Source organism: Felis catus, chromosome D2 (assembly GCF_018350175.1).
Source record: "Felis catus isolate Fca126 chromosome D2, F.catus_Fca126_mat1.0, whole genome shotgun sequence".
Taxonomy (NCBI): Eukaryota; Metazoa; Chordata; class Mammalia; order Carnivora; family Felidae; genus Felis; species Felis catus.
In genome coordinates this window covers 17,960,331-18,204,123 of record NC_058378.1, presented here as the reverse complement: position 1 = coordinate 18,204,123, position 243,793 = coordinate 17,960,331, and the positions used below count along the sequence as shown (strand labels likewise).

Genomic DNA, 243,793 nt, shown 5'->3' with positions numbered 1-243,793 from the left:
AGGTCTGTGACGAGCCTCCTGTCTGAGGGCTGGGACTCCTGAGACCCATCTCAAGTGTTGAAAGAATTGTACACCGGCAGAAATGCCAACTTAGACCAAGGGGACCAGAGACGGGACAAAACGGAGGAAGGCTGTCAGACTTTTGGGACTCTGCGGGACAGCACAGCACAGCCATCCAGCTGTGAGCATGCCTCGCCCTTCAGGCCAAGAGAAGGATGACCCTAAAGACAGTTCAAAGGTCACAGGCGTTTATCACTGCCACACCGGCCCGAGGGCACAGCCCCAGGGGCACAGGGGTCAGGGCTAAGGGTCAGGGTCACCACCCCTGGTGGGCCCAAAAGGCAGAGCCTGGAGCCAGAGGGTTATTCTTGAGCCTTAAAATCTAGAGGAACTTGCCCTGTAGGTTTCAGACGTGCTTGGGACCGCCACCCCTTTCTTCTTTCCAATTTCTCCCTTTGGGCTTGGGGACATCTGTCCTCTGATCCACTGTTCTATTTTGGAAGCAGATAACTAACTTCACCCGGGGCGCAGGGGGGTCCCAAACAGACCAGGTTCAGCCTCTCACCGCTGGCAAAACCCAAAGGCAGAGACACGAGCAGAATTTATTTCCGTGAGGCCAACACCGGAAAGACAGCCGACTGGCGGCTCAAAGACTCTCCAAAGTGCTGAAAATACTTGGAGAACGTGGGACAAAGGTCAGTGGCCCCGGCATGAAGGTCAGGTGGAGGACCACTGTCTCGGGGTCAAGCACGCGGGGTCTTGCGGCTCGGAGCAGCCCTGCTTCTCCAGGGGGTAGTTTCATCACCCCCTGTGCTGTGCCTGTGGGGGGGTCTTTTGCCTGAGTGAAGAGAGAAGCTGAAACAAATTTAATCAGTGCCGACTGAGGTCCGAATGGAGGTGGATGAAGTCCTCTTTCAACTTGTCGTCTGCTCTGAGACCCCAGCTTGAGACCGTCGAGAACACCTTTACCTCTGGTCTCACCCACGCCTGATTTGGGTGCTGTTTCGATGAGATTTTGGACCTGTGGTGGATGCTGGGATCGGTCCAGACCTTTGGGGCTGTTGGGACGGGGTGAATGTGTTTTGCGTATGAGAAAGACATCGTGTGGGGAGTCACGAAGCAGGGTGTTCTATCCCTGCCCCAAAGGACTTACGTCTGCCCTTCCCCCGCAATTCATTTGCTGCAGTGCTAACCCCCAGTACGTTAGAATGTGAAAAGGTGACAGCAGATGACAAGCTTCCCAACATCCCAGACCTCCTGCTCTGAGTCTGACACCCGTAATTCTCAAACCTTGGCTGCACCTTGCCATTCCTTTGGGAGCTGAAAAGCAAAAACGCAAAAGGCAATGCCCACACCAACCCAGGTTGTAGGATTCTGGATCAAGTGTTCTCACCTCTCCGTACTCTTGTTCCCTCGTCGGTAAAAATGGGGATATGACAGTAACAGAGTTGCCGGGACAAGATGATGGGGTCCTCCAACTCGGCCTTTACCCGGACCTGCTTTGCCAGAAAACCATCCCCACCCCGGGCACCTGCTGCTCGAAAGGATTTCACATCACGGATCCTCACTTCGCGATTTCGGTGTGGGATCCTTGGGTTCAGGAGGCTGTGAGTGACAGATCTCTCCACCTCACTCCCGAGGCAAGGCTCGCAGCCCGTACCTCACCCCCGACTCCCCAAGCTGTCCCTTTGTTATCACGACAAAGTCCCAGCCTTTCTGCCTGCGCTCTCTGCTGCCAGGAGCAGGTGGGGAAGTGGAGGGTGGGGAGCGGGTGCTTGAGTCCTCGCTTTGTGCAGTGAGCACACCACTGCCTCCCGGGGACACGCACAGTGTCCTCCCGCTGCTGGGGGTCCCCGAGAGGACCCGTGGCTCCCGCCAAGGCAGGGCCTGGAGCAGAGTCGCCAGGGTGATCAACACTGCTGTCTGTCAAAAAAGTCTCTCTCCCTGATGACACTTCTGGGGAAAGAACTGCTCAGGACCACAGCTGTCATGTACCTGACCCGAATTTCATCAGCCACGCCGGTGACAGCTCAGCTTTTCGTCCTTTCTCTTGCCCTGCTGTCCTTTTAGCCCCAGAGGCAGAAGATCCAAATCGCGGAAGATGTCTCCACGTCCAGAAGCCCATTAAAGCAGCGACGGTCTCTGGCACGTCCGTGGGCCCCATCGGGGAGGCAAGGGCCGGAGGCAAGGGTCACGGACACAGCCTGCCTCCCGGCGGCCGGGGTCCAGGGCCAGTGATTATGAAGAGAGGTTGCCTGGGTGATGGGATTGAGAGAGTCCAACAGATCCCCCTTCTCCAAACGGTCACCACCTGTCAATCTGTCACACCACCTGCCGTGTTACCACTAAAATCGTTTGTCCTGTGGATGTCAGAGCTTTCCAGAAGAGCGATGGTAGCCTCATGGGCAGCCAGAGGGGGCAGACGCCTGCGAGGAAGCCAGGTCCACCGTCCATATAAAGACGGGGCAGCGGGGGTCTCTAGGGACGATGCCGGTGCTCCCCAAGCCTGGCCCAGGGCTCTTTGTGTTGTGTCCACCGTCGCTGTGGATACGAAGAGCCCCCCCAGCACCTCCCGCCCCTTCCAGTGAGCTCCTAAGTGCTTTTTTCTTTTAAAAAAAAATTTTTTTCAACGTTTATTTATTTTTGGGACAGAGAGAGACAGAGCATGAACAGGGGAGGGGCAGAGAGAGAGGGAGACACAGAACTGGAAGCAGGCTCCAGGCTCTGAGCCATCAGCCCAGAGCCCAACGCGGGGCTCGAACTCACGGACCAGGAGATCGTGACCTGGCTGAAGTCGGACGCCCAACCGACTGCGCCACCCAGGCGCCCCTAAGTGCTTTTTTCTTAAGACATTTTGTATTATGGGCAAACACGTGGGTTCTCGCCGCGCACCCGGCTGACCTAAACGCCACGCTGGCACCCAGGCTACTGGGCCGCGGACTGCGGCCCCATCCTCCTCCTCCGCCTGGGGACCTCCTGGTCCTCGTGAGGGAAGGAGACGGATCTGTGGTTCCGAAGGAGGTCCCGCTGCTCCCGGGAACCTTCGCGCCGCGAGGCCACGTCCCCACCTGCCTCTTCCCGGTCCTGCCGGCGTCTCCAAAGCGCATACACGTCTGGGCCTTTCCCGGTGCGATGTGTGGGACGACTTGGCAGAAAGGCCGAGCGAGAGGCTGCGGGCGGGGACGCTGTTCACGCAGGAATCCGTGGTGTCCCCTCAGGAAAGCCCGCTCTTTGGAGGGCACAGGGTGACGGAAGAAGCAGCCCGTGTCGGCTGGCACGGCCGACCTTGCGTGAAGCGATTTGCCTCCCGTGTTGCCGTCAGCAAGTCGGTAAAACCCATTTTCAGGAAAGGCTGGCGCCCTCTATCCCCTGTCCTGCTCGTCACCGTCCGGCGTGACCGCCTGAATGGTGGCCGAGACGGCCGGCCGTGTTTGAGGGGATGCAAACGAGGCAGGAACCAGCTGTGCACAGCTGCCCGGAGAACGGGCTCTGCCCGTCCTCGTCATGATCCCGCTCACGCCGGCCATCCGCCAGACCTCCAGGCCAGGAAGAAAGAAAGAAAGTTCAGTAAGGGCCAGGTGCCCTGAGTGATGGTCATGAGGCAGGCTTGCCCTGTACCTAAGATACGATCGTGCTTAAAAGTATTACGTTCTTTTTATTTTATTTTATTTTACATTTTATTTATTTTTTGGTAGAGAGAGACAGAGCACAAGTGGGGGAGGGGCAGAGAGAGACGGAGACCCAGAATCCGAAGCAGGCTCCAGTTCGACGCGGGGCTCGAACTCACGAACCGCGCAATCGTGACCTGAGCCGAAGTCGGACGCTTAACGGACTGAGCCACCCAGGTGCCCCAAAAGTATTATGTTCTTTTCTTTTAATGTTTATTTTTGAGAGAGAGAGAGAGAGAGATCCCAGACCCTGAAACCTAAGGGAATCTGCCCTGCTGGGTTTCCCAATTGCTTGGGACTGCTGACCCCCTTTCCCTTTCACTGTTGCCCTTTTAGAATGAGAATCTTGTAACTGTTATTCTCTGGCTGCCCACCCCTTGTGTTTGGGGAATAGATTGACTTATTTCCTAGTGTCATAGGCCCAGAGAGAGAGAGAGAGAGAGAGAGAGAGAGAGAGAGAGGAATTTTCCCCGGGTTGGACCATATCCAGAGTCTCACCGATACCCCATTTAGATGATGTGATTCGGAACTTTCGATGAGATAAAGATGAGATTTTTTTCAACTTGAGTTGAAGCTGTCGTGGGTTGAGCCTTTCAGGGATGTTGGGATGAAATGAATATACGTTGCACATGGGAGAGACGTGAATATCTGGCCACCAGAGTGTGGAATGGTGGTGGGTTCAATAATGGCCCCCCAAGGGGCGCCTGGGTGGCTCAGTCGGTTGAGCGTCCGACTTCGGCTCAGGTCACGATCTCACGGTTCGTGGGTTCGAGCCCCGCGTCGGGCTCGCTGCTGTCAGCACGTAGCCAGCTTTGGATCCTCTGTCCCCCTCTCTCTGCCCTTCCCCCGCTCACTCTCTCTCTCTCTCTCAAAAATGAACTTTTAAAAATGCAGTCCAGAGTCCGAGAGTCTGAGAGTCCCGGCTCCATTGCCACACTTCCTGCCACACGGGAGCTGCGTCCTCTCGTAAGTATGTGGCCTGTCACTGTGAGGCCCAGGTCCTGCCTCTGTCCTTAAACGCAGGGTCAGCCTGAGGCAAACGGGGTGGGAGAAGCAGGAAAAGGGCTGGAGGTGATCCCCTGGTGGGCGGGTCCTGCCTTCTACCTCCTTCCACGCTGCCCGCTGCGTCTCCGTCCTAGGCGTGACATCCCGTCCCGGCAGGTGGCACTTGAGGGCCCAGCCTCTTCCTGGCCCGATCACAACTGACCTGCCTGTGTTACAGTCTTCCTTGGTTTCGGTGGCGATAAACTCGGGCTCCGTGCGGGGGCTTCGCCTGAGACAACAGCTGTGATCACGTGGGTTGGCCGTTGGGGCAGTTCTGTTAAAATCTCGTTTTGCTCGTTGCCCCCACGGATCAGAAACACAGAAGTCTGTCTCGAGGCTGGCCTCCGCGCGTGCGCTCGGAAGGGACAAAAGTCAGATACTCTTGTCTTTCCGGGTTCTTACTCCAGGAAAACCGGCTCCCTCTGCTCTCCTGCAAGGCCAGGAGCTCCTGCAAGGCTGGGTAGCCGCTCACGCCGTGCGTATCGAGAAACTCCTCCATGTCCCAACTGCCCTCAGGTCTCTCCAGGGCTGAAACAAGTGACCTCAAACCCGGTGGCTCAGTCTTATAGTCGGGAGGTCCGAGCCTGGCTTGGGGTCCGCTGGGCTAAAACCAAGGTGTCTGCAGGGCTGTGCTCCCTTCTGGAGGCTCTGGGGGAGGATCCCATAGCCACATCTTCCCCAGCTTCTAGAACTTGTTCACGCCTCTCGACGTGCAGCCCCTTCCGCCTTCAACGGCCGCAGCACCGCACCTCTTACCCTTCTTCCTCCCCTGTGAACACACTTGGGGAAGGGGCTCACTTATAAAGACCCTGGGGATGACACCGGCCCACTGGGATAATCCAGAATAACCCAGAATAATCCAGCTCGCCGTCTCCAGCTGAGCTGCCTAGCAACCTTACTTCCGTGTGCCACTTAAGTTCTCGTTTGCCACATGAGGCGGCATATTTACCTATGGGGAAAGACACCTTTGAGGGTCACTGTTCTCTCTACTGCTCCTTCTGTTAAGACATCGTGTCTTGGGGACGCTTGCCTAGCTGGCTCAGTCGGTAGAGCATGCAACTCTTGATCTCCGGGTCGTGAGTTCAAGCCCCACACTGGGTGTGGAAGCCTACTTAAAAAAAAAAAAAAAAAAAAAAAGACACCGTGTGTTGATGGGCGTCACTAAAGAGAAGGTGTCCCCAGGGAAGGGTGACACATTCACCACCCGTGCCCTTTAGCCCACTGGTCATGAGAGGGTTGCTGGCCAGAGAGCTATGGAGATGGGGATCCTGGAAGGAGGCCAGCAGGGGGAAGGGGGGCTTCCGTGGTGTCCATGCGGCTGGAGGAAAGAAAGAGAAACCGAGAGCCTCTGGGCTTTGAAACGTTGGGAGTCCCTCGGGGGTGATGTTGCAGCAGAGGGAGGTACCCGCTCCAGAAAAACCCCAGAGAAGGAGCAGGTGAAGCTGTTCGCAAATGAGCTGTTCTGAGAGAGGGAGTCACCGTGCCGGCTGCGCCCCCACCGCACTGACTGCTGCTCCCCAGTGTCGGGAGCCCCGCGGGCCTCCTCACCCTCCGGCTGGAAGGTGCCGGCCTTCCCACGGGGACACCGCCTCCGCCCTGCAAGTGCAGACACGTGACCGTGACCGCTGAGAGGGGCTGCAGGGCTGGCAGGGCCGTGTGGGGAGGAGTGAAGGCAGCGTGCCCCAGAGACCGGGAGACCACCCATCCCCAGGGCCTGAACCCCCAGAAGTTCAGTGCCCCCCCATTCCTGCAGCCTTTGTTCCCTGGAGGCGGGGCCCCACCCCTGAGCTCTGAACTTCCACAGGGAACACCAAGCAGCTGATGACTTTATTTTCCCAATTTGACAAAAAGAAAAGAAAAGAAGAGGAAAGGAAGAAAAAAAGAGAAAAAGAAGAAAAGAAAAAAAAGGAAAAAAAAGAAAATGAAGAAAAAAGAAAAAAAAGAGAAAAGGAAGAAAAAAGAAAAACGGAAACAGAAAAGAAAAAAGAAAGGAGAAAAGAAAACAAAAGAAAGAAAAAAGAAAGAAAAGAAAAAAGAGAAGGAAGAAAAAAGAGAAAAAAGAAAAGAAAGAAAAGAGAAAAGGAAGAAAAAAGAAAACAGGAAGAAAATAAAAAAGAAAAGAGGAGAAAAAAGAAAAAGAAAAAAAAGAGAAAGAAGAAAAAAGAAAAAAGAAAAAAACAAAAAAAGAAAAAAGAAAAAAGAAAAGAAGAAAGAAAGAAAAGAAAGAAAAGAAAAAAAAGAGAAGGAAAAAAGAGAAAAAAGAAAAGAAAAAAAAAAGCTGGGGTTGTTTTCTGCATGAAGCTTCTTCCCCCAAGGAATGTGCCCAGTTCAGCGTGAGTCACCCGTTGGGGTAGACTGTTGTCAACACCGTGTCTGCAGCGGCACAGAGTGACCTCGAGGCTATGACCGGATTCTCAGATCCACCAGCCCCGTGGCACGTTCTCCGGTGAGCACGGTTGACCTCCTGGCCTGGCCTTGCACCCGGGGTGGCCTCAGAGGGACTCAGCATCTCTGAGGGTCTGTGGGCTTCCGGCTGCTTTATATACTGTCGGGCGGCCCAGGCAGGCCTGCCTGGGGACCGTGTCCCTCAGATGCCCCAGAGTGAGCCAGCTCCCCTGCCGTTGAGAGTAGCGAGCGCCAGGGTCAGGCCAGCAGGACATCGGGACGGAAGCTTCTCGTTGGGGTGCGAGCTCTGCATGGTGGGAAGGCACTAAACCCCTTCTCTGCAAGTTCTCTGCTAAAAATGGGGTGTCCCCAGTCAATGAGTGAATGGAGCACCCACCTCCCAGAGCTCGGTGTGCTATCACTGTCCACAGTCTGTTGACTTCCTTCCAGAACCTTCCCTGGAGCGCTGGTGAGCTGCTTTAAGGCCACAGCAAGGCTCTCCCAGCTTTCCCCCTTCATGGAACTGCTTTCCAGATGGGATACCCCCAGGACAGCCTCCCCACCGCACTCAGCCTTCTTCACTCTCTCAGGGAAAACCAGCTTGGCAGGAGAGAGGTTCGTACTCTGAACATTCTTTTCTCTCACCTTCAGCTGCCACTTGAAGAAGCCATAACAACGATCGTGAACTCTAATGCTGCCTTGCGTATTTTCGAAACAGCTTTACCTGGTATCAGTTGGCTCAAAGTCTCCCGGAAGCCACACTTCACTGATGCGACAGTGATGTGATGTAATGACTGAGAGACCGGGCTTTCGGGGGGCGGGGCTGTGGGAAGTCACACCCTGGCTTTATCACCCACGCGCTGTGAGGTTTGACCGAGTGGCTTAACCTCTCTGTGCTCCCGTTTCTTCACCTGTAGATTAGTGATAATAAAAGTGCCTGCTTCATAAGGTTAGTGTCAGGGTCGAAGAGAGCTAATAGAGGGGCGCCTGGGTGGGCTCAGTCAGGCAACCGTCCGACTTCAGCTCGGGCCATGATCTCGCGGGGCGTGAGTTCGAGCCCCGTGTTGGGCCCCCCCCGCCACGCCACCCAGAACTGTCCTGGGCACCCCATGCCTCCAGACCCGGAGAGAGCACCGGTGTGAAAGCACCCACATGCCTTTCCACATTACCCGGTCTCAACTCTCACTCTACAAGTGGTGAAACTAGAGTCCAAAAGCGTCCAGGCCTTGGGGTCCTAGTGGACCTCACCCTTCATCAAGGGCGCACTGTCTTCGAGGGCTGCCGATTTAAGACGCACCAGCAGCTTGCCGTCCAGTGAACGGATTCCCAGCCGCCGGGGCGGCACAACCCGCTGCAGGTTGTTCAAATTATTAGGAGAAGCTCTTTCGTATGGAGCCCAACGCTGGCCCTGATTCTGAGCGGTAGCGGATAAATCCGTTTGTCCTGACAGCCCCTCAAATATTCGACAACTGGGAACTCTTCCAGGGGCCCAGAGTGGCGCTCCAAGTTACGAGGCAAGAAGAAGTGATTTAAGTAAGTGAAGTACTCGGGGCCCCATAGCCAAGTTCATGGAACCCGGAAAACAGAGGCCCTGCTTCTGGTCTGTGGTCCACGCGTGGTTGAGAGTCATCTCTCCTTACTCTCTCCTCCAAGATGTATCCCAGGTCACAGGCTGCTCCTGTCTTCCTCAGCTGCCCCAGAACACGCTCCTGCCCTCTGGTGCCGGGCGGCACCCCCCCCCCCGCCCCCCAGACTGGCCTCTTCGTGTCCACGATCGCCTTCCTCCAGTGCTGTCTCCACCGAGAGCGAAAGCCACGTTCAAAAAAGAGATCACTCGTGAAACGCCGCTCAACCTCAGTAATCGTGCGGGGAGTTCAAATTGAAGCCACGATGAGGCTCCACGTGGTGGCTGTAACGGAAAGGACAGACGTCGGCAAAGACTTAGAAAAACTGGGACCCTCATGCATGGCTGGTGGGAATGCGAAGTGGCGCAGTTGCCTTGGAAAACAGCCTGGCACCTCCTCGACGCTGGGCCCTAGGGTTTCCACGGGACCCCACAATTCCACCCCCAAGGCACCTGCCCGAGAGAAAGGAAAATATCTGTCCCCCCCAAAACCCTGTGAAAGGTACATGGGAAATTGACGACTTTTGCCACTTCTTGGTGTGAGTCTTCAGCTGCTTCAAAATAAACCATTATGTCAGTGTTTTGTAAAGTGGATTGATTGATTTTGAAATAGCAGGGGAGGGCCGGAGAGAGAGGGAGACAGAGAATCCCGACGCGGGGCTCACACTCATGAACCGCGAGATCGGGAGTAAGACGCGTAACCGACTGAGCCACCCAGGTGCCCCAAAATAAAAAATAATTTTAAAAAAAGACCTCAGATGAGGTTACTTCCACATTGTATTTTTTTTAGTATTGTTTTTCTTAGAGAGATGAGAGGATGAGCCGGGGGAGAGGGGCAGAGGGAGAGAAAGAGAATCTTAAGCGGGCTCCTCGCTGATGCCGGGCTCGATCCTACGACTCTGGGATCATGACCTGAGCCAAAATCAAGAGTCAGACGCTCAACCGACTGAACCGCCGAGGCGCCCCAGCTTTCACATTTTAAAAAACAAAACGAAAACACTGCAAAGGCTTCGAAATACTGTTAGTGTTAGTCCCTCCCGCCTGGGGCCCGCTCAGTCCGGGCTTTGTCCCTGTGCCCCCTGCCTTCAGCCCTGCCACTTGCCAGCTCCCCCCAGTCACTCTGGCCCCTCCAGCCCCGTCTTTTTTTTTTTTTTTTTTTTTTTTTTTTTTTGCCCGTTTTAGCTACAAAGTTGACTTCCACTGCTCTGGTCATTTCCGCTGCTTAGAATGTTCTGCCCCCCAATCTGAAGGACCCGCCTCCTCCTCACTGGCAGAAAAGCTTCAAATGTCCCCTCCTCAGAGATGCCTCTTGTGATGGCTCTCATGCCCCTGCCCCTCCTCTCCTATTTCCATGACATTTTCTGAAATGTTCTTGTTTCCGTGTGATGTCCACTGTATGTCTCTCCCCTGGCACATGAGATCCTTCAGAACAGGGACATCCGATGCCCAGAACAGTGTCAAGTCTATCGAAGAGGCGTAAGGAACTACATGAAGAATGAATGTTTCTCTCTCTCTCTCTCTTTTTTTTTTTTAAAGTAAGCTCTACCCCTAATGTGGGGCTTGAACCCACAACCCTGAGATCAAGAGTCGCATGCTGTAGTGACCGAACCAGCCAGGCGCTCTGCTGAATGTTTCCCTTTAGGAAGACGCTGGCAGCAACTTTATAAAAAATCCATTTCAATGTTGGCTCCTCTCAAGTGGAGAAAGTAGGTGCCCAGTGGTCCCGTGGCCGAAGGAGGAAGGGCCGAAGCACAGCTGTGTTCCCGTGGAGAGACACCCAGCTTAAAAGCTCTCGGGGCGCCTGGGTGGCGCAGTCGGTTAAGCGTCCGACTTCAGCCAGGTCACGATCTCGCGATCTCGCGGTCTGTGAGTTCGAGCCCCGTGTCAGGCTCTGGGCTGATGGCTCGGAGCCTGGAGCCTGTTTCCGATTCTGTGTCTCCCTCTCTCTCTGCCCCTCCCCCGTTCATGCTCTGTCTCTGTCCCAAAAATAAATAAAAACGTTGAAAAAAAGAAGATGGTGAAGGATCGTACAGAAATCTGGTCATCTTTAAAAAAAAAAACAAAAACAAAAAAAAAAAACAAAAAAAAAACAAAAAAAAAAGCTCTCAAAGTCTTGGGGCACCTGGGTGGCTCAGTCGGTTGAGCCTCCGACTTCAGCTCAGGTCGTGATCCCCCAGTTCATGAGTTCGAGCCCCGCGTCGGGCTCTATGCTGACAGCTCGGAGCCTGGAGCCCGCTTCCGATTCTGTGTCTCCCTCTCTCTTTGCCCCCACCCCAGCTCACTCTCTCTCTCTCTCCCTAAAAAGAAATAAAATTAAAAAAGCTCTCCAAGTCTTGCCATTGAGGAAGGCAGGGGGCCCAACTATTCAGACTATATATGCTTTATAATTTTTTTTAATGTTTGTTTATTTTTGAGAGAGAGAGAAAGAGTGCGAGTGAGGGGGGGGAGCAGAGAGAGAGAGGGAGGCACAGAACCTGAAACAGCGGTCAGCACGGAGCCCGACGCGGGGCTCAAACCCACAAACCGTGAGATCACGACCTGAGCTGAAGTCGGACGCTCAACGGACTGAGCCACCCAGGCGCCTCTATATATGCTTTATAAATCTGAGGAATTCTGTGGACCTTCCTCCCAGAAAAAGAAAAACCGCATATACGTTCGCAGAGCAATGATTTCTTTACAGTTGGAGCCTCTACGCCTGTTGTAGCAAAACAAACAAAACAAAACAAAGGAAAAGGTGTTCCTGCCCTGACTTGTCATCACCAGGTCTCAATCAACCTCCTGGACCCTTTCCCAACCACTTCCGGCCCATTCATTGCTGGGCCCGTCCCTGGAATGTGCTCTATTTTCAGGGCTCTGCTCAGCTTCCCCGAAGTCCTAGCTTTCAACTGCTCCAGCTCTCTGGAATGTTCTTTCAGGTTTCCACAGTGCTTTGCGCGGAACTGTCCCCTGGGTCTGCGGTGGTTCACTGTGTCTCCACCCCCCCTCCTCCTGACTGCTGGGGAGGCCGGGACCTGGGTCTCACCGGTCTTTGCAAGCTGGCATCCGGGCAATAGGTAAAACCCGCCTCCTTGATTTATGGAAGATTCTTCTGGAAAGACCGGCTGAGAGGAATTAAAATGAATGATAGCAATTAACTAATTCACATTAAACCATTAACGGAAGACGGTTTAGCTATCACCCTCAGAGTGGTGGGGGCTTTGTATCTTACATCGGAGGTGCTCAGAAGACCAAAGCAGGCATTTTCTGAGGTGTGAGTGATGTGGGAAGGGAGGACTTGCCGAGGCTTCCAGATCACATGGGGCCGGCAGCCCCCACCCCCGGGGTCCCTGCCAGCAGGAGCAGAGAAAGGATACTCCGACGCACTCGGTGCCAATCATCAGATCAGGGAGAGAGACCCCGAGGGGTCCCTCCGTCTCTGCCGCCAGTCCTTGGCAAGATTAACGTGGACCAGGTTCGTCAACGAATTAAAAATAGTTTGGGGCCCCCCCGGGTGGCTCAGTCGTTTAAACGTCCGACTTTGGCTCAGGTCATGCTCTCACGGTTTGTGGGTTCGAGCCCCGCGTCGGGCTCTGCACTGACAGCTCAGAGCCTGGAGCCTGCTTCAGATTCTGTGTCTCCCTCTCTCTCTCTCTCTCTCTGCCCCTCCCCTGCTCATGCTCTGTCTGTCTCTGTCTCTCAACACTAAATGTTAAAAAAACAAAACAAAACAAAAAAATTTAAGGCAGTTCTCAAAAATGAATGGATTGCTACAGCCTGGCCCCTGCCCATGCCAGGAAGAGGGACCAGAGTGGGCGAAGCATTGGGGTCTGCCCTCTTGCCCCTCGGAGATCTAGTTCACTCGGAGATCTGGCTCTCCTCCTCCCCCAGCTTCTCAGCCTGAAACCACAAGCCGGTCTCCTTCTCCGCACTCTCCACGGAATTGCCACCGTGGATGATGCTTCTGCCACCTTGGATGCAAAAGGCCCCACGGACGGCCCCAGGCTTGGAGTCCGCAGGGATGGTCTCCCCAAGCGTCACTCGGGCTTCACCGCATCCAGCCGCTCCCAGACCACGACAACCCCAGGCCCCGATGACACGCGGGCCGCCAGGTCGCCACGGAACGGACGGCCCTCCAGGTCAGTGTAGGGTTCCCTGGGAAGGTCCCCAGAAGCCTGGATCCATTTCAGGGCGATGGAGACAGGATCTGTTTCGCTCAAAACGCTTGAGGATCTCTCCCGCCAGCCTGCGCCGGGCCCCCGCAGGCTTGATGGCCGGGAAGGGGCGTTCGCTGCCGGCCACGGTCCCCTCCAGCCGCTCAGGCTACACCCCTCGTGGTTCATGACTCTTTTTCTTTTTTTTCAATTTTATTTTATTTGTGGTAAGGACAGAACAAAAGATCTACCCCCCGAACCGGTTTTTAAAGGTCAATGCAGTACGTTAGGCACCAAGTTATACAGGATATCTCTAGCACGTGCTCATTCTGCGTAACTGAGACTATGCTCAGTGATTAGTAACTTCCCATTCCGCTCCCCCGGCCCCCGGCGACCACCAGCCCCCTCTGATTCTGTGAACGTGACCGCCGTATGCACCTTCTACAGGCATGCCTCGTTTCATGATATCTAGCCTTGTTGCGCTTTGCAGATATTGGGTGTTGTTGTTTTTGGGGGTTTGTTTGTTTTTTTTCGGGCTGAAGGTTCAAGACTTCCGCGGAGGAAGTCACTACAGATGTGGAAACAGCAAGAGAGCCGGACTCAGAAGCGGAGCCCGAAGACGGGACTGAAGGGCTGCCTCTCATGATCAGACTTGAATGGATGAGGCGTTGCTCCTTAGGGACGAGCAAAGTGGCTTCTGGAGCTGGAGTCCACTCCCGGTGAAGATGCTGTGAAGTCTGTTGAAATGACAACAAGGGATTTAGAATATCACATAAGCTTAGTTGAGAAGGCAGTGGCAGGTTTTGAGAGGATCCACTCCGATTTTCCAAGAAGTTCTACTGGGGGTAAAATCCCATCGAACAGCATCGCGGGCCACAGAGGAATCATCCTTGAACAGAAGAGGCAATTGGTGCGACAAACTTCATTGTTGCCTTAAGAAATGGCCACAGCCACCCGGCCTTCAACAGCCACCACCCTGATCAGTCAGCAGCCAACAACATCGAGGCGGGACCCTCCCCCCGCAAAAAAGATTACGACTCGCCGAAAGCTCGGATGATGATGGCCCTTTTAGCAATAAAGTATTTTTAAATTAAGGTCTGTACGTTTTTTTTTAATGTTTATGTATTTTTGAGAGAGAGGGGAGTGGGGAGAGGGAGATGGGACGGGGGGGTGGTGGTGAGGAGGGGCAGAGAGAGAGAGAGAGGGAGACACAGAATCCAAACCAGGCTCCAGGCTCTGAGCTGTCAGCACAGAGCCCGACGCGGGGCTTGAACTCACAAATCCGTGAGATCATGATCTGAAGCAAAGCCGGCCACTTAACCGACTGAGCCACCCAGTTTTTTTAGACATAATCCTATTATGTCTAGACCACGTATCTGTAGTATAGTATATACTATCTGTAGTATATATTATATACTATAATATATAGTATAGTATATATATACTATATATATAATATATAGTATATATTATACATTATATGTAGTATATACTATCTGTAGTATATATGTAGTATATATATATAGTATATACTATAGTATATACTATCTGTAGTATATATGTAGTATATATATATAGTATATACTATAGTATATACTATCTGTAGTATAGACCACAATCTGTAATAAATATACTGTAAAGTGTAAACATAACTTTTCTATGCCCTGGGACACCAAAACGTTTATTTGACTCAATTATGACATTTGCTTGATTGCAGTGGTCCTGGAAGAGACCCCTCCATATCTCCGAAGCATGCCTTTAGAAGCGGGGTCCTGAATTACTTGCCTTTTCTGCGTCTGGCTTATTTCACTCAGCATAATGTCCTCGAGGTTCATCCATGTTGTCACGTATTGCGGACTTTTCTTATTTTAAAGGTTGGATCGTCTTCCGTCTTGTGTGTATTCCCCGTTTGCTTTATTCCTTCGCCTGTTGGTGGACATTTGGGTTGTCCCCACCTCTTGGGCTGCTGTGGAAAACACTGCCGTGAACACGTGAGCACGAATCCTTGAAGGCCCGGATTCGGTTCTTTTGAATAAATGCCCGGAAGCGATCGCTGGGTCCTGTGGTCGTTCTGTTTTTAATGTCTCCAAAGAAGACGCACAGGCAACCAACAGGTGTACGAAAAACAAAGGCCAGCATCACTAACCGTCGGGGCAATGCGACCTGAGACCACGATGGGAGGCCCTTTCACACCTGCTGGGATGGCTGTTATCAAAGAAAGAAGACAGCAAGGGAGGCGGGGCACGTGCAGAAATTGGAGCCCCGTGCGCCTTCCACTGGAGCCCCGTGCACCTTCCACTGGAGCCCCGTGCACCTTCCTTGAGAATGCAAAATGGCGCAGCTGCCGTGGAGACAGCCTGGAGGCTCTACTTTTTGCGGGTCAGCATAGCTGGAATCCTCACTTCTGTGAACACGTTTTGCTTTGACCTGGAGGCAGCCCCTCTTCTAAAGCTCGGGGATAACACCCTCCACAGACAGGGGCGGCTGCTAAAACACGCAGACTTCAGAAGCAGGTGACTTCTTAGGGTTCGAGGGGTGTGCTGGGTAGGGAGAGGGGGAGGAGGAGGTGGGGGAGGTCTTAGAGCTGTTTGCCCCTCCCGCCTCCTCAGATCTAGATAGGGGGAGCTCTCTGCAAGGCCACCTGCCTTGTAGGGGCAGGGAGGTCTGCTGGGCCTCCTGGCACCTACGGCCAACGCGGCATCACAGGGCATCCCCCAGGGCATCAAGACCGCCAACGGGCAGCAGGAGTAGAGGGCATCATGTGGACGCCGGAGGCCTTCCCTGCGCAGGTGGCCCTCCCCGCCTGGACCCTGGTTGCTTTGGATCCACAACATCCCGGAAAGCTAAGGATGAGATCTCAGAAATAGAAAAGATCCAGAATGGGACGCCCAGGCCAGCTTCAGGCACAGTTTATGTTCGCAAAAAGACAGCTGGCTTGCTTGCTTATTTATTTATTTATTAACATTTATTTATTTTTGAGAGATCATGAGCAGGGGAGGAGCAGAGAGAGAGGGAGACACAGAATCCGAAGCAGGCTCCAGGCTCTGAGCTGTCAGCACAGAGCCTGACGCGGGGCCGAACACGCAAATCGCGAGATCAGGCCCGGAGCCGAAGTTGGGCGCTTAACCGACTGAGCCCCCCCCAGGCGCCCCCCCAAAACAGCTTTCTATCTATCGATCATCTATCTATCGTCATCCATCTGCATATGCAATTATAGCAAGTTTATTAGGGATTTAATGTCTTATTTGCTAGGCTTTCCTTGGCCAGCGGGGGGACAGGTGCACCAGACAGAGCTGGAGCCCCCACGGACACGGGTGGCCTGGTGAGGTGAGAAGCAGGGCTCATCTGGCTGGGCTGCAGGACTGTCCTTGGACCAGCACCCACCTCCCACCTGTGTACAAGGAACTGGGTGTCAGAGAACAGGTGGCCTGGGACAGTGCTGACTTCCCGTGTGCCCTGGGTTTGTCACTCAGCGGGCTGAGCCCGTGGTGCTCGTAATGAGGACAGCAGTGCCCGGATGTTCACATCCCCAGTGTCATCACCGGGTCCTTGGGAAGGAAGCCAGGCAGGTGCTCTTACCCCAGAAGCCACAGGAGCAGAGCCTGTCCCTGGAGAGGCTGACCGTGTGACACATCTGGGACCCCCACGGAGTGGGCAAGGCCATGTTGGCGGAACAGGACCAGCAGGGATTCCTTGGGTCTGCCTGGCTCCCTGCTCTGGGGGGAGGAGTGGGGCCTAGGGAGACCGCCCCGTCCCGCACACCTCCGCTGCACCAGGGTCGTCCCCGCCTTTCTGGTCACTTGGACTCTGGGCCTCCTGGGCTCTGAGCACGGCTGGCCCGGGAGGACCTTCCTGCTGCTCCAGGCTGCCCTCTCCCGTGAAGCGCAGGTACTGCGTGGCCGAGCGGCAGGGACTCCAGGGGACCCGCCGCAAACCCTGTGCGGCCCTCTGGCAACCTCCGGGCGCGTCCGAGCCCCGTGTCCAACCCACCAACTCTGCGTTCCCCTTGGCTGTTCGGGACGGCCCCCCCCAAACGGAAGTAGATAGGGTCCCATTTTCACATCAGAAGCCAGGGCCCTTCCGCCTCCTACGGGCAGTACTCCGGGGAGGTCCTGGAAGCCCAGCCCCTCCAGAGCTGGGCTCCATACACACTGCAGCCCTGCTTTGCTTCCACCTTCCCCCCACCCTCACCCCCGGCGCGGTCCCGGGGGCTGCACACCCCTCTGCGGAGCTGCTCCCCACCCTCCCCCTGGTTGGGGGAGCCTCTCAGTCCTCTGCCCAGATTTGGCCCCCCGGGGGGCATGGCAGGACCTGAGGGGCAGGAAGAAAGATGTGGGGCTACTTATTCCCCTGGCCCCACTGCATGATGGGCTTTAGGCTGCTCCCACCCCACCCTTTCCTCTCCCTCCACGTCTCTCCTCCCCGTCCCTCCCCTAGTCTAGTAACCACTTCCTGTCCTTACCCCTGAGGCCAGGTAACCCCCCCCCTCCCCCCCTCCTCCCCCCTCACTGCTCCTTGCTTGTCTGTGCTCATGTTCTTGGTTTTCCCCGCAGCACTGGAGTCAACCTTCTTTGTCCCGCTGGGCCTCTTGGGGCCTCTCTAACCATAGCCGCCTCCTCGCCCCACGACAGCCCTGCACAGCCCTGCAGCCCTGCTCTGCCCCAGGCACTGCTTGCTCTAGACCAGTGGTCCCCCACTTGGCCTGGGGTGGGCCGGGCATCCCCACATGATCCCAGCACAGCAAGCCTGAACATAAGCCGCAGTGGGTCCCTGATGCTGCTCGACTGACTACCTCCTTGGAACATTCTCTGATCTGAGCCTCTGAACCTAACCTGACCCTCCCTCTGCCTCATACCCCAGCATCCTGCAAAACCTATTTCTTCTTCTTCCACATACCCGACATCTTTTAAAAAGGCTCCTGCGTCCTCTCCCAACTGCTAGAACATAAGCCCCAGGAGGGCAGAGATTTGTCAGGCATCTCTATTGTCTCCCTCCTTTCTCTGGACCAGTGGAGACTTTGTGTGTCCTATTTACTGTGTATCCACAGTGCCTAGAATAACCCTTGGACCCCAAACTCGGAACATACTTGTTGAAGGAAGGCCCTGTACGGTTCACCTTCGTTGAGGCTCATAAGGTGTACTTTGCTGCCCTCTGCTGGACAGATATGGGAAAGGCATCATCTCAAAGGAGGACAAATTTCGGGAGGGCGGTGGGGGGAGCGCGGGGCGGGGGAGGGGCGGCAGACCAAAAATTGGGTCTGGAAGGTGATTGAATCAAGGTCAGACCAGGTTGTTAAATATTCCTCTTTTTCTCATTCTAACACTGTTGAAATCAAAGCCGCCTCCATTTCATTCTTCCAGAACTCCAATCGTAGGCAACAATCCTTCTGGATTTTTAAATATTCCATCCCGTTATCTCCATGAATATACATGCAGGTCATGGGTGTCGACTGGGGGGTTTAATTGCTCATGGTCTCAAGACTTTTTCCCCTGTTGGATGGTGAACGTGACTAAAAAGTCCTACCACAAGGTGTCCAAGGTCAGGTGGCTAAGGGCGGGGGCAACCGGGTGAGGGAGTCCCTGATGACAAGTCTTACCCCATGTTTTTCTAGTTCCTGGGACTGGGGAGAGGGTGGGGAGGGGGACAGGGAGGGTGAGTCGACCACTGTCCCCTAATCAGGGTGTGCCTGGTGCAGAGCGTCCGTGTTCAATCGACTTTGACTCCTTCAGGAGCAGGTTTCTCCCTCCAGATTGAATATTTCTTCTCTAAGCATAAGTTTTAACATGGACGGATCTCACGTTCTCTTGCCCTGTGGCGTCAGGGTGATTAAACTGGGGCACAGTTGTTGGGCTTGTACCTATTAGTCCAAGACTCTCCCCATGGCAAATCCCAGAGCCTTCGGCCCAAGATGAACCAGTGTCACCCAGTTTTACTCCATGAAACAAGCACGATTCGTTTTGTGAAGTCATATTCACACCTGACATCTCTCTGGCCCGTATAGATCTCCTATAACAGTTCCTGTAAAAATATGCTACCCCAGTGACAGAACACAGTTCAGCCAATGTATCCCCATTTGTGGGTGAGAAAATATAGTCATTGTTTCTTTTTTTTTTTAATTTTTTTTCAACGTTTATTTATTTTTGGGACAGAGAGAGAGACAGAGCATGAACAGGCGAGGGGCAGAGAGAGAGGGAGACACAGAATCGGAAACAGGCTCCAGGCTCTGAGCCATCAGCCCAGAGCCCGACGTGGGGCTCGAACTCACGGACCGCGAGATCATGACCTGGCTGAAGTCGGACGCTTAACCGACTGCGCCACCCAGGCGCCCCTATAGTCATTGTTTCTTAAAAAAAAAAGTGCTAATATAGTTTGAGGGTGGGGAGGGGCAGAGGGAGGGAGAGAGACAATTCTAAGCAGGCACTGCACTATATCAGCATGGAGCCCGATATGGAGCTCGAACCCACGAACCATGAGATCACGACCTGAGGTGAAATCAAGAGTCAGATGCTTGGGGCGCCTGGGTGGCTCAGTCGGTCAAGTGTCTGGCTTTGGCTCAGGTCATGAGCCAAAGGTCTCACATTTCATGAGTCTGAGCCCTGCCTTGGGCTCTGTGCTGACAGCTTGGAGCCTGCTTGGGATTCTCTCGCTCTCTCTGCCCCTCCCTCTCCCTCTCTCTCTCTCTCTCAAAATGAATAAACTTAAAAAGAAAAAAGAATCAGATGCCTAACCAACGGAACCACCCAGGTACCCCATTCCTTGATTATTTTTTTAACATGCTATTATTATTCTGGTCATGAGGTATTTGTGTGTGTGTGTGTGTGTGTGTGTGTGTGCGCGTCTCCCACTGTTTGACAACCCATGACGGAAGAGAGCGTTCTTGTTCGTCCCCGGTATCTAGTAGATTAGAAGAGTTCAATAAAAGTTTCTTCAATGAATGGCTTTTATTCCACTTTCCTTCAGCTTTCCTCTCTCTCAAACCAGAAAGCAGCTGTTAGCCTTTCTGAGTAGTCCCATGAGCCCCAAGAGACGGCAGGGAAGGCTGGGACCCTAGTATCAGTAAAATAAATTTTGTCATCCATTCCCGGCTATAAAGGGTCTTCTGTCTCCTTGTTGAAGTCTTTTTTTTTTTAATGTTTATTTATCCTTGAGAGAGACAGAGTGTGAGTGGGGGAGGGGAAGAGAGAGAGGGAGACACAGAATCTGAAGCAGGCTTCAGGCTCCGAGCGGTCAGCACAGAGCCCGACACAGGGCTCGAACTCATGAGCCGTGAGATCATGACCGGAGCTGAAGTCGGATGCTCAACTACTGAGCCACCCAGGCGCCCCACCTTGTTGGATGTCTTCTTTCTGGGGTGTCTTGCCCTCATGTCTTTGGTACAGAGGGTCACGCCCCCCACCCCTACTTGAGAGGAGGTAAGAGTCCCTGTGGGGCAGTGAGACTTGAAAACCAGGATACGAGAGAACAGAAAGGAAGAACCCAGATAGAGCAGGAATATCTCACAATGTCCCCTGTGCTCAGAGAGGACAATCAGGGAACTTCAGGGCTCACCAAAGTTATGTGAGGAAAAGGGAGGAGGGAAGGAAGGGGCAGGGAGAGGGGAGAAGGGGAGGGTAGAAGAGGGTGGAGAAAATGGAGAGGGGAAGAGGGAGGAGTCAGAGGCAGAGAGATGTAGAAAGGAAAAATGGAGGGAGGGATACAAAGACGGTGGAGGTTAGAAAATAATCACATCAGGGGTCAACAAGACATCATGAAATAAAGACAAATTCATCACTTACAAAAACGTTTGGCGAGCAGGACGCCTGGGTGGCTCAGTTAAGTGTCTGACTTTGGCTCAGGTCATGATCTCAAGGTTTGAGTTTGAGCCCCACACTGGGCTCTCTGCCGTCGGCACGAACCTGCTTCAGATCCTCTGTCCCCCCTTCTCTCTGCCCCTCTCCCGCTCCTGCTCTCTCTCTCTCCCTCTCTCTCAAAAATTAAGACATTGCCAAGTATGTGCGGTGAGGATGTTTTCATTCGGATTTTAAGTTGACAAGCACACGCTTCTCCAAATCTTTCCATTCTTCTGTGATGAAGTGTCAAAAGAAGACTGGAAACTGGGATCTGACATTTCGTCCCTCGTAAATATTTTCTGTGTTCACGACGAGCCCCATCTTGTGGCCTTGTAGGATATCGCCACCAAAGCCAAAGTCACGGCCCCTGTGTTTTGTTGATGCCCCCACGCCTACCACCTCCCATTTTCCCTCGTTCACAAGGACCTAACTTCTGAGAAACTTCACCCCCGTTTCATGTGTCCAATTCTAGAACCTTCTGGAAAGGAGGAGGAGAATGACAGGCTGTGGTGATGGCAGCAGCTGACAAGTGGCAGGCCGCACAATCCGGCCTCTGATGGGTAGAGACCCTTTGTTCCCACTTGCCCCCCACCCCCCAACATGAACAATGGGAGGGGGAGACTGAGGAGGCCCCCACGGGAACCCCTCTGACTTTCCCCAGGATTAGCAGCAGAGTTGAGAAGGCTCAGGTGTCCAGACATGCCTGAGGCTCCCGGGGCCCCCTTATCTGCCAACACTCTTTTCCTTTGGAAGCGTCCCTAGGGTGGGCTCGCCAGGCTTTGCCCAACCTCTTCTATTACTCAGTCTGGCAACAGATCCCATGATGCTTTTCACGAATTTCCTTCATCATACCCTCCCTCCCCCAGAAGAAACCACCAGAGAGAAGCAAATGCAATGTATTTTTAAAAAACTTTTTTGAATGTTTTTATTTATTTTCGAGACAGAGACAGAGCATGAGCAGGGGAGGGGCGGAGAGAGAGGGAGGCGCAGAATCCGAAGCAGGCTCCAGGCTCCGAGCTGTCAGCACAGAGCCTGACGTGGGGCTCGAACTTACGGACCTGAGCGCAAGTCGGACGCTCCACCCACTGAGCCACCCAGGCGCCCCGCAAATGCAATATATTTGATTGTATTTCAAAGTTGCTGACTGTAGACAAACTGAAGAAAAATCACATGAGAAGTCTGAATTACACTGTATATATATATATATGCACATGTATGTATGTATGTATATGCCATACTTCACATTTTAGAACTCAGAAATTAGCTCATGGCATACAAAATTTGTAAAAATGTATTGCAAGCATGTCTTAGTGTGAAATCAAAGTCTTGACAAAAGGGTAGGCTTTATCTTCACAAAAGGGATGGGGACGTAGTTGTGTGACGTCCCCTGAGGGCTACATATGTGCCGTTCACGAGATTACAAATTTCCTCCTAAAGATTCCTTTTTTAAAACTTTAATGTTTATTATTTGAGAGACGGAGCATGAGTGGGGGAGGGGCAGAGAGAGAGGGAGACCCAGAATCCGAAGCAGGCTCTGGGCTCTGAGCTGTTAGCAAAAGAGCAGGGCACGGGGCTCGAACCCACAGACAGCGAGATTATGACCTGAGCCGAAGTCTGCTGCTTAGCTGACGGAGCCACCCAGGCGCCCCCCTCCTAAAGATTCTTAACTGAAAACTGTAAGGAAAAGCAAAATAATGGAATGGTGCAAAGGCATTTTCAAATAAAATGGCAATCTTCCCAGATTCTTTGGCAGGGGTTTCCCTGTTGCTGATGGCTGGTGCCCTTGAACTTGGGGTCAGTGGGGACCCCCATCTGAGGAAGAGGAAGAAGGTGAGCGGCTGGGAGCTGGCTGCCGGCATCCTCTGGAGACAGGCAGTCGTCTTTGTAATTTTGTTCCTTCTTCATCCCAAATCACCTCTCCCCAGGAGCCCAGGAGTCAGGGCTTCGATTCATGGCTATTTTCCGCTCCTCCTCAGTTAAGATGACAGCTGCCAGCAGGGGTGTCCCACTCCAGCCCACAGCCCGGAGTTAAGGCCACCTCCTGCCCACAGGATGCCCTCCGGGACCTTCCTGTGTTGCGAGCTGCCCCTGGCTGGAGACATCCGGGAACTGACAGAGCGTTCCCTGCTTTCTGGGGTGTCCTGTCCCAATGTTGGGCAGCTCTACGCATTGGAAATCGCTTTCCCCACTGAGCGGAAGCCTGGTGACGTGCACCACATGGAGAAGGGGACTAGGCAGTCCAGAGACAAATGTCACATTCCCTCCTGAGTCAGTGCTTCACCAACCAAGCTAATCGCCCTGTTTTCCCAACCGCCCCTCTTACCATTTGGTTTCTATGTGGACCCACTGTCCTAGCCTCTGGGACCCCCTCACTGGTCAAAGTCTCTTCTTGTAGGATGGTGGGCAGGACTAGACTCACGGCTTGACGGGGACAGGAACTAAAACAGCATTTGTCCCACTTTGGACACTGTACTTCTATTGATAAGCACTGATAAGCATTGATGAGGGGACACACTTTAAAAAGCCACAATAGACTATGTATGGCATTAATGACTCCAAAATGCCTCACTAATAATAAAAAAAAAAATCCCACAATCCCACCACTCCAGATCTTAAATTTATACCTAAAAAATGAATACAACTGTTCTGTTCTTTCTAGTCTATTGAAATAATAGAAACCACATCTCCTTCTTCCTTCTTTTGTTCACTCCTTCTATATTCTATCGCGGGGAGGCAGCTCTCAAGTATGAAACTAGATGCCTTTTTTTTTTTTTTGTATCAATTTAACTAAAAAAAAACAAGCAGTTCAACTCATTTCTCCCAACCCCCTTCCCCTACCTCTGGCAACTACCAATCTGTTCTCTACGAACTTAGTTTTCTATATGCTGTATATATATTTTTTTCTGGATTCCACATGTAGGAGAGATCGTACAATATCTGTTTTTCTCTGACTCAGTTCACTTAGCATTAATTTCCTCGAGGTCCATCCATGTTGTCACAAATGGAAGGGTTTCATTCTTCTTAAACGTTAAATAATGTAATATTCCATTGCATATACGTATATATGTATATGTGAATATATATGTATGTGCAATGAAATATTATTTATAAGTATACATGTATATATGTATGTATATATATGTGTATATATACGTATATATATACACACACATATATATGTATATATACACACACATACATATGTATACACACACACACACACACATACACACCACATCTTTATCCATTCATTCACTGATGGACACTTAGGTTGCTTCTACGTCTTGGCTATCATAAATAATGCTGCAATGAACATGAGGCTGCACATACCTTTTCAAATTAGCGTTTTCATTTTCTTTGGATAAACACCCGGAAGTAGAATTGCCAGGGGCGCCTGGGTGGCTCAGTCGGTTAAGCGTCCAACTTCGACTCGGGTCGTGATCTCGCGGTTTGGGAGTTCAAGCCCCACATCGGGCTCTGTGCTGATAGCTCAGAGCCTGGAGCCTGCTTCGGATTCTTTGTCTCCCTCTCTCTCTCTGCCCCTCCCCCACTCACACTCTGTATCTCTCTCTCTCTCTTTCAAAAATAAACATTAAAAAAGAATTAAATTAAAAAAAGGATTGCTAGATCATCTGGTAATTCTTTTTTTTTTTTTTTTTCTTAACTAATCTCTAAGCCCAAGGCGGGGCTTGAACTCATGACCCTGAGATCAAGAGTCACATGCTCTACTGATTGAACCAGCCAGGCACACCTGGTAGTATTATTTTTAATTTTTTGAGGAATAGACGCATTTTTAAAAAAACGGCCAGGGCTAGTGAAAAAGCTAATTAAAGTAGCTAAAATCTCATCTTCCCAGTGAATGTTTTTTTCTAGCGCTGCTTTTGCTAAAGTTGTGGCTCCTTCCTAGTGGAGGAGTGTGGGACATTAGAAGTTAACTGGGGGCAAGCAAACCCTCACACCAGCTGTCAGGTTGGAGAAAGAGGTCAGTACCCTATTTCCTTGGAGAAAATTAGAACCAAGTATAAGCCACAGGGGAAATGGAAGGAATAAAAATTTTGTAGCTGCAGATTGGTACTTAGGAGATGAGAAACTTTCTTTTCGCTTGGCTAGGACTTCTTGTAGGACCCCTTTTGACTAGTTGCTCACGTGTGGTGCAGCACGTTCCAGAAACACTGAGGTCGAATTGGCTCTCAGGGCCAGTGTTTTCCAGAGAAGCTTACGCATAATTGGCTGCGTGGCAAATAGGCAATTTTTGGTCAGATATGGTCTGGCTTCAGCCTCTTCGGAGGATGCGATTCTGTCTTTTCTAGAATCTGCCAAGCCAGGTGCATCTGGTGCCTGCCGGGGTCAAGTGCCCCACATTTCAGAGGGGGCATGGGTGGGTCTGCCTGCCTCCCTCACTGCCTGGTGCTGAGGCTGGGTTCCCTGAGGAACCCAGAACCCAGGACAATGGCGGTGCACGGCCACACACGATGAGCCAGGGCCTTCCAGGCTCCTGGCGACTGTGAACTTCTCTGGCACAGCTGTAGAGTTTATTCGATTCTGGTGGCCGGGCCTTGTCTAATGGAGTCAGTAAACTGAATGTCCTTGTCCAGAATGATCCAGACAGCAAAGTTTTCCTATGTAACTCATTTGAGGTTGTTTTTTTTTTAATTTATTTTGAGAGACCAACAGAGACTAAGTGGGGGCGGGCCAGAAGGAGAGAGAGAGAGAGAGAGAAAGCGAAAATCCCAAACAGGCTATGTGCTGTCAGCGTGGAGCCCGACATGGGGCTTGAACCCAAGAACCGTGAGATCACGACCCGAGGCAAAACCAGGAGTCGGATGCTTAACCGACTGAGCCATCCCAATAACCCACTTGAGTTTTGAAATACGACCTTAGTATTATAATGTTCCATTGACTACAGTCAGACCTTGTTCAAACTTGAGAAATACAGAAACTCACCCACGTTCAGTTCCCTGAAGGATTACCTTACCCGATTCTAACTACAGCCGCAGCCCTGGGACTGCGGCCCAAACCACATGAAGCTCAGTGCATTTGGCCTAACAGAGCTTTGCTCTGGAGAAGCTTCCAGGTATTTGTTGTTTTACTCTCCGTGAGGGTCGGGATGCTCCTTGTTCTGATTTTCTTTTTCAGACTCTGTAGCAAAGACATCCCACAGCGGTGGCTGGCCTCGGGATGCCACCTGCTGGCCGCCCCCCCCCCCCCGCCGTGGTGAGAAGCACTTATTGGGCCCTCCCCAGACCCCAGCAGTGGCCAGCTACTAACTGAGCCAATCCAGGGGCAACCAGTCTCTCCAACCCTTGGAAATACTGGAGCCAGGTGGATTTGAACTGGAGCAATTCTCCAAGGTGCTCAGACTCACATCTGCAGGACGAGGTCCTACAGGCTTTCCTAATCAGTACTCTAGGTCCCTCTGTCCTCCTTCCGGAAGAACAGAAACTCGTCCCAGCGTTGCAGGGGCTCCAAGAGACCCCCGGCGGAACTGCCGTCTGCTTCAAGCACGTATCTGAAAACAGGTGGTTACCGTTTAAAAAGGAGAGCGCTAAACTGGTGTTAAGTCCCCTCTAGTTACTCGGTAACGCAAAGCCACCCACCGGTCTGTCGCAAGAGCGTCTCTCTGGGTCAATGCGGACGACCCCAGAAACCGGGAGAAGGGAGGAGGCATCCCCCATCTGGAAGGCAGGTGGGAGTTTTCGTCAATGGCACAGGCACCCAAGATACAGCTTGACTCACAGGACCAGGGTATCAATATCTGTTTCTCTAAGTCAAGACTTAACTGAATTTCTTTTTTAAACTGCTCAGGGGCGTAGGATACTAAAAACAGTTTAAGATCATGCACACTAGCTCACACACCAAGAAGTCTTAAAAGAGTAGCCCGTGGTTTTGTCCCTGATCTTTTCTTTTTTTTAGTAAGCATACGCGACACCCAGCGTGGGGCTCAAACTCACGACCCCACGATCAAGAGCCGCGTGCTCTACCCACGAAGCCAGCCAGGCGCTCCTTGTCCCTGACCATTTAAACAAACTCGCATATTCGCAAAGGATCAGCATCTAAATAGACTTTTATTTTTTCTTTTACTTATTTGGACAGAAAAGAAACTTCATCAGCTTTCATTAGAGTCTCCCTAAGTGTTGGAAACACATTAAACTCAGAAATAGTGGACCTTGTAGAAAAGCATCACAAATTAAAAATATATTTCTCCATGTGGTAAAAGTGCTTTCAATCCAATTAAAGGACACGGCGAAGGTGTTTGGAAACACAATTTAAAATTTGGCCTACAATCCGTGGCGTCGAATTCAAACCACAGGGCGAGGGGGATCATCACGAACGCAGGCTGCAGGAATGGCGTGGAGTTCAGGAGCATGCGGCCAGCAACACGTTTAATTAACTGAGTGTGAACAAGGAAAAACGTCCCAAAGCCTGAGTAGAATAGATTTTGCATTTGGTAAAAAAAAAAAAAAAAAAAAAAAAAAAAAAAATGAGGGGGCTATGTAAACCAGGCTGGAGGGGGATCGTGTAACTCCAGGAATCGCTCGTTTCTTGTCTGCGGGGGACGGTCAGACCAGGGGATCACCCTGGCCCAGGTCTCCCCTGGAGACACGCGGACCTGGGCACAGGAGCCCCAGATGCCAGCGGCCTTGGCATGTACTTCTCGCGGTCCTACGGGGAGATCACCCCCAACAAAGCTGGTCACCCGGTCACCTTCCCGGGTTTGCCCGTGCCAGCCGCGGGGTTCTGGGGCAATGGGGTCAGAGGGCACACCCAGCCAGGTGACCACACGCGGGGCGTGAGAATTGGCCAGTGTCACCCCCAGACGTGTTGGCGTGCGTTGCAGCAATGCCTCGTGTTTTCCCAAACAAGTAATTCTGCCGATGATCAGGTCTATGGCAACACTTAAGGCCCACAGGGCCCCCCGTGCTCCTTGATGGAGTGGAAGCACGTCCGTTCTGGGAGCAAGCTGCCCTTTCCGGTCCTGGCACGGTCACGGGGCCCAGAATACCAAACTGTGACCACGCAAACAGCCACGGCTGGGGCGAAGGGAGGGGGCGGAAAAGAAGGGGGACATTTTCCTTTTACAGAAGATCTTAAGCAACGGTAAGAAAATAACCTGAAGGTATATTGAAAAATAAAAAACAGCATCACACGTCGCTGCGATTCCGTTGGCATTTTCCCTCACTCCCCCGTCCACCAGCCAGGGATATGAAATGAGTTAGGAACGCCTCATCCTTGACTCAGAACGGGCAATCGCTGCCCCATTTCATCCCTACGTGTCAATGGCACCCAGTTTGCGTTCCTTGTTCCAGGAGGCCCGTTCCAAGCCGCCTGCGTGAGGCAGGTGCGGGGCGACGCTCGGGTCTCCTGCCCACACCGGCACGGCCTTAGCGGTGCACAGCCCCACCTCTGCTTGCCTTGGTCGCCGTCAGACACGGCAGGAAACTGAACCGCGTCACAAACGTCTTTACGTCTTTACAGAGCAGGCATTTCTAGCAGGACGTGCTACGGCTCATCCCATCCCTGGCGCCTCCGGCGGCAACAGCCTTCCCAGGGCCCCTGTACCGAGCTGAGCTCCACGGGTGTCACGAGGAGGCAGTGCCCTGCTGGGCCAATGCCACGGACAGCGCGCCCGCCGGCACGTGGAGTCTGGGTGCGGCGCCCGCCCCGGCACCGGGTGGGTGGCCGCTTCTGGAGGGAGGACATGCTCTTCTTCGAATGGGAACCGGGACGGGCAGCCGTCCTCTGACCAGGCCCACCCTGGTCCCCGTGGAAGCCATGGGCACCCCTCCGGGCTGGGGCCACCCCCGGGGAGGGGGGTGGGGGGGGGCACCCGCAGGGCTCTGGCTGGGCAGGTCAGAATGGCCCGCTCCCTCCCTCCTCCGGCCTCCCGGACCTGGTCCTCACTTAGGCCTGGCCGCCTGGCATCAGTGGGCTGGGGAGGCTTCCTCCAGACCCAGCAGCTCCCTCACCAGGCTCTCGCCGAACTGCGCCCGGCTGTACCTCTTCACGTGGTAGGCGTCTGACATCTTGTACAGGATGTAGGCGTTATTGATCGCGATGCTGATGGCGAACCAGAACACCTGTTGCCAGGTCTTGTTTGGTTTATGAGAAATGAAATACCTGCAGGGGCGGAGGAGTAAGAAAGGCTCAGCCGGATGGTTCGTGGGCGCCCGGGTCCGGGGAGATGTTCCCCAAAAGGCTCCATCACGGTCAGGGCCGCCGCAGGGGGGCCGCGGGGGTAGGAACCGGGCCGGGGGGTCAGTTCTCACTGCAGCTTAGTCACAGTCAGCTTCACTTAAGACAAAGAAGATGAAGACGATTCCTAGCAGAGGATTAGGTGCGGCGGGAGGAAGCCACCAGAAGAGATGCCGAACCCGGGAGCCCGGCCTCCGATGGCTCAGAAGCTCCAAGGGAAGAGGACCTGGGGGGCTTCCCTCTTTGCTAAGGGACCCTCTCGGCTGCCGCGTCCCGCGCATCCTGAACTGCTTCCGTTCCCCAAGGTCAAGTACACCCTCAGCTGCAGGCCCCTGCGATGCGTCCCCTTCCTCCCGAGGGCACGTCTCCTGGCCACCCCCGCCTTCCCTTTGGATCCAGGATGGATGTCACGTCAGGGAGGCCTCTGCCCCGAGACGGAGGATGGTGTCCCTCCAGGGCCAAGAGCCGGCTTACGACTCAGGCCCGCGCCGTGTCCTCCCATCTGCACGTTTGTCTCTGCCCCCCCCTGCCCCACGAGACGTGCCTGAGGGTCAGCATCCCCGCCACGGCCGGCGCAGAGCGGACCCAACGCGTCTGCGATGCAAATGCAGATTTCTCTGTAATAACCTCACGGACTCAGCAGGTGCTGAGCAGAGCACGCGGTAAACATTTGTTCAATGACTCCCGGTGGCGTGGGGCTGCCTTTCGAACCTGGGCTGAGTTTTCCAGGGGGAACCGGGTCCTCCGTTTTCTCTGCCACGGAGAAGCCCAGCACGTTACCCTCCAAGTGGGCGGAGTAAGTGCCCACCTGCCTTTTGGGGGTTCCTCCAGCCTCATTCTAGGCTGGGAGGCTCAACCCTACCAATTTCAGAGTCCCGCTCAGGTTCACCAGCCATCACTCCCGAGCTCCTGTCACCGCGCCGTGGGTGATGCATCCCGTCTATGCTACGTGTGTGCTTCAGACGAGGCCACCCCCGGAGCAGGTGCCCAGAGGTGAAACAGCTCAGTAACCTGGGCTGGAGAACACGGGGCCCAGCGTGTGGACACCGGGGGCTGATGCTGCGTGGTCCGTGGGTGCCGGGGTGGGGGAGGAGAGCGGTCTGGACAGGGGACAGAGGGAGCAGGCTCTGCGCTGAGTGCTGAGAGATGGCAAGCCCCGGGTGAGCAGAGGGAAGGGCTCCCAGGGGCAAGGGTGACAGGGAAGGAGGCAGGGTGCCCAGAAGTGAGGGGGCTGTGCGGGTGAGCCTGGAAGACCAGGACGGGGCTCAGGATTTTGTCTCACAGGGGCTACATCTGTCCACTCGGACACCGGGGCACTGCTGACCACCCACCAATCTCCATGCCGTGCCAGTGAGCCCCGCGGCTGCCTCCACTTACTTGCTGTACTTGTCGTCGTATTTGCAGATGTAGCTAAGGTGAGCAGCGAACGCCTCCACGGCCAAGGGGCAGGGGATCTCCCCAGTCTTCCTCTTGATGATCACTCCTGCGGAGAACAGAGACGATAACCCCCCCGTCGGATAAATGTGCGTCTCCCCACCCTGCCTGGCTATCCTGACATAAAACAGGGAGCGGAGGGGGTGCCTGGGTGGCCCAGTCGGTTGAGCATCCGACTTCGGCTCCGGTCATGATCTTGTGGTTCACAAGTTCGAGCCCCGCATCGGGCTCTGTGCTGACCGCTCAGAGCCTGGAGCCTGTTTCGGATTCTGTGTCTCCCTCTCTCGCTCTCTCTGCCCCTCCCCTGCTTGCGCTCTGTCTCTCTCTCTCTCTCTACCCCTCTGCCCCTTCCCCGCTTGAGTCCTCCTTCTCTTCTAAATAAACAAACACAAAAACAAATACTCTAAGATGTGAACTAATAAAAAGATTTCCTGTGGCCACCCAGCTGCCACTCTCCACGCCGCCTCCCTGCCTCCTGGCGTCTCCTGCCTGTGGCACCCAGGCTGGGAGCTCACCCGTGGGGCTCTGTCTGCTCCAGGGCGGGCCTGGCTCACAGGTGCCCATGCCATCCACCCTGGGAAGCTTCCAGAGGCGCTGCGGGAGGGGCCAGGCCATGCCAAAGGCATACAACCTGGGCTTTTTAAGGGTGTCTCAGAACGGGGACTTTGTGATTTATAACCAAGTACTTTAGAAACGGAAACTGTAACTGAAGGAAACACAAACAGTAAGTTTTAGCATACTTAAAAATCAACCCTACCAATTTTCTCTTTTTCCCCATCAAATATCCTCCTTGCTGGTTCCCTTGATGATGGATTTAAGCCTCCCAACCTTTGAGATTGGGGTTTTTAAGGCCCTGTCCTCTTAAATCCTATCGCAAACTTTGCAACTTGTCACGCATAATTTGGAGGGAGGTGGCTCCTACGCCCTATTCTCGAACATTCTCCCTGTGAGAGCCCTTGTCCAATCACCAGAGTGTGGAAGTCCAATTCAAACTCGCCCTTTGGCTTGCAAGGTCAATTTCAAACATCTCCCCCGAGTGCCCTTGACACAGTGATACAGTGACGGGCGGCGTTCCATACTTCCTCAACCCCGAGTCCCGTGGGTTTGGGTCCCTAGACTGTCATCTCCACTGAAATGTAACAGAGCCTAGGTGTGTGTGCGGGGTGAGGGGTGGGAATAAATGAACAGACATTAATTAAGCACACACACACACACACACGAGACACACATTCACATACACCACACGTGCACACCGATCACACACACAGACACCCCTCCAACACAACCGAGCGCCCCGCAGCGTTCCTGCAGCAGGAAAGGGGAAACATGTCTTGATACAGACAACTATAGGGGATTTGCAAGTACACGACATGACGGGACAATTTCGGTGAGGCGCCCTCTGTCATCTGAGTTCCCCTGTCAGTGGCTTAAAGAGGCGGGGGCTGTAGTTACTTTAACTGCAGACGCCTTATGGATTTTAGACCCCGAGGAAAATTGATGACAGAATCACCTGACCACCCCCAAATCCTAGTGGATCATCTCGGAGGAAGACGCCGAACCAATAAAAAAACAGCTGATGTGTTCCCCTCCCATCAGAACAGATCCTCGATGCCGAGGTGACCACGTGAGTGCTGGCCACGTACAGCACTCAGAGCGACCACAGACAACCCTGGCGGCCTGCGGACCCCACCCTGGTCCCTTCCTGCTTCTCTTGGCCGCCGACAAGCAACGGGGAGCTGGTGTCGCCCCCCCCCCCCCACCACCACCAGTCAGGTGCAGTGGTACCGAGTCCCCGGCCCAGAAGCTCACAGTGATGGGGTCACCTGACACCTGAGCTGCACAACCCCCCCCTCCCCCCCAGCCCCCCCTGAGGGCCCACCTTGCTGCACGGGCGAGTAGGCATTGGTCAGGAAGCGGAAGGGCCCTTTGTTGTACCAGCAGATCAGAGACATGTTCCCCTTCATCTTGATGCGGTGCTGGCCCCGGGCCGGGGGGGTGGCCGGGTTGCTCAGCATGGACGGGGGCAGGCCGGTGCAGTCACTCTTCCTGGGGCTGAGCAGGCCACAGCAGTAGATCTCTGCGGGGGAGACGGACACAAAACCGCGTCCACACGGTCAGGGAGGCCCCGCGCACGCCGGTGGAAAGGACGGGCCTGCCCTGTTCTGGGGCTGATGCTTGGGGGATGGGCCCTCTAGACGTCCCTGCAGGGGAGACCCCTGAAGTCTGGGGACTTCTATCCCAGAGGTGCTCTGTCCCAGTACTTCTATAAGAACGTTCAAGATTACATGTGAGACCGGGTGCCTGGGTGGCTCCACTGGTTAAGCGTCTGACTTTGGCTCAGGTCATGATCTCGCGGTTCATGAGTTCGAGCCCTGCACTGGGCTCCGTGCTGAGAGCTCAGAGCCTGGAGCCTGCTTCAGATCCTCTGTCCCGTCCTCTCTCTATGCCTCCCCCTCCCTCAAAAAATAAAATAATAAGCATTTAAGATGTTACATGAGACCATCGCAGTGAATCAGCGAGTCTCTTCAGAGCGCTGGCTATGTGCCAGGCTCAGGGCTGAGCATGTGCACCTGTCCTCCCATCTGCTCATGTGCTTCTAGAAACTTCTGCACTCTGAGGAAGGAGCAGCTACTGGGTGGCCACTAATGCACAGACGGTCCCACGGAGGCAGGAGGGATTGTGAACGGAGGTCAACGTGGACAAGGAGGCTTTGCTAAATTCTGTCCTGGGCTCAAGGCCTTTCCTGGCCCTCCCCACCCTCTGGCCTGCCCCACTTAGTGGGCCAGGTGGCCACGGAGAGCCACGGCTTCTCCCTGCAGCCAGCATCCTCAGTCTGGATGCCTGGAGGGGACGTGAAGCAGCACTTTTGACTGAAGTCGCTGGGGAAAGTCTCATCCGGGGTCTCCCGTCACAGACTGAAGTTCCCTGAAGGCGGACGCGGTATCATCAATAACTCGAAACATTCTATGACCTTGTGCGCGCGCATCTCCGGCCCGCCCTGGGCGCGGGGGGCGGAGGGGAACGGGAGGAACTACCTGGGTCCCACTGCCTAATGAGCACCAGTGGGTGCACTGGAAGAGCCACTGGGTGGCATGATGGAGCCTTACTGCGCAGAAGCAGAGGGCTGCTGGCCGCTCGCACCTCTGTAGCTCCAACTCCAGCTACCCCTCGTCTTAATATTTAAGAAGAAGGAACTGTTTTTAGAACAGTGGGGAGGGGCGCCTGGGTGGCGCAGTCGGTTAAGCGTCCGACTTCAGCTCAGGTCACGATCTCACAGTCCGTGAGTTCGAGCCCCGCGTCGGGCTCTGGGCTGATGGCTCAGAGCCTGGAGCCTGCTTCCAGTTCTGTGTCTCCCTCTCTCTGCCCCTCCCCCGTTCATGCTCTGTCTCTCTCTGTCTCAAAAATAAAAATAAACGTAAAAAATAAATAAATAAATAAATAAATAAATAAATAAAACAGTGGGGAGCCTTAGATGAACAAGGAGAAAGGATGTTTTAAATTCTCCATCCGAGGCTCCGTGCACACAATCAGCCAAAAACAGCAGGTGCAATTTTTGTAAGAGGGGAAGGAGAAAACCCAAACAGCATCCAAGTCTCCTGAATCTGCCCCTTTATGAAAATAGCGTTTATTATATCAGTGTCTTCTTCTGGCTGTTTTACAAAGCAGACTCTGTCCACGGAGGGACGGCCAGACTCGCAGCTACGATGCCCTTCTTCAATCCTGGCTGCCCGTGAGAATGTCCTGGAGGGCACCAGCCCAGCCCAGGGCAGCCTGGGGGAAGGGGAGGGCACGCAGCCACCAGTGTGGGGACAATGGAGAACCACCAGCCCAGCGTTTCATCATCACAGTGGAGCCACGCAAGAAGTGCACAGGAGCTCCAGAAGCTTCCAAAAAACAGGCAATGAAACCTTTGCTCGTTCTCGGGAAAAGCTAAATCCCAGTGTAATTATTTTCTTCCCAGTAGAAGATTCTCTTCCGTCCTTTCCCTAATTCCCTGAGCTGGGGAGCGTCCTTTTCTTTCCAGAATCACAGGCCAGCATGGCCAGCTGTCGGGGCAGCAGCACTGATGGCCCGTGACAGTCCTTGGGCACCCGCACTCTGACACCAGCCCCCCCAGGACAACATGCCACCTGACTGCACCACCTGACTCTTGGTCTAGGTGACGGGAGCGTATACCGTGTGATGCCGGGTGGCCCCAACAGCACGCAAATGCTATCTGGGCGGTTCTAGGAACCCCAGGGCTCACGGCCCTGCACCCACAGTCGGACTTGAACGAGTGGGCGAGTGGGGATGGCAGCCTTGGCTCTCGCCACCTGCTCTAACACAGGAACCCCTCGTTCTCCCGAGGGGTTCGGTTAGCACGGGTCAGGGTCCATTTTCTCCAATCTTACTTCCACGGCCCCTCTTCGCGTGGTCGGATCTCTCCACCCTGACTTCTCCCAGCCATTAAGCACGGAGCCCTGTTGGACACTGGACTTTGCAGATGAGTCAGACGCAGCCAGGGCCAGCAGAGCACCCAGTCTAGGGCTGCTTCCTTGCCGCAGTGGCTGAGGTCAAGGTCAGAAGCTGTTGGCTCTCCATTACTTGAGAGGGTTTTGTTTTAAGGCCGGATGTCTGATCTGTTGCTAAGCAATCGGTCTGCGATTTCAGTGGCTGCCATAGCAGAGGAGAGGCTTTTTATGTTTCTCTTGAGTGGATGAGATATAAATCCCCCAAATGTAGGACAAAGCAAAGGATATACAGCTTGCTGTCAGGGTCCCTGACTTGGTCCAGACCTTTTCCTGCAGCCCCCATTTCTGCCGGGGCCACAGAAGGCTTCCTAACCTTTGAACAGATGAACGAAGCATCCCAGCACCATAGCGCACTAAGAATTTTCTGAGGCCTACTGTCCTGCTGACTGTGTTAATTCTACATAATTCTCTGTGACATCTGCGCCAACTGGAGGGGCCACATTATAGATGGGGATGAGTCCAGACTTAAGAGCCTTTGTAGGAGCTGGGACTAGGTGCGACAGATCAAATGTGTGTGTTCCCCTCAAATTCCTCTGCTGAAAGCCTAATGCCCAAGGTGATGGTGTTAAGAGGTGGGGCTTCTGGGAGGTGCCTGAGTCATGAGGGTGCAGCCCTCATGAATGGGAGCAGTGCCCTTAAGAAAAGGGACCTCCGGGGCGCCTGGGTGGCTCAGTTGGTTGGGCAAGAGACTTCGGCTCAGGTCATGATCTCACAGCTTGTGAGTTCGAGCCCCGCGTCGGGCTCTGTGCTGACAGCTCGAAGCCTGGAGCCTCCTTCGGATTCTGTGTCTCCCTCTCTCTGTCCCTCCCCTGCTCACATACTGTGCCTGTCTCTCTCAAAATCAACATTAAAAAAAAAAAAGAAAGAAAGAAAGGAAAAGGGACCCCAGATGGGGCACCTGGGTGACTCAGTCAGTTAAGCATCCAACTTCGGCTCAGGTCATGATCTCACGGTTCGTGAGTTCAAGCTCTGCGTCAGGCTCTGTGCTGACAGCTTGGACCCTGGAGCCTGCTTCTGAGCTTGTGTCTCCCTCTCTCTCTCTACCCCCTCACTCCCCACTCACGCTCTGTCTCCCTCTCTCTCAAGAATTAATAAACATTTAAAAAAAAAAATAAAAGAGAAGAGAAGGAAGAAAAGGAAAGGGACCCCAGAGAACTCCCTTATCCTTTCGGTCACGTGAGATCGGCAACCTGAAAGAGAGCTGCACCCAACCACGCTGGTGCCCTGATCTTGAACTTCCAGCCTCCAGGCCTACAAGGAACAAATGTGTGCTGTTTATAAGCTGTTGTCTGTGGTAATTTGGTAGAGCAGCCCGAATGGACTAGGACACTAGGAGAATCCCTCAATGGCCACGGTCTCCCAACAAACGACACAACCAAATGTGACTTGGGCAGACCTTTGTGCCGACACACCCCCGCCCAGACCGCAAGCCTATGGCCGTATCCCTGCTGATCACCAGCGCCTGGCAGGGTCCAGGCCTATGGCAGGCGCACGGCGGGCTGAAACCAGCGTGTTCCCTCCTGGCCCAGCAGCCCATGGGCTGTGCCAGTTGCTACGCACCTGTACCCCCAGACCTCTCCCATCACTCCTCAGGGGGCGAGGGGCCCCTCTCGGACGGGCCCGCCACCCGACAAACCTTGCTTTTCCAGCTCCTCGAACAGGGTCAGGCTGGTGATGCTGGGCCCCGTGAAGATGATGTAGTTCTTGCCCGCCGCGTTCCGGCACAGGCTTCGGGCGACCATGCTGTGGAGCTGGGGTTTATTCTTCAGCGCATCCAGCCCATCGGGGCCCCCGCCTTCCTTCAGGTGGACGTAAATCTTGAACAGACACACACAGGAGTCAGAGAGCTCCCGGCAGGGTCAGGCCTGGGACCCAAAGCTTCGGGGAGGCACAGGTGGCCGTCGCCGGGCCAGAAATGAGTGGGAAGGCCACCTCTTCCCTGAGCCACTGGTTCCACGGTCCCTATGACACCATTATCACCTCCTCAGCCTGCAGAGGCCCCAAGTCACTCCCAAGGCCACCCTGTAACCTAGGCAGCTAGCTGGTAGCTCAGCCCAGACTTCTCGGTTTGCAAATGTCAAGGGAGGAGAAGAAAAGGGACAAACGCTCACACGTGATGGATTTGGGAGCTGAGGTCAATGCAAACATCCCCCAGTCCGGAAGCACGGGAGGGACTTGAGTTTACAGTAAATACAAGGTAAAGGCCACCTCCCCTGTAAGGGATAAACTTATCTGTGACCTTTCCATTTGAATACAGCTTTCTAATTCGCAAAGTGCATCTGCAATTATTCCTTATTCCTTCCAGAAGCCACGGCGCAGGCAGAAGAGGTAGTGTTCACCTCCCATGGCAGAGGAGGAGACAGGATCGGGGATTAAAAACTCACCTGAGCTGCCAGGACCAGCAAAGAGGATGGGCCGGAATTAGCAAGCAATTCTTCAACTCTTTGTGCCATGAACATCTTCCAGGGACATCCCCAAGGGGGTCATCGCAGGGAACGGGAATAGATTCAAGAAAAAGTATGGTTCTCCCAATGACCGACCGAGTCATGAAGAATCTATCACATGGGTATTAGCTACTGCTTTCCTTAAGGGAGAAAAGATCGTCTTGGGGAATGTTCTAGGTGCCTTTACTGGCAGCATTTCACAAGCGAATAGTGCACGGAACTGCGGAGTGCAGGCTTGCCCATGAGGACAGCCGATGATACTCTGCACTGCAAAACCAACATGGCCCCAGGGAGGACCTGGGCGCATCCACAACACCTGTCCTTGGCCAGAGAATCACTTGCAAAATACAGTGTCTGATGTTCCAGAGGCAGATGAAGAACAAGTGAATATAGGGGCGCCTGGGGGCCTCAGTCAGTTAAGCGTCCGACTGCGGCTCACGTCATGATCTTGCGGTTCGTGAGTTCAAGCCCCGTGTCAGGTTCTGTGCTGACAGCTCAGAGCCTGGATCTCGCTTCGAATTCTGTGCCTCCCTTTCTCTCTGTTCCTCCCCCACTCACACTCTGTCTCACTGTCTCTCTCTCTCAAAAATAAAGAATAAAAAAAAAATTAAAAGAAAAAGTGAATATAGTCAAATTTTATTTATCTTAAAGCTTATTTATTTATTCTGAGAGGGAGTGAGAGAGAGAGAGCAGGAGAGGGGCAGAGAGGGAGGGGGAGAAAGAGAATCCCAAGCAGGCTCCATGCTGCCAGCACAGAGCCCGACGCGGGGTTTGAACTCACAAACCACGAGATCATGACCTGAGCTGAAACCAGGAGTCGGAGGCCTAACCGACTGAGCCACCCATGCGCCCCGGGTAAGTCTAACTAAAAAAAAAATTTTTTAAGTTTATTTGTTTTTGACAGAGATAGTGCGAGCATGAGCTGGGGAGGTGCAGAGAAAGACAGGGAGACACAGAATCCGAAGCAGGCTCCAGGCTCTGAGCTGTCAGCACAGAGCCTGATGCGGGGCTCGAACTCACGAACCATGAGATCATGACCCGGGCCGAAGTCGGATGCTTAACCGACTGAGCCACGCGGGCGCCCCCGGGGTAAGTCTAATTTTAAAAGCAGCTCATTTTCCGAGGGCTAATCCTGTCCCACAAGTTCACCCTAGATCCTAGGTCCAGTGTCTCTAAATAAATACATGAAATATAAAAATAAATAAGTAAAAACACTGCCCTGCTTGAATCCCGACAGCAAAGGGTTCAGAGAATCCTGCTTCTCTCCTGGATCTCACTGTAACCTAGAGAGGATCATATCTAATAGTTTCCTGCCGGGAGCTTTCCCAGATGTGGCACTGAGTGAGCCAAAGCCTCATCTAATCGCTACAGCACTGTGGTAGGTCCCTTGGAAGGCGGACTGTCCAGGTGCCTGGCTAACCTCCCTCCCTCTTTGAGTCTCTGGAAGCACAGATGACCTCGGGGACGGGTGTGGGGTGCCACGCAGGGGTTGCACGGACCCTCCAGAGGATCCTGCTGGATCCAGGGTGCCAGAGAATCCCTCACCCGCGCTCCAGAAACTGGGCTCCTCTGCTCATCGCGAGGGAAGTCCCAGAGCACGGGGCAAGTAGCTGAAGGCAAGGGAGGGACTTCCGAGCTCAAACGACCCCCTGCCACGGCAGAGGAGGCCACGGCAGTGGCCCCAAATCACCGGTGATGTGCAACCCTTCCCAGTCACCAAAGCCGGAAGACATCTATCCACCGGGATCACCTCAAAGAGCATCCTCCCTGCTTATAGGGCAATGTGCAAACGCCTGCTTCTCTAGAAATAAGGTGACGCCAGGACCGTGTTGTGACTTTCGTGGGCCCTTCTGCTTCCATGGGCCTCTCTTCCTCCACACGCAAATATTTAAAACCACATTTTACAACTGCACGGGCGTCAAGGCAGACGAATACCTTAATATGATGTATTAAAGCACGTTCTTCAACTTCAAAGCTTGTTTTCTCCCCTTCCGATCGAAGGGAAACAAACATTTTCACATTTTGCCTGGAAGTGTTGCGGGCCCTCGACACCGTTCCCGCTCTATGGAGAGGTCAGATCCAGGCAGTGACGCGAGGAACGCGTTCTAAAATTTGGAGATAGGACGTGAAAAGGTAACGAACGTGGCGGCAGCGGGAGGAGGTGGGGACTAGCCCAGCATGTGACCAGGCGGAGTCTGGGGTACAAGCAGCAGCCCCAGACAGGGCATCGGAGACATGCATCGGAGAAGGTCAAGGATGAGGACACACGGGTAAGAGTCCAGAGTGCACAGGTGCAATGAAATCCCACGAGTGGCTGAGCTGGGGATCCCCAGCATTTGGGGTGGGGGGGAGGCAGCCACGGGCAAGGGGCTCCCAGAGAAACACAGAAAGGGAGGGTCAGAGAAGGAGAATGAGAAGAGAGAGGCAAAGGGGTCAAACGTGTTAAGGAGGAGGAAATGATCCAGAAGGTCCCACGACCTAGCTGAAGAAATCCTGGATCTGTTTTTGTGGCATTACAATTCCCCCGAGCTTAGTGGCTTAAACAATACCCATTCATTAGCTCGCACTTCTGTGGATCGGAAGTGCGGGCGTGGCACGGGGGAGTTTTCTGCTCCTGGTGTCACAAGGCCGCAATCCGTGTGTCAGCCGGCTGTGTTCTCAAGCCGGCAGCTGGGATCCTCCTTCGGGCTCACTCAGCTGGTGCCCTTGTGGCTGGAGGACTGAGGTCCTGTTTCCCTGCCAGCCGTGAGCGGGGACTGCCTTCAGCTCCCCCGGGCCACCTGCGCCCCTGACCACATGGCCCCTCCACCTTCAAAGCCTGCCTTGCAAACCCTCCCTCGGGATGAATCCCTCCCTGCAAAAATCTCTTCGCTGGGAAGAGGCCGTTTCCTTTAAAAGGCTCACCTAATTATGTCAGCCCCACCAGGATAATTGCCTTTTTCAGATCAACTGATTTGGGACCATAATTAGACCCACAAAATCAAAACTCCCTCGGCAATGCCTGGACTAGTGTTTGAGTGGAGAAGGTATGTGCATACCAGGGGCGGGAATCTCTTGAGCGTCTTAAGAGTTGTGCCTACATATTAACTTCAAGAGCAGCATTTCTAAAAACAAAAAACAAAAAACAAAAAACAAAAGCATCATTTCTAAGGCTCCCAAGACCTCCGACACCGTAGCTGACAGACGGAGTGCTGGCCTATGTTATTACGACCAGCAATGGGGCGCCTGGGTGGCGCAGTCGGTTAAGCGTCCGACTTCAGCCAGGTCACGATCTCGCGGTCCGTGAGTTCGAGCCCCGCGTCGGGCTCTGGGCTGACGGCTCAGAGCCTGGAGCCTGTTTCCAATTCTGTGTCTCCCTCTCTCTCTGCCCCTCCCCCGTTCATGCTCTGTCTCTCTCTGTCCCAAAAATAAATAAACGTTGAAAAAAAAAATTTAAAAAAAAAAGACCAGCAGAATGGAGGGGCGCCTGGGAGGCTCAGTCAGTCAAGTGTCTGCCTCGGTTTTGGCTCAGGTCATGATCTTATGGTTCATGGGTTCGAGCCCCGCATCAGGCTCTGCACGGACAGCGTGGAACCTGCTTGGCATTCTCAATCTCTCTCTCTCTCTCCCCCTCTCTCTCTGCACCTCCCTTGCTTGCTTGTTCTCTCTCTCAAAATAAATAAACATTAAAAAAAAAAAAAAGACCAGCAGAGTGGAGATGATGTTGGCTTTATTCCCTGGAAGACAGACTGATCTCAACATACAATGTGTGGACCAACAATACCATCTTCCTTACATTCAAACCCCCCGTTACTGGGGACAGACCACTCGTCACCGTGGGGAATGTTAAGCCGGTACAATCTTTTTGCAGGGTAATTCTGTAGCATGAACGAAAAACGTGAGCCGAAGTAAAAACCAGTAAAAACCTGCTATTTTACTGATAGGTTCCACTTTTAGAGATTAAATCTAACACAACAATCAGAAATGCAGATTAGATCTAATGTAACATATCAGAAATGCACCCAAGGGCCTGCCTATATATATATACGTATATGTATGTATATATATATGTGTGTGTATACATTTATATATATATGTGTGTGTGTGTGTATATATATATATATATACACACACACATATGTGTGTGTGTGTATATATATATATATATACACACACACACACATATATATAAATAAAATGTATACATTTTATATATATGTGTGTGTGTGTATATATATATATACACACGTGTGTGTATATACACACACACACATATATATATATAACCATGTATCTCAGAATTTTTTTTGATGTTTATTTATTTTTGAGAGACAGACCGAGTGTGAGGGGGGGTGCAGAGAGAGAAGGAGACACAGAATCCGAAACAGGCTCCAGGCTCTGAGCCGTCAGCTCAAAGCCCGACATGGGGCTCGAACCCATGAGCCAAAGTCGGACACTCAACCGACTGAACCACCCAGGCGCCCCAGAATATTTTTTATAACGGCAAAAAAAATTAGCAACAACCTAATTACTCACACGAAAAGGAGGCTGATTAAAATTACTATCCGTCGGTATAATGGAATCCAGTGCAATGTCTTTTAAAATCATGATCTACAAAAATTATTTAATAACATAGTAAAAAGGTTCACGATACCCTTCTAATTAAGTATCTACGTTATAAAATGGGGTGCGTGTGTGTTTATATAAATATGTTGACTGCATCCTCAAGTGGCTATCTCTATACGTTGGTATCACAGACATTTTGAAATGTTTACGTTTTGGGATGCTAAACTATAATTTCATCACAAACAGACGAAATATAACTACAGAAGAACTTCCCTATTGGGGTCACTCACGCACAGGTGCATTTGGATCTCACAGGATTTGTTCCCCAAGACAACCCGGATCTAAGTTAGTGGCTGTTGACATTATACAGGTATTAGTTTCAGGTATACTGATCATCACGAGAAGTGTAATCACCACGTGTTACCATCCAAAATTATTACACTATTACTGACTATAGTCCTATGCTGTACTTTTTCATCCTCACGACTTATTTTATAACTGGAAGTTTGTACCTTTTTTTTTTTTTTTAGTTTACTTTGAGAGAGAGAGAGAGAGAGAGAGAAAGTGTGAGCACAAGTGGGGGAAGTGCAGAGACAGGGGGAGAGTCCCAAGTAGGCTGTCCACGCTCAGCACAGAGTCCGATGCGGGACTCCAACTCACGAACTACGCGGGACTCCAACTCACGAACTATGAGATCCTGACCTGAGCCGAAACCAAGAGTCGGACGCTTAACCGACTGAGCCACCCAGGTGCCCGGATGTTTGTACCTCTTAATCTCCCTCCGCCATATCTATCCCCCCACGCCCCCCAGCATGAGCTTACTTTTAAAGTGATTACAGGGGCACCTGGGTGGCCGGTTGAGCGTCTGACTTCGGCTCAGGTCATGATCGCGCGGCCCGTGGGTTCGAGCCCCACATCGGGTTCTGGGCTGACAGCTCAGAGCCTGGAGCCTGCTCCGGATTCTGTGTCTCCCTCTCTATCTCTACCCGTCCCCCGCTCATGCACTGTCGCCGTCTCTCAAAAATAAACATTAAAAAAAATAAACTGATTATATACTAGGATCTACATTTAAATAAGTAACATAAAAAATGTAACTTCAAAAGTCCCAGTCAAGGGGCACAATTTATTTTATTTTTGTTTAATATGAAATTTATTGCCAAATCGGTTTCCATACAACACCCGGTGCTCACCCCAACAGGTTCAAGGGGCACAATTTAGAAGGAACTGTCAGCTGGGCAGTTAAAACCTGGCCAAGAGAGGAAGGGCCCAGCCTGACAGGTGCTGCTTGTCCGACGGGCCCTCTGGTCCAGTATCCCACTGGCCTGGGTTTGCTTGGACTGAATTACTTCAGCTGGTCAGAGCTATCAATTCAGACTCCTTAGCTGAACGAATAAATCGGTCATTCTATGAAAAAACCCCTGAGCCTCCAATGGAATCTCATCCCAACTCCGCCACTGCTGTGACGGCTGAAGACACACACATGAATTATGTCCGGATCTGCGAGCCTGCCCTAAAGATCAGTAACCTGAGAAAGGCAGCATCGCTGGAGACCCACACATCCACTCCTATACTGTGCCGGGCACTTTCCGTAAGAGCCACCGAGAGGCAGCGCCGGAGGAAACAGCCTTCATTTAGATGTGTAATTGCAGGCTGGTGTGGCTCCCAAGGGGTCCCGTCTCTCCCTGGACACATGTGGAGACAGCATCATTACACTGAAATAGTCCCAGCAGCACGGAGAGCACAGGGCACTGCCCGCCCCTGGGAATGTGAATTTGCTGCAGACGCTTTACTCTCTGAGCCACGAGCTTGTCTGACAAAGGTCTTTAGGGCAGAAAACTGTTATGTTTTCATTGCCAAGCTTTTCATTTTCTCCTACCAAAAGTTTTTCTTGCTCCTAGGACTTAACTAACTTTCAGATATATACAGGAAGAAAAGAAAAGAAAATTGGTCAATACACGGCAGGACGCTTTGCCCCGGGATGCGACTGCTAACGTGGCGTGTTTTAAATTGTCACCACAACGGAAAGGGCCTTAGGAAACCACCTTGGGGGACACACATAACACGTAACTGCCTCAGCCTGCTTCTGAAAGGCCTCAAGACCTGGAGCAGGGGGGCCCAGCTCTCCTGCCCCACCCCCACCGCGCCTTCTCAGCACACCGGTGACAGCTATAACGACGGATGGATTCACAGCTCGTTATGATGCCCCCACGAAGCTGTCACTGGGGTTCTGGCACTCTCCCCGTCTCGGGGAGAACCTGGTTCGTCTCTGCTGGTCTTGATCACTGGCCCTACTTCTTTTCCAGAACAGAAGAGGATCAGGCTTCCCCTGTTGCCGTTGTGTATCTGTAGGAGCACGGCATCTCCGGGGACTGGGAAGTCACTCAGGATCGGGGTCTGTGATCCTTTGCTCGAACCTCCAATTGACAAGCTGTGCTTGGAGAGGGTGGAGGGTGGACTCCTCATGGGGCCGGGGGTGGGGGGAGCAGTGTGGGAGGGCATGGTGTGCACTGGCTGAAATTATGCAGAATGAGCTCATGGAGATGTGGGACACCCCGGGGGTTGGGCAGGGGATAGCCACTGGTGTCCGTAAAATTGAAGCGATATTCCCTTACCAGGGGAGGAACGGGGCCTACTGCAAGGAGACGGTGAAGGCATCAGTGCTGGGTTTGATGGGCTGGGGCTCTGCCGTTTACTGGCTTGTGTGGTTTGGGGCCAGTAACTTAATTGCGCTGAGCCTTGGTTTCCTCATTTGTAAGGATCATAATACGCTATGTACCTCGCAAAAGGCCACTGCCTGTGATGAAAGCTGTGTGTGTAAAAAAAATTTTTTTTTTTTTTTAAATAGCAAAGCTCTATGCGCGCGCTCCACGCCCCCTAGGCACGTGTGGCTGGTTTTATTTAACCGAAATTAAGTAAAATGAAAAATGCAATCCCTCAGTCACACCCGTCGCATTTCAAGTCCTCAACAGTCACGTGGGCTGGTAGCCGCTGTCACGGAAAGTCCGACTGGACGGTGCTGCCTTATGTCACCCTCGGTTTGTTTAGCCCGGTTACTTTCCAGCAAAGTCTGCCGCCCGCCCCCTTATTGCCGCCTTGTGCTACCAATTTCCCCTCACGTGGCCTCTTCCCTCGACTGCGGCGGGGAAAGGCCCGTGCGCCAAGGTGGTTCTTCTCTAACCGTGCGCCTTCAGCACAACTGACCCTTGCAAGAAACTCACTTTTGTTTCATTCCAAAGCACAAACCTCGGGGAGGCTTGCGGGGAGGGGGGTGGGGGGGCGGGGGCTAGCATCCTGTGGGTCTTTGCACCCGTTCACTTCCGTGTGGTTGTAGAGTCTAAGCTCCTTGCGGGGAAAGCCAGGGTTCAGTCTGGTCCAGTCAGTAGTGCCTGATGCACGTATAGGGCCACTGGATATTTACTGTCACCTCTGAACCCCTACACGGTGAGGAGGGCAGGGCAAAGTAACCCCACTCAGGAAGACTGAGGAGGAGATGATTCTCAGCCACTTGCTCAAGGACACTCAGAGATGATGTGACAGATGTCTCGCACCCCAGCCAATTCCACCCTGTGACATAACCACCTCCAAGGTGGCCAGGACGGAAGAGCGCGTCCCCAGCACGCACAAGGAGACAGATGGACGAGGGCCCTGTGCTGCCCGGTTTTTGACTCCAGAAGCAAAATCCACTCCGGTTAATTAATCCCACTCTGATCCTGGCATTTCGAGCGAATCCTGTTAAAAGACTAAAAATCAAATCAGAAGAGACACCCCTTCCTGCAAGTTCCTCAAGTCCTTTCCACATGAAAAGCAGGTCTCAAACTAAGGGAGATGGGGGACAGTTGATGCTAAAACCATCAATGAAACAACAAGCAAGCTGGGTAAGAGAAGAGACGCGAGGTTTTTGCCTCACGTGAGAAAATTCCCCCAGGCAGCCTGGCAGTTAAGAAGGTGGGATCTGGGGCCCGGAAAGGCCAGGTTTAATCCCAGGTCTACCGCTTTATGGCTGACCCCTTGGGCGAGGTAGCTCCCCTCCCTGTGCCTCAGTTCCTCACCGTGGAAGGGGCAGGAACACTGCCTGTGTCGTAAGGCTGTGGTGAAGAGAAAGCGAGTAAAGCTACGGTAAAGGGCCTGGGCAGAGAGCCTGGCACCGAAGCAAAGTACCCTTTCCGGAAGCCCTGAGGTGGCCATCGTCATGAATCCACACATCGGGCTGAAGGGAAGAGAGACACTTTCAGATCAGCTGGTCCAACAACACAGGGTAGAGGACCTCCTTCCGAGCACCCCTCACCGATGCGCATCGGGGCGTTGCCTGGACACGTTTAGAGACATACAGGGGGTGGGAACCAGGGGTCCTTTCATCTGGGAGATTCTATCTTGAATTCTGGCTTCTGAAGCCCGTCCACCTCCAGTGAATGTTAGTTCACTCAGCAGGAGATGGCGGCTTGTCATTTAGAACGGCTCTGTCCCTGCTCAGCACAGCAGTCACTCAACCCCCTGGGGACTGTCTGGCCTCTCCACTTTGGGCAGAGCATCCCTGTGTCCCTTAAAGCTCACCGACAGCGCACTCGGCAGGCATTTGGTGCCCTGCCGCCCCCTTCTTGGGGCTCTCCTGCCTGCCAACATCCTCACGGGGAACCCCAGGTCTCACACCGCAGAGGCAGGTGGCTAGATCGACACATTCAAATAAGAGAAATCTGCTCTTTTTGACTATACCATTTTTTTTTAATTTTTTTAAATGTTTATTTATTTATTTTGAGAGACAGAGACAGAGCATGAGCAGGGGAGGAGCAGAGAGAGAGAGACACAGAATCTGAAACAGGCTCCAGGCTCCGAGCTGTCAGCACAGATCCCGATGCGGGGCTCGAACTCACAAACTGTGAGATCATGACCTGAGCCGAAGCCGGATGCTCAGCCACCCAGGCGCCCCTACCGTTTTTTGTTTTTTGTTTTTTTTTTAATTAGTAGACCCTTGCTTTCCTCAAAGAATCTCACGGGTCAATATAACATTAACTGAAGCGTTGGCCAGTTTTTTCCCCGTGGGATTCCCAATCCTTCTGACGGAGTAGACAGAACAACACTCTGGACGGACAGTCGCCTTCTGACCCCACACAAAGGCCACAAGGCTTCCAAGAGGAGCTAACTTAATGTCTCAGACTAAGGAATTCCAACCTCTCAATGACAGGACTGACTGTCCCCTGAAACTGGAAGTCTCATCGTCTGTATGAATCTCCTCAGTCTCCCCCGCTCACAGGGAAGGTGCACATGAAGGGTAAGTGGGGCCCGTCCCCTCGGCTGGAGCCCTTTCTTAGAGACCCTCTGCAAACGGCCTCGGCTAGAGGGCGTGTTGGGGCTGGGGACAGTTCTTGGCCGGCCTGCGACACGGGACACAGAGTATACACCCTGGAGCGCCCCATAAGCCTCTAACCTGGAAACGGTGGTGGCCGTACCGAAAAAAGAAGGCATTCGCTGCGGTCTCATGTGGTTACAACGTGTCTGGGACCCCAGGGGCAGCTATGTGTCAGGATTTTCGGGATCTCGCTTTATAAACGATCCCTGCCTGCTCCTTCCACTGCCCTTGAAACCTGGAGTCGAAAAGCCTCCGGGTCCTCCACGAGACTGCTGGAGTACGTGCCGGGGTGCGGGCTCGCGAGGGAGAAAACGGGCCTCCCTTAGCCTCGACGGGTGTCCGCTGCAGAGATGGAATGGGCGCTCGAAAGGGGAGTCACAGAAATCCTTTCCATTCAGACACCCGTATGTGAGGGAAGAGAACGCCCCGCGCCGGGCTGTTCCCTCTTCCTCCCTTCCTCAGAGGGCCCTGGGGAGCAGGACGCAGGCTCCAGACAGGCCACAGGGCGGGGGGACCGCCAGCCCACAGCCTCTCAGCCCTGGGTCTTGGGGCAAACGACTTACTGTCTGGGAGCTTGGGTCTTCCCCCGTGTACTGCTCAGAGTGTCGTATTAGGCTCAGCGGGCGCCCCTCAGCGCCGGGCCTGCGGTGCGTGACAGTGGCTCCTGCCCCAGCCCTTCTACCCGCTGCCTTCTGCGCGGACACATCACATGCCCTGCTCTGTCCGCCTCGGGGAGCCTTTCCTGGCCCCCAGGTGCCCTGCCGTGGCCCCATAACGTTGTACGCACATTTCTTTTTTTTTTTTTTTTCAACGTTTATTTATTTTTGGGACAGAGAGAGACAGAGCATGAATGGGGAAGGGGCAGAGAGAGAGGGAGACACAGAATCGGAAACAGGCTCCAGGCTCTGAGCCATCAGCCCAGAGCCTGACGCGGGGCTCAAACTCACGGACCGCGAGATGGTGACCTGGCTGAAGTCGGACGCTTAACCGACTGCGCCACCCAGGCGCCCCTGTACGCACATTTCTAATGCTGCAACTGTCACGCTGTATTTACGAGTGGTTTTAATGCATCTGTCTCTCCGACTAGAACGTTCACCTCTACGCCAGGGGGACTGCAGGAAAACCCTCGGCAGTAGAACCAGTTGGAGGTAGGGGTGTGTGTGTGTGTGTGTGTGTGTATGTGTGTGTGTGTGTATCACTTCTCTCTATTAAGAGAGATGGGTATTTATTTTAAGGAATTGGCTCACACGATTAGAGAGGCACGGTAAGTCCAGTAGAACAGGCTGGTGAGCCGGAAGACCCAGGAAAAAGTTGCAGGTCAAATCCAAAGGCACTTTTCTGGCAGATTTCCCTCTTCTTTAATGTAGGTCAGGTCCGCCCCCCCCCCCCCCCGCGTTAAGGCCTTTGACTGATTAGATGAGGCCCACCCCTTACAGAGAGTTCTCTACTTTACTCAAGAGTCTACCCATCTGTTAATCTCATCCAAAACACACCTTCACAGAAACATCAAGAGTAGTGTTGGGCCACAAATCTCTGTACTGTGGCCTGGCCAAATGGACACATAAAATGAATCATCACGACCTCTGAGCCCTGCTGATATCAGGGGGTAAAACCAGAAAGGCCGGAGTCAGGAAGGGAGTGAGGTAGAGTGGGCACCCCCTCCCCCACCCCGGCACCTCGCACCCTGCAGAGCTGACGACAGACCGCCCTGGGAGCCGTACAAGTGCCGGAAAGTGCCGGAAAGTGCCGCTTCCGCCTGGAATGCAGACAGACGGCAGTGGGGCCGAGGATTACGAAGCACAGCCACTGTCCTGACCACTCGGCTGTAACTGGGGCTCCACAGACCCAGCGGCTGGAGACTGGGGCCAAGCTGCCCAGGGGGAGCGTGATGAGCTTGAAGACACAGGGCCGAATGTGCCAGATCTCTGAGAAGGCAGGACTGGGCCTCCACGTCCCAGTGCTGGGCCCAGTGCTGCAGGTAACAGGTTCTCGGGAAGTATCTATTCAAAGAACTGAATGTTCCCGAGGAGGAGGTGCACAGAGTGAACCTCCCTCCCCTGTCCCCAGGGAGCCTCACTGCAAAGGACACTACTGAGGTGGCACGGGCCACCAGAGGCTGTGCAGGCACAGAGGGCCCAGGCTGCACATCCAGAGTAAATCCTGCTGTGGGACAGGTCCATTCTGGCAACTGCCCGAAGCCTGTGCTCAAGCCCACTCGGGTCTGGGGTCCAGCTGGAGATCCCAGCCCCAGGCTGAGCTGAGGGTCCCCCGAGCCCGCAGGGAGACCAGGATGGTCCTTCTGAGCAGATATGTTGGCCTGAAGCACATGCACTTTCCCTGCTGGGACAAAGGGATGCTCAACTGAATCTTCCCATGAATCCTCCTCTGGCTCAGGGGGAGAAGGGAGGGCAAGACCCCTGTGCCTGGGGCCTGGGGCCGCAGCCAGGCAGGGGCAGCAAGGTGGGGTCAGCCGTGACCATAAGGGCCTGACAGCTGGGAGAAGGTATCCCGAACACCGCGGCCGGAGAAACCAGCCGGAGCCGGGATCTGTCCCTCGGGTGCCACATCCGGTGTTCGCCGGCCCCCACCTCCTCCTTTTGTGCAGTCCGCACCCTGGCCGATCCGGGCAGGCGAACACCTCACACCTCCCCTGTAGCGGAGCTCGGCCACCACTTCTGAAACCCGTGTCAGCACCTGCCTGGACCACGGCAGAGCCAGGGAGAAGGTGGCAATGCCGGCTCGAAGGGCCGCCCGCGCTCCTGACCAAGCGTAATTTAAGCAGCTGGCTGTTGGTGGCCTGTGAAGAAGGCTTCCTCAATACAGGGCAGTAGGACAGACACCTGGCAGGTCGGGGGCGGGAGGGGGCTTCCGGGACCACCACACGGTGGGTTCCCGAGAGAGACGGCGGTCACCTCGTGTGCCCCACTCTTTTGGTGAAGTCTCTGGCCGACGCTGTCAGGGCCCGAGCCTTGATCAGCGTTTGCTGCTGTTAACTGAACCAGAAGGGTCGGACGGGACAGGAAGGGCGGGCAGGGAGGTGCTGGCCGCCCCAGTGAGGGGGGAGCAGCCCCGCCGGAGCTTCTGGGGAAGGCCCACGAGGAGGGGGAGTGAGCCGGCTCATCAGTCACTGCGAGAACCGTCTTCCCTTGGCCTCCCTGGGCCCAGCCCGGGGCTCACCTGGATGATGAAGCCGGTGGAAGAACACTGCCTGACCCAGAGGCTGAATTTCCGCTTTTTCCTCTTTCGCAGTTCCCGCTCTGTGCACGTGGCAATGAACACGGGGTCCTCGTCAATCAGGGGTTCGTGTAGCACCTGCCAGGAACGAGGGAGCAGAGAAGCTGAGCTTGGTGGGGGGGGGGGGGGGGGCGTCATCAGATTTGGGCTCAATCCTAGTCTCTGCCTTTGACCAGCTGTGTGACCCTGGCTAAGTCACGTTTCCTTTCTGATCCTGGGTCTCCTCATCTATAAAAGGGTAGCAGTTTCAATATTTATGCCAGCGATTTGGGGAGAACTAAGTAAGAAGCCGTAGGCAAGGCACTTAGCACAGGCCCTGACATATAGTAGGTATTTAGTAAATGGAAATTTGAAAAAGTAACTGAAGGGGCACCTGGGTGGCTCAGTCGGTTAAGTGTCTGCGTTCAGCTCAGGTCATGGTCTCACAGGCCGTGAGTTCGAGCCCCGCACCGGGTTCTGTGCTGACAGCTCGGAGCCTGCTTCGGATTCTGTGTCTCCCTCTCTCTCTCTCTCAAAAATACATAAACATTAAAAAAAAAAAAAAACTCAAAAAAAATTTTTTTAATCTTATTTTTGAGAGAGAGAGAGACAAAGAGCGTGAGTGGGGGGAGGGGCAGAGAGAGAGGGAGACAGGGAATCCGAAGCAGGCTCCGGGCTCCGAGCTGTCAGCACAGAGCCCGACGCGGGGCTCGAACCCACGAACTGTCAGATCAAGACCTGGGCTGAAGTGGGACACTTAACCCACTGAGCCACCTAGGTGCCCCCCAAAAAACTTTTTTTTTTAAATAAAAATAAAAAAAATAAAAAGTAACTTAATTTTTATTTTATATATTTATAAGATACACATTTAATCTCTATATTTATATATGTTAAATACATTTATAATCATCTTATTACAATAATAATAATTATTATATTATTATTATTATTATTATTATTATTATTATTATTAGTGGCCGAAGGTCCCCAGGGCAAACTCTCACTTGGGGGAGGGATCTCCAGCAGGGGCCCTGACCTCTAGCTAGACATGCCCACCTGTCTTCAGGAAACACCTCTCCCCTGCTGGGCAGCCCCAACCGCTAAAAAGTTCTTTCCCTCACGGGCTCAAAATTTACCCACATTCTATCTGAGCCTATTGATCTGCCTTCTGTCCCTGTGAGAAACAAAGGAAAACACACACTATTTCTGCAGGTATTCCAGACCGTGCTCATGTTGGCCCACAACCTCCTCGTATCCCGGGCCGAACCATCTCTCTTTAAAATCCGCCCCTGACGTGAATCTGACGCCTGTGGCCTTGTGGCCGGAACCCAGCCTCTGGCTCTCCTCCACATCGTCACGTCCTTCCAGACGCGGGATTCCCGAGGCGATGTTCACACTTATCTCATCTATTTCTATTTCTTTATGACATGCTTATTACGACGTGTTCAGTGACAAGACTCTAAGGTAGAAAGAAATGGGATAACAAAAACAGGCTCCAAGGAGTGCTCAAAGTTTTGCATCTTTCAAAGCTAAAGCTTTTGGGAGGAGACTTTTGGCTCAATTCAGGAATCTGCTACACGTCTCCCCCAAGTCCAAGGTCAAGCTCAACTGTGAATCGGGGGGTGTGGCTGAATTTCATCGAAATGAAGACTGTGGGAAGCGACAGGATTCCAAGAACCCTCCCCAGTGCCCTAGATGAGGGGCCAGTAAACTACGCTGGAGTCTGGCCCACCACCTGTTGTAACTAAACTTTTATTGGGACCCGCCATGGTCACTCACTCACATATTGTCAACGGCTGCTCCTGGACTCCAACGGCAAAACCGACAAGACGCATCGGGGACCGTATGGCTCGCACAGTCTAACGTACCGACTGTCTGGCCATTGGCAGAAAAAGTGTACCAACTCGTTCGTTCTCCACCGGTGCTTTGGGACCTTTAGTGAACAAACGAGTTACCCGGGATCCTACCGGCGGGTGAATTCTGATTTAGTGGGTTTGGGGCAGGGCCGGAGTTTCTGCGTTGCCGACAAGTTCCCAGGTGACGTCAGACCACGGTCTGACAAGGGCAGACTGGAGGACGATACTTAGCAACTGCGGTTTGGACGCTGTCCTCTCCACCTCCCATCAGTGCTACCTGGAATTCTATTTAAAACAGCAACAGACTGGAAGGGTTCGGTGTGGCCCCCTTCAGTTTTTCTGTTGTTGGACGCATGTGGACGTGATGCCCGGCCCTGCCTGTCTTACGCTTATGAACGGGAGGGCTGAAGAGGCTGCCGGCCACGGGCCCTCACGCCTTGTGGACTCTGTGGGCTCATAAAATATTCAAAACCCCATTTGGAGCCACTGTAGCAAAATGGACACCTTCCCCCCCACCACTGTGGTGCTCCATTTGAGCAGAGGGGGAATGGGGAAAAGGGCAGAAAGGAGTCCTTTCGCTGCCTGCGTATTCCCTGCTCCATGAGGCCTACTGGAGAAGCGTGTCCTACTCACCCCCTCCGAAGCCACAGTACAGAAAACTGCCCTCTCTCCCTCATCTTCAGAAAGCCAGCGTGCCTCTAGTCCGTGTGCGTTTACCTAAACTCAGGGGCGCGTTGGTATTTCATCGCATGCCTCACCGAAGCAACCTCTGCATGAAAACTACCCATGCCGGAAAACCACTTCTCTCTCCGCCAGGCTGCCCACCGGCCAGCATCTCTCCGCTCCCCAAATGTACTTCCCGAGTCCCTTTCTGTGCATGACAAGCTCATTTGGGGGCGTGGCAGTCGGTTAGGGGAGAGGAAAGGCAAAGCATCCATTTATTTACTTGTATAATCCCTCCCTGAAAATATCCTCTTACGGAACCTGTCCCCCACTTTTGAGGACATGAAGCATCTCTCTGTTTGGCACTCGGGTATACACACGCGTGCGGACAGACGTGCGTGCGACTTGTGGCTGCGTGGGTTACCGGTAGACTGAGAGCCGTCAGCTTTCCGAAGGCTCTGCGTAAGCTTCAACTCATCCTGGAGGGTCGCAATTTGCTGGAAGGGAAAGGCTCCAGAGATGGCGGGGCAGAGGGTGCGTGTCGGGGGTAGAGCACGTGTGAGGGAGCAGGATGTGGAAGGGACGCTTGGCAGCCAGGAGCAGAACCACCCACACGTGCTGGAGAACTGTTCCGACCGCCCTCAGCAGGCAGAGTGTAGACCCTTCAGAGGGGCCCTGAGGCTCTGGGGTGCCAGATGGCCAAACTCACTGTGCCATCACCTTCTATCCAAATGAACGTTCCAGAGCCCAAGCAGGGACTTTTCACGGAGCAGAAAAGCTAGAAAACCAGGACACCTTTACAGTTTCTAGCGTCTTCGGACATCCAGATGGCTAACAGACACGTGGAAAGATGCTCAGCATCACTCATCACCAGGGAAATGCAAATCCGAACCTCAGTGAGATACCACCTGACACCTGTCAGAAAAGCTAGCACGAACAACTCAGGCCACCACAGATGTTGGCGAGGATGCAGAGAAAGAGGATCTCTTTTGCACTGTCGGTGGCGATGCAAGCTGGGGCGGCCACTCTGGAAAACAGCGTGGAGGTCCCTCCAAAAACTAAAATAGAGCTACCCTATGACCCAGCGATTGCACGACTAGGTATTTATGCAAAGGGTACAAGACTGCTGATTCAAAGGGGTGCATGCACTCACCCCAATGTTTACAGCTGCGCTATTGACAATAGCCAAAGTATGGAAAGAGCCCAGATGTCCATTGACGGAAGAATGTGGTATATATATACAGTGGAGTATTACTCGGTGATCAAAAAGAATGAAAGCCTGCCATTTGCAGCGACGTGGATGGAAGCACAGTGTATTGTGCTAAGTGAAATAAGTCAGTCAGAGAAAGACAAATAACCGTATGATTTTGCTCATATGTGGAATTTAAGAAACAAACAGATGGACATAGGAAATGGAAGGAAAAATAAGATAAAAACCGAGAGGGAGACAAACCATGAGATACAGAGAACAAACTGAGGGCTGCTGGCAGGCTGGCAGGGGGCGGGGGGGGGGGAGGGCAAATGGGGGATGGGCATTAGGGGGGGAGGGCACTTCCTGGGATGTGCACTGGGTGCTATATGTAAGGGATGAATTGCTAAATTCTACTCCTGAAACCATTATTACGCTAGATGTTAACTAAGGGGGACTTAAATAAAAGTTTTTAAAAAAGAAAGAAATTCTAGATTCTTCAGTCAAGGAGGACAGGAAGCCTCTCCAGGAGGCAGATGCATTGCTAAGAAGAGAAGCAGTGTGGGAGCCAAGCATACTGTGGCGGATGCTGGAAGTCAGGGGAAGACGCCCCTCACCCCGGCAGGCCCGTGGGACGGAAGGTCCTGCCCCACACAGCAAGGCCAGCGCTTTCCAGGGCACACAGGGTCCAGCTGCTTCTCTGCAAAGGAAGGGGACACAAGGACTTGTAGGAGCCCCCAGCTAACAGGAAGACCTAATCAGGTTCAAAATCAATCACACGCTGCAGTTCATGATTTCATCCCCCTCACCTGACCCTCTCGTGCCTACGGACACAGAGCTGGCTCAACGGTGCCCACAGTCAGGAGAAGGCAGAAGGAGAGGAAAATGCCATCTGATTATCAGCCAACGGGAAAACGGATCCAAGGGCCCTGGGACGTTCCCTCTGCCTCGGGTTCCTGTCCTTTAGGCGGAGTGTACTGGGTGTTCTGTTTGCCCCCAAGACCCACTTTCCACCCCTCCTACACCTTTCCACCCCTCTTATAAACCACACACCATCCAGGCCTCTGTTCCCGGTGTTGGGTTTGTTTGGCCAACCTGGAGGCCTGAGCCAGAGAAGGAGGAGGCCCCCTGCCTGCCCGTGCCCTCACCTCTGGGCTCCGAGGCCCACACCCTCTCCTTGGCCCGCGGCTGATACCAGTTTCCCACTGCTGCTACCAGTCCTGTCACGTCCCTGCACCCTGACCACACGCCATCCACAGTCCCCCGCATCCGGTCGTCCTCAACTGCCCTTCTAGAACACAGGACTCGTTTCCTGCTGGGATCCTGACCAACACAAAAGGCACTAGATACCAAGATCGTAGCAAAAAGAAGACACGACCTCACAAACACGAAGGTAAACACGAAAATCAAATACAAAGGATATGTTAAAAAAAAAAAAAAAAGGAAAAAAGGAGAGAGGGAAAAAACCCTCCAACACGACCAAGGAGCCCTTCCCCAAAGGAAGACTTATCTTGGGACTCTCTTCTTTCTCTCGGCCTCGCCAACCCGGAAACAAAGAACAGACGTGGGGGCAAGAATAAAGCGAACGTTGTCCCCGGGCTCTCAGTGGTCCTGGTCTCCTGGCTGCGCACCTGAACCACGCAAGGGAGGAAGGCCGAGCTGCCCGCGCGGGTTGCTGTCCAGCCACTGCTGGCTCGGGAAGGTGCCAGGCCCCCTCAGGGCACCCATGCCTGGGCTGGGAAGGGACAGGCCTATAATCTCAGAATTGGCTGGGAAGGGACAGGCCTATAATCTCAGAATTGGCCGGGAAGGGACAGGCCTATAATCTCAGAATTGGCCGGGAAGGGACAGGCCTATAATCTCAGAATTGGCTAGCGGGCGCCACAGTGTGCCCCAAGGCACCCCGGGCTCCAGAGACACACGCGCACATGGTGACCGCCCTGGGCACAGGTCTCAGGGTATCCGATCCTGCAGGTTCAGAAGGCAGACAGCGCGAGGCCAGTTCACAGCAGCACACAACACACATGAATATAACCCTGGCTAAGGCTGGCCTGGTCCCGGGACTAGAAGGATCTTCAGCAACCTTAACTTGCAGCTGTTAAATAGCAATCATCCAAGCAGCCGGCTGTTTGGTTCTTGAGAGATACTCAGCCCAAAGCTTCCTCCAGGGGCTCTTTGAATGTCTGGCCCCAAGGATGGTCAGAATACTGTATTTTACCCCTTGCATCCAGCCGGACGGAACGGGCCCCAGTTTGGTTCATTTTCAACCAAGCAAATATTTAGCGCAGCAAAAACGAATGTGCCCGGCCCTGTATTTGGTCCTGCAGGGCCTGTTGAGGGCAGGGCCTGCGTCCCCAAAGGATCCCACCTCCTGTTTGGAAGGTCAGAGACACAACTGGGGACAAGAAAGACTGGCACTCGGCTGCCCTATAAATAGTGGGGGGGGGGGCGGGTAGGCCCTGCACTGGGCCCAGGAGACTCGGTAAGTCTGCTAAGGCAGAGAGAAGAGGGAAGAGCTTTCTCGGCGTCAGAAAGAGCATCACAAACACCTGGAAATCATAACGAGCCCAGCACATTCACAGCACAGCAGGGGGAACGCTTCCAGAAATTGTTTTAAGGCTCCCACAGACCTGAAATAGAGTGAGATCTTCCCCCACAAAAACCCTGTGATTTTCAGCCGCGCAGAGAAAAAGGCAAGATACAGAGACAGGGAAAGAGAGAACATCGAAAAGAATTTGAGGTTTATGAAGAAGGCCCTTGGAGGAAACGCACGAGGAAGAGTGGGTAGATGGATGGCTACTCAAACGCATAAATAAAAATGACGTCAACTTTGGTTTCCACACTGCACAGGCCAAAAGGAACTGGGCTCACGTGGGCCGAACACGTCCTAAAGTTTTGGTTAGAGGCAGCTCGGGAATGAGCTGCCTCCTCAGTTTGCGAGGCCAGCAGAGCAGTTTGGAGGACGATTCCAGAACGCCTATCTCACCACAGCCAAGTGTACTGGCCACAGGTCAACACTAGAAGGCAGCCGCTCAGGAGCTCAGGGCACACAGAGCCTTCTAGAACCAGTTAGGGAAGTTGGGGTGGTGTCAGGGGGCCCTAACAGACCTGGGGCTCTATGGAACCCTGGTCCAGAGGCCCCGCTGGTGACAGTGTGCCAGGTGGACCCCCCACCCCCCACCTGAGTGACTCCGGGTTACCTGCAGGGCGACTGAGATCCGGCCTCCTGGCCTCCTTCCCTCTGCCACCTACGAGGCTTCAGCCCTTTCCACCACCAACCCGGGAGTACATCCCTACTCAGAGAACACGGGAAAGTGAACCATCAGAGGTTCTTCTTAATCTAAGAATATTGGGGCGCCCAGGTGGCTCAGTTGTTAAACATCCGACTTCCACTCGGGCCCTGATCTCGCGGTTTGCACGTTCAAGCCCTGCGCTGGGCCCTGTGCTGACAGTATGGAGCCTGCTTGGGATTCTCTCTCTCCCTCTCTCTGCCCCCTCCCCAACTCGTGCTTTCTTTCTCTCAAAAGAAATAAACTTAAAAAAATATATATAAGAAACGTCCGAGCCTGGAAAACACGTAATTTGGAAAGAAAGCGCCATTACGGGGAGGGGGGTACGGGAAGGGGGGCAGGCAGTGGCAGAACCCCGCTCTCTGAGGTCTCTGCGGCTTGGGGCCGTGAGTCCATCGCTCCGCTCCCCTGCCCTCCGAGGAGGGCGGCAGAAGGCAGGACGGGAGGCGGGGGGCGGTCCCGGGGCACCCCCGCGGACGATCTCACCTGGGTTTGGGAAGGCCTGAAGGCAGAGTCGAAGCCGTTCTGCAGGGAGTCGAGGAAGGGCTGGACCTTGTAGAGGCCGTGCGTGGTCTGGCTGGAGCGGAAGGCCACCACGTGGAAGTACTTGAGGATCTTCTCGAAGCGGGCCTGGCTCATGACCAGGGCGAGGCTCCTGTTGCTGTAGAAGCCGCCGCTCCAGATGCTGAGGACCGACTCGCAGTGGGAGATGCTGGTGGAGATCATGTAGCCCAGGAACGCCTTCATCTCCGTCAGCGTCACCTCGGCCCAGGCGCCGTCGCTGCCGAAGCGCTCCTGGAACTTCTTGGCGTACATGTTCGTCTGCACCACCATGTTCTTGAGCACGTTGTCGGGGACAAAGAGCTGGAAGAAGTCCATGGCACTGGCGCTGGGGGGCATCTTTCGGGTTGGACCTAAAACGAAGGCAGGCCGGGGTTCATTGCCGCAACCACCACCACAGGGTGCACCCTGCCCCCGCCCCCTCCCAGCGCAGCTGACTGGCCTGAGCCCCTCCCCCCCACCATGAACTTCGGTCCCCTTCCCTGGACAGCGGCACGCGCGCCCCCTGCCGCCCGGGCCCCGCACCTGCAGGTCCTCCCTCCACCGTGCACCCGGGGCCCCGCGTTCTTCCCTGTCCAGCAAACTCAGAGAAAGGGACGCGCGAGCCGTGGGAAAAGACCCACGCAAGGGCACACCGAACTTAACACAGGAGCTCCGCCGTGGCTTTCTGCCTTTCGCTTTCTTGTAAATTGACTTCTGTAAGTAAGAATGCTTTCACCCCTCCGGGCCTGAAAATTTCCACCCAGGAGAGGCTGCAATGTTTATTTCCTGGTGCTCTCCACGTGGCAATTTGGAATTTATTGGTGAATACATCTGAAGGGGCTTGTTCAGATAATTTCACCAATGTAATAAAGAGCTCACAGTTTTGGGGCGCCTGGGTGGCTCAGTCGGTTGAGCATCCAACTTCCGCTCAGGTCATGATCTCACAGCTCCTGAGTTGGAGCCCCGCGTCAGGCTCTGTGCTGACAGCTCATAGCCTGGAACCTGCTCTGGATTCTGTGCCTCCTTCTCTCTCTGCCCCAACCCACTCGCATTCTGTCTCTGTCTCTCTCAAAAATAAACATTAAAAAGAGAAAATTAAAAAAAAAATCTCACAGTTTTGACTAATGCAGGGACAGCATTCTGAACTACATACACACACATCCACCCGTAAGAGATACGGCTTCCAATCCCAGTGTCTTAAGTCAGGCTAACAGGATGTAGAGGTTTGTAGGAGACAAGCTTTTTTTATTTAAAAAAAATTTTTTTAAGTAATCTCTACACCCAACTTTGGGGCTTGAACTCACGACCGGAGACCCCGAGTCCACCGACCGACGGAGCCAGCCAAGTGCCCCCTGAGGAGACCAGCTTTGCAATTTTTAATCAAAGCCGGGCACGCTCTTCAGAATTTTAACCACCCCCCTAAACCTTTCTCTACTACTGATTTAGGCAGTCTCTGAAAAACACGTTTTTTCGCAGCAAAATAAGACAATGTACACCCAACCGCCCAGGTTTCAGATCGGGTAGAGTGGGGAGGTGAAACCCTGAATTTACATCTAGCTAAATGCACAGTCTTAGATAAATTCCCTCTTTCCCACGAGGAAAGCGGAACACCTGCTTCGCAAGGCTGTTGTGAAAACCTAGAGACCTTTACTGAGATGTTATCAGCAGAAATCCACTGCCCCGGGCTCTGGGCTCTGGAATGCTCAATTGCTCTCATGTTGGAGAAAAAAAACCTGAAGCCGGGGAAGTGAAGTGACCACCATACTCACTGTCACCAACCAGTTACTGGAAAGGCACCAGGCGGTCCTGGTGCCACTGGCACCTAACTGCTCTCGGGGCAGGTGGCCCTGGCTGCAGGGACAGCGAGGCCAGGAGACAGCGGGGCCCCGGTGAGTAAGAGCGGCCTGCGGCCTACAGCCCCACACCCACTCTTTAGTGGAAATCCTCTTATTTCAGCGAAGCCTTGCACCCTCCGGTGGGTGAAGCCATAAATTATTCAGGGGTAGCTCTCAAAGAGGAGAAAAACCAGCATTTTAATTGCTACATCATGCTGAGTGAGCAGAATGAAATTTTCTCTTCCAAAAGTTATCTTTAAAGCAATTTCGCCTCCCGGGCTATTTCGCAATGAATTCTCCCAGCAAACTCTGCCCTGGCCAACTGTTTAATGAAGAAACGGGGAAGTAGCTGGCTCCCTCTTATCTGTTTAGTTTGGATTTACAAGCATCCTCCACTGCCTGTCTCAGCTGTTCTGATTCTTCGTATTGGAAAGTGTTGGCACAGGCCAGTCCCTGGGAAGGGATGGAGGGAAGGAGGGAGGGAGAAAATGCTATTCAGTAGATTCAACCCATATCGCCAACCTTATAATAGGGCTATTTAATAATATGGCTCTGGGGGTGGGCAGCACCCCAGCCAAGACAAGACTCTCTTACATTTGATTCATTCACAGGAGCTTTTCCGGCTATTACCCCACGTGATCCTTACAGGATCCTCGTGAAGCCTCGTCCCCTTTTGCAGGGAAGGAAACAGAAGCTCAGAAGTATAGGGATCCAGCCCAAGGTCACTCACTTGTAAGCGCCTTATCGTTGGGGCGACCATCTTCCCACCTGGCCCAGCACCAGTCTGAGAGCACCTGCTGCTGCTGTAATTATTAACGCGCCACTTCTGCTCTCGAGAGTGGACAAGAAGGGATGTGGCAGTCCTGCACACAGTGCATACACACGGCTTAAGCCAGGTGCATGGTCCTCAAACCCCCCCGAGCTCCCTCTACCTCTGGCATGCACACATTTCATGGTGGGCCACGTAGAGTTACAATGCACAGCCAGAAGGAATTCTGAAGGGAAAAAAACCGCAAAGGCAGCATGGAAGTGGGGGTGGGGGTGGGGGCAGGGTGGTAGGAAGGACCTGTAGTGTCCGCGTTTACCTTCGGGTCTGCCGAAGGGAGACAGGGGCTCTGCGTGTTGATGACGCATGACCAGGCTATTAACTCATACAGTCATCTCCCGGCCGGGGGAGGCCGGTGCTCTCCCCCCTCCCCGCCCCACCATGTCACCAAGTCACTCTTCAGGGCTTGGTTCAACCATCGCCCACCTGGTTCCTTCAGCCCCCCAGGGATCACCTGCTCCCTCAATCCCAGGATGCCACAGCAGGCCCATGGGCCCAGGGTAGCATTAAGCATGGTCCAGTGATGCTCAGATTCCCTGAAGAGATTTCCCCCCCACCCCGAACCACTACCCCAAGGTAGAAACCGACCCCCTCTTTCCAGGAGCGACATCTACAAAAGCAGATGTCCTGTTCAGGGGGTGGACTGTAACGCAAGGGCAGTTAGCAGAAACCACTTATTCTGAGAACACTCACGGGTGTTGTATTGATCCTAGGAAGAGAGGAGTAAGACCCAGTGCTCTCTCCCCAGGAAGTTCTCGGTGTAGGGACAGGAGCAGGCAGCAGACAGTGACCAGTGATGTCAGGCTCGGGGGAGGCCGGTGCTCACAAGAGGGACCCCGAGTCCAGATCCTGGGAGTGGGGGCGGGGGGGATGGACGAGCCGCGTGAGATGGCTCTCGAGACTGGCGGCTGCAAAGGAGTGGCGGCAGGTAGGTTACAGAAGATCTCAGGCACTGAGAACATCTCCCGCAAAGGCCCTGAGTTTAGCGGACTGTGCAAGAGAGAAGGCTGGCTGCAGGCACTGGGGGGCAGGGCCCGGACTCCCCGCAGCGAGGCGAGAAGGGCTGTGAGCACCGCGGATCGTGCTCCCGCTTTAGGGGGAATCGCTACAGGTGGTGTGAGGGGAGGGCCTGGGGCTGTTCCTGAAGCCAGTGAGCACCGGGGGGGACCTGAGGGGTGGCCGCACAGCTTCCCCTCCTGGCTCCCTCACCTCTACGCACGGCGCTGTGCTCAGTTTCCATACAGGTGTGCTGGGCAGGGGGAGCGGACTGCGGGCGAGCCGGGTACCGGAGGCGGCCTGAACCCTGGGGCCTCATCAATTTGTCATTTCCACTTGAACCAGAGCATCTTACAACACACGTGTCCAGGCTGAAACTCCAGATGCCTCACTGTCCTCTCCCGTTTTGCTCCTCCCCGCCAGCCCCCCCCCCCCAGACACCAAAACCACCACGGGTTCCTCTGCTGCCGGCGCCCCGCATCCCGCCCACCCGCGCGTCCTGCTGCTGGAGTGTGTGATCAGCCACCCATTGCTCTGACCCAGGCAGCCACCACCCCTGGCCTAGAAGGCAAAAACGATCTCCGCCCAAAGGATTCACAGCAACAGGAAAAATCGTTAAAAGAATATAAACCAGGTCGCTACAGTCCCCTGCTGAATTCAAACACTCCCGGGACTTGCCACCACATTAAAGCGAACCCACATTCCTGACCAAGCGCTCGGGGCCCTGCAGGGCTGGGTCACAGCTACCCACCCCCATCCCAGGCCGCTCTCCAAGGGCAGCTGAGCACAAGGGGTGCAGGCAGGGCTGGGGTCAGGCCCGGGCTCTGGCACACTCCTTCCACCCCAGGGCCTGCACCCACGCAGACCCGTCCGCAGGAAGCAAGCCTTCCTTGATGAAGCGCCCCCAACCACAGAGAGCCGGTCCTGCCCATCCCCATCCAGACTGCACTTCCTTCCTGCATTTATCAGAGGCCATGGTTGTTCCGTTAGGGACTTACACACCCGTTCTGGTCCGCCTCTGCGGTCCCGCCCTCTGACCCGGCCGCAGTGTGACGGCCGAGGTAAAGGCTGGCGGTCGCGGCGCTCTAAGCCCGGTCCACGGTATACCGGACGCCCCCGCTGACAAGGTGGATAGAGTGGGTGAGTGGGGAGGGCCGATTCCACGGCCCACGCAGGAGGAAGGGCCTCTTTGCTGAGCCCCATGCAAGGGATCCGGTTTCGTGGACAGCAGCCCACGTCGACGTCTGATAAAAAAGGTAAGGACAGCCAGAAACATCTGTGTGGAGGCGGAAGCCTACGTGGCCGGGGTCTGCAGCTGCTGGTTACGTGACCGTGGCCAGGCCACGTAACCTCTCTGCATCTTGGTTTCCTTCCCCGGCCAGTGGGGGTAAGAACCACCACGGAGGGAATGAAAGCCACAGGCCACGGCCCGTCCTGGCCGGTCCACCACGAGCCCCGTTTGGTGTGAGGGTCCCGCAGGAGCGACCGCCGCCCGCTTTCACAGTGCCCACTTCACGGCCACAGCCACATGTGGCCCTGATCCCCTCCTTCACGCCGTCTGGAAGGAAAGTGTGGTTTTCTCAAGTCCAACCTTCCAGGGACAAAAGCAGTCATTTTGAGATGTGAAGGGCATTTTGCATCAACTGGCATCGTGGGGCAGCAATCGTCTGCAGCTTTGTGACACAGATAAGGATCCCTTCATATTCTGAATTAAGGGCTTAAAATAACGAAATGAGGGGCGCCTGGGTGGCTCTGTCGATTGAGCGGCCGACTTTGGCTCAGGTCACGATCTCGCGGTTCGTTGAGTTCCAGCCCCGAGTCGGGCTCCGGGCTGACGGCTCGGAGCCTGGAGCCTGCTTCGGATTCTGTGTCTGCCTCTCTCTCTCTCTCTCTGCCTCTGCCCCGCTCACACTCTATCTCTCTCTCTCTCAAAAATAAATAAACGTTAAAATGTTTAATAAAATAATAAAATAACAAAATGATTCTCCCCAGGCAAAATCAAGCAGATATAAAAATATAAAAGAACATCCTGTGCGATCACAAAAATATTCCTCTCAGCTGAGATGTGAAAAAAAAAAATCAAGATATTACATTCTGTAAAAAGGTAACGTAGGAAATAGCCAAGCTATTGTCCTCAGCGCCGGCTGCAGCTGGGCCTTTTTCTTGGGCTGAACTAATCCTCCTGTCTTCTCCGTTTCTCTCCTTCCTCCCTCCGCCCGTGGCTGACGTGCAGGACAAGCTAGCTGTCTGTCTGATGAGCTGTCTGTCTGCCAAGCTGCCAAGGCCCGAGTCTCGGCTGAAGAATCCAGCCACACGGCCACTCGAGACCTCCAAGGCTTCCTTCCTTGTTTAACCTCGTGGCTCATGGCTACGTGACCGGGAACAAATTCGATTCGCAGCCAGATCAAGGAATGTCCACACAGGGGCGGGAGCCTTGGGTAGGAGTCCAGGCCGTGTTCCTGACCTCCCGGGGGCTCGGCCCCTCATCCGTGTGGCCCGATGGGGTAACGCACACCTGTCTCACCGGGCAGCTGGGAGCCGCGTCCAGCTCCCGTTTTGGTTTAGGTGTGACCGACCTGCAACGCTTACCCACGACATACCAACACAGGCTCAGATGAGCGTTAAGTCCTCGAAATGGTGCCTTCCCACCGGAGGACACGTGAGACTCCTCGCCGCTCTCCAGGGCCTTAAGAAAACATGCAGAAACCTGGCCGGGAAACCCAAGTACGGCATCAGTCACGCAATTTATCGCTTGCAAGGCTTCCTTGTCAGGAGCACGTAAGGGCAAGCCGTGTGTGTGTGTGTGCGTGTGTGTGCACATGCACGCATGTGCCCATGCGTGGTCTCCCTCATATTAATCCAGCCCAGTGGCGGCAGAAGACACTGGCAATACAGAGACAATTCTAGAATGGGACGCCTGAGGTGACGCCGTTCACAGGAGTAGTTCTCGTAGAAGAAGGCTAATGTGTTGGCTGTTCGGGACGTTAAAGCTACACCCCTGACCAGATGTCACGTGACAAGGAACTGCTTTGCAGAGTAGGGGGGGGCACGCACCCACGCCTGACATATAAAGGCTTTTCAAGACAGCCCAACTTCAAGAACGAGGCACCCATACACCTATAAGGAACAGTCTTACATGACTGTGTAAGGTGAATAGTCTTCATCTATGTGTGACGGCCAGCTCAAGGGCCTGCCACCCACAGTGGGGGGCGGGGGGGTGGGGAAGGACCCTGACCTTCTCCACATGCACTGAGCTAACGGGGAGCAGCTGGAACCGAAAGGATCCGCTCTCACCTGGGCCTGCGGACCCCCCCCTACCCCCCACCCAGGGTCCTCTCTCTCTGGAGCTCTGGTCGTTTACATTTCAGGTCACGCACACAGACTGTTCTCTGGACTTTGTTAGCGAACGGAGATCAGGTCACACGCGCTTGGACGGGCAGAACAGGGAACTTCTGCTCCCGCCGCATCCGGTTTTGATGTAAGCAGCAAGGTGACAACACGGGAGGGGCTGTGACCCTGACCAACAGCTCAGGTGTCGAAGGAAGGAACAAAGGCTGCCAGTCGCAAAGCTTCATTGTGAATGTGACTCCCTTAGTGGCAGTAGCCTAAAGGCCAGGTGACGGGGCTACTCCATGGCATCCAGGAGTCCGTGAGTCCTCCCACGGCTAAGAGTCCGTGAGGCCTGTGAGAACGGCTGGTCCAGGCTCAGACCCCACGCCCAGGACCACGAGCATGCCCTGTGCCCCCGGACCAGGCTTCTCCACTAGGACACTTCCCCACCCAAAGCACAGATTTCACTTTTCCTTCGTGCTGAGCTAAAGCATAGTGGGGAGAGGTAGGTGGCCGTTAAGGATGAGAGGCGGAGTTGGCCGCAGCTGGGGTTGGGGGCGGGAGGGAGCTGGTTCTGTTCCCGGCTCTCTCCCTGTCTAACCGAGCCTCTGTGAAACTCCAGTTTCTTTGGGTTTCAGTTCCTCACGGGTAACTCTCCTCCTCCCCCTTCCAAGACGGATGAAACGGTAGAGCCAACGACGGAAGTATTCCGAGGAATGTCAGTAATGATGTAAAAGTCACCTAGCACGGTTCGGAAATAGTTGCCGGCCAGCAGAGTCGACGACCTGGGACTGGGCTCCAGCTCCGTGACGCACGAGGCGCGTGACCTTGGGCAAGGTGCTTCATCACTTCATCTTAGCGCACGTGGGACGGGCGGCTTGAAGGACAGCAGTTTACTTCCCACGGTTCTGGAGGTGAAGGCCAAGATCATGGTGTTGACAGACGTGGTGTCTGGAGAAGGCCACTCCCTGGTTCACAAGGGGTCGTCTTCTCGCTGTGTTTCCACGCAGGGGGAGGTCCAGGGAGATCTCTGGGGTCTCTTTCCTAAGACACACTAATCCCACCATGAGACCCCACCCTCATGACCTAGGCACCTCCCACAGGCCCACCTCCTCGTACCCTCGTGTTGGGGACTGGGTGGGAGTTCCGGGGGCCTCGCAAACGTTCGGTCTACAGTCCTCGGCGACCCACCGTCTCCGTGTTGGTAGAGCGAAGACGAAGAGAACGGTACCAGGAGGTTCACAGTCAGGGTGAGGACGGAGAGGGAGGACGCCCAGCAAGAGGCTGAGATGCCGGGTGATGGGATCTGATCACATGCCCGACAGCATCTGCCAGTCCCCTACCCCCGGCTCCTGTCCCACTTCCCGGAGCTGACTTACCAGATGGCTATTACAGAAGAGCAGCCTTGGCTACCACAGTTGATAGTTCATTTAGACGCCGTGTCTATTTTTCACAGGAGGCTGTATTTTTAAAGCCTCTGCTTGGAGACAGAAAGGGTGGCAGGATTTTTGTCTCCCGCTTGGGAAGTACACGATGGGGAGGGGACGGGGAGCTGAGGAGCTACAGGGCCACAGCCTGGGGCCGGCCCCACCTCAAAGGCCCCGTGTCACGCGCAGTGGCCAGCGGGGACGGGCCACCCAGGGAATTTGCTCATTTCCTCCGTGACCTCACAGCTTTTTCTTGCTTCCCCTGCTTCCCGCTGTGCCAAGGACACCCACCTTGGTTCTTCATGCCGAACCAAACCAGGTTCGTGGCCAATTTCCATGTGCCTGGGTGCTGTTTCTTCCTCAGGCTCCTTCTCCAGACCTTCCTCCTCCCGCGTACTGGGCGCCCGCTGAGCCCACGGGTGTCCCCAACTTGCTGCCCGCCCTGGCCAGTCCCACGTAGCGCCACGGTGCATGTTCCTCCGAGGCAGGCGAGAGAAAGGGACCACGCCCCGGGCACTCCGGGAGAGTGCGAACGATGAAAAGCGTGGACAGTCACCCTAGGCTTCACGAAGTGTATTCCAAGCCATGCACCTGATGGCATATAGAAAACTCTGGTGTGCCTCACGGAGGGTCTTCTGTGCATAAAGCACCACAACAAGCAGTTAGCTGACCACACTTGATTCTCACGGGGGTCAACCCAAGAGGCGCCGGGACGCCAGCTCTGCAGCCGCGGAAGCAAGAGTCTTGCCCCAGGTCACCCCGGCTGGTGAATGAAGGAGCCGACAGTCTCTTCCCCCTGCCAGGCGCAACCCACACACGCGGGCGTGGACTCCCCAGACGGCTGAGTCTTCCTGGCGTTGTGGTTGCTTCCAATTTCCCAGGCGCGTGATGCAGTTCTGACCTGGGGAGGGTGAGGGGAGGCAGAGGGCCGGCCCAGGAAGGAGGACAGAGGCTGTGGCGAGACAGGACAGGAGCTGAAAAGGGGGCTATTTAAATATATATGGACTTGGGAGTTTCTTTCTTTGGCTGAAATAAATTCTTAGAAGGAACTCTGAGCTGAGGCACCACGCACGCCCCCCCGCTTCCAAAACGAGCAGCGATGGGGACGACAGGACCCAGCAGAGCAGGCGCACCGCCAATGGGTCCAGCTGCCGGAGCACAAACAGGAAATCCTGGATAATTTTGGAGGAAGTCATAGGGATTTTATCACTGATGGCGAATCCCTTGGGAGAGGTCCAGAGGGGGTTTGTGGAAGGTCCACACGGATGGGAGTTTTGTCTGTTGGGTTCCCTGTTGGGTCTTAGGCGCCTAGAACAGTGTCTGGCCCACTGAGGTGTGCTGAGTGAGCCAGAGAAAAGGGAATGTGTTCAAAGGCTAATGACCCTCCAGGTCTCAAGGTCAACAGCAGCATCCTGCAGCTCACAGAGAAGGTCAAGGGCACCGAGGTGCTCACTAGAACATGATGCGGGAGAGTAGACAAGACAAAAGGTTGGATCCACAACGCGTGTGCTGGATGTAGGGCCAGGGACCCCTTGCAGACAGCCCGAGGTATGGACAGGACCACCCCGTGCGTGCGCGCATGCGTGTGCCTGAAGAGGGAGTAGGGATTCGGGCGGGACTGCCTCGTCCACACCTTACGTTCCTCAAGACGCTGGGTTTAGCCCTTTGTGCCTATCTACAAGAGAGATTAAACACAGAGTTATGGAGATGCACAGACTGGGCCGGGCACATAAAATGTGCCATGTTTGCAAACCAGTCTTAGTATTTGAAAAAAATACTGGGAGGGGCGCCTGGGTGGCTCAGTCGGTTAAGCGTCCGACTCGGCGCAGGTCATGATCTCACGGTCTGTGGGTTCGAGCCCTGCGTCGGGCTCTGTGCTGACAGCTCAGAGCCTGGAGCCTGTTTCCGATTCTGTGTCTCCCTCTCTCTCTGGCCCTCCCCTGTTCATGCTCTGTCTCTCTCTGTCTCAAAAATAAATAAATGTTAAAAAAAAAAAATTAAAAAAAAAATACTGGGAGCCCAAGGAAGGGGACAAAAAGCAACCAGCACAGGCCCATCATGACCTCTGCGATGGCTTCGCCACGGGCCAGAGGGAATGAGAGAGTCGGTGAAGACGCCAGAAGGCTCTGGGAGGCCCCAGAAAGGGTCTGGCCCTTTCCAACCCGAAAGAGAAGGTACAGGCCACACTGCATCCTGAACCCAGTCAGTGGCATCAGGAGGCGGGGCCTGGACCTCTGCTCTGGGGCTCAGGAGCCCTGCTTGAGAAGCAGCAGTGACAAGGGTCTGTGTTGACATGACGGTGGTTAGGTCAATGAGGAACATCAGAGGCCACTGCATGGGACTGGGCTGGACTCCCTCCCTAGAAAAACCTATTAGGACACAGGGGGTGGTCACCCTCCCCGCCGCCGGCAGCTGACTCTCGGGCACCTCCCCTCCTGGCTTGGCATCGCTGGTGCCACCCACTGCCTCCTTTCACAGCCCAGCACGGGTGTGTGGACCCCAGGCCATGCTCCTTGTCTCCCTCCACCAGGCGTCTGTATTTGCTCTGCGTGCCTGTGTCCCCCGGGGGCACCCGAGTGCAGGACTACAGGATCGCTGGGGTGTGGAGGGAGGAGGGAGAGCAAAGGCTTCCGGTGGAGTCCTCATCCTCCTTTCTAGTACTCGAGGACACACATGGCACCCTGTGCGTGGAGGATGGGACCAGGCGCTTGTCTCGGCACAGCTGGGCCAAGAAGAAGGCAGGCCGGAGGGGCTTTATCCCCGCACCCTAACTGCATCCCTCTAATGCCCTGCACAGCCCTTCAGGCCCCGGGAGAGAGAAGGCAAGGGACCAGGGACTAGGGACCAGGCAAGAAAGAAGCACATCCTGGCCAAGCTGGCCGGGAAGCCTGAGAGAGGGCCCACATTCATGTTATGACTCACCGAGTCAAGCCGGTGGAGGGAGGTGCCGACCTCCGCATCCAGTGGGCTGTGGGGAGAGGCTGGCCCCGTCCCACCAGCCACCTGCAGCCTCACCTCCCCAAGAGGAAACAAGGAACCAGAGGAGGTCAATGTTATGGTTACTGAGTTGGGGGCGGTTCTGGCCTGCAGGCTCCTATCCTTTTTCTTCCTGGAGCCTTTCCTTTCTCAGGGTCACACATCCAGAGCCCCGTTCCACAGGTGTAGCTGGGCCGGGTATGTTATTTATTTCTCAGTGAACATAAAAGAACGTTTACGCATTTTATTCAGCATACATGTATACGGCACTTATGCTGTATATGTGTTCTGCTTTATAAATGATAGCTTGGCTCCCTTCCTCCTTGATGATAACTCGGAGACACGTGTACCGCTACTAACCTCCATGTATCCAATGAGGAAACTGAGTCACAGACAGGTTAAGGGACTTGCCTGAGGTCACACAACCAGCAAAGGGCAGGACCAGAATCCACCCCTGGTGGCCCAGCCTGAGTCCATGCCCCTGACCACCGCACTGTGGTGGATCTTGCCGGAAGATTCTTCCAGTTTCAGTGCCCCCCCACCACACGACCTCATAGCCCCAACACACACAGCTGACAATAGCAGACGCCTCTATAGAAACGAGGGAGAGGAAGCCAGCAGCCTCCCCCCAGGCTGCCCACCTGTGATCTGACCCCCCAGCGTTAGCTAGGACACAAGCCTCACAAGTGTAGGGGCTCATTTCACTTATTTTCCAGAATCCCATTACTGGATCCCAGTAAGAGCTGGCCGGCTGAATAACATTTGCTGGGGTGTCACCGAGACCTCCTTTTCCCTTCTGGGTTTGGACGGGACCAGGCACTCACAGACACCGCCCAGAGTCACAGCCCAGCTCAGATCAGCAAGGCCCCGGCTGTCTGCTCAAGTTAATGCAGCTTCAGGACGTTGCAAAATGGCAGCCGTCAACGTCAACAAAATACCCTTGGACGAGACCGAGCTCCAGGGCAAGAGAGGCACTCTTCATTTGGGAGAGTCAGGCTGTCACTGAATCAGTCCTGGGGACCAGCTTCTGGCCAGCGGAAAGAACCAGCTGAGACTTGAATTCCAAAGAATTCAGGGATGGTGAAGAAACACCTGCTCTTTGAGGAAGACACAGGGGTGACTGCCACTTAGCCCCTGGCCACCGCATCAAAGAACCTGAGAGTGGAAACCCACAGTGTGTTGTTCTGTGCCCGACAGATCCATTGGAGTTGGACAAAGGCCCGATAACTCCTTCAGGAAGGGAGCCACTGAGGTACTTTCTTTAAAAAAAAAAATTTTGGGGCGCCTGGGTGGCGCAGTCGGTTAAGTGTCCGACTTCAGCCAGGTCACGATCTCGCGGTCCGTGAGTTCGAGTCCCGCGTCAGGCTCTGGGCTGATGGCTCAGAGCCTGGAGCCTGTTTCCGATTCTGTGTCTCCCTCTCTCTCTGCCCCTCCCCCGTTCATGCTCTGTCTCTCTCTGTCGCAAAAATAAATAAACGTTGAAAAAAAAATTTAAATAAAAAAAAATTTTTTTTAACACTTATTTATTTTTGAGACAGAGAGAGACAGAGCATGAACAGGGGAGGGCCAGAGAGAGAGGGAGACACAGAATCGGAAACAGGCTCCAGGCTCTGAGCTGTCAGCACAGAGCCCGACGCGGGGCTCGAACCCACGGACCGCGAGATCACGACCTGAGCGGAAGTCGGACGCTTTACTGACTGAGCCACCCCGGCGCCCCTGAGGTACATTCTTTAATTTCACGAGGTACCTAAGTTTGGGGCATCCAGGGTGGGGAGGGGACACTAACCTTGATTCAGAGGTGATGCTGTGCCTAGGGCTCCATTAGGGCTTTAATGTACGCAGGCACCAGATTTCTTTCTTTCTTCTTTTCCTTTTAATAGAATTCATTGTCAAGTTGGCTAACATACAGGATGTACAGTGTGCTCTTGGTTTGAGGGGTAGATTCCCGTGATTCATCGCTTCCATACAACACCCAGTGCTTCTCCCAACAAGTGCCCTCCTCCATGCCCATCACCCATTTTCCCCTCCCCCCACCCCCCCATCAACCCTCAGCGTGTTCTCTGTATTTGCCTCCCTCCCTCTCTTGTCGGTAACTATTTTTTCCCCTTCCCTTCCCCCATGGTCTTCTGTGAAGTTTCTCAAGTTCCCCATACGAGTGAAAACATGTGGCATCTGTCTTTCTCTGCCTGACTTATTTCACTTACCCTAACACCTTCCAGTGCCATCCACATTGCTACAAACAGCAGGACTTCATTCTTTCTCATGGCCGAGTAGTATTCCATCGTATATAGAAACCACATCTTCTTTACCCACTCGTCAGTTGATGGACATTTGGGCTCTTTCCATCATTTGGCTATTGTTGAAAGCGCTGCTATAGACATTGGGTATACGGGCCCCTATGCATCAGCACTCCTGTGTCCCTTGGATAAAGTCCCAGCGGTGCTCCCGCTGGGTCATAGGGTAGATCTATTTTTAATTTTGTGAGGAACCTCCACGTTGTTTTCCAGAGCGGCTGCACCAGTTTGCGTTCCCACCAACAGCACAGGCATCTCATTTCTAAGGGAAGTTCTACAGATGTGTAAGCGGAGGCCCAGGGCTTGGAGCAACTGTTCAAGGTCGGAGCTTGAGTAGGAGCCCCAGCTGCTTCCATGCCCCAGGTGGCTGCCTTCCTAGGCAAGCACACGACCAAGTGTAGTGCCCTAAGTGCTCATCCCAGCCGTGTGCACCAGCTGCCTAAGCACCGAGGAGGAGGAGGGGGACCGGGTGGGGATAAACGCTTCCCACTGGGAGGCGACCCTAGCCAGCCGAGGTGCAGCGACCAAGGTGCGTAGCTAGGTGTCTCAGCAGAGTGACAGGGGGCGGGCCTTCCAGACAGAACTGCCCGTGATGCACAGGCAGCTGTGTTTCTAATGCCGTTAAGTCCAGGAAAAAGCAGGGTCCTCTGCTGCTCAGGGCTCAACCGTCTGACAAATCGAATTACCCACATGGGGCTGCACCGTGACCACGTTTAGACAGCAGTTTTGTAACTCTCGGGTTTTTCTAGCGCTCCTTCCTGGGCAAGGCGACGCCACGCTAGACAGGTCAATTGCAGAGCAAACACGCGACCATCCCTAATCTTCACGCATAAAGACAAAGAAACTAGCGCGAGGGATCCGAAGTGAAAGCTGTAAGGAGACACAGAACACTAAGGTGTGCCCGGCAAATGCCATAAACGTCTTGCCCACCATCAGCCCACGACTGTTCTCTTACTTGATAAAGGGCTTGCGCCTGGAGAGTAACCCACGGAAACACGAAGAACACAGAGTGCACCTCTCAACTGACACCCTTCGAATCGGGGTGGGTACAGAAAGGTTGGCATACTTCCAAACAAACCCTAATTGTTTCACATCTTCCTTTGTTTTAACTTTCTTTATTTGGAGCACGAGGAGGAGAGAGAGAGGGAATCCCGAGCAGGCTCCGTGCTGTCAGCGCGGAGCCCGACATGGAGCTCGAACTCACAAACTGTGAGATCTGGAAGTTGGATGCTCAAGCAACGGAGCCACCCCAGGCGCCTTGTAGATCTTGGTCTTGCTCAAGATGCCTACTGAAATTCGGCACACGGTGCTTCCAAAACCAATCTGCGCAGGTGCTTCCGCACCCCCAGCCCTTTCTCCAGGAATGAATGAAACAGAGCACTCTGCACGCCTCTTCGGGATAGGCGTCAATCCTTGACCCACAGATGGCAAATAGGTTCAGGCTCTTGTGTCAACTCGCGTGGCTCGTAGCTGCCTGTACCCGTGTTAAGGAGGATTCTGAAGTCTGTGGCTGGGGGGAAGGGTAGTGTCGTGACTGACGCGCAGCGCTTCCTGGGGGTGAAGGTGGCCAGGGCGCAGCAAGGGGTCACATATCTGCCCCGCTTAGTGGGGAAGAGCAAAACAGGACAGGACTCTCCCCCAAACATTCGAGCCCTCTTAAAAGATCAGCGCCCGGTATTACTTAGAGCTCACAGAAACATCTCTCTGTTTATCAAAGAATAAAAAGGCAAAACATTTCCAAGGGGGAAATATGCCTTTACAAATTGTTTACAAGCTTTGATGTTATTCTAAGGGAATGTTCAGAGATGCACGTGTATTTTGCAGAGGAAAAACAGTCCAAATACACTAAATGTCCCCAAATAGGGAACATTCATGATGTGGAATCCTCTCTACGTTAAAAAGGAATGTCCTCGAGGAGTATTTGAGAGCGTAAGAAAACGTTCAGGAGACCATCTTTAAAAAGATAAGAAAGCAGTACAAACAGTTTGGTACAAACTTAAATTAAAAAAAAAAAAGTGTGCCTGTGAACTCTAAACAGCTGAAAAAATTTAAGTCAAAGGGTTCACCATGACCATCTTTGAGCGGTAGGGTTATAAGTGACTTCCATTTTTTTCGTTATGCTTTTCTGAATACGATTTCTGGAAACAGATGATATAACCAAATGAATGGCCTTTAGAAGCAGAAAAAAAAAACCAGCAGATGATATTTTGAAGAAGGGGCTCTAGGGGGTCCCCAAAATGTTAATATGGCAGTCAAATACTTGTTTGTGCTTTCCATCGGTTATAAATATTCCTCTTTGTGACCGGGGGTATTGTTTGTCAAGACTCTGGGAAGGAAAAACAGCTGTTAGCAGCTGCGGGCAAAGAGAGCCCGGCCTGGAGGGGCTGTGGGTACTAATGAGCCAGCAGAAGGGGGAGGGGGCAGCTAAATGCCAAAGAGGTGGGGAAGCCCCTCCCACACTATGTTCCAACTGTGAGTTGGTCCTAAACCCAGAAAGCAGGTGGGCAGGCTGAAATTTCCTCCCGGATGCTTGAGATGTACCAAGGAAAATAACTCCCCGTCTTTCCTAATCCCTTACGTCCGGGATAAATAGATGGCCAGGCCAGACTCTGGGAGTTTCAAAGACACAAGCTCATCCGAGCTCACTCATTCTCTCTCTCTCTCTCGCTCTCTCTCTCACTAGATGGAGGAACCTCACAATGAGATAGGAAAACACCCAGGAGGACGTGGGCAGACAGCAAGAAAGAGCATCTCTCTTCCCTCGGCAAACCGGCGTCAGGAGCTATGTGACCTTGAGCCTCAGGCTACCTACCCAGTAGCGCAGTGGGAGGATTATATGAGCTAGGAATCTATCAGGATGCACTCAGGCACTATGGGGTATTCCTGCTTCTGATGTTGCTATTATCACTGTCGCTGCCGCTGTTGACCACAGCCTCTTGGCTCGACGTGGAATCAATAGAGAAGAACACGGGCAGAGCGCCAGGAGACGTCACCCTGGAACGCACAGATTCCTTCCTGTCTATGCACTCGCAGTCCCAAGGAATACTTCGGAGAGGAGAAGCTTTGTGTCATTTTATTAGCACGCTTCGCTAAGGAGAGAATTCCAACCGCCCAGCTCCCTGGGCGCTCCCTGTCTCCCACCGAACCTGGAGCTTGTCCGAAGCGTCCATGAGGGGTCCCATCCTCCTGGATCGGCTTGCCTTTTACCCACTGGATCCATGCGCTGGGGTTCTTCCCAGACTGACCACAGACGATAGAGTCGGCATCCCAACCAGCAGCCCCGTTGACAAGAGGGCCAAGGGAGCCTCTGCCCCTGGCTTCCCCATCGGGTGGCCCCTGCCCTCTGCGGAGCCGTCCCCGGGGCTGTCCCCGTTCCCATTTAATCTGACCACATTACCGTCACTCAGCCTGTCCGTGCTAACCCCAAGAGTCACTTTGAACACACGCCGCAGGGCCAGGACCTGGTACTGTGCGGGCTGGCGGCTGCCCCGGGTGGGCGCCGGCGGTGTGTGCAGACCCCAGCAGGGCAGAGTACAGCGTGGGGCAGCAGGTGGAGACAGAAAGGCCCTCAGTCCGCTCATCAGCCCTGATCGGCAGCCTGATGCTGGGCAAACATGTTTTTTCCTGGTGGGCAGAAAAAAGGACCTCTAGAAGACCACAGAAGGCCACAGAAGAGCTCTAAGGCTCTTTCCGGCTCGTTAAAACACCTAACTGTCGTCCCTAGTCAAGAAGTCAGCCCTAAATTCACTGTTGCTGCTGCTACTTCCAGAAGAAGGGGATGAACCTCTCCGGCTCACAGGACGCTCAGAAAGAGGGCAGAGTTGGTATCTGCACAGTTCTCAGCCCCGGGCGTCACTAATAGCAACTACAGTGACAATCAGCTAGGAAGGAGAGGAGCCCTCGGCCACAGGAAATCTCATTAGAAGGGAGGCCAAGAGCTGCCTTGCCTTTGGTTGTGAAAGGGAAAACCCCTCCCTAACTCCAAGTGCAATCACCCTGCCGTGGGATGAAACCCTGCACGCACAGGCGCAGGGTGCTGGGTTCGGATCCCCTTGCCGCAAACTCTTTGAGGTACGGGCGGGGGGGGGGGAGGGGAATGGTGCTAGATCTCCAAACGCACAGACAACTCCATCTTGGTCCCGATGCGGTGGGCCGCTGGGGTGGCGGAATCAGAGAGGCGAGCGGGCACAGCAACGGGCCCAAAGAACAAATGGGACCCCAGAGACAGGCCAATGCCAACGGCACCAGGCCTATGCCAACAACACGCCGAACAGGACCTGGTTCCCAGACGCAGAAGGGCCTTTCCGAGTCAGCTCTGCCTGGGAACGGATCGCCCGACCGCAGAGCCCAACCAGGCACGAGGCTGAGCCACAGCTAAGTCTCCAAGAATGCTCTGCGCGCTGGGAGCACCAGGGCGCAGTCGGGCGGATCTGACCCATCAACCGGGCGTCTGGGACAAGGTCCACGGCCCCACAAAGCTTCAGTTGCCCCACCTGTGAAATGGGGACGATTACAGCACCTGCCTCAAAGGGCAGTCCTGAGGACGAAACGACATGCTGCGCGTAAACCAGAGCGCAGCACCCGGTACGCACCAAGCGTGGAAACGGCACCTGTCACCATTATGACGCCGGCTGCCAGATGCTCGGAGACTCTTGAGATCTCTTTCTGGCTACTCTTCCCCAATCCGAGTTCAAGGAGCCCAGGGAGCTCGGCAAGAGAGCACATCACAGGGTTGAACAAACACCAGACGCACCTTTACTTTTGGCCTCAAGAGCGACAGAATTATTTGGGGGACGTGTTGCTCATGCACCTCTCACCTCTGATTATGATTTAAAATGACCACACGGGAAATGGTATTTCCTTCTGCTCCCGCCTTCCACCGCCTCTCTGTAGAGACAGGATCTAACACAGCGCTAAGGAACTACATCAACACCTCCTTTGCCGGGATTATACTAAAAGGGGTCATCAGGTGGTTCTTCCGTTAATAAGACTTGTCAAGTTGATGCTGAGTGCAAAGGAAGCAAAGTGTCGCTTATTGCCAACCTCCCTCCCCCACCCCCCGTGGTGTTACCGGAAGAGACAGCAGTTGCCCAGGGTTCCTCGGTGACATACGCACAAGACTGGAAGGATCCAACTGCCAAGCCACCAAGGTGTCCTTTTTCTGACCCATAAAGCCATCCAGGGAGGAGAGGGACCCTGAAGGAACCCGCGTGCTGCCTCGCCACTGCCCACAGCCCACGCTCCATGACCTCTGCCTCTCACCGCAGCGACAGCTGCCCTTCGGGGTTGACCACCTACTTGCCCACCTCTGGGAGCACCTCCCTGACGACACACTCAACCCTCGAAGCTCCTGTTATCCCTGCAGGTGGCCACACCCTGGGGGGCCCTGCTCTCAACCTGCCTCACCCCGCCCTCCAGCCCACATCCTGAATCCCTCGCCCCAGTCTTCCCAGAACGACTGCACCCACCAGGCTCGCTTGTACCTCCCCAGGGAAGGCTCGTGGGCACTCTGTCTCCACCCTCACTATCGCTAGGGTTAATTTCTTTTAAATGTTTATTCATTTTTTGAGAGAGAGAGAGCAAGCACAGGTGGGGGAGGGGCAGAAAGAGAGAGAGACACACAGAATCCGAAGCAGGCTTCAGGCTCCAAGCTCTCAGCACAGAGCCTGATGCGGGGCTTGAACCCACGGATTATGAGATCATGACCTGAGCTGAAATCGTGCCCTTAACCTACTGAGCCACCCAGGCGCCCCTAGAGTTAATTTTTTAAAACGTGCCCCTCATCAGGCTACAACCCTACTGGAAATGCCCCTTAGCCCCACAGTGCCTACACCATAAAGGTTGCCTTCATCTGGAAGGCTCTATAGGGCTGTTCTGCTTCACCACTGCATGCCTCCTTTCACTTATGTACCTGTTATTCCAAGAACCCTCCCCACCAAATACTCGTGCTCACCAACGTGCCTTGTATTTCAGGCCCTTCCACACATTCCTACTATCCTTCAATCCTTCAGCCCAACCAGCCCCTCAGGACCACAGTTCAGTTACTCTATCATTTGCATTCCATTCTCCTCCTATAATGAAAGGAGCTGGCAGAGGAGGTCAAGGCACAAACTTCCAGTTACGAGACAAATAAGTCCTGAGGATACAATGGACGGCATGGTGAACTACAGTTAGTAATACCGTAGTAGGGGCGCCTGGGTGGCTCAGTCGGTGGAGCGTCCGACTTCTTCGGCTCAGGTCATGATCTCGCGGTTTGCGAGTTCGAGCCCTGCGTCGGGCTCTGTGCTGACAGCTCGGAGCCTGGAGCCTGCTTCGGATTCTGTGTCTCCCTCTCTCTCTCTGCCCCACCCCACTTGTGCTCTGTCCCTCTCTGTCTCTCAAAAATAAATAAATAAAGTAAAAAAACATTTAAAAAAAAATAATACCGTAGTATACCCTGCAAAGCTGCTGAGAGTAGGTCTTCAAAGTTCTCATGGCAAGAAAAAAAAACTGTAACTATGTAAGACGGATATCAACTACCCTTATGTTGATTATTTCACAACATATACAGATATCAAATCATTATCTTGTACATCTGAAAACTGATGTTACATGCCAATGATACTTCCATTTATTTTTTAAAAAGCTAGCGTTTCCTCAGCATTTCCCAGTAGTATCTGGTGCTGTTCTAAGCATGGACACGTATTCGTTCATTACGGAATCTTCATCCTACCCTTTAAGATTTTATTATTGTTCCCCACTTTATAGATGCAAAAACTGACGCCACTTGCTGACGTGGCTGGAGTGAACTCAAGAGAGGCTGGCTCCCGGGCCTCAGTTCTTAATTTCCACCCTTATCACATTTGATTGCAATTACCGATTTCTGGTTCACCTGCTGCCTGGGGCTGGGCAGTCCTGCAGGGCAGAGGGCGAGTGCTCTTTGTGATGCAGACCCAGAGTCCTGGGAGTGTCTTTCAAGGAGCCTCTGTCCCAGGGAAGACGGGAACCTAGTGCGTGCGTGTGCTTGATGCCTCCCAAGATCATTAAACCAAATGGCCCGCCCTTGTAATCGAGGCGTGGAAAACGAAGCCCCATGAGGAAACGTGCCTTGTGGAGGAATCGAGCACTCTTTCAAGCCATTTTCCTTTACTTAATTATACAGAGAAATTAACCCTGCTGCAAGTTCCTAATTCAGACCGTCCGCCCTGTGCTGGGCCCTCAGGGCAGCGGAGGTCAGGGCACACCCAGGTCGGGCCTGCACCCTGCAGCACCCCTCCAGGCCAGAATTCCACCCAGACCCCCCCACCAGCCTCACCCCTGCCTCTAACTTGGGTTGCCAAGACTGTGCTTCAGCAGAAAGGAGAAAGGAGAGGGGATGTGATGGCCATGCTGAGTGTGGGTGAGGGCTTTAGGGTTCCCAGAGCCCATCCTGTTGAGCAAATGCCCACCCAGCAGGGAAGGAGGCTGTGCTGGTCAGCACCCACACCTGTACCCAAGACCCAGGGGTGCAGTCTCTGCTTTTGCAAAGGGCTTAGGCTGTTAGTGTTGGAGGAATGGATAAAGTACACCAAAGATGGCTGATGGGGCTAAAACAAACTCTGGTCTGTAGCTTAGAGACCCCTCCTCTGGGTTCTTCTTCCTTTGGTTTGCTGCGCGCCTGAAACAGCCCCCCCCCAAAAAAAAACACACACACACACAAGTATGGAGGCTGATAACTATAAATTACCCTTCCCGCTCGCATTCGGGGCTCAGATCTTTGGAGAAACGGTCTCCTCTGAGCCCGCCGGTGTTAAATAAATCTCCGATCCACCAAGATCTTCGAGTGCCGCTTGGTTTTTCCACCAGCGTTCCAGCCTGGTTCCGTAACGTTAGGAAGAAGAGAGAGCTTATGTGGAATGAAGGTAAGAGTGCTGACGTGGCCCGAGACAGCAATGGTTGAATCAAGCCAGGAACAGACGACAGAAAAGTAAGAAAGAACACCAGTCCCCATGGTTGCAGAGGGCTCTGCACAGAGCTGCAGGTGGGCGGCCCCGGGGCGGGTGGATGCCTGTCTGTGTCTATCTACCGCCAGAACAGCCCCTGGGGTGTTCCTGCAGAGAGGAACAACAATGAGGAACACGCCCTCTGTGCACACAGTGCTTTACAGTTTATAAACTGCTGTCGCCCACACGGTCTCCTACCATTTTCACGTGGAACCTCCAAAACAGCTATTGCTTTGCCCATGTCACGGACCAGGAAGCGGAAAGCGGAATGACATTGGGAAATTTACCTGAACTAGAACTAATCCCAAGTTTTCTGTCTCCCAAGTCCAGAGTGCTTCCCTTCTCGAATGGTGAACACATTCAGCCATAGAATAATCCTGCTGCTCGCAAGTGCTCCTAATACAGATTGGGGTCGGCAGATGCTATCGGCCTCCCCTCTGAGCGTCCCTGGGGAAAGAGGCACGTGCTGCCCCAGCCTGGATCCTGGGTCTTTCCCGGTGCCGAGGTCACTGCCACTTCCTGATGGCCACCGCACAGCCGGGCGGCACTTCTCGGGCACACCCAGTCTCTGCATCTTGGCCAGGGGGCTGGCACTGGACCCGGACGGTGCAGCCCTGAGCCCACACGGCTCCCTCAGGCTAGAGCGCCCATTCCGGCTCCCTCCCACCGCACACATCCATTCTCCATACAGCCTGCAGAACCTAGCTCGGCTGGGACCTTCCTCAGGATCTTCATCTTTAAACAAAATGCACTCCTTCTTTTGGATGCCCAAGCACTTGATCTCGTTCTCATACAAATGTTACTTTTTCACCGTGGCCTCCTTTATTTATTGTGACGGTGTCAGCCTCCGTCCGGCCCACTTCTCCCTTGGGAGCCCTCAGCATGTCCCGGGGAAATCTCTGGGTCAGCCCTGTACGTGCCTGTGCAGAAAGACCGTCCGGTTGTTCAAGCAGGTGCTGGAAGCACATCCCGTTCACAGCTCCCGTGGGTCCCAGAGCAGGTGGAAAATACTGCTGAGGGCAGAACTGGCCCAGGGCTCCTTTCCTGCCAAAAGGGAGGCGAGCTTCTTTGTCCCCACCAGCCCCCGCTTCAGCCACCTGACCTGCGGGCCCACAGCCTTCTGGCTTGCCCTGCATGCACACAGCCAGCCTGCTGGGCTCTGTGAAGTTAGGGGTTCCTCCCGGAGCCCAGGGGCCATCTGGGGCCAGCTGGGATTCTGCCTGTTTTGTCCTTTATTCTACTTCTGAATCTAAACCACACCAGCTCCTTTAAAAGCAACTGAATCAGGGTCAAGAGAGAAAAGTACTTTCAGTAAGACTAATTTATTGTGGGCTCAGAAATAATGAATCCTGGAAATGAGGTTATAAGTAAGGTCATTTGGAAACATGAATGTCTTTAGAGCACATTTCTTGTCCCTACCTGCTCTCCATTTAGAAATTTTAAAATTTTATAGAAATGATACTCTATACACACAGACATACACTACTACTTGTCTGCTAGACTATAAAGTTTACTTTAAAAATTAAAAACTTGGGGTGCCTGAGTGGCTCAGTCAGTTAAGTGTCCGACTCTTGATTTCAGCTCAGGTCATGATCTCACGGCTCATCTCCACGTCGGGTTCAGCACGGAGTTATGGAGCCTGCTTGGTACTCTCTCTCTCTCTCTCTCTCTCTCTCTCTCTCTGCCCCTCACTTGCTCACTCACTCTGTCTCAAAATAAATTAAAATAAACATAAAAACTGTAAAGTTCTTCCAGCTCCATGTTGTAAAAAAAAAAAAAATCCAGCATTAAGCAATAGAAGAAAATGGGAAATGCTCCTTTGCCAAGTTCAGTGAGGTTCTCTGGGTCCCTAAGGCACCAGGGACAGACTGTCTGCCTTAGGTTTGTTCAGTCAGAACGCTGAACTCACTTCTTCCATAAGCAGTGATTTTCATGTTGGTTTAAGAGGAACGGCTCTATAGTTACACTGCACAGAATCTCCCAATTCAGGCTTCCAACCCCCCAAATCTCGTCCTGCATTTGGGACATAATCAAGTGCAGGTTAAAAACACCATGTTGGAAATTGGAACTCTACTTGTAACACATTTCAAAGACATAATATCTAAATATAAAGAGGGTTCTTACCAAATCAAGTATAAAAATGACAAACCCTCCCTCAAAGGAAAAACAACGGACCCAAACAATTTACATGATGAAGACAAAAGGCTAACAAGTAAACGAATTCATGTTTAACCACACGAGTATCAGGCAAATTAACCACTGGTGATGAGGTGCCATTTGTTTTTATCAAACCATCAAAGATTTTTTTAATAAAGGGTAACTGCCAGAATCAGCATAGGAAAATGGACACCCGTTATTTCTGATTTGGCAACTTTCATCGGAGATCTTCAGAGGGATCTTCAGACCTTCTACTAACGCATCCCAGGCAGATAACCAGCCAAGGAGACAGGACATTTGGCATAATGATGTTCATCACAGTACTAATAACAAAAGTGAAAATTCATAAAAAATCTACAAGCGCAGATAATAAGAGATGGGTTATCTAAATTAGAGCACATTTACAAAATGGAATATTAGGCAGCTACTTAAAATGATGTGGTTCAGGAAAACCTGGCTCAGTTAAGATTAAGCATCTGACTCTCAGTTTCAGCTCAGGTCATGATCCCACGGTTTCACGAGTTTGAGCCCCACATTGGGCTCTGTGCTGACGGTGTGGAGCCTGCCTGGGATTCTCTCTCTCTCCCCCCCTCTGTCTCTATCCCTCCCCTGCTCACGCCGTCTCTCTCAAAATAAATAAATAAACTTAAAAAAAATAAAATAAAATGAGGTGGTTCCATATTCCTTAAGCTCAAAAGTAAAAAAAAAAAAAATCACTAGGATGTTGTGAAAAAATGTGGACTCTGGGGCCTGGGAATCTGCATTTCCATAAGCTCCCAGGTGATGCTGCTGCTGGTGGTCCAAGGACCATGCTTTGAGCAGTAAGGACGGATGTGTATTTACTGAAAAACACTTTGGTTACTATATGGTGTTAAAGGGGGAGGGGGGGTGGGGAGGGGAATCAGCTTACAAAAAATAGGGTAAAAGCTCATCCTTAAACACACACACACAGAGCAGCTAGAAAGATATTTGCCAAAACGCAAACAGTGTTTAGCTCAGAGTGGTGGGAAATTTGCTTATTTGTATTTTCTAACTTTCCCTACGAGAAATGAGTCTTCCTTCGGCACCGAGAAAGGGGTGGAGGCAGAAAGTGACTCTGACTCAGCACACTTACAATGCATGGTGCCCACCGGCGATGGTCCTAACGATTGCTCCAGTCCTTGCTGTCCCGCCTTCACGTCAATGGAATCTCAGTCAAGCTTCCTTTCCCAAACCTCTTCTGCGTTGGGAAGGGAGGTGGACGTATTTCAAGAGTTCGGTTCATTTTTCCTGTCACGTACAAGCGTGGCTCTGGCTCTTTAAAATGCTGCTTCAATTTCTCCCTTAAAAAAACAAGGCAATTACTTGCCAATCCCCTACTGTAGGAAGGGAACCTTGTAATTACCAAGCATCTGTCTCTCTATTCAAAGTCAAGGTCCCACAGCCAGAAGACACTGTGATTCAGCAAACAGGAGGACAGAGTGAGCTCTGGGGGAATCTATATCCAAATTCTGAGGTCTCATGTGCCGGAGACTAAAATTTCAAGCCCAAAGCTGGGCATGAATATATCATAAGAGAAAAAGAAAGCCTGTTTCATTTGCACTGCTGGGCTGATGGGCAAAATAAACACAGAAATTGTAACTGTCATCTTTGCAAAAAGCAAAGTTGAGTTCGGGGACTAAAAACATATTTACTCGACAATGGTCCTTTAACCAGAGTCCTGGCTACAGCTCAGGAAAGAGTAACTAAGCCATGACACTTGGAAAGGCTCTGGACCAACACTCGCGTCTCTGGAAATAGCGTCTGTTTTGTTTGTTTTTTTACTCCCGTGTAACTGACACATAACATCAGTTTCAGATTTATAACATGAGTCCGTATTTGCATACGATGCAAAATGATCACCACAGTGAGTCCAGCATCTCCATTACCGCACAAAGTCACGTAATGTGCAATAGATTATGGACTACACTCACCATCATGTATATTACATCCCCGCGACTTATTTATTTTGACTGCCAAGTTTGTTCTTCTTGACTCCCTTTTCCCATTTTGCCCACCCCCCAAATCCCCTCTCCTCTGGCAACCACCAGTCAGTTCTCTGCATCTATGAGATTGATTTTGTTTTTGTTTTTTTAGAATCCATACATAAGTGCAATCCTACAGTATTTGTCTTTCTCTGGCTTATTTCACTCAGCGTAATACCATAAAGCTCCATCCATTTGTTCCAGATGGCAAGATTTCATTGTTTTTTTTATGGCTGAGTAGTATTCCATTGTGGGTATATACCACAACTTCATCCAGCCAGCCATCAACGGACACTTAGATTGCTTCCCTATCTCGGCTGTTGTAAACAATACTGCTATAAGCACAGGAATGCATGTATTTTCTCGATGTTTTCATCTTCCTCAGAGAAATACTCAGAAGTGAAATTGCTGGATCATAGAGTAGTTCTATTTTTAGTTTTTCGAGGAACCTCCGTACTGTCTTCCACAGTGGCTGCACCAATTTATATTCCCACCAAATGTGCACGAGGGTTCCCTTTTCTCCACATTCCTGCTAACATTTGCTATCTCATAATAACAAGTACCATTCTGAGAAGTGTGAGGTGATATCTCATCATTGTTGTTTTGACTGGCATTTCCCAATGCCAATCAAATGATGATTAGAGACGCTGAACATCTTGTCTTACTCTTGTCGGCCATTTGTGTGTCTTATTTGGAAAAATGCCCAGATTCCCTGCCCATTTTTATATCACATTGGTTTTTTGTTATTGATTTCTAGGAGTTCTTTATATATTTTGAATATTAACTTTATTGGATACATGATTTGCAAATATCTTCTCTCATTCAGTAAGTTGCCTTTTTGTTTTGTTGATGGTTTCCTTCGCTGTGCAGAAGCGGTATAGTTTGATATAGGCCACGTGTTTATTTTTCCTTTTGTTGCCAGTGCCTCTGGAGTCAGATCCTAAAAAATATTGCCATGAACAACGTCAAGGAGCTTACTGCCTATGTTTTCTTGTAGGAGTTTTACGGCTTCTGATATTATATTCAAGTCTTTAATCCAATTTGAGTTAATTTTTGCGTATGGAGTGAAACAGTGGCCCAGTCTTCCCAACACCATTTATGGAAGGGACTGTCCTTTCCCCAGTGCATATTCTCGGTTTCTTTGTTCTAAATTAACTGACCATACATGCTTGGATTTTATTTCAGGAATCTCTATTCTGTTCTAATTGATCTATGCATCTGACTAGATGCCAAGATCATACTGTTTTGATAACTATAGCTTTGTAATACAGCTTTGTATTGGAAATCAGTGAGTGTGATGCCTCCAGCTTTGTTGTTATTAAGATTGTTTTCACTATTCGGGCTCTTTTGCAGTTCCATACAAATTTTAGATTTGTTCTATTTCTGTGAAAAATGCCATTGGAATTTTGTTAGGGACTGCCATTGAATGTATAGATTGCTTTGGGTAATATGGACTTTTTAACAATATTAATTCTCCCAGGCCATGAGCAGAGAATATCTTTCCATTTATTTGTATCTGCAATTTCTTTCATCGGCGTCTTGTGGTTTACAGTGTATAGGTCTTTCCTGGTTAAATTTATTCCCAGGTATTTTATTCGTTTTCATGCAACTGTAAATGCGATTATTTTCTTAACTTCCCTTTCTGAAAGTTCATTTTTACTGTATAAAAAAGTGCAACAGCTTTTTGTACACTGATTTTGTATCCTGCAACTTCACTGAATTTATTAATTCTAATGTTTGTTGGTGGAGTCTTTGGGGTTTTCTAATATATAAAATCACCTCATATACAAATAACAACAGTTTTACTTCCCCCTTTCTAATTTGGATGTCTTTTCTTTCTTTTTTTTTTTTTTTTTTTTTTTTGCTTAACTGCTCTGGCTAAAACTTCTAATACTATGTTGAGCACAAGTGGCAAGAGTGGGCATCCTTGTCTTGTTCTTGATCTCAGTGGAAGAGCTTTCAGCTTTTCACCACTGAATATAATGTTAGCTGTGGGCTTGTCACATATAGCTGTTATTATGTTGGGGACATTCTCTCTCTACCTGCTTTGTTGACAGTTTTTATTATAAATGGATACTGAACTTTGTCAGATGCTTTTTTCTGAATCTGTTGAGATGACCATATGATTATTATCCTCCATTTGGTTAATGCAGTGTATCATGCTGATGGATTTGCAGGTGTTGAACCATCCTTGCATTCTTGGAATAGACCCCCATTTGATCATAGTGTATGATCTTTTTAGTATAGGGCTGAATTCAGTTTACAATATTTGGAGAAGTTTTTTTTGCATTTATGTTCATCAGAGTTACTGGCCTATTATTTCTTTTTTAGCTGTGTCCTTATCTGGTTTTGGTATCAGTGAGATGCTGGCCCTATAAAGGAAGTTGAGAAGCATTCCTTCTTCTTCATTTTTTGGAAGAGTTTGAGAAGGACAGGGATTAAATCTTTGAATATTTGGTAGAATTCAACAGTGGAGCTGTCTGGTCCCTGACTTACGTTTGTTGGGAGGTTTTTGATTGCTGATTCAATCTCTGCTGATAATTGGTCTGTTCAGATTTTCTATTTCTTTATAATTCAGTCTTAAAAGATTGTTTCTATGAATGTATCCATTTTGTTCTCGGTTGTTAAATTTGCTGGCCTATAATTATTCATAGTAATTTCTCATGATCCTTTGTATTTCTTTGGTATCGGCTGTAACCTCCCCTCTTTTATTTCTGACTGCATTTACTGGGGCCTCTTTTTCTCTTAAGGAGTCGAACTACAGGTTTATTAATTTTGTTTAAAAACACAGCTCTTAGTTTCACTGATATTTTCTATCGCCATTTTAGTCTATTGTGTTTCTTTTTCTATTTCCTTTAGGTGTAAAGTTAGGTCGCTTGAGATTTTTCTTATTTCTTGAGGTAAGCATGTATTGCTATGAACTTCCCTCTCAGAACTGCTTTTGCTATCTCCCATAGATTCTGGAATGTTGTATTTTGATCAACGAATTTTTTGTTTCTCCTTCAATTTCTTCATTGGCTCACTGATTGTTCAGCAGCATTGTTTAATCTCCACGTATTTGTGACTTTTTTAGTTTTCATTTTGTGATTACGTTCCAATTTCATATCACTGTGGCCTGAAAAGATGCTTGATAGGATCTTCTCAAATTTATTGAGACTTGTTTTGTGGCCTAACATGTACCTTGGAGAATGCTCCTTGTGTACTTGGGAAGAATATGCATTCCACTGCTTTTGAATGGAAAGTTCTGTACATATATCTATTAAGTCCATCTAGTCTAAAATGTCATTTAATGCCAATGTGGATGGTCTATCTATTGATGTAAGGGGGGGGGTATTAGAGTCCCCTACTATTATTGTATTGCTTTTGATTTCCCCCTCTAGGTCTGTTAATATTTGCTTTATATATTTAAACACTCATATGTTGGGTACATAAGTGTTTACAAATGTCCTATCTTCTTGCTGGATTGATCCCTTGACTGTGGAATGCCCATCACTGTCTTCTATCACAGTCTTCATTTTCAAGTCTATTTTGTCTGATGTTAAGTACAGCTGCCTCAGCTTTCTTTTGGTTTCCATTTGTATGAAACATCTTTTCCTGAACTTCCACTTTCAGTCTGTGTGCGTCTTTACAACTGAGGTGCGTCTCTTGTGGGTCTTCGTTTGATTGGAGAAGTGAGTCTATTTACATTTAAAGTAATTATTGATAGGTATGTCCTTATTGCCATTTGGGTCATTGCTTTCTGCCTGTTTTGCAGTTACTCTCTGTTCCTTTCTGCTTCTCTTGTTCTCCACCTTTGTGGCTTGATGCCCTTCTTTGATATTACATTTATATTCCATTCTCTTTTGTGTTTCCACTTTAGGTTGTTTTGTGGTTACCACAAGACTTACATATATATCAGCCTCTATATATACACACAACAGTCTATTTTGATAGCAAGTTAATTTTGAACTCATCTAGAATTCTACATTTAAATTCCCCCTCCCATGTTTTACGTTTTCAATGTCACATTTTACTTTCCATTTTGTGTATCTCTCTCTCTCTCTCTCTCTTTTTCTAGCATTTATTTATTTAGAGAGACGGTACCACTCTGAGCAGGGGAGGGGCAGAGATAGAGGGAGAGAGAGAAAATCCCAAGCAGGCTCCATGCTGTCAGCACAGAGAACCGAGAGATCATGACCTGAGCCAAAATCAAGAGTCGGACACTTAACTGGCTGAGCCACCCAGGCACCCCTATTTTGTGTATCTCTTAACTAACTGTTGCAGTTATTTTTATTACTTTTGTCTTTTCCCCTTCTTGCTAACGTTTAAAGTGATTAGTCCGCTACTTTTACTATAACTTTTATCAGTGAGATTTTTACTTTCATATGTTTTCTTGTTACTAACTGGTGCGCCCTTTCTTTTCAACTTAAAGGAGTCCTGTAACATTTCTTGTAAGGCCAGTTTAGTGGTGGTAATCTCCTTTAGTTTTTGCTTGTCTATAGTAAACTCTCTCTCTTTCAGTTCTGAATGATAATCTTGCCAGACAGAAAAATCTTGGCTGGGTGTTTTTTTTGTTTGTTTTGTTTTTGCTTTCAGTAATGTGAATATATCATGCTATTCCCTTCTGGCTTGCAAAGTTTCTGCTGAAAAGTCTGACAGTCTATGGGGATTCTCCCATATGAAACAAGTTGTTTTTCTCTTACTTCTTTTAAGATTCTCTCTTTACCTTTTGGCAATTTAATTACAACATGGGCTTCCTGGATAGAATGGTCTGCTTCCTTCCCCAGGTTAAGAAGTTTTTAACCATTATTCCTTCAAATACGTTTTCTGTCCCCTTCTCTCTGTGTTCTCCTTCTGGGAGACTTATCATGGACTGTTCCATTTCATGTTCTGTTATACTTCTCTTATGCTCTCTTCACTTTCTAAAATTTTTTTCTTTTTGCTGCTCCGTGGGTGAGTTCCACTGCCCTATCTTCCAGGTCACTGATCTTTTCTTCTGCTTCATCTAGTCTGCTGTCGAACCTCTCTAGTGTATTTGAATTCACCTATTGTATTTTCAGTTCTGAGGCTTTTGTCTGGCACTTTCCTGTATTTTCTCTTTGTTCATCCATTCTCCTCCCAAGATCAGGAAGCACCCTTATGACCACTGCTTTGAACTCCTTCTCAGGTAAATTATCTCCATGTCATTAGGAGTTTTTTTTTGTTTTTTTTTTTGTTTTTTTGTTTTTTGGTTTTTTTTTCCGGAGGTTTGATCTCATTCTTTCATTTGGAACATATTCCTCGGTTTCCTCATTTTGCTTCACTCTGTTTGTATGTATTAAGCAAAAGAGGGGTCAATCCCAGTCTTGAAAGGGTGGTCACAGAAAGACTGGGGCGCATTTCAGTTGGCTGTCTCTGCAGTGTCCTGGGGATGGTACCCTGCCAAGAACCGCCTCTCCAATTGTTTCAGTTCTATGGGGCCCAGAAACACAAGCCCCCTGGGCGCCAGAGCCACAGATCCACTCACTGACTTTGGCAGGAATGCAGGGAGCACCAGGCTGGGGCCCGCCTGACAGGTTTAGTGGTGTGGGGCCACAGGGAAGCACCGGGTCAAAGCAAATAGCAAAAGCAGAAGCGTGTAAAAGGGGTGCTCATGGGTGCCTCCATCACCGGAGAGACTGACATCACAATCCTACCTCTCTAGCTGATGCTTTGAGATTAGTCAGTGAATCCCCTTCACGTATGGTTGAAGCACTTTTAAACATGTTCCTTTTGCACTGTGTCCCAGGGAGAGTGGGTCTGTGCATGAGCCCTTTGAGAGCAGAGTCTCAGTTTCCCACAGTCCTGTGGGTCTCCTGGGTGTAAGTCATGCTGGTTTTCAAGGCCAGAGGTTTGGGGGAGGGGGGGGCTGCTCTCCTCAGTGCAGGTCCCAAGGGCTGGGGTGCATGCTGTAGAGCTCAAACCCTTCACTCCTCAGGACCACGATCTGTGGTCTGTGAGATCCTTCCCACTTATGGATCACTGTGCTGGGGATGGAGGTTTGGCAAGACTGTGTCTTTGTCTCTCCGACCCATCCTGGTGTGGCCTTTTCATTCTCTGTTGTAGAACAGCTGTTCGGCTAGCTTTCAAGTCTTTTTCAGAGGGAATGTTCCATACGCAGCCGTAGATTTGGTGTGCTCATGACGGGAGGCTGAGTTCAGGGTCTTCTTATGCCTCCATTTTGAACTGCCCTCTAGAAACAGCTTTTCAGAAGACTGGTTACGCACTAAAAGAACAAAGGGAGATGGGGAAGGGAACCTGAGTGTTCTTCCCCATGAACCACTTCTATTCTGAAGCCAAAAAATGATAAACGACCAACGGACCTGAGATCCTTGTTCTGCCCTTACCACCTGTATAACCCTGGATCAGTCACTTTTCTCCTCTAAGTTTGTTTCTTTATTTATAAAATGTACGTAATAAAACTACTACCCATACCTGTGAAGCTGAATTGAGGGCACATATGGTGATTTTCTAGCTGAGGGCCTACCACGTTTGTGTTCAGCAGAGGGAAGAACTAAAAGGAGGGATCATACTTTGCCCAAGAGCCCCAGATCTACATGCCAGATGCAGGATTTGAACCTGGGTCCATCCAGGTTCGCTGGGTCCATCCAGGATCGCTGCACATGATCTCCTTGCATGGTGCTATACAAACCTGGCCAAGTCTCCAAAACACATATCCCTCAGAACCCCTCTCCTTCCCCCAACTCCCAGCCATGAGGTCAAAAACCTACATCTCACCAAACTATCCAGAGTCGAAACATCAAAACTATTAACATACATTCCCTCCTGTGACTACTCTGCTTTCTTGTTTTTATTAGCACAACATTCAATAATAATCTTAAATTGGATCTAAGTAGTTGAAAGCTGTGATCCAATACTTCCCTACCGATGGTTTCCATTTCCCAAACCCTCTTTCCGAAAAGTATTCCCCAGAGAAATCAGGACTCTTCCTGCCCATGAAACAAACTGGCTCCTTTTAAGTCAGAAAGCTTTTCAACCGCTTGACTGGACACAAAGGTACTTTGGCCTGGAAGGGGCAACCATGCTGCCATTTCCCCAAGCTCCTGACAGCACGTGGGGGCTGAGCCTGCTCCACCCATCTCCACCTTGGGTCCTCTCGCTGCCAGGCTTCCACTCCCACCTCTGTTCACCCCGTCAGCCCTCAAAGGCTCTGGTCCACAAGGTGGGAGCACACAGAGTACCTTCCCACGGAATATGTTTCATCTGAGAGCCCAGAAATGGAGGCAAAAGCCAGGTAAAGCCAGCTGATGGCCGAGTGTCTACATCCCTGCCAGGCTCTGAGCGGTGGAGCTCTCCAATATCCACAGAGCTCAGACCCCTTCAAAGGTCCCCTGATCCCAGACACTGCCCCTGTGTCACTCTCAAGCTCAATCACCCTGAGTTCTCCCAAGAGGCATCGAGATGGCATAAAAGCATAGACAGCGCCCCACCACACTCCAATGAGATCAAGTTTAAACAGAAGGCCAGTATCCTTGCAATGAGGCAGTACTAACATCTGACACCTTGCACGTGCTTTCAAAACAGGCACATCTCTCACCCGCTGGTGACCAACCATCCCACTCTGTCTAGGACTGACCGAGTTTTAGTGCTCAAAGTCCTGTGTCCCAGGAAACCCCTTAGTCTCATGCAAATCTGGATGGCTGCTTACCCTATCGCCCTCCAGGCAATGGATCGATGAACCAACCCCTTGCGGTAAGGGGTGTCTGGATTATAAAAGCCAGAGCTTCACCTGCCCATCATCAGTGGAGCTTGTTCTGTCTTGTTCAAATGCCCACAGGCGGTCAACTAAAGCCTGGCACTCACGGCTCTTTTCTTTACCATGGAAAGTTTCTCACTACCAGAAATTCTAGAAACTCCATCATTAGAATTTCACTTCTTTGGGTCAAGACCCTTGTACCTGGTTAAAAAGTAAAATACCCCCGGAATGCTCTGGTAGGGAAATCAATCCTTGGCATAACGACTTCATGAGATCTCTCTTAAGTGTCAGGGCAAGTTTTTGTAGGGAAAAAGCGGGAGGGAAACGAAATGGCTCGTAAGAGGGTGAGGTCAGTGTGTGACCTGGGCTCCCAACACGAATCCTACCTACCTCACAATAATACAATTTCACTTACCACCCGCTTTAAGCAGGATGGCTGAGACACTCATTGATTTTACGCATGCTGTCTTATCTCGAAAGGGCACCAAGGGAAACAGAGGACAGACGGGGCCTATTACCCAACACGCCTGCTGTTCCTCAGACACATTCCCGTCACTGAATACACAGCTGCACGATGAAAAGTGCTACTCAAACTTGCGTGTGCCTGGAAACCTCTGTGGGACCTCATGACGCCAGTGGGTCTGGGGTGGGGCCGCATCTGCCATAGGTCTGGATTTCCAACCAGCCCCAGGGAGTCACCCCCAACCCCTCTTATAAAGGAGGGAACTGGGGGTCCAGGGGAGGTGGGATGGGGAGAAAATAGAGCACAGCCCTGACATGGCTGACACCCAGGCTGGGATATTCCCAAATGAACTTGTGATGCCCTAGAACGTAACAATCATCGCATGAAGCCACCCTGTAACCCAGGGAGACACCAGCCAGAGGGGCGCTCTGCAAACGTGAGAATAACTAAATATCCCGTGCTCCATTTACCACTGGAGGCCACTCCAGCAGGACAATCCTCTAGCTTCTAGATAAAGTGACCGGGACACTCTATCACTGATGGGTCTGGACATCCCCCAGTCCAGAACTGGCCTTGGCTCCCTCGAAGCCATCTTAGAATCACCCAGCAGGGGCGCCTGGGTGGCTCAGTCGGTTAAGTGTCCGACTTCGGCTCAGGTCACGATCTCGCGGTCCGTGGGTTCGAGCCCCGCGTCGGGCTCTGGGCTGATGGCTCAGAGCCTGGAGCCTGTTTCCGATTCTGTGTCTCCCTCTCTCTCTGCCCCTCCCCCGTTCATGCTCTGTCTCTCTCGGTCTCAAAAATAAATAAACGTTAAAAAAAAAAAATTAAAAAAAAAAAAAAAAAAAAAGAATCACCCAGCAGAAGCCCAGGCCCCTCTCACCGGGTCATCCAGTCTGGTGCACATTCTCACTGAAGCAAACTAAATCAACCCACGTGTATTTGGCGACAGTTGTGTTCCGGGCCGTCTTCGCCGCTGGGCTTTGACAAGAGCGAGGGCAAACCAAGTCTAAGGCTGGGATCTCCCCCCGAGCGGGGATTTGGTCTCAGAACTGGCAGAGCGTTTCCAAACTCCACCCGCCCCCCACCTGCCCACTCCAGGGAGGCCAACTTTCTCCTGCACCGCACAGTCACCGGGAGGCTGACTCACCGGGTGTGGGTTTCAGCAGGGGCTCGGTTCCAGTTTCTCCACCTCCGTTTCATACTGACTGGTCATAGTGACTGGGCTTAGTCCATTAGGAGGGCACTGGGGCACATCGCCAAGGGCAGGGTTGGCCCGAGTGTGTGTGTATGTGTATGTGTGTGTGTGTGTGTGTGTGTGTGTGTGTGTGTGCGCGCGCGCGTGTTGGGAGGTGGGGTGGGGGGCTGTTGCCAGCCTGTCAGTCGCCGTCAGCAGACATCTGGCACAAAGCAGATGGGGGTTAATCCACAACAACAGCGCAAAGTGAGGGCCTGATAACAGGGTCCTGACGCACTTTCTCCTTTAGTCACCAAAACATTTCAGAAAGCTTCAGAAACTGCATATGGTACTACAGTTTAGCAATTTTCCAATTTTGCCCCCACATTTTCTCCCCTAGAAAAAAATACGTTGGCTCTGTCCTTCCCCACAGGGATGTAATAGGGGTTTTCCAGGTAGACAACTGCTCAAATGGCACCATTATAAAATGGCATGCCCTACGGTGCCACCCCTCTAGGATGCTGGCATCCGTGAAAAGTATCACACCTTATACAAACCTAACATCAGACCCCTCTCCTCCGGGTCAACACCTTATGCGCTAAGTCACAATATGCTTTCCTCTTTGTACTGGAGCTGCTTCTTTTTTTTTTTTTTTTTTTTTAAATTTTTTTTTTTTCCAACGTTTATTTATTTTTGGACAGAGAGAGAGCATGAACGGGGGAGGGGCAGAGAGAGAGGGAGACACAGAATCGGAAACAGGCTCCAGGCTCTGAGCCATCAGCCCAGAGCCTGACGCGGGGCTCGAACTCCCGGACCGCGAGATCGTGACCTGGCTGAAGTCGGACGCTTAACCGACTGCGCCACCCAGGCGCCCCTGGAGCTGCTTCTAAGCAAACCAGGGAGCAGAGTTTGGTCATCCACAGGACACAGCCCCTGCGGGACTTCTGGTGCAATGAAGCAAGGGTGCTATTCCCAGGAGAAATAAACGTCACCCTCACCATTTCTAATAGCCAGTAAATAAAATGAGCCTTACTATTATTAAGCAGCACCGAATGCCTGGCACTGATCTTCATTTTACCATCAGATTAAAAAAAAAAGAAGAAGAAGAAAAATGACGCCACAAGCTGCACGCCTTTCTTCCCGGCCCAGCGGCAGCCGGAGCCTGCCCCAGAGAAGGGGGCCACCGGGAGGCAGAGGCAGGCGTCCTGCCGGGCATTCGCTCATTTACCGATGCGGTTAGAAAAGAGGCGAGATGAAATATAAACTTTATACGGGCAAAGGCAGGATTGATGTTTCCCGGGACAGTGAGGCGCATACCTAGATCTCAAACCCATATGAAAATCTTACCTCCTTTGAATGTCTTCTTTTAAAGTGCCTTGGTGAGCTTCCAAGGGGCTGAGCCCAGGCGAACAGCTGGCCCTCCACAGGCTTCAGGGGGGCACCCACGTGGAATGGGACCAGGAGGCTTTGGTGCCATGAGATGGGGAGTGAGCACGTTCCCGATTTGGGCCAAGTGAGGACCTTCCCAGTCAGTGGGAGGAAGGAGACTGCTAAATGCGCTCGTGTTCCGGGCTTTTCAATTTCACACATGGATGACAACTTAAAAAACAGAGGGGAATCCAAAAGGCTCCAAAGATTATTTTGCGGTAGGTCCCCTCCGCCGCCAAGCCTCAACTGTGATTTTAATCATTTTAACATAAAAAAGGTAGAGAGAATGGAACTGCAATCAAACCCGCATGCAGTTTCATGCATCACCCCAGGGTTCTTATTCTTCCTGTAAAAAAATTTTTTTTTAATGTTTATTCATTTTTGAGAGAGAGACAAAGAGAGGGTGACAGAGCATGAGCAGGGAAGGGTCAGAGAGAGAGGGGGAGACACAGAATCCAAAGTGGGGCTCTAGGCTCTGAGCTGTCAGCACAGAGCCGGACGTGAGGCTCGAACTCCTGAACCGTGAGATCACGACCTGAGTCAAAGTCGGACACTTAACCAACTGAGCCACCCAGGCACCCCCTTATGTTTCCACTTAACGACGGACCAACAGTAACTTCACTGTAGATCAGCAGTGGTTTGCGAGCTGGCACGTGGGAATCCTTCGCAGGAAGCAATACGTGCCCCCTTCCTGCTGGCCTGAGTGGCCTTCCGGACCACGTGGGCGCACCCACACACTGATGCGGCAGGGGGCCGTGGAGTCTGCACTTAGCGCTTACTCTCTCTGGGCCTCCACTCCCTGCTACCTGCAAAATGACGGGGTTCTATCTTGATACGCTGAATGCTGGACACCCGATCCCAGGCTGAGCACACAGGCGATAGCTCCTCTTCTTGGTTGTACCCTAATCAGCTATATCCACCCCCCACCCCCACCCCCGCCCCCGCCCGCCCAACCTGCTCCCTCACCCTGGGAGTGCAGGGTGGCACTCTGGCTGGGGCCAATCAACAGATGCCTTTGGGGCACAGAGGACCCCTATCTGCATTGGCTTCAAACACTGTTTCCCCGTCTACGTCCTATCTCCGTTCACATGCCCTGGGTCCTGAAAGCTGGAGCAGAGAAGGTAACGGCCCCTTCTATTTCTGCCAGGACAGGACTTCCCATCGAAGAACTCAAGGCATCACTGAGAAAAGTCCACACCTGTGGTATGTGCTGACTGCTGCGAGGTGGGAAGAAGAGAGAACTCAGAAAGAAGAGAAGATGCACCTTGGACTTGGTCTTGAACACCCACTCCAGTTGGCCTCCTGGCCCCTATTCTACACACGGGCTGCGCTTCAAGGTGTAGAGAGCCTGGTGTCATTGGAGGCTCGGCCCCCAAGGAGAAGGCCCTAGGGTATCGGCCCTGGGATCCCCTGCACAGAAATACGCGCCCCCCCCCCCCGCCCCCGCCACAGCCTTGTCATCCACCCCATAGGGCTTGGAGAACAGTGTGCCAGACTCCACAGAGCTGGGGAGCTCAGCCAAAGAGTCTGGAGCAGCAGGTAGCTGGTGAGAGACAGACAGCTGGACCCTCGGTTCTAGACGGGGGCAGGAAGGGGGGGTGTGGCCAGGAAGGAGGTGGACGGGGCGTGGGAGGGAATGGATCGTGGGCAAGGAGGAAGGAGATGCGTATGCTAGGAGGAGGGTGATGCTGGGAACTAAGAGAGGGGTTGGGGAGGAAAAGAGAGGAGGCATGTGTGTGCTCTGGGACAGGTACGAGGCCAGCGCTGTGGCAAGGGGACACCAGAACTCCGGAGACCGAGGGGTACACAGGAGGAGAGGTGGAAGAAGAGAAGACACACACACTGAGGGACCCACTCTGCGACATCCCACCACCGAGCCAGGCAGGTCTGGCAGTCCTAGAGCATGGATCACACCTGCTCTCAGAGGCTCTGGCCCAATCCCAGCATCCACGACAGGCTAGGAACGCAGTTCAGAAAGGCGGAGCTGTCCCCCGGGGGCCCACCCCAGTCCACATTCTGCTTAGAAACCCAGGGGGCTTTTAAAGGCTTTGCTCTGGATGGGGGAAGACGGCGGAACAGCACGGAGACCCTGAGCTCCTCTTGTCCCCGAAACGCAGCTAAATCAGCGCCAAACCATTTTGCGCACCTAGGAAATTGATCTGAGGATTAACACAATGATCTGCATACCCTGAGCCACAGAATGCAGCAGGTACACAGTGCAGAGAGGTTGACCGGGGAAGAAAAAAGCCGCGGAGGGAAGAGAGCTGTTTTTGCGGACAGGGGACAGAGCAAGGGGGAGAGCGTGGCGCATTGGGATCGTGCAAGAAAAACGCTTCCCTGAAAGTAGCTGGGAAGAAAGAGAGAACGCGTGAAAACACTCGCAGGGGACTGAACAAGAACTCTGTTTCCCAAAACCATTGACGGGAAGAAAGGAGAGGGGGTTCAATACCACCAGGATTCTATAAACAGTGGAGTGCAGAGTCTGAATTTCCGGAGCTCAGTGCCTGGCGATGCTCTGGTGAGGCTATAGGGCAAATCCCCAGGAGTAGGCAGCAGGGTCTGAGGGGTCCATGTGCCACACACACGGGCAGAAGCGGTTCCCCTGCTCGGAGAGCATGTGGTAGAGGCCATACGGCCTCCCCACAGGCAAAAGTCCCACGGGACCCTGGAGAGCAGTCACATCTGCTGGTACTGGCACAAAGACGCCAGAGTGCGATGAAACCTGGCAACGGCCGTGTGTTGTGGTTTGCCATAATCTCTGAACCTCTGCCACCGTGCAATCGCCCGAACGTCTTCTGGGGCAAGCCGGCACCTGGCCGTTGCTCGGCGAGACCCTCCCCCAGGGAGTCAACGTGGATCCAACCCTCAGGGGTCTCTGAAGTGTGGGGTGTTGAAACACAACCTCCGCCGAGATAAAACTCTGGAGGGAGGTGCTGCCTGGCAGGCGGACGGCTTGGACACAAACAGAGTAGATTGTGGGAGCAGACAGAGGCCTGAGACAAAGGAAGGGTGCTTGATCGCGGGTTCCTGAGAACGAGAAGTTCCTGTGCCAGAGGCTAGGGAGCTGGGTGAAGCCATTTCCAGCGCTCCACACATGCGCACGCGTGCAACGCTGATCCACCCCAGTAAGCTAAGCAGCGCCACCTCGTGGAGAAGGGATCCGTTACACCAAGCCCCACCCAACTGTGCCCTCCAAGCACACCCCCTAGAAGGCCAGCACAAGTCACCCATCTGCTCGGTGCAGGAACCAAAGAGTGTTTCATAGTTTTAGTTCTAGGGAAGACTTGATGTAACTTCATTTGGGTTTCATTCTATTTGCTCGTTCATTTATTAGTTCATTCTTTCCTTTTCCTGTTTTTGTTTAAATTGGTTTTTTTCCTTCCTTTTCTTGGATAAAGAAAGAAAAATTTTTATTTTTATTTTAATTTTTCTAATTTTTTTGCACTTTTTATTCTATTTAATTTTCTTTATTTCATTTTATTCTATTTTATTATGTAAGTATAAAGTGCCGAAAGATATGAATTTAGTGCCATTGTGTTCCTGTAGAGTTATGTATATATCAATTTCATAGATAAAATCATGAATGAAACTGGAATTATCACAACCAACCAGTCAGAAATACAAACAATTATCAGAGAATACTATGAAAAATTATATGCCAACAACCAGACGACCTGGAAGAAATGGACAAATTCCTAGACACCCACACACTACCAAAACTCAAATGGGACGAAATAGAAAATTTGAACAGACCAATAGCTAGTGAAGAAATGGAATCAGTAATCAAAAATCTCCCAACAAATAAGAGTCCTGGGCCAGATGGCATCCCAGGGGAATTCTACCAGGCATTTAAAGCAGAGTTAATACCTATTCTTCTCAAGCTGTTCCAAGAAATAGAAATGGAAGGAAAACTTCCGGACTCATTCTATGAAACCAGCATTACCTTGGTTCCCAAACCAGACAGAGACCCCACAAAAAAGGAGAATTACAGGCCAATATTCCTGATGAACATGGGTGCAAAAATTCTCAACAAGATACTAGCAAATCTAATTCAACAGCATATAAAAAGAATTATTCACCATGATCGAATGGGATTCATTCCTGGGCTGCAGGCTGGTTCAATATTTGCAAATCAATCAATGTGATACATTACATTAATAAAAGAAAGGATAAGAACCATATGATCCTGTCAATAGATACAGAAAAAGCATCTGACAAAATACAGCACGTTTTCTTAATAAAAACCCTCAAGAAAGTCAAGATAGAAGAAACATACCTAAACACCATAAAAGTCATATATGAAAAGCCCACCACTAATATCCTCAGTGGGAAAAACTGAGAGCTTTCCCCCTGAGATCAGGAACAGGTCAGGGATGTCCACTCTCACCGCTGTTGTTTACCATTGTGTTGGAAGTCCTAGCCGCAACCATCGGACAACAAAATAAAATAAAAGGCATCAAAATTGGCAAAAAAAGAAGTCAAACTTTCACTTTTTGCAGACAACATGATACTCTACACGGAAAACCCAAAAGACTCCACCAAAAGGCTGCTACAACTGACACATGAATTCAGCAAAGTTGCAGGATATAAAATCAATGTACAGAAATCGGTTGCATTTCTATACACCAATAACGAAGCAACAGAAAGAGAAATCAAGAAATCGATCCCATTTACAATTGCACCAAGAACCATAAAATACTAGGAATAAACCTAACCAAAGATGTAAAAGATCTGTATGCTGAAAACTATAGAAAACTTATGAAGGAAATTAAAGAAGACACAAAGAAATGGAAAAACATTCCATGCTCATGGGTTGGAAGAATAAATATTGTTAAAATGTCAATACTACCCAAAGCAATCTACACATTCAATGCAATCCCAGTCAAAACTGCGCCAGCATTCTTCTCAAAGCTAGAACAAACAATCCTAAAATTTGTATGGAACCACAAAAGACCCCGAATAGCCAAAGTAATGTTAAAAAAGAAAACCAAAGTGGGAGGCATCACAATCCCAGACTTTAGCCTCTACTACACAGCTGTAATCATCCAGACAGTATGGTATTGGCACAAAAACAGACACATAGACCAATGGAATAGAATAGAGAACCCAGAATTGGATCCACAAATGTATGGCCAACTCATCTCTGACAAAGCAGGGAAGAGTATCTGATGGAAAAAAGACAGTCTCTTTAGCAAATGGTGCTAGGAGAACTGGACAGCAACATGTAGAAGAATGAAGCTGGACCACTTTCTTACACCATACATAAGAATAAACTCAAAATGAATGAAAGACCTAAATGTAAGACACAAAACCATCAAAACCCTAGAGGAGAAAATAGGCAACAACCTCTTTGACCTCAGCCACAGCAATTTCTTGCTCAACAGGCAAGGAAATTAAAAGCAAAAATGAACTACTGGGACCTCATCAAGATAAGAAAAACTTCGGCACAGCAAAGGAAGCAAGCAGCAAAACCAAAAGGCAACTGACAGAATGGGAAAAGATATTTCCAAATGACACATCAGACAAAGGGTTAGTATCCAAAATCTATAAAGAACTTACCAAACTCAACACCCAAAAAACAAATAAGCCAGTGAAGAAATGGGCAGAGGTCATGAACAGACACTTTTCCAAAGAAAACATCCAGATGGCTAACAGACACATGAAAAGATGCTCAATGTCACTCAACATCAGGGAAATACCAATCAAAACCACACTGAGATACCACCTCACGCCAGTCAGAGTGGCTAAAATGAACAACTCAGGAAACAACAGATGCTGGGGAGGATGTGGAGAAATGGGAGCCCTCTTGCACTGTTGGTGGGAATGCAAACTGGTGCAGCCACTCTGGAAAACAGTGTGGAGGTTACTCAAAACATTAAAAATAGAACTACCCGGGGCGCCTGGGTGGCTCAGTCGGTTAAGCGTCCGACTTCGGCTCAGGTCATGATCTCACGGTCTGTGAGTTCGAACCCCGCATCGGGCTCTGTGCTGACAGCTCAGAGCCTGGAGCCCGTTTCAGATTCTGTGTCTCCCTCTCTCTCTCTCTCTCTCTGCCCCTCCCCTGTTCATCCTCTGTCTCTCTCTGTCTCAAAAAAAATAAACATTAAAAAAATTTAAAAATAAATAAATAAATAAATAAATAAATAAATAAAAATAAAAATAAAAATAGAACTACCCTACGACCCAGCAAGAGCACTACTAGGAATTTATCCAAAGGATATAGGAGAGCTGATTCATAGAGGCACAAGCACCCCAATGTTTATAGCAGTGCTTTCAACAACAGCCAAATTATGGAATGTCCATCAACTGATGAATGGATAAAGAAGATGTGGCTTATACATACAATGAAATATTACTTCTTGATCAAAAATAATGAAACCTTGCCATCTGCAGCAACGTGGATGGAACTAGAGTGTATTAGGCTAAGTGACATAAGTCAAAGACAATACCATATGATTTCAGTCACGCAGAATTTAAGATACAAAACAGATGAACATAAAGGAAGGGAAGCAAAAATAATGTAAAATCAGGGAGGGAGACAAACCATAAGAAACTCTTAAAGACAGAGAACAAACTGAGGGTTGCTGGAGGGGTGTTGGGTGGGGGGGATGGGCTAAATGGGGGATGGGCATTAAGGAGGGCACTTCTTGGGATGAGCACTGGGTGTTATATGTGATGGATCACTAAATCCTATTGAAAAAGAAATATATATACATAAGTGTAAAAAAAGAGTAAGAAAAATAAAAGATCTTATATTTTAAAAAAAGAAAATCATAAAAGAAAAATACACTTAAAGTACTGCATTAAATAAAACAACAACAACAAAACAACCTGTGTTTAAGTTTGAACCCATGAAGTTCAAACCTGTATTGATCAAGCATCAGTTGTATTTATGGGTGATACGACATGCTATCTAGGATTTGCTGAATAATAATCTAAGGGGCGATGGGGAGGGTGGGGCGAAAATGAAAGAAGACTGGCCATGAGTGGATCATTGTGGAATTGGAGCAGGTAAGGATTTATCACACTATTCTCCCCAGTCTGGAATATGCTTGAATTTCTATAACAAAAAAGTTTTAAAATGTGATCCCAGGCAGAGGCTATTACACGAAAAGTGCATTATGATACATTGTGATCCTAGCTTTATGAACAGATATTGTAGCTATCTGCAGAAAATTTTGTCTGGGAGGAAAGACACCCAAAGTTTATTTGTTTGTATATACATAGTGGAATTAGGAGTGACTTATTTTGTATAAGTAAATCTTTGTATTAGTTTTTCCACGATAAACATGGTAATCTAAAACAAAATAAAAATATTATTGTTAATTAAAAACTAAATTAAGAGGAGTGCCTGGGTGGCTGAGTCAGTTGGGCATCTGACTTCATCTCAGATCATGATCTCAGGGTTCATGGGTTCAAGCCCTGCGTTGGGCTCTGTGCTGACAGCTCGGAGCCTGGAGCCTGCTTCGGATTCTGTGTCTCCCTCTCTCTCTCTCTGCCCCTCTGCTGCTCACGCTCTGACTCTCTCTCTCAAAAATAAACATTAAAAAAAATTTTTAATTAAAAAAATTAAATAAATACATAAATAAATCTAAATGAAGAAAATAATAAAGGCTTTGCTCTGTCCCTGCAGGCTCCTGGCTGCAGGCAGCCCCAGTCCCACCCCTGGCCCCCATCCCCAGGGCCCCTGGCTTCGCAGGTTTCTTCCTCTCTTACTTGGTCTCCCCGGCTGGACTATACATCTTCCATAATCTCAGACTTCTCTTACTCAAATCCGACCTGTGGCTCTTCAAAAGGGCCAATCCCACATCCTTTACCCAGGTCTTCAAAACATGCTACTAGCTTTTTTTTTTTTTTCTCCCCCTGGAGACCACTGACCCCTTGGTCAGGATTATTTCCACGGCATGACAGGTAAGGTGCCCCCTCCCTTCTGCGCCTGTGACCCGGGACAGCATGCCTGGTGAGCTCCGCCCACCGCCCGCACCACCCCCGACTTACCTGCCTGTAGAACTGCCACAGGGACCCAAGGCCCCCATCCTTCGCCGAATTCAAGGCCAGTGTTTTTGAGGGCCAGGGGGCAGATGCTGGGCCCCTCAGCGCCTCCCCAACTCCTCTGGTCTCCGCACTGCTCCCCTTCTCTCCCTAAGCTCCCCCTCCAGTCCCCAAGCTCCCGCCCCCATCGGGGTCTCCGGCCTAGGGCTCCAAGGGCTGTTTTTGCAATAGGGGGTGCTAAGCCTCCGTGGCTAAGGTGTGTTTGGGATGCCCACAACAAAACACAGTCACACTGAGCTGGTAACCTTCCACACGCTCCCCGAGAAGCTTCCACGCAGGCAGAGGACAGCACTCACGAGGGGTCACACAAGACCCCGCGCTTCCGGGTTGCAAAACCCAGGGTGCACCTGACTTGCCGGGGCCTACGTGAGCCTCCATCATTGAAACAGCCTACCCACGGGACCCTTGCGAGGCGCAGACAGATTAGTGTAGCAAGCCTGTTTATAAGGTACTATGTAAAACAATCACTTAGGCTTTAAAATCAGTAAATCGGGGCACCTGGGGGGCTCAGTCGGTTGAGCGTCCGACTTCGGCTCAGGTCATGATCTCGCAGTTCGTGAGTTCGAGCTCTGCGTCGGGCTCTGTGCTAACAGCTAGAGCCTGGAGCCTGCTTCAGATTGTGTCTCCGCCTCTCTCTGTCCCTCCCATGTTCATGCTCTGTCTCTCAATAATAAATAAACATTAAAAAAAATTTTTTTTAATCAGTAAATTGGAAGGGTGTCCTGCAACTTCATGCACCTACGCACCATTTCTAGGGGTCTGCAGTCACACTCTGGGGTCCTTTGCAAGATGATGGCTGGGAACACGTTGGTGCTCCCGGGGACAGAGTTTCATTGTGATTTATGCCAAATCTTCAGTTATGGCCCACAGAGAGATTCAAGACTCTGCTGAGGTCTACAGCCACCCACATAGCTGCCCACACACGCACACGCCTGTATGCTCCGGAGAAACCTTCAACCTGGCCTCTGCGGGTGACGTCCCGGCCAGTTGTGCCAGCCCAGGCTTGTGTAAGGCCGGGGAGGCCCAGGTTTCCAGCTGCACTGATCTGCTGAGTAGAATTCCCATTCGGCTTTGCTAATCTCACCAGCTAACTTCCCGCTTTAAGTTCGGGAGAGTGTTTCCCTAGCGCTGGAATCTAAAGCGGCCGCTCCCCAAAAACGTTCACGTGGAAAAAGCAGAAATTCTATAGTTTGAAATTCTTTTCTATTTAAGTTTATTTATTTTCAGAGACAGCACGTGTGACTGCATGAGCCGGGGAGGGGCAAAGAGAGGGAGAGGGAGAATTTCAAGCAGGCTCCCACGCTGTGAGCACAGAGCCCGACACGGGGCTCAATCCCATGCCATGAACTGTGAGATCACGACCTGAGCCGAAATCAAGAGTCGGATGTTTAATTGGCTGCACCATCCCGGCGCCCCTCAAGTTCTAAAGCATAACACAACCAATAACCTAAAATCAAGTTTTGTTCTTCCTCCCTCAAATTGACCCAAGTCTTCAAATTCCTAGTTTCTGACTGGCTGGGACGTATTTATGAACTATAATTACCCAAAGATGTCACTGCGATAGAAACCGCTCTAGGATAATCTTTTTTTTTTTTTTTTCAAAACCTCCTCCAGGAACACGCGGCTGTATACATAGGCAGAAATCCACTGAGCTGTGACTTGAGATTATACATCTCCTGCAGGGATGATACAGCTAGAACACGTAAAGAAGTTAGAGCTGAGCTGGGTGACATTTTCCTTATGTGACTTGCCTTCTGTAGCACTTAAACTCAAGATGCTGCCAGGAAAATCCTGCTCTAAAGCTGGGAGCCCGTGGAAACACAGAGCTGGCTCTGAGGGCGGAGTCCCCAGCACGGGCACCAGGCTTCTCCAGTCAGGAACCGCCAATGCCCAAAAGCCCCTCCCAGGCCAGGGGCGGCACACCGGACAGGAAGTCCTTCGCCTCCTACGGATCACCTTCACATGTGACACCGTGCATCTGGTCCCGGGGAATCCCACAGGCTCCTGACAGTCCCAGATGGCAAAGGGCTGGATGGCACACAGTGCGGAGGCCACCTGAGCTCAACCCTGGAGTCCAGCCCTGCCTGCCTTGGCGACTCACCTGTCTGTCCCATTTCCTTGCAGAATGGTCTATTGTCTGCTGGAGCTGCTATAATGAAGTACCACAGACTGTGGGGGCTTAAACCACAGGAGTTTATTGTCCCTCAGTTCTGGAAGCTAGAAGTCTATGATCCAGGTGTTTGGCAGGGGTAGCTTCTCCTGAGGCCTCTCTCCTTGGCCGTCTTTCCCCGGTGTCTTTGTGCAGTCTTCCATCTGTGCCTGCGTCCCAGTCTCTTCTAACAATGACACCAGTCGTATTGGATCTGGGCCCACCCTAATGCCTTCCTTTGAACTTAATCATTGCTTTCAAGACCATCTCCAAATACAGTCATATTCTGAGGTGCTGGGAATTAGAGGACTTCAACTTACAAATCTGGGGCGGGGGGACGTAATCAGCCCATACAGACGGGGGGGGGGGGGGTGATATCTAGCAGAATGAATGCTCAGGACAGGACTGGAAGCCACCGAGGTCTCCCCAGCAGAACAGACATAAGCCCTCTGAGGGCAGAGCCAGCCCACGGCCCCTGCGCTCCTGGCAGCTGACTCCACCCTCTACAGCTGTCGGTACTGGGTTTGCAGGGGGGCTGAAGCCTCAGCCCTCAGCACTGCCTCCCTGGGGGCCAGCAATGTCACGGCCGGTAGAACTTAAAACCCAGCAGTGGGCCAACACTTCATCCCCTGGAGCAACCTACCCAGGAAACACACGAGGGGAAGGGCAGGACACACACGGTGCTCCGATCAGCGCTCAGGACGAGGCCTTGACTCTCAGCCCAGACAAGGGAGCCTGACTTGAGCCAGGAGCCTGGCAGAACACCTTCCCCACAAGACGAAAACGGTTCTTTCGGTCTCATTACCCGGCAACCCTGACAGGTTACTAAGGTGGCGGACTCAGTCGCAGGGGCAGCCCGTCAATTAGCGAGAACAGGCCAAGAGAGCGTGGCCAGATTTAGCAAACTGAAATACGGGAGGCCCAGCTCAAAGTGGATTTCAGGCAGGCGACCAGTTAAGTTTTCATATGAACATGCCCCTCGCGATATTCGGGGCAAACTCACAATGAAACGTTCTTCGTTTTCGGAAATTCACAGCGAATTGGCATCCTATATTCTATCTGGCAACCCTAATCCAAAACAACAACAACAACAACAACAACAACAACAACAACAAAAACCAACCCTCCTTGTCTTGCTGATGCGCAGAAGATTCGGCCCAGAGACGCCCAGGGGACCCATTCTTCTCAGAAGAGGTCCATCAACAGTTAACCCCTCTCCTTGGCCTCTCTTCCAGAGCCCCTCTCATGGGTCCAGTGACTCCAGCATGTGATCGCCTTACAGAGAAGATAAGCCCATCTCCTTGATGCCTAGGGAGTCAGCCTTAATGGGCAACGTCCACCAGAACTTCTATACTGGTCCTCAGACGGCCGTGATCAGTATCACTACCGCCATCACCAATAATAATAATATGCGGGAGGCAGAGGGTAAATGACTGGACAGTGTCAGAGAGGGATGCTGCTGACGGCATCTTCACCCGATGCTAAATCCAAACTTTTAGCAAAGTGAGGCATATTTCTTCTGGCAATATTGGTGGAGATGCCTCCAACACTCAGCTCCCAGGGGTGGATCGTCCACCTCGTCCGAGGACCCAGCTGGATCTACTTTCAAAACACATCTGGAATGTGCACACTTCAGAGCCTCCGTCCCTCCACCATTTCTTGTCCGACTATGGCAGCGGCCAGATCGTCCGCTCGCCCTCCTGTGCTCTGTTCTCAACCCGCACTCAGAGTAGCCCTTCAAAAGTTATGCTGAGGGGTGCCTCGGTGGCCCGTCGGTTCAGCGTCTGACTCTTGAGTTCAGCTCAGGTCGCGATCCCGGGATTGTGGAATCGAGCCCCTCACCGGGCTCCATGCGAGGTGTGGAGCCTGCTTCAGATTCTCTCTCACTCTCCTCTGCCCCTCTCCCGCTCATGCACATGCACACGCTCGCTCTCTCAATAAAAATAAAATAAAATTACACTGGGCCACGTTACCCTTTGCTAAAAACACTCCAAAGGCACCCATTTCACTCAAAGTAAAACCCATGTCCTTATGATGGCCCAGAAGGTCCCCCATGAGCCACCCCTTTCCCTTGTGACCTCTTCCTCTTCCTCCTCCTCCCTGCCCCCCTCCTCAGCAACCTGCTTCTCCGGGCACCCGCCCTCCAGGCACACTTCCATCTGGCCTTTACGCTGGCCACGCCCCCACCTGGATGGGAGGAACACCCACTTCCCAGATACCCTCTTGGCCAACTCGCTCCTGTCCCGAAAGCCTTGCTCAGATCTTATCATCTCAATGGGGCCTATCTTGTGTGCCCTATTTAATTCCACGAAGTACCCACCTGCCCTGCTCCATCCTTCCCAAGCCCCCCGACCCCCTCCCCAGTCCTGTCTAGTGTTCCTCTCCTCTGAAACACCTCCGTTGTAAGACCCCATCTGTTGGTCCTGATTATTCCCCCTCTGGAAGGCAAGAAGCCTGCTTTGTTCACGGATGCCAACACTTACTGAGTACCTCGCAACGTGCCAGGCACCAGGAAAGAGAATTTATAAACGTTAGACAAGTTGATGCTCCCAGCCATCCTCTGAGGTTAGCGTCTGCCTACTTTATAAATGAGAAAACGCTCAGGGAGGTCACTCAGCGGTGAGGGAACAGGGTCGGAATTCTGACACAGACCAGGCGCTTTTATCGTGACCTTGAGAAACATGCGTACTGTCCACAGCTGCCTCGGAAGCACCACTGTCCCCTTCAGCACTTCTGTCCCTGCCACCTGATTCCTGGCATCCACCAGTAGTCTGCTCTGTGCAGACTGCCAGGGAATGGGCCGTGCTCACTTTCAGGGTAGTCGTACGGTATGAGAAAAGGACGCTGGCCTCGGCCCCGAAGTCACAGGTGCCCCTGGATCACGGACATCCCTGGATCATAGGAGCAACCCAGTAGGTCACAGGCACCCCAGGCCACGAGCATCCTCGGGCTGTGGGTGCCCCTGGGTCACGGGTGCACATCTTGGCGGCACCCGCTGTGGGTTGGGTCACGGGTGCACAGTGGTGCGCGACGGTAGGGTGCAGACAACGCATACTAGACATGGCAATGCCGATCGCCCGTGGGGGGTGCGGGGGTAACAGTCCTCGGCACGTAGAGGTGCTCCGTGACCGCTGTTGGTACTGAGATGGCTCTTCTCACAGGGAACTCCTGACTGTCCCAGGGAGGACCTCAGGACCAAATGCCCACTGCTGGGGCAAGAGAGAAGGGCGAGCAGCAAAGGGCACTGAGGGGGGGCTCCGAGAAAGCACGGAGAGCGGATCGCCGTGGCACAGCCAGGTCAAAGGGCAGAGCAGAGCAGGAGTGCCAGAGGGGCCCCGCCACAGGCAGGCTGGGGGGCTGCCTGGGGTGTCCACACTGGTGAGCCCACGGCTGCAGCGCAGGGTACTTTCCTTCTGAAGGTGCAGGTGGCTGCCAGACCCAGAAGGAAAACAACACTGGATGAAACGTTCACTCTCCTTTCGTTTCCAGAAACCGCCTATCAGGTTTCACACGTCCTCGCTTGCTGACCCGGGCGTCTCCCAAACTAGACGCGTCAGGCCTCCAGCCACATTTGCTGCCGCCAGTCACTGGCATGCCGCCTCGGCACCGGGGCTCCCCTGGGTACGGAGCCCTCGGGTCCAGAGTGCTCGCTTCGCCCACACGGCACGGCGCTAACACCTGCCAGCCCCAGACGAGACAGGACAGGCGACCTGGACAGGAGCACGGTGTAGGAGGGGCTGGGGTGGGGCGTGGGGGCCAGGGCGCCCACGCTATAAAACAGCAGGTGCCCAGCCACCGCAGCTCGAGCCAGGAGCAACTGCCAATGGGAGGGTGAGGGGTGTGCTTTGCGGCCCAGCGAAAACCTTTGATTTCTCAGATTTCCCCCTTTTGTCCAGTTTCTGGAAAAAAGAAATGATTAACGCCAACCATTCCTACTCATATTCTATAACCAAACCTCACAAGCAACAGATTCCCCGAGAACTGACTCTAAGAGACAGCGACGTCCACATACACACATCAGTAATCCCCTCAAAGGGAGTGAGCCTGCCGTGTGCTCACTGACCAAGCAAGCCCTGTATACACAGTTTACGTGGCCCAGCACCTCTTCTCGTCACCCTTAAGAAAAGCCCAGAAGATCCAATAGACAGATGGGGGGAGGAGGGAGAAGGGACTAATGCTCATGGAGGGTTCGACATGATTGATGCTTTACAAACACGTGATCCCTTCCAACAAGGCAGCGAGGTGGCTGCTATTCTCCCATTTTACAGATTAGAAAACTGAGGTTCAGGTTAAGTTACTTTGCCAAGTGACTCAGCCGAGGCTGGGAAGTCTGAGAATTCGAAGATTTGCCTGGACGCAAAGGAGACTCAGGAATTTTGACCCGAAAGTCCATTCTTTATACTCTCACACTTAACCCAACATTACGTCAGAAACCGCCAGGTTCCCTCAGATGTGGCACCTGCTAAGCTATTTGGCAGATGCCGATGCACGGGCGAGGCAAAGGTCTCGGGGCCTGGCTGAGCCAGCTCCAGAAAAAACCACACCCATCTCCTCTTGGCTCTGAGGATCCGGCCTTTTAATCTCCAGGTGGAAAGTGAGGAAAATAGGGCAAGAACAATTTCAAGCTGTCCTAAAAGACCAAAGCCAAAGCCCTTTGCGATAGCAATAGCGACGTTTTAACACGTCTCAGTTACGGAATATTCAGCCTGAGCAGACCACATGTGACCCCCTGCCAACGGCAGCTTCAAGCATCTGCTTACGTGGTCACTGAATGTGGCATTCCAGAATACGGTTCTTCACCGAGACTTCTGCCCTCAGTGGCTTCTTATATTCATCCGCGCAACTACCGGACCAAGTCCTTGTTAGAAAGTCTGAAATAAGGGAAGCCCTGAACGTAAATCCCATAGGAAAGAAACTCCTCGTTCCAGCATTTTCCCCAAAGCACCCAGGGTCTGTAATCGTGAAGGCGGCCGAGTACCACAAAACCTAACAGCTAACATTAAGCGCCCCCTGAATGGCAGGCGCCCCCTGGCCTCTCCTCTCAGAGACACGGGGAGCTGAAAAAGGGCCACGGGTTCACCTCCTGGGTCCACGGCTACCACCTATCGGGTCAGCCACTTCATCTCCCAGGTCTGCTTCACAGGTATAATGGGGACAACGATACTTATTTAAGTGTGAAATACAATAATTCCAGTGGGGTGCTGCCTAATAAATCTTTATTCTTTTCCTGGAGACAAAGGCTTTCACGTTTCTCCTTGAAAGAAGACAGCGACCCCAGCATGGCCTTCTCCTCACATCTGTCCCCACTCTGCCTCTCCAGCACTGAGAACCACAGGCACCTGGGTGCCTATGCTGTGGCTCCAGACAGGGAGGACAGCAGACTTTTGCTGCCTAGCTAGAGGGACCAGCCCTGGAGCCTCAGAGAATGAGCAGGGGTGCCAGGAGGGATCTGCAGGTGTCAGCTGTGGACACGGGGAGGCAGGGCGGCTTTCACCCTCCCCCTCGGATACTGCACTAGACCCAGCCCCACGAGCCCACAAAGAAAGATAAGCCCCCTTCCGAAGGTCTCACAGCAAAGAATCAGATGGCTCAGAAGAAACAGAACAAGAGACAGCTATGGGCAACTTGAATTTTAATTACACAATAATAAAAGGACTCAAAGAGATTCAAGCACAACACACACAGGGGAAAAAAACAATTTCCTGGAACTAAAATGAAAGAAAAAAACACCATGAATTTCCAACTAAACTCTTCACACAAAGCCAAGGTAAAGGCAGTCATACGCGATTCCTGGATCACTGACTCAGAAGATCAGGTCCAAGAAATAAAGCAGAGATTACAAGTATCAAGGGATGGAAATCGTAAAGGATCAGATAGGGAGACTCTCGGGCTACCTCCCGAGCCTGCGAGAGAAAAGGGATAGATGAAGAAAAGGCAGTAAAGGGCATCAGTTCTGGACAGAAGCGATAAGAAAAATACACGGAGGCAAATGCTAGGGAAGTTTCTGAGCCTAAGGATAAAGGGGAAGGGAAAACAAACAAACAAAAAGAAAGACAATCCTTCAGGCAGAATGAACTCGTACCCAGGATGGAATGAGGACAATGCACTAAGCTGTGAGGGCAGCCCTCGGTGGCAAGACAGCTCTGTGCACCCACAGAACGCGAGAACAGCTTCCTCAGGCAAGATGTTCCGCTATCAAGAAAAGAGAAGAGAAGACATTTGAGGAAAAGAATTCAGAGTATATAGTACTAGGCACCTAGCATCCTAGCAGAGAAAAACAAGAAAGGAAAGGATCTATCTACCCAAACCAAGACTTCACGGAGAGAAAACTGATGGCCTTGGCAAGGTTGAATGGCTGGTGCCTACTTCTGGTGTCATTTCTGACACCCAAGAATTGACAGGTGATTACTGGCATCTGATCACGTCAATTCCCACCATGCCTGAGCAGTAACCACCTCAGTGATGTGCGCAAGACCTGTACTTCGGATGTGTTATTAATACCTGAGTGTTCGCTTTCACGTTCCATTTGGCATCGGGGGTGTAGCTTGGGCTGAAAATACAACCTTACGCGCCATGTTAAAGTTCTAGAAGTTAAAGTATAAACGTGTCATCATTGCGGTGACGGTAAAATGTCGCAATAAAGATCGGAAGAGCCGATAACTTTACACACAGAGAAGGAAGATTCAGAGGTTTCGAATACTTACATTAAGAGACGGAATGACAGTTAATCCAAACATGACAAATATTAAGAGTGTGTTGTCCAGATCACTTGAGAAAGAACACTCTTCCCTTTAGAACTGACAGTTACAGGCAGCCCAAGATGAGGCACAGGACGACCGTGAACTCACCTCCTCCTCTTCACACACTGAAACTACAGCCAGGTATAAAACAGTTCCCTTGGAAACAGACCTGAGCACTAGCTGCACAGCTTGTCCACAGCAGAGGAGAGAAGGCCATCTGGAGGTGGGCAGGGGAGGCAGAGACGTGGTCTTGCCCCAAACCCCACCCCAGTGCAGGAACCCACGTCAGGAGCTTCTCCCGGGGAAGCAAGCCCAAAATGAGCCCCCACAATGTCTGGCTTTGAAAATCGCCTGGCTCTAGTGGCCCAGGGTGGGATGGGGGGGGCTGCTTATATTTCTGACTCCCACCAGACTGAAACAATCAGACAACCAACCTTGGCAGGCTACCAACCCCAGGCCACTGTACATATAGTCAACTGAAACACACCCCAAGTCTTCCTGTGAAAAAAAGCCCCTTTCCTTGTCCTTAGAGCTTCAGCTGGAGAGGCAGACTTCAGGTTTGCCACGCACCTAGAGGCTATGAAGGTGCTCCCAGGGAACATGGGCCTGGGGACACCACCTTTGCACTCTCCCTAGGCCTTGCTATAGCTCGCCAGTACCTCCCAGGAGACAGCTGATACGTTCATCTGCAATCCCGATTTTTGCAACTGCTACTCAGGTCCCAAGGGCTGGGGTGCCTGCTGCGGGGCACAGACCCCCCACTCCTCAGGGAGAAACTCCTGCTTTGTAAACCTCTAGACTGCCTAGTCTGGAAGCCAACAGGGTTTACAGTTGCAGTCCCACGGGGCTGTCTATATTTGCTTACTTGAAAAGCTGCAGTCTGAGGTTCTGATCAGCCTGAAAGTAGGACCTGACTGAGATCCGCCCCGCTTTGGAACAGCGCCAGGTCTATCAAGTGCAAATTGGACTGCTTCGGCCATCACAAAGGTTCGAGAGACAACGGAGAGCTAGGGCAATGCTGACCTACGAGATTCACCTCCCACACAAGCCCACTCCTTCAAGATTAGGACAGGGAGCTGTTTTGCCTAATGCATAAAAACAAACACAGAAAGCCAAGCGAAATGAGGAAACAGGAATATGTTCCAAACAACCAATAAGATAAAACCTCAGGAAAAAAAAAAAAAAAAAAAAACTTAATAACACTGAGATGAGTAATTTGCCTGAGTTCAAAGTCATGGTCCTAAAGACGCTCACTGAACTCGGGAGAAGAATGGATGAACACAGTGAGAACTGCAATAAGGACACAGAAAATATAAGAAAAGTACCAAACATAAGTCACGGAATCGATGAATACTGTCAACTGAGAAATACACTAGAATGTTCAACAGCAGCCTAGGTGAAGCAGAAGAAAGGATCGGTGACCCGGAAGACACAGCAGAACTCACCCACAGAGCAGCACAAAGAAAAAAATAACCTTAAAAAGTGAAGAAAGGTTGAGAGAGCATCAAATGGAATGGCATTCACATTATGGGGGTTCCAGAAAGAAAAGAGAGAAAAAAGGGGGCAGAAAACTTATTTGAAAAAATAATAGCTAGGGGCGCCTGGTGGCTCAGTCGGTTAAGCGTCCAACTTCGGCTCAGGTCATGATCTCACGGTTCGTGGGTTCGAGCCCCACGTCGGGCTCTGTGCTGACAGCTCAGAGCCTGGAGCCCGCTTCGGATTCTGTGTCTCCCTCTCTCTCTGCCCCTCCCCTGTTCATGCTCTGTCTCTCTCTGTTTCAAAAATAAATAAAAACATTAAAAAAAATTTTTTTTAAAGAAGAAATAATAGCTAAACACTTCCCTGACTTTGGGAAGGAAACAGACATCCAGGTTAACAAAGCCTAGACAGTCCCAAAAAAGATGAACCCAAAAGACAGCCACACTAAGACATCTCATAATTAAAATGTCAGAAGTTAGAACTGACAGTTATAAAATTTAAGTAATGATACAAGGCAGAATAATAGAGTTTGGGATATATCATAATTATAATCTCTGTAGAATTACTTCATGTACTAGCTTTCATCATACTAAGGCAAATGCCCTGAAGAATTTGATGTTCTAGTCATTTAATTTAGTTTGGGGTATAAGTATTTCAAGGAAAAGTCTTATTTGGGAATTCTTCATCTAGTGAAGATAAATTAACATCAGAAAGTCAACTCTGTCACCGTAAAAAATCCGAGAACAGAAAAAAAAAAATCCACAATCATGTATAACACCATGCATGATAAATCATTTGCAATCCAGCCCTGAAAAATACTATATAGTGTATGAAGAAAGGATTGCAGAAAATTCTGTTTTCATTAATTACACTTTAAAATAGCAAGTCTTCTAAGAATGCCCTTGAAGAAGACAATCCCTTGCGGTTTTAAGTCAATGGAAACTCATGCTACACTCCAAATGCATGTTGACATGATTACTATAGACTAACGACCACTTTCAGTAGTCAGAGGATGAAAAATTGTCAAGAGTTACCCAAACTATGAATCCCCGTTACAATGATCCTCTTGGAAAATGTGTTACTGAAAAGTTTTCCCCCCTGAATTAATGTGCTCTTTCTGTATCTTGTACAGCAGACATCTGGATGTGCAAAAATATCCAGAAGGCCTTTGAGGGCTGACAGGCTGCTGGAGTAATGAGGAATTCATCCGTGTTTCTGCCTTTCTGGCTGGCTCAGAGAATCCTGGGTAACCAAAACGGACGTGTCATGAGAGTACAAGTGTTCCTTGCACAATATGTATCGCCTCCTCAGGGAGGACACCAAAACCCATGTTCGTATACCAAAATCTGAGATGCATACAGAAGTTAAGAAGTGATCTTGTTATCTTGAAAGCAAACCACACTGTCCCAATGCCACGTTCCTAGCTTTTCCTCAAGGGACGGCAGGAGGTAGTAATTGCAGTCAGGAATAAGGAGTAAAAATTGTAACTGAGGGCCACATCTGAAACTTATTCCTGAAAATATCCAGAGAACACCTGTGCGTATTACTAACCAAGGTTTAGTTCATGGGATTGTGTCCATGAAACATTATCCCATGGACTGGCCAAATCCTTGAGTCTAGGAGATGAGAAGGAGCGAAGTCTTTACCTTCCAGAGCTACTACTAGGAAGGAAGGTCCAGACAACACTGACAGAAGTCCCTCCAGTGGCAGGAGAGCCAAAAACACCTTGCCCCTCCTTGAGCTCAACTGAAATAGACATGTCATTTCACAAATGTGCAGTAGACTGACTACAGGTACAGGAGAGACAGTAGCAGCCTGAGAAATTATTATTCCTGTGCTATATGGTCAACTTTTTGAATTCTGACACCTAGAATTTTTAATAAAATATAAATGCTCTTTTTTTTTTAAAGAACACCTTCAGATTGTTATCTTTATCCTACAAGCTCACCCTTCAACTGGATTCGGTCGTAAGCAAACATTTGGCCATTTGGACAAAATCTATATTTGGTGCTGTGTGTGTGTGTGTGTGTGCACATGCATGTGTAAAATAAAAAGATAGTAATAAATCTTTAGCATTGTGTGTAATAAAAGTGAAATGAAGCCTCTTGATACAAAAGGTTTTATTCTGGTGTAGAGCCTGCTTGGGATTCTCTCTCTCCCTCTCTCTCTCTCTCTGCCCATGCTCACCCTTTCTCTTTCTCTCTCTCTCTCTCTCTCTCTCTCTCAAAATAAATTTTGTTTTGTTTTGTTTTTAATGTTTATTTATTTTTGAGAGACAGAGTGTGAGTTGGGGAGGGGCAGACAGAGAGGGAGACACAGAATCCGAAGCAGGCTCCAGGCTCCGAGCTGTCAGCACAGAGCCTGATGCAGGGCTCAAACTCACAAACGGTGAGATCGTGACCTGAGCCGAAGTCAGATGCTTAACCGACTGAGCCCCCCAGGTGCCCCCAAAATAGATTTTTTAAAAAGCACAGTTTGGAGAGAAGATATAAAAGGGATAACTATATATACATCAAACAATATGGCAGCTATGGACTAAAAATACAAGAACATGGTAATAATTTAGCTCTTCAAATTTAGCTCTTGTTCTGGGGAAGAGGTGGGAAAACAGTATGTTGTTTTCAAGTGAGAGTAGAGAAATACACATTCAATTATGAAAGAGGGAAGGACAAAGAGACAAAATATTATTAAAATGGAAAAGTTAGTTATAGTCACTTGATTTCCGACCAGGATGCCACACAATTACATGGGGAAAGGACAGTATTTTCAGTAAGTGGTTGAACTTTCAACACGTGGTTGAATAACTCAAGATCCACACACAAATGAATGAAATTGGAACCCCACCTAACACCATACAGAAAAAATAACTCAAAATGCATCAAAGACATAAATGTAAGAACTAAATTATTAGGTTCTTAGAAGAAAACGTAAGGGTAAATGTTAGTGATCTTGAACTTATTCATACAAGGACCACATACCTAGGGTCGCCTGGGTGGCTCAGTCGGTTAAGCATCCACTCCAGCTCAGGTCATGATCTCACAGGTCATGGGTTCTAGCCCCGCATCCGGCTCTGTGCTGACAGCTCAGAGCTCAGAGTCTGGAGCCTGCTTTGGATTTTGTGTCTCCCTCTCTCTCTCTCTGCTCCTCTCCCACTCATGCTCTCTCTCTCAAAAATAAGCATTAAAATTTTTTTTAAAAAACAACCAGGAGCACACACCCAGACTATATAAAGAATTCTTACCCAACTCAATAATCAAAAGGCAAATAACACAACTAAGAAATTGGCGAAGGACTTGAATACACATTTCTCCGATATACAAATATATAGACGGCATATACAAATACGTACATGGAAAGATACTCAACATCACTAACCATTAGGGAAATGCAAATCAAAACCACGAGACACCACCTGCGGCCCATGTGGAGGACTACTGTCTAAAAAACCAACAACAGAAACAAAAAACAAGTGTTGGCAGGGATGTGGGGAAACTGGGAGCTTTGTACATTGCTGGGGGGACTGTAACAGCCGCTTTAGGAATGCTTCAGTAGATCCTCAAAATGTGGAACACGGAGTGACCATAGGACCCACCAATACCCCGCGTGGATATATGTCCGAGAAAAATGAAAGCTACGTCCACACAAAAATTTGTATGTGGAGGTTTTGGGTTTATTCATAATAGCCCAAAGGCAAAAACAACCCAAATGTTCATCAAGTGACGGACAGGTAACGTGTGATCTATCGAGTCAATGGAACATTATTCAGCCTTAAAAAGGAAGGAAATTTTGATACATGCGACAACACGGATGAGCCTGGGAAACATTCTGCTAATTGAAAGAAGCCAGTCTAATTGCTATATGCTAATTGAAAGAGCGCATATTGCAGAATTTAATTTATACGAAATTGCCAGAATAGACAAATCCATGGAGACAGAAAGTAGGAGAGCAGTAGCTGCCTAGGGCTGGAGGTGGTGGCTAAATCTTTCCTCAGGGGGTGATGAAAATGTCCTACAACTGCACTGAGGGCTGCACAAACTGTGATTTAATAAAAGCTATTAAATGATGTGACGTGGTTTTTTTTTAAGATTTTAAAGTAATCTCTGCACCCAACATGGGGCTTGAACCTACAACCCTGAGATCAAGAGTCTCCTGCTCCCGTGAGCCCCGAAATTGTACGTACACATGAAACGGGTGAGTCCTACGGCATGTGAAGTATATCTCGATGAAGCCAAAAAAGGGAAAGAACTTCTGTATTTATCAAGTAGAAGAAGAATGAACTGGGTTAAAATGTCAAAAATGGGGGAAAGACAAGAAAAGCAGAAGAAAAGATGATGGAACGAATAAACTCATGCCTGTCTGTCATTACGTTCAATGTACGCAGACGGATTTCTCCAACTAAATGCAAGTGCCTATCGGGTTGTGTTGAAAATATACATCTGTGCTGTTCAAGAAACACACTTAAAATGGCAAATGTGTTGAATGTAGCAGGCAAGGCGGTATCGGCAGAGAACGAAGGAATGCCAAAATTAACAGCAGACCCGCTAGATCTAAGGTTAAAGGTACTAAGGTCAAGAGTGACATGATTAAAGTCATCATTTGGGCGCGTCGGGATGGCTCAGTCGGTTAGGCGTCTGACTCTTTGGTTTCGGCTCCGGTCGTGATCTCACGGTTTGTGAGTTCAAGCCCCGTGCGGGGCTCTGAGCCGATGGTGGAGCCTGCTTGGGATTCTCTCTCTCCCTCTCTGTGCTCACCCTGCCCTCTCTCTCTCTCTCAAAATAAATAAATGTTTAAAAAACCACAGTTTGGAGAGAAGATATAAAAGGAATAGTTATATATACACCAAACAATATGGCAGGCTAAAGACAAAAAAATTCAAGAACATGGTAACAATTTAGTTCTTCAAATGGGAACACCTACTAGAGACAGAGAAAACAAAAACACACATAATAAAATAGATACCATCACTTCTTCAAGTAATAAGACACACATTTTTTTCTTATACCAGTGAATGCCACATATGAAAAGATTAATTGCCTATTTGGCAACAAAGAAAAGCCTTACAAGCCTTTTGAATTCGAGAGTTAAAGGACGGTTCTTTGGTCACAATCCCATCAAACCAGAATTAAATAATTAGGTCATGAAAAGTCTCAACTACATAGAAATGAAGACATCCACTCTTAGATCAAAGAAGAAATCAAAGGTACTAAAGAAAATCTTGAAAGCATTGGAAAGAATATTTCATACCAAAATTTACAGAAGACACTAGAAGTTATACTCCAAGGAGATGTTCGTGTCAAATGCTTTCAATTCCAAAGTTGTTTTTTTTTTTTAATAAAAGAAGCTTTGTACTCATTTAAACCAATTAGAAAAGGGCAGCTCAATAAATCAAAAGAAAGGAAGTGGTTGTAATAAAGATGTAATTTTAAACTAATAAAAAATATGAGGGACAAATAAACTCAAAGCTGGTTCTGTAAAAAGACAAAATAATAAAAGATCTCACATATGCCATATTAAGGATGAGAGACGGAAGATGGGGGGATAGGGAAGGTAGGGAAAGTGAAGGAGAGACAGGGGTTTCGAGGAGAAACAGACAGACAGATGTGTGCAAAACAGGCGAAATGAGGATTGGAACAGATATAAAAGCAAACGCACGATATAAAAGCAAATAAAAGAATCATTAAGCTTCATGGCATTTTATGTTAACAAATCTGATAACCTAGAAGAAATGATCATTTGCTAGGAAAACAAAATCATCAGAATGATTCAAGAAGTGGAAAATTCAGGGGTGCCTGGGTGGCTCAGTCAGTTAAGTGTCCGACTTCAGCTCAGGTCATGATCTCACGGTTTGTGAGTTCGAGCCCCACGTCGGGCTGTCTGCTGACAGCTCATAGCCTGGAGCCTGCTTCGGATTCTGTGTCTCCCTGTCTCTGCCCCTCCCCTGCTTGTGCTCTGTCTCTCTCTGTCTCTCAGAAATCAATAAATATTAAAAGAAAAATTGTTTTAAAAAAGTGGAAAATTCAGAAAATAAGTACCAAGACCAGACAGGTTTGCAGCTGCATACCCTGTCATTCTACTGTTAAATGGCAACGGGCAATTAAAAAATAATAAGCCGATGCATTTTGTGAAGCTGAGCCTAATTTTAATTCCCAAACCCGAGAGAAAGGAGAAGGAAAACTATTAACGAATCTGGCTTATGATAGATTAGCTACAGAAACTGAACTAGTATTACCAAATAACGGAAGCCAGCCATCTATCGAAGGGATATATACTGAGACCAACTTGGATTTACTCCAGGAAAATAAAGAGCGCTCAATACCAGAAAATCAATAAAATGTACTTCGTCACTAAATGAACTGTGAAAAACCTCTAAGACCATAGCAACATATGCATTTGATAAAAATAGAGCCACTTGATCAAAGTTTAGCAGCCACGCCTTATATAAATTAAGCACAGGAGGAAGTTGTTCACGAAGTATTATTGAACAAGAGCTCGCTAAAAAGGTATATAAAGCGAGCCCGTACTGGTTCCACAAATGACGTGCATGCATGTGTATGTGCAAATGCGTTTATGGAACAGCACCACGTTGTCAACAGGGATTCTTGCGAAAGAGGCAGCGGTGAGCACAGGAGAATTTTTACAAACAGGGAAGGCGGTAAAACAAAGATCGCAGTTAGGAATCACGCAGGATATGTATCAATGCATGCAGATAAAACTGGATACCTTTGCGGGCACAGCACCACCAAGGAAAAAGATACTCTTGTTGCCAACCCCACAGCCCTCAGGTGCCTTCCCCGTAGCAAGGTGCCGGGTGAGATACTCTGTCGCGGACGTTGCGCTACGTAACACAATGGAACGTGAATCAGACCAGGGGCTGCAGGGGCAGGACTTGGGCACAGTCACCCCTACGCCCATCCAGAGCCGGACTCCCGACGTGCCAAGCTCTGGATGGTCTCTGACGGGGGACACCCGGAGCTGTTAGGGAGCAGAGATTTGAGCAGCAGCCGCCCTCAAGAAGGTGTCACTTTATTTTTAAGTTTATTTAATTGAGTGAGAGAGAATGAGCACGTGAGCAAGCAAGCATGAGCTGGGGAAGGGCAGAGAGAGGGAGAGAGAAAACCCCAAGCAGGTTCCCTGCTGTCAGCACTGGAGCCCAGTGCGACGCTCAATCCCCCAACTGTGAGATCATGACCTGAGCTGAAATCAAGAGTCGAATGCTTAACTGACTAAGCCACCCAAGCACCCCCAGGAGCTGCCACTTTAGAGGCAGAGCGGGGACAGGCACCCAAGCGTGTGCCAGGGCTGTGGAGACAGACACACGCTCGGGTGCCTGTCCCCACTCCGCCTCTAAAGTGACACCCCCTGGGCGCCTGGGTGGCTCAGTCGGTTGGGCATCAGACTCTTGACCTTGGCTCAGGTCAGGAGCTCACCGTTTTGTGAATTCGAGCCCCATGTCAGCCTCTGTGATGGCAGCACAGAGCCTGATTGGGATTCTCTCTCTCCCTCTCTGTCTCTCTCAAAATAAAACAAACTTAAAACGTTTAAAAATAAAGCACCTCCTGGGGGGGCTTGGGAGGCTTAGTTGGTTAAGCATCCGACCCTTGATCTCAGCTCAGGTCATGATCTCACGGTTGGGGGATCGAGCCCCGCATTGGGGTCCTGTGCTTACAGATGGAAGTCTCCGGAGCCCTCTGAGAAGCAGAACCAAAGACAGCCCCTCATTCCTCCCCACCAAAGTATCCCACGTGCCGGCTTCAGAGGTCTGGGCTGTGCCCTCTCGCCCTTCCAGTTTCTCTGGTGTCATTTGCCATCTCCCTGAATTTACCTGCATCTTTTCCAGAACCTACTTCTTATCTGCCAGCCTTCTTGAAGATAATGAGCCTATAAATTTTCGACAGCGGGAATTTGCTCCTGCTAATATCTGCATAACACGCGCCTCTTTCAATCTTGACCAAAAGCTGCTCACTACAGTTGTCTGCGCTTTCCAATTAGGTTCTGTTCCAGGATTCCACTGGAATTCTGCAAGCATGTCCCCGAGGATGCCGTAAACTGGGGTCCAGTTTCCCAGCCAGCCCAAGAAAACACATCGGACGTTCTGCTGAAATACTAGTAATTAAGGGCAAACCAAAGGGAACACATTTATTTGCCTTGAATGCTGGGACCCGAGGAAAACAAGTTTCAAATGAGGAAGGAGGTGTAGACTGTTATGTGAATTCTGAAGTGAACGTTTACTCGCTCACAGAACCTCACAATCTTTACGTGGTACACCCCCACCCCACCCCCCAAGTGCCGGGGAGGGTGGGCTCCGGGGCCCTCCTCTAGTTCAAAGACAGCCGCCTGGGGCACCTGGGTGGCCCAATCAGTTGAGCGGCCGACTTCGGCTCAGGTCATGATCTCACGGTTCATGAGTTCAAGCCCCACATCGGGCTCTGTGCTGACAGCTCAGAGCCTGGAGCCTGCTTCGGATTCTGTGTCTCCCTCTCTCTCTGCCCCTCTCCCCTGCTTGCATTCTCTCTCTCAAAAATAAATAAACATTCAAAAAATTAAAAAAAAAAAAAAAAGACAGCCGCCTGATTTCCACTGGTGCATCTACGTACCCTGGGTTTGTCCCTTCTACAGTTCCTGGTTGCTAAAAAGTTTTGAAAATCTCCTAAGTGGCCCAACATCCATCCTGTGCGTTTGGGCCTCGAGAGACAAAAGGAGTTTAAAGGAATCAAGGTAAAGTTGCCTGTGACAAAGCACCAGCTCTGGGCTTCCACACACGTCTTTACTGATTCTCACAACTCGGGGAAGGAGCTCCCTGCGTAGACGCCACACTCCACGGAGCCACCTGCCCAAAATCACAGGGCAAACGCTCGGCAGAACCCAGGCCTTCCGCCCCGGGGCCCCTCCGGCCACAAACGGACCATCAAGCCCCTTTCAAACCATCCACAGCTTCAAACCATTGGTGTGCAATTCAACACCTGCATCTAGAACACCCCATGCACGTGGCTTACCACCATCACCTTACCTGTCCGCTTCCAGAGTTACCGCGAGGATTTCACGGACAGAATTCCAAGAATTCATTTTTTTTTACATTTTTATTTATTTTGAGAGCCTGTGTGTGAGCAGGGGAGGAGCAGAGAGAGGGAGAGAGAGAGAATCCCAAGCAGGCTCCGCGCCGGCAGCACAGAGCCCGAGGTGGGGCTTGAAGTCACAAACCGTGAGATCATGACCTGAGCCGAAACCAAGAGTCAGACGCTCGATCAGCTGAGCCACCCAGGCGCCCCCAAAGAATTCATTTTTTATTCTCCAGGTTATTCTCCATCATTCCCCTCATGCGTCCTCCTCACATAGCGATTCAGCATGTGGCCCCCACTGACTTGAATTCACTTTTCCCCATCAATCCTCTTTAATGTCTGTGCCAGTTAAGCTGCCTGTTCTAACAAGCCCCCATCCCCCAACAAATGTACAATGAATCAAACAGGAGAGAAGTTCATCTCTTGCCCACAGAAATTTAGTCCATGACAAATAGGATTGATGTGTGAGTGGCTTTTCCCCAAATGGTGATTTATTTTTTATTATTTTTTAATATTTGTTTATTTTTGAGAGAGATGGAGTGCAAACGGGTGAAGGGGGGAGGGGGAGAGGGAGAGGGAAAGGGAGAGGGAGAGGGAGAGGGAGAGGGAGAGGGAGAGGGAGAGGGAGAGGGAGAGGGAGAGGGAGAGGGAGAGGGAGAGGGAGAGAAGGTGACGAGGCTCCAGGCTCTGAGCTGTCAGCACAGAGACCAACGCAGGGCTCGAACTCACCAACTGCAAGATCATGACCTGAGCCGAAATCGGATGCCCAATGGTGATTTAGATACAAGATCCTTTCATCTGCTGGCCCCCAACATCTCTGACACATGGCTCAAAGGAGCCTCCACAAAGGAGCCTGAGAGTGGGGTCCACACTTTGGCTCATTTTCCACCGCCCTGAACCCAGGCAGTGGCCCCATCTCCTTGCAAGGGGTGCTGGGAAATTAGGTACAGCCACTGCCCACGAAGAGAGGGAACAGGTGAAATAAATTTAGAAAAGGACACTGGTCTTCAATTCAAGAGCCCCTTGCAAGGGACCTACCCGTTAATTAAGTTGATCTGACCAGCATATCCTGTGTTCCATACTCCCGCTCTAAGCAGGATGCATCCTTGTCCCCTAACCAAAGGAACCAGTCTACCCTAGATCACTTAACCTCCCCGTGACTCGGTTCCCTATGTTAAAAATAGGGATAACAGGGGCGCCTGGGTGGCTCAGTCGGTTAAGCGTCCGACTTCGGCTCAGGTCATGATCTCGCAGTCCGTGAGTTCAAGCCCCGCGTCGGGCTCTGTGCTGACCGCTCAGCGCCTGGAGCCTGTTTCAGATTCTGTGTCTCCATCTCTCTGACCCTCCCCCGTTCATGCTCTGTCTCTCTCTGTCTCAAAAATAAACGCTAAAAAAAAAAATTAAAAAAAAAAATAGGGATAACACCTTGCAAGATTGCTTTGAGGATTACACACATTAGAGAGAGCTTAGAACACGATGTGGCACATGCTACATGATATACAAGCACTTGATAAACAAATAAAGGGGTACAAGAAGCAAGGCTCCCTGCAAAGTTCTAATAGACTCCTGTCTTGGGGGGTCTCTGTCTCTTGGGAAGAGGGCACACTGCAAAAGCCCAAGGGTTGGAGAGGCAACTTCCCTCCGAGGCAAGTTCAGTTTTCCATGCAGGAGGGAAAGCCCTGTAAAATACATCCCAGACTTGATTTAGCACCTTCCTAGTAAAGAATTCATTCCCTCGAGAGCTGCCCCAACCTCTCTTGCACTATTTTGGATGTGGAATATGCTTAGGTCCTTGTAGACATTTCAATGGTGCAGATTCCTGTCCCCATTAAAAAAAAAAAAAAATCTAGTTCCGGGGCGCCTGGGTGGCTCAGTCAGTTAGGCGTCCGACTATGGGTTTCCGCTCAGGTCACGATCTCACAGGTCGTGAGTTCGAGTCCCATGTCCAGCTCTGTGCTGACAGCTTGGAGCCTGGTTGGGATTCTCTCTCTGCCACTCCCCCACTCTCTCTCTCGCAAAAATAAATAAACTTAAAAAAAATATATCTAGTTGTGTCCATTTGTTCTTTTCTTCACTCCTTTATTCAACAAACACTGAATTTTTGTTCAGCGCTTACCACGTTCTGTGACCACGACGTCCCAGGTCTCAGCCCACATAGAAAATGATTTAGCTTATGTGGCTGCTAAGAGGGACAGAGGGAAGGCAGTGATTTTAGATGCTTGGCGACAGTGACATTTGAACCAAGACGAAACTAGCAGGCAAGGGCCGCTGTGAAGCACCTTCCTGGTATGGGTCCCACGGCACAAAGGTTCCGAGATGGAAAGACTTTGTGGCTAGAGAGTGCGGGTGGCCGGACAGGTGACAAGAAGGGACACTAAAAAGGAAGGCTGCAGAACACCTACGGGCGCTGGAGGCCTCGCCAAGGACTCCAGGATTCCCTTTGGCCTGAGTTGGAAGCCACTCAAAGGTTTAAACGTTTTAAGTGTTTCAAGTGGTTTGAGTGTTTAAGCAGAGGTGTTTAAAAATTTTTTTTTCCAACATTTATTTATTTTTTGGAACAGAGAGAGACAGAGCATGAACGGGGGAGGGGCAGAGAGAGAGGGAGACACAGAATCGGAAACAGGCTCCAGGCTCTGAGCCATCAGCCCAGAGCCCGACGCGGGGCTCGAACTCACGGACCGCGAGATCGTGACCTGGCTGAAGTCGGACGCTTAACCGACTGCGCCACCCAGGCGCCCCATAAGCAGAGGTGTTTAAATCTTGGTAAAAGATCACTCTCCTTCTACCAGGGAAATGGGGACAGGGTTGGTGGGGGGGGGGGGGTGCCAACAAGCCTGGAAGCTGGAAATCCAAGCAGATGCAGTTTCCAACATCCGGGCAAGTGGTGATGTTGTCCCAGTTAAAGTGTGAAGATTCGTGCTTCTAAATTTTTTACTAGAGTGGTTTACTAAATATACACCCAAACATGGCCAGAGGTTCACAGTTTTGTAATCATTCTTCCTGAAACTCACAAAAAGGAGAAAGGTAGAACATCATCTTGATATTACAGGATAACGCATCCCCAACCCCAAGGTAATACCGGGCCTCCTCCGGCCAGTAAAGGTTTTTACCAGATCACCTTTAGTTGTCATTTTCCCTCTTCCTTCCTTAAAGGAAAGGCCTCAGTGCTTCTCCACAGATTCAACCCTCTCGAGGTTCTCCTTCCTCCCTAGACCCGCCAAATTCCCCTCCCCAGGGGATCCAGCATCTGCTAGGTGAACCCACATCCACGACTGGGTTCAGATTCCAGCTACCGTTAACGGCAACGGTGACAATTACATACCGTCAAGTCTCAAGGCGTCGTCACTAAGACGGCCTCAAGGAAGGACGCTCAGTTTAGGGAAAGAGTGGGACTGCCCATGGGCAAAATGGCTTCTCTCCCCTCCTGGCCTTTGCCCAAGTTACTCCCTCGTTTGGGGTGCCCTGCTCCTTCCTCGTCACCTGACTGAACTTTATTTGTTCTTCAAGATGCAGCCCAGGGGCCGCGTCCGCCAGAGGTGCTGTTCTCCCCCGGCCCAGCTGGGTCAGGGGCGCGCCTCCGGAATCCCATATCCACGTTTACCCGGATCGCAGTGGTTGCCAGAGACTCTTCCACCTTCTCTTCACTTTGTCTCTCCTGCTGGACCCCAGGCGACGTGCCTTCTTTATCGTTTTAGCCCAGCCGGGTCCAATCTGCTTGCGGAATGAATACACGCCACGTCTTGTACGCCGTGGGTGGGCGCGCGGACCGGAGAAGTGTTTGACGGTGCCTACGAAAGCAGTGGCTCCCCACGGCAGGTGAGTTTGGTCCCCAGGGGCCGTGTGGCAACGCCGGGAGAAATGCTCAGTTGTCATAACTAGAGGAAAGGGCGCCCCTGGACATTCAGCGGGTAGGGGTCGGAGATGCTGTTAAACATCCGGCGATTCACAAGACGGGCCCCCCCAACACAGTTACCCAGCCCGTAAGGTCAGTAGCGGGGAGGCTGAGACACGCATCTAATCTCTGACCGGGAAACCTACTCCAAGGTACACGTGCCCAAGGGAAATGACGTGTAAGTCCATCAAAAACACAAGAACACCTCGGGGCGCCTGGATTGTTGGGCATCCGACTCTTGATTTCAGCTCAGGTCATGATCTCGTGGCCGTGAGATCAAGCCCCGAGTCAGGTTCTGCGCTGACAGCACGGAGCCTGCTTTGGATTCTGTCTCTCTCTGACCCTCCCCCGCTCATGCGCTCTGTCTGTCTCTCTCTCTCTCTCTCAAAATAAATAAAGTAAAAAAAAAAAAAAAAAAAAACCCAAAACACAAGAACCTCTGTAGCAGCCGTACCCACAGAAGCCCCAAACTAGAAACAATGTAAAAGACCGTAGTAGTCAAATGATGGAATCCTACAGGCCATATGAAATAAAAGACTCTTATCTGCAAGAAGAATGGATCTCACAGATCTACTGATGAACTAAACAACCAGACCAAAGTAACAGGCAAAATTCATTGATGGTGAGGGAACAGAAGTCGGAATAACGGTCACCCCTGGAGACAGGGAGCTAATGACTGGGAAGGAGCAGGAGGGAATCTCTGGGGTGCTGGGAACGTTCCTGATCTTCATGTGGGGAGTAGTCAGTCACACACACTGTGCTGTGCACTATGACTCATGCGCTGAATGTGTATTATGCCTCAAAAAGCTTTATTCAATGAACAGTCCTCTAAGAGCGCCCTGCCGGCAGGAATCACACACAGGGACGCTGCCCTATCAGCCAGGTTTTCTTTTCTTTTTTTTTTTTTTTTTAATTTTTTTTCAACGTTTATTTATTTTTGGGACAAAGAGAGACAGAGCATGAACGGGGGAGGGGCAGAGAGAGAGGGAGACACAGAATCGGAAACAGGCTCCAGGCTCTGAGCCATCAGCCCAGAGCCCGACGCGGGGCTCAAACTCCCGGACCGCGAGATCGTGACCTGGCTGAAGTCGGACGCTTAACCGACTGCGCCACCCAGGTGCCCCTCAGCCAGGTTTTCTAACAGACTTCCGGGTATACTGCCGGCGGGAATGTATGTAGGTGCATTTCTGGAAAGCTGTTGCACAACAGATATCAAAAACCTTACAATGTGTCCTTAATTCAATTCTGGTCTGGTCATTTTATGCTAAGGAATGTGCTAAGGATGCGCACACAAACCTAAGCTTCCGGAATATTTATCATAGCATAATAAATGTAAGAGGGAGGGGGCACTGAATTCAATGCCCACCCAAAGGGAACTGTGTCATATATGGATTCATTAAAATGATATTTTTAAATTTAAATGGAAGCCATTTACAATATATTAATTAGAATTAAAAAGCAGATCACCCAACAAGATGTAATCTAAGATAAACAAAGGATACACTCAATATGTTAACTATGATTATCTAGGGTAATGAGCGATTATGGGATTTCTTAAAATTTCTATCATTTTCCCCCCTAAAATATACATACGTACTTGTTAATAAGAAAAAAAATTATACAATCACAGTTTTTAAAAATAAAGGTGAGTTTGGGGCGCCTGGGTGGCTCAGTCGGTTGAGCGTCCGACTTCGGCTCAGGTCACGATCTCGTGGTCCGTGAGTTCGAGCCCCGCGTCGGGCTCTGTGCTGACTGCTTAGAGCCTGGAGCCTGTTTCAGATTCTGTGTCTCCATCTCTCTCTGACCCTCCCCCGTTCATGCTCTATCTCTCTCTGTCTCAAAAATAAATAAACGTTAAAAAATTTTTTAAAAATAAAAAGATAAAAAAAAATAAAGGTGAGTTTTAGATTTTAAAACTGTGTACCAGACCTCACACAACCCCCCAGTTGCCAATGTATTCAAAGCCCCGCTACCTGCAGAAGAACTCTAAAGTCTCATCACAACGGCTGCGGTGTAGCAGGGATTAAATAAAAAGATAAAATTCTAGATTTTTCTGTCTCCTATCTGATTGTGGGATAGGTTACACAAACCCATACATTCATGGAACCACACAGAGCTTCACAGCCCCCCCCACAAAACAGTTAAAGGTAATTCCACGTAAAAATATGAAAATAAATATTTCTGACTGCCAAAGGTTTCAGATGCTGTAAAGGAAACCAATAGAAAGGCACCCCCTTCCCTGGGGTGCCTGGGTTGCTCAGCTGGTTAAGAGTTCGGCCGGGGTCATGATCTCACAGTTCGTGGGTTCGAGCCCTGCATCGAGCTCTGTGCTGACAGCACGGGGCCTGGAGCCTGCTTTGGATTCTGTGTCTCCCTCCCTCTCTGCCACTCCCCTGCCTGCACTCTGTCTCTGTCAAAAATAAATACATGTTTCAAAAACTTAAAAAAATTGAAAAAAAAAAGGCATGACCTTCCCTGAATGATCAAGTCTGCCTAGGTAATCTCTCAGCCCAGACCCCGACCGAGAAGTCCTGTCCGTGTTTCTGTGTCAAGTGGGGCGATCCCTTCTGTGGCAGAGTCCTTGCAAAGATGTGGCGCAATGACAGAAGACGGCGCTGCACATGGGGATCGCGGCTGGTGAGCCGCGTCACCCCCACCACCTGAACAAAACCTCTCTCCAGGAAGCTCCCTCCTCCGAATCCTTCGTGGCGGCTGGTGGCAGCACATGCTCCATTATTATGTGGCACCGCACAAGATCTACCTTGTAGCTCACCCAGCCTCGGAGTTCCTCCTGGAGCCACGGGACGTGCGACAGAGCTAAAGGTGGGAGCGTCTGCTCAAACTTGACACCGCTGATGGGCCGGTGGGGGGGGGGGGCACCTTAGCTCACAAATCCATCCCGAGAGTCTCAGGTTCATTCCGGTTTTGAGCGCAAGCTGTTTCTCTCCTCACTTGTTAAGTCAAAAAGACTTTCAGCCAAAGAAGTCCACAACGAAACCCTGAGCGCAAACATCTAACAATGTTAATTTTCAAAGCCCTGTGTTCCCCTCCTGCTTCTCAAGGTCACACCTCCCCGCTGAATGATTCCAGAGGGGTGCTGACATGGTACATAGGAAAAACAGTCCTATGAAGTCCAACCTCTAATAGGAAGAGCAAACAGCTCAGATGCCAGCCAGCCACGACAAAGGACCGACCAAGCCGAACACACGCGCCCCCCCCTCCCCCCGCCCATCCGTGAATATCTGCCTGTTCTGCCTCCTCGGAGAGGACGGATCACAAGACTGCTCAGAATAAGAAACCAAAAGAGCAGAAGCCCAGGAAGCAGCCGGGCCTGAATTTCACGCTGTTTCCAGAGAGTGAGCTGGCAGGCTGTGTCGGTGATCTGCACAGCGGGCAGGCGGCAGGCGAGGCTGACAGCTTGAGGGGGTTGTTGTAGGGAGACAGCTGCAAGTGTTCTCCTGGAGAAGGTTCTGGGCCCTGAGCTCCCGGGAAGCATTTTCAGCTCCCAAGCTGACCTCCATTCACACAGGGGTTAAGAGCCTGTCAGCCAGCCCAGCAAGCATGGTCTTTGTATTTAAATCATCTCAAGGGGACCCACAGCTCCAGGCACGACCAGAGCCTGGGAGAGGGGAGAGAAGGGAGGTGACAGAGAGGACCCTTCCGCCCATAATTGCTGGCTGGGCTTCTGACCCAGGAAGCTAAATAAAAGGGGGACACCAGAAGAAAGAGCCTAGGAAGACTAGAATACCCTGGAGAGCAGCTAGAAGAATCTCAACCTTAGGCACAGAAATGTTTCTGTCTCTTTTCCCTTCCTCCTCCCAGCTGGGCATCACGTGCTCCCTACTGTGTGCACTCCAAATGCAGATCAAAGCACAGTGGTGCCCAGTGTCTACACCACTCTCAGGCACAGGGATTCTCAGTCATCAGAGGGCCCCTAGACAGCAGCTGTAATCTCTTTCTAATCAAAATAAACAAACAAACAAAAAACCCTAACCAGCCCAAACCAGCACAAGCAATACACAAGTACGTATAAGACACACACACATTTACATATGTGCCTATTTACACACATACACATGCATATGCTTTTACAGCAGAAGGCAGGCAGGAAGCCTGTTCCCCGAGTCTAGAATCCTCTGCCTTCCTCATCTGATTCTAGCAGCAACAGCCATTTCTGCTACGAGTTTTTTCTCCTGTGAGGACCGATTCCAGACCAAAATGCCACCCCTCCGGTGTGCCTCCCCATCCCACTCTACCAGCCCAGTGAGATCTGTTAACAATCCAGGGAACAAAGAGGGAAGAGAGAAAGACCCAAGCTGCATTCCTTGAAAGTGGGGTTAGATTCTATACTTTGATAAACCTCAGAGCCTGAACCTCTTTGCTCTCAGAGTGGCCAGGGTGCAGCTCTGAGCCTCTTAACAAACAAGTCCACCTCTCTCCCCGCCACTAAGCACAAGGGTTTTCTCTGCCCAGCATCTATTTTCAGCCCCCATAAATCATGTTCCATTGTTTCAGGGAATCTGAACTCACACTTAATAAACCATCAACCTCACCCCTCTGCCACCACCCCAAATTTCCCTCAGGGGAAGACGGTTTCCAGGAGAGAAGCAAATTCTTAATTAGGGCTGGGTTTGAAAAGCAAGCTTCCGCACAAAACAGAAAAACAAACCTGGGTCTAAAAACCATCAAATAACCAACCGCTAATGTCTTTGATTAAAGTGCAGGACTGTGATTCTCAGGTCCAGGTGGGACTTCAGTGACCATCCGAAGGAAGCAGAATTTGAACCTAATGCCAAATGACACACGATCAGGTACTTGAGGACCACGTCGGTGCTGCAGTGGCTAGATTAAATTGCTCTGATGCAGAATTTCTCCCAAGTCTAGGTTACCAAGAAACATAATACTGCTTTAAAATTTACTTAGGTGTGTTCACCCTTCTCACACCAACACTGTCACGAATCTTATTCATAACCAGGCTTCACCTAACACAATTCCCCTGTTTTTCCTGGAGATGCAGGGAAACGAGCAGACATGTAGCTCATGTTCCGAGATCGAAACCCGGATCACGGCACTCACAGCATAAAGTCTGCGAAACCAGGGCTCCGGGTACACACAATTCTTAAAGAGCTAATTTAACGGACAACCACTGTCTGGGACAGGAAGCCCTTCTGACATTCTGGAAAACGGAGGGGGTTTCAAAGGATTATGCAGAGGGACGGGACTTTGAAAATTCCCAAACTCTTAACCGAAGCCTAAACGAGAACAGGTTCCGTTCCAAAACACTGCACAGTTCACTTGGACCCTGCAAAGCCCAGTTGGAGCTCAGCGCGTCCACACTGCAGCCTGTCTACACTGCAGCTTGTCTGCTGGAGGTTTGCAGACCACTCCCTGCTGACAGTCCGGCCAACCCCACCAGCCTACCAGCAGGCTGCAGCACTATGTCCAGATCCAAGTGAGGGCACCAGCCAGGGGTTGGGGGGGGGGGGTCCCCTGGGCCTGCCCTCCTACCTGCTGTATTCCTGGCTGGTTGAACAATGATCAGGGAGAGCCACGGGAAAAGCCGCATCATGCCCAGTACGCCACTCCCTGGTCCTCAACAACACCGGTTGCACACTCTTCCACCGGTGAAAACGGTGGGCACAAACGAGGGCCTGCCCCAGAAGGATGCAAGGAACAAAAGCATCAGGGGCAGGTGGAACCGGCTGGTCTCCACCTCTCTCGGGGGACAGAGGCCACAGAGCTTCTGCAGGGTACGTAGAGACGTTGTAAAACCAACTCCCAGAAAAGGGCGCAGTAAAAGGGGACCTTGGGCAGCCACAGCTGCCAGCACGAGCGACCTCCAGATATCAGGAGCTTGACCATGACCATAGCGGTAAGTGGAACACACACACACACACACACACACACACAAAAGTGCCTTCCGGCATAAGAGCATACACCTTAAGGCGGGGGGGAAACTTGTCATTTCACTTTTCTCTACTCTTGGCAAGAGATCCTGAAAGGCACGGACAGAGAAAGTTTCTCGGATTAACTGGAGAAAACACACGCCAGTGAAGACACGCCGGAGGACCTCTCCCGAGGTTCTCACTGCTACTTGTCCCAGCCCTGGCACCTGACTAAGGCTTGCCATGGGGCCATCAATACAAACTGATTTACCACCACCACTCCCCCTTCCCCCGCAACACACACCCAAGCTGTATCAGCGTTTCTGAAGCCCTTTACCTAGGCTAACTCAAACGCACCCCTAAGGTGCGACCCCACAGGTGTGACTGGCTTGGCCACACCCAGCCAGAGAGGGAAGACACTCCCCACCACCCTCCACGTCCTTGCCAACCGCAGGGTGCCGGCGCCGGCCTCCGCCTCCTCCTCTCCACCCACGGGGAAGTCGGAGCCCCCCACGCAGTCAGAGCACTTTAAATCCCCGCCGCCGCGGCCCCCTTAGGGTCCAGAAACGCACAGCTGCCCCCGGCCCACGGAGCGTCTGGTGTCCTCCCGGCCCGGCACTCCCGCCTCCCCGGGCCGCCCCCGCCCCTGCCGGCCGCGCCTTACCGCCGGTGTCCTCGAAGCGCGGGGGCGGGCGGTCCCGCAGCGTGGCGCTCCAGCCCGCGCCAGCCTCGTCCTCCTCGGCTTCCTGCGCGTCGGGAGCACCGGGCGGCGGCGGCGGCGGGGGGCCGGGGCGCTCGCGTTCGTCGTCCGAGGAGGCGGCCGAGGAGGAGTGCGAGGCGGCCGACGTGCTGTAGAAGGGGTTCCCGCCGCTGTCCGGGCCCGACTCGCCGAACACGTCGTCCGAGATGTGCAGGCTCTCGTAGCGCGCGCGGGCCGCCTCGAGCAGCGCCGGCGCCCTCCTCCGCGCGCCCCCGCCGCCCTCGGCCATAGCCCCGGCCGCCGCCCGCGCGCCCGCCCCCCACAGCGCCTCCCAGCCGCACGCGCCGGGCCCCGGGCCCGCGCCGCGGCCCGCCGCCCCCCACCAGCGCAGCCCGCAGCACAGCGCCCGCCGCCCCGCGCCCTGCCGGCCCGCCGTCTTGGCCGCCTCGGGCCCTGCGCCCGGGGAAGCGCCCTCGGAGCTCGGGCGCCGCAGGCTGCGGGCCGCGGCTGGAGGCAGGGCGCGCGGGCCGGAGGCTGGGGCTGCGGCCGGGCCCAGGCGCCGCCGCTACTGCCGCCGCTGCGTCTCCTCGGCGCCCGCCGCGTCCCCGCGCGCCCTCCCGCGGCACCCCGCGCTCCCCGGCCGACCTTCCCGGGCGCGAGCCGCCAGAGGCGGGCCCCGCCTCCTCGCACCTCCGGCCCGCCGGCCAATCGGGAGCCGGGCCGGGGCGGGGCCGGCGCGGGGCACGCCCCGCCTCCCTCCACCGGGCGGGGCGAGGAAAGAGGCAGAGGCGGCGGCGGCGGGCGGGAAGGGGGAGGGCAGGCGGCGGCTCGAGCCCGTCCCCTCGCCTGCAGGGACATGCGGCCCGGGACGGCCACCCGCAGGCCCCGCGCTTGCTCCGCGCCGGGAAGGGAGGAGCCGAAGGGGTGCCGGGGGGCACGGGACGCAGCTGGTTTTTCCGGCCGCCCGAGCGGGACCCGGCGCTCACGTCCCCTAACGCTGGAGGCGCCCCGCGCCGGGGAGCTGTCCGCCCCGGTGGTTCTGAACCAGGCGCGGCAGAAACTCCAGGTAGGCGGCGGGCCCGAGGCTCACAATTCCCTGGGCTGTTGCCGCTGCTGCTGCTACTGCTTCCCGTGGCACACAGCCGGCTGCGCCCCTTGCTCCTATGAGCACGAGGGCTGTCTGGCTTCCGGGAATCTTGCTCTCATTAGGAGCCGGCCTCGCCGGTCCATTTCTGGGGTCAGATGCTAACTCAGTCTCGCTTGAGTAGCCCTGTAATTCGAGGGTGGCAGCATCTGGTCTTAGTCATTCCTCTCATCTTTGACGTTTGACCTCTTTTCAACTCAAAATATTCATTACCTCCCGAATATTGATTACTCTGGCACCACTGTTGTCACATCTTTACTTACACATTTGACACACTCGTCTATTAAAATATAGCACAATCACCCAGGCGTCAGGGCTCTGATAAACAATGGCACAGAAAGGTTTCATCCACCCCTCTTCCTCGGCCAAGAGTGTGTGGCATTCATTCTGTTGATGGCGCTACATATGATCAGTCTTGTCTCCTTGCTCCCCTCTCCCTCCCACAAATAGTGCAATAAGTCACGATGATGGTAATTGGGCCATAAAGTCACTTGCACTCAGAAATAAAATAAATCCACAGAGATGTGAAGGGCTTACAAATCCTACTGGGTATTAACTAAAAGATAATTGCACAAGAGGGAAAGGCATGTTGCTATTTCTAAGCATGCATAAAGGATGAAGATGATGGGACCATTCTGCCACCAACTGAGGTCAATTCAACAGCAGGCCGGCAGCTTCTGCTCTTACCCTCCCCTCCCAGGCCTGTGTTTCCTCCTCCCAACCAGAGCCTCTGTACAGGCATGAGTTCCTGACAATCACTGAAAGAAAATATATAGAAAGGAAGGGATTCACATGGCATTGCTTTCCATGTGGATTGGCTGATATACGTGAAATTGTTTGCAAAGCATTTCAACTCTGTTGGAAGAATTATGCCACAGGAAAAAACTGGCTTCTGGCATATCTGTATACTGTGCTAACCAGTGAAAGATTTTGAAGAGAGCACATACAGGTAGTCAGACTTACCACAAAAGACCAATGAAGCATAGATCGAAGACACAAAATGAGACTCCAGAGCTCAAGTTTGAATTCTGCAATTAGGAATTCTGTTATACTCCTGTAAAATTTTATGTTATCTCTTAAAAAAATAATAATTGAATGGGATCTAGAGGGTGAAATCTGTAGGCACGAGTTCCTTCTCCTCTCCAGGTAGCCAGTGAAAAAGTCAGCAGCTCAAGTGAGTGTGTGTTTTAAAAACAATGGCTTTCTTTGCTACCCATAGGAAGCACAAAATAGACGAATAGCAGTTACAAGGATGGATGGACACAGTCTCCCATTGTCTCAAATTTGCATTTGCATGGTGCTAATCCCAAGGAAACCTTAGAGCCTTTGTGTTGTAAGTACTTGTAGCTCCTAGAGCTTGCAACATTGGGGAGAGGATTATTTGGTCACAAAAGAAACAGACTGGGAAATCAAATTGTTATCCAAGTGCTTGTCAAACAAAAATCAGATGGCTATTTCAGTTCAGAATCAGGTGTTCAGCAACCAAAGGTTACTTTGTTTAAGCAAGTGATGCCAACCAAGAAAAGTAAAAATATGTCAGCCTTTATTTAAAGACAGGTGGCTGATTCTCCTTGTGGAAGGAAGAGAGAAAAAGGAAAAAAAAAACTGGAAAACAAAAACCAAAAAACTTCCCCATCTGCTTGGCAACCTACTACCATTATGATTTTACATCATTAACTTTTCTAAGTAATGTTATCTGTAAGGATAATTATGGAAGCAGTATTACACTGAGATCTTTTCAACTTTGAGTCATTTAAATACATCTTCCAAATAATATAATTTTGTAATATAATTAAATAACTTTAGATGAATATTATTTAGATGGTTTCTACTCTGCACAAAGGTCTCCGGGTAGTAAAGGCAATCCATTTGTGTGGTAGAGTCCTTAGGTTTTGTTAAGCCCAGGAGTGTGTGCTTTTTATGTAACGGGGACTGGTAGCCATTTTTCATTGAGTCCTGGCCTCCTTTCCTGGTATGTTTTAATAAGAAAGAAAAAAATGCTACCATTCAAACTATGATACAATGTTTTCTTTTCATTAACATTTTAATTTAAATGCATCGAAAGTCTCTTTGGTAAATATTTAGATTTTTATCATGTATCACCTTAATGCATACATAAAAATGAAAGTTAAAATCGTTGGTTAATGTTTTCCCAGGACTTGACATTCAGAACCTCTCTATTCTTATTTGCCTTCTGCTTTCAATGCCCAGGTTTTCCCCACAGTATGTGTCTCTTAGCCACCCAGAGCTTCCGTCATGCTGCACTTAAAACAATTTTTTTTTATTATTGACATATAGCTGACCTTCAATGCTGTGTCAGTTTCAGGTGTACAACATAGTCATTTGACAATTCTGCACGTTACTCAGGGCTCACCTCATTCGACACGGGGCTCAAACCCACTAACCGTGAGATCATGACCTGAGCTGAAGTCGGACGCTTAACCGACTGAGCCACCCAGGCGCCCCGTAATTCTATTCTTAATTTTTTGAGGAACCTCCATACTGTTTTCCACAGTGGTTGTACCAATTTACATTCCCACCAACAGTGCACAAGGGTTCCCTTTTCTCTACCTCCTGGCCAACACACTTGTTCTTTCCTGTCTGTTTAATACCAGCCATCCTGACGGGTCTAAAGTGATAGATCTCATTGTGGTTTGATTTTATTTCCCTGATGATTACTGATGTTGGACGTCTTTTCACGCGTCTGTTGGACATCTATATGTACTTTTTGGGGAAAATGTCTATTTAGGTCCTCTGCTCATTTTTTTCAATTGGATTATTTGTGGGGTTTTTTGTATTAAGTTCTTTACATATTTTGGATATTAATCCCTTATCAGATGTACCACTCACCACTATCTTCTCCATTCAATAGGTTCCCTTTTGGTTTTGTTGTCGATTTCCTTTGCTGTGCAAAAGCTTTTTATTCTGATGCAGTCCCAATAGTTTATTTTCGCTTTTGTTTCCCTTAACCAAGCATACCTATCCATGAATATGTTGCTAAGGCCAATGTCGAAGAGATTACTACCTGTTTTCTTTTAGGAGTTTTATGGTTTCAGGTCTCACACTTGTTTTTTTAAGTAAGCTCTGTGTCCAGTGTGGGACTTGAATTCACAACCCCAAGATCGAGAGATGCGTGCTTCATGGACTGAGCCAGCCAGGTGCCCCTCAGATCTCACTTTTAGCTCTTTAATCCATTTTGAGTTTATGTGTATGGTGAAAGAAAGTGGTCTAGCTTCATTCTTTTGCATGTAACTGTCCAGTTTTTCCAACACTGTTTTCGAAGAGACTGTCATCTTTCCATTACATACTCTTGCCTCCTTTGTCAAAGATTAATTGACTTTACAACTGTGGGTTTGTTTCTGAGCCCTCTATCCTGGTTCCATTGATTTGTGTGTCTATTTTTTTTTTTGTAGTAGATTTTGAAATCTGGGATTGCGATACCCCCAGCTTTGTTCTTCTTTCTCAAGATTGCTTTGCATGCTGCACTTTTTATAAAAGTACTCTGTGGTCATCCAAGTTGCTGTCCCTCCATTCTGCCTGGCTTGATGCTGGTGGGTTTTTTTTTTAACTTATCCAAGATTTTCATATAATAACCAGTTTGTTTTTCTTCTTCAAATGGTCCTCAAAAGGCCTGTGGCCTGGCATGCTGAGAGGTATAGATGGCCAGGCACATCCTAGGACTAGTAACTAAGTTGGCACAGGCTCAGGCTGTGGTAACTTTATAGACACTTCCACCTGCTCAGCACCAACTATAAGACAATTCCATATATATATATATATATATATATATATATATATGTGTGTGTGTGTGTGTGTGTATATGTGTATATATATATATATGTGTATATATATATATATATATGTATATATATATATATAGTTGGAGATGTGACTGTGAAAGAACATGGGGGCAGGGGCATCTTAGAATCTGTAAAATATAGTATATTGCTTCCTGTCTGTACTTTGCCATTTTTGATTTTGCAAATGGCCAAACCACCGTAGGGAACAAAAATGAACAAAAATCCTAAGGTGGCAGGGCCTGACCTGGCCAGCCCCATACTGCACAGGCTAGATCAGGCTTGGGAAGTCTATGTGTTGCTGGGTCACTATGAATAGCGAAGGCAGAGGGGGGGGTCACGGCAGCTGCTGCTTCTTCCTATATTGCCTTCATCGCCCATAAGGAGGGGGCCAGAACCAAACAGAATCTCCTGGAACTGAGATAGGGGAGGGGAAAAGAAAGAGCCACAGCTGCTGAACCATGATCGACATATGGGGGAGAATGCTGGAGACAAATGTGCATGGCACAGCGTGACATTTGAGTCACATCTGACATAGAAACTTAAGGATCCAATCTTGCTCAAAATGATTTTTTTTTTTTTGATGAATGTATCTACTAGTCAAAGAGACATGCAGAGAGGGAGAACAAAGTAGGACAAAGCTACAGAAAACTTCCGGGAAAAATCTCTCTTGTTGGGATTGAGATACCCTTCATTGATTGGTTGATCGATTCATTCATTCATTCATTCACTCATTCATTCAACAAATACATACTGAATACTTATTATGTGCCGAATCCTCTTCTAGGCACTGAGAATAAATCAGAAAAGAAAAAAAACACAAGTACCTTGCTTTTATTACGTCTATACTCAAGTAGAGAGAAGAGAAAAAGAAAACAATACATATGCAATATGTCAGCTGTTGACAAGGGGTAAAAAGTAGCGGGACAGACATTACGTTGGTGGTGACGGGGATGGTGGTGGTGGTGATGCTGCTTGTATGTGTGGTCAAGGGAAGTTACTGAGATAAGAATCCTTGAATGGGTTAAGAGCACAAGCCAAGTGCATTTAGGAAGAGGAAACAAGTGGAAAGCCCCTGGGGCAGGCACACACCCATTGTACTCTATAGAAGCAAGGAGGCTGGCATAGCTGAGGCACAGAGAGCTGAGTGACTTGGTAGGAGATGAATCGAAAAGGAAGTTGAATGCCCCATTCTGTAAGGCGGGATTTTATTCTGAGCGAAGTGGGGAGCCACTGGAGACCTTAGAGCAGAGAAATAACGAGATCTGACTTGGGTCTTCAACGGATCGCTCTAACGGCTGAGTGGAAAATAAACTAGAACAGAGCAGGAATGGAATCCGGAAGGCCAGAGAGAACACCATGACAAATGCCCAGACTATAGAGGGGAGTGTTTGCGGCCAGATGAGAAGTGATAAGAGGTGATCAGAACAGTCAGGTTGTGAATACGTTTTGAAGGTAGAACCCACAGCTTTGCCCAAAGAATTAAATGTGGGCAGTGAGAGAAAGAGATGAATCCAGAATGACTCTATAGTTGTCTGTTGGAGCTATTGCAAGTGTAGCAGAGCTGGGGGGAAATAAGAGCTTGGATTTGAACATGGTGGGTTTAACACATCTGAGTGGATCTGGAAAGCAGACAGTTGAAGAGAGTTCAAGAACCAGGTCTGGATCGGAGGGAGAAGGGTGGAGTCATCAGCAGATCGATGGTAGTAAAATGGCTGAAGTCACCAAGGATGGAGTATAGAGGGGAGACATCTGAGGACAAGTCCTGGAGCACATTCATAGAGATCAGGGAAATGAGAAGAACCCCCCGAAGGAAACTGAGAAAGTTGAGGAACCCAGACGGATTTTAGGGGCTAAGAAAGTATCTCAAGGATCTCGAGGGGAACCATGGTGAATGCGGCGGAGGGATCTGGTAAGGTGAGGGCTGGGACAGAACCACTAGGTTTCGCAAAAGGGGAATAAAAATGGGATTGGAGAGTGGGTTTCAGAAGCTGGGAGAAGAAACGGGGGTTTTGCGTAAAGACAACTTTTGAGGATTTTTGCTACAAAGGGAAGAGCGAAAAGGGAGGTGACAGGTGGGTTGGAAGTTGGAAGGAGATTTCTGAAGATCGGGTGATATTTGAATGGGGGTGGGGATGATTCAGTAGGAAGGGTGCAGGAGAGATGCCAGACAGTCGGACAGAGAGAGAACAGTTACTAAAACAAGGTCCTTCCTCGCTTGGATGACAGTGAATCGGAATGCACGAGTGGAGGGGCTGGTCCTCACGCAGAAGGCATTGGGGGTAGGGGTCCATGCAGTTAGATGTAGATCCTTAATCCATTTTGAGTTTATGCGTATGGTGAAAGAAAGTGGTCTAGCTTCATTTTTTGCATGTAACTGTCCAGTTTTTCCAACACCGTTTTTGAAGAGACTGTCATCTTTCCATTATACATTCTTGCCTCCTTTGTCAAAGATCAATTAACCGTACAATTGTGGGGTTGTTTCTGGGCCCTCTATCCTGTTTCCATTGATTTGTGTGTCTTTTTTTTTTTTTTTTTTTTTTGTAGTAGATTTTGAAATCTGGGATTGCGATACCCCCAGCTTTGTTCTTCTTTCTCAAGATTGCTTTGCGGGCTGCACTTTTCACAAAGGTACTCTTCTTCCTTTCCTGCTTTGATTTTCTCAGCGAAGTCCTCAGAGGGGTCATCAGCTGTATCTGAGAGAGGTGTTCAGTTCTTAATCCTGGCTGTACATGAGAATCACCGGGAGAATCTTAAGAGAACACTCCTAACCGGGCCCTACGCCAATTTAATCGGATTTCTCTGGAGGTGTACCTGGGCGCTGGAATGTGTTAAAGGCTTCCGGGTGATTCAAAAGTGTGGCCAGAGTTGAGAATCCCCGGGTTAGGGGTCTGAGGAAGGAAGATGTGAGGTAGTCAAAATATTTCACCAGTAGAGTGGAGACTCAGTCAGTTAGATCAACATACTTGGATTTGTGGTTGAGAATTTAATGTGAAACCTGCCAGGATGGTTGCATTTTTCCCCCCAAGTTTTATTTATTTGAGAGAGAGAGAGAGAGAGAGAGAGAGAGAGAGAGAGAGAGAGAAAGAGCACACAAGCGGGGGAGGGGCAGAGAGAGAGAGAGAGAGAGAGAGAGAGAGAGAGAGAGAGGATCCCAAGTAGGCTCTGAGCAAGGGGCCAGACGTAGGGCTCAAACCCACGAACCATGAGATCATGACCTGAGCCAAAACCAAGAGTCAGACGCTTCACTGACTGAGCCCCCCAGGCGTCCCAGGATGGTTTCATTTTTCTCCAACTATGTTCAGCTGCCAGGGGCAGACACGGGGTGGACAGAGGGTTGGGTTTTACCGAGGTAGGTTTTTCTCAGGTGTGTATGATGGAGGTGAGAGTACTAGACAGTGATTATAATCATGGACCTGGGCTCTGTGTCAGCTAAGGAGGCATGTGAGAATTTGGGGGAAGAATTAAGGGACGTTGAAAAGGATGTAGGTAAATGGCTTCTTCTGAGTGGTTTCGCTAATGAATATTTCCACGAAATATTTAGTGCAGCCAGACCCCTGCAAGCAGCACAAACAACTCTGATTAGTGCTTCAACCGACATTTTCTTCCCAGGGTTGCAATCAGTTGCTCTCAACGAGTGGACACTGTGAGATATTTAGAGCAAAGAGAAACATACATATTGGAAGCGAGCTTTTCACATTCTTAGAAACCAGAATTTTGTACCTTCGTGTCCTTTCTTCTGTCCCCCTTGGTGACCTTTTCCCTCTTGAAGCACACCCAAGCCCCGCTCCCCTGTTCTCCAATAAAAGAAAGGAATCTGAGTAACAGCCTTGAAGTTCAATCGCCTTTAAAGGAGAAACAGCCCTGGGCAGTTGGTGTTTTACACAAAAGAATGGATTGCTTAGTCACAGAAACTCAGGTATTCTAAGAAACCGGGAGCGATGTTCCCTGCTAGAAAGGGGACCTTCTCGGCATCTCTGAAGTCACATTCCTGTAGCTGGCACTGACGGAACTGAAAGTATAAATTAGACATCCAGGGTCAAACTCTACATACGTAGATTGTTGAACTGATGCATTGTTGTAGGCTTAGTGTTAAAGCCCCATCTGTCCCTCAGTTTCCTTACAGTGACAGTGATGCTTCTTATAAGATTGTCTGTGAAAGGCTGGGCGCCCTACAAAACCATGCAGCACAGCAGAGCTTTCCCCTAAGGAGAGCGTAATGTGCACTCTAATCGTAGGAGAAAAAATAGAGAATCACAGGAAGAAACACTCATGTCGGGGCTTTCATTAAACTTAGTGCAACCTCTCACCAATTCTGTATCTTTATTTGCAGTAATTTTTTAATAAACATTACTGTTGAAATACCCTTGGTTACAACGAGCAACTCAATTATCAGAAAAACAGTCTCAAACGTTTGTTCTAATTACTAAACCAGAGGAGGTGACAGGGGTGCCTGGGTGGCTCCGTTGGTTGAGTGACAGATTCTTGATTTCTGCTCTGGTCATGGTCTCACGTTCGTGAGATCAAGTCCCACATCGCGCCCTGCATTGACAATGCAGAGCCTGCCTGGGATTCTTTCTCCCCCCTCTCTCTGCCCCTCTCCCACTCATGCTACACACACACTCTCTCCCTCTCTCTCTCTCTCTCTCTCTCTCTCTCTCTCTCTCTCAAAGATAAATAAATAAAAAAAGAAGAAGAAGAGCTGACAGAGTTTAGCAAATTTTTCAACAAGGTTTAAACAAAAAGGATTTTCCACTTTATTCTAATCAGGTCAACATAGATACCACTTTCCCATAACATTGCAAGTAATTGGTATTTTTCAAAGATATCATTCGGTTCTTTATAGAAGGCTAAAAGTTGGAGGCCCAAACAATGACAGTCAACTTTCATGTGTGCCTTCCGTATGCCAGAAGCTGTGCTAAATGGTTTACCGGGAACATCTAAAAACCAGCCCTATGAGGTCAGTGTTCTCCCTGTTCTAACTCCACGCATGGCAAAGCGAATGCTTCAAGCCGTGAGCTCGGTTTTCCAAGTTCACACAGCTAGTATATGATGGGATTAGTATTCAAACGCAGGCAGTCTAATTCCAGGTCAGATCCCTCCTGGCCGCTACCATAGTTTTTTGACTGTCACCTGCTCCCCCGCTCCACTCCCGTTTAGAGATAATCAGTTAATACCTAAAGCACAGTGGCTGTGCGTGAGGGGTGGCCACTGGCTTTAATTATTTCTATCCAGGGAGGAAGGGCTGCCTTCATACATTCTGCGTCAGCTCTTTCTTCTGCCCAGGAAAGTATCCATCCTTCAATGCATCAATATTAATTGTTGTTCAGGGCTGAATTAAGCTTCTGGGGTCATGCACCGTTTACTATGGCATCCATATTTCTTTCATGAAACCTAAGTAGCATTCACTTGGAGACAAGAAGAAATGACGGTGAGGGCGGGGAGCGGCGATGTTAAGAGGGACTCCCAGAAATTGGTTCCTGGACCAATAATGATCACTAGCCCTTATGTTACTCTTGGAGTCACTTTACTCGTGCTGAAATGTATGAATTTGCCCTAGCGTGACTCGGCCCCTCCTAACAATCAAAAGCTCCCAGGATGGGTCAAGATGTTTTGTTGTAATTCTGCAGGTTGAATGTATTTATCAGCCCTTCCCCGAGAATGCTATTATAGGGCGGGAGTTGGGTGATGACTAGTGGGCAGAAACCTATCAGGGGGGAGGAGCCTATGACGCTTGTATGAAGGAGAAACCAGCTCTCCTTAGTGATGGGGCATTTATTCTGCTCTCAGACTCCAGCCCGGCCAGGACCGCTTTGTAAGAGAAAGCCTTCAGTTGGGAGGGGTTGACAGCTACTGAGAAAACCAGTCAATTAATATTGAAAAAACACTAACCAATTAGGTGCATTTTTTTGGTTTCGATTTTGGTCTTCAAAGCATGAAGGTCCTTGGGGAAAGGGAGCGGAGGAAAAGGCTGGGCCAGACTCACCGCAGGCCAAGCCTCGCAGTTGGGCACAGCCCTGCCTGCTGAGGGACCCTTCCTGGAGGCCCCGCCCCCCGAAGGCCCCGCCCCGCGACCCCGTGGTTCCATCTCATAAGGTCTTGCCCTCAAAAGCCTCACCCTGGAAGGCCCCGCCCCCGGAAGGCCCCGCCCCCGGAAGGCCCCGCCCCCGGGAGGCCCCGCCCCCGGAAGGATGCCTTGGCCAATATAATGCTCTGCGGTCACTGTCTGGTAATTCTTCAGTTTTATTTTTGAACTTGTGTTTTGGGAGTGGGGGGGATGGGACAGCAGAGCACGCGCATGAGCCGAGGAGACCGCCCGGTGTGCGTGTCCACCGTCCCTTGCCTCCTCATGTTCAAATACTGGTCTCCCGCCTGGCGAGTGCCGCTGGACAGTGACACCCAGTGCCTGGGGTTCAGCAAGAGAAGCTAAGCGTTACATCGATGACTGAGTCAAGGAGCACCCTTTCCCTACGAAGCAGAGCTTGCTCTGAGCACAGACATTAGGCAATGACCTCTGGTGAACAACCCAGAACCGGGTCATACCCTTTCTCACTCACGTTACCTCCCTGTGTTAGCGAGCGCTTAGGCTGCAAGCGTGACTTAGAAGTGAAGGGAAAGAAAGGGCGGCCCCTGCCCCCCCCCCCCCCCCGTCCTTTTGGGTTCCTTACCCATCAGTAAGCTGAGGGCGGGAGGGTTTGTGGAACACGGCCTGTCTCACCAGGTGGAGTAAAGACAGCTGAGCTGTCCGAGCGCAGGATTTCCACCGTCCTGGTGAGAACAGGGTGCATGTGCCCGGACCAGCTGCCGCGTCCACGTGCGGATTATTTAAAACTGACATTGCACCGTACAAAGATGGGTGGTAAAATTCATGCTCCTCATTAGGTTTGTAAATGTTTATTTACTTGGAATGACGTTAAATGCGAAGCGAAAACACCAGCCGTGGCACGTGGAAAGACAGACCTTGGAGGAAACGGGCTTTCTATTTTAGTGTCTTTAACAACTCTTCATCTGTGCTTTTGAACAAAAGGCCGTATATCTTCATTTTGTGCTGGGCCTGCAAATTATGTAGCCAGCCCTGGGAACAGCTGTGCAGTGTCTCGATGACCTAGTGGCGTGAATGCCGGGAGCCTCCTTCCCGGACCCCGTAGCATCCCACAAGCCTCTCAAGCCGAAAGAGAACTTTAGGGTATAGTGGGGGGGGGGGGAGGTCCTCAAATTTCTGATTCATAGGTGCCCTGCTCGGGATGCCATAACAAAATACCAAAAGCTGGGGGTGGGGGTGGTGCATGGGCAACATACACTTTATTTTCTCACAGTCCTGGAGGCTGGTAGTCCAGGGTCAAGGTGTCAGGAGGGTTCAATTCTCCGAGGCCTCTCTCCTTGGCTTGCAGAGAACTGTCTCCTCTGCTGTGTCGTCAGACGACACATTGCCCTTCAGTGTGTATTGTCTGTGTCCTAGTGTCCTCTTCTTATAAGCACACCAGTCATGTTGAATTAGAGCCTACCCCCAATGAGCTCATTTTACCTTAATCATTGAATGATTGATTGATTGTGGGCTTTATGCCCAGGCAGAGCCCAATGCAGGGCTTGAACTCACAACCCTGAGATCAAGACAGAGCTGAGCGCAAGAGTCAGGTGCTTAACCCACTGAGCCACCCAGGTGCCCCTTTAATTACCCCTTCAAAGATCTAGGGTCTGAATACAGTTACATTCTGAAGTGCTGGGTGTTAGGACCTCAACATCGGAATCTGGGGGGGGGAGGGGTTACATTCAAACCCCTGAGCCCAAAACAATAGGCAAAACTAGAACTGAAACGGACATTTAGACACATTTTAAAATGCTAAAGGTGGGGCGCCTGGGTGGCGCGGTTGGTTAAGCGTCCGACTTCAGCCAGGTCACGATCTCGCGGTCCCTGAGTTCGAGCCCCACATCAGGCTCTGGGCTGATGGCTCGGAGCCTGGAGCCTGTTTCCGATTCTGTGTCTCCCTCTCTCTCTGCCCCTCCCCCGTTCATGCTCTGTCTGTCTCTGTCCCAAACATAAATAAAAAACATTGAAAAAAAATTAAAAAAAATGTTAAAGGTATATTTTTGTGTACCTTAGTTGCTAGACTAAGATGTATTTGCAACCTTGTAGCAAAACACCCATTGGAATGATCAAACAGAGCTTCTGGGTAACTTCACACACCCACAATTAAAACAAACCCCAAAGCTTTCTAACTGGGGATTTGGCTGTTTTAGGCTCAGTGGCAACCGAAGCCTGCCTAGGACTTCCCTTTTGTTTTAGCAGAAAAGTAACAGGAAGAGGAATTGAACATTTAGACATCTTGCCGGTGTTTGTAGTTAATCATACTCTGCCTCCTGGTCCAAACCTGTTTGAGCTCTTGGCGCCATAGAGGAGAGATGATGTTCATTACATGTCAGTGGCCACAATGTGCCTTTTTTTTATTATTATTGTTGGTATTTGTGTTATTTTTAGATGTAAGAGACAAGCCTTATCTTTGGGCTGCTGTAACAAAAGCACCATAGACTGGGTGGTTTAAACAACACATTTATTTCTCACACTCCTGGGGCTCGGAAGTCTAAGCTCAAGGCACTGGCAAACTCCATGTCTATTCAAGGGCCACCTCCAGGGTCACAGATGACCATCTTCTCCCTGTAACCTCCCGTGGTGGAGGGGGGCAAGGGATCTCTGTGGGATCTCTTTTAGGAAGATGCTAATCTTGTGCATGAGGGCTCCACCTCATGACCTAAACATCTCCCAAAGACCCCACCTCCCGATACTGTCACCTTGTGCATTAAGGTTTCAATATATGAATTCTGGAGGGACACAAACATTCGGTCTACAGAAGGCCTCATTGAGTGTCTTGTATGTCCCAGGCACTAATTTTTTTGGCAAAAGTAACCACTTCCTACACGTCCTTTGAAGTGAGAGTGAGAGTATTTCTCCACTTTGTCTTCCTTTAGAACTTTTCTCCGGGGAGGACCCTAAAAAGTTCAGAAAAGATCCAGAAGAAACCCACTGGCCGCTGGCTAACTCATTCTTTGCAGGAGAGCAGAATTCAGTCTGAAGCAGGTTAATCTTGGAAATCTAGGCAAAGAGACCTTGCTTTAAAGTCTTCTCAGGGCGCCTGGGTGCCTCAGTCAATTAAGCATCCCACTTCTGCTCAAGTCATGATCTCACGGTTCGCGAGTTCAGGCCCCGCCCTGGGCTACGGGCTGACAGCTCAGAGCCTGGAGCCTGCTTCAAATTCTGTGTCCCCCTGCCCTCTCTGCCCCTCCCTCCCTCTCTCTCTCTCTCTCAAAAATAAATAAACACTACGGGGCACCTGGGAGGCTCAGTTGGTTGCACATTGAACTTCAGCTCAGGTCATGATCTCATGGTTTGTGAGTTCGAGCCCTGCGCTGGGCTACGTGCTGAACAGCTCAGAGCCTGGAGGCTGCTTTGGATTCTGTATCTCCCTCTCTCTCTCTGCCCCTCCCCGACTCGCGCTCTGTCTCTCTCTCTCTCTCTCTCAAAAATAAATAAACATTAAACACATTTTTTAATAAATAAATAAGCATTAAAAAAAGTCTTCTCGTATTACGAGTTTTGTTAGTACGAGTAATAATAACTACAATATCAACTTTTTTTATTTATTTAATTTATTTTTTAATTTACATCCAAGTTAGGTAGTATGTAGGGCAACAATGATTTCAGGAGTAGATTCCTTAATGCCTCTTACCCATGTAGCCCATCCCCCCTCCCACAACCCCTCCAGCAACCCTCTGTTCTCCATATTGAAGAGTCTCTTATGTTTTGTCCCTTATCATATCAATTTTCTTTTTTATCAGTGGCCCACTAGGTGCGGGTACTGCTGAGCACCGAGGGGAATGGGCGGTCTCACAGCCCTCTGAAAATCACACTATTTTCTCCTCCATATTATGGATGAGCATTAAGCCTTGGTGAGAAGTCACACAACACTCCCAAAAGCCACATTGCTACCGAGGGGCCAGCTGGGATCTCCGCCCACTTTGGTTGCAGAGCCTGTGATTGCAAACGTGGGCCACGCTAACTGTTCTGTAGAAAGGACCGTGCGTGGGGGTGACAGCAAACCCAGGAGGCTGCCCTTATCCCTTAAGGTAACCCCAGTGCAGCCCGCTGTGACTGCTTGAGGGAAGGGTGAGAGCTGGGTGCTGCCCAGGGCATATTTCGGGGAGCAGACATGTGGTCAAGGGGGTCTAATGATGCACAGAATGAACAGACCTAGGGAAAGATCTGAGTTCCTGGAGCCGTGATCTCCAAACGTTTATTATTGTGCACCTCTCGTCTGCCAATATCAGTCAATCAATAATAAAATAAAAAAAGTTTTGAGGACATAACACCAACGTAAGTATATTTATTTATAAATTATAGCCTGTACTATATTAAATTATGTGCATTACAAGTGATATGCAAAAGGTGAACGTTTAAATTTTTTATGTCTTATTTTATATTAGAGAGAGAGACAGAGCGTGAGCAGGGGAGGGGCAAAGAGAGACAGGGAGACACAGAATCTGAAGCGGGCTCCAGGCTCCAAGCTGTCAGCACAGAGCCGACGTGGGGCTCGAACCCACGAACTGCGAGATCATGACCTGAACAGAGGTTGGACACTCAACTGACTGAGCCACCCAGGCGCCCCTTGAGAACTTCCTTATACAGAGCCCGACGCGGGGCTCGAACCCGTGAGCAGTGAGATCATGACCTGAGCTGAAGTCAGACGCTCAACCGACTGAGCACCCCGGCGCCCCACAAAAGGAAACATTTAAATGGATGACAAGAAATACAATTCAACCATCTAGTATTTTCTTCCTGTCCTTTATCGGACTATATCTCTCCCACTCACTTTGGAAAAGATTTTTTAAAAGACACAGGACACTTCAGTTTGTACCACTAATTCCTAGGATTAATCTGTAAAGAGATGGAAAATGGAGATGGTTTCTTAAGAAATACACCACGGCTCCGAAAGAAGACAGGGACCATCAGTTCCTGCTCTGCTGGCGGGTGATACATCCATCTGAGTCTTGAAACTACAGATCTAGAATTGGACCTCTCATCCCAGACCCGCCAACCCAAAACTTGAAAAAATACACTTCACTTAAAATCAGTATCATCACAAAATTCTTGTAGCCATTCGTGCTCCAAAAATCAAAGTAAACGTTTGCAGCCTCCTTCCGGGTTAACAATACGGAGAAACCAAACTTTAGGGAAACAAAAACAAAAAAACCTAACTTTACAGGAAGGAGGAAGCAGGATCATAGCATATGGTGACAAGATTAGTTTTAGAGAGCTGTTTAGGGAGCCCTACTGGAAGGCTTAAGGTAGAGGAAAAAAACCAAAGGGATGTGGGGACCCAAAACTGAGTTTTCTAATTTGCCCCGGGAACTTCTGGATGGAGAGGAGAGCATCGTGTGGGGTCAGAGCAAGAGGCAATGGGAAACCCATACACGTATGTAAACAGCTCTTCTCCCCATCTCCTATGGGAGAGGAAAAGAGAATGAATTTATTCCAGTAAGGACGGCCATGAGTTGGTGAGGTAAGTTAGGTAGATGGATGGATACCCGAAAAAGCCAGGGAAGGAGGCTTCCCTGCTGTCTTGTCAGCATCTATGGGCAAGGCTCTCTTAACGGACTGCCAAACGAATTGATGTACAAATCAGATTACCGGCAGCCATGTATAGCTGCTCGGGTTGTGCATGGCACAATGCGCCTCAACTAAAGGCATGCCCTTAACACTACAGACATCTTTATATCTTTGTTATTTTAAATATTAAAAAAAAAATATTTTTTATTCGTTGACTCCAAAGAGGCAGTTGATTGCTTATCATGACAATTTTTTGATCGGGTAAAGCTGCCTCCTTGGTTGTGAAAATCAGTACGTTGTAACAATTTTCTGAGAGATGGAAATAAAGTGCCTCCTTCCAGGGAGGCCTGAGTGGCTCAGTCAGTTAAGTGTTGGAGTTCAGCGCCGGTCAGGATCTCATGGTTGGTGAGCTTGAGTCCCGCATCAGGCTGTATGCTAGCAAGTAGTACAGAGCCTGCCTGGGATTCTCCCTCGCTCTCCCCTCTCTCTCTGCCTCTCCCCCCCTCATGCTCTCTCTCTCTCTCTCTCTCAAAATTAATAGATACTAAAAATAAAAAATAAAAATGGCCTGTCTCAGTAGCACCCTATAGTGAAATTTATACAAATAAATGCCTAGAGTGTAAGCGAGCGCTCCTTAATTTTTCCAGCCCGTAGTGTCACCTACCTTCTCTGAAAATATATCAGGAGCCAAGCGTATCCACAGCAGGAGCTGCTTAAGTTTTTTTAGCTCCAAGTGTCCGCCTCCCTTGGTAAGTAGCATGGTAGGAAATGTCCTTAATTCATTGCAAACTTCCATCTGCATTTTCTCTATTAGATTCATTTGTCGATGTCTGCTATTTGCCGGGTTGCATTGCAAATGTAACGTTGCATGCAAACTCTACATGCTGTTGGCTACAGGGCAAGCATATTAATTGTTAGGTGATCAGGAAAAATGTTTTAAGCATTTCGTATCCCTTCATGAGTTCGTTACTTACATGCAGGCATTTTTACTGGGTTTTAGTTACCTTTCGTAAGTTGTTTGGGATTTTCTGTTGACATGCAATGTCTGATAAATTTCCCCATCGAAAATAACGGGGCGAAAGACTATTTTTGTTGTGGTTCAGAGCGTCTGAGCTTCAAGAATGGATTAACTATGTTCAGTGGGAGATGTCTCTGTATTGTTCTGCTTTGATTGTGAAATAGAAACGTGTTGGATGAAGGAAAGACCTTTTTGCCCAAGCTGCTTCTAGACAGAGAGCTGCTTTTCTGATTCATATACCAATTGTATCTTAAACTTAAAAATGAGACACCATTGACATTAGACACTAGCTAAATTTGATCTTTTGAAGTTGATTTGTTGATCGTATCTTCTGAGATTTGTTTGCTGAAAATGGAATGGCATTTGGGGTTTCCAATTTGTATGTGATTTTGTTATGGCACAATCATTTTTAGTAGCTAATATTCATTGATCGTTAAGAAGCCACAAACTATTACACAGAAGTAAGTTAGAAATTCTTGCAAAATGCTTCATGAATTGCATTACGGAAGTTACTTTCAATGACACGGGAATTTGGTTGGTATATAAATAAATCACCTACTTGTTACATACATATTACTTTAAATTATATTTACTTGTGACTTAAAAATTTTATTACTTTGCACGTTTGTAAATTCTAAGTTAAAACACTTACGAATGGGGCGCCTGGGTGGCGCAGTCGGTTAAGCGTCCGACTTCAGCCAGGTCACGATCTCGCGGTCCGGGAGCTCGAGCCCCGCGTCGGGCTCTGGGCTGATGGCTCGGAGCCTGGAGCCTGTTTCAAGTTCTGTGTCTCCCTCTCTCTCTGCCCCTCCCCCGTTCATGCTCTGTCTCTCTCTGTCCCAAAAAATAAATAAACGTTGAAAAAAAATTTTAAAATAAAAAAAAACCACTTACGAAGTGTGCGAAACACAGATACTAAATTTAGTAAAAAAATTATTTGGGTCAGGAATACAGCTGTGCTGCAAATGTGCATAGAAAACACAGTAGATTAAAACACATTTAAAACATATTGTGGGACATTTTACATTCCACGGAAGGCTGTGCATTATTATTTTTTATTTTGAAACAATCAACAACTCGGATAATGAGGAGCTTATTTCCTAAACCATTTGAGAGTTCCTTGATAACCCAAGTCTCTATTATGCTCGCACACGTTAGTGTGGATTTCCTACAGATGAGGATAGTTTCCCAGATGACCACATCACACGCTGATTTTGAAATCAGTAAATCGGGGCGCCTGGGTGGCGCAGTCGGTTAAGCGTCCGACTTCAGCCAGGTCACGATCTTGCGGTCCGTGAGTTCGAGCCCCGCGTCAGGCTCTGGGCTGATGGCTCAGAGCCTGGAGCTTGTTTCCGATTCTGTGTCTCCCTCTCTCTCTGCCCCTCCCCCGTTCATGCTCTGTCTCTCTCTGTCCCAAAAATAAATAAACGTTGAAAAAAAAATTAAAAAAAAAAAAAGAAATCAGTAAATCTACATGGATAGATAACTATCATTTCATCCACAGACTCCCTTCACATTCTGGCAATTGTCCCAATAACCTATGATGGATACACGTATTCGTTGGTCTCAGTCTCCCTCAGTCTGGAACAATTTTTTTTGGCATTTCTTGACTTTTGTAAACTTGACACTTTTGAAGATTACAGGCCGGTTATGTTCTGGAGTGTGCCTCCGTTTTGGCTTGTCTGATGTTTCCTCATAATTAGATCCAGGTTATAAGCGACTCTGTGTTCTTCTCACTGCATCGTAGGTGACATAGGATTTGATTTTCCTGTCACTGATGATGTTAATTTTGATCCCCCGGTGAAGGTAGACTTTTCCAGTCTACCCGGTGAAGGTACACTTTTTCCTTTCAAAACTCAGAAGCAGTTTGTGGGGTGGTATTTTAACACTACTTAAATATACCATTCCTCATCAAACATTTTATTATTTATTTTTAATAGTTGTATTGACATTCGTTTTTCTATTTTTTAATGAATTAAAACTGTTACCATCCTTATTTATTCTGGTGATTGTGTTGTCCCCAACCTGACCAGTAGGGGGCCCTGTAAGCTGACTCCTGTGTCCTTAAGTAGTTATTCTTTGAGCACTTCGACACAAGATGTTCCAAGTTTATCTCATACTTTTCCTGCCCAGCCCCAGAATCAGTTAACTTCTCCTGCTTCTTTTATTTTATTTTATTTTATTTTTATTTTTTTTGGGACAGAGAGAGACAGAGCATGAACGGGCGAGGGGCAGAGAGAGAGGGAGACACAGAATCAGAAACAGGCTCCAGGCTCTGAGCCATCATCCCAGAGCCCGACGCGGGGCTCGAACTCACAGACCGCGAGATCGTGACCTGGCTGAAGTCGGACGCTTAACTGACTGCGCCACCCAGGCGCCCCGCTCCTGCTTCTTTTAAGTGGAAAATGGAGTTTAGAAGCCAAGATGTGCACCCTAGGCGTGCTCATTGCCATTGGGATGTCATTGCTTCCAAGCAAGTTAGTGAACAATGTTAAATATATGTATGTATGTGTATGCACACACACGTGTGTTTGTGAGCATACTTATACACATTTCCATCTGTGTTTACTTCTATGTATCTATATATCGAGTTCATACAATTACTTTCAATCCCAATCCAACACATAGGTCTAATTCTAGCTCTTTTCCCTGCCATACTTGTAACCAAATGTAAGAAACCTGGCTCTCATTATCTTTAATATTCTTACACGATTTGATCAGTTACCCTGTATGTGCCCAAACTTGTATCTCCCCTGTCAGATGTCCACCTCACCTCACATTGGCTCAGATTCTCTGCTGCGCTGTCCCTACTCATGTGGACACCCCATCCTCCTGCTCAGACTTTGATGCCTCGCTAGGCTTCCCCTCTGTGGGGATTCCCACTTTACCCCAATGTAGGCTTCTCCAATCGCACCCCAAGTGGATACCCTCGTCACCTTGCTCCAGTCCGAGGCCCCACGCTGGGCTGAGGTGACAGGGGAACACTCTTTTTCACTCTACTCGGTCTCTGACATTTCATGTCAAGTTCCACACATTTTTTAAACTTGGTAAGAAATGACGCAGACAAAAAAAGTCTTTTGAACTATAGGCATTTTTTATACTATCCAAAAACTATGTGACTCTTTTCAACTTTAATGAAATGTTGGAGCGTATTGAAAACAAATTTACCAAACATAAATTTGAAACATTATTGGATACCAAGGGGGAAGGTTGAGTTGATGTCCTAGGTACCATGCAAAGCAAATTACACAATTTTGCTCTAGAAATTCTTCACGTTTAATAAAGATGTAAATTCTAGATTTCAGCCAAAGATATACTTTTTTTAAAAATCCACTTGTGGACAACATAAACAAATGGAAAAACATTCCAAACTTATGGATTGGAAGAACAAATATTACTAAAATGCCCACAGTACCCAAAGCAACCTACAGATTTAATGCAATCCCTATCAAAATACCAAGAGGATTTTTTCACAGACTAAAACAAACAATCGTAAAATTTGTATGGAACCACAAAAGACTCTGAATAGCCAAAGCAATCTTACAAAGAAAAACAAAGCTGGAAGTATCACAATTCTAGACTTAAAGTTATATTACAAAGCTGTACTAATCAAAACAGTATAGTATTGGTACAAAAGTAGATACACAGATCAATGGAATAGAATAGAGAGCCCAGAAATAAACCTATGATTATATGGTCAATTAATCTTAGACAGAGGAGGTAAGAATATGCAATGGGAAAAAGATAGTCTCTTGAACAAATGGTGTTGGGAAAACTGGACAGCTACATACCATACACAAAAATAAACTCAAAATGGATTAAAGATTTAAATGTGACACCTGAAATCATAAAAATCTTAGAAGAGAGCACAGGGAGTAATGTCCCTAACATCAGCTATAACAGCATACTTCTAGATATGTCTCCTTAAACAAGGGAAACAAAAGCAAAAATAAACTATTGGGACTAAATCAAAACAAAAAGCCTTTGTACAGCAAAGGAAACAACCAACAAAACTAAAAGACAGCATACTGAATGGAAGAAGGTATTTGCAAATGACAAAGCTGATAAAGGTTAGTATCCAAAACATATAAAAAACTTATACAGCTCAACACACACACGAAAAACAAATAATCCAATTAAAAATGGGCAGAAGACATGAACAGACATTTCTCCAAAGAAGACGCACAGATGGCCAACAGACACGTGAAAAGATGCTCAACATCACTCATCATCTGGGAAATGCAAATCAAAACCACAAATAGATACCACCTTACACCTGTCAGAATGGCTAAAATTGAAAACACAAGAAACGAGGAAGCAGAGAAAAAGGAACCCTCATGTACCGTTGGTGGGAATGAAAATTGGTGTGGCCACTGTGGAAGAGAGTGCGGAGGTTCCTCAAAAATTAAAAATAGAACTACTCTACAATCCAGTAATTGCACTACTGTTATTTACCCAAAGAATACCAAAACCCTAATTCGAAGGGATACAGGTACCCCTATGTTTACTGCAGCATTATTTACAATAGCCAAGACATGGAAGCAGCCCAAGTGTCCATTGACTGATTGAATGGATAATATAAAGAAGATATGATATACCCTCCCCCCCCACACTGGAATATTATTCGGGCATCAAAAAAGAATGAAATCTTATCATTTGCAACAACAATGGATGGAGCTAGAGAGTATAATGTTAAGCAAAATAAGTCAGCCAGAGAAAGACAAGTATAATATGATTTCATTCATATGTGGAATTTAAGAAACAAAACAATGAACAAAGTTTTTGTTTGATCAGTGGGAGGCGGGGGGGGGGGGGGATAAAAGAGGGACAAACCAAAAAAAACCAAAAGACCAAAACCAAAAACCAAAAACCAAACAAAACAGACCAACGAACCAACACCCTAGTCTCTTAAGTATAAATCTGATGGTTACCAGAGAGGAGGTGGGGGGGTAGATGGGTGAAATAGGTAGAAGGAATTAAGAGAAGAAGACACAAAGAAATGGAAAAACATTCCATGCTCATGGACTGGAAGAATAAATATTGTTAAAATGTCAATACTACCCAAGGCAATCTACATATTCAATGCAATCCCAATCAAAATTGCACCGGCATTCTTCTCAAAGCTAGAACAAACAATTCTAAGCCAAAGTAATGTTGAAAAAGAAAAACGAAGTGGGAGGCATCCCAGTCCTGGACTTTACTACAAGCTGTAATCATCAAGATAGTATGGTATTGGCACAAAAACAGACACATAAACCAATGGAATAGAATAGACAGCCCAGAACTGGACCCACAAATATACGGCCAACTAATCTTTGACAAAGCAGAAAACAGTATCCAATAGAAAAAAGACAGTCTCTTTAGCAAATGGTGCTGGGAGAACTGGACAGCAATATTCAGAAGAATGTAACTGGACCACTTTCTTACACCATACCAAAAATAAGCTCAAGATGGATTAAAGACCTAAATGTGAAACAGGAAACCATCAAAACCCTAGAAGACAAAACAGGCAACAACCTCTTTGACCTCAGCTGCAGCAACTTCTTACTCAACATGTCTCTGAAGGCAAGGGAAATAGAAGCAAAAATGCACTACTGGGACCTCATAAAGATAAAAAGCTTCTGCATAGAGAAGGAAACAATAAGAAAAACTAAAAGGCAACCGGCAGAATGGGAGAAGATATTTGCAAATGACATATCAGATAAAGGGTTAGTATCCAAAATCTACAAAGAACTTATCAAACTCAACACCCAAAAAACAAATAATCCAGTGAAGCAATGGGCAAAAGACATGAATAGACAGTTCTCCAAGGAAGACATACAGATGGCCAACCGACACATGAAAAAAATGCTCCACATCACTCATCATCAGGGAAATACAAATCAAAACCACAATGAGATACCACCTTACACCTGTCAGAATAGCTAACATTCACAACTCAGGCAACAACAGATGTTGGCGAGGATGCGGACAAAGAGAATCTCTTTTCAATTGTTGGTGGGAATGCAAGCTGGTGCAGCCACTCTGGAAAACAGTATGGAGGTTCCTCAAAAAACAAAAAATAGAACTACCCTGCGACCCAGCAATTGCATGACTAGGCATTTCTCCACAGGATACAGGTGTGCTGTTTTGAAGGGACACATGCACCCCCATGTTTACAGCAGCACTATCAACAATAACCCAAGTATGGAAAGAGCCCAAATGTCCATCGATGGATGACATCGAAGGATAAAGAAGATGTGGTATATATATACAATGGAGTATTACTTGGCAATGAAAAAGAATGAAATCTTGCCATTTGCAACTACATGGAGGGAACTGGAGGGTATTATGCTAAGTGAAATTAGTCAGTCAAGGAAAGACAAAAATCATATGATTTCACTGATAAGAGGACTTTAAGAGACAAAACAGATGAACATAAGGGAAGGGAAACAAAAATAATATAAAAACAGGGAGGGGGACAAAACAGAAGAGACGCATAAATATGGAGAACAAACTGAGGATTACTGGAGGCATTGTGGGAGGGAGGATGGGCTAAATGGGTAGGGGGCACTAAGGAATCTACTCCTGAAATCATTGTTGCACTGTATGCTAACTAAGTTGGATGTAAATTTTAAAAAATAAAATTAAAAAAAAGAAAAAAAAGCTTTTGCACAGTAAAGGAAACAATCAACAAAACTAAAAGGCAACCGACGGAATGGGAAAAGATATTTGCAAATGACATATCGGATAAGGGTTAGTATCCAAAATCTATAAAGAATTTACCAACTCAACACCTGAAAAACAAATAATCCAGTGAAGACATGGGCAGAAGACATGAATAGATGCTTTTCCAAAGACATCCAGATGGCTAACAGACACATGAAAAGATGCTCAACATTGGTCATCATCAGGAACATACAAATCAAAAACACACTGAGCTACCACCTCGCAGTGGTCAGAGTGCCTAACAATAGATGTTGGTGAGGATGTGAAGAAATGGGAACCCTCTCGCACTGCCGGTGGGAATGCAAACTGGTGCAGCCACTCTGGAAAACTGTGGAGGTTCCTCAAAAAATTAAAAACAGAACTACCCTACGACCCAGCAATTGCACTATTAGGTATTTATCCAAAGGATACAGGAGTGCTGATTCAGAAGAGCACATGGACCCCAATGTTTATAGCAGCGCTTTCAACAATAGCCAAATTATGGAAAGGGCCCAAATGTCCATCAACTGATGAATGGATAAAGAAGATGTGGCTCGGGGCGCCTGGGTGGCGCAGTCGGTTAAGCGTCCGACTTCAGCCAGGTCACGATCTCGCGGTCCGTGAGTTCGAGCCCCGCATCGGGCTCTGGGCTGATGGCTCAGAGCCTGGAGCCTGTTTCCGATTCTGTGTCTCCCTCTCTCTCTGCCCCTCCCCCGTTCATGCTCTGTCTCTCTCTGTCCCAAAAATAAAAACAAAACAAAACAAAACAAAAGTTGAAGAAGATGTGGCTTATATATACGATGGAATACTACTTGGCAATGAGAAAGAATAAGATCATGCCATTTGCAGCAACATGGATGGAACTGGAGAGTATTGTGCTAAGTGAAATAGAGAAAGACAGATATTGTATGTTCTCACTCATGTGGAATTTGAGAAATTCAACAGAGACCATGGGGGAAGGGAAGGGGAAAAACCTGTTTCAAACAGAGAGGGAGGCAAACCATAAGAGACTCTTAAAGACAGAGAAGAAAAGGAGGGCGGATGGGGGTAGGGTCAGGGGAGAGGGGAAAAATGGGTGATGGGCATTGAGAAGGGCACTTATTGGGATGAGCACTGGGTGTTGTATGTAAGTGATGAATCATGGGAATCTACCGCTGAAGCCAAGGCTACACTGTCTACACTGTATGTTAGCCAATTTGACAATAAATTATATTAAAAAGAAAGTACACTTACCTTGGGGCATCTGGGCGGCTCAGTCGGTTAAGCATCTGGTTCTTGGTTTCAGGTCAGGTCACGATCTCACAGTCAATGAGTTTGAGCCCCACATCCGGCTCTGCACTGGCGGTGAGGATCCTCCTTGGGATTCTCTCTCCCACTCTCTCTCAAAATAAATAAATAAACATTAAAAAAATCTGTTTTTAAAAAGAGGACACTTACCTTGATGAACACTGAGAAATAATTGGAATTGCTGAATCACTATATTGCACATCTGGAACTAACATAACACTGTATGTTCACTACACTGGAATTAAAATAAAATTCAAAACAAATTCGAAATCCACTTTTAAATGTATTTGCTTAGGATTGATTTGGAACAGCATTTTAAGTAGAATTAATATCATTAGCAGATTGTTATAGGAACCAAAATTCAATGTACATAGCGATCCCCAAAACATCGAAGGGATTCAGGAGTGTTTTGAAGAAAAACAAAGAGTCAGTATTTATCAAATACGTATTATTGATGCTAAATAAATTGTAGGGTCTCTTATATTGACGCCAATCACTCCATGTAGGAAATACGAGAAAAAGGCTAATGAAAACCCTTTAATCTCCAAATCCTATGACAGCCCAACTATACTACAAATTAATTTGAAAAAAAAAATTGCTTTATATTTCTTACAACAATATCATGTTTTAAGACAGGTTTAGATGCTCAGTGTTACGACCTTCTCAAGGATTTAGATGCCATGTATTTGAGAATTATAATGAACATGTAGTGCTTCACGGTGTAATTTATTAAAGAAATAGATCTGATCTATATAAGCAGTGTGATATCCAGGGGATATCAACATATGAGGATCCAAAAGCCTCAGGTGACTTTCTGAAATCCACTTTGTCATCTGTTAGTGTCTTTTAATGTATTTGCAGCTATAGCTTATCAGATGCCTTTGCGCAAACTTCTGAAGCTCTCAGGATATATTTAACTTTGCCAGTATAGTTTCTCAGAACTCAAATTTATTTCCAAAGACGTAAGGCCTAAAATATCACAACTAAAGCAGTCAAATCTAGCAACGATTCTTACAGGACGCAAGATAGTGGGACAATTAGGCAATGAAATGATCGTAGCGATGTCACCACGAAAGCAAAATGTTGACGTGTACTTATGTAATAGTCTGGTTTCTTGAGTTTCTAATTATTTGTGATTAAACTTTCCATTTTCTATGCTTTTGTATTTAATAATTAAATCTGCAAAATTTACACAGACTGACTTTATTTTGGTAATTATTATCGTTAAGAAACCGGGGTGCCTGGGTGGCTCAGTCGGTTGAGCGTCCGACCAGCTTAGGGCATGATCTCACAGTTTGTGAGTTCGAGCCCCGCGTCGGGCTCTGTGCTGACAGCTCGGAGCCTGGAGCCTGCTTTGGATTCTGTGTCTCCCTCTCTCTGCCCCTTCCCCGCTCATGCTCTGTCTCTCTCTGTTTCTCAAAAATGAATAAACATTAAAAAAATTTTTTTTAAAAACAATGATTTATGGCTTTTTCCTTATGGAAGGGGCATTCTTCTAATGTCTTGCAAGGTGTCATGAGACCCCATACCAGCCTTGTGTTCTGCCAGCTTTCCTTCACAGGAGAGGGGGAGCCCCTGCCATACCTCTTGCTGTCATTAGGTCAGGAGGAGACTGTATTTTGACTCCTTAGTTTCAGTCTTCCTCAGTTTTAAGAGGCCTCCCTCACCCCGCTTAGCCTAGGAACATTACTACCTAACCCCCGGGTCATGGATCTATGCCCTTCCCTCGGGCTCCTTCCAGACTTGGCCAGTTCAGGGGCCCCGGTCTCTGCTCCCAGATGACCCTCTCTTAAATGTGCTATACAGGTCAGGGCTGTGGCTTTGGTATCCCCACAGAGGGCTGCCCAGTTAAATGTGGGTTTCAGATACGGGATCGATTTATACTTGAACATTATCTATTGTGTGTGTGAGGTTTGAATAGACCCAGGCATCCTTTTTGTTGTTGTCATTGCTGCTGGTTTGTTTGGAAATCTGGCAACCCTCTCTCCAAGGCAGAGCACATAGTACATGGATAGCAGGGGGGTTTTGGAAACAATTTGCCTGATAGGCAGGCTGAAAAGATACAGGGAAATAAAGCAGTGGTCCTATGGCTCTTCTTCTTCTTCTTCTTTTTAAAATTAAGAAAAAAATTTTAATGTTTATTTTTGAGACAGAGAGAGACAGAGCATGAGCAGGGGAGGGGCCGCAAGAGAGGGAAGACACAGAATCGGAAACAAGCCCCAGGCTCCAAGCTGTCAGCACAGAGCCCGACGTGGGGCTCGAACTTACCAACCATGAGATGGTGCCCTGAGCCGAAGTTGGATGCTTAACCGACCTGAGCCACCCAGGCGCCCCGCTATGGCTTTTCTCAGTAGTCTTCCTTTACATATAACCATGTTTAAATTAGTTTGGACGCCCCTCCCCCTCCATTTTCCATGGGCCTTAGCTTCTCCATGTGTAAGATCAGGAGGTTGGGACCTGAATCCCTGAGAAGCCACAAAAGCAGTGGACGTCTCTCCAAAAACACGCATATCCACAAAAATTAGGTGCAGTTACAGAGAGTCACAGCCCCTGCTTGAAGGCTTTCTGTGGACCGCAGTCAGGGCACCATGGACCAGCTCTCTGTGGACCATTCCAGCAAGAAGAGGTCATGATCATTCTGTGGTGATCATCCTACTGAAGGAATTAGAAAACAACAAGCAAGGGGCCCCTGGGTGGCTCAGCGGGTTGAGCATCCGACTCTTGATTTCGACTCAGGTCATGTTCTCACAGTTCATGAGTTCGAGCCCCACACTGGGTTCTGTGCTGACAGTGGGGAGGCTGCTTGGGATTCTTTCTCTCTCCCTCTCTCTGCCCCTCCTCCACTCGTGTGCTTTTTTTTTTTTCTCTCTCTCAAAATAAATAAAATAAATAAAAAGTAGAATTGCCCGTGTCATCTTGGAACATTTCTGTCCGATGACACCAAACGATTTTACTCACATGAACCTGTTAGTTTCCACATTTCTGCTCGCCTGATGGGTGCTAAGCGGTTCTGCATTTGCTAAGGATTTGCTAAGGAAACTGAGTCATAGGAGAAAACAAAGACTTTTCAGGATTTCAGAAGAATTCTCAAAGTATCCTATCTTCTCGGACTCCTTTTTTCCATCTCTTTGGAAGGGACACCTAAGCAAAGGTGAGAGTCTCTGATACAGTGGGTGCAGAAGCGTCCAGGCAAAACACCCTGGGAAGACCAACAGGACAGAGACACCCAGTGCAGTAGTGAAGCCTGGAGAACATTCTAACTGGGGACTACGAGTAGGAGAGAGCGAGGTTTTATGATACTATCATAAAATTAATTACACTCAGCGATACCTCCCATCTGTTGAGCACTTACAAGGAAGGCGGTGTGCCAGGAACTATATTCATTTCTTCATTCGATCCCCAGGACAGCCCTGCAAGGTAAGTAATGGCATCCCCACTTTCTAGAAGAGGAAATGAGGCTTCGAAAGACAGATTTGCCCAGGGCCACGGAGGCTTTATAATACTCATCTTAATCCATAAAATACCCCATGTGGCACTGATGGGACAGGGAGAAAGTAGCGCCCCACGTTTCCCTTCTTGAATTCCAATAACGTCCAATGATGCCCGTCTACAAGGAAAACCTGAAGGCAGAAGGCAGATCGTGGGGGCTTTGGTTGGCCGAGGGTCCTGGGACTGCTGGCTCAGGTGGAAGGGAACACAGGCCGTGCAAACCCGGAAAGGGTGGAGTTTAACATTAGCTGCTTCTCGCTGCTTCCAGATGCGCGCAGACCACTCCCAGCCTCTGATCAAGTCTAATCATGAAGGGAGAATAAAGGAGACAGACTGCTTGTTCCAGCTGGATGGTCACAGTCAGTTACGCGGACAGGGATTTCCCGGACAAAGGTGCAGGGAGGGTCAAAGTCTTGGAGGGTGGGGCTGTGTTGGTTTGTCACTTTAATATGACCTCCGAAGGTGGGTTATCAGGGCACCTCTGGTCAGCCTGGGGCGACCAGATTCTGAGCGGTCACAGTCCTCCTACCTCCCACCTCCTGCAGATTCTCAGATGTGGGTTTCAGGTCCTCAGATCTGCCTGCCACCCACAGCCTCCCAGAGTCCCGGGGCTGTCACTGTGGTTCCTGCAGGGGAGAGCAGCCCCTTCTCGCAGCCTGACTCAGAGCTGACATCCTGCTGACCTGGCTGTCGTGATGCCCCTCAGGGAAATGGATGAAGGGAGCCCCATCAAAGATGTAACGATCACACAGAATCCCTGGAGCAGATCACACAGAATCCCTGGAGCACCGCTTCACAGCAACAGAAATCATTACGGAAGTCAATAATGCAAAATCAACCAATAATGACTTTTATTTTCCATGCTAATAAAATGACAGCACCAACCAAATTCACGACCTTTGGTAGACATGTACTTTGAGAATCAAAATGGCAGTTTTTAAAGTCTTTTGTCAACGAGCCCCTTCTATCATTCACTGCCTTAAAAAAAAAAATGATCTGACGTTCAGGGAATACATTTCAGAAATGACTTTTAACCTTGCCATTATCTAAATCGATTCAATTTGACCCAGTTTTGCCTTGTGTCAAGGTCAAAAGCACTTACGGTCTTAGGGACTGTATTTTTCAATTTCTGAAGAACACAGGGCATGCTCGCAAAATTGCCAACGGGCATACAAGATAGCAAAAACCTTGAATTAGTCGGAGCAAAGCGATCAGGATAAAGAATTGTCTTTTATTTTATTTTTAATTTTTAATGTTTATTTTTGAGAGAGAGAGAGACAGAGGGGCAGAGAGAGATAGAGGGGCAGAGGGAGGGGCAGAGAGAGAGAGGGAGACACAGAATCGGAAGCAGGCTCCAGGCTCCGAGCGGTCAGCGCAGAGCCCCACGCGGGGCTCCAACTCACAAACTGCGAGACCATGACCTGAGCCGAAGTCGGACGCTTAACCGACTGAGCCACCCAGGGGTCCTGTCTTTTATTTTCAATAGCAAGACAGAGAATTAACATCTTTGGAGCACCTATTTTGTGCCCGTTACTAAGATTCTTAAGGGATTCACGTGATACATCTTGGCACTTTGTTTACATTTCTGTAACCACTACCTAAAACTCAATTGAGCACACTTCTGTGATTCCAGAAAGCTCCCCCCCGTCCCCTCCCCCGGTCCCTGCCAGGCAATGCCAGTGCACCCCAGGTCACCGCAGCTCTAATATTTACTACCACAGATTAGATTTGCCTTTCTTTAAGGTCATGTAGAATGAACTAATACATCGCATGATCTGTCGGTGTCTTTTTATGTCCGGCATCTTTCACACACAGAAGTGTTTGAGATCCATGCATATACTTTTTATATTAGTAATTGATTCCTTTTCATTGCTGAGTGCTAGTTCATTTAAGGGATATACCATAGGGTATTCATCTGTCCCCTCCTCCACCTCCCCTCTGGCAACCACCAATTTGCTCTCTGTACTATAGGGGCGCCTGGGTGGCTCAGTCGGTTGAGCATCTGACCTTGGCTCAGGTCATGATCTCATGGTTTGTGAGTTCGAGCCCTGCGTTGGGCTCTGTGCTGACAGCTCGGAGCCTGGAGCCTGCTTTGGATTCTGTGTCTCCCTCTCTCCCTGCCCCTCCCCTGCTTGCACTCTGTCTCTGTCTCTCTCAAAAATAAACATTAAAAAAAAATTTGTAAGTCTCTTTGTGTTTGTTTGTTTTGTTTTTTAGACTCTGCATAAGTCTGTGTGACTTATTATGCACAGTCTTATATGGGACTTTTATAGGACTCTATGGTGGGGGGAGGACGAGGACATATATTTTCATTTCTTTTAGGCAAATGTCTAGGAGTAGAATTTCCAGGACATAGAGTAGATGCTTGTTTAATTTTTTCAAGAACTACCAACACATCTCCAAAATGTCGTACTCTTGGTTAAATATTAGGGCTCGTTCCACAGATATTGACCAAATACTAACAAAATGGAACAAAAATGTCTGCTGTTGGGACAGCTAGCTGGAGAAGACACAATGGACAAATAAGTTAAATATAAAATGTCAAATGGTGATAAGTGCTGTAGAGAAAAGTAAAGTTCAAAGGAGGGAGAAAGAAGCATCCGGCTTGGACAAGATTCACATTAGCTGTTGTCATTAAAAAAAAAAAAAAAAAAACAAAAAACGCAAAAACTGGATTCTGTTTCTTTTGTGACCCAGAAGTTGGCTCCTTGGGTTTTGCAGCCAGAAGGTGGTTCGGTGACCTTGACAAGAAGAATTTCAGTGAATCATAAGACCTCTTAGTTAACGGTGAGTCATTCTTGTCCGTGGACCAAAGAAACAGCTTTAAACCATCGTAGGTGACCTTTGGGCTCTGGAGTCAGGCAGTCTGGGCTCAAACACTGACTTTGGTCACTTGCTGAGTGCCCTTGGACAAATTATTACTTTCTCTAAGTCTTAGGTTTCCTATTTGCAAATAAAGACAATGTAAGAGCCCTAACTTCATAGGGTTCTAAGGTTAAAGGAGATAATGCTCATAAATTGCTTGGATGTAAGGACTGAAACATGAGAAACAGTGTCGGTTGTTGTTATTTTTTAAAGAGGAGACTTTTTTTATCTTAAAAAAATTTTTAATGTTTATTTATTTTTGAAATACCATGAAATTGGATATTCCACACAGAAGTCGAGTCTGTCTTTCTTTCTTTCTTTCTTTCTTTCTTTCTTTCTTTCTTTCTTTCTTTTTCTTTCTTTTTTAATGTTTGTTTATCCATTTTTGAGAGAGAGCAGAAGCAGGGGAGGGGCAGAGAGAGAGGGAGACACAGAATCTGCAGCAGGGTCCAGGCTCTGAGCTATCAGCCCCTAGCCTGACTGACATGGGGCTCGAACCCACGAACCCCGAGATCATGACCTGAGCCAAAGTCAAACGTTTCACCCACTGAACCCCCCAGGTGCCCCTGGAGGCTTGTTCTTCTGACACAAACCACATTGCTCCCAGCCTCAGGCTTTTTTTTTTCCTTCCGTATTTCTCTTCTCCCCTGTGTTGTCAGCATTTTCTCCACAGTCCCAAATTCCTGTTCATTTCTCCAGAGAGTGGTTCAATCGGCTCGCTTGTTTTATTGCTTTCTGAAACCCCGGCTCTCAGGGTCCAACCTCTGCCACGAAGCTTCTTCTCAACAAAGACTCCTTCCTCTTCAGGAGGAAATTTTACAGCAGTTGTATTTGATAAACATTTGACAAATGGTCTCTCTTTTGTCCTAGTTATCCTCATGTGTGAGAGGAGATGTGTAATTTTGGATGGGGATGGGCATTTCCCTATAGTCTGTCTGAGAGCCTGTGTTTTCTCAGCAGAGGTGATATCTCAGAGGCTTGACTTGGTTTTCTGACCAGTGGAACAGAGATTTGGGGGTTTGTGGGGCGCTGCCTATACCTTTCTCTCTTCTCCTTGCCTTGCAGAGACCAACTTCAGGACGCAGTGCAGGCCAGGGGGGTGGTAAGAAGAGCCTTGCTGGCTGGGGGGAATTTTCTCCGCTCTGTAGAAAGCCAGCTTCATCCCTGAACTGTGTTCTCGGGCTCTCAGCTTGTGTTTTGCATGTTTGTTTCACTAAAGAAGTCTTCAGGGTTTTCTTTATGCCTTTTAGCAAACTATATTCTGTTCCTTAGGTATTTTGCATTTGGAATTATGCCTTGAATTGCAGCTTAATTGTTCTTCTTTTACTTTACTTCTCTATAATTGCCAAGCTTTCTAATTTTATTTTCTTTTTAAAATACCTTTTAAAGATCCTCTCTCCTTAGCATACACACACACACACACACACACACACACACACACATGCAACCTAGGCGTAAATAGAACAAAGTATGTACAGGATTCGTATGAGGAAAACTACAAAGCTTTGATGAAAGAAATCAAAGCAGAACTAAATAAATGGAGACAGACTCCATGTTCATGGATAGGAAGACTCAATAGTGTCAAGATGTCAGTTCTTGCCAAATTAATCGATAAATTCAATACAATCCCAGTGGAAATCCCAGTGAGTGATTTTGTGGATATTGACAAGCTGACTCTAAAGTTGAACATTTAGGGGCGCCTGGGTGGCTCAGTCGGTTAAGCGTCTGACTCTCGATTTCTGCTCATGTCACGATCTCACAGTTCATGAGTTCGAGCCCCATGTCCAGTTCTACACTGACAGCATGGATCCTACTTCAAATTCTCCCCCCTCTCTCTGTCCCTCCCCTGCTTGTGCTCTCTCTCTCTCTCTCTCAAAATAAATAAGTAAACTTAAAAAATAAATAAACATTATTTAAATAATAAAGTTTAACATTTACATGGAAAGGCAAAGACCCAGAAGAGCCAACACAATTTGAATAAAGTTCGACGACTCACATTATCGGACTTCAAGGTTTAATGTAAGCTACAACAATCGAGACAGTGTGGTACTGGTAACAGAAGAGAAAAATAGACTCGTGTGTCAGAATACAAAGCCTAGAAATGGACCCACAGATAGTCAACTACTCTTTGACAAAGGAACGAAGACAATCCAATAGGGAAAGGATCATCTTTTCAATGAATAATGCTGGAACAGCTGGACATGTCTATGCAAACAAATGAATCAAGATGCAAATTTTACACTCTTCACAAAAATGAACCCCAAACGGATCTTAGACCTAAGTGTAAAATGCAAACCTGTAAAACCTCACAAAAGATGGCCGAAAAAAATCTAGTTGACCTTGGGCTTGGCCATGGCTTTTTGGATCACAAAGCGTAGTGAAAGAAAAAAAAAAACCTGACAAGTTGTACTTCATTAAAATTAAAAACTTCTGCTCTGTGAAAGACGCTGTTTAACAAATGAAAGACAAGCCACAGAGTAGGGGAAAATATTTACAAAACACATATCTAAAAAGGAAGGGTATCCAACATACACAAACTCAACCCTGAGAAAACAAACAACCCAGCTTAAAAATAAGCAGAAGATCTGAACCTGGAAAGATCTGAGCTTTAAAGTGATGGCAAATATACATATGAAAAGCTGCTCTCCCTCTCCGGTCATTAGGGAATTGCAAATTAAAACTACAAATTAGATGCTGCTTCGCACCTACACCACCAAATTCTGGCAAAGATAGGAGCAACATAATTTCTCATTCAGTGCGAGCAGGAATTCAAAATGGTGCAGCCACTTTGGAGAACGGCCTGGCGGTTTCTCACAAAACTAAACATACCCCTACCATATGATCCAGCAGTTGTGTTCCTTGGTATTTATCCAGTTAAGTCAAAAACTTATGTCCAAACAAAAACCATAGCAGGTCCTATACAGGGAGTGAACCCTAATAAAATCTGTGCATTTCAGTTCAGAGTAATGTATCGATATTGGCTCATTGCTTGTAACAAAGGTCCCTCACTAATACAAGACGTTAATAATAGGGGAACTATGTTGGGGGAAGGCACGTTATGAGGGAATATATGGGAATCTTCCTTCCACTTTCGGATCCACTTTTCTGTAAACCTAAAATTTTCCTATACATTAGCTTACTGGGGCAGTTGTAACCAAGGACCGCAAACTAGGGGACTTACAACAACAGAAATAGATTGTGTCTCAATTCTGGAGGCTAGAAGTCCAAAACGAAGGTACTGGGAGGGCTGGCTATGCCCCTTCTAAGACTCTGGGTAGAATCCTTCTTTTTTAAAGTTTATTTATTTATTTTGAGAGAGAGAAAGAGAGAGAATCCCAAGGAGGGTCTGCACTGTCAGTGCGGAGCCTGATGCAGGGGTCAAACTCACAAATCCTGAGATCATGACCTGAGCTGAAATCAAGAGTTGGTTGCTTAACCAACTGAGCCACCCAGGGGTCCCCTTCCTGGCCTCTTCTTAGTTTGTGGGGAGTCCTTCTGGGAAGCTGGCAGTTCTTGGAGTTCTTGGCTTACAGCTGCCTCAGTACAATCTCTGCCTCCATCACCACATCCCTGTTTCCTATCATCTTTGCTCTGTGCATGTGATGTTTGGGTCCAAAGGTCCCCATTTTATAGGGGCACCAGTCGCATTGGATTGGGCCCACCCCAATGCCCTCATCTTAGTTTGATTATCTACCTACATTCTATTTCCAACTGAGGTCCCATTCATAGGTATGGGGGACTTCCACATATCTTTTTGGGGGACACGATGCAAGCTGTAACATGCCCTAAAAAATAAAATATAAAATATAAAATATAAAATTAAAATTAAAATTAAAAAAAAATAAGGGTGTTAATTTTTAAAAGTCCCCTCTCCTTCTCTGGATAGGAAGATGGGAAGAAGTAACTTTCCTGGCTTTGGCTTAATTCTCTGGCATAGATATTTGACTAGTAATACCTATAGGCTCCAAGACTTGATGGTATTCATTATATGATTTTATATCATTCTCAGTATTCTATTGAAATAGAGGGGAAATAGTGAAATCTAAAGAAAAAAGAACCAACTCTTCTTTTATAGGACATAACTAAAAAATGAAAACTGCCCTCAAATATAAGCCATGATGAATATCAAGGTCTAGAAAGCAGCAAATAAAACTCGTAGAGTTTGAAGACAATTCCCGGCTTGTAGCATCTATGCAAAGAAGTCAGGATCGGGGGCAGAGAGGAGCCCAGTTTGTGACTGTGTTCGTTATGACACCGCACACTGGCTGGTCAGCTGCCTTGTTCAGATTAGGGCACTAACAAAAGCACGCTTCAGATTTCCTCACAAGTGGGAAGAGTCCCTCTGTTCCAAGTCGTGAGCTGTGATCTGGGCCCCAGTCATCTCTCTGTCTTGTCAGATGAAGCAGTGTCTCTAGGACAACACAGATCTATCTCTGCCAGAGACAAGTGGCTGCCTGCTGCTCGGGATCTACTCTCCCCCTCTCCCTAACTGACCTCACCCCAGTTTTCTTTGAGACCATGACCCTTGTAGCTGGGGGTTCCAGGAGACCTAACTGTGCTGGTGGCCTGGTTGGAAGTCCCCAGAAAGGGCTGCCCTTCATAAATCAGAGAAAGGCTTTCCAGATCTTCCTTCCTGGATGTGGGTACGATATCTGGAGGTTTGGCAGCCATCTTTTGACCATGACTATGCGGAGCTCACTCTCAGGAGAGTGGAACTGAATGAGAGAAGAAATCTGGGACACTGATGAAATTGGGGCCCGCGGCTGCTCCGTCCTCTTTTTTTCTCCTCCACACTTTTTCTTACAGTTTTATTTGTCATTTGGGCTTTAGGATTTGCCACATTTTGGATTTTGCTAATTTGCAAGACACCTAATATCTATCTACTTATTTGGCTTTATGCAATGTTAACGAACGCCAATGATCATTACAGGCTCCAAATACATGATTTTCTAATTTTATTATTCCCTCATTTATAAGCAGTGATAAAGGGAAAGGTTTGCCCATCAACTATTTGGTTGCTTTGAGGAACAATTCATGCAAAAAAGATCACGTAAACTCTTGACCCTTTTTTCTTTATCACTCTTCGAACTAAGGGGTTAGTGTCCTACTGTCCTTAAAGGCAACCAATTCAGAGATTTTTAACATGTTCATTTGTTTGTTTTCATCGTGAATAACTCCTGGACTTACATATATGTGATGTGTTTACATCCATAGCTATTATTATTTTTATTCATGTTCAAACTATCCTAGCCTTTGGCCCCTGGGAATCTCTTCAAGTGGCTTCTGAGGCGACCCCACTAAGTATAATGCTTTTTATACATTTTTAATGCCCTTTGTGAGGTTGTGGAAGTTCACTCCTTACTATATTGGCTAAGAGATTTTATCATGATTAGAAGTGAAATTTTATCAAATGTTCTCTCTGCAAGTATCGAGATGATCATATGGTTTTTAATCCTTTATTATTGTGGTGAATTTTGTAAATCACTCTCCTAATGTTAAATTAGCCTTTTTAGAAATTCAAGTATAATGAACAAGTGATGTTATATTCGTTTCAGGTGTATAATGTAATGATTCAACAATGCTATGTGCTACTCAATGCTTATCACGGTAAGTGTGCTCTTAATCCCCTTTATCAATTTCACACACACCCCCACCTCCCGTCCGGCAACCCCCAGTTTGTTCTCTGCATTTTAAGAGTCTGTTTTTTTCATTTACCTCCTTTTTGTTTGTTTGTTTTGTTTCTTAAACTACACGCATGAGCAAAATCACAGGGTATTTGCCTTTCTCTGTCTGTCTTAATTCATTTAGCATTTTACCCTCTAGATCCTTCCATGTCATTGCAACTGGCAAAACCTCATTCTTTTTCACAGCCAAGTAATAGTCCATACTGTATATACACCACGTCGTCTTTATCCATTCATCCACCAATGGACATTTGGGTTGCTTGTATATCTTCACTATTGTAAATAACGCGGCACGAAACAAAAAGGTGCATATATCTTTTCCAATTAATGTTTTCATTTCCTTTGGGTAAACACCCAGTAGTGGAATTCCTGTATTATATGGTAATTCTATTTTTAATTTTTTGAGGAAGCTCCATGCTGTTTTCCACAGTGGCTGTACCAATTTGCATTCCCACCAACAGTGCACAAGGACTCCTTTTTAATCCTAACCCTTGCCAACCCTTGTTATGTCTTGTGTTTTATTTATTTATTTATTTATTTAAAGCCGTTCTGACAGGTGTAAAGTGACATCTCGTTGTGGGCTTAACTTGCCTTTCAATCCCAGGACTCGACTTTCTTGGTCATGATACATTAATCTTTTTATGTATTGCAGGATTTCATTTGTTCTGTTGAGGCTTTTTGCCTTTACGCTCATGAGTGAGATTGATCTACAATTCTACTGTCTCATATCATTCTTATCAGGTTTTTAGCATGCCAACCTCAGAAAGTGAATTGGGGATTTTTTTTTTCCTTTTTAAAATATTCTTTGGCAGTTAATAGTACTTATTTCTTCCTGAAGGTTTGGTAAAGCTGGTGGTAAAGCCAATGGGACTCAGTATTTCTTCAACGGTATGTTTTGAAACTACTGATTCAATTTCCTTAATCAGTTTAAGACTATTCCTCTTTTCTTGATAACTGCATTTTTAAACGAATTTGTCCAGCCCATTCATTTTTAAAATGTACTCGTTTTTAAAATGTCCAATCCATTCATTTTTAAATGAATTTAAATTCATGCTTAAATGTATTGGCGTATATCACATCTTCTTATCCATTTGGTCTCAGGAGGTATGTATTCTTGATTGCTTTTCCAGCAGAATTCACTGGGGACTTTGTCCTCTCTTTTTCTTCATAAGCTTCAACCAAGGTTTTCTATTCATTTAACCTTTCTGAAGAGCTAACTTTTGGTTCTGTTGATCCTTCTTTTTCTTTGTTTCCTTTATCATTACCATCTACTTTCATCATTCCATGATTCTACTTCCTTGTCATTAATTCTGCTGTGTTCTTAAAGCAAAATTGGGTGCTTACCTCGTTATCGTAGAGGCTTGCTTTTTTTCCTAGTGTGAATACCTGACCTGATAGAGTACTGTTTTGGCTCTCCTGTAGGTTTGATATCTAATATTTTTATTATTTTTTATGTCCAACTATTTTCCCCTTTCCATTATAAATCTCTTTAGACCAACAAGCAGTTTAAAAGACTGTTTTTAATGTCTAAGTGTATGATTTTCTCCAGGTTTTTGCAGTTGCTAATGTTTATGTGCTCCAGTATAATTGCATCGTGGTCCTTATATGTATGTAATGCCAATCCTTCTAAATTTGATGCAGAAAGCAGATGGTCAATTTTCATGTGCATTCCATATGTGCCTGAAAAGGATGTGTTTTCTTTAATTTCAAGGTGTAACGTTATATGTTGTCTATATATTTATTCACATTTGGTGTGTTCGATTTATCAGTTATGGTTTGTCCACTACAATTATCTACAGAGAGATATATTAAAATCAAAATCTCCCACTATTAAGATGAATTTTTGTATTTCTTTTTCAATAGGAAATAGTCACTTTTTCAATAGTCAGTTTTTGATATACGTATTTTGAAATTAAATATCAATTTCCTATGCATTCATTCTTATGCATTGAACCTTTCCTCGTTATCTTTATCTCTAGTGAATCCCCAATGAAACTTACTTTCTTTAAATTCTTTAAAAAAAAATTTTTTTTTAATGTTTATTTATTTTTGAGACAGAGAGAGACAGAGCATGAACGGAGGAGGGTCAGAGAGAGAGGGAGACACAGAATCCGAAACAGGCTCCAGGCTCTGGGTGGTCAGCACAGAGCCTGACGCGGGGCTCGAACTCATGGACCGCGAGATCATGACCTGAGCTGAAGTCGGACGCTTAACCGACTGAGCCACCCAGGCGCCCCTAAATTCTCTTTTTTAATATGAACTTTATTGTCAAATTGGTTTCCTCTTTAAATTCTTTATGTCAGCTTTTGGGGGGTTAATATTCAACTAGTACATATTTTCCTATTCATTGACTTTTAATCACTTAAGGTAATACCTTATAGGTATACCTCTTGTAATCAGCCTATGCATGGCATTATTTTAACTCAGTCTTCCACCTTTTCCTTCGAACTGTAGAGCTTAGTCATTTTACATTTATTATAGTTACTGATTGCTAGGTTTCTATTCATTACTATAATATTATATGGTTACATTTGTCTACTTTTTCTATTTCTATTTTCCTCCTTTTTCTGCCTACTTTTGGAATGATTGCAAGTCTTCTACCCACTCATTTCATTTTTTTCTGTCTACTTTGTTTGGAAATTACATTTTCATTCTTTTCACAGAACTCCACTGCATGGCTATATCATAGGGTACTCAACCAGTCACCAACTGATGAACATATAGTCTATTTTCAGTCTTTTGCTATTATACACAGCACTGTAATAGATAGCCTTTACCATTTCTACTTTTTATTTATTTTTATTTTTTTAATATTGAATCTATTGTCAAATTGGTTTCCATACAACACCCAGTGCTCATCCCAACAGGTGCCCTCCTCAATGCCCATCACCCACCGTCCCCTCCCACCCACCCGCCATCAACCCTCAGTTTATTCTCAGTTTTTAAGAGTCTCTTATGGTTTGCCTCCTTCCCTCTTTGTAACTTTTTTTTTTCTCCTTCTCCTCCCCCATGGTCTTCTGTTAAGTTTCTCAGGATCCACATAAGAGTGAAAACATATGGTATCTGTCTTTCTCTGTATGGCTTATTTCACTTAGCATCACACTCTCCCGTTCCATCCACATTGCTACAAAAGGCCAGATTTCATTCTTTCTCATTGCCAAGTAGTATTCCATTGTGTATATAAACCACAATTTCTTTATCCATTCATCCGTTGATGGACATTTAGGCTCTTTCCATCATTTGGCTATGGTTGAAAGTGCTGCTATAAACATTGGGGTACAAGTTCCCCTATGCACCAGCACTCCTGTATCCCTTCGGTAAATTCCTAGCAGTGCTATTGCTGGGTCATAGGGTAGTTCTATTTTTAATGTTTTGAGGAACCTCCACACTGTTTTCCAGAGCGGCTGCACCAGTTTGCATTCCCACCAACAGTGCAAGAGGGTTCCCTTTCTCCACATCCTCTCCAGCATCTATAGTCTCCTGATTTGTTCATTTTAGCCACTCTGACTGGCGTGAGGTGATATCTGAGTGTGGTTTTGATTTGTATTTCCCTGATGAGGAGCGACATTAAGCATCTTTTCATGCGCCTGTTGGCCATCTGGATTTCTTCTTTAGACAAGTGTCTATTCATGTTTTCTGCCCATTTCCTCACTGGATTATTTGGTTTTTGGGTGTGGAGTTTACCATTTCTACTTTTTAAAGAGTAGTTTCTAGCCTTTTGAAAGCTTAGATTTTCAGGTACGTATATGTCGCCTATAAAGACTAAAAGTAAAAAGCATCTTTAACCTCCTCTTGAAAAATACAAGGACCTTCAAGAACTTTAAAAATGACCAACACTCTTTCGATGTGAATTTTATATTGTCTAGAATTTTAATTCTACACTGCTTTTGGCCTGTAAGTCTAATATTATTGTTTCTTGTATTATAAATGTACATTAGATTTACCGACGTATTCGTCAATTTCTTGGCTTGCCATTTTTCCTTATATGATAGGTCTTCCAGCTGCTGTCCCTTTGGAATTCACCTCGTTCCTTGAATCTGAAAATTGGTGTCTGTCCACTATCCTGGATACATTTTCATCTATAATTTAAAAAATATATATGATCTGGCCTCCTCATGCTGAGAGTCTGTTAAGACATTTGTCACACCCTATCACTGTAGGCTCTCTGTTTCCTGACTCCTTTTTCATGGTTTGTTTCCCTTTGTGGCACCAAGTTGCCTTGTAGAACATGTTTCTCACCTGTCTTCAAGTTCACTGAATTTCTCTTTAGCCATCTCTAATCTGCTGGCTAATCCATGGGGTTTTCATTGCACTGCTTGCTTTCTCATTTCAATTGTTCTTTTAAAAAAGTGTCTTCATACTCATTTTGTGGGATCTGTTGTTCCTAGCTCATATTTTCAAGATCCCTTTTAGGACTTTTTTTTTTTTTTTCTGTCTGTGGATCGTGCTGGCTCTGGCACATAGTGCTTTCTTTCCTTGTGGGTCTTGTGACTTGTGCCACGGACACCTTATTTCCTTGGACCATTAGTCCCGAAAAGCCTTTGAGTCCTGGGATAGTGCTGAGTTCTTTCATTTGCTTTTTGCAGTAGCCTGGATGTGATGCAAACTTGGGACTACTTTTTTTTTTAATTAAAAAAAATGTTTATTTATTTTTAGAGAGAGAGAGAGAGTATGTGTGAGCAGAGGAGGGGCAGAGAGAGAGAGGGAGAGAGAGAATTCTAAGCAGGCTCCAGGCTCTGACCTATCAGTGCAGAGCCCAAGGCGGGGCTCAAACCCACAAACCATGAGATCATGATCTGAGCCAAAATCGAAAGATGCTTAACTAACTGAGCCACCCAGGGGTCCCTACCTGGGACTACTTTCAATAAAATTATCTACAAGTGGTTTTTAGAGGCTACAGAGATCATCTGAATTTAGTCCCAACACTTGGACAATATCTCCTTTAGAGCTATGTATTCTCAGGGGAATGTTTGTTCTTTTCCCCAGCAGTTAAGTCTAGACAGGTAATTTCCTGGCTTTAACCGTCTGCAGTTAAGGTTTATTTCTGGTTCACCCTAACACAAGAAATTATAGCCCTCTGGGTTCCCGGTCTTATGCATCTATTCTGTATCAGATTCCTTACTTGGGATGGTCCCTAAGATTTCAATCTGGCCTCTCACACCTGTGTACGTATCCAAGCAGAACCTCAAGTTTTCTATGTTTCAAGAGAAACCTTCTAAGTGAAAACTAGCTTTCCACTTGCTTACCTCCTAAGGTTTGTGCTTTTGCTTTGCTCTGAGTCTCTGTGGATTCCTTGCTTTGGTTCCATCCAATGATGCATTTAAAAGGCACGATTGAATATGGTCACTTCAATCCGAAGGGTTGGACAGGGTGCCCAAACTGCCTTACTGCCGGAAGCTGAAGTTTGGCTTTTGGTTTTGACAGAAAGTCTTGGGTGGCCCAGGGACTAAACACAAACAATCCTACCACGGCCCACAGGAAACTACTCATGCTCCGTCTCTCCTCCATGACAGGTCCCTTAGATGAAAACCAAAGCAATAAATTACCAACTTATAATAAATCACTACTGGTGGCATTTCTGGCAGGTTGTCTTGTCACAAGCGAAGGATATGCTTTTCTAAGTGAGGAAAGAGTGGGTGGCTCTTGTGCGAAGGTTGAGATAACCTGATACAACTCCTCCAGGGCAGTGATGAACTTTTCGGGACCATTTCAAAATTTTCCAAAGGGAATAATATCCAGGTTGATAACGAGCCCTCAAAGCAACAGCTTAGCTGCCCAGAATAGCTCAGAGCATTTTGGAGCCTGCAGTTTCTCTCTCTCTCCTGAGACTCGGTATTGCAGCCATTCACAACTTAAAGAGCATGATTTATTCATCCCCCAATATCATGAGAACCAAAATGGATTGAGTTCATTTGAAATGCAGATGTGTCTGCACTGTAATTACAATTGCCCTTGTGATTTTTACCACGAAGCGCAGCCCTCAAGTGGAAATGAGAAAGATGTGGGCCACAACAGCAATGAAATATTTTGGCCCAAGACTGAAGCGAGTTTTAAAATACACACAAAGAGGGGCACCTGGGTGGCTCAGTCAGTTAAGCGCCCGACTTCGGCTCAGGTCATGATCTCATGGTCCATGAGTTCGAGCCCCGCGTCGGGCTCTGTGCTGACCGCTCGGAGCCTGGAGCCTGTTTCGGATTCTGTGTCTCCCTCTCTCTGCCCCTCCCCTGTTCATGCTCTGTCTCTCTCTGTCTCAAAAATAAATAAACGTTAAAAAAAATAATAAAATAAAATAAAATACACACAAAGAAGAGCGGGAAACACACGAGGAACAGACTTGGCTAACATAACTTTTTTTCCTTCCCTCTGATAAATACCTTGCTTTAGACCCCATGAAGGGACATTCGTGGTGACCACAGGCAGAGAAGGTAAAGGGGACATATTAATTATCTTGTGGACGGCGTCTTGTTCAAGAGACTGCAGAAAGCTGGTGAGCATTTCTGAAGGCTTCTCAGAGGCACAAAACTAGCTATGATTCATGGAAAATGGCATCTGCTTTAGCGAAAATGCCACACCTCCTTTTGGGAGACGTGAGCTACTTAAGTAAGACACGATTGAATCCTGGGGCACCCTCAAGACTCACATCCACATACAGATTACATCCCATGTTGTACCCTTGCCAGAGGCCATTTCTGAGACACACACACACACACACACACACACACACAAACCCACACGCAAAACACCATTTGTTAGAAATATCTTTAGGAGACCATGATAGCATCACTTTCCCCTGGGACCTTCCAGAGAGCAGTGGTTTAAATCTTAGTTTTACCCACCAGCTGTGCCACCTGGCACGAATTACCTAATTTTTCTCCTCATCAGTTCCCTCCTCTACACAATGGGCGTAATGATATCTACCCCATGTGATGTCAGAAGGCGGAATGCCTGTGAAAATAAAGTCTACACAAGTGTCAGTTGAGTTTACCGTTGGGCACAAAGCATATTTATACAGCAGAATAGCAGAAATCCCAGGCACAGAGTGAACGGGCCCACGGTAGACCCCTCCTCCTCTTTCACTCTTGATCTTGTTGACAAGTTCTTTTACAAGTTACAGTGTCTAGGCTCCACCCTGACCAAGAGCGGGAGGGCAACAGCGTTAAATGCCTTTGCTCAGTTGGGGTATTGAATTCTGGGATGGGCTGTTGCCTTTATGGCAGGGGACAGGTCCCCAAACCAGAAGTTCCTTCGGTTTCACGTGGCCTTCTTCTTTAGGGGAGCCTCTAATACGAATGTTCCTGGGTCGTGGGACAGGTGGATATTTGCTAGCAGGGACGACAAGGAGGAGAGTTGGCCATTGCGGGAAACTCTGTGATCAGCTTTGCCCAAGAAAAACCTGAATTGGCCTGTGTACTGTGCCCCCTGTGAGAGTCAGGGAGGCCCCTACCCTATCCATGTCTGATACATTTGACCCCGGCCCCTTATCACGGTAATTAAACAGGGGGTGGAGGGCTGCCTTTCCCAAAGCCAGCCAAGTGATAAGCCAGCCTGTGGCCTGTAGCTCGATCCCCCTTATGAATGGCACGTCAGTCCCGAACATTTGAAACGACCCTTCTATTCCCACGTTGTTCTCAGGAGAATTGTTTCTTCCAAGCAACTGCTGCCTGATCTTAGTTTGCTCTTGAGTCTTAAACTATGTGCATTCTTTTTTTTTCTTTTTTAATGTTTATTTTTGAGAGAGAGAGAGAGAGAGAGAGAGCATGTGCGAGAGTGGGGGAGGTGCAGAGGTGGGGGAGGGATCCAAAGCGGGCTCTGGGTTGACAGCAGAAAGCTCAATGCGGGGCTCGAACTCATGAACTTTGAGGTCATGACCTGAGCTGACGTCGGATGCTTCGCCGACTGAGCCACTGGGTGCCCTGATGTGTACATTCTTTAAGACCTCTGGTCATGGTAGTCCAGTTTGCCTAACAACTCTGTTACTGTGCCCTGAGACATTGATATTTTGAGTGTGTAGGATCCATAATAGTGACATGTGAATTACCGATGCTTACAGTGTAACCGTTGATCAACCCCTGAAGATATTGTGACCTAGCGTCTTCTTAGGAAAACTTGCCTGAAAATTTTAAGCTGGGAATGTCACTAGAACCACGGTTTAGAAAAAAACTACAGGCAGGGCGCCTGGGTGGCTCAGTCGGTTAAGCATCCGACTTCGGCTCAGGTCACGATCTCGAGGTCCGTGAGTTCGAGCCCCGCGTCGGGCTCTGTGCTGACCGCTCAGAGCCTGGAGCCTGTTTCAGATTCTGTGTCTCCCTCTCTCTGCCCCTCCCCTGTTCATGCTCTGTCTCTCTCTGTCTCAAAAATAAAATAAACGTTAAAAAAACAAAAACTACAGGCTCCTTATATGTTTGGCACCTGCATTAGGAATTGTGTACAAATTCTTCATAATGTCTGTGCATTGACCCTCAGAACAACCAATAAAATCTCAATTATGGGAGTGCCTGGGTGGTTCAGTGTCGGTTGAGCAGCCGACTCTTGATTTCAGCTCAGGTCATGATCCTAGGGTCTTGAGATTGAGCCCCATGTTGGGCCCATGATGAGCTGATGAGCATGGAACCTGCTTGGAATTCTCTCTCTCTCTCTCTCTCTCTCTCTCTCTCTCTCTCTCTCTTCCTCTGTCTCTTTCCCCCGCTACCACTTTCTCTCTCTCTCTCAAATAAAAAAATAAATAAAAATTTAAAAATTCTCAATTACGAAAGGAAAAAAGGATCTGAACGGACACCCAGGCACCACACCGAGCAAGGCATACAGGTGGCCAAAGAAAGCATGCGAAAAGCTTCTCAACATCACCTCTTGTTAAAGGTACTGCAGATTCAAACAACAATGAGATCCCACTACACACCCGTTAGAATAGCTCCAAGTCTGGAAAACTGGCAGGCCCACATCCTAGCGAGAATGAGGAACTCTCGTTCCTTGTTGACGGGGATGCGAACCTGGGTATAGCTGCTTTGAGAGACAGTGTGGTGGTTTCTTTCAGAGCTAACCGTACTTTGACCATGCAGTTCAACAATCTCGCTGCCAATTTACCCAAGTGAGTGGACAACTCACCACACAAAAACCCGTACACGAATATTTATAGCGTCTTTATTCATAGTCACTAAAACTGGGGAGCAACCAATGTGTCCTTTAAGATAAATATACAAAGTATATTATATCCGGATAATGCATAAAAAGCAATGGGATACCAAGCCATGAAAAGACACGGTGGAAACTTAAATGCATATCGCTAAGTGAAAGAAGTCAGTCTGAAAAGGTTACATCCAGGCATGCCTCGCCAAGCCCATATCAGATGGCAAACTTAGTTGATAAATGTTGTGCGTGTTCTGACGGCTCCCTCTCTCTCTGAGACACAATATTGAAATCGGGCCAAGTAATTCCCCTACGGTGGCCTCTAAGTGTTCAAGTGAAAGGCAGAATCACACGTCTCTCACTGTACATCAAAAGCTAGAAATGATTAAGCTCAGTGAGGAAGGCTTGCCGAAAGCTGAGACAGGCCAAAACCAAAATCAAGAGTCGAAAGCTCAACCGACTGAGCCACCCAGGTGCCCCTGGAATTGAACGCTTATTTCAGTGAGTGGATGGGAGTTGATGGGAGCTAGATTTCTCAGTGTTGGAGTAGAAAGTTACAGACAAGGGGCAGAGGCTGGATATATATATATATATATATATATATATATATATATGATCTACATTATAAGATATACATATGATATATATAACTGTATCTTTATAGAGGTCTCTCTCTATTTCTATATGTGTGTGTGTATGTGAGATACATATAGCCTGTGTCAGAATCCCCCCTTTTTTTTTTAATTTATTTGAGAGAGAGACAGACAGACAGAGACAGAGTGCGAGTGGGCGAGAGGCAGAGAGAGAGGGAGACACAGAATCCAAAGCAGGCTTCAGGCTCTGAGCTGTCAGCACAGAGACTGCCATGGGGCTTGAACTCACGAACCATGAGATCATGACCTGAGCTCAAGTTGGATGCTTAACCGACTAAGCCACCCCGGCAGCCCCAGAATCTCCTTCTTTTTTTTAAGGCTGAATAATATTCCATTCCATTCCATTCATCTGTTGATGGACATTTGATTTATTTCTGCCTTTTGAGTGTGAATAATGCTGCTGTGAACTTTAGTCATTTTTATTTTTAATTTTTATTTTAATTTTTTTAGAGAGAGAGAGAGCACAAGCTGAGGAGAGGGGCAGAGGGAGAGAGAAAGGATCTTAGCAGGTTCCACACTCAACACAGAGCCCAACGTGAGGCTTGATCCCATGACCCTGGAATCATGACCTGAGCTGGAATCAACAGCCAGATGCTTCATGAACTCAGTCACCAAGGAGCCCCTAAACATTTTTAAATTGACAAATGTGGGGTACAAGGTAGAGAAATGTAGGACACAGTATGTGGACGTTAGTGGGACAAGAGCTACTTGAATCCCCATGTAGAGAGAGGGCATCTCAGGCCAGACTGCACCAGTAATTTGGCAGAGAACTTGGCCCCTGACTCCCATGGCTGACAGAGACTTGGATTCCCAGTGAGTGAGCTGAAGGTCAGCTCTGGCTGGAACTTGTCCTTGTTAGCAGGGACTTGAAACGTGTTTCTCTCTGCATTTGAAGAGGCCGTGCAGAACTAGGGGTCTCCTAATTCTCGAGCTTTGGGGCATATGCCCTTCCTGCAGAAGTTGTGTGTCCACGACGGTGGCTTTGTGTCCAGTGGGTCCTGAGGAAATTTGCCAAGTGATTCACTGAATGACTGATGTGTTCACCGAGTTAGTGAGGAAAATGACACACCCTGGGGTGGGGGGCAGGGTATGAATGTATGAATGTGTCAGATGGATTCCGTACTGGAGGAAGATTAGCTGATACCCAAGAGAAGAAAAAGAAGTATCTGATGGACCATACAGCATTCAGGGGACCCCTCTCCTAGTTACTGATATTTTCTATTGCGACCAGCCTTCTTCGGAATGCCTTTTTAAGAAGGAGATGTCACATGTAGTTTTGATTCTTAGAACCTGACGGGGTCATAAGATGCCTTCTATGAGAACGAATACTGAGGCATCCGGTGGCAAGGAGTGAGGGTCTCCCCTGTAGGAAGCGTACAGAGAAGGATCTAACATTTATGGAGTGGTTGCAAGGTGAGAGCCAATGGCTTGGTTCACAGGGACGGCTTTTTGCACTGGGTGTAGTTCAGGGGGAGGGTGAGGTGGGTGCAGTACCTTAGAAAGAAAAGTGAGAACATAAGTTTATGCACCCAATCTGATTTTTTTTTTTAACATTTATTTATTTTTGGGACAGAGAGAGAGACAGAGCATGAACGGGGAGGGGCAGAGAGAGAGGGAGACACAGAATCGGAAACAGGCTCCAGGCTCTGAGCCATCAGCCCAGAGCCTGACGCGGGGCTTGAACTCACGGACCGCGAGGCTTGAACTCACGGACCGCGAGATCGTGACCTGGCTGAAGTCGGACGCTTAACCGACTGCGCCACCCAGGCACCCCGCAACCAATCTGATTTTTGAGAGAGCTTGGAGTTGGGCTTTGTTCTGGAGGCCAGGTGTGGCCTTGCCTCAGGGTGGGTGTGGCAAGGGTGGGCAGATGCAGATGGTTGTGGGAGGTACAGAGCTCAAGGGGCTCAGTGTGTTCTTTGGCTTGGCCCTTGGGTGAGTGACAAACGGATTGCAGAACATGTGCTCTCTCCCTCCTCTTGGCAGGTGGGTGTGTAGCCTGTGGGTTGGACCAATGTGGTCAAGAAAGTCCTGCCAATGGGCAGTCAGAGGCGATGGTGCCTCAGGGCCTGTTGGCAGCACCAGAGGCCAAGGTGAGTTGATAAACGTGAGGCATTTGCATATCAACAAGGCCAGGAGCATCACCAACTAGTTGGAAAGCATACTTTGGGAATGAAACGTTCATCAAGCCCAAATCCTTCCAGTTGTCAAACAGTGGGAGAGTATCAGGAGAGACAGAGGAACGGCCTTTGCTCTTAATCAGTCTTGGTCATCTTATGATCCATAAGCCCCTCCCAGGAGCCCCAGCATTATTCCAGATAGATTCAGACTTTTCTTGACATCTAGGAATCGACCACATTGATTAGCTGTGTTCCACGTCTTATGTCGATGGTTCGCAAATGCTAACAATCCCAGCCAACGTTGACGATCTGGTCACTTTTCTCTGTCCTTTCACTACTAGCCCAGTGCCACATACACTAAAAGCTGATGCCTGAACCGTCTTCTAAAAACGAATACCTGATTGTGTCTCTCTGCTCTTACAGCCTTTCATCGGCTTTCCCTGGCTCAGAAAATAAAGGCAAGTTCCTTGACATGGCTGGTAAGGTCTTGCCTGGTCTGGCCCCGCCTCCTTCTCCAGCCTCACTGCCCAGCCGGGCCCCCTCGCCCTGTCTTTCAGGCTCTCGTATTTGCCAAGCTCTCGTCTGCCACGGGGACATTGCACATGCTAGGTTTCCTGCCTGGAATGATCTTCCTCTTTGTATCTAGTTAATTCTTACTCACCATGACTCGAAGGTCACTTGCTCAAGGAAGCTTTTTCTGATCGCTCTGACCCATTTGAATACCCCCATTATGGACTCTCAGGGAACCACGAGCACTTGCATTTAGAAACGATTGCAATTGTGTATTTATTTATGTATGTTTTTTATTGGTGTTTGTCTCTCTTCCAAACTGTTAGCTCCGTAAGGGCGGAAGCAATATTGCTTTTGCCCATCGTTGTATCTCAGTGCCTGTTATTCCCTCAACAAATATTTATCGAGCACCTGCAAACGTGACAGACGCTGCTCTGATGCTCGAGATGCTCGCATGAACAAAATGGAGGTCCCGCCCCCCATGGAGGGTGCTTTTTAGCACAGATTAGTCTACTAATATTAGCTTCATAAAATTCGTCAATAGTTACCATGTGCTAGGGCACTTGCTAAGTGCTTTTCATGAATTACCTCACTTAATCCCCTCAAAATCTGATTTTTACCTTTTTTAAATTCCTCTTCTTTCAGCTGTTAAAAATGGAAACTTGAGTCTCTCAAGCCCCTCATTTCACGGCATATTATTGCTAGCGACCTGCTGGACTCTTCCTCGGTTCATGGATTGATTTTCCTTTATCCCCTATTTCTGCTCCTGTAATGCACCTTTCTCTACCTGAAATAATTCTGGTGGATCTTTTTGCTTGAATGTATTTTTCAAAAATAAAGTTTGCCACTTTGATGCGTTTTTATTGACGTGTGATGAATTTTTAATTTACACAAAATTTGTATGTTATATATTTCTTTTCCCCATTGGCACTGCTCTTAAGATCTATCCATATTGTATGCATCTAATTCCCCACTTCTATCTGCTGTATAGTACACTGTAAAATGCATTTAATACACTGCACCCCTCCAGTTCTTAGAGATGAACAACCACATTTCCATCAACGTAAGTAATGTGTGATTTACACAATGAACACACTCATACATTTATCCTTATGTATGTAGAGACAAAATTAAACACCTGATGAGTGGCAGAACAAGAAGTTTCATGCAGCTACAATTTCTCACACCTAGAATTGGTGTGAGTAGCAAATATTAATGATAGAAAACAAACTGAGGGTTGATGGAGGGAGGTGGGTGGGGGGTGGGCTAAATGGGTGATGGGTATTGAGGAGGGCACTGGTGATGAGCACTGGGTGTTGTATGTAAGTGATGAATCACTGGGTTCTATTCCTAAAACCAATATTTCATTGTATGTTAACTGGAATTTAAATAAACATTTGAAAAAAAATCATGTAAATATTACATACTAATTGTGGAAATGTAATGATAAAACTTTCTAAAACATTAAATGGTACCAATTGGACACGTTTAATAGATAAGGAATTAGAGGGGCGCCTGGGTGGCGCAGTCGGTTAAGCGTCCGACTTCAGCCAGGTCACGATCTCGCAGTCCGCGAGTTCGAGCCCCGCGTCAGGCTCTGGGCTGATGGCTCAGAGCCTGGAGCCTGCTTCCGATTCTGTGTCTCCCTCTCTCTCTGCCCCTCCCCTGTTCATGCTCTGTCTCTCTCTGTCCCAAAAATAAATAAACGTTGAAAAAAAAATTTTAATAGATAAGGAATTAGACTGTTTGAACTGTGCTTACAACCAAAGAACAAAGGGGAGGCAATATTATCCAAGTAGATTTGACACTAGATCTTTACTATGCAAGTAGGGAATCCAGAATGTTTCTTAGTTTCAATGGAAGCCTCTTCCATGGGTCTACTGTTAATGGACACAAAGAGCACATAAAGTGTATCATATCTACCATAGCCCAAATCAGACAGGTTCGCTGCATTCTGGCCATGCAACAATATAGTGGAGTTTCACGTAGAGTATTGAACATGACGACATCTGAGATTCTTTACCACTTTAAGATGTCCTTGTTTAACTTGTGAGTCTATAAGCTGACTGTTTCACTTGATATTGTGAAAAGAGATTGAAGACACAGCTGCTGCTCTCAAAGAACTCAAGGTCTAGTTAGGAGACAGACAATAAACACCTAGTTAAATATGGCAAGATCTTTGCATTATCATGAAACCACACAGATCTTTATCATAACACAGAAATGAGATTACTCAGGCCAGGAAAACAGAGTCAGGCTTCCTACAGAGGGTGATGCCTGGAAGGAGGGGTAGCAAGTGTGTATGCAGACAAGGAGGAAGGCATGCCCTGTGTCTGAAACTGTACATGCCAAAGTACACAGGTGAAGTAATAAATGATTTTATTTTATTGAAAAATAAAAAAATACTCTTTCAATAGCATTTATAAAATCAAATATCTAGGAGTGAATTTAATGAAAGATAAGCAAGAATTTTACCCTGGAAACTGTAAGCATTTTTGAGAGTAATTAAAGAAGATATAAACAAGTGGAGAGATATACCATATTCATGGATCAGAAGAGTCAACGTTTTAAAATATTAATTTGCTCTAAATTGATCTATAGTTCCAATGGAGTGTCTACCAAAATTACAGCAGGTTTGGGGGGAAGAAATAGAAAATCTAATCCTAAAATTTTTATGGAAATTCAGAGGAAGTGCCAGAAGTGCCAAAATTATCTTGACAAAGTGGAAACGTGTGGAGGAACTTACACTACATGATTTCAAGACTTGCTATAAACCCAATAATCAAGACAGCATGCTATTGCATAGGAATAGACACGCAGGTCAATGGAACAGAAGGGAGAGTCCAGAAATAGACCTATACTTTTGCAGTCAACTCATTTTAGACAAGGGCACCAAAATAATTTAGTGGTGACAGGAAAATCTTTCAACAGATAGTGCTGGAAATACTGAATATTCTTATGAGAAAAAAAATAACGCCAACTCCTGTCTCACTGAACAAATAAAACAATAATTTGAGATGAATCAAAAGTCTATATGAGAAAAACAGAACCACAAATCTTCTAGAAGAAAATAGAAGAGAAATTCTTTGCAACCTTCAGTTAGATATAGAGTGTTGAGACAAGACACAAAAATGACAAACCATAACAAGAAAGTAACTGATGAAATGGACTTCCTCACAATTAAAAATTCCTGCCCATCAAAGTTACCATTCGGAAAACGAGCAGACAAACCACAGATAGGGAAAATCTATTTGCAGAACATATATCCAGAATATATTATTAACAAATTAATTAATGAGAAGATAAACAATTCAGTTTTTTAAATGGACAAAAACGTTGGACAGATACTTCACAAAAGATGATATGGAAGTGGCCCGTAAGTACATGAGAATGTACTCAGATATACTCAGGTTATTAATTGTCAGAAAAATGCAAATTAAAAGCACAATGAGATACTGTTACACACCCACCGGGAATGGCAAAATTAAGACAACAACAACAATGACAATACCAAATGTTAGTGGGGGTGTGGAGAAGTTGGACTCTTGTCTACGATGATGGAAGAGTCAAACAGTACAAGCAGTTTGGAGAACCATCTGGCAGTCTGTAATAAAGTTAAGCATACAGCTTCCCCATGACCCAGCAATTCCACTTCTAGGCATTTGCCCAAGAGAAATAAATGATTTTCCACAAAAAGGCTAGCATAAAAATATTCTTAAGGAGTCTTATTCATGATAATCTCAAACTGAAAACACCTCAAATGTCCATCAACAGAAAAGTCGATTTTTAAATGGTGCCATAGTCACACAATGGAATACACCCAATAATATTTTCTATACCATTCCATTTATGAAGTTTCAGAACAGACAAAACTCATCTGTGGAAATAGAGGTCAGAAAATGGTTGCCTCTGGGTTGGGGGATGGTTGATTGACTGGAGAGGGACACGAGAGACCTTTCTAGAACACTGGAAATGTTTGGTATCTTGCCCTGCATACGTTAATTGTCAAAACTCATTGAACTGATCCCTTAGGATTTTTAAATTTTATTGTATGTTAATTATATCAACAGGAAGGGAAAGAGGGAGGGAGGAAGGGGAGAGGGCAGGCATCCAGGCTGGCAGGCACAAGGTCTGCAGAGAATCTCGAGCGATTGCTTATGCCTAGAACGTTGGCGCCTTGCTGAGAATGGGTAAGAAGGGAACCCTGCCCCCGCTCACAAGGCCCAAGGTGAGTATGACCTTTCTCCCACTCGGGAAAGAGGAAGCCTGAATGCTTCTGTGCAGCCGAATGACATTTGTGCCTTAGAAAGGTCACCTTGACGATAGGTGCTATCTGCTATGACCAGGCGGATGTTCCGGGACATAATTTGGAGATTCCAGCTGGTTACAGTGGTACAAGCAATGTTATTTTTAACTTCCCCAACAGGAGGGAAGAGCATTTCTCTGGTTGCTAGGAGAATCGTGTTCTTAGCAGTTACATTGGTTCCTAATTTTAAGTCTTGGGGGAAAGAAAAGTCTTGGGGGAAACTAGAAAACTTTACGAGCCAGTACCGGTATGCCGTGCCAGGGCTATGCACCTGCTAGAGTGTGGGCTATTTTTCTTTTAGTGTATTCATGAGTGACTGTCACCATAGCAACAGCGATGCTAGACAATGCTGGGTCATTAATGGAGAAATCCTGCTGGCTGGGTGGTGAAGGTCAGTACAGGAAGCCTTGTTCAGGACCAAAGGCAAGTGTTAGAACAGATGGGATACCGTGGTAGCTACCAGGGTAAGGGGGGCGGGGGGGTGGGGAAGGTTGTAGGCAGAGGGTAATCTGACAGGTGCATAGGTTTACTAGCAGCCCATCAGGGTCGTATTTCCTATGGAGCAAAATCTCAAATCCTCTTGGCATTGGGATAAACCTTAGTGTGGTTTCTTGGGTATAGTACATTTGTCCAGACTCAACTATAGAGAACAAACTGAGGGCTACCAGGAAGGAGGTGGGTGGGGGGATGGGTAAAGTAGGTGATGGGGGTGAAGGAGGGCACTTGTCTTGATGAGCAGCAGGTGACGTATGGAAGTGTTGAATCCCTATATGTACCCCTGAATATTACACTGTATGTTAAACTCACGGGAATTTAAGTAAATACTTAGAAAAATAAAGTGCACGTTTGTCAAATCAAAGACCTCATGGTGGCAGTAAGAGAAGCATCCCAAATTGCCTTCTGGCTTCGGAGTTTTGGCTTTCTCATAATCTCCATCAGTACCCAGCTTCATTTGGTGGCACGGACAATTGACCTAAATCTCTTCTGAAGTGTTTGTGAGACATAGGTTCGCGACCTCCTCTCATCCCCATAGAAAATACACAGGACTGGGGCGCCTGGGTGGCTCAGTCGGTTAAGCATTTGACTCTTGACTTCGGCTCAGGTCATGATCTCACAGTTTGTGGGTCTGAGCCCCACGTCGGGCTCTGCACTGGCAGCGCGGAGCCTGCTTGGGATGCCCTCTCCCTCTCTCTCTGTCCCTCCTCTGCTCATATACTCTCTCTCTCTCGCAAAATAAATAAATAAACATCAAAAAAAAAAAATAAAAGAACCTGATGCTGGTGGTTCTTTGGACCTGGTGCTTGGGACCACCTCTGGCAGAGCACAGGGCTGTGTCTCAGCATCCCTGACTCATTTCAATCCCCAATACAACGCTCTCTGCCCCTCACCACTGGGAGCTTTTCAGTGTCGTCCGGAAGCGATTCTGTGATGAGATGAAGAGTCCTCCCTTTTGTTTTGGTTTTCAACCTGTGTGTGCAGGTGGGGGTGAGGGGCACCGTCTTTCTACCCTGCTCCAAGGCGGGCCCCTCTCCCCCACTGCAGGTCAGAAGAGAGCCTCCCGAAATTCCCTAGACCAGCACGTCTCACCATCTTTTTCCCCGCTGGGTCACACAGGACGGATGGGGTCCCCATGGGTGGTGAGACTCAATGGATGCGCTTAGATTTTGATGAAACGGCCAAAAAATTGTTTGACGTAAGAAAGCACTGCGATGATGCATAGTTGTTAGCACCATCTGGGTCCCTTGGGGCGGGGGGCAGGCTTGTTGGCATGGGGCGGTGGGGGGGGCACACGCTGCCACTCCATTGCCTAGATTTCTGTGGCATTGGTCTGCAGGGAGAAAGAGTTTTTGTGCTCCACCCCTTCCTGTAGAACATTGACTTTTAGGGCTCACCTCAATATCTGCAACAGAAGAATTGAGATGGGTGGACATTAATTTCCTACACATTGTCCCCAGTACGTCCTTAGAGAGTACAGGGTAAGGGGGAAGACAGGCCCCTCCAGTTCATACACCCCTCACCACCTGCAGAATCCTCCCGCATGTTCTCCACACTCTTGAAGGACACGTCAGGTTCTCCCTGGAACGGTGGCCCCTTGGTAATCATTTCCTAAGGAGATTTGAGGGGAGGGAGAAAGCCCCGGGGGAGGAGAATCAGAACCCTCTAGCAGGAGACAGCACTCTGTCTCCACCACCCCATAATTTTGAGAGTCACTGGTCTAGAGACGAGCAGGGGGGCAGCCCAGGAGTGAGTCTTCCCCCCACTGTGTTCTTATCTGGAAAACTGTGACACCCAGGGTTATGCCGAGAAGGTTCGCCAGGATAGTGCCTGGCATGGGGGGTGTTCTCCAAAGAAGTTCGAGAGGGGTAGGCATCCAGAGGGAGATGGACAGAATCCTGCATTCCAGCAGAGATGGCAGGTGTGAGCTGTGACCTTGCAGAGATGACATCAACGGTATGGATCGGGCTAGAATGTGAGAAGCACCATCCCCACCCCTGCTCCCATCTCTCCATGGGAAGACTGTCCCAGCAATCTTGTGACGTGTCAGTGACAGCCCCTGGAAGAGGCCCGGCCTGGCATAGACTTGAGTTCCGCGCACTGAGGACAGTTTCCTTCCTGGCCTGAGTAGGAGACAAGTCTCTATTTGCCCTTTCGTGTCTTGTTTTGTTCCCTTCCTCTTTCAGGGTTAAAATATCCTCCACCCAGGAGAGAAAGGATGGACATTTTTGGAAGATGGCAAAAGTGAGCCCAGAGGGCTCTCCAGACTTGGTGTTCCTCTAGACCCGACGTGTGACCAGACAGACACATCTAGTTTGGATGCTAAATTAAGTGGAGAGGAGACTTAGGATGGCAGCTGGGCAGAGGACTAAATCAAATCAAATAATAAGGCAAGCAGTTATGCAAGTGAAATGGGCTTACAACCGTGGATATTAACGAGGCTTTGGCTTTAAACGGGTGTGCTTAATCAAGCAACGCTGATCCATATTGGGAGCTGGAAGAATCGAGGTGGTTGTGTTGGCATCGTGCCAGAAAGGGTCTGGCTGCGTTATCCCCGTGTAAACAGGAGTGGCCGGCACAGCGAAGGAAGCCCCGGACACGGTGACGGATGCTGCCGGGGTGGCGGGGGAAATGTACATGCCTTCTCGCTTCTTCTCACTGTGGGTGAGAGCCCGGGGCCCCGGGAATTGAGTTGCTGGGGCGTTTGCAGCCTGAGACCAGGAGAGCAGGAGGCTGGGCTGGGAGAGCCTCAGGGAAGGAGAGGAGGGGTAGGGTGACAAGCCTATGGCATCATCAAATGCACATTTGTCTCGCTCCTTGTATAAACACAATGCTAGTGGTGGGGTGGGAGCATCTCTGAGAAGGAAGGGAGAGGGGACGGAAAAGCTGGGGAAGTCATGGTGCTTGATCCTTCCAACCTGCCCCCGCCCCCCAACCCACCTCCTGGGGGACGTGGCCTGTAAAGGACAATCCTTGAGACAGACGGCGGAGTTTTGTGTTTGTTGTGCTCGTGAGGTAGATAGTAGGTGCTTATGGGGGGCGCTGCTCCGGTGGGAAACCGTGTCCAAGTGAGCAACTTTCTGGAATCTCTCAGAAAAGGTAAGCCAGCATGGCGTTTTAGAAACACAGGAAACCCAGTGCTCAAATCGAGTAGTAAAATATGCTGGGCTGCTTATGCATCCTGCATGTCATCTATATGTGAGAGACAATGTATTTCCCCAGGCTCTTTTTAAAAGTTTGTTTTGAGAGAGACAGAGAGAGCACGAATGGGGGTGTGGAGAGAGACAGACAGAGAGAGAGAGAGAGAGAGAGAGAGAGAGAGAGGAATCTAAGTAGTCCCCTTGTGGTCAGCGCAGAGCTCACTGTGGGTCTTGAACTCACCAAATGCTGAGATCATGCCCTGAGTCGAAATCAGGAGTCTGACGCTTAACTGACAGAGCCTCCCAGGAGACTTTAAAGATCAACCATTTCAACCCCTTCATTTAATGGATGGGGGAACCGAGGCCCCGAATGGTGGAGGACCGTGCACGTATTTGGAAGGCATAAGACAATGCATTCAGTTTCCAGGAGAGCAGGGCAACACTCCTCAACGCCGGGGTGCTCGCCTCACCTCTGCCCAGGCCAAGATGGCGGCAGCTTTCCTCTCTCCAGTGTCCTGGTCCGTCTCACTCCTTCTGCCCAACAGTCTTGTGGTGGTTTACTAAACATTGCTGTAAACACTTCCCCCACGGAGAGTTAGGGTCTATGGCCCCTCCTCTTGAATCTGAGCGACTCGTGACTCTTGGTTTTCAACCTATACAATGGCAGGAGTGGCTGGGTGATGAGGGGCCATGCTGTTTCCGCTCCGTTCACCAGGACACTTGGGTTGGGAACACTGAGGCCCCCGTGCCGAGGGAAGCCCAGGCCCCATGGGGAGTCCATGTCTACCCAGCCCCCACTGAGCCCCATTGAGCCGAACTTTCCAGTCTACCCAGTCTAGGTAGCAGAGGTGTGGGAAGTTTCCAGCAGGGCAACGTTCAGTAAGAGAAGATGGCTGTGCACATGTCCAGTTGCAGCCATTGAAGTCTCCCTGGAGGCCTGGCATCGGGGAGCAGAGACACATCATCCCCGCTGTGCTCTGCGGCATCCCTGACTCACAGCATCAGGGGCATCAAGAACTGCGGTCTCACACAGCAGTTTGGGGAGGACCTTATGTTTGGGGATGAACGGCTAAGCAAGTCTCAAGGTTAACCCTGTCTGGTCAGTCGCAGGAAAGCTTCGTTTAGCATTTTTGGAAGTGGAGTCGGTTTTGGCCATACGGTACTGTGAAGGTTCGCAGAAAAATGCCATTTACAAAGATGTGACTCTCACCTGCTGCGCTTTAATTGCCTAGCTCATTGGGTCGTCCTTAAGTCCTCACAGGGTAGCGTGATTCCGAAGAGGGGGAACCGACGCTTGGGAAGACCAAGTCCCGATTGCCCAAGCTTGCACGGTATCACGTGGCAGAGCCCAGACTGACACCCGGCCAGGCAACAGCCCTGCCAGACCGCCTGCCCATTAGGTGGGGCTCTGCTTTTGTTTCGTCTTGTGTGTATGTTTGAGGAATTGGAAAAGCCCCAACGCCCAAGAATATGTTATGGTTTACCACTTTTATAGTTCAAAGAAAAATGCAGCTAAGTTGCAAAAGAGAAATTTGCAGATGCAAATAATACTCATAATAATACAAAGGGGAACCGCAGAATTCTGAGTAGGCATCCATTTGTATGGAGGGAGAAACATACAGATTGCGTGAAACAATAGGTTAGGGTTGGCGATATCGGCCAAAGGGTGTCCCTTCCCAAGTTATATATGTTGACGTTCTAACCCCCAGGACCTCAGAATGTGACTGTATTTGGATATAAAGTCTTTAAAGAGGTGATTAAGTATAAAATGGGGTCTTTCGGATGGGCCCTAATCCAACACGATCGGTGTCCTTATAAGAATAGGAGATTACGGGCGCCTGGGTGGCTCAGTTGTTTAAGTCTCCGACTTCGGCTCAGATCAGGATCTCATGGCTGGTGGGTTTGTGCCCCACATCAGGTTCTGTGCTGACAGCTCAGAGGCTGGAGCCTCCTTTAGATTCTGTGTCTCCCTCTCTCTCTCTCTCTGCCCCTCCCTCACACGCACTCGGTTTCTTGATCTCTCTCAAAAATAAACGTTAAAAAAATTTTTTTAAAAAAGAATAGATTAGGATACAGACATACACAGAGACCACATCAACAGACAGGGAGAAGACAGCCATCAACAAGCAAAGGAGAGAGCCCTCGGAAGGAAACTACACCTTGACCTTGGACCTGAACCACCAGCTCTATGACACAATAGTATTCCGTTGTTTAAGCCGACCAGGATGTGGCACTTTGTTATAGCCGCCCCAACAAATAGTGCAGCTGGAACTGTACAATTGCTTTAATTGTTTAAACTGAAATTGAACCAGGGGTCACTAAAGCCTTCAACTTCAGGGAAGAGTATTTTTCCTAACCTTACTACAAAGATGGTCAAAAGCCTCTTAAGGCGGTAGAATAATGTTATTGTTTATGAGTTCACTGGAGCAGCCCGGAAGCCACAGGGGGTTAAATCCAGCGGGCTTTGAAAAATAATACAAGGAAGGCTATTTGCTATCACAAGTACTTCATTATTTCTTCTTTTGAAAATCTGCCGACCACATGTGTGAAATTTTCTATTTAGGGTGTTTGCTGCTTCCAGAGGCTCAGCTGCTTTCCCGTGGCTGGTGGGGAGGGATTGGGGTGCGGGTGGGGGGCCAAGACTCAACAGCCCTGGCTGTGTGTTCTCTCCCTCTTGTAACCACCTTGCGCACGGCCTCAGGCTGTGTGTGATGCATGAAATCAACCTTGTTAAAAAAAAAATCCCTAATTATAGGTTCCCTTCTCCCTGGGGGAATGCGAATTTCGGATTGATTTTCACCCTCTCGTCCAGTCTGACCTCCACCTCTCGCGGCACCCAGGTTCTGGCATAGCTACAGGCACAGAGGGGATGGGAAGCGTGCAGAGAACAAATAATTAATGTCCAAACATCTCAAGGCTCTTCTGCCTATTGAAATGGTCTCAACCTGGAACGGAACCGTCCACTAAAATAAGCCAAAGCACAAAATCTTTCCTGACACTGAACCCGGAGCAACTCTGGAGAGGCAACGCCTCCAGGGAGTGAGCACAGCCCTGAGCTTTTCTGTCCCTTTGCTCCTACCCTGATGGGCCACTTCCCTGCCCACCACGGGAGAGTCAAGGCAGGCCACGCATCCCCCCTCTCTGGTCACGGTGGGGTCTGCCATCGCCACTCGCTGTGACCCGCGGGGAGGGTGTGTGCCCTTGTGAATCTTAAGCATGATGCTGGCAGCAGCGGTCACGGGATGAGGAGATGAATGCGTAATGTACAAATGTTTGAGTTGCTCTGGATACAAGCCCTTAACCCGAGTAATGACATCATACTCCAAAAACACTCGCATGGGGTGAGACTACTTTTCTCACTCGGTTTTATTGGAAGCTTGGGTTTCTTTTGTGCATTTTCTGGGTTTTGCGCATTGTGTGATTTTCCCCAAAGGTGTGTGTTTCAGTGAGGGAACACTGTAGATGGTGCCCCTGCTGCCTGAGCCACCTCCCCATCTTCTCCTGCCCCCCACCTCCCATCAGGGGTGGGGTCATGTCTCCATCTTCTCAGACAAGAGTGTCCCAAGATTGTGCCTGGTCCACTGCAGTGGGGAAGGGGTCCTAGGGACCGAATTCAGAGGAGTGATTGAAAACAGGTAGCCAGGGGCGCCTGGGTGGCTCAATTGGTTAAGCCTCTGACTCTTGATTTGGGCTCAGGTCATGATCTCACGGTTCGGGAGATCGAGCCCCTCATCAGGCTCTGCACTGACAGCACGGAGACTGCTTGGGATTCTCTCTTCCCCTCTCTCTCTCCTCCTCCCTCTCTCATACTCTCTCAAAGTAAATAAATAAACTCAAAAAACAAACATACAAACAGGTAACCAGAGATGAACTTTGTAATGAGGCCATAAATGAGCTTGTTTTTTCATTTCCAACTTTAGAACAATTCTTTTAATTAAGCCGGTAATGAATGCCTAGCCAAGAATGCAGACTCCCTGGGCCTCAATTTCCTCGTTCATAAGATGAGGATAAAACACCAATCTTGCATTAGTTTTTTGGGGTTTTTTGGCAAGAATTAAATAAGAGAATGTACATGGAAATACTTTGTAAACTATAAATCATTATGCAAATATAACCAACAGTCATTATTATTAAAGAACTCTTCTGATCTTGAGAAAAACTTGGGCTGCATAGAAGATAACCACTGTCATATTACGAATTGATTGATTTTTAAAACTCCATACAGTAAAACCTTGGTTTGTGAGCATAATTTGTTCTGGAAACATGCTTGTAATCCAAAGCACTGGTATATCAAAGCGAATTTCCCCATAAGAAGTAATGGAAACTCAGATGATTCATTCCACAGCCCCAAAATATTCATATAAAAATGATTACAATACCGTAACATAATAGAAAATAATAAAGGAAATACAAAACATGAAGAAAAATAAACAAATTCACCTGCACCTACCTTTGAAAACTTTTGTGGCTGGCTTGAGGGAGACGGGAGAGGAGGATTATTGTGTAGGACGACTTTCACTATCACTAATGACATCACTGCTATCTATTGGCTCAATGGAATCTTTTTCTTTCCGTGCAACTTTAACAAGGAACCTATCCAATGACACTTGCTTTTGCCTCCTTTTGAGGATTTTGAGGAAATGTGACATTGCATTGTCGTTAAATAGATTCATCGCTCGCACGGCTACAGCCTTACTCAGGTGGCGCTTTTTCTACAAAATTTTGCACCGTTTCCCACATTTTACACATCTCCCTAATCTCATTTGAAGTGAAGGATGCCTCTGCCTTTTTCTCCTCCTCCTCTGCAGTGAGAGAGAGAGAGAGAGAGAGAAGAACCATTGGCTCAGTTGTGATCATGTGACATTCAGCATCAACTACTACTCGTATTGCAAGACACCTCGTTTATCAAGTAAAAATTTATTAGAGGGGCACCTGGGTGGCTCAGTTGGTGAAGCATCCAGCTCTCGATTTCAGCTCAGGTCATGATCTCGTGGTTCGTGAGTGTGAGCCCCGCATTGGACACCGGCTGACAGTGCAGAGCCTGCTTGGGATTTTTCTCTCTCCCTCTCTGTTCCTCCCCCACTTGTGCTCTCTCTCTCTCTCTCAAAATAAATCAATAAACTTAAAAAATTAAATGAAATTAATTAGAAATTCTTCCTCATCATGCGGAACATCGCGGAACAAGTTACTCGCAACCCCAGGTTTTCCTGTAAATTCTTTCTCTTCCTCAGTATTTTGCCCAACTCATCAGAAAACTTAACTTTTATAGTAGTGTCATCAACCATTGCTTTGTGTCGCTGCATGACTGTTTTCCAGATGTTTCTATGGATGAAATGAGACAGCATCTGGGAGAAATCTGCGGTCTGTAAAGGGCCATACTTGTCAAGGTAGAATTTTAGTGACTCGGTGCACTGACCCCCACCCCCCCAGCATGGGCAGAGGTTGACCTGAGACACGAGGTGGGTGTGAGTTCCTTTGGCCGTAGAAATGGAAACAAGTTGTCTGACTGTAGTCCGTGTTTCTAGGATCTGTGCTTGGTGCTTTGAGTTTCTGTGAAGGCTATTGACTCACTGATGGCCTAAGGAGTCAAGGTTTCAGTCCTGCTGGCCACTTGGAGGTCTTGACATGCCTATGAAGCTGACTCCACCTGCGGGGCCTCCCCTCTTTACCATGCTGGGTGTTGGGTGCTATTTGCCTGGCCCAGAGCACATGGCGGGACCTGCAAGGAGGCATCACGTGGGCCTGATAGAGGGACTGAGTAGGGATTTGCAGCTCAGATGGAGAATCCAGACCTGCAAACCCAGGAAGGCAAGTGCAGAGGGAAGAAGGGGGTGAATGTATTGTCTTCTTATTCCAAGCAGTAAGTAACGTAGAGGCAAAAGTAACGTAGAGGCAAGTCTTCCACATAAGACTTGAGAGGGGGCTTTGGCCTTACTGTGGAAGCAAAAGTGAGGAATACAATCCAGGAAGAGACCTATGTAGGTCTCCTACCGCCACTAACAGCGGTAACTGCAAAAGTGCAGCCAACCTGAGTTCACTGCCTCAGCAGACCCAGTCAACGGGATGACCACATAGAGGTCAGTGTCAAAAGCTCTCTTAGGGATGTAGAGACAGAGCATGCCTCGGTATCCATTCTGTGTAGGCCCTTCGGGGAACAGGAAGGAAGTGGGGTGTTTCCTATGGCCTATATTATTATTTAGGTGTAGTAAAGCCAACAGATTGGCTTTACCTGGTTGCCTGGTTTCTGGTCCTGGATGATTAGGGCAGAGGGACAGTGAGATCCCCACGGAGAAGGTGGTTGGCTTGTGGGTCTGGATTGGTTGGCTTGTGTGTCAAGGGCTTGCGCTCAGGCTAGTTGTTCACTATCTCGGAATTGATCAACCCTGTAGGGACAGTCCCTCCAGAGTCAGCAAGACTGCAGGTGTCAAGCCATCGGAAGACAGAAAATAAGAGACAAGATCAATATGGTGGGAGTACAGAATTATTATTATTTTTTTTTTTTAATTTTTTTTTCAACATTTTTTAAATTTATTTTTGGGACAGAGAGAGACAGAGCATGAACGGGGGAGGAGCAGAGAGAGAGGGAGACACAGAATCGGAAACAGGCTCCAGGCTCTGAGCCATCAGCCCAGAGCCCGACGCGGGGCTCGAACTCACCGACCGCGAGATCGTGACCTGGCTGAAGTCGGACGCTTAACCGACTGCGCCACCCAGGCGCCCCCAGAATTATTTTTTTTAGGGAGGATACGGAGGAATCCTAGAGAATGTTGACAGAGAGGAGATGGCAGAGGGAGCGTGTCCAGGATGAAGTCACAGCTCAGCCACTGTATCTGTTGCTGTGTGGCCGGGCCGGGGCACCCTCTCTGAGGACCCTAGGGGGCTGCTGTTTGTTCACTGCTGTTTGGGAGCAGAATGGACAGAGGCAGGGCATTTTCACGCAACCATCTGGATTTAATGGCCACTACAGAATAGAATCATATTTTGTTGTTGTTAGTAAGATTTCAAACTCCTGCTAAGGCATATTTTGTGTGGGTTTCATCATTTTGTGTGGAAGAGAATTAATCGGTGGCTGCAACAGCTTTTATATATATATTTTAAGCTAGAATCTGAATATAATTTATGGAATCTTAAAGCTAGAAGTGCCCTAAGCATTACATTTTCCAAGCCAGTAAAAAAAGTTTCTACGCAAGGAAACTAAGGGTTGCAGATACTATGTGGAACACATTAAAAAATGTTAGTAATAATCACAATAGAAGACCTTGACCCTCACCGCACCCCAGCATCCTTTCCTCTGACAAGGCTTATCTGGGGGAGGGGTGGCAGGGGATGGGTAAGGGTGACCCATCTACCCACCCCCATCACTTAATAATTCTGAAAGAATAGTGCTTTTTTTTTTTAAAAAAAATAAGAAATCCACTTTGTGTAATATTTGTTTATTTATTTTGAGAGGGGGGCAAGGAGGGGCAGAGAGAGAGAGAGAGAGAGGAAGAGAGAATCCCAAGCAGACTCCTTGTTGTCAGTATGGAGCTCACTGTGGGGTTTGATCTACGAACCACATTATGACCTGAGCTGAAATCACGAGTCGGACGCTTAACTGATTGAGCCACCCGGGTGCCCCAGAAATCCACTTTTTAAAAATTGAAGTGTGGTTGACATACAATGTTATATTCATTTCAGATGTACAGCATAGTGATTCCGCACAGTACACAGCGCTTACCATGGTCAGTAGAGTCACCTGTCACCATATGCTATCACAATATCATTGCCTATATTTCCTACGCTGTACTTTTCATCTCCATGACTTCCCATTTGAGAACGGGCAGCTTGTGTCTCTTATTCCCTTTCATTTATTTCACCCATCTCCCCCACCCCTCTCCCCTTGGGCGGCCACCGGTTGGTTCTTTGTATTTATGCATCTGCTTCCATTTTTTTTGTTCCATTTGTTTTGTCTTTTTTTTTTTTTTTTTTGGATTCCACATATAAGTGAAATCATATGGTACTTGTCTTTCTCTGTCTTATTTCACTTAGCATAATACGCTCTAGGTCAGAGTAGTGCTTTTTGAAAATTATGTAACAATTCATTTAGATGAATTATAGAACAAGTTTAAGATGAGGCATAGCTTTCTAAGTATGTCGCCAAAGGTTAGGGGAAAGAAAGCCATTTATATAAAGATACAGATTTAAGTACAGCATAGGGAATAGGTTCAAGGTTATAATAGCATTAGATAACAGATGGCAGCTACATTTATCATGCTGAGCGCTGAGAAATGTATAGAATTGTCAAATCACTATGTTATACACCTGAATCTAGTATAACATGGTGCGCTCACCATACTTCAATAACAAAACTTTAAAAACAAAATTGTAAGAGTCAAAAGTGTGGCTTCTCTGAGAGACTTAGAGAAAGAAAAAGAATGCAGTTAAGAAGCACTTTTGTCATCCACGAATAATCAATGTAGTTATTGAAGGGATTAAGAGGAAATTGATTTATTCCATACCAAATACCTACAACTGACACCATATTAAATGTTGAAAACATTGAATGTGTTCCTCTGATAGTCAAATATAAAGCAAGAGTGCTGTCAACACTGTTAATCAAAATAATACTGAAAGCTCTGGTCAAAACAATAAGGAATGGAAAGAAAAGCCATGCATATTGGAAAGGAAGGACTAAACCTATCAGATGATATGGCTGTCTACTTAAATCATTCCACAAAATTTACCAAAAAACAAAAATCCTAGAATCATTAAGGGTTTATAGTAAGGCCACAGGATGAACAGTAATCATATAAAAATCCATTGTGTTTTTACATATTCTCAATGAAACTTTGGTTCATTAAAATTACAGTTAAAAAAATTTTTTTAATGTTCATTTATTTTTGAGAGAGAGAGACACACACACACAGAGTTCAAGAGGGGGGAGGGGGAGAGAGAGAGGGAGACACAGAATCTGAGGCAGGTTCCAGACTCCGAGCTGTCAGCACAGAGCAGGACTCGAACCCATGAACTGTGAGATCACGACTTGAGCCGAAGTCAGATGCTCAACCGACTGAGCCACCCAGGTGCCCCTAAAATTACATTTTAAATATCATTTACAACCTCTCAAAAAGTTGACTTTGGTGTAAATCTAAGGAAACATGCATACAATTTGTACCACACCACGTTCCTGGAGCTAAAAAAATTTTTTTTTAAAGAATTACACTACCCAATATTAAAGACTACAATATGGGGCGCCTGGGTGGCGCAGTCGGTTGAGCGTCCGACTTCAGCCAGGTCACGATCTCACGGTCCGTGAGTTCGAGCCCCGCGTCAGGCTCTGGGCTGATGGCTCAGAGCCTGGAGCCTGTTTCCGATTCTGTGTCTCCCCCTCTCTCTGCCCCTCCCCCGTTCATGCTCTGTCTCTCTCTGTCCCCCAAAAAATAAATAAACGTTGAAAATTTTAAAGACTACAATACAACCACAGTAATAGGTATCCGGTGTTGTTGGCTGAGAGGTAGACATATAGATTAATGGAACAAAATAGAGAAGTCAGAAATAGACCCACATAAGCACAGCCAACTGATTTTGACAAAGGTTCAAAAGAAATACAATGGAGGAAAGATTGTTTTTCAACAAATGATATTTGAGCAATTGGAGAGCCATAGGCCCGAAATAAAACACCCTCAACCTAATCCTCACGCCTTGTACAAAAATTGATTTTAAATGAACTCAATAAAATACATAAAACCATAAAACTTGTAGAAGATAACAAAAATCTTCTGAGCTTGGAAATTGGTGAGGAAATCGAGTCTAAACATGGCAGAAAGCATGATTCGTAAAAGAAAAAAATCTATAAATTAGACTTCACAAAAATTAGGAACTTTGATGTTTCGCTGAGACTCTGTTAAGAGGCTAAAAAGACAAATTATGCACTGGGAGAAAATGTTTGTAAAACATGTATCTAAAATGAGCATGAATCCTCAATATATAAAGAACAGTAAAAATCCAACAACCCAGTCTGAAACTGAGCAAAAGACATGAAGAGACATTTCGCTGAAACAAGTAGAGTGTCCCCCAACAGGTGATGGCTAACAAAACGTTCACAGAATAGAATACTACTCAGCAGGAAAAAGGAATAAACTATTGATTCACTCAACAACTCGGATGAATCTCAAGGTCATTCTACTGAGTGAATAAAATACCAAAAGATCAAGTAATGTACGATTCAATTTATATAATATTCTCAGAATGGCAACATTATTGACATGGTGATCAGACTATTGGTTGTTACTGGAGAGAAATGGTGGAGTTGAAGGCGTTTATATGACTAAAAGGGATTAGCACGAGGCAGACCTTTCTGGTGACAGAAGAGTTCTGTGTCTTGATTGTGACGGTTATTATGGAAATCTCTATACACACATTGTGACAACATCAGTCTCCTGGTTTTTATATTGCACCATCGTAATGTCAGATGTCAGCATTTAGGGAAACTGAGTGAAGGGGCAAGACCTCTTCTTATGATGTTTGCAACTTCCTGTGAATCTATAATGATTGCAAAATAAAAAACAATTTTCTTTAGAGATAGAGATTTGACCATCAGGTGTAGGGAGTTGTCACTTTTTGGAGAAGCCCTTGTTATGGGTGCCTCAGTAGGGAGTTGAAGTGGGCCTCAACCTTTTCCATATGCCTTTGGAACCCAGTGTGGACATGTCCCCTAGGCATTTTTGTCCTTGGATGCTTCCACTAAGGCTTCTTGGATGAGTAGTGCAAAGATGAAGGGTCTATTTACCCCTGAGTCACAGAGGAGCATCTCATAGGAGCAGTGGCTTCATAACAAAGTCAACCTCCTACATGACAAGATTCTCCTGCCATGGAGAGGAGTCTATGCCTCACCTCAGTTGGGCCCCTGTGCGACTGGATTGATCTTAGACTATAACTTGCCTGAAGAAGCTTACCATCTTCTGAGGTCAAGGTGGTCTCAATTGAAAGGTCATTCAGTGCTTTATAAGGGGATCCTTTTCTTTGATGCCTTGGTCCCATGCTTTCCATGCTCAGGGCCTAACACAGAGCCCCCACTAGCAGATCAGTTCCTGTTAGGAGTCTCAGGGACCTCTGGTCATCTCCAAAGAAGGCCCAGCTCCCAGCATGAGGAACAAAACACAAAGTGCCACAGCCACAAAATAGTATGTATAGGATGACAACATTTTTGTTTAAAAAAACCATAAATGTACATATTTGTATATATGTATATATATATGCATATACATGCATAGACACATAAATATATTCAATATATATGTACATACACACGTATACACATACATTTAGAAAAACAGGAAAACATTGGGAAGAATGTACCAAATATATCGATTAAACAAATTATCTTTTGGTGGGATTATAAATGTTTTATATCCTCTCTATCCCTTTTTTTCGGTTTTATTTCAAAATGTAAAATTTGCAGGCATTACTTTTATAGTCTGAAGAAGATCTATAAGTCTATTTTTATCTGGGTGAAACACAAAAGTTAAAGTCTGAGCTTGTTAAACCACATCAGCATGTCCTTCTGCCCGAAGAACAGCGGTAGAATGTCATGTGTCTGTTCTAGCCAGTGTGGGGGTCCCCGTTCTCCCTGCCCACCCGGAGGAGGTGTCACTGAGCTGCAGTCTGGGGACGAGTCCCGCTTTGCACTCTTGGGGTGTCCTCTCAGTGCACATTTTCTTATATGGTTCCGGCACTCAAACACAGGTTACACGAAAAGCCGGAAACCCTTGAATAGGAAGCCTGGCACCAGCCCAGTAAATGAGGTGTGACCTTAGATGCACTCCTGAAGAGCGTGCTCCTGGCTGGTGGGCATTGGCATTGGCTGTTTATGCACCCAAGTCAAAAACAGTGCACGGGAGAGAGCAAGGGCCAGGAGATCGGCCAGTGTTGGTCCCATGCAGGCCACACGGGTTAAGGATTTGAACACTTCTCTTGAGACATCTGTGAAAATGAGGAGGGCTTCATGGGCATATTATTATTATTCATAATAAGCCAGACCTGAAAAGAACTTAAATGTCCAGCAATAGAATGGACAAATAATTTGTGGTGTATCCCCACAACGGAATATGACACAGGGCCGAGGATGAACACACCCCATTCACAGACACGGGCGATGCTCACAAACACAATGGTGAGTGAAGGCAGACATGACAGAGTCATACTGGGTACAAAAGTAGCTGAGGGTGTCAGAAAGCAGGACACCCTTGCTGGGGGAGGGGCTGGTGGTGGTGGGGAGCCCAAGTGGGCTTCTGTTCCTCGATGTGGAACAGGTGGCTCTGTTGGTAAAATTTTTCAAGCTGTACGCTTACGATTATGTGCATTTCTGTATATATATTAAAATTCAATGGGGTGGGGGGAGGAGCCAAGATGGCAGAACAGCATGGAAGCTTTTTGTGTCTCGCGTCCATGAAATGCAGCCAGACCAACACTACACCATCCTACACACCTAGAAAACTGATTGGAGGGTTAGCACAACAATCTGCACAACCTGAACCACAGAATTCAGCAGGGATGCAGCACAGAGAGGTGAATTTGGGGAGCGAGAAGCCGTGAAAGGTAGGGAACTGCTTTTGCGGGCGGAGAGAGGATGGAGACTGGGGAGGGGGGCAGAATATGGGAAAAGCACCCCTCCCCAAAAGCAGCTGGAGAGAAAGTGGAAAATTGGAAACAGCCGCAGGGACTAAACTAAAAAGGGAGAAAGGAGAAAGGAGAGGGTTTAAATTCCATTAAGACTGGAAACAAGGGGAGCGCAAAGGCTGCAACTCCGCAGCTCCCTACCTGGTGGTGCTCTGGTGGGAAGGGCGAATCCCCAGGAACAGAGTGGGGTCCGGGAGGTTCTCGGGCCACACGGGGAAAAGCGGTTCCACTGCTGGAAGGACATTTGGCGGAGACCGTTGAAGCCACCTGGTCCCAGCAGACCCCGGAAGGCGGCCACATTCGCTGGTGCTGGGACAAGGTCCTTAAGGCTGAAGCCTGGTGCCAGATGTGTGTTGCCTGAAATGCTGCTGCTACACTATCTCGCAAACTTTTTCTGGGGCGGTGGCACCTGGCCGCAGTCTTGGGGCACCGGCAGCAGCAGGGTCCCGCAAGCATTCCTGGGTGCAGCCGACACTCGGCCATTGCTCATTCGGCCATTGCTCGGTGAGACCCTCCCACAGAGGGGCGGAACCGGTCAAAGCCGCAGTCCTTCGGAAGTAAGGGGCTGGGGAAAACAGCTGCATCTGAGACAGAACTCGGGAGAGAGGTGCGGCCTGGGGCCTGGTCACGAAGAGTAAAGAAGCAGGGAGTTGACAAGAGCTGAAGATAGGATGGGTGCGCGATTGCTGATTCAGGAGAACAGACTGGGCAGCTGGGTGGCGCCATTTTTCCACTCCCACGCATGCGCATACGCCCCTTCGAGCACCTCAACAATCCACCCCAGTAGGCTAGCAGCGCCATCTAGTGGAGAGCGGAGCCGTTACACTCAACCCCGCCCAACTGGGCCAACTTCCCTCTTCAAGAACACAAGTCTCACCGCCGGCTTAGTTTACGGACAATAAAGCGCTACATACACTGACTTCTAGGGGAAAACGAAGTAATTTCAGTCCTACTTCAATCTGTTACCAGGTTCATCTATTCAATTTTCTTTCTTTTTTGTACTTTTTTCTTTTTCTCTTTTACAATCCTTTTTCTTGAATACAGAAAGAGAAAAATTCATTTTTAATTTCAATTTTGATCAAAATATTTTTCTTTAATTTTTATTACTATATTTTTTACTTTTGTGTAAATTTTTTCAAGTTCTATTTTACTTCCATCATTTTTTTTAGTCTAACTCAGTGTATGCACCTTTTCAAATGTTCAAACAATTTCCTTCTTTTTCTTTCTTTTTTCTTTTCTCTTTTTGGTTTCTTTTCTTTTTCTTGAATGCAGAAAGAGAAAAACTTCATTTTTACTTTCAGTTTCTATTAAAAATATTTTTCTTTAATTTTTATTACTATATTTTTTGCTTTTATGTAAATTTTTTCAAATTCTATTTTACTTCCATCATTTTATTTTGGTCTAATACAGTGTATTCATTGTTTCAAATTTTCAAATGATTTCTTTTTTTTAATTTTTATCTTTTTTTATCTTTTTCATTTCTCTTCTTTTTTCTAAAATACAGAAAAAGAAAGAATTCATATTTATTTTTAATTTTTATTAAAAATATTTTCTTTAATTTTTTTCTACTATATTCTTTACTTTTGTGTATATTATTTCAAATTCTATTTTACCCCATCATCTCATTTTAGTCTACTACAGTGTATTCATTTTTTCAAATTCTCAAAGGATTTCCTTTTTTTTCTCTCCCTCTACTTTTTTTCCCTAATCTGTCAAACCACTTTCAACACCCAGACCAAAACACACCTAGGATTTAGCATCATCTATTCGATTTGTGTGTGTGTGTGTGTTTTAATCTTTAATTTTAATATTTTTTTAATTTAAAATTTTTTTAATTTCAATTTTTCTACCTCATTAATTCCTTTTCTCCCTTCAAAATGACAAAACAAAAGAATTCACCCCAAAAGAAAGAGCACGAAGAAACGACAGCCAGGGATTTCACCAATACAGATACAAGCAAGATGTCTAAACCAGAATTTAGAATCATGATAATAATACTAGCTGGAGTCGAAAATAGGTTGGAATCCCTTTCTGCAGAGATAAAAGAAGTGAAAAAAATAGCCAGGATGAAATAAAAAATGCTATAACTGAGCTGCAATCACGGACGGATGCAATGGCGGCAAGGATGGATGAGGCAGAACAGAGAATCGGCGATATAGAGGACAAACTTAGAGAATAACAAGGCAGAAAAAAAGGGAGGTTAAGTCAAAAGAGCACGATTTAAGAATTAGAGAAATCAGTGACTCATTAAAAAGGAACAACATCAGAATCATAGGGGTCCCAGAAGAGGGAGAGAGAAATAGGGGTAGAAGGGTTACATGAGCAAATCATAGCAGAAAACTTTCTTAACCTGGGGAAAGACACAGACATCAAAATCCAGGAAGCACAGAGGACCCCCATTAGAGTCAACAAAAACCGACCATCAACAAGGCATATCATAGTCAAATTCACAAAATACTCAGGCAAGGAGAGAATCATGAAAGCCGCAAGGGAAAAAAAAAGTTCCTAACCTACAAGGGAAGACAGATCAGGTTTGCAGCAGACCTATTCACAGAAACTTGGCAGGCCAGAAAAGAGTGGTGGGATATATTCAGTGTGCTGAATCAGAAAAACATGCAGCCAAGAATTCTTTATCCAGCGAGGCTGTCATTCAAAATAGAAGGAGAGATAAAAAGTTTCCCAGACAAACAAAAATTAAAGGAGTTTGTGACCACTAAACCAGCCCTGCAAGAAATTTTAAGGGGGACTCTCTGAGGGGAGAAAAGATGAAAAAAAAAAAAAAAAGAAAAGAAAAGAAACTAATAATAAAGACCAAAAGCAACAAAGACTAGAAAGGACCAGAGAACACCACCAGAAACTCCACCTCTACAAGCATCATAATGGCAATAAATTCATATCTTTCAGTACTCACTCTAAAGGTCAATGGACTCAATGCTCCAAACAAAAGACACAGGGTAACAGAATGGATAAGAAAACAAGACCCATCTATATGCAGTTTACAAGAGACCCACTTTAGACCTAAAGATAGAAAGTAAGGGGATGGAGAACCATCTATCATGCTAATGGTCAAAAAAAGAAAGCCAGAGTAACCATACTTATATCAGACCATCTAGACTTTAAAATAAAGACTGTGTCAAGAGACGCAGAAGGGCATTATATCGTAATCAAGGGGTCTATCCACCAAGAAGACCTAACAATTGTAAACATTTACGTGCCAAATGTGGAAACACCCAAATATATAGATCAATTAATCATAACATAAAGAAACTCATTGATAGTAATACCATAATAGTAGGAGACTTCAACACCCCACTCACAGCTATGGACAGATCATCTAATCAAAAAATCAACAAGGAAACAATGGCTTTGAATGACACACTGGACCAGATGGACTTAGCAGAACATTTCATCCTAAAGCAGCAGAATATACATTCTCCTCCAGTGCACATGGAATGTTCCCCAGAATAAACCATATACTGGGACACAAATCAGCCCTAAGTAAGTACAAAAAGATGGAGATCCTACCGTGCATATTTTCAGACCACAATGCTATGAAACTCGAAATCAACCACCATAAAAATTTGGAAAGGTAACAAATACTTGGAGACTGAAGAACATCCTACAAGAATGAATGGGATAACCAAGCAGTTAAAGAGAAAATTAAAGAGTATATGGAAGTCAATGTAAGTGATAACACCACAACCCAAAACCTCTGGGATGCAGCAAAGGGGTCATAAGAGGAAAGTATATAGCAATCCAGGCCTTCCTAAAGAAGGAAGAAAGATCTCAGATACACAACCTAACCTTATGCCTTAAGGAGCTGGAAAAAGAACAGCAAATAAAACCCAAAACCAGCAGAAGACAGGAAATAATAAAGATTAGAGCAGAAATTAATGCTATCGAAACCAAAAAAAAACCAGTAGAACAGATCAATGAAATCAGAAGCTGGTTCTTTGAAAGAATTAACAAAATTGATAAACCACTAGCCAGTTTGATCAAAAAGAAAAAGGAAAGGACCCAAATAAATAAAATCAAGAATGAAAGAGGAGAGATCACAACCAACACAACAGAAATAAAAACAATAATAAGAGAATATTATGAGCAATTATATGCCAACAAAATGGGTAATCTGGAAGAAATGGAAAATTCCTAAAAACATATACACTACCAAAACTGAAACAGGAAGAAATAGAAAATTTGAACAGACCCATAACCAGTAAGGAAATCGAATTAGTAATCAAAAATCTGCAAAACAAACAAACAAAAACAAACAAACAAACAAACAAAAAAAACAAGAGTCCATGGCCAGATGGCTTTCCAGGGGAATTCTACCAAACATTTAAGGAAGAGTTAACACCTATTCTCTTGAAACTGTTCCAAAAAATAGAAATGGAAGGGAAAATTCCAAACTCTTTCTATGAAGCCAGCATTACCTTGATTCCAAAACTAGACAGAGACCACACTAAAAAGGAGAACTATAGACCAATTTCCCTGATGAACATGCATGCAAAAATCCTCAACAAGATATTAGCCAACCGGATCCAACAATACATTAAAAAAATTATTCACCACGACCAAGTGGGATTTATACCTGGGATGCAGGGCTGGTTCAATATCTGCAAAACAACCTGATTCATCACACCAATAAAAGAAAGGACAAGAACCATATGATCCTCTCCATAGATGCAGAGAAAGCATTTGACAAAATACAACATACTTTCTTGATAAAAACCCTCAAGAAATTAGGGATAGAAGGATCATACCTCAAGATCATAAAAGCCATATATGAATTACCCAATACTAATATCATCCTGAATGTGGAGAAACTGAGAGCTTTCCCCCTAAGGTCAGGAACAAGACAGGGATGTCCACTCTCGCCACTGTTAGTCAACATAGTATTGGAAGCCTTAGCCTCTGCAATCCAACAACACAAAGAAATAAAAGGCATTAAAATCGGCCAGGAGGAGGTCAAACTTTCACTCTTTACAGACGACATGATACTCTATATGGAAAACCCAAAAGATTCCACCAAAAAACTGCCAGAATTGATTCATGAATTCAGCAAAGTTGCAGGATATAAAATCAATGCACAGAAATCAGTTGCATTCCTATACACCAACAATGAAGTGACAGAAAGAGAAATCAAGGAATCGATCCCATTTACAGTTGCACAAAAAACCATAAAATACCTAGGAATAAATCTAACCAAAGAGGTGAAAAATCTATACACTGAGAACTATAGAAAGCTTATGAAAGAAATTGAAGAAGACACACACAAAAAAAAAAATGGAAAAAGATTCCATGCTCCTGGATAGGAAGAACAAATATTGTTAAAATATCGATACTACCCAAAGCAATCTACATATTCAATGCAATCCTTATCAAAATAATACCAGCCTTTTTCACAGAGCTAGAACAAATAATCCTAAAATTTGTATGGAACGAGAAAAGACCCCAAATAGCCAAAGCGATCTTGAAAAAGAAAACCAAAGCAGGAGGCATCACAATCCCAGACTTCAAGCTATACTACAAAGCTGTAATCACCAAGACAGTGTGGTAGTGGCACAAGAACAGACATTCAGATCAATGAAACAGAATAGAGAACCCAGAAATGCACCCACAAACGAATGGCCAACTAATCTTTGACAAAGCAGGAAAGAATATCCAATGGAATAAAGACAGTCTCTTCAGCACGTGGTGCTGGGAAAACTGGACAGCGACATGCAGAAGAATGAACCTGGACCACTTTCTTACACCAGATACAAAAATAAACTCAAAATGGATGAAAGACCTCAATGTAAGACAGGAAGCCATCAGAATCCTCGAGGAGAAAGCAGGCAAAAACCTGCAGCAACTTCTTACTCAACACGTCTCTGGAGGCAAGGGAAATAAAAGCAAAAATGAACTACTGGGACCTCATCAAAATTAAAAAGCTTCTGCACAGCAAAGGAAACAATCAGCAAAACTAAAAGACAACCGACAGAATGGGAGAAGATATTTGCAAATGACATATCAGATAAAGGGTTAGTATCCAAAATCTATACAAAACTTATCAAACTCAACACCCAAAAAACAAATAATTCAGTGAAGCAATGGGCAAAAGACATGAATAGACACTTCTCCAAAGAAGACACCCAGATGGCCAACCGACACATGAAAAAAATGCTCCACGTCACTCATCATCACGGAAATACAAATCAAAACCACAATGAGATACCACCTTACACCTGTCAGAATGGCTAACATTCACAACTCAGGCAACAACAGATGCTGGCGAGGATGCGGAGAAAGAGGATCTCTTTTGCACTGCTGGTGAGAATGCAAACTGGTGCAGCCACTCTGGAAAACAGTATGGAGGTTCCTCAAAAAACTAAAAATAGAACTACCCTACGACACAGCAATTGCACGACTAGGCATTTATCTACAGGATACAGGTGTGCTGTTTTGAAGGGACACCCGCACCCCATGTTTATAGCAGTACTATTGACAATAGCCAAACTATGGAAAGAGCTCAAATGTCCACCGTGGATGAATGGATAAAGAAGAAGTGATATGTACATACAATGGAGTATTACTCAGCAATCAAAAACAATGAAACCTTGCCATTTGCAACTATGTGGATGGAACTGGAGGGTATTATGTATGCTAAGTGAAATTAGTCAGAAAAAGACCAATACCATATGATTTCACTGATAAGAGGGCTTTAAGAGACAAAACAGATGAACATAAGGGAAGGGAAACAAAAATGATACAAAAACAGGGAGGGGGACAAAACAGAAGAGACTCATAAATGTGGAGAACAAACTGAGGGTTACAGGAGGGGGTGTCGGAGGGGGGATGGGCTAAACGGGTCAGGGGCACTAAGGAATCTACTCCTGAAATCATTGTTGCAGTGTATGCTAATTTGGATGTAAATTTTAAAAAATAAAGCATAAAATCAAATAAAAAAAAAAAGAAACATGGAAAGCCTACTTCACAATAAAAAAATTCAGTAAAACAATTAAAAAAAAATAGGATTTCCCAATTGCAAAAATCACCTAGCTATGGATATTGTCTCTGTCAGTATCATACCGCTTGGGGTAGAACGGCTGGCTTGTTAGGGTCCATACATTTTTTTTTCCTAATTAATTATTTTTATTTCTAAAAGTTTTGATTTCAATTCCAGTTAATTAACATACTGTCGCATTAGTTTCAGGTATACAATATAGGGACTCAACAATTTTATACATCACCTGATACCCATCATGTCATGTGCCCTCCTTAATCCCCACCCCTATTTCGCCCAACTCCCCACCCCCTCCCTTCTGGTAACCACAGTTTGTTGTTTATAATTAAGAGTCTGTTTCTTGGTTTGCCTCTCTCTCTCTTTTCCCTTTGCTCGCTTGTTTTGTTTCTTAAACTGCACATATGAGTGAAATCATACAGTATTATTCTTTCTCTGACTTATTTTACTTAGCATGACATTCTCTAGATCCATCCATGCTGTTGCAAATGGCAAGATCTCATTCTTTTTTGTTTGTTTGTTTCAGCCGAATACCACACACACACATCATATCTTCTTTATCCATTCACCAATCAATGGATATTTGGGCTGCTTCCACGTTCTCGGCCGTTGTAAATAATGCTGCTATCCACACAGGGGTGCATGTATCCCTTTGAGTCAGTATTTTTGTATCCTGTGGGTAAATACCTAGTAGCGAAATTGCTAGATCGTCCGGTAGTTCTACCTTTCACTTTCTGAGGAACCTCCAAACTGTTTCCCGCGGTGGCCGCACCTTTTCGCATTCCCACCGACACGGTGCACAAGGGTTCCTTTTTCTCCGCCTCCTCACCAACACCTGTTGTTTCTTGTCTTGTCGTTTTTAGCCATTCTGAGAGGTGTGTAGTTATGGTTCAGTGTGGTTTTGAGTTGTATTTCCCCGGGGGAAATGTCTCTTCACGTCTTCTGCCCATTGTTTAATTGGACTATCTGGTTTTTGAGCGTGGAGTTTTATGTTTGAATATGCCATTTGCAAATATCTTGCCCCATTCTATGGGTTTCCTCTTAGCTTTGTTGATTGTTTCCTTTGCTGTGTGGAAGCTTTTTATTTTGATGCTGTCCCAAATAGTTTATTTTTGTTATTTCCCTTGCCTCAGGAGACATATCTAGAAAAGGGTTGTTATGGTCAATGTCAAAGAGATTACTGCCTGTGTTGTCTTATAGGACTTTTATGGTTTCCTGTCTCACATTTAGATCATTTATTTAGACCATGCAGGAGTGGCGAAGGGGGAGAGAGAGAGCGAGAGAGAGAGAGAGCGAATCCCAAGCAGACTCTGAACTGTCAGCACAGAGCCTGACTGGGGGCCTTGAAGTGGGGCTCGATCCCATGAACCGCAAGATCATGACCTGAGCTGAAATCAAGAGTCAGGCACTTAACTGAGCCACACAGGTGCCCCCATTTTGAATTTATTTTTGTGTATCGTGTAAGAAAGTGGCCCAGTTTCTTTCTTTTACATGTTCCTGTCCAGTTTTCCCAACACCGTTTGTTAAAGAGACTGTCCTTTTCCCATTGGATGTTCTTTCTTGTTTTGTCAAAGATTAATTGACCATATAGTTGTGGGTTTTCTGGGATTTCCATTCTGTTCTATTGATCTATGGGTCTATTTTTGTGCCAGTACCATACTGTTTTGATTACTACAGCTTTATAATAAAACTTGAAGTCCATAATTGTGATGCGTCCAGCTTTGCTTTTCATTTCCAAGATGGCTTTGGCCATTCAGGGTCTTTGTGGTTCCATACAAATTTTAGAATTATTTTTTCTAGCTCTGTGAAAACTGCCCTTGGTATTTTGACAGGGATTGCATTTAATGTGTAGAGTGCTTTGGGTACTATACATATTTTAACAATATTTGTTCTTCCTACCCATGAGTGTGGAATGTGTTTCCATTTCTTTGTGCCATCTTCGATTTCTTTCATGGGTCCATGCATTTTCTTAGTAGAGTCATTCAGTTCAATTAAACAGAACTTAGAACATCCTTGAGGGGACTAGTTGCTTTGGGGTGATAAGTACAGGTTGTTCGGGGGAGAGGGAAGATGTCACACTTGACCTTCTCATGCCTGTGTCCCCAAGAATGCAGAATCCCAGGTCTGGAGAGGAGAGAGAGCTGTGTGGCCTGGGCACTCACCCCACCCCCCTTGCCCTCCTCCCAGCCTGGGCTGTTCCCCCAGGAACCACCCTTCAGAGCCCTGTGCTCTGCCATCCACGCTCCAAGGGACACCTGCAAAATGCAAGATTTTGCCAAGTTTAAGGGAAATAGGAATGTCAGAGACTAACAAGACAGAGGGGTGCACTGCTGAAGTAAACCATCCCCTGAAATACAGCATGGTGAGGTGTTGCACATTTATATCATGACGGGAGCCTCTCCTACTTTACAGAATTCACCAGAGGTTGGCTTTTTTCCCTTCCTCCTCCTCCCCCCTCCCTCCCTCCCTCTCTTCTCCCTTTTCCTCCCTCTCTCTCTCCCTCTTTCCTCTTCCCCTCCCCTGGCTGACAAAATGAAGGGGGCAGGGGACCCCCAAGCTGTGCTAAAAGCCATATCATTCTAAATAAACCTGGGTCTTTCTTCCTTCTAAGTTTTCGTTGCTGATATTTGCTTGGCATTGTCCTAGTCCTTGGTGAAGTTCTTTTGGAAACTTCAGGAGTTTTCAGTTTACTAAAGGAAAAGAAAGAGAAGTGATTGCCCTGCGGCTTGTTGATAATAAGATTCAAAGTAAGAGAAATGGTGGCTTGGAAAGTAAAAGGGGAAATGTTGGAGGTATTTTCTTTTTGAAAAAAACAGATTTTTAACGTTTTATTATATTTTTTGAGAGACGGAGTCAGAGCACGATCAGGGGAGGGGCAGAAAGAGAAGGAGACACGGCATCCAAAGCAGGCTCCAGGCTCTGAGCTGTCAGCACGGAGCCCAACACGGGGCTCGAACTCAGGAACCACAAGATCGTGACCTGAGTTGAAGTCAGATGCTCAACCGACTGAGCCCCCCAGGTGCCCCTGGAGATATTTTCTCCTCTAAGCTTTTTAAAACTCAAGAATAACATGCACAAAGGAAAGCGTACCAAGCCAGAAGTATGTGGTTCGAGAAATTGTCTGTCACCACCACCCAAATAGGCTGTTACCACCGTGAACCCCCTTGACCTTTTTCACAATCATGTCTAGACCTTTCGATATCATAGATTAGTTACGCCCTGTTGTAAAAATGGAATCATACAGAATGTATTACTGTGTGACTGGCTTTTTTTTTTTTTTTTTTTTTTTTGGCTCAGCATGACGCTAGAGGGATTCATCGGTATTGGTAAGTATGGCGATGCTCTGTTCCCTTTTATTACCGTAAAAAGAACACATTTTTAACAAGCATCTTTGGTGATCTCAAGACAAGCAGTCCCAGGCCTCACTTTGTAGCCTACCGCCCCAGACCCCGTCAACACAAACACACGGCCACCCTGTTCACTCCCACAGTGTTCGAGTCACAAGTGCAAAAAAACACATGACGGTCCCTCAAAACCCAGAGCCAGGTTCAGCTTTCAAGTTAACTGGGGTTAGGAACAGTTTGGTGACCCCCTGAGTATAGCATCTAAAGTGGTGCCACAGACAGACTGCAGTTCAAAAGTGACATTTCCCTGCGTGGCTTTAGCAATATCGAAATCCTGGAAGAAAGAAACGCTGTGTGTATGTGTGTGTCTATATGTACATGAGTGAGGTATGGGCTGTAACTGTGTTCCCCCCAGATCCACATGCTGAAGTTCTAACCCAGGGTGCTTCAGAATGTGGCTCTATTTGGAGATAGGGTCTTTAAACAGCTGATAAAGTTAAAATGAGGTCGTGAGGGTGGGCCCTGCTGGTGAGGACCCAGATGTGCACAAAGGGAGGGCGGTGCGAAGACACAGGGTGAAGGCAGCCATCTGCAAGCCGAGAACAGAGACCTCAGGAGAAGCCAACCCTGATGTTGATCTTGACCTTGATCTTGGACTTCTGGCATCCAGAACTATGAGGAAATAAGCATCTGCTGTTGAAGCCACCTGATCTGTGGTACTTTGTTATGGCCACGGGGCAAACCAATACTGTGTGTGTGTGTGTGTGTGTGTGTGTGTGTGTGTGTGTGTGTAATGGAAGGGCCGTGTGTAGGAAGGGGCATGAACAGGGTGCCCATACTCCCACGATCCCAGCCCACCCCTGCCATCTGTTTGGACACCCACCCCCCACTGTGACCCCACCTCCCCTCTTCCTTCCTCCCCTGACCACCCCCCCACCCCCCCATCCCCACCCCCGCTGCCTGGATTGGGCTGGCTGAGTTGTGCCAAACTGAGTGGCAGCTGGAAACAGACGCTGGCCCGGGCAGCCTCCCTGGGGGAGGTGGGAGGGGGGAGAGAACAATCGTGAAATGGCAGGAAAACACTTCTCCCTAGCAGCTCAGAGCCGGTGGGGGTGGGGTGATTAAAAAGCAGGCTTTGGGGGAACAAAAGAGGTTTCGTGCAATGTGACTCGATTCAAAAAAAAGGAAACAAACCCGGTGCCTTTTCTTCACCATCTAAACCCTTTGACAAATCCAGTCGAATAATATAATTGGTATCCGAATTCCCAGTCCCTTAGAGGACAGCCGGTGAGGGAGGGCAAGTGCGTGACTCACAATAGATGTGGTCAACATTTGATGTGTAGGAGAGAGAAGCCAGGAGCAGGAGGAAAGCGTGTCTTTCCCCTTTGGGTGTCTTGGTTCTTTCTGTATATTGTGATCAACCGCTCAGGTGCTTGAGCATGAGTTTGTGGCTTTGCAGGAAGTTTTGGGAAGTGGTCCCCTTAGCTGTTGGCTGTCCCTGAGGTCACAGCATGAGCACACTCTCTTCAGAAGTAGATGTGGCTGTTGTGTAAAGAACCACCCCCCCCCCCGGCCGCCCCCGCAAAGGGCTCAGCCACTTGGGTTTGGGAAGCACTGAATCATTGCCTTTGTATCCTGCTTGAGGGTTGGCTTTGGGCAGATAGAAATCTCTGCAAACTTAGGAATTGCTGCATAGGAGTTGGTCCCTTTGAAGTTGGTGGTGCCATCGTCTGAGCTCCCGCAACCTTGGCATCATCCGCATTCCACGGCCGACACACGGGACAATCTCTGTACTGTTTGTGGGTGCGTTCTGGGAGGGTTCAAGGAACAGAAAGACCTTTGGAAAATAGTTATGTGTTTTGAATTGGTGCCCAGGCCCCAAAACTGACTGCCTAACGCTGATGGGGACGTGGAGCGAGAAGAATTCTACAAAACTAAACAAACATCTGTACCGCGATCCGGCTGTGATGCTCCTTGGTGTTTATCCAAATGCGGTGAGAGCTTCTGTCCACACAGACACCTGCACACAGATGTTTATAATAGTTTTATTCATAACTGCAGCCTTGGAAGCAACCAAGATACCGGATGAATGGATAAATTGTGGTCTGTCCGGACAATGGATTATTATTCAGCACTGAAAAGAAATGAACTATCTTTGAAAAGCTAGGAAAGGATATGGAGAACCTTTGAATACATATTGCAGAGTGAAAGAAGCCAATCTGAACACGCGACATATTGTATGATTCCAACTATATGACATTCTGGAAAAGGCAAAAACTACGGAGACAGTACAAAGATTAGTGGTCCACCAGGGGTTGAGGGGAAGTAGGCAGCAAGCAGAGAATCTTGGGGTCAACAAAACTATCTGTATGATACTATAATGATGGATACGTGTCATTATACATTTATCAAATTCATAGAACACACAACACAGAGGGCGAGCCCTAATGTAAACTATGGGCTTGGGTGATGATGATGTGTCGATCAGGTGGGTAACAGGTGCACCGCTCAGGAGGGGGGGAGGCTGTGCATGTGTAGGGGTGGGGGTAGATGGCCGTTCTCTGTACTTTCTGCTCAACTTTGCCATGAACCTAAAACTCTTACAAAAATAAAGTCGATTTGACATTAAGAGAAGAGGCAGGAGAAACCACCAGTATGGAGAGAAATGGCAGACTGGTTTTAGTTGTGCTGGGGAATAGGAAACATAGTTGTGAGCTGGAGCAGAAGGGGTACAGCAGATGTCTCCGTCCCATGGTGAAGGCCGAGACGGTCCAGGCTGGTGTCATTGGCAGATAGCTGTCATCAGCAAGACAGGGTCCCTCGAAGTAGAGATGATATTAGTGTGCTTGGATAAGGAGATCACCCAGGGAGACTGTAGGGAGCCCACTCCTAAGTGAATGAAACACCATGACGACTCAGGAAGGAGGTCGAAGATGCTGTGTGAATGAGGGAGTGCGTAAGCCTGTCAAATTTGGGTCTGTGACCTGATTCTGAAGTTACAGACTGCTGGAGCCCGGCGGATGGTGGCATTTTCATGAAGAGAAGGAAAAGAGCCACGGCGAAGGGAAAAGGAAACAGAGAGCCAAAAACATGAATGGAATCGGGTCCCTAGAGAAAGCCACAGTGGGGAGTAGAGAAAAGAGGTCCACGAAAAGTGAGGACAGAGGCAGGAGAATAGCATGGAGGAAATCTATTTTAAGTCTATAGTCTTAGAAGTTCTGAAAATAATAATAGATTTTATTAGTTAAAGGATAGGGTTCTCAAAGCAACCCTGTGAAATAAGTGAGAAAGCTAATACTGCATTTCATCAAATGTTACGAGGCCAATAATTTAAGATGCACATTATTTTTAGCGTTAAAAATAGGAAAAAATTGCCAGTTAAACTTTGACACTGTTTTTCTTTTCCTATTGCTGCATAGCCAAAATGCAAACTACCTCAAAACTCAGTGGCTTAACACAATCATCATGTGATGGTATCTCATGGTTCTGTGGGTTGCCTAGACTCATCTGGGTAGCTCTCCTTCGGGGCCTCTCATGTGGTGCCGCTGGGGTCAGGGGTCAGCTGGGGGCCGGAGGCCTCTGACATTGGATGGGCTGGACATCCAAGATGGCTCCCTCACACGCCTGGGAGTTGAGGGGGCTGATGGCAAGAAGTTCAGCAGAGCCATTGGCTAGAACGCTGCAACCGGCCTCCACATGTGAGTCGGACTTTGTTGCAGCATGGTGACTGTGTTTCCAGAAGGAGTGCCCCAAGAGTGAGTATTTGGAAAGGAAGAAGTTGTAGGTTTCTTATAATGTCGCCTCAGAAATCCCAGAGCAACGTTTCTACTCCCTTCTATTGGTCAAGCCCAGATTCAAGAGGGAGAAATTAGACTCCCCTCTTGCTGCGAGAAACAGCATGCACGCATAAGGACAAAAGACTTGGCTGTCTCTGACTACCATAGGCACTACCTTAAGGGTTGACCCACAGGATACGCACGTGGGTCCTTGCAGCCTCTCATTGCTCACATCTTGCATCTACTCAAAAGGATTTGGTAATTTCTCCCACTTTCCATTGTGGTGTTGGTGGAAGAGAGCCAAGGCTTTTGCATAACTCTCAGTACAAAATGTAGCACAGCTTCATCCACTGTGGGCATCTTCATTTCCTAGAGTCTGTAAAGCGCTTGGTTGTTGCTTTGCACGCAAATAGAGGATTTTGAACACTCGTGCAATGTTGGGATTGCTGCACGTACCGGTCCAGGTTCAATTAGGAGAGCAAAACCAGTGAGGAAGCATGGCAGAAGACCTTTCACGGTTCTGGGAGACATTGAGGAAGGAAGGGTCCAGAAAGGGTAGCAGTATCAGAGAAGATTCTGTAGCCAGCCCACCTGAAATGCCAGTACGGAGGCACAAGTCAGAGCTTTTAGGTCACCACAGATGGGAGCCAGTGGAGAAGTCTGCAGGAAGCTATCGCCTCTGCATAGTTATTGCATCTGCCGCTGAATGGCGGACTACGGCCACTGTTGGTCAGCAAGGTCAGTAGCAGGAATAAAAAACATGAATGGAGCTGAGCAAACAAAGATCTGGGATCTGTTGGCCCTTCTGTAGCTACCTTTCGTTGCATCTGACCACAAGGACCATCCAACAGTAATGGCGGCTGCTTCATTTCCGCTTCACAAATCCCCTGCAGATTCCTCTTTCATTCATTTCTAACCTGAAACCTCACAGGGCTAGAGATTCTAGGACACATCCTTCTCACTTAGTGTGATTCAGCCCACTGCTGCCTACGCTAATATCCAATGCACACGCCACTCTTCTTTTCCGGGCCTTTCTCCATTCATAATGACTTTGAGTTGCAACACCGAAACCGATTGTTATCTCTCTGAAGGGTGTTTAAACGGCCACTAAATTCAATATGGGTAGCAGGGAAGGCACACCAGCTGCAGGGACCTCAAAATGTGAGAAATGTGCCTCTGTGTGAGCTATTCTTATTTCTATTACTTGCATTTGCAGGTGAGAAACAGAGAGGCTAAGCAACTTTCGAATTAGAGAAGGTGAGAGAAAAAAGATGGCAAGAACATTACAGAACATTTTATCCAAATTCTTCAATAGAGGCCAGAGACCTTAAGTGTATTGCTTATTTAACACCACTCTGCAAAGACGGAGTCAGGATATAAACCCAAGTCGTTTATTCCGGGGCCAGTGTGTTTTCCCACGTGTCATACTGACTGTAAAGCACAGAGCCTAAATTTGGGTCTGGCATAAAATCACATGTTTCAGATTGTCCTGATGATGACCCACATTAAGAATTGTTTTAGGGGCGCCTGGGTGGCGCAGTCGGTTGGGCGTCCGACTTCAGCCAGGTCACGATCTCGCGGTCCGTGAGTTCGAGCCCCACGTCGGGCTCTGGGCTGATGGCTCAGAGCCTGGAGCCTGTTTCCGATTCTGTGTCTCCCTCTCTCTCTGCCCCTCCCCCGTTCATGCTCTGTCTCTCTCTGTCCCAAAAATAAATAAACGTTGGGAAAAAAAATTAAAAAAAAAAAAAAGAATTGTTTTAGATCTCCACCTGATACACAATACATAAATAAATGCATAATTGAAACAAAAGCTATATGGAGCAAGGCTAACACTTCTACATATGACATATTCTAATATTTTCAGATATTTTTTGGTATTCTGTTCAATATTTAAAATATGCTGAGGACTTCCAGTTCTGGCAAAGGTAGAGTAGCTTGTTTTTTGTTTTTTTGTTTTTGTTTTTGAGGGAGAGAGAGAGAGAGAGTGCGAGTGAGGAAGGGGCAGAGAGAGAAGGAGACACAGAATCTGAAGCAGGCTCCAGGCTCCCACCCGTCAGCACAGAGCCCGATGCAGGGCTCGAACTCACGAACCACAAGATCATGACCTGGGCCGAAGTCGGACACCCAACCAACAGCCCCCCAGGCCCCCCTAGAGTAGCTTGTTTCAAACCTACCTTTTTACTGAGCAAGAAGGAAAAAGCCAGAAAGAAAATGCTTTTAAGAAATTCGTTTGCTAACATTAGAGATACTGAAACAACGAGGACTTGAGGAGCCAAAACTCCAGAGAGAAAGGAAATACAGAAAGACGAGCCCTGTTTGGTGCTGTACCTTCCGTTGAGGTGATAAATTACTCCAAAAGTGAAAGCAGTGACTTGAGCCTGGGAAGCTAAGCAGAACTTATGACATACACATGAGGCTGGAAGAAAAAGTTGATGTTCAAGAACGACCAAGAAAGAGAGGCGTCAACGAACACCCCAAACTTTCACATGAGACCCTGAAGGACTACACCTAGAAATAAGAGTGAATCAGAAATAGACCAGTTCTCAAAAGGGCTAACCTTCAACTTCAGATCAGCTCAATTCTGAGTTGTTTTATAGTCGTCTGCCCTTTACCCACCTGCTTGGCCCAAGCATAACTAAGTAGAAGATAACACATTGAGCCTCAAAACATTTGCTGTACAAAATGTGGACATTCAGTTAAAAATAACTAGGCATGCAAAAATACAAGAATAGACCAAAAACCAAGAGAAAAAAAAATCACATAATAGAAATATTCCCAAAGGTGATCAAGATATTGAAATGATTTGAATCAGACTTTAACTTAACTAGGACTTACATATTCAAAAAGTTTAAAAACCATATGGAGAATTTAGTCCAGATAAATTCAAGCTACAAAGGATAAAATGGAAATTTTATAACTAAAATTCATAATAATTAAAACTAAGGACTTCTTGAATAGGCTGGACAGAACCTTAGACAAAGCTGAAGAGAGAAACAGTGAATTGGAAGTCAAACCAGAAGAAAGTAACCAGATAGGAGTATAAAAAGATAGGTGGATTTTAAAAATACAAGAAAGACACAAAAGTCATTTCGTTCACAGTATATATGTAAATTAAGTCACTGAAGAAGATGAGGGAATGGACTTATTTTATCCTAAGTTTATTTATTTTTAGAGAGACAGAGACAGTGCAAGCGGGGGAAGGGTAGAGAAAGACAGAGGGAGGGAGAGAGAGAATCCCAAGCAGTCTCCGTTCTGTCAACACAGAGACCTATGTGGGGCTCAAACTCACAAAACCGTGAGATCATGACCTGAGCCAAAACTGAGAGTTGGATGCTTAATTGACTGAGCCACCCAGGCACCCTGGGAACAGACTTATAAAAAATTCTTGAAGAGGGGTACCTGGGTAGCTCAGTCAGTTAAGTGTCCAACTTCAGCTCAGGTCATGGTCTCGCGGTTTATGGGTTTCAGTCCCGCATCGGGCTCTGTGCTGACAGCTGGGAGCCTGGAGCCTGCTTCAGATCCTGTGTCTCTCTCTCTGCCCCTTTCCTGCTCATGCTCTGTCTCTCTCCGTCTCTCTCAAAAATAAATAAATGTTAAAAAAATTTTTTTTAATACTTTAAGAGATGATGACCAAGGATTTTTCAAACTGATGAATAACATCAGATCACAGAGTTAAGAAGCTCCATGTATCCCAAGCAAAATATATATAAAGATAGCCACACACAGGGGAATGCAATCTGGTGCAGCCACCCTGGAAAACAGTATGGAGGCTCCTCAAAAAATTAAAAATAGAACTACCCTATGACCCAGCCATTGTACTACTAGGTATTCATCCAAGGGATACAGGTGTGCTATTTCGAAGGGACACATGCACCCCAATGTTTATAGCAGCACATTGTATCAACAATAGCCAAAGTATGGAAAGAGCCCAAATTTCCATCAATGGATGAATGGATAAAGAAGATGTGGCATATATATATATATATAGAGAGAGAGAGAGACAATGGAGTACTACTTGGAAATCAAAAAGAATGAAATCTTGCCATTTGCAGCTACGTGGATGGAACTAGAGGGTATTATGCTAAGTGAAATTAGTCAGTCAGAGAAAGACAAATATCGCACGACTTCACTCATACGAGGACTTTAAGACACTGAACAGATGAAAGTAAGGGAAGGGAAGCAAAAATAATATAAAAACAGGGAGAGCGACAAAACATAAGAGACTCTTAAATATGGAGAACAAACAGAGGGTTACTGGAGGGGTTGTGGGAGGGGGGATAAGCTAAATGGGTAAGAGGAATTAAGGAATCTACTCCTGAAATCATTGTTGCACTCTATGCTAACTAACTTGGATGTAAATTTAAAAAATAAAATTAGTAATAATAATAATAAAAAGATAGCCACACATAGGCAAATAATACTTCTGGAACTGCTGGGGGGGGGGGCGGAGAAAAAAGACAAAGTCCTAAAGCACATTAAAAAAAGACAGATTTCCTTGAAAGAATCAATAGAAAGACTGACAGCTTTTTTAAATCACAAAACCAATGGAAGTAGAAGACAATGTTATTCTCAAATTGCTGAAAGAAAACACTACTAAGCTAGAATCCTATGCCCTGTGAGGTTAACCTTAAAAAATAAAAGTGAAACAAATTAATATTTTAAGACACACATCACACATATACATGTACTGAGCTGACCTTACACTGAAGGATGTACTACAGGGAGTCTTTAGGCAGGAAGCAAGTGGTCCCAGGTAGAGGTTAACAATGGAAAAAGAATGTACATAAATAAAAATGAACACTGACTCTAACAATAATAATAATGTCTTGTGGGATTTAAATATATACAAGTAGAAATAAAATACTCAAGGGGTGTCTGCATAGCTCAGTTCGTTGAGCGTCTGACACTTGATTTCAGCTCAAGTCATGATCCCACGGTCGTGGGATCAAGACCTGCACTGGGCTCCATGCTGGGTGTGGAGCCTGCTTAAGATTCTCTCTCTCTCTCTCTTTCTCTCTAAAAAAAAGAAAGAAAGAAAATACTCAATAACAATAGCGTGAAAAGCAGAAGATGGATAAAGGTAGCTAAAATATTTTAAGGTCTTCGCATTCCAGGAAGTGACAAAATTAATAATTTATAGGAGACTTCAATAAGTTAAGGGTATATATTAATTTAGGATAATCATTTTAAAAATAATAAAAGAATGTGTACCCAACAAGCTATTAGAAGGGATGGATGTTCAGCTTACACCAGGGGCTCTGGCAAATCAGTAGATAAAAAGAACCTGGTTGAAAGCTCAAGGAAGAATGTGAACAGGCAGTTCACTGAAGGAAACCTAAAAGACCAAGAAATGTATAAAGACGTGTTCCAACCATAATAACTAGGGAAGTGTAAAGTAACACAACCATAAAAACTCACATTACACTCAGCACATTAAGAAAAATTGGAAAACTAGGAGAAAAAGAAGGTAAGAGAGTAAAGAAAAATAAATATGAAAAGGTGAAACAAAAATTGGAAAGTAATAAGCTTAATCCCAAACATGTCAGCAATTACATTAAATATAAAAACATTAGATACTTCAATTAAAAAAATAAAGATTGGGTCAGCTTGGGTTTTAGAAAAAAAACAACAACTATGCACTGCTTATAAGGAATCTTACTCTAATTAGCAGCTTGGATGCTCCCCTCATAAGCTGAGTGGGGGTTCTGGCTGCCTGGCCCCCAGAGCTTTTTTTCCTGGCCCTTTTCTAAGCCTTGCCCTCCGGCGGCCTGTGGATTCTCTGCTCCCCTATGGTATTTCCGGTAAATCCACTTTTTAACTTAAGGTAGCCAGACTTGTTTTCTATTGGTTCAGTAAAGAGCTCTGATTAATGCCTTTCCAGAACTCTGGCCTTTGAGTCCCAGGCTGATAGATACATATCCCTCACCCCATCCGGAGAGAAGAATGCGCCAGTTTTCAGTTCTTCTCATTCTCGCAGGAGAAAATGGAAGGGGCAGTCAGGGGATCCCCCCTAACTGGAGAACCCTTATTAATGATCATTGAGACCTCTCAGGTTTGACGTTCAGATTTTAAAAAATAAAAAAGTACTCATCATTTTATCCCCCAGAAGGTTTTGTTTTGCTTCAGTGCACCCTCAACAGGATGCCTACCGCCCATGTCCCTGTTTCCCGGAAAGCGTTTCCTCTGGTTCTGAGGCACTCCGCTCTCAGCGTCCCTGCTCGGAACACTTTGTCCCGCAGCATCTTTATCTTATTTGACGTTTTCCTCACTTCTTTGGTTTTGAACCAAAGACATTTCCAGCTCCAGTTCCAAACCAAGATGTTCCTATCGCACAACACCACAAGCTCCCTGCTCCTCCCGTGAGCATGGTCCCTGATGCTGCTGGAGGGGCCGGGGCTTGGGGGGTGGGGTGGGGTAACTGTTAATTGACACATTGCAAATGGATGGTTTGTGGACGGCAAACAACAGCCAGCAGCGATGTTTCGCTTGGACGGAACCATTCTTTTTCTTTTTTTAAAACAACTTGGCAAGCAATTTAAAAGCAGGAGGTTTCGCGTGAAAGGAAAATCCAGATTTCTGGCGTCGTCCCAAACCACAGGCTGCGACAGCACAGAGCCTGCATCCCACAGAGCACAGTGGAGCCCCGCATTGACAGTTTGCCCCAGTCCTCAGCTCTCCCTGTTGTCGCCCTAGCACTGAGGCTGAATGTCGCCGGTGTTTACCTGCCGCTTCTGTTGTTCTCCCTGAATAAGGGGTAGAAAAGGCCGCTTGTTGGAAGAAAAATGGAACGGGGCACATGAGCGGGGCCACCTAACAGCTGCAGAGTCTGCCCTGCACAAAGGGCATGAAACAGAGCTGATAGAGCCCCCCTTGGCTTGCCAGCCACGCCCCGGGGAACCGAGCTGCATCAGCCCCGAGGGGCCGTCCTGTTCTCATTTGTTCAAAGCCTTCCTTACAGGCCAGCAGGGTCGGGGCACAGTGTAGACGCAATGCGTGTCTGCCTTGAAATAGTAAAATTCTGCCTGCTCTACTTAACGTGTGCTGCCCGGCCAGCTCCTGTAGACATTTGGATTTGCAGTTCTCGTTTTATTCTCATTATTCCTACTGCTTCCTACGCCACCGTGATCCTGGATTTTCAGGACGACCTAGAATATGAGGAGGGTTTTCCCAACCAGGGATTGACAAGATGATGCCTTTTCTCTTATTACAAATACTCTAAGCCGACTTTTGGGCTTCCCTCACCCTGTTTACCCACCGGGTGACTCGTACCTCAGCAAGATCCATGCGCCTGCCCGTGTCTCCCAGCTGAAGTGACCTCACCATCTGCTACACCCAGCCAGATTATGTCCACATTTTGGGGTCATAGCGGATGTCTGTTTGTTTTCTATGCCAACCACCTTTACGTGGAAGAGCAGTATGGGGAATAATGTGTCTTCCACCCCCAGATCCCCACTTCGGGGCTCGTGCATTTATCTCTAAGAGTCCAGGAATGTCAGCCGCTGACCGAGAACAGCTTCCCCCCAGGATTCTGTCCCCTCCTGGGGATACCCTGCAGCCAACGAATGGCTGACACAGAATTCCTTAAAGGATCTGCTTAAGTGTCTGTTGCAACTTCAAGACAGGGTGGCTTTTCCCTCTGCCAATCCTGCTATCTTCTTTTCCAGAGAGAGAGAGAGAGAGAGACAGAGAGAGAGAAAGGGAGAGGTTTTAAGGAATTCACCCATGTAATTGTGGTGGCTGGCAAGTCTGAAATCCATAGAGCAGGCCAGCAGCCTGAGAACTCAGGAAAGAGTTGAGGCTGCAGTCTTAAGAAGAATTTCTTCTTCCGGAAAATCGGTCTCAGCACTCAGCCTTAGTCTTCAACTGATTGAACGAGGCCCACCCACATTATGGAACGTAATCAGCTTTACTCAAAGCCTACTGAATTCAATGTTAATCATATCTTTTTTTTTAAATTTTTTTTCAACGTTTATTTATTTTTGGGACAGAGAGAGACAGAGCGTGAACAGGGGAAGGGCAGAGAGAGAGGGAGACACAGAATCGGAAACAGGCTCCAGGCTCCGAGCCATCAGCCCAGAGCCCGACGCGGGGCTCGAACTCACGGACCGCGAGATCGTGACCTGGCTGAAGTCGGACGCTTAACCGACTGCGCCACCCAGGCGCCCCTCTTTTTTTTTTAAAGGTAACATTTAGATTGGTGGTTGACCAAACATCTGGGCACCAGAGCCTAGCCACGGTGACACATGAAATTAACCATCCTATCACACTTTCCCCAATGGGATCTATTGTCATTTACTCAGGTAACTGTGCCTTGAGGCAAAAGGGAATTCCCAGTCCTTTCAAGGATGTTGGACACAGGGTCTGGATTGACATTGATACCTGGGGCCCCTGGTGGGTGGCAAAACCCTCAGATTGGTTTCTTGACCTGCACGGTAAAAGGTGTTAACGTCGGGAAGACCAAGAAGCTCTAAACTCCTCCCACCTCGTGCCAGGGCAGCAGGTGGCAAATAACGCCCCATTCCATGGAGACTGTCAGAGACGAGTGCTAACTTTACAGCGTAATGAACGCAGGAGTGACGGTTCTGCGTTAACCTAATAGAATTCACGAGTCTGTCCTCCGCAAAAAGTCGGTGGATCGTGGCCAATGACAGCAGGTAACCACAAGTCTCACCAAGTGCATCAGCTGCGTTGAATGTGGCATCTTCGCCGGATTAACCTCCAGCATGTAGTATGTGGCCATTGAGCTGCTGGGTGAGTTCTTGCCACCCCTATTAGGGAAAAGGATGAGAAAGAGCTCACATTCACATGAGATGGATAACAGCTTCCATTCATTGTCCTGCCACACGGTTATGTTAACCTCCCTGCTCTCTATCAGAACATAGTCCAAAGGGATCTGGGATATCTCATTAGTCCACTATATTGATGGCATAATGTTAGTTCGACCAGGTGAGCAAAAAAAGTGGCACGGGAGGGCTCAGCAGGGCGTTCATTCCAAAAAATGGGCAAAGAATTATAGGGAGATCCAGTCCCCTCCCACCCATGGGTACCCTCTAAAGCAGAGGATGATTTATTGCTGTTCATACCTCCCACTGTTGAAGAAGTACAATGCTTGGTAAGCCCTTTGGGGTTCTTTTGGCAGCTTGAGAAAATGCCACACTCCAACCCATTTGCTGGGTGACACGGAGGGCCATGAGATCTGAGTAGGACCCAAGGCAGAAAAGGGCTCTGTAGCATGTCCAGGCAATATGGATGTAGCTCTGCTCCTTGGACCATGTGATTCAAAAGGCCCAGATACTAAAGTTATTCATGGTGGGAGTGGCTGCTTTGTGGAGTTTATGCTAGTCCTTATTAGGAGAATCACAAGGTAGATCTCTAAGATTTTGGAACATGGCCATGCTACATGCAGTAGAGAATGCAACACCATTTGGGGAAACACACACACACACACACACACACACACACACAAGAACACAATTCAGGCACACTCTTGGCTCTTGGCGAATGGAACATCTGGTCATGGAGATCAAGTGACCACACGGCTAGAATTGCCCATCCTGAACTGGATTCTGTAGACTCACCGAGTCATAAGGTCTGGTGGACCAGCAGGAATCCATCAAAAGGTGGAAATTATAGGGGCGCCTGGGTGGCTCAGTCGGTGAAGCGTCTGACTCTTGATTTTGGCTCAGGTCATGACCTCACGGTCCATGAGTTCAAGCCCCACATCAGGCTCTGTGCTGACAGCTCAGAGCCTGGAGCCTTCTTGGGATTCTGTGTCTCCCTCTGTCTCTTTGCCCCTCCCCCATTCACGCTCTGTCACTCTCTTTCTCTCAAAAATAAATAAGCATTTAAAAAAACTTTTTTAAAGGTGGAAATTATACATCTAGAGAGGCACAAGTAGGGTCAGAAGGTACAAGTAGGTTGTGCGAATGTGTGAACGAGTGGTCCATATCCCCTGGGGTCCATCCCATTTGCACTGGCTCTCCTCCACCTCCACGGGCTGTATGGGAGGATCCTTATGACCAGGGGAGAGGAAAGGGCCAAGTTCCTGGATGGCTCAGCTTACGTCAGAGGGCATCAAAAACAAGATGGCAGCTACGCTCTTTGGGAGCATCCCTGAAATAGCAGGGAGGGAAAATTCTCTCAGAGATCGAGAGATCCAAGCAGCGCAGCTGGTCACCCAATTATGGACAAAGAAGAGGCCCAAGGCAAGAATATACAAAGATCTGTGGGCAACCACGAGTGGCCCAGCTGGTTAGTCAGGGCCTGGAACGAGAAAGATTAGAAAGGCAGGGACAAGGAGATCTGGATGGAACCACAAAAGAATGTCACACCCTGATGCCCACCAAAGAGTGTCCACTGTGGAAGAGGGTTTGAACAACAAGCTAGACCGAATGATTCTACAAGTTCATGTTAACCACTCCACAGCTGGGATAAGGGATATATGAACAGAGTAGCTCCATGGCAAAGATGGAGGTCATACATGACGCGAGAGCAAGAGCTTCCCCTCACCAATTCTTATTTAGCTGCTATTGCTGCCGAATGTCCATCCTGCCAGCCACAGACTGGCCCTGAACCCTGACACAGCACCCTCACATGAGGAGACCACTGTCCACTTGGTAAAGTTGGATTTGACCAGGACCACACACATCATCAGTCTGGGTTGGCCTGGCCTGTCCGTGGGGCCTTGGCCATTATCTGCGGACTTACAAAGCATTTATTTCATCCACCTACAAAGAATCCTATCAACATTACGGCAGGCCAACGGACTTACTTTATAGAAAAGGAAGGAAGGCCTGGTCACAAATAACCCACCTGTCCTGTTACATACACACCACCCAGAAGCCTGAGAGAGAATGCCTTTTGAAGATGCTGCTTGTAGATGATACCCTGTGAGATTGGGTGTCATTCTCCAGGGAGCACGTATAGCCTAAATCAATCACCATTACAGGGTGATGTGTCCCACGAGGCTGAATAGGAGTGGCCACACTTACCAACACTCTCAGTGACCCACCTTGGGAGTTTGGGGCCTCCCACCTCCATTACTCCTGGCAAGGAAAAGAGTCGCCATCCCTGCAGGGGTTATTGATGTGGTCATTAGGAAGAGGTAGGACTAACGTTGCACAAGAGAGCAGGGGAAACACACTCAGCATCTGTGTGTTCTACAGGGAGACTCTTGTTTCTTCTGTGGCCAGTTCTAATGTGTAGGGGATAAGTTTAGGAATCCCCTGGGCTTACACCAATGGGTTAACAAGGCACAAAGAAATACCAAGTCATAAAATGCTCACACCCAACTTTGGGTAAACCAGATTGGCACTCTAAGAATGGGGGGGGAGGGGAGTGCAAAGACACTTTGAGAATAGGGAGGCACAAAGGTGCCAGAAATAGGGAGGTGCAAAGGCACCCCAAAATAGAGAGTTGCTGTCTCCTGCTTGTAGGGAAAGCCAGTTTTCAATAAATAAGAATGAAGGCAACACAGACACGAGCAAACATTTTTAAAAAAGAGTCTTAATTGAAGTCATTATTTGGGGTCTCCCAGATCCTCTGGTTCCTTCCTTCCTTGGATCTAGTAGTTCAGTTTTCTTTTTTTTTTTTTTTAATGTTATTTATGTTTTTTTTTAATGTTTATTTATTTTTGAGAGAGACAGAGTGAGCAGGGGAGGGGCAGAGAGAGAGGGAGACACAGAATTGAAGCAGGCTCCAAGCTCCGAGCTGTTAGCACAGAGCCCAAGGCAGGGCTCGAACCCACCCACCGCGAGATCATGACTTGAGCTGAAGTCGGGCGCTCAACCGATTGAGCCACCCAGGCGCCCCTCTTTGGTTCATTTATATCACAAGTCTGTAAGATACCACCCTGTCCTAAAAAAATATCCCTTTATTGTTCAAGTTCGTTTGCATCGAGGCTCTGAGCATTGTAACCAAGAGGTCCTAGCTGACACAAAAGTCTAACTCAAGCCTTGCTATCTTTATGAAGCTGAATATGATGATCGATCCTCCTCTCCGACTGTGTCATATGCCTCCGTGCATGTTTTGATCTTGCATTATTCTCTTAGATTTTCATGTTTTGTCTTCTCCAGCTTATCAGCACTTTGAGGACCAGGCGTTCCTGATGCCCCACTTTTGTCAGGGTCCCTGTGTGTCAAGCTTCCTGGCAGAAGGGACCCATTCCTTTTCTCTGCAGTTAGGAAGCCTCCCTTCCACTTCCCTTGAGGCCTCAGATCAGTCTGGCTGGGGACTGTCTCCCTCCACGAGAGGAAAGAGAGGAGACCATCCTAAGCTGACACCGGGTTGCTAAGACCCTTCTTGGTTTTGGTGCCTTTTTGGAATCTTCCTTATTACTTCCATTCCTTAGGGCTCACTGATACCTGGGACTTTCGACCACCTGTCTTGTTTTCCCCTCTTACAGGAGATGCTTGGTACCTCAATCAATCGATGGATCAATCAATCATGAAAAATAAAGCCCAGGCTGTGAATCACAGGTCCTGGCTCTGATCCCGGGGCTGTGTGGCCATAGACAGTCTCTTGGATCCTCAATGCACCTATTTCCTCATCTGGAATGCCATGACGCATGCTCCCCGTGTGTCGGGCACAGCACCTACATCATTCCTGAGTACCCTAACAATGTGATGCGTGTGCGGTAAGGACCCCTGGACTTCGGGAACATACTGGCCCAGAATCTCCAGGTGGAGTCACAGCTGTACCCCGCCCCCATGTCTACACTCGGCCCTGTTTCCACAGCCCCGCTTGCTCCGGCCAGCACCAGGCTGCCTGGGCTCCCTGGCTCCTGCCTGAGAACCCGTCTGGACTCATGGCCTTCTGATTCAGCGTCACGTGAATCTGTGAGACTTTAGGCAAATCTCTGCGTCTGGGCTTCTTCCCAGAAGACTGAAAACCTTACAGATGTGATATTTAAAATGGGTTTCGCTACTTGCTACGTTGAGAACAGTGTTATTTCAGGGGATGGATAGAACAGCCATTTTGTAACGCTTAGAGAGAAGGATTTAAAAACGCATGTAATGAAGACGGTTATAAGAGTGATGCCCATTTAAAAACATAAATAAACAAGATGGGTTTGGGCTCCTACGGCGGGCACAGGTACAGAGCATCCAGAATCATCGGTTCCTTGCAGTGGAAGGGACCTTTGTCATTTTCTTCTTTCTCTTGGTTCCACCCATTTCAGTCAGATGGGCATCCACTCAGGGAAGAACACCGGGATCTTTCTGGGTTTGGAGGAGAGCTGGAACGTTGGAAGTGACCCTTTTGGAAGAGCGACAAAGTGGCTCATGGATTTCGCGCTTTCAGCCTGGTGCTGGCAGATGAGATACGCAGAGAGAGAGAGAGAACTGGCACCAGACGAGCCGGGAGGCCTATTTTTGGAGGAGGCATGGGGACAGCCACCTCCTGAGTCCGTGAGAGAACGTTTTTCTCTCTTCTGAAAATATTCTTTAATGTCTCCATGATCCACTTTCCCAGGAAAGTGGCTGCTGCCCTTCAGAGCAGCTATAAATAGCCATCACCAGTTGGGATTAAATAAGGCAGCCGGATGAGGATAAGGCAGCCAGGTGCGCTGGGCAGCACACGGGGAGAGAGGAGGGCATCGCAGGCCCAGCTCCTCAAAGGCCAGCGGGTGGGGGGACAGGAGCGACACTCCCTGGGGAAACTTCGGAACAGATCCCAGGACTCCGGTGCCTGCATGGCCTCCCTTGCCCGAGGGAACAGCACCAAGCACAGAAGGGGACCACGATGCAGTTGCACATGGGCTGGCGCAGACGTGTGCCCACAGCGGCCGCTTAGCTGCTGTCAGGAAGCGCTGGTCCGAGCAGGGGTGAGCACGGGGGGTGGCACAGACTCAGCGCTGTCCCCTCAGGACCCAGCCTCCTCCTTGGCCTCCTTCAAAGCGCACCCTCACCCATCGAGCGGCTCATCCGGGCTTGTGTTTCTGAACGACAGCGCGTACGTCCCCCTTGACAAAGATGAACGGAATGCAGGAACTTGTTGACCACGTGCCCAAGTCATCCGGGGCCCAGCGGTCAGGGACCCTGGTTTGGAATAAGTCAACAACCCCGTGGCGGCCCTGCCCCTCCCGCATCACTGAGCCTCTGTTCCTATTACCATCAGGACATACGTGTTCTGTCTGCCCATTTTTCTCCTTCTTGATTGGAGACGCTAACAACTGGGAGAGCCGCGCTTCCAACCAGAGGTGACCTCCGCCCAGGAGAGGAGGAGGGGTTCGGCCAGACTCCCTTCTGTCTGCTCCTTCAGGGAAGCCCAGGGAAGCCCTTTCCACCGGGGGGCAGGGGTGGGGTACACAGCTCCCATACTCCTCAAGCCCACAAGAGAAACACCACGGACGTTGTGCCTGGATGTTCTGCCACCAAGCGGAAAAAGACAGAAAACCGGGGCACCTGGGTGGCTCAGTCTGTTAAGTGTCTGACTTCCGCTCAGGTCCTGATCCCACGGTTCACGAATTCCAGCCCTGCCTCGGGCTCTGTGGTGACCGCTCGGAGCCTGGAGCCTGCTTCCGATTCTGTGTCTCCCTCTCTCTCTGCCCCTCCCCTGCTCACACTCTGTCTCTCTCAAAAGTAAATAAACATTAAAAAAAAATTTAAATCAGAAAACCAGAAGCAGGTGCAGGAGTGAGCTCACGCAGGAAATTGTTCATCCCTGGTGTAACGTGTGTCCGGCCGGTCCCTGGTGTAGGTTTCAAAACGAAACTTGGGGAACATTCATGGTGACCGTCAGAGGTCACGGGGGAATCTGCTACATCTGTCCCTGACCTTATTCCCTCGTCCACACTGGCACAGGCCAGCACTGGTGCTAGTGAACCCGGCTGAAGATAAACAAGTCCGGGAGAAGGGAAGCCAGTCTCTGTGTTTTAAAGTATCATCCTATTTACTAATGGTCTTGTCCGAGCCATTTTCAGCAGGGCTGGGAAAGCTGTGCATTTGGATCACGGAGGATTTCCTTTCCAGGGGTAAGAACCATTCAGTTGCAGTTTGAGGACTTGCTTGGGGGTGAAGATACACCTGGAACTAACAGGGGCTTATGGCTTTACATTCATACTGACGTGAATGGTCTGATACCAGATCCTTCCAGCAGGATTTGATGAGTCCAGTCCCTGATAGGAGGGAAAGAGATAAAAGATACAGAAGGGGGCAACTGTATCTGTCAAACCCACATTCAGCCAGGGCCAGCCTGCAGATGGCCCTTTGTGGGGCATCCTTGGTTAAAGCCTGGAGTTGTTTTTCCGGAATTAGGAATATAGAAATGTTCCTGTATCTTGATGGTGGAATGTTTTTGTCGGGGCGGGGGCTGGAGAACACTTTCCTCGCATCCCCTAGGCTTTGATACATGTGTTTCCGTTTTCCATTGTCTCCAGCTACTTTTTAAATTCCCTTTCCATTTCCTCTTTGACCCAGCGACCGTTCAAGAGTGTGGTATTTCGTTTCTGCGTATTTGTGAATTTTCCCACTGGACTTGTGGTTTCATTCCACGGTGGTCCAAAAACCTGCTCGGAATGATTTAGATCTTAAATTCGTCAAGGCTCGTTTTGAGATCAGCCGTGTGACCTATCCTGAAGAATGTTTCATGTGTGTTTGAGAAGAATGTGCGTCCTTCTGCTGTTGCGTGGGAAGTTCTGTATAGGCCTGTTAGGTCCATGTGGTCCTGCCTCGGGGGGGGAGCCTGGGGGCCCCTGTCCAGAGGAACTCAGCAGTCTAGACTTGGGGTAGCTCGATCAGCTGCGGACAGCCTCCCGGTCTTCAGTGGCCAAGGCTGTGGGTGTCTGCAGTGGAGGCGAGGACTGCCGGGGTCCTCCTGCACCCCTTTTCTTTGGCAAGGGGTAGTCACAGCCAAGGAGACCCCTCTTGGTGTTGGGATCTGAGGCAGAGGCATGTGACCAGTACCTGCAAAGTCAAGGTCTGGGGCGTGGGCAGATGTGAGCTGGCCGTGACACGGGGCTCTGGGTTGCAAACGCTTTTGGGCGTGAATTTTCTCTTTGGTTTACCTGTCATCCTACTGAGCATGGGTTTGAGAAAGGCTGGTACAGAAAAGTATTCACTTCACGGGGGTTGGGGGTGGGGGGGGGGAGATACCCACAGCCTCTGCCCTTTAAAACTTAAAGCCCTGATTAGCAACGTGTCCTGGAGGAAATTGCACCCTGATCACACAACAAATGCTGCGGGTATATACATTTTTGTGAGTGGTGAACAAAGATTCTAAAACAAAACGAGAATAAGTAGGCCATCATAAATACTAAGATTAGCTTCATGAAAGCGCTCGGATGTGTTACTGTTCTGGGATCTGCCGATGGTGCCCAGAATTAAGCCTTTTGTTCTGCACACTTTTGGTTAAGAAAATCTTGTTATCCATTTATAATATGCTCCACCAAATAGGGTATGACTCAGGGCCTCCCATGCTCGCACTTCCCACGTGGAATTTGATGTGACATTCAAAGTATTTAACAATCAGCTGGCGTGAGCAGTCACCGGGCATACCGACCCAGACCAGCACGCCAGCCTCGTGTGCACCTGCTGAATATCCTCTCAGTGCTGACCTGTGGCCCCGGCTTTTAGACGGAACAGGCAAAATGATTTGATAAATACCAAAAGCCCAGATAGTCCTGTAACAGCAGTCATTAGTGTGAATGATGGCATCGCACTGTTGCATCCACATGACTCCTGAAACCGAATGCTACGGGCACCGGTGACAGTCACAACAAAGTTTATTGCAACGACCGGTCGGGACCAACACTTTTGATCAGAGTGCGGCCTCGAACAGCCGGGGTGCAGAGTTTTTACAGCCGATCACATCGTTTTATCATCACCCGGGAACAGAACAAAGAAATAGTTCCCAGTTGAGTTAGAAACAGTTCCCGGATGGGGTGATTATTTTAGATTGGGGTGATTATTTTAGATTTTCTGCCGTTAAGTCGGAATCAGTGGATCTCCTTGACCCTGCCTCTGATGCTCTTTTCTTTGAACTTTTGTTTCCTTGATTGGTGAAACCTAATTTACAAGAGTAGGAAGCGTAATTTACAAGAGTGAAGCAAGGCTGTTATCTCTTAACCTTCAGTGTCAAAACAAAGCTGTTATATTTCAAGCTACAGGTTAGCCCGACACTACAATTTAACCCTTACAGCATCTCTAGAAAGCTCGACCTGAAAGAAAGGATAAAGTCCACGGCAGACTCATGGGCATGTTTGCTACCGAAAAGGACCTCACTGTAAAGTGGCTTCCTGTCACGAGGAGATACACGGCTTGTTGGTAAAAATCACCTTGTGGGGGGTGGGGTGGGTAAAGTTACTTTTCATTCCATCTAAAACCCTTTTTGTTTTGCTTGGATATATTTGAAACCTTTCCCAGGGAAGATAATTTCTCTTTGGTTAGATGCCTTTAAGAAGTTGCAACTAGAAACAGTTTGGTAAAATGCTGAGGCCTGTAAGTTAATGAAGAAATCTGTTTCATCCTAAAATAAGCGTTATTTCGTGGGGGTTGGGGGGGAGGGAGACGGGAGAGCATGCTGGGCGAGGTGGCCAGACAGTGAGTATCTCAGCTTCGCGGTGATTACGGGGTGGGGGATAAAACACCTCGCTCACACCATCTGTGTGGGTGTGGCAAATGCTGGAATGAACCCTGGGAGAAACCCACAGATTTCCATATGCATCCCTGCAGAGCCAGGCTAGTTTCATGGTGACTTCCGAGGGGGGGGGTGCCTAAAATATCTGATCCTGGTGGATTTCATGCCTCCCTGCCCCACCCCAGCCTGGCCCAGTTCCCCGCCAAGGGGAGGGCACAGGTGGTGAGGGCACCTGGCCGAAGTCACATGGAACTTGTGATTGGCATTCTGGAGGCCTGAAAGGGCCAGGATTCAAGGGTGAGGCAAAGCAAAATTTTGAAAGTGATGATGAGAATTCTTCCTTTTTCTGGTGGAGGTTTTTCTTTAGTCTCTTGACTTGGCTGTTCATGCTTGTGGCCGTTCAGCAGGTCTGGGGCGGGGCGGGGGGGGGAGGCTTGAACCTCGCACATTCTAAAGAAACTAGCCCTTGAGTGGTTCCTTGGAGATGGGTTCTAAGCCCCTTCGGATACGCCGCCTGGTAAGACTACTTTTGTATACCCAGAGCTTTGGCCACAGCAGATAGTCCATGGCAGTAACAGCAGGATTTGTGGTGGGGACCTTGGGCCATGCCATATCAGTTTGAGTCCTGGAGACGGAGAACTAAGGTCGGCCATGTGGGTGTCCCACACTGACGTGACCAGCCCCCCCGTCAGTGCCCCATGCGCGCTGTCACCGGTCATCGCTGGCAGAAGTAACTGCTGTCTGCACAGCTCGGGGACAGAGCACACCTGAAAGCTTGAATCTGGCTCCTCCTGGACCTCATCCCCTCACGCCTTTTCCCTTTGCTGCTTTGAATCTGCATCTTTTCACCGCAGTGAACCATAACCGTGACCGTTAACAGCTTTGCCGGGTTCCATTAAGTCCTTCTGGTGAATCGCGGGCACACCTTCTGTCTAAAGGTGTGGTCTTTCCACTTATCTCGAGGGTGGTCTCGGAGACCCCTGACCACAATGTTGTTTTATCGCCAGCACAGACCATCTTCCTCCCAATAGCCCCCCAGATAACCGTGAAATACGTTGCCCTCCCTCCTTCTCTTTCATCCCTTCCGTGCTGTTCAGCCTGCCTCCGAATCCCGCAGAATCAAAGATGAGCCCCCTCCAGGCCTGCGTCAGTCTTGACCGAGCGGCCAGGGTGCCTGCGTGCACTGCTGTGAGCGAGCCTAATCTCGCCCCCCAAGGATAATATTGTGAGGCCAGGGCACCCGTGTCCCACCAGGCACAGCCCGTCTCTCAGGTGGGTGGCTTCCTCTTTGACTTTCTAGTTATACTCAAGTCTACCCCGCCCCCTGCGCCCTGACCTCCGGACTCTGTTCTTACTCCGTGGCTCCCGTCTTCCCGAGAGCCGGACCCTCTTCTCCACGTCCCCAAGGGGCCTCCTGGCCAGTCACATGCATCCCCGTCTGAGCGCCCCTGATCCAGGCTGTCCTCTAGCACAGTGCCTCCAGGTCCCTGCCTTGGTGGCAACCAGCCCAGAGCCCCTTCTCTGAAACATATGGAGCCAGGGGCAGCACAGACTAAACCTCAAACCTCAGGAAGAGATTTTCCAGCCAAGTGTTATTCCTACCTTGGCCTCCGTCTGTGGCGGGCAAGGTAAGGTGGCCTTTGTTCCCGGAGGATTTGGAATCGCTGATCTAAGAAGTGGATGAGTATTCTCGGGTCCCCGGGGCAGGCGTGGGGGTGCTCGCTGAGCTGCCTCAGGCTGCGGGTCCCTTCCCCAAGCTGCCAGAGCAAAGCCTACTCATATTTCTGGTCTCCATTTACGTGTTAATTTCCCCAGGGAAACCTTTTCGGGGCCGGTGGAGGTCAGGCCCCTTTGGTCTCTGCTTTTGTGAAGACATGATCTTTTCCCTCCAAGAGTTCAGCTGTGTTTGTAATTATTGCGTCAGTGTCCCTCCCCCCCCACCCCGATTGCGGGCTCCGTGGACGCTCCGTCTCATTCTGCTCCCCATTGTACCCCACGATCCAGCACAGTGCCTGGGATGTAGTGGAGTGCTCAAACATATTTCTTCTTTAAAAATTTTTTAATGTTTATGTATTTTTGTGAGAGAGAGCATGAGCAGGGGAGGGGCGGAGAGAGACGGAGACACAGAATCTGAAGCAGGCTCCAGGCTCCGACCTGTCAGCACAGAGCCCGCTGTGGGGCTCAAAACCACGAACCGTGAGATCATGATCTGAGTCGAAGCCGGACGCTTAACCGACTGAGCCACCCAGTTGCCCCTCAAATATATTTCTTGGACTCAGGGTGAAGTGTAGGAACCATGTCACGATCGCCTTCTGGTTTGGTTTTGTTTTGTTTAATTAATTCAATGTTCCCCTCCCTATAGGTACGCTCAGCTTTCATAATCTTTGGCTCTTGTGATTTGATCATCGGTTTACAACCTTAAAGACATTAGAGAAGCGATTCGTTGCCAAGGTTACCCTTTCACAACTGGCAAAAAAGGACAGGCCTGCACGGATCGGCCACCCTCCTCCTCCACACCTCTTTCCTGACTGCTCAAGGGAACAGAGAGCTAATGCGGAGGGGAGGGAGCTTCTCCTTGCAAAAGTGGCTGGAGAAAATTTGTGACACGCGGTACAGGCTGGATGAACTCGGAGGACATTATGCTGAGTGAAATAAACCCATCACGAAAGGGTGCATGCTGTGCTATTCCGCCTACATGAGTTTCCAAGAGGAGCTGAATTCATAGAGATGCCAGTAGAATGGGGGAGGCCAGGGGCTGAGAGGGGGCAGGGGGATCCTCGTTGACTGGTACATAATTAGTTTGAGAAGAAGTCCTGGAGGCGGACGGCGGCAACGGGGCCCAACGGTGCACCTGATGCCGCTGAAATGTACACTAAAGGGTCAAATTAGAAAATTTTCTGTTGTATATATCGGCCACAATAAAACAAAATGAAGAAAGAAAGACGGATGGCGAGAGCCTTCCAGCCCATCAGGGATTTGAAGGAAACAATTGGTGCTTTCTTGTTTCAATACTGCAATCAAAGACTCTTTGTTCTTCATTAACCCTCAACACCCCAGAAGCGTACCCACGACCTATCTCAGGAGGCTAAGATAACGGAGGTTGTGGGAGTTGAGGAACGGTCTGGAGGTTACACACCTGCTAGGAGGTAGAGGCCAACCATAAGTCTGTCTGATGCTGGGGCTCCTGGGTGGCTCAGCCAGTTGAGACTCTGACTCCTGATCTCGGCTCTGGTCCGTGAGTTCAAGCCCCGAGTCAGGCTGCACGCCGTCAGCGCAGAGCCTGCTTGGGATTCTCTCTCTCCGTGCCCCCTCTCCCCCCTCTCCTGCGCATGTGCTCTCTCTCAAATTAAATAAAGAAACTTAAAAAAAAAAAAATCTGATGCTACTGAGGCTGGCCCTCTCAGAAACAGGGCAGCAAAATCCGCCCTCACAGCTGTTCCAGACTTGAACGTGCTCCAGTCCTGTCGGTTTCATTCCTCCTCCGTAAATGTGCCCCCATCACAGACCCTGCCTCTGCAAAGGATGTTGACCCTTTCCCTTGTTTGGTAATGTGGGATCCCTGTAATTCTGCAAATTTGCTACAAGGCAGACTCAAATGCCAAGGGGGCAGGCTGAATATCCCCAGAAAGCAAGGGTTCCCCAGGAGAAGCTGGGAAGGAATCTCCCACAACAAACGCTTTTAAGTGAAAGGCGGAGTTCCCAGGCCACCCTCTCCGATCCTTCCCAAGGTTGTTAGCATGGCGTTGGGCAGTGCAGGTGCTTACGCTGTTCATAGTGACGTGGTATTTGGAGAGGAAATAAGGAGTAGGCTTTCTCTTTCGTACGTACTTGACTTCAGAATACCTCCTCAAGTATCCAAACCCTAGGTCCAATGATATGTCCACCCCAACAAGTGATATCACATAATCCTCTCTGAGACTGGGAGCCAGAGGAGGTTATATGATGGCTGATAGCTGCCTTCCTTAAGTTACTCCAAGCCCCCAAAGGGCCCTGACTTCTGATCTTTGGGGTCCTGATATCAAAGCTCCCAATCCCGTATTTTTCCCACGACTGCTTTCCAGAAGTGCCTGTGCAGATGATGTTTTCCCCCAAGCAGGAGAAAGCAGCTATTAACTAACTTGACTAGACCCAGGGAGAGAGGTTGCCAACACAAGCCAGTCAAGTCTCTGTGGCTCAGAGTAGACACCGAGAGGATGCCAAGCGGTGGCGGCTGCGGTTGGTGCTGTCGTGGCAGGTGTGGGCACAGAAAGCAGCCGAGGACAGGGGACCAGAGACCCCGGAGAGACACATGGGGCGCTAGGGAAGAGCTGAAATGAATCTCAGGACTCAGGGCCTCAAGAGACGGGGTCAGGAGCGTCTCCAGGGCCAGGCAGCCTGTTGGGGTAACTTGGGACTGTGCAGAACTGGAAAACTCTCAACTGTAAAACATACACACACACACACACACACACACACACACACAAAAGTGACAGATGTTCAATGTCAAAAATTCAAACAGAGAAGGGGGAGAGTAAAACAGGAAGGGGGAGAGTCCCCGCCTTCCTGTTCAAGCAATTTCTCTCCTTTCTCTCCTCTCCCCGGGGTAACCGCTATGAGCTACCAGCAGTAAACATATACCCTCTGGTCTTTTCTCCGGGTATTTGGAAACATGTAGAGACCTCTTCCTCCCAAATCAGAGGTCACTTGAAATGTTACATTCCTTTATTTATTTATTTATTTTTAAACAATTTTTTTTCAACGTTTATTTATTTTTGGGACAGAGAGAGACAGAGCATGAACGGGGGAAGGGCAGAGAGAGAGGGAGACACAGAATTGGAAACAGGCTCCAGGCTCTGAGCCATCAGCCCAGAGCCTGACGCGGGGCTCAAACTCACGGACCGCGAGATCGTGACCCGAGCTGAAGTCTGACGCTTAACCGACTGCGCCACCCAGGCGCCCCTATTTTTTTTTTTAAATCAAATTTAAATCTGACTCCAAGCCCCCATCCTCCGTCACTGGGGCTTCCTCGCCCCAAGAATGACACAGGGATCCCGGGATCCCGTGCCAGCCAAGGAGGACATCCCCCATCGTGAGCCCAGGGGTCCTCTCAGATCCAGTGGCTCTGCCGATGCTGTGTCTCAGGAGCACTGGCATCTTTGGCACACTGAGGTACCCACTCCCTGGGTCGAGCCCCGCAGGGCCCATGGGACTCCTTCCTTGCTGATGTTTGCTACCCCTGGGGCGGTATCAGGTTGTCCTCTGCTTCCAAACCCTTACCTTCTGCTCTTTTCAGACGGCGGGAAAGTTCGTGCCGGCTCTTGATTCTTTTTTTTTTTATTCTTTTTAAAAAATTTGTTTGATGTTTATTTATTTTTGAGAGAGACAGAATGAGAATGTGGGAGGGGCAGAGAGAGAGAGGGAGACACAGAATCCAAAGCAGGCTCCAGGCTCCGAGCTGTCAGCACAGAGCCTGACGCGGGGCTCGAGCTCACAAACCGTGAGATCACGACCTGAGCTGAAGTCAGATGCTTAACTGACTGGGGCCCCCAGGCGCCGAGGGCACACACGCGAATATAACGGGATCACACAAAGGGGTCCCACTGTACGTAATATTCTCTAGCTCGCTTTTTTCACGGAAGAATATCTGAGACATGCTTCTCTGCCAGTCTCTTTACATCAACATCTCCTTTTTCAAACAAAACGAGCAGTTTTTTTTATTCCCTAAGTCATTATGCCATTTCTCTCTTAATGGGGATGTGGCGGGTTCCTTCAGAAAAAACACCTGCTATGCCGCACTTGTCTGTGTATCTCTAAGTGCACACACACATATTTCTGTAGAGGAGAGACCCAGAGGGCAATGACTAGATTAGATTGGTGGGCATATGCTCTCTGTCATTAAATGAGTATTGCCAACTCTTTCAACAGTGCTGAACCGGGGCGCCTGGGTGGCTTAGTCGGTTAAGCGTCGACTCTTGATTTTGGCTCCTGATCTCCCAGTTCATGGGTTCGAGCCCCGCGTCAGGCTCCACACTGACAGTTTGGAGCCTGCTTGGGATTCTCTCTCTCTCTCTCTCTCTCTCTCTCTCTCACACACACACACACACTAAATAAATAAATAAATATTAAAAAATAAAATAAAAGTGCTGGACCAATTTATGCCTCCACAGGATCTAAACACACCAGTTCCCACGCCTCCTTACCCGTTGTGATCCTTTTCCTTCTAGAAATCCATCTTGGGGGTGAAAAACAGCCCCGTATTGCCATTTCGTTTTGCATGTCCCTAATCGCTGGAGGAATTGAGTGCCTTTTGAACCTTGCTGGCCATATCTGTTTCTTCTCTATGAAGGATCTCATCTATTAGGTTTTAAAAACCCCGTTCTTACGGACTCTAAAGAGAAGGCGCGTGTCTAGTTCACAGACGCTAAACCTTTGTCTTACCTAAGTTATGGTGTTTTACTCCAGTTCTTCCTTTATCTGCCCACCGTGATGGGGACTCCGACCTAATTGGTAAAGGGTGGGCAAAATCGGTAAATGTTTCAGAGCTCCAGCAAGTGATGCTAATCAGCCAGGATTGAGAGCCCCCGGTGCAAAGAACAAAAGAGGCACCAGGAACCAGAAGAAGTGAGCAGCGTCTCAAGTCATTGAGATATCAACACGAAGCCATTTTTACACCAGCCCTTGCCATCTCCCTGGGTTTTTTCTTACGTTCTGTTTCATGCACCATAAGGAGTTTCTCTCCGGCCTGGCCCCCTTTCAGCAGCATCCCATTGCCTTTATAATGAAACCCAAACTTCTCACCCTGGCTCCAAGGTCCTGCACGACCCGGCCCCCGTCTATCCAGCATCATCTTCACCACTCCTACCCCAGCTCCCTCTCCATCAGTCACTGCTTTCTTCTCTGCGACCTCACCAAGGGCTCTGTTCCCACTCTCCTCTCACCTGCATCTGCTGCTCTCTCCTTCCCTTCTCCCCTCCCCTCCCCTTTCTCTCTTGCACAGTGTGCTCCCTCTCATTCTGTCTCCACAACCCTTTGGAGATCTCTAAGAGACAACCCCCCCCCCCCATATTATTCTCCACCACACCCTGTTTATTTCCTTCATAACCTACTGTGATTCATGATTATTTAATGTACTTATTTATTTGGGGTTTGGAAGCAAATCGCCCCACTGACATGTAATTTCCACAGGAATGGCCACCAGGACATTCCACTGCCTGGCACATTTCTTGGCACATTCTTTGGTCACAATGTGTGAAGTGATTGGATCGTAGCTTGGCCTGCCAGTGTCCCTTCCACACCCAGCCCTCCCCATGGCAGAGAACGATGGCTGAGGAGAAGAGAAGGATGTGGCCCTCGGGCTGCAAGGTGTAACGTGCCTGACGTTGTCTCCCCTACGGCCCACGTGCCTCTTGGTTTCCCAGGTCACCGACGGGCTGGCGCATCTCAGCAAATCAGTGGGTGCCCGGGCCTCTGCCGAAGTTCAAGAGTACCCAGCCCCTGCCCACCAGCCCCCAGTCGGGACCATTGCTCCCTCTGTTCCCTTGACACCCACTGTGTGACACCTGGACTTCTCTGTCCTTCACCTTCTGCATATTGAAATTAGAGGGGTGAAGGGAGGGTGAGAATGTTCCTTAGAAACACTTTGTCCTTTTTCTGAAGTGGACTTCAAGCTCCCAATGGAAGCCACACACGGTCCCCCTCAATTTTCTGTTCTCACAACCACATATGTAGGAAAAGTCTAAGGCATCTGAAAGGATCCGGATGCCAGACCTTCACTAGGTCTTTCCAGAAGCCCTTAGTAACCAGCCAGGGGAGGGGCAAGGCTGCTGCTCCCTGCTGTCCCCTGGGGGAGGGGACCTTCTCAGAGCGAGCGCCCCACGGCGCTCAGTTACGAGCAAAACGTCTGCCCAGCGTCTGAGTGCAACCATCCTGTCACTGTGGGTTGCTGAACATGCCAGACTTGCCTGCGACAAGTTGTCACGTCTCTTTAGAGTGACAGCCTGCAACCCATCAGTCTGGAAAATAGGAAGTTTACCTCCGGGAGAACACTGAGAAAATTGACCACCAAATACCGCTGGCTACACCCAGCCTGATGGGTGTTCTCGGCTGGAACATGGCATTGGTTAGCGAATGTACGTGCTGCTTCAAGGCGACCAGGGACAGAGTTGTGGATATGACGACAGGAAATTTGTCCCTCAACCTGAGGCTGTTTTCTAGCAAATCCGGGGTCCTCTGGGAAGGGTTTCCATCTGAGGGAACCAAGGTTCGCCCTCTGGGATATAACCTCTGAAACACCAATCATAATTCCCCTTATACGGAAGCCCAGGATATTTCCCGAGGTAATCCACAAGGCTCCCCAGTTTCCGGGTGGGGAAGCATTTATTACCTGGAGAGACCCTTGGGAATGTATGGTTTGCACAGTAGTGATTACTATCAGTCAGTTCAGCTTGTTTCCATTTCTTTCTTTCAATGTTTATTTTATTTTTGAGAGAGAGAGCATGAGTGGGAGAGAGGCAGAGAGAGAGGGAAACACAGGATCTGAAGCAGGCTCCGGGCTCTGAGCTGTCAGCACAGAGCCCAACGCGGGGCTCGAACTCATGAACTGCGCGATCATGACCGGAGCCAAAGTCGAAGCTTAACCGACTGAGCCGCTGGGCGCCCCCCTCAGTTTATTTCCATTCCTCAGCAGAGCCACACAGTCTCAGGGGAGCACAAAAGAAGTGTGACTAACACACCCTGTCCCTCCCACACTCCTATGCCTCCCCCCTTTTTTTTTAAATCCTCCTTCGATTAGCTTTTCCACAGCCCCTCACTGTGTCTCGAGAGAGGGTCTTGGCTGGACCTCGGGTTATTTCACGCTCCTTTGCCGATAACATCATCACCCCCCCAGGCCCTTGCGCCCATCCCCCCAGTTCCTGGGCTCCAGTGAACCATCGGAGTCACCTCCTTCAGCCTAGATTCTGGCTTAAGGCTGAGATTTCTTTTTTTCATCCAAAAATAAAAATAACTTCACCGAGCTTCATAAAAGTGCATTTTTTTCCCCAATTGAATCGCCTACTTTATTGAATAAAGGGATTCAAGGAGAACTCCGGGAATGGTTATTA

The 243,793-nt window shown here is 48.4% G+C and overlaps 1 protein-coding gene, 2 long non-coding RNA genes and 1 pseudogene across 9 annotated transcripts; 2 read left to right on the top strand and 2 right to left on the bottom strand.

The window, feature by feature from the left end:
• Nucleotides 1-12,555: 12,555 nt before the first annotated feature.
• Nucleotides 12,556-13,302, bottom strand: LOC101094452 (annotated as a pseudogene).
• A 61-nt stretch (nucleotides 13,303-13,363) lies between these two features.
• Nucleotides 13,364-132,753, bottom strand: PGBD5 (piggyBac transposable element derived 5). Of its 7 annotated transcripts, none has more exons than XM_045039955.1 (9): nucleotides 132,407-132,753; nucleotides 57,849-58,276; nucleotides 50,329-50,463; nucleotides 37,203-37,277; nucleotides 36,455-36,635; nucleotides 32,187-32,384; nucleotides 30,251-30,356; nucleotides 28,679-28,798; nucleotides 13,364-13,588 (listed from the first exon to the last, which is right to left on the bottom strand). In XM_045039955.1, exons 1-9 carry the CDS (start codon nucleotides 132,729-132,731, stop codon nucleotides 13,498-13,500), a joined length of 1,659 nt encoding a protein of 552 aa, XP_044895890.1. In that variant the 5' UTR covers nucleotides 132,732-132,753; the 3' UTR covers nucleotides 13,364-13,497. The 7 variants fall into 7 exon arrangements, with proteins under 7 accessions (XP_044895890.1, XP_044895889.1, XP_044895892.1 ...); XM_045039954.1 differs by lacking the exon at nucleotides 13,364-13,588 and adding an exon at nucleotides 26,727-28,366; XM_045039957.1 differs by lacking the exon at nucleotides 13,364-13,588 and adding an exon at nucleotides 26,727-27,071.
• Nucleotides 132,754-133,299: 546 nt separating this feature from the next.
• Nucleotides 133,300-170,880, top strand: LOC123380761. The gene is made up of 3 exons (XR_006586914.1): nucleotides 133,300-133,508; nucleotides 169,884-169,935; nucleotides 170,851-170,880. It is a non-coding gene; the product is annotated as an uncharacterized LOC123380761 (long non-coding RNA).
• A 10,194-nt stretch (nucleotides 170,881-181,074) lies between these two features.
• LOC111557026 lies at nucleotides 181,075-182,366 on the top strand. The gene is made up of 3 exons (XR_002736764.2): nucleotides 181,075-181,201; nucleotides 181,775-181,881; nucleotides 182,332-182,366. It is a non-coding gene; the product is annotated as an uncharacterized LOC111557026 (long non-coding RNA).
• Nucleotides 182,367-243,793: the final 61,427 nt, after the last annotated feature.

Coding starts and splice junctions, on each gene's coding strand:
- PGBD5 (XM_045039954.1), bottom strand. CDS start 132,731: ATGGCCGAGGGCGGCGGGGGCGCGCGGAGGAGGGCGCCGGCGCTGCTC. Junction 37,278..50,328: donor CCACCGGCTTCATCATCCAG/GTGAGCCCCGGG, acceptor TGTCCCTGGAAG/ATGTTCATGGCACAAAGAGT. Junction 28,799..30,250: donor TACGACGACAAGTACAGCAA/GTAAGTGGAGGC, acceptor CCGCCCCTGCAG/GTATTTCATTTCTCATAAAC.